General features: G+C 42.3%; 1 protein-coding gene across 3 annotated transcripts; it reads left to right on the plus strand.

Annotated features, from left to right (window-relative positions):
• Positions 1 to 180,679: 180,679 nt before the first annotated feature.
• Positions 180,680 to 183,742, plus strand: LOC123410543 (IRK-interacting protein-like). Of its 3 annotated transcripts, none has more exons than XM_045103493.1 (3): positions 180,680 to 180,970; positions 181,295 to 181,402; positions 182,027 to 183,742. In XM_045103493.1, exons 1-3 carry the CDS (start codon positions 180,695 to 180,697, stop codon positions 183,542 to 183,544), a joined length of 1,902 nt encoding a protein of 633 aa, XP_044959428.1. In that variant the 5' UTR covers positions 180,680 to 180,694; the 3' UTR covers positions 183,545 to 183,742. The 3 variants fall into 3 exon arrangements, with proteins under 3 accessions (XP_044959428.1, XP_044959429.1, XP_044959430.1); XM_045103494.1 differs by having other exon boundaries at positions 181,295 to 181,390; XM_045103495.1 differs by lacking the exon at positions 181,295 to 181,402.
• Positions 183,743 to 288,358: the final 104,616 nt, after the last annotated feature.

Consider the following 288,358-nt stretch of genomic DNA (forward strand, 5'->3'; position numbering starts at 1 on the left):
TGAGCAATCTATCATCACGTTAGGCCAGGGCCTGGCACGTGGCACAGTTTACACAACCTACGACGAAGCAGAAGCGTCGCTTGGATGCGAGCCGGCTTCCGAGCCAGCATCTCCTGCCGCAGGCGGCGGCAGGAATTCAACACCAAACAACTCAAGCCGGCGAGGCCACCCGCTCCAAGGCGGCAGGCCTCCGCAGCTTCGAGGACTACTGTCGGGGGGATAACCCCGGGGTAGGATCATCGAGCCTACTCCTTTGCCTTCTACCATGAAGGAACAACATGGAACATTCTGCAAAGCCCAAGTCCCCCTGGCCGGCTAGGAAGCACCTGCCAGCTAGGGGCAAGACGACCAACTCTCCGGCTGGCCAGGAAGCCCCTGCCGGCTTGAGGCAAGACGACTACCTCCCTCTGGCCGTCTAGGACAAGCCGGCCGGCTAGAGGTGAGGCAGACTTACCCAGGCCAGCTAGGGAGCTTAAGTCACATCAGGTTGTAGGTCATGACGAGACCCTATGATTAAAGGTGGCTACGCGTCAGCTAAGGTACTGGATCATGGCGCCCGACAGGTACAGCGTCGGCGGCCATGCCGCTGACCTCCTCCGGCTCTGATCCATCACCCTGCACAGTGTCGGACCGTCAAAACTCCCACTCCATTACTGCACTCGGCGTGGGAACAGTGGAGACGGCCGTACTGTTGGCCCATGAAGAATCTCGCTGGATGACGCCGAACGTACCACACGTGTCCTGCATCAACCTTATGCGAGAGCCTTATTGGCTAGCCAGTGGGTCCCACAGCCAGACGGGACCTCGCAGCCGGCGGCCCCCTCCAGCGACAAGACAAGACCCCTGTGGCCCCCCTGGCCAGCCGGCGAGGTTGCCAGCCGGGTCCCACTCTTGTACTTTTATCCATATTGTAGGTCGGTGGGTTCGTCTATAAAACCCCCTAACCCCCCCCCCCCCATGTAGAGGGTTGGTCAACTTCATACACACACACACCACATATGAGAGGTAGACACGAGCCGGCTGCTCCTTCTTCCTCCTCCGCAGAACAGCTCAAGGAGCACATTGTAGTCCCTTTGATACATCATACACTCCAGTAGGATTAGGGGTGTTATCTCTACGGAGAGCCCTGAACCTAGGTACATCATGTGTTCCATGCTTGTACCATCCTCGTTCCCAGTGCCCTCCAGTGCCACTTCGGTTCCTACCATCTTTAGCCTACCCATGGCTTATGTTGTGAGTGAACACCGACAACCACTCTGTTAAGACATTTTCAGTTAATCGTCGGCAACCAAAATGTTCACTCGGATGAAAGCATAAGATCAAGCACTTACACGGAAGCGACTCGAAAGACAATCCTGATCCTAGGCAGGGCCTTCGAAGGCTTACGTCCGCTGGGCTTGGACACCTTTGCGGGCTGTTCCACTGGTTCTTCAGACGATCCCGTGACGCGCTTGGCAATCCTGCCACTCGGCGCCAAAGTTTTACTTGGAGTACCAACGGGGTCATGACGCTGCTTGGTCCGAGGCTCAGGGCGAGAAGGATATGAATCTTCCTCCTCGCTATCCTCCGACTCCTCCTCTTCAGTCTCTTCACTATCGTCGACGTAGTCCTCGCTCTCCGCACTGTCCTCCATGCTCCCCTCGTCAAGGTCGAGTGTGTTGGCATTCGGGACCAGTGAATGCAAGTTCGTTCACTCCTGTAAGATACAACCCACAAACTCAGTCGACAAGGAAATTACAAGCACTCGGTTCGAACACAACAATGTTCAACAGACCAGAACTGACCTTGTTTGTCGGTGGATTGCCAGTTGAGATGGGCAGGATCCTTTTCACCCCCATTGGATTATCACAAGGACGAGCTATTCCGCGGATCCACTTTGCTACTGTGTCTTCACTCACTTCCTCGGGATAAGACCGAGTGGAGTCTTCAGGACCGGTGTAATGCCACATGGTGTGGTCCTGAGCCTGGAGAGGCTGGATGCGTATGCCCAGGAAGGTCTCTAAAAGATGCATTCCTATCACTCCATTGCGGACCAGACCAATCAGCGCTTTGACCAAGGGATCAACCTGAGTTTTCTCCTCTTTCATCAACACTAACGTCCTCGGAGCACTCGGTCGTTCTAGAGTAAAGGGAGGGAGTCCACTCGACATGTTCGGGCAAGCAATATCAGTACAGTAGAACCAAGTAGCTTGCCAGGTGTGAACTGATTTAAGAAAGGTCATGGCAGGATAGCTACTTTTGGCTCTCTTCTGAAGCCCTAAGCCTCCACACAACTGGATGACAATAGTCTTGTCATCAGTCGGATTAACTTTTTTCACCGACTGAGATCGCACGGTGAAGATAGATTTGAAGAGTCCCCAGTGAGGAGGACACCCCAAGAAACACTCGCACAAGGTAATGAAACAAGAAAGATGCGCATGTTGGAAATATGCCCTAGAGGCAATGATAAATAGTTATTATTATATTTCCTTTTTAAAGATAATCATTTATTATCCATGCTATAATTCTATTGAATGAAAACATAGATGCATGTGTGGATACACAGACAAAATAATGTCCCTAGCAAGCCTCTAGTTGGCTAGCCAGTTGACCAATGATAGTCAAGGTTTTCTGGCTATATGCAAGTGTTGTCACTTGATAACTGGATCACATCATTAGGAGAATCATTTGATGGACTAGACCCAAACTATGAACGTAGCATATTGATCGTGTCATTTTATTGCTATTGTTTTCTGCGTGTCAAGTATTTATTCCTATGACCATGAGATCATATAACTCACTCGCATAGGAGGAATACCTTGTGTGCATCAAACGTCACAACGTAACTGGGTGACTATAAAGGTGTTCTACAGGTATCTCTGAAGGTGTCCGTTGAGTTAGTATGGATCAAGACTGAGATTTGTCACTCCGTGTGACAGAGAGGTATCTCGGGGCCCACTCGGTAATACAACATCACACACAAGCCTTGCAAGCAATGTGACTAAGTGTAAGTCACGAGATCTTGTATTACGGAATGAGTAAAGAGACTTGCCGGTAACGAGATTGAAATAGGTATGCGGATAACGACGATCGAATCTCGGGCAAGTAACATACCGAAGGACAAAGGGAATGACATACAAGATTATATGAATTCTTGACACTGAGGTTCAACCGATAAGATCTTCGGAGAATTTGTAGGATCCAATATGGGCATCCAGGTCCCGCTATTGGATATTGACCGAGGAATGCCTCGGGTCCTGTCTACATAGTTCTCGAACCCGTAGGGTCTGCACACTTAAGGTTCGGCGATGTTTTAGTATAGTTGAGTTATATGTGTGGTTACCGAATGTTGTTCGGAGGCCGGATGAGATCACGGACATCACGAGGGTTTCCGCAATGGTCCGTAAACAAAGATTGATATATAGGATGGTTTCATTTGGTCACCGGAAAGTTTCGGGCAATTCCGGTAGTGTACCGGGAGTGACGAATGGGTTCCATGTGTTCATCGGGAGGGCCCACCCACCTGGGAGTGAGCCCAAGGCCCTAGGATGGTGCCACAAGTCCTTAGTGGGCTGGTGGAGTCAGCCCAAGAGGGCTATGGCGCCACATAATAAAATACCAAAAGAAAAGAAAAAAGAAAAAGGAAAGAGGGAGGTGGAAGGAAGAGGAGGACTCCTCCTTCCCAAACCGAATTGGAGAGGACTCCTCCTCCTCCTGGCAGCCGGCGCACCTTGATGGCCTTGTCCCTTAAGGATAGCCCCTCCCCCTCCCTCCTATATATAGTGGTGGTTTAGGGCATTTTGAGACACAACTTTGCCACGTGCAACTCTAGCCTATACCACACAGTTTCACCTCTAGATTGGATTTCTGTGGAGCTCGGGCGGAGCCCTGCAGGAGTAGATCATCACCACCACCGGAGCACCGTCACGCTGCCGGAGGACTCATATACTCCTCCATCTTGCTTGCTGGATCAAGAAAGCCGAGATCATCGTCGAGCTGTACGTGTGCTGAACACGGAGGTGACGTCCGTTCGGCACTAGATCAGAACGGATCGTGGGACGGTTCGAGGGACGTGAAGACGTTCCACTACATAAACCGCGTTTCTTAATGCTTCCCGCTGTGCGATATACAAGGGTACGTAGATCTAATCTCCACTCGTAGATGGACATCACCATAATAGGTGTTCGTGTGCGTAGGAATTTTTTGTTTCCCATGCAACGTTCCCCAACAGCATAATGGCGTTTGGAGGAAAATGATGCAGTTACGCCCCAAAGAAGTTCAAGAATCCCCGAATGAAAGGATGGGGCAGCAGAGAGAAACCTGTTTCGACGTGGGTCAGGAGGAGAACCCGTTCTCCCTCCTGCGGCTCGGGCTCGATCTCGTCTCCAGGGAGCCTCCAAGACTTGTCCGCCAGCATGCCGTGCTCGACGAATTCTAGGAGATCCTCCTTCCACACAGTGGATCGGAGGAAATCCCCCTGGATCTAGCCCAACGACAAAGTTTTCTTCTTTGACTTCACGACGCACTTCTTCTTCGCCTTCTCCAAGTTGGCGGTTTGTCCCTTCGTCATGGTGGCAGCAATGATATTGATTGCTTCGGTCTGCGCTGGTGGCTAAAGAGTAGGAAGGACAGGCGAGAGGAAGAAGACGATGTCGTTCCAAACCCTAGCGCTCGATGCTTTTATAACCAGCCGACTGGGCCACTAGCAAGTGGGCCCTTGACTTATCCCTTCGGAGGCCACCGCAAGATACGAGGCGGAAATAGAGGTGCAGGAATCGAGGCGACATGATCCACTTGATGGCGATGACGTCATCACCGCGTAATGCGCGGCAACCGAAATTTTTGAATCCCAGAAAATCCGAAACAGACAGGGTGATTGGTCACATCAAAAGATCTTGTTAGACGCGCCATTTCGTTCGCTCACTCGGATCTTCAAATCCACTCAGATATTTTGTTCCAAGCACAATCGATCAAGGCAAATGATGAAGATTGTAATCGACATCCAATTCGGCGAAACTTTGAAGAACATTCAAATTCAGTCTGCTATACCAAGATTTGCAGTTGCACCTTCACCACTCTAACCTCGACCCATTCGGGGGCTAATGATGGGGTTATAGCCCTAGGGTAGGGTCATAGGCCTGACCTATAAGTACTACCCAAGGGCACCTCATTATTAGCTTAAAGATCACAAGATACTGACCGACTGGATTAAGACAACATCTGATCCACTCGGTAAAGAAGCACTCAGAAGATTACCTAATACTCGACGACTGGATTCGACTCGGCGAAGACGAGAAGCCAGTCGACATAGAAGACCGAAAGCCATTCCAGCGAGGCTAACGGTCAGACGTTAGACTACTGTAGTTAATGTCATTTATAGCATACGTTACCTGTAACGTATGCATTCAATCTCACTTATTGCACCCTTGAAGCCTGGACACTTATGAGGGGCAGTGCACTCTATATAAGCAACCCTTCCCCTCTGGCACAAGGGTTCGCATTCTGTAACATTCATATTCCACTCGACACTAAAGCTCCAGAGCACCGAGACGTAGGGTTGTTACCTCCACCGTAGACGGGCCTGAACTCATACAACCTTGTCGTAGCTAGGACTCTGCCCTTTACTTTCGTACCCTACACATCTACTGTCAGGCTTATATCCATGACACACGTGGCTTTGGAGAAACAATCTCATAAGCTGCAAGTCGAGTCATATGTAGTAGCTCCCGAGCCCTGTATGACTTTGAAAAACTCATGCGGGGGGTCATATAGTGCGGGAAAAACACTGGAAATATTAAGTGAGCCGCAACCCCCATGTGTTTGGCATGGTTGAGAAAATCCTGGCAGAGTATTCAAAATCCATTTGCTTTGGAGTCTGACACATGTGAAATTTTTATCCAGGCTTTATCTTCGGCATCAACTCCCAATTTTGTGGAGTTGGCGGAGATAAATCGGAAGCTCAAGAGCTTTGAGGATGAGCTCGACCGTCTCAACAAGCGGTTCGATGATGCTCAAGGTAAGTCCAAATTGGATTACTTTTTAATATAATTAATTTCCTTATTTAGGGGAGGCATTTTGTTTTTATCCTTAAGTGCGAGCTATTTTATGATAACTGTAGTTATCACATCAGAGGTTGAGAACCTGAAGTCCGAGGTGAAAAAAGCGAGGCAAGAGGCCGCCGAACATAAGTTGGCGGCCGAATAAGCAGCCGCCGAATTATCGATGACAAACACTGCTAGTGACAATCACAAGGCTAGGGGCTCAAGGATGTTGTCACTAAATGTGATTTCCTTGAGAAAAAGAGTAAGGATCAGGCCTCCGAGTTGACCTTGTTGGCCTCGACGGTCCAAGAAGCACGCAAGGGAGCGCAAGACCACCAGAAGGGGCTCCACGAAGTCAAACTTATTGTGGATGGAAGCGATACTTACTACAATGTTTCTTTGGTGGTAAAAGGTTCACATTGCTCACACGAGGGTGGCACTCTTCAGGCGCATTTTTGGATCTCTCGAAGAGTGCGAGGGATGCGGCAAGGCACTATGCAACCCAAAAGGGGGATGCCAAGGTGAGGTTGTTCTGGTTGTAATTTGAAACCCTTGAGAAACCTCTCGTCATCTCCGATCAGATAAAACAGTCGATGGAGTTGCATCGGATGGCTGAGCCATCCATGAAGGATCTCTGCATCACGCTATGGCCTACAAAGCGATTGCAGAGCACCTACTTTGGCTTGGCGCAGAAGCTAATCGATGTCACGCCCTATATTGAAATCCTGAAGCATTTCGTATGTGTTGAGGAAGCTCAGATGGCCTTTGCGAAGACCATGGTACACTGCCCGAAGCTAAAGCCGAATGAAATGGCCACTGGGCCCCCGCCATGTGGAAAGGAGCATAAGCACACCGAGTAGTACTTTCCCATTGTTATGGATGGTGCTCGGGCAATAGAAGCCATCTGCCAAAGGATGTAACTCTTGAGTGAAAGTATTGTCATGTATTTTTATTGATAGTTAATATTTTGTGTTTTATAATGTTGTTGCTTTGCATGGTATATCATGCTTTGCTTTGTTTCATTTTGACTCCTGTGTGACCGTTTTAATCTGAAAGTTACCACTCGTCGGCTTCAGCCCCCTTGTAGATGCTACAAGGGGTGTTTGCGACCTCCGCATTTTTACCTTCAGCCAACGTCTTGGTGCCCACAGGCGGTAGTGTGGAGGAAACGAGGCAATCGGACTATGCGGCTTTAATTCTTTCACTTAGCCGTAGGAGCTTGACCAGGGGGACTAATTACTAGCCCCTTGTGTTTTGTGATGTTCAGGTTAACCAAGGCTGAAACCAGTGCCACTTGGTTTGTATAACTACAAACACTTCATATAACACAGTGTAATCTCCATCAATTTTTAGTTTAACACTTGTCATCGGATCGCAGACCGGTTCGCGCTTATTATGACAGTCAGTTTTCGGCTTTCCCCACTGAGGTACTTAACCAGGCGAGATAGAAGTACAATCGCTGCCATTCTCCCTTTACCCTTTTAGGCAAACATGCAGAACGTAAGAGGTTAAACATAGGAGCTGGGCAACCCAACTATTAACCCAAAACATAATTCAGAACCGATGCATATAACACAATATATGAGACGTCAATCACATAGGGTAAGAAATAATGCCAGAGTGATGCTTGGGGCGAGCTTTATGATCAAGCCTCTAGTCCATTACCTGGTCGCATCTAAGTAACATATGTATCGAACAATCTTGATTTAGTGTCAAAGAGCGGAAATATAAAAAGGCTATGCGACACAAAGGACTATCATGGGGCTATAGAGTTTGCTCTTTATTTATGATGAACTCGCGACCTTTATCCATACAATCTGAACTGCCCAAGCAACTATTATAGATACTCTATATAAAAATAAACTTACAAACAAAAGGTTTACAGAGGGCCTTTATGAGTGGTTTTACGTCCTTATTGTGCCCTGCTGCACGTCTGTGCCTTTGCTCTCCAGGGGTTGCTCCATTAGAGCAGATAGTGATTGGCGGGCGGATCTCTTTTAAAAGAGGGTCTTGAGAAGTCATCTTACTATGTTAGCTTGATGCTAGTGTAGGATCGAAAGTATGTCTAGAGCGCGGGGGGGGGGGGGGTGGTGGTGATTAGACTACTTGACAAAATAAAAATGTAGCCTTTTCCCAATTTTAGTTGAGAGGCAGCTTTGGCAGTTATAGCAAGTCAAGTACACCGTACACATGCAGTTCTAAGAGTATTGCAGCAGAATGTAAAACATGCAAGTGTAAAGTAAAGGAGTAATGTAGGGAGATCAAACGCATGAGGTTGACACGACGATGTTTGACATGGTTCCGATAGGTGGCTCTATAGTACATCCATGTTAGTGGAGACTTCAACCCACGAAGGGTAACGAATTGGAGAGTTCACGGAGGGCTCCACCCACAAGGGGTCCACGAAGAAGCGGCCTTGTCTATTCCATGATGGCTCCCGCCCACGAAGGACTAGCCTTACTCACGATAGATCCTCACGAAGTAGGCTATCTCCTTGCGCTTACAAACATCTTGTTTCAACTCCACGACATGAAGTAGGAGGCTACCAAGCGACACCTAACCAATCTAGGAGGCACCACCCTCCAAAAGGTAATAGATGTGGTAGATCAATGAACTCCTTGCTCTTGTGCTTCTAAAGATAGTCTCCTCAACACAAAATCACTCTCTCATAGAATATGCATGGGTAGGAGAGATTGATTTGGTGGAAAGCTGTTTGGGGAGGCTAGAGATCAAGTTTCAAATGGTTGGATTGGAATATCTTGGTCTCAACACATGAGTAGGTGGTTCTCTCTCAGAAAATGAATCTGGCAATGAAGTGTGTGTTCTGAGTGCTTCTCCCACGAGTGAGAGGTAGGTGAAGGGGTATATAAAGGGAGCACACAAAATCCAACTGTTACACCTAAAGTGGCAAACTCGGTGACACCAAAGTCATAAGCTCGATGGTACCGACTAGCACAAAAGGCAGATCTCGGCGGGCCTCGACGTGTGGGATTATTCCTTTAAAGGTGGTGTTGCTGGGTTTGATCCTTGACGACTCGATACCCATTTTCCTCACTGTATCTGTGTAAATTAGATTGAGGCAGCTGCCTCCATCCACGAGGACTATGCTTATATGGTACCCATCGATAATGGGGTCAAGAGGGGTGGAACTGCAACAAATGTTACCCGATGGACTACTTAATCAACGCATAATTTTTCATGCAATAGTGCACTGAATAAAGATGCGTTTTGTAGCTTCGAGCATGCAATATTGAATGTAGTAGAATGCAATTTGTAGAAACAAAATGCAGGCATCAAAATGCTTACAATAATGATAAAACAAGGGACACAATTACCTGAAAAGGATATCTTGCATTTCCAAACTCAAAATTGCATCCTCAGACAACAAGGTCCAGTAGCCTACAAGATAGAAATAGAATTAAACACATTAGTAGAACATAATAAAATCTTCAACTGAAAGTACTTAGATGCCTAAGAAATAAGAAATGATTTAGTTTTTTTGCTTCTTTCTTGTTGCTACGTTCCCTAAATAAGAAGCATGAAAAACAATATGCCTGATTCTTCTTTTTGTTATGTTCAAACTAACTCTCAAATTCATCACACTTATCAGATTGTGTACCCCCCAAATCAGAATATTCAAAATCAATGTCGCTTGTCTTACAAGGTCCATTCAATAAATAATTTCTTCTTTCACACCTTTCAAATTAGGATGGTATCATTATATTTATTATCTCTTGTGTGGATCATATTCAATCTTCTTTTCCCAATTTATGTCTTCACAAACATCCTATGAAGGTAATTTTCTTTTGAGAACAAACCTTTCCATAGTGTTTGTATTCAACAAATACAAGTTACAAATGAGACATGAAAACTTGTATAGACAAATAAAATATACCATAATTAGAAGTTATAACCCTAGAAAATACCCCACGCTTCACACATAGTGATCTGTTACATCCGCTACAAGTGTGTACATGATTGTTGCACTTTGTACATAAAATTAGGAAAAGCAAGATAAATATTTAAAGGGGCTATCATAATTATGTGGACTTTTGTCATATAGAGGCCTCTCTCATAAAGGAAAATAATACGGTGGGTGAACAAATTAGTATCGAGCAATGATAGAAAAGCGAATAATTATGAAGATATCTAAGGAAATGATTATGCATATAGGTATCACGTCTCTGTCAAGTAGGCCGAAACGGTTCTACATCTACTACAATTACTCCACACATCGACCGACTCCTGTGTGCATCTGGAATATTAAGTTCATGAAGAACAGAGCAACACATTAAGTAAGATGACATGATCTAGAGGGATAAACTCAAGCAATTGGATGAAAACCCTATCTTTTTATCCTTGATGGCAACAATACAATACATGCCGCGCTACCCCTACTATGTCACTGGGTGAGGACACTGCAAGATTGAACCCAAAACTAAGCACTTCTCCCATTGCAAGAATTACCAATCTACTTGGCCAAACCAAACAAATAACTCGAAGAGACTTGCTAAGATATGAAATCATGCATATAAGAATCCAGAAGAGATTCAAATAATATTCATAGATAATCTGAAGATAAACTCACAATTCATCGGATCTCGACAAACATACCGCAAAAGAGTATTACATCAGATAGATCTCCATGAAGATCATGAAGAACATGGTATTGAAGATCAATGAGAGAGAAGAAGCCATCTAGCTACTAGATATGGACCCCTAGGTCTCTGGTGAACAACTCACGCATCATCGGAGGGGCAATGGAGTTGATGTAGATGCCCTCCATGATCAATTCCCTCTCCGACAGATTATCGAAAAAGGCTCCCAAATTGGATCTCACGGGAACAGAGGCTCCAGACGACGGAAAAGTATTTTCGTGGCTCTTTTTTGCGATGGGGGAATATTTGGGAATTTATAGGCCAAAGAATAGGGGTAGGAGTCTTGCACGGGACCCACAAGCCAGGGGGTGCGACCACCCCCCTAGGGTGCCCCCTGCAGGCTTGTGGCCTCCCAGCAGGGGCCGTGCCCCCTACTCCAAGTCTTCTTGGTTTCTTCTAGTCCAAGAAAAATCATTCCGGAGATTTGTTCTGTTTGGAATCCGTTTAGTATTCCTTATCTCCAATACTCAAAAACATGAAAAAATGGAAACTCGCACTAGGCTCTAGATTAATAGGTTAGTCCAAAAAATAATATAAAACAACATATTAATGCATATAAAACATCCAAAACAGATAAATAATAGCATGGAACAATAAAAAAATTGTAGATACGTTGGAGACGTATCAAACACCCCCAAGCTTAATTCCTGCTCGTCCTCGAGTAGCTAAATGATAAAAACAGATTTTTTGATGTGGAATGCTACCTAACATATTTATCCATGTAACATTCTCTAATGTGGCATGAATATTCAGATCCATAAGATTCAGAACAAAAGTCTAATATTGAGATACAAACAATAATACTTCAAGCATACTAATAAGGCAATTGCTTCCTTCCAAAATAACATGGTCTTAGAAAGTTATCCCTACAAAACCATATGGTCTGGCTATGCTCCATCTTCACCACACAAAGTATCTAAATCATGCACAACCCCGATGAAAATCAAGCAATTTTTTCACACTTTTTATGTTCTCAAACCTTTTCAACTCTCACACAATACGTGAGCGTGAGCCATGGATATAGAACTATAGGTGGAATAGAGTATGGTGGAGGTTGCAAAAAAAGGTCACATCAAGTAGGCATATCAACGGGCTATGGAAATGCCCATCAATAGATATCAATGTGAGTGAGTAGGGATTGCCAAACAATAAATGCACTAAAGCTATAAGTGTATGAAAGCTCAAAAAGGAAACTAAGTGGTTGTGCAAAAGATGTAATTCCACTAGTTATATGAAAGTGACAAAATAGGAGACTCTCTATGAAGAACATGGTGCTACATTGGAGCACAAGTGTGGAAAAAGAGAGCAGCATTGTCCCTTCTCTATTTCTCTCATTTTTATTTTTATTTTTTTCTTTCTTTTTATTCCTTTTTTGGATGTGCTTCTTTGGCCTCTTTTATTTTTTTATGGGCTTCGCTGACATCTTTTATTTTTTATAAAGTCCGGAGACTCATCCCAACTTGTGAGGGAATCATAGCTTCCATCATCCTTTTCTCACTTGGGACAATGCTCTAATAATGCAAATCATCACACTTTTATTTCCTTACAACTCAAAGATTACGATAACAAAATATGACTCTACGAGCAATATGGAAGTGATGGTGCGTGTCATCAAAAATGGGACGGTGGTGTTGCATGGCGATATATCTCGGAATGGCTATGAAAATGCCATAATAAGTAGATATGGTGACTGTTTTGAGGAAATTATAGGGTGGCTGTTTTGAGGAAGGTGGGTTTAATGTACCGGCTAGAGTCGCGCGGTACTAGAGAGGCTAGCAAAGGTGGAAGGGTGAGAGTGCGTATAATCCATGAATTCAACATTAGTCATAAAGAACTCACATACTTATTGCAAAAGCCTATTAGTTATCGAAGCAAAGTATTAGACACATGCTCCTAGGGGAAGGGTCGGTAGGAGTTAACCATCACGCGATCCCGACCTCCACACAAAGGTTGACAATCATTAAACAAATCATGCTCCGACTTCATCACATAACAGCTCACCATACGTGCATGCTACAGGAATCACAAACTTTCAAACAAGTATTTATTCTAATTCGCAATTACTTACTAGCATGACTCTCATATTACCATCTTCATATCTCAAAACTATATGCAAGGAATCAAACTTCTCATCATATTCAATGCACTCAATATAAAAGTTTTTATTATATCCCTCTTGGATGCCCATTATATTAGGACTAAATTCATAATCTAAACCAATTATCATGCCATTTAAAGAACTCCCAAAATAATATAAGTGAGGTACGAGAGTTTAATAATTTACATAAAACACCACACTGCCGTGCTCTAAAAGATATAAGTGAAGCACTAGAGCAACATTGCCTAGCTGAAAAGATATAAGTGAAGCACAAAGAGTATTCTAATAAATTCACAATTCAGCGTGTCTTTCTCAAAATATGTGTGCAGCAAGGATGATTGTGTCAAACTAAAAAGTAAAGACTCATATCATACAAGACGTTCCAAGAAAAACACATATCATGTGGTGAATAAAAATATAGCCTTGAGTAAATTTACCGATGGATTGAAGACGAAAGAGGGGATGCCTTCCGGGGCATCCCCGAGCTTAGGCTCTTTGGTATCCTTGAATATGGCTTGGGGTGACATGGTAATCCCAAGTTTAGGCTCTTGCCACTCCTTATTCCGTAGTCCATCAAATCTTTACCCAAAACTTGAAAACTTCACAACACAAAACTCAAGAGAAAACTCATGAGATCCGTTAGTATAAGAAAAATAAATCACCACTTTAGATACTATTGTGAACTCATTCTTTATTTATATTGATGTAATATTTACTGTATTTCAACTTATCCATGGTTCATACCCCCCGATACAACCCATAGATTCATCAAAATAAGCAAACAACACAAAGAAAAGAGAATCTGTCAAAAAACAGAACACTCTGTAGCAATCTGTTTACTTCGAGTATTTATGTAACTCCAAAAATTCTGAAATATTAGGAAAATATGGGAAATTTGTAAAGAAATCTTAAAAAAAATCATATCAAAATCACGTTCCCGTTAATTTACAAAATTCCTGGACTGAGAGCGAAAGTTTTTGTTTTTCAGCAAAATCAACTTGCAAACACCATAGACCATCCCAAAGGTCTTACTTGGATCAAACACTAATTGAAACAAGAAAACACAATTATTACAGAGGTAATAATGTGTGCAACACTCAAAAACATAATAAAAAAAAAGCATAAAAATAAAATTGGGTTGCCTCCCAAAAAGCGCTATTGTTTAACGCCCTTAGCTAGGCATAATGCAATAGATCTAGGTATTGTCATCTTTGGTATGCAACGATAAGTAGCTCTCAAAATACATTCATAAGGTAATCTTATTTTATTTCTAGGAAACTTATCCATTCCTTTCCTTAATGGAAATTTGAATCTAATATTTCCTTCTTTCATATAAATAATTGTACCAATCATTCTAAGGAAAGGTCTACCAAGAATATTAGGACATGTAGGATTGCAATCTATATCAAGAATTATGAAATCTACGGGCACATAATTCCTATTTGCAATAATAAGAACATCATTAATCCTTCCCATAGGTTTCTTGATTGTAGAATACGCTAGATGCAAATTTAAAGAGCAATCGTGAAATTCACGGAATCCTAGCACACCACATAAAGTTTTTGGAATCATGGAAACGCTAGCACCCAAATCACACAAAATATGTCACTCATAATCTTTGATTTTAATCTTAATAGTAGGTTCCCACTCATCATAAAGCTTTCTAGGTATAGAAACTTCCAACTCAAGTTTTTCTTCAAAAGATTTCATCATAGCATCCACAATATGTTTAGTAAAAGCTTTATTTAGATTATAAGCGTGCGAAGAATTCAACATGAATTGCAACAAGGAAATACAATTAATCAAAGAGCAACTATCATAATTAAAGTCCTTGAAATCCTAAAGAGTGGGCTCATTCTATTCAAAGTTTTGACATCTTCCATCCCACTTTTATCAATCTTATCATTAAGATCTATAAACTCTGAATCATTGGGACGCCTTTTAACTAAAGTTGACTCATCTTCAGTCCCATATTTTTCAATATTTATACTAGAAAATAAAGATTCAATAGGTGTCACATCAATCACTTTAAGATATTCATCAATGCTTAAAGGTTCTGGCTTGGCGGCCATTTTATTAACTAAGGTGGCTTGTTTATCAGAAATTTGGCCAACTAAATTTTTGAGGTGAGCAAAGTGAGATTTCAAACCACAATATTACTTGGCCATATCATCAAGTTCTTTATTTATGTATTCAAGCATAAACCTTTGTTCTTTAAGCTCGTTCCTAAAGAAAATATTATGGTCAAATTGGAGCGACATGAACCCCTTAGCATTATTCTCAATATCTTCCAACTTCTTAAGATACAGATCAAAACTTTTGGGTTGATCCATGGAAATGAACAAACGAAAAAGATGAGTGGAAGAAGGGCGAATAAAAAGGCAAATCTTTTTGGTATTTTTTGAAAATCATTTTCGAAATGGGGGAGAGGAAAACGAGAGGCAAATGGCAAATAAAGTAAATGCAAGAGATGAGTTTGTGATGGGTACTTGGTAGGTTTGATCTTGCTATGTATCTTCCCCGACAACGGCGCCATAAATCCTTCTTGCTACCTATTGAGCTTGTGTTGGTTTTCCCATGAAGAGGAAAGGGTGGTGCAATGAAGTAGATAAGTATTTCCCTTAGTTTGTTGAGAACCAAGGTATCAATCCAGTAGGCGGAACAAGAAAGGCCCCAATCGTAGTACCTACACAAATAATCAAACTCTTGCACCCAATGCTAAAAAGGGGTTGTCAATCCCTTCAAAGTTATTTGCAAGCATGAGATCTGAGATAGATAGATATAAAAGATTGTGGAAACAAAAGTAAACAAATTGCAGCAAGATATTTTTGGTATTTTTGGTTTATAGATTTGAAAGTATAATATGGAAAATAGACCTAGGGGCCATAGGTTTCACTAGAGGCTTCTCTCATAAAGGAAAATAATACGGTGGGTTAAAAAATTACTGTCGAGCAATTTATACAAAAACGAATAATTATGAAGATATCTAAGGCAATGATTATGCATATAGGCATCATGTCCATGTTAAGTAGACCGAAATGATTCTGCATCTACTACTATTACTCCACACATCGACCCGGGGGCCGTAGTGTTCACTAGTGGCTTATCTCATGAAAATAAGTAGACGGTGGGTGAACGAATTACTGTCGAGCAATTGATAGAACCGCGCAAAGTCATGACGTTATCTATGGCAATGATCATACATATAGGCATCACATCCAAAACAAGTAGACCGATACTTTCTGCATCTACTACTATTACTCCAAACGTCGACCGCTATCCAGCATGCATCTAGTGTATTGAGTTCATAAGAACAGAGTAACGCCTTAAGCAAGATGACATGATGTAGATGGACAATCTCAAATCTATGGTGAAAGCCCATCTTGTTACCCTTGATGGCAACAACACGATGCGTGCCTTGCTGCCCCTTCTATTACTGGGAAAGGTCACCGCACGGTATGAACCCAAAACCAAGCACTTCTCCCATTGCAAGAATCATAGATCTAGTTGGCCAAACAAAACCCAAGACCCGGAGAGACTTACAAGGATATCAAATCATGCATATAAGAAATTAGCAAAGACTCAAATATAATTCATAGATAATCTGATCACAAATCCAAAATTCATCGGATCTCGACAAACACACCGCCAAAGAGGATTACATCGGATAGATCTCCATGAAGATCATGGAGAACTTTGTATTGAAGATCCAAGAGAGAGAAGAAGCCATCTAGCTACTAAGTACGGACCCGTAGGTCTGAAGTAGACTACTCACGAGTCATTGGAGAGGCAATGATGTTGATGTAGAAGCCCTCCAGCTCCAAAGCCCCCTACGGCAGGGCACCGGGAAGGGTCTCCAGATGAGATCTCGCGGAAACGGAAGCTTGCGGCGGCGAAAAAGTGGTTTCGTGGACGTCCTTATTTTTTCTGGGATTTTAGGGAATATATAGGCCAAAGAGCTAGGGCAGGGGAGCTCCAGGGGGGCCACAATCTTGGTAGCCGCGGGCCCCCTAGCCGTGACTATAGGGCTTGTGGGCCCCCTGTGGGCCTCCTGCCTTGGCCCTCAAGTCCCCCGATCTTCTTCTGTTCTGGAAAAATTCATTTCGGGGATTGTATTCTGTTTGGACTGCATTCCAAAATCAGATCTGAAAAGAGTCAAAAACACAGAAAAAACAGGAACTGGCACTTGGCACTGAATTAATAAGTTAGTCCCAAAAAAGATATAAAAGGTATATAAAACATCCAAAGTTGGCAAGATGACAACATGAAACCATAAAAAATTATAGATACGTTTGAGACGTATCAAGCATCCCCAAGCTTAACTCCTGCTCGTCCTCGAGTAGGGAAGTGATAAAGAATGAATTTTTTATGCTTTCATGCTACCTAGCATAGATGTCCTTTGTAACTCCTCTTATGTGACATGAATGTTCAGATCCGTTAGATTCAAAACAATAGTTTGCTATTGACGTGGAGACAATAATACTTCAAGCAAACTAGCAAGGTAATCATGAAATTTCAAAATAACAAGGCCAAAAGAAAGTTATCCCTACAAAATCATATAGTATGGCTATGCTCTATCATCCTTGCACAACGAATTTAAATCATTTACAACCTCGGTATTGGCCAAGTAATTGTTTTCACACCTTTACTTTCTCGAACTTTTTCAACTCTCACACAATACATGAGCGTGAGCCATGGTTTTAGCACTATAAGTGGAATGGAGTGTGGTGGAGGTTGCAAGGCAAACAAGGAGAAGATGGTCACAATGACTAGGCATATCAATGAGCTATGGAGATGCTCATCAATAGATATCAATGTGAATGAGTAGGGATTGCCATACAAATGATGCACTAGAGCTAAGAGTATGTGAAAGCTTTTAAAGAAAACTAGTGGGTGTGCATCCAACTTGCTTGCTCACGAAGAACTAAGGCAATTTTGAGGAAGCCCATCATTGGAATATACAAGCCAAGTTATATAATGAAAATTTCCCACTAGCTATATGGTGGTGACAAAGTGAGAGAGTCTCAATCATGAAGATCATGGTGCTTAATATGCACAAGTGTGGAAATATAGTAGCATTGTCCCTTCTCTCTTTTTCTCTCATTTTTTTGGTGGGTTCTTTGGCCTCTTTTTTTGTGTGGGCATCTTTGGCTTCTTTTTGTAAATGGGCTTCGCTGGACTCTTTTATTTCCTCACATGGGACAATGCTCCATCAATGATGATCATCACACTTACAACTCAAAACTTAGAGCAATGATGACTCTAGATGAAATGCCTTCGGTATTGTACCGTGATAATGATCTAGCATGGCATAGACATCAATGGAAACATCATGCTAGCTATCTTATGATCATGGAATGGCAATGTAGAAGCTGTGGCACATGTCATGGTGGTAGTTGCATGGCAATATATCTTGGAATGGCTTTTAAAAAGCCATAGTAGGTAGGTATGGTGGCTGTTTTGAGGGAGGCTAATGGTGGTTTTATGCACCGGCGAAAGTTGCACGGCACTAAAGAAGATAGTGATGGTGGAAGGTGAAAGTGCATCTAAACCATGGACTCAACATTAGTCATGAAGAACTCATATACTTGTTGCAAAAAATTTAGTGGTAATCGAAACAAAGCATTCAACGCATACTCCTAGGGGAAGGGTTGGTAGGTATAAACCATCGCGAGATCCCGACCGCTACACAAAGGATGACAATCAATAAACTAATCATGCTCAGACTTCATCACATAGCGGTTCACCATACGTGCACGCTACGGGAATCACTAACTTCAACACAAGTATTTCTAGACCCACAACACCTTACTAGTATAACTTCAATATTACCACAACCACTATTCAAAACTAATTGAGATGAATCAAACTTCTCTAACTACTCAATGCACATGAAGGTGGAAGTTTTCATATCCCTTTGGATAACACCCCTTTTGAGACTACTTTCGTAGCATAGATCAACTACCACGTGACGCACTTCCGTGCTCTAAAAGATAGAAGTGAGACACAAAGAGCAAAATCAACTAGCTCAAAAGATATAAGTGAAACACATGTGAGCTGAATTACCTAACCAAAGGATATAAGTGAAGCTCGACAAAATCACGATGAGTGCATGTCTCTCTCTCTAGGTGTGCAGCAAGAAAGATTGTGACACAACAAAAACAAAAGAATCCTACGATACAAGACGCTCCAAGCAAAACACATAACATGTGGTGAATAAAAATATAGCCCCAAGTAACGTTACCGATGAATTGAAGACGAAAGAGGGGATGCCTTCCCGGGGCATCCCCTAGCTTAGGCTTTTTCGGCATCCTTGAATCAACTTGGGGTGCCTTGGGCATCCCCAAGCTTGAGCTCTTGCCACTCTTTATCTCTTTGTCCATAAGAAATTCACCCAAAACTTGAAAACTTCACAACACGAAACTTCAACTGAAACCCGTGATATCATTAGTATAAAAAAGCAAATCACCACTTCCTTAGGTACTGTAGAAAACTTAAATTCTACTTATGTTGATGTTGGGTTACTGTATTTTCAATCTTCCATGGCTAATACCCCACGATACTATCCATAGTTTCATCAAAATAAGCAACCAACTCAACAAAAAACTGAATCTGTTAACAGCAGACCAGTCTGTAGCAATCTGTATACTTCGTATACTTCTGGTACTTCAAAAATTCTGAAACATTACGACAGTCTGAAGAGTTTGCGTAGCAATCAGTTGTCACATCCCTGAAATCCCTAGTAGAGCTTAGCAAGTTTGAGCTCATGTTTTTCTTTCTTTGCATTCTAAGAAAATGAATTGAACCCAAGAAAGAAGTGAAATCAAAGCAAAACCCCAACATAGTCTATATTCAAAAACAATCCAAAGTGGTGACAAATTAATGAACCAAAATGGTTCTCATAAAAGTCCATCATTTTTGATAAATGTTGGAAAGAAAATATCAGGGGTGCTATATATTTTCAAAATACTTTTTGGCATTTTATTTTAATTATAAAAGTCACTAAAATCAACTACTATATTTGATTTCAAATAATTCAGATTCTCAAAAATGTTGAATCTTTTATATGTGGTAGAAAATATTACAACTAAAACCCCCACAATATTTTCACTTTTTCTTGTTTTAGTTTGGAGCCAAAATAAAATAAAAACAAATGTCAGAAAGAAAACAAAACAGGAAAAGGAAAAAACAGAGGGAAGACCTTACCTGTCGCCTGGCCCAGCCCACCAGGGGCACCCCTATCTTCTACCTCTTGCCAGAAGGCAGAGGAGAAGCAGGGGACGGCGGGCTCGTGAGAGCGCCACGCCTCCTTCCTGCGTGGCCTCCCCGCCGACCTGGTGGCTGGGATAGGCTCGGGAGAGCCGTCCCCATCGAGCGAGCCTCCCCATTCCCTCCCTTGCTCTCCTCCTCGCCTCTGCTCGCCACGACCGAGCCGCCATGACCAAGCTGCCGTCAGTCGCAGCCGCAGCCTACGGCCTCCCCTCGCCTCTCCGAAAAGCCCATAAGGACCGCCGCGTCGCCCTGCTCCTCATCGCCACCGGAATCGGGCCCGGGAGCCTCGGAGCGCCGCCACTGCCGCCATCGTCCTCATCTCCGGCTGCCGGATGCCGTCGTCGATTCGCTGCCAGCAGGGCCTCCTCGAGCGTTCCGAGCCGCCACTCGAGCCCCCCGTGAGCCACCGGTTCCATTTCTCCTCTTCTCGCAGACGTTCGTCCCCTCTAGCCCCAGTTATGAAGAACCCGAGATCCGGCCGCCGCACGAGCTCGTCGCCGGCGCCTCTCCGACGACCTAGCCCCCCTTCGAGCCCCCTGCACGATGTGGTCGAGCCTGGGCTACGCCCCAGTGCTCTCAGCGCTTGATTCCGGCCCCTGTAGTGCCATCTAGGCAACTCCGGCGTGCCTCCGCAGCCTCGGACCTCGCCGGCGTCGAGCCGCCGGTGGGTCTGACCCTGTCGACCAGGGGTTTGACCTCCTAGGGTCACAGACAGGTGGGGCCTAGCCCGTGTTAAGTTTTAGTTAATCTCAAAAATTAAATAAATAGGTTAACTAATCTAATGTGTCACTGACTAGTGGGGCCTGGCCGTCAGGTTTGACTCTGACCAAGCGACTTGACTGCTGACGCAATGCTGATGCAGTGCTGACGCAGTAATTGATTTTCAATTATAAGATAATTCCAGAAAATGCCTAAAACTTCTAAAAATCATAGAAAATAATCTGTAAGTCCAATGAAAATAATTTATATATAAAAAGGATCACAAAAATCCAAAGAATCTCATTATGGCATTTTCATGCATGTTTGAAAAAGTTAACAACACTAAATAGGCAAAATGATGAATAGGGTAAATTTAATAAATAGTTTGGAGTTGGAAATTGATACTTATTTGATTTCCACTTCAACTATTATGACCAAACATTGGTCAATGCAAAACAGTACCTCAAAATACTAACCCCATGCATGTTCGAACAATTTGTTATGAGCATCAGGTCGAATCAATTATAAGGGTACTTGGAAAGATACCCGGCTTGAAGTGATGCTTGGATCCTAATTCAAACCAACTTCGACTTAAGAAGTGATAGCCACATTAGCCCTGCCACCTTTCATTTCATGTCTTGAGCATGCATCATAGTGTTGCATTTCCATGAAGTAATTGTTGTTCTTTCTTGTTTGCCGGTGTTGTTCCCTCTCGGTAAATGATGTTTCCGACGATGTGATCGTTGACATTGATGAAGACTCATTGCTATCTTCAGACGTGTCAGGCAAGCAAACCCCCTTGAGCATATTGAAATAAACCCACTCTCTCGCTTCTGCTCTCTTTGACTGCATCAGGACAAACGCGATTCAACTGTACATGTTATCGGTAGTTGAACCCATTCCTTTGCATGACCTGATTTTGTCACAGTAAATAGTTGAAACCACTTAGCATGAGTAGCAACTGCTTGAGCCTTGTTGTGCTTACTCATCCATGCTTGTTACAATGCCTGCTATGCTTAGAGTCATGTCGGGTCTGATCCATCTGAATGATGTATCGGAATGGTTGTGTTCATGTCCTACAGTGTGAGAGTAAAGGTGTGAATCTGATTTTGGTAAAGGTAGCGATGAGAGGCCATGTAGGAGTACATGGCGGGTTGTCTCATTGGGACCGTCCTTAAGAACTGAGTTCTGTGTATGTTATCCAAGACAAGATACTACCATGCATTGGGCCCTGAAATATGACCCCGCTCGGCTTATTAATTGCCTAGATCTCTGTCCAGGAGTTGCAATTAGTTTCTGGTGTTTGTAGGAAAAGTGTTGGCGGCCGTGTTTAGCTCTCCCCGACGGGGTAGGCTTCACTACGGTAGATACACAGTGGCACGGTGTACCAAGTGGCACCCGAATGGTGGGCTTGGGAACCCTGCGCACATTGTTTGGGGCCGTAGAGGAAACCTCAGCCGGACTTCCTTGCGGGTTCAGTCTCAAATAGGCGATAAACCTGGACTAGGGTCTTGTGTGGTTAACGGTCATGGCCGACACCCACGCCAGTGCTTCCGCTTGAAGGTTGCCGAGATGCATGACGTGCATATGGTGCTAAGTGGTGGGAGCATGTGTGAAGAAGTATACCCCTGCAGGGTGATTCTATCTGTTCGAATAGCCGCGTCCTCGGATATGGACTACTTGGAAACATTACGTGGCACATAGACAATTTAAATGGATACTCTAAAACATGCAAGATAAGTGTGAGTGCTATGGAAGGCCTTCTCGTAGGGATACGAGAGTGGATCCATAGTGGTGTATTGAATTGGTGAATATGTGGACTCGTGTGCATTATCCCACCTCAATGAAAGAACTTGTAGTCATAGTACAGGTTAGCCAAGAGTCAAAGCTGGCTTGCTGCAATCAAACCCCCACAATCCTTTCATTGAAACATGACGCATATGTAGATAGTTCTGATGTAAGACTTGCTGAGTACCTTTGTACTCACGGTTGCTTTATTTATGTTTTGCAGAGAAGACTTAGACTCATTAAAAGGTTCTACGCGATGTGTTCGATGTTGACCGGAATAGCTTGGGAATCCCAGACAGAGGTCTCGCTCCTTTGGTAGGGTCGTAGTAGCTTTCAGGCTCTTCCAGCCACTTTTAGTAGATGTCTGTACCCAGACATGATTTGCTTCCGCTTGTTGTTTGTATGACTTGAGTGTCGGGTCACGAGACCCCTGTTTGTAATATCATACTATGTTGACTCTTATGAGTCCTTAATAAATGCTTGAGTCATAGAGTTATGTTGTGATGCCATGTTGTATCTACACATATCATGCATAATGTGTGTATGTTTGAAATGCATTATATGTGTGGGATTCGACACCTAGTTGTTTGCCTTTAGTAGTACTCTTTACAGGGAAATGCCTCTTTGTGTTTCCATCAGGCCTTGGTAGCTTGCTACTGCTCGGAACACATTGTTTGACCGACATGTATCCTTCTTTGCTGCTGTGTCTGTCCCCTTGGGGAAATGTCACGCGGTGTAATGCAGTCCTTGTAGCTTGCTACGACTCGTCTACACACGCTGATGACCGACACCTGCTTTGCTGGGTTATGTATGCATGTCCCTGTACGGATGTACCGCTTGGGTTTATAACTAGTCATGTTGACCCGGGTTCTTTGTCGTTTGAACGCTAGCAACATATTCATATACGTGAGCCAAAAGACGCAAACAGTCCCGGCCAAGGTAAGGTGGCAGCCGTGGAGTTTACCGTGTGTGAGGCCGCAAAGTGATGTGATGTGTTCCAGGCTGGGTTCTTATGACTCAGGATCGGGGTCCCGACATTAGTAGCAAATAGAATCAACTCAAAAGCTCTCACATCAAAAAAATGAAAATTGTTTTTGTGAGCAGAAAGTTTCTGTCTTTTCGAGCATGATCAAACGATCATCCCCAAGACTAATCATAACGGTTTCACTTGGCACAAACGCAAAAGAAACACAAAAATCACAATCATAATAGAATTATGAAAGTGTGGAAAACACAAAACAGAAAGAAAGAGGATAGATTCGTTCGGTTGCCTCCCAAAAAGCCCTATTGTTTAACGCCCTTAGCTAGGTATAAGGTGATGGAATCACGTATAGTCATCTTTGGTGCTCAAACCATAAGTAGCCCTCATCATAGATTCATAAGGCAATCTTATTTTCTTTCTAGGAAAATGCTCCATGCCCTTATTTAGAGGAAATTGAAATCTAATATTCCCTTCCTTCATATCGATGATAGCACCAATAGTCCTTAGGAAAGGTCTACCAAGAATAATGGGACATGAAGGATTGCAATCTATGTCTAGTACAATGAAATCCACGGGTACATAGTTCTTATTTGCAACAATAAGAACATCATTGATCCTTCCCATGGGTTTCTTGACAGTAGAATCCGAGCAATTGATAGAACCTCGCAAAGTCATGACGTTATCTATGGCAATGATCATACATATAGGCATCACATCCAAAACAAGTAGACCGATACTTTCTGCATCTACTACTATTACTCCACACGTCGACCGTTGTCCAACATGCATCTAGTGTATTGAGTTCATAAGAACAGAGTAACGCCTTAAGCAAGATGACATGATGTAGATGGACAATCTCAAATCTATGATGAAAGCCCATCTTGTTACCCTTGATGGCAACAACATGATGCGTGCCTTGCTGCCCCTTCTGTCTCTGCGAAAGGTCACCACACGGTATGAACCCAAAACCAAGCACTTCTCCCATTGCAAGAATCATAGATCTAGTTGGCCAAGCAAAACCCAAGACTCGGAGAGACTTACAAGGATATCAAATCATGCATATAAGTAATCAGCAAAGACTCAAATATAATTCATAGATAATCTGATCACAAATCCAAAATTCATAGGATCTCGACAAACACACCGCCAAAGAGGATTACATCGGATAGATCTCCATGAAGATCATGGAGAACTTTGTATTGAAGATCCAAGAGAGAGAAGAAGCCATCTAGCTACTAAGTACGGACCCGTAGGTCTGAAGTAGACTACTCACGAGTCATTGGAGAGGCAATGATATTGATGTAGAAGCCCTCCAGCTCCAAAGTCGCCTCCGGCAGGGCACCGGGAAGGGTCTCCAGATGAGATCTCGCGGAAACGGAAGCTTGCGGCGGCGAAAAAGTGGTTTCGTGGACGCCCTTATTTTTTCTGGGATTTTAGGGAATATATAGGCCAAAGAGCTAGGGCAGGGGAGCTCCAGGGGGGCCACAAGCCTGGTAGCCGTGGGCCCCCTGGCCGCGGCTACAAGGCTTGTGGGGCCCCTATGGGCCTCCTGCCTTGGCCCTCAAGTCCCCCGATCTTCTTCTGTTTTGGAAAAATTCATTTCGGGGATTGTATTCCGTTTGGACTCCGTTCCAAAATCAGATCTGAAAAGAGTCAAAAACACAGAAAAAACAGGAACTGGCACTTGGCACTGAATTAATAAGTTAGTCCCAAAAAAGATATAAAAGGCATATAAAACATCCAAAGTTGGCAAGATGACAACATGAAACCATCAAAAATTATAGATACGTTTGAGACGTATCAAGCATCCCCAAGCTTAACTCCTGCTCGTTCTCGAGTAGGGAAGTGATAAAGAATGAATTTTTGATGCTTTCATGCTACCTAGCATAGATGTCCTTTGTAACTCCTCTTATGTGACATGAATGTTCAGATCCGTTAGATTCAAAACAATAGTTTGCTATTGACGTGGAGACAATAATACTTCAAGCAAACTAGCAAGGTAATCATGAAATTTCAAAATAACAAGGCCAAAAGAAAGTTATCCCTACAAAATCATATAGTCTAGCTATGCTCTATCATCCTTGCACAACGAATTTAAATCATTTACAACCTCGGTATTGGCCAAGTAATTGTTTTCACACCTTTACTTTCTCAAACTTTTTCAACTCTCACGCAATACATGAGCGTGAGCCATGGTTTTAGCACTATAAGTGGAATGGAGTGTGGTGGAGGTTGCAAGGCAAACAAGGAGAAGATGGTCACAATGACTAGGCATATCAATGAGCTATGGAGATGCTCATCAATAGATATCAATGTGAATGAGTAGGGATTGCCATACAAATGATGCACTAGAGCTAAGAGTATGTGAAAGCTTTTAAAGAAAACTAGTGGGTGTGCATCCAACTTGCTTGCTCAAGAAGACCTAAGGCAATTTTGAGGAAGCCCATCATTGGAATATACAAGCCAAGTTATATAATGAAAATTTCCCACTAGCTATATGGTGGTGACAAAACGAGAGAGTCTCAATCATGAAGATCATGGTGCTTAATATGCACAAGTGTGGAAAGATAGTAGCACTGTCCCTTCTCTCTTTTTCTCTTATTTTTTGGTGGGTTCTTTGGCCTCTTTTTTTGTGTGGGCATCTTTTGCTTCTTTTTGTAAATGGGCTTCGCTGGACTCTTTTATTTCCTCACATGGGACAATGCTCCATCAATGATGATCATCACACTTACAACTCAAAACTTAGAGCAATGATGACTCTATATGAAATGCCTTCGGTAGTGTACCGTGATAATGATCTAGCATGGCATAGACATCAATGGAAACATCATGCTAGCTATCTTATGATCATGGAATGGCAATGTAGAAGCTGTGGCACATGTCATGGTGGTAGTTGCATGGAAATATATCTCGGAATGGCTTTGAAAAAGCCATAGTAGGTAGGTATGGTGGCTGTTTTGAGGGAGGCTAATGGTGGTTTTATGCACCGGCGAAAGTTGCACGACACTAAAGAAGATAGTGATGGTGGAAGGTGAAAGTGCATCTAAACCATGGACTCAACATTAGTCATGAAGAACTCATATACTTGTTGCAAAAAATTTAGTGGTAATCGAAACAAAGCATTCAACGCATACTCCTAGGGGAAGGGTTGGTAGGTATAAACCATCGCGCGATCCCGACCGCTACACAAAGGATGACAATCAATAAACTAATCATGCTCAGACTTCATCACATAACGGTTCACCATACGTGCACGGTACGGGAATCACTAACTTCAACACAAGTATTTCTAGACCCACAACACCTTAATAGTATAACTTCAATATTACCACAACCACAATTCAAAACTAATTGAGATGAATCAAACTTCTCTAACTACTCAATGCACATGAAGGTGGAAGTTTTCATATCCCTTTGGATAACACCCCTTTTGAGACTACTTTCATAGCATAGATCAACTACCACGCGACGCACTCCTGTGCTCTAAAAGATAGAAGTGAAACACATAGAGAAAAATCAACTAGCTCAAAAGATATAAGTGAAACACATGTGAGCGGAATTACCTAACCAAAGGATATAAGTGAAGCTCGACAAAATCACGATGAGTGCATGTCTCTCTCTCTAGGTGTGCAGCAAGAAAGATTGTGACACAACAAAAACAAAAGACTCCTACCATACAAGACGCTCCAAGCAAAACACATAACATGTGGTGAATAAAAATATAGCCCCAAGTAATGTTAACGATGGATTGAAGACGAAAGAGGGGATGCCTTTCCGGGGCATCCCCAAGCTTTGGCTTTTTCGGCATCCTTGAATCAACGTGGGGTGCCTTGGGCATCCCCAAGCTTGAGCTCTTGCCACTCTTTATCTCTTTGTCCATAAGAACTTCACCCAAAACTTGAAAACTTCACAACACGAAATTTAAACAGAAACTCGTGATATCATTAGTATAAGAAAGCAAATCACCACTTCCTTAGGTACTGTAGCAAAATTAAATTCTACTTATTTTGATGTTGAGTTACTGTATTTTCAATCTTCCATGGCTAATACCCCCTGATACTATCCATAGTTTCATCAAAATAGGCAACCAACTCAACAAAAACAGAATCTGTTAATAGCAGTCGAGTCTGTAGCAATCTGTATACTTCGTATACTTCTGGTACTTCAAAAATTCTGAAACATTACGACAGTCTGAAGAATTTGCGTAGCAATTAGTAGCAAATAGAATCAACTCAAAAGCTCTCATATCAAAAAAATGAAAATTGTTTTTGTGAGCAGAAATTTTCTGTCTTTTCGAGCATGATCAAACGATCATCCCCAAGACTAATCATAACGGTTTCACTTGGCACAAGCGCAAAAGAAACACAAAAAACACAATCATAATAGAATTTTGAAAGTGTGGAAAACACAAAACAGAAAGAAAAAGGTTAGATTCGTTGGGTTGCCTCCCAACAAGCGCTATTGTTTAACGCCCTTAGCTAGGCATAAGGTGATGGAATCACGTATAGTCATCTTTCGTGCTCAAACCATAAGTAGCCCTCATCATAGATTCATAAGGCAATCTTATTTTCTTTCTAGGAAAATGCTCCATGCCCTTCTTTAGAGGAAATTGAAATCTAATAATTCCTTCCTTCATATTGATGATAGCACCAATAGTCCTTAGGAAAGGTCTACCAAGAATAATGGGACATGAAGGATTGGAATCTATGTCAAGTACAATGAAATCCACGGGTACATAGTTCTTATTTGCAACAATAAGAACATCATTGATCCTTCCCATGGGTTTCTTGACAGTAGAATCCGCAAGATGCAAACTAAGAGAACACTCTTCAATCTCATGAAAACCAAGAATATCACATAAAGACTTTGGAATCACGGAAACACTAGCCCCCAAATCACAGAAAGCATTGCATTCATAGTTTTTGATTTTGATTTTGATAGTAGGTTCCCACTCATCATGAAGTTTTCTTGGTATAGAGACTTCTAATTCGAGTTTCTCTTCAAGAGATTTCATCATAGCATCTACGATATGTGCGGTAAAGGATTTGCTTTGGCTATAAGCATGTGGAGAGTTGCAATGGATTGCATCAAGGAAATGCATTCAAACAAGGAGCAACTATCATAATTGAATCCCTTGAAATCCAAAGTGGGAGTTTCATTACTACCCAATATTTTGATTTCTTCTACTCCACTCACCACACCTTTATCATCAAGATAGGTGGACTCCGAATAATTGGGGTGTTTTTCAACCAAAGTGGATTCATATCCAGCCCCTTCATCAATAGGTTTGACACGCGAAAACAAAGATTCAAGAGGAGTCACACCAAGCACTTTAAGATCTTCGTGATTTGCATCACTAGAATGCACCCTTTTAAACCATTCATGCTTAGCGCGAATTTGGGCGATTCTTTCTTTGCTCTCATTCATGGCGACACGCATAGCTTTTAAACTTTCATCCAAGTTAACCTTGGGAGGAGCACATCCAACTTTCAAAGCATCAATATCATAAGACATCCTATCAACACTCTTAGCCAAATCGTCTATTTTAGTAGTTTTTCCTCTATGGACGCATTGAAAATCTTTTGAGAGTTGATGAACTCTTTGATATTACTCTCTAAATCAGAGGGTAATTTGTTATGATTTCCATAAGTGTTGTTGTAGGAATTGCCATAATTGTTAGAGGAGTTACTAGGAAAAGGCCTAGGAACATAGTTTCCCCTAAAAGCATTGTTGTTGCCAAAATTGTTCCTACCAACAAAATTAATGTCCAAACTAGCGTTGCTACTCTCAATCAAGGAAGATAGTGGCATGTCATTAGGATCTAAAGGAGCATTTTTACTAGCAACCAAATTCATCAACTCGTCCATCTTAGCACTAAGCCAGTTGATTTCTTCTATAGCATGTACCTTTTTGCTAGCAGGTGACCTTTCAGTGTGCCACTGAGAGTAGTTGGTCATGATATTGTCTAGGAGTTTTGTAGCTTCTCCTAACATGATTTCCATGAACGTTCCACCTGAGGCGGAGTCCAAGATATTTCAAGAAGCAAACTTCAAACCAGCATAAAAGATTTGTATAATCATCCGCAAACTCAAGCGATGAGCGGGACAATTTCTAATCATTAACTTCATCCTCTCCCAAGATTGTGCAACGTGTTCATGATCAAGTTGCTTGAAATTCATGATATCGTTACGGAGAGAGATAATCTTGGCCGGCGGAAAATACTTGGATATGTAAGCATCTTTGCATTTATTCCAAGAATCGATACTATTTTTAGGCAAAGAAGAAAACCAAGTTTCAATTTAACAACATCATTATCCACATCTTTCTTCTTTTGCATATCGCAAAGTTCAATGAAAGTATTAAGATGGGATGCGGCATCTTCACTAGGAAGGCCAGAAAATTGCTCTTTCATAACAAGATTCAGCAATGCAGCGTTGATTTCATATGATTCCGCACTAGTGGCGGGAGCAATCAGAGTACTAATAAAATCATTATTATTAGTATTTCAGAAGTTGCAAAGTTTGGTGTTTTCAGCCATGATGACTTCAGCAAACAAACGAGAACACAAGCAAGCAAGAAAACTGGCAAAGGAAAACGGCAAAAGGCAAATGAAAACGGCAAAGGAGAAAGGCAAATGAAACAAGCAAACGTGAAGTGGGGGAGAGGAAAACGAGAGGCAACTAGCAAAAAGGTAAATGCAAGAGATGAGTATGTGACACTTACTTGGATAGATCTTGACTTGATCTCTCCCCGGCAACGGCGCCAGAAGTCGGCGTGTTGAGGGGAGATTCTTCTTGTCTTGATACTCTTCTGCAAGCGATCCTCCCCGGCAACGGCGCCAGAAATCCTTCTGCTGCTGGCTAGGCCTATAGGGATTTCCTTGGCAAATATGCAAAGGATCCCCCCGCGGCCTTGGAGCCTTGCGTTGGTGTTCCCCTGCAGAGGAAAGGGTGATGTAGCACAGCGGCGGTAAGTATTTCCCTCAATTTGAGAACCAAGGTATCAATCCAGTAGGAGGATCGCGTCAAGTCTCAAGTACCTGCACAAACACAAAGAGCTTGCACCCAACGCTATGAAGGGGTTGTCAATCCCTTATAGATTGTTTGCAAAGTGAGAACTGAAAGCAAAAAGTAAACAAAGCGAAGTAAAAGTAAAAGCGGAGATGATAATTGTGAATAGACCTGGGGGCCGTAGTGTTCACTAGTGGCTTCTCTCATGAAAGCAAGTAGACGGTGGGTGAACGAATTACTCTTGAGCAATTGATAGAACCGCGCAAAGTCATGACGTTATCTATGGCAATGATCATACATATAGGCATCACGTCCAATACAAGTAGATCGATACTTTTTGCATCTACTACTATTACTCCACACGTCGACCGCTATCCAGCATGCATCTAGTGTATTGAGTTCATAAGAACAGAGTAACGCCTTAAGCAACATGACATGATGTAGATGGACAATCTCAAATCTATGATGAAAGCCCATCTTGTTACCCTTGATGGCAACAACATGATGCGTGCCTTGCTGCCCCTTCTGTCACTGTGAATGGTCACCGCACGGTATGAACCCAAAACCGAGCACTTCTACCATTGCAAGAATCATAGATCTAGCTGGCCAAACAAAACCCAAGACTCGGAGAGACTTACAAGGATATCAAATCATGCATATAAGAAATCAGCAAAGACTCAAATATAATTCATAGATAATCTGGTCACAAATCCACAATTCATCGGATCTCAACAAACACACCGTAAACGAAGATTACATTGGATAGATCTCTATGAAGAACATGGATAACTTTGTATTGAAGATCCAAGAGAGAGAAGAAGCCATCTAGTTACTAGCTATGGACCCGTAGGTCTATGTTGAACTACTCACGCATCATCGAAGATGTCATGGTGTTGATGAAGAAGCCCTCCGTATCCGAATCTCTCTCCGGCAGGGCACCAGAATGTGCCCCAGATGGGATCTTGCAGATACAGAAGCTTGCGGCGGCGGAAAAGTAATTTCGATGATCTCCTGATTGTTTTGGGATTTTTAGGGAATTTATAGGCGCAACCCCTAGGTCAGAGGGCTCCCATGGGGCCCACAAGCCTGTGGGCTCTAGCCTCCCCCCTGGCCGCGGGGTGGGGGCTTGTGGGGCCCCTTAGGCTCCCCTGCCTTGGCTCTCAAGCTTCCCGATCTTCTTCCGTTATGAAAACAATCTTTTCGGGGATTTTCTTCCGTTTGGACTCTATTTCAAAATGTCCTCTGAAAGGGGTCAAAAACATGGAAAAACAGGAACTGGCACTTGGCACTGAGTTAATAAGTTAGTCCCAAAAAATATATAAAAGGCATGCATAACATCCAAAGTTTGACAAGATAATAACATGAAACCATCAAAAATTATAGATACGTTGGAGACGTATCAGCTGCCAGTTGAGTCGCCGCGAAGCGGGATTCTATGATAGCTCGGTGGTAGTCCACCTCGGTGAACTCTGACCCGTCGTCCTTCAGCTCAGGGTTGCCGGCGACTATTTCTTCCGGTTTGAGCTCCGGGGCATAGGCTAAACACCGACTCAGGGTGTTCAGGACTCCTGTCCGGGCGGCTGATCTTTTTAGTTCCTCTATTTGAGGAGGCAATGTGGACAGATAGCTGAGCATGTGCTTGATGGTTTTGACTGGCTCCTTGCTGCCCATCACTGCCTTAATCGTGAGCACGCCCCCAGCATATAGCTGCTCGGTGAAGGTATATATAACTTTTAACTTCAGCATGCAGTCGTCTCGTAGATTGGCGACTCGTGAACCTACAAAGGACACATCAGTATTTCATAGTTTTTGGGAGACTAGAGTATTTCTTCAAAAGGCAATGGTTAATGCTTACCAAACATAGCGACAGTCATGTTGGAAATGTGATTTCTTAAGCCGGAAAGCTCTTGCTGGGCGGCTTCCAATTTTTCCTTAGCTTGCTCAGCACGCTTAAGGATGGCGGCTTGGTCAGCTTTGGCTTTCTTCTCCAGTTTTTGATGGTCAACTTTCATCCTCTCCAGCTTAGCCAGAATCAACCGGTATTTCCTCTCCGACTCACATTGTGCATCTTGTTGTTCAGCCAGAATCTTCCTTAAGTCGGCTAAAGCCGACTCAGTCTGGGTCACAGACTCCTGCACATAAAATTTGGGGAGACAAGTTCCAACATTATTGCAAGCAATACTCCTGACACTTGGGGGCTAATGTATGATTTTATTCAAAGTGATACCATATTTGAGACCCGGCTCATCTTTCAAAAGATGACCCGACCCTTGGGGGCTACAGGTTGAAGATTTTAACTATATTCGAGACCCGGCTCATCTTTCAAAAGATGACCCGGCCCTTGGGGGCTACAGGTTCAAGATTTTAACTATAATCAAGACCCGACTCATCTTTCAAAAAATGACCCGACCCTTAGGGGCTAGAGGTTGAAGATTTTAACTATATTCAAGACCCGGCTCATCTTTCAAAAGATGACCCAGCCCTTGGAAGGCTAATGGGTGGAAGAGAATACATAAGTAGACGTACCTGATGCTTAACCTTCATAAGATGAATCAAGCTTTTGTTCATCTCATAACTCGTCTCTAGGCGACTTACGAAGCCAGAGCAAAGTTGGTCAAATTCCAGCTTCTCATAATGGGGGAGCATGAATTTACTGGTGTCTTGATCAATGGAAGGACGAGATTCCTTGGAGGTATGCTTAGATAGTACCGCAACTGGAGGAGTGGACTAGCCAGTACCGGTGACTACGACATCATCTGGATCGTCAGTCGCCTTGAGAGGGCTTGGCGGATTAACATTGTCAGCAGTTTCCTTCAAAATTACGGGCGAGTCATCTTGGACATCGGGAATATCGTCCACAGGAATATCATGAGCCGCCGCTTGCTCCTCATCAATCTCTGGGGCAGAGGCGCTCGTGCATAAGGCTTTAGTTGTTTTAGGAGCAGAAGATAAGTCGCCAGTTTTCCTTCTCTTCGCTTGCACTCTGAGACAAAGGCACCAAAAGTAAAAGCACATATCGTCATTTAGAAGAAATTGGGATTAACAAAGGGACTCACCCTTGCAGACGAACCATCGGCGGGAGAGCTGATATTGCTGAGTCGCCAGATGTAGGGCGAGAAGTCTGGTAGATTAAAAGCTTAAAAGTTAAAGAAGTTGCGAGTCATATTTTACACAAGGAAGGGTATGGTAAAACAAAAGTGTACCCCGCTGGTGCGCTTCCGACCGGTTGTCTTCTCTGGCAGTCCGGAGATTAAGTCGCCAGAGTGACTACAGGTTTTGCGCTTGGGGGTATATCTTGCTTTCTTCAAAAGGAAATCATGGTCCATATAAGCATATGGGTGAGACATGGGGACTTTCCCACAAATCCGTTTGGCTGGTCTAGGAGAAGGAGAAGGTGAGTCTTAAGAAATAGAAATTACCTCGACCGCATCATCTTGGCTCTCATTGTCCTCACCCTACACATAAAGAAGCATGGTATAAGCATGAGTCGGACTACACAGGTAATGAGTGAGGGGGAAGTTTTACCTCTGAGTGCTCTTCGTCAGCTCGTGACTCGCCGACATGAGATGAATCTTTGGCGGCGGCTTTACCTTTGCTTGTTTTCTTCTTCTTCTTTGGTGGCGGCTTGGTGTTCTTTTGGGCGGTCACTTTGGGGCCCCTTTGCCAAAATGGATCACTTTTGTGATGAATAGAAGTGAATTTCAAACCAAGAGCATTGGTAAGTATAAAGAAACGAAGGGCGGCTTGGATTCTTACTGGCGGCACCGGGTTGGAGCGGCAGAAGGCCTGGAGCCCAATCTTGGCACATTCTTCCAAAGGCTCACCGGTTAGCTTCTTGGTGATTCCAACAATTTCACTCTCTGAGAGTCTTTTGTGGTGGAAGCACTGCGGATAGTTTACCGTACCGTCATACTCATACATTAACCCGTCTCGGCGACTCAAGGGAAGAATATTCCACTCCACCCAGCACCGGAACAGATCAATCCCGATGAGCCCGTTGTTGGTCAAAGACTGTAACTCGGAGAAAACAGGGATAAATTCCGACTCTTCCTCTTCTGTGAGTTTCTCGGGCCGTATGAATTCCATAGGCAGGCGCTCTTCTCTGAAACCCGGGAGCGGGTTTTCGCCAGGTGGATAGGTGTCTTGGCAATAAAACCATGACTCGGCCCAACCCTTGGGATGGCTGGGGAGAAGGACTGATGGAAATCCACGATCGCGATGTCTTTGAATGTTGACTCCTCCAAGTTCATGGTTGGCACCGTTGGTAAACTTGGTCTGGTGAATTAAATGGAAGAAGTTCCAAAATAAAGGAACTATGGGCTCTCTCTGCAAGTATACCTCACAGAAGACCTGGAACTGGCAAAGGTTGCTGATGGAGTTCGGTCCCAGGTCTTGAGGATGGACGTTAAGAAAATGCAAGACGTCTCGAAAAAACTTTGACCCGGTTGGTTTAAAACCTCGTTCAAGGTAATCGGTAAATATGACTACTTCTCTTGCAGCGGGATTGGGAATCAACTCGCCCGGGGCGGTTCTCCAAACAATGGTTTCCTTGTTGTCAAGAAGACCCGCCTTAACAAACTTCTCGAGAGTAGCATCATCGATTTTTGTTGGTAACCAATTGCACTTCGAAATAGCCATGACTACAAAAGAGAGGGGAACAAGGCGATTCAGTAAAAACTATGAAGTGTTCCAACTCGCCAGTGTGGGTCTACAGTAAGTTCAAGAAGGATTTGGTGACTCGCCAATGGGTGACATACATCATAACTCGCTACTCGGGCGGTTCATGGAAGTATCTCTGAAATAGTGTAACTCGCTCTTCAATTGGTAAGGAAGGGGGCATAGCTATGGTGATAAATTTAAGTTTCTATGGAAGCGGGAGCTAAACGGCGACTCTCAAGAGTCTTTTTTCCTTAGGGATATTCTCGGGAGATGAGCAAACATGTTTCTAAGAACAAGCAGTAAACTATGGATCTACGAGTGGATCAAAATAAAGGAATAATGCTTGGATAAATGATGAAAGGCTATGAACATAAGGCAGCGACGGTATTGGATCCACGGCGTGAAGGCTTAAGATAGCGAAAGGACACGATAAAGTGGTCATGATTTGCCACTGCGTGAATCTACTACGAAGATGTAAAGCGGATCTAAAGCAGGAAGGGACGTTCGTCGCGTCACGGAGCTAGCTCGCGGGAACAATGGCCATGGGATTCTCGGCTTAATCCTAATAAGGGAATATGTGTACCTGAGGAAAGGAGACCGGTGCCAGGGACGAAAGCGGAGAACTTCGTGCTTCTTGTTTACTTGAAGGCGCCCGGAAGACCACGGTCGACGGAGGAGCTTCAGGAGCCGGTGATGACTCCGGGGTGCTGGCGCAGGAAGAGGAAGAGCGCGAGGAAGACGAGGAAAGAGATGGAGGTAGGTGATGGAGCTTCCCCCCATTTCTCATGTAGTTATTTAAAGGGTCGGAACGGGAATCGAGGCTGTCAAGGTGGAGATCGAGGTGACAAGTCAGAATCTGCGATAATGGCCCCTAGGTTTTCGAGATAAGTGAATATGGAGCAAAAGATCCGTTGGGTGGTTGCGGTATGAAAAACCCCGAAATTAGGAGGATAAGGTGATGTCCTCGAAGATGACACGACGGGTCAAATAAAATTACAACGAGCGGCAACTTATCGCTCGTCAAAAGATAGAAATGGTAAGAGTCGCCCCAAATTGGTGAAGGTTTATTGACATGAATGAATTCAAGACAATCTGGGGCCTAATGTTGAGGATATTACCTGCAGATAACCCGCCCTTAGTGGGTCGGGTCATCAAAGGGGCGACTTACCATTCGAAGCGTGTCTCGTGGCCCAGAAGCTGGATGGCGGTTCAAGAGGTCATGAGAGGGTAGATTACCAAGGGAGTTCCCTATTGTGGAGAGCACGGCGACTCAGAGATAGGGAAAGCCACAAGGAGTACCATGGCAGGACTTTTGTAAACCCTAGGGCCTCGACCTGTATATAAAGGCGAGTCCCGGGGAAAGATAGGGCGGGTTAGAGAGAATCGAGAGCTAGGTCAGGCGAGTTACGCCCTCCTTGTAATCAAAATCACCATTAATCCACACAAAGCAGGACGTAGGATTTTACCTCCTCACGAGGGGCCGAACCTGGGTAAATCTGAGTCTCGCTTTCGCTCACCCCCTTCGAGTCGCCACCAAGGTGCGATGGCTCCATCTTTAAGTCCTTTCACGAGGACATCTGCCGTGACAAAACCACGACAATAACTATATTTGTTGAGTCACTTGGGATATCTATTTGTTGATCACTATGAAGAATCTGATAGATCCAAGAACCAAGATTGTTGCCTCTAAGACGAGGGGAGATAAGGAACTGCCATCTAGCTCTGCACTTGATTCACCCTCTGTTTTGAATAGACTTGCAACACCACCACCACATTCTATCAAACCTGATATGACGCAAGTCATTGATGATGCTACCTCTGCTATGAATGATGCTTATGATGATGCTAGTACCTTGCTTGATGATACAGTGCCACTAGGTGAATTTCTTGATGAACAACTTGCTAGAGCTAAAGAAATTGAGCATGCCGAAACTAATGATACCATTGAAACTGATGAATTCCTTGCTACAAAAAATGTTGAAATACCTTTTAGACATGACTATCCTAGAATTGAAATGCCTGAAATACATGAAGGTTATGTTATGGATGAAGAAATTGCTAGAGACTTTCTTGCTTGTGAGGATCGAGAAGATCTCAAGAAACTACTATGCAAGTTGAAAGAAAAATCCTTGAATGCTAGAATGAAATATGATCCTAAGCTTGCTACTTAACCTATCTTTGTTACCGATAAGGATTATAAATTCACTGTTGACCCAGAGATAATTACTTTGATTGAATGTGATCCTTTTCATGGCTATGAAAATGAAACTGTTGTGGTACATCTCACTAAGCTAAATGATATAGCTACCCTATTTACCAATGATGAGAAAATTTTCTACTACTATATTCTCAAATTATTTGTGTTCTCATTAAAGGGTGATGCTAAGATTTGGTATAATACTCTTGCTCGTGATTGTGTGCGTAGTCGAGTGGATATGATTTAATAATTCTTTGAAAAATATTTTCTTGCTAATAAGAAACAAGTTGCCTTAGAGGAAATATTCAACTTTGTGCAAATTGAAGAAGAGAGTCTCCCACAAGCTTGGGGAGGCTTCTTTGCCTGATTATCCTCTTAAGAAAAATGAAATACTTGACATATTTTATAATAGACTAACCAATGCTTCTAGGGACCACCTAGATAGATGTGGTGGTTGTGTTTTGAGGGAACGAACTGTCGAACAAGCTGAGGAGTTATTGACTAATATATTGAAGAATTATTATGAATGGACACTTCCTGAACCACGGCCTAAACCCCACTCCAAAGAAAAGGGGTATCTTATTCCTTAGTCCTGAAACTATGCAAGAGGCAAAGAAATGTGTGAAGGAAAATGCATTAAAGATGAAGATGTTAAGAATTTACCATGTATCAAAGAAATACATGGTCTCAAAACACCACCACACGTGGTTGAGGTAAATTCACTTCTAAAGTTTGATGAAGTTGACATCCCTTACAATAAACATCCTAGTCAATGCTTATATAAGTTGGATAATTATATTATAAAGAAAGATCATTTCAACTCCTATGTCATGAAACAATTGAAACAAAACTCTGATATGATTGCTCGCTTAAGTGACTTGTTATTTAGAATCACCAATGATCTAAGAGGTGTATTAAAACATGCTTCTATGGTTCAAACCCAATTAGAACAAGTTGCTAAATCTCAAAGTGAGCTACTTCATGAGAGGGGTAATAATATTAATGATCATGATGTTAGAGTACTGACTAGAGGAGGAACAATGACTCAAGATCCACTACATCGAGAAGGTCATCCTATAAGAACTGAACAAGAATCACAAATAATTAATATTCATGCACCTAGTTCTTCTAGGAAGAAAAAGAAAAAGAAAAAGAAAAATGATAGGACCTTGCATACTTGTAGTGAACCTAAATTAGAGAAATCTTCTGATAATGCTAATGATATCTATATCTATGATCCTGATACTCAATATAATAGTGAGCATTCACCTTCTGATAATGAAAATGTTAATGATGATGCTCATGTAGATGCTCAACCTGACAATGATAAAGAACGAGATAATGATATTGGGATAGAACCTATTGTTGTTCTTGATAACCCACAACCTAAGAATAAACGTTATGATAAAAGAGTTTTTTTTTGCTAGAAAGCATGGCAAAGAAAGAGAGCCATGGGTTCAAAAACCCATGCCTTATCCACCTAAACCAACTAACAAAAGATGATGAAGAATTTGATAGGCCAGTCTTTTTGCGTACTCGTTTAGCTGATATTTTAAAGATGGCCCCTTATGCTAAGTACATGAAAGACATCATCACTAATAAAAGAAAAATATTTGAAGCTGAAATCTCTACCATACTTGCTAATTATACTTTTAAGGATGGAGTACCTAAAAAGCTAGGAGATCCAGGATTACCAACTATACCATGTTCCATAAAAAATAACTATGTGAAAACTATTTTATGTGATCTAGGAGTTGGTGTTAGTGTCATGCCTTTTTATTTATACAAAAGACTTGACTTGAATAAACTCCCACCTACTAAAGTTTCATTGCAAATGGCTCAAAAATCAACCGCCGTACCTATTGGTATTTGTGAGGATGTACCCGCTGTTGTTGCAAATGTTACTATCTTGATAGACTTTGTTATACTTGATATACCCAAATATGATAACATGTCGATTATCCTTGATAGACCTCTCTTAAATACTCCAGGGGCTGTCATTGATTGCAACAAAAGCAAGGTCACTTTTCATTTGAATGGTAAAGAACCACTACAAGAAATATGCTAACTTGCGACCTTCAATATTGGTCACTGAATGGTCGTTGATTTCCATTTGCGACCTTTTTACGACCAAAAACAGACACTCAAGAGCTGAGCGTCTCTAATGGAAACTAAGGACCTTTCTTCTAGAATGGTCATAGACTTCTACGACCAAAAAAAGGTCGTAGGTTTAACGACCAACTATTTTGGTCACTAGCAATCTGCCCACGCACGTCAGATCCACAGTGGCAGGCTGATGTGGCAGAATTACGACCAAATGAAAAGGTCGTATATTAGAATCAACCCGGGTCTTTCCGGTCGTCTACATGGGCCAAGCCCAATAATTCAGCCCATTAAATGTTTGTTCTCTTTATTTTGCTTAGCTGCATGGGTCGGGCCCAATAATTTGGCCTTTTATTTTTTGGGATGGAGCTTCTTACTGAGCAAATTTTTATATAGTCCACTCTTGTTTTGGGCCATAACCTTTTTAGTCCAATTTTTGTTTGGGACTTGGCCTTTTATATTAAGAGATAAAACCTTTTAACTATATTTTTTTACAGACAACTCTTTTTTTAGGCCCAAGCCTTTTTTGTCTAATTCTTGTTCGGGCCTCATCCTATTTGCAGTCCAACTAAGTTTAGAGCCCAAACAAAATGGTCCAAACAAAACTCAAATAATTCACAACTTCACAAAATGCACAACTTCACAGGTGCACAACTTCACAAAATGCATTACTTCACAGGCTTAGAAACTGCATAACTTCATAGTTTTACACGTACAACATCACCAAAATGAGCCATCGCATAGAGTAATATAGGTTCTGCGACAGGTTCAACTTCACAGGTTCAAAGAGAGCAAGACAAACAAAATGAGCCATCGCATAGAGCTTCTATGATGCTTTATCTCCAAAGAGAGCCATCAAGTGGGCTAACTTCTCTTCCTGTTCTTGAGACTTCTTGTGCAGCATCTCAAGTTCCTTGTCGCGTGCAACTTCATATTCTTCCGCCTCATCTTGATTCCTGCCATTTCTTCTTGCATCACTTCCGCTTGAAGCTACGACCTCTACAGCTTCTGTTCAAGATCACAAACATGAGCAGCCACAATAGTAGTTGCTTTGCTGGAGTTGTACCTAGATGACTCGAGCCCAACATTCCTTAGGAATGTGCTTTGCTTGACTTCGGTCTTGAGCACTTCTTCAACAATTTCAGCATCACACTTTGGCTCTTGAACTTCTGGTACCAGCGCGTCCTTCCTTTTTCCATCTCAAGCTAGCATATGGAGGAAAATGATAGACATTAGTAGGAGATCTATTTCACATTTTGCAAGAGAAACCAAACAAGAATGCCACCAAACCAGACCACGAAATGGATTATTTGAAGTAACCAAACCAGCACACAAAATCTATATGTCGATATTTTACTCAAACTCAAACAGAAGAAGATGACGACTAGTAACCTGAAAGCATTATTTGAATCTGGATACATCAAGTGTACACACTTATGTGATCTGGAGACATGCAATTGGAACAATATGGTGGTTCTATATAATATGGCTTCCCGAGTGAGCCGATCATCAAACTAACATTCAGATCAATTTTCATCATATCATAAAAAATGCAACAAATAGCTACAACAAATTCTGATATCTTTGTTGAAAACTATACAACAAATGTTGATATCTTTGTTGAGATACCAAACCTATCTTAGACTCTAGCAAACAGCATCAAAGCATGGAACATATGTGTGTTCTTGCTGGCTGTGAATCAAACAGGGTTGAGGTCTCTAGACGAAAGTTTGAACTGGCTAGAAAAAAGCAAGGAGTGACTTACTATAGAAATATTGAATGGCTCCGAAAACCCGTGCTTTAGCTTTCGTGCGTGGCCTTGAACAAGTCAATCGCAAACAGCTCCTCACCCTTACGCTCTTCTTTCTGAAATGTTTTTCAACAAAAATGAAAATGATATTCAGCAAGAATCAGAATGTTATTCAACGAGGATCAAACGGTAAGGTCTCTAGACGAAAGTACTCAAAGTGGAAAAAATGTGTGTTGTGTAGTACCTGGAACCAGTTCTCTGTTGGTACACGACTTTTTCTCGATTCATCTTGTTCGACACACAGGTTTCCTACAAAAAAGCATACTGTCAGCATGATCTAGCATTAGCATATCATGTGCAGAACATAAATCTGTAAACAAAGCAGAGACAAACCTTGTGTCTTGGAATAGACCAGATCTCCACCAGAGCTTGCAATTCACCGTCCATCAGATCTGGCAGCAGAGACTTGGTGTTGACTTTGTTTGCTGCTACAGTATCGAAATACTTCTTCTTGATCTTATGGCATATGTTCTTTGAATTTTTCTGCAGAATATATTTGCACGCGGTCTTGATGGTCTCTGAGTTCGTGTTCATCTCAAAATTTGCCTACCAAGACAACAAAAAAGGTAGGAACAAAATTAGTGATCATACATAGGTATAATAGAAAATAGATAGCACATTAACTACAAAACAAGTAGCTTACAACAACTTTCCCAATGTATTCCTCCAATAGACTAGCATTTTTTTTGTATTCCTTGAAGTGAGGAAGAACCGGAAGATGCTTATTGCAATGATTCCACAATCAGAAGCAAACTTTGCTGCATGCAGAGGCTTCTCTGGACGCTTCATCCCTTCGGCAATTTGGATAGGCACCTTTGTACCAAGCGACTTCGTGATTCTCTCTAGCCCTTTGCCCTAAGTCGATGCTTGGTAGTCATTGTATCCAAAAATGAAATTGAACTCGTAAATTATAAGAGAAATCGACAAATGCAGGAATGGTTCTGCTAAACAGGTAAGCATACATGACCACTTCCATTTGGAAAATGCACTACTATAAGAGAGCATTGCAAAGGTGAACTTGCGTGATTGAAGCACAAGCTGCTGTTCTTCTTTACAGATGACAGCATTCCTGTCAATAGAAGGTGCAACATGCGTGAGGCGTAGGAAGACAATGCCTCTTTCATCCATACACAGAGTGGTTTCTTCATCCATGGGCGTAAACTAAACCCATTTGCATCGAGCTCTCAAAGTCCATGCACAACGGACTTTCCTGATGGTCCGTCGCAGCCGCCATCTTTGCTTTCTGCCTTGTGACTCTATTAGGGGCAGGTTCATCAGGTTCCAGGATCCTCTTTGTTTGTCCTGGAGGTGGGGCCATCACCCTTCCTGGAGGCATTGCAGCAGATGTTTCTGAGCTCTTCCTCTTCTTGTTGGCTATCTTCTTAACACCAGGCCTCTTCGTCCTAGATTCCTTCAATGCCTCATATAAATAGCACAGAAAAAAACATTAGATCACTAGAAAAATATATCAGCACAAGGAATCACAGAGCATACAAGAACCCCAACCCTCCAAGCAATAACCTTAACAGTCTTGTGCACTACAACATCATCCATTTCCTCTCCATCAGTAACTTCATCGTCCTTAGGATTGTACTCTGGGTCATCATTGATAACTCGACTACCTTCTTGAACCTCTTTAGTTCTACCTTCTTGTACATCATTCGCTTTCCTAATCATTGATGTTATTGCACTGATGCCAAGGGACTGGAACATCCGATTGTTCCTCATCATATTTCTAGCCCTAACCTTCTCGTACTCGGTGACAGGAGGCTCTTATTTACATGGAAAATGAAACATAACTATTAGGTTAATGTCGGAATGCACGGACAGACAACCAAACATATCTTATGATATTTTATTATCATTTAATCCTAGTTATGCGGGTAAGGAAGACTAACAACACACAGACACAATTAAGCCAACTTATTCAGGTTATAGCAATACATTTCACTTAGCATATTAAGACACATTTTTTTAGAAAACTGACAGTATAACCACAAGGAGCAAGTTGCATACCAACGGTTGGACTCACGTTTGACCTTTTCATCCTTGCCATGGATGATCTTGAGGTGGTGCTTGCAAAATAGAATAAACAACAATCAGATACAACAGGGATAAAGTAAAATGATGAACTTATATCAATAAAGGAAAGCATTTAGACCAGAATGCACATACATGCAATACATGTGAAGCAAACTTGTTGGATCAACAATATAGTGATGTAATTAAATTAATTAAGAAAACATGTAAGTGCACTAAACAAGCATGCATGTACACAGGAAAGATATGAAGCATCCCATAAAATCTTGACTACCTCAAGGAGGGGGTGGCAATGTAAATCAAGAAATCTGCCTAGTGCCTCATATAAAGTACACAAGCAAGCAAGCAAAGTGCTAGTAGTACTGCTGATGCAAATCCTAACCCTATGTATGCTAGCAAGCAACTAAATTGAAGATTAGCAGCAAGCAAGCAAGCATCCCCATGATGTAGTGAAGAGACTAAGAACGCTTGGACTGGCATTCTTCTAATTTTATTACTCTGTGTATGTCCCCATGCATGTCCCTCTAAACCTATACAACAATTTTATAGAAGCTTCAAGAGGGCAGACAAACCTGGTTTGATTTGGTATATCAACCCATGTAGACACCTATCATGTTGAATAACTAAAGAATGCATGATACAATCATCCTAATCAATGTTCAGTAGCACATTATCATTAGAATGGAACAGAAAAAATGAATTATGCTAAGACCCACAACAATTGCAAACAAGTGGCTTTGTGTACCCCCATTTGTTACCCATCACAAATGCAGGAACCCATGAACCCCATGAACCCCGCGAAACCCTAACCACATGAAACCCATGAACCCTAACCCCATGAACCAGAGGGAGGTCATCCCCATGAAATCCCATCGATCCTTTCCCATGAACAAGAAAACCAGGAGGTCCTACCCCATGAACCAGAGAGCAACATGTACCCCATTAACCCTAACCCTAACCCCATGAATTTACCAAACCATTCCCACCGATCCAGCCCCATGAACCCTAGAAGAACCCATGAGGGGGATCTACCGAACCCTAAAAGATCTACCCATGAACATCGACGGGAGATGGATCGAGGGGAGAATTACCTACCATCGTCGACCATTGATGATGTGGATGTAGACGCTATCATCGTCGTCGATGTAGTCGTAGTCAGGGCAGTTGATGTAGCCGTAGATGTCATCGATGTATTTGTTGTGGTCGATGTAGCCGTCGTCGTCGAGGGGAGACGGGAGGAGGGATTCATCGTCGGGGAGAGGGAGAGGGGCGATGGGGCGGGGAGGAGCACGGGAGGGGAGCGGGCGGCGTGGAGTAGAGGAGGGGCAGCGGGGTGGGGAGTCATCCTCGGTGGGTTTAGGAGAGGGATTGGAATGGAGAGGGGAGGGTAAATTATGGGGAGTGGGGAGGGGATCCCGCGTGGTAGTGGGAGAAGGAGTGGTGGGCCCGTGTGGTAGTGGGAGAGGGAGTGCAGGGAAATTTTGGTGGGGTGAGAGGGAAAATTTGGTGGGGTGGGAGGGAAATTTTCACCAGTTTTTTGGGGTTTGGAGGTAGACTTTTTCTTTTTCTTTTTTTGTAAACATTGTAGAAATAATGGTTAAAGTCATACCGAATAGATCAAGAAGATATTGGTAATCCAAGTTATATATTTTTGCTAGTTGGTAGGTCACATGTGATGATGCGATACGTAGGTTTCCCATTTTTTGATTTTTTATGGTCTTTTCAAAATCCGACCGAATTCGTCGCGACGGCCGTCTGTGGCTAGGGGTGGAATCATGCAAATGTGTTGGTGATTATATGATGAAATGCCTACCCATGACGCTAAAAATGATTTTTAGTAAAAATAACGGGCAAGCTATGGAGCACCCGCTGTTCAAATTATAGCCGGTTCCAGCTGAATCAGCCGATGGCTGTCTGAATGGCCGGGGTAGCTATGAGGCTCAGAAATGCATGAGTTTTGGTGACTGCCCGTAAAATATGGTCTACTTTGAGATAGACATGGAATGGCGCCGTTTAGGATGATTCTCCTTATAGCCGCTTCACGAAAAACACGTGTTTTTGACATTCATAAAATGAAAAGTGGTTTCTTTTGTGAAACAATTTGGAACCTCTATTTTGCAACATTGTTTCCCATCACAAGATGGAGGCATGTGCCAAATTTGGGCATATTATCACAAACTATTCAACGAATGTGGCCATATCATTGCTCGTTTGGCTTGAAAGCCATGGATCTTCGTTCGTGGTAGGTCGTTTTTTGAGAACACTTTTCAAGAAAATGTAGGTACTCCAAGTTTTATATTTTTGCTAGCTGGTAGGTCAGATGTGATGATGCGACGCGAAGGTTTGCCATTTTTTGTTTTTTTGAATTTTTTACGGTCTTTTCAAAATTTGGCCGAATTCATCGTGACGGCCATCCGTGGCTAGGGATTGAATCATGCAAATGTGTTGGTGATAATATGATGGAATGCCTACCCGTGAAGCTAAAAATGATTTTTAGTAAAAATAGCGGGCAAGCTATGGAGCAACCGCAGTCCAAATTATAGTCGGTTCCAACGAAATTGGCCGATGGCTCTCTGAATGGCCGGTGGTAGCTACGAGGCTCAGAAACGCATGAGTTTTGGCGAATGTCCGTAAAATATGGTCTACTTTGAGATAGCCATGGAATGGCGCCGTTTAGGATGAATCTCCTTGTAGCCGCTTCACGAAAAACACGTGTTTTTTCCATTCAGAAAATGAAAAATGTTTTTTTTAAACAAGTTGGAACATCTCTTTTGCAACATTGTTTCCCATCACAAGATGGAGGCATGCGCCGAATTTGGGCATATTATCACAAACTGTTCAACGAATGTGGCCATATCATGGCTCGTTTGGCTCGAAAACCATGTATCTTCGTTCGTGGTGGGTCGTTTTTGACAACACTTGCAGTTTCCTTTGGTGCACTACTTTGCTTAATTTATCATGAAGTGTTTAACTACTAGGGAGAGGAGTAGTATCCTTAGCACTCCTGAGCTTGCCATTTTGCGCCAAGCAATCCGTAATTATCATAGCTTTATTTTGGGAGCTATTGTTGCGTGACATTTACACAATAACAGATGTAAGGGTAAAATCCACGATGGTATTTATGCCACTCGTTTAGATAAACGCTTGAACATTCCTTTTTGTCATGATGACTATCTTTTACCACAAGCTTATCTAGATCGCCAATCTATAGCTGATCAACAATTTATTAAGAGTGATGACTTCTTGGATAACCTTCTGTATAACTTAGGTTTTAGTGAGGTTTCCCGGGATATTATCCCGTTGCTTGCACCTACTTTTTTTATTCTATTGCCAGGAACGAATACAAGATCATGCCAGAGTACATTATTGCCTACCGGAAGAGCCCCAGGAGTGGTACTCTCTGGTGCCACCGCCCAAACACTTCGACGTGATGCGGGGCGGCTAATATGGGTGGTGATTCCCAAGCTAGGACAAAAGCCTAAGGTTGGGGAAGTACATGTTCCACCGACTTTACATTCATGCTTACATATTCTAATTGGAAGAGTTCACACTCTTGCATGGTATTATCGTTGTTAGATTTATTTTCTTGCCTTCTTCCTGTGCATATGAAAAACTTGCACAAAACCAAAAAAGATTTCTCTTTTCTTCTTTTACATTTTGGGAGCTTTTCCGTGTAAATAGTTTTTCTCATTTTAGTTTTCCCTTCTTTAGTTTGCTTTCTTCATGAAAAACTAAAAACTCGAAAAATATTTTAGTGTGTTTCTCCAAATTTCTTCTCCCTTCTTTGAGTTATACCCAAGGGGAAGACCACGATGAAAATGTTGAGTGTCTCTCATTTGCATTGTCATTGATCTAATAAAAAGCCCATATTACTTTATCTTCTCCTTTCTATATAAAATGTTGCGGATTCTAGCTTTTGTCCACGGCACTCTTGCACTATTATTATTTTCATATCATTCCGGCATGCAAGTGAAAAGAAATAATTACAACATTTGATGAAGTAGCTATGGCAAAAAGAAGCGGGTATGAACTCAACTTGTTTTTGTTTTATAAATATGTTTAGACTAGTATCCATGATTTAGTGTATTATGACCAAACGTGTTCGCAATGAAAATTAGAGATTATAATTGTCCATACCATGCATAAGTTGCTTGGAGTGGATAATGATTTATCTTGGATGTCAACATGCATTAAAATAGTTGTGATGTAGTATGATGATATGCTATCCTCGTGTGAATGTTCGAGTGGCTTAACTTGGCACATGTTCACGCATGTTGTTGAATCAAAACCAACATAGTCTCCACGATATTTATGTTCATGGTGTTTATATCCTACTCATGCTAGTATGCAATGATAATTATTCATAAAGCATGTTCATGACCGTCTTTGCTCTCTAGCTGGTCACTTCCCAACTTATTTGCTAGCCTTCATGTGTACTAAGCGGGAATACTACGTGTGCATCAAAGTCCTTGAAATAAAGTTATTCCATATGAGTCCACTATACCTACCTATATGCGGCATTACCATGTCGTTCCAAGTAAATTTGTATGTCCCACCTCTAATATTTCAAATGAACTTCTGTTTTTTGTGTCTGGATCACTCATGGAGCGACAGGGGGCGGTCCATATCTTCCATGCCAAGTGGGTTATTCTCATGATGAGTGTTTATTCACTCGTCCTTGCACGAGAGGCATGGTAAAAGGGACTCCCAATCCCGAAATCATAAATCGCAAATAATTAAACAAAACCCACCCCAGATTGTTGTTGGTATGGATGGCACCCGTGGGTTTGGCTAGCCGTGGAGTGTATTTGTTGGTGGAGGGGGGGGGTAAATCTTTACTTTTACCGCTCGAGGACCGCTGCTAATTTGGTAGCATGGAAGATATTGATAACTCTTGGCCGTAACGTTGATAGGAAGGGTGTACCTCCCAAAATAATTTATTTCTGATTTTCTCTATGAGCTCTCGTACCTCTGCAAATCGCTGCTTCCCTCTGCGAAGGGACTTTCTATTTACTTTCGTGTTATTTTATTTTTACGTTGAGTCATCACCTTCTCAAATAAGCACTAGACCTGAGAGTGCTGCTGTCATCCTCATGCTTTGTGTCTAGTTAGTTGTTGTTTGTAGCATGTCTGGATCTCTTTTACCATGAATTACAATGTCTAGCCGCTGCTTGAACTTTGGAGGTGCTCTGCCTTTATGTTTTACGGTCTCACAAAGGGCTAGCGAGATACCATTGTTGTCATATTATATCATGATTGTTTTGAAAAAGTGTTGGTGTTTGAGTTATCTTAGTATTTCTTGCTAGTTGATTATGACATTGATATGAGCTAATATAGTTTCTAAGGGTTATTGTCGATATGCTTAGTCATGACTTATGCTGAAAACCTGGGTGCTCTCTAAGCATGTATATTTAAACAAGAACAAAAGAGTTTGTAAAAGTTTTTCTCAATCACTTTCATTATGTCAACTGAATTGCTTGAAGATAAGCAATGGGTTAAGCTTGGGAGAGTTGATACGTCTCCATCGTATCTACTTTTCCTAACGCTATTGCTCCTATTTTGGACTCTAATTTGCATGATTTGAATGAAACTAACGAGACTAACATTGTTTTTACTAGAACTAACATGGTTTTGTTTTTGTGCAGAAAAAGAAGTTCTTGGAATGGAACGAAACTTTTGGGAGATTTTTTCTAGAATAAATGAAAAATACTGGAACCAAGACCCACCAAGAGGAGGCCATAGGCGCCCACTAGACATCAGGGCGCGCCAGGCCCCCCTCGCGTGGCCTAGTGTCTAGTGGTGCCCACGGGGCTCCACTAACCCTAATTCCAGCGCTATAAAATCCTATTTTCAGAGAAAAAATCAGAGAGCATGTTTCATCACGTTTCAGGATACAGAACAACCGCCACCTCTTGTTCTTCATCGGAGACCTAATGTGGACTCCGTTTGGCGCTCCGGACAGGGGAATCTTCGGTCTTCATCATTGCCAACCCTTCTCCATCGCCAATTCCATGATGGTCTCCACTGATAGTGAGTAATCCCTTCGTAGGCTTGCTGGTTGGTGAAGATCTGGATGAGATTCATCATGTAATCGAGTTAGTTTTGTTAGGGCTCGATCCCTAGTATCCATTATGTTCGTAGATTGATGTTGCTATGACTTTGCTCTACCTAATGCTTGTCACTAGGGCCCGAGTGCTATGATGTAATATCTAAACCGTTTATGATTTCGCCATTATATCTATGTTCCAGATTCGATCTTGCAAGTTATATGCACCTACTACATGTTAGGATCCACATACCCCAAAGTGATAATAATTGGGATTCATTCCATTGATTATCATAGTATGAGGAGTTCATGTATTCACTATGTGTTAATGCTTTGTTCCGGTTCTCTATTAAAAGGAGGTCTTAATATCCGTGAGTTTCCTTATGGACCCCGCTACCATGGGAGGGTAGGCGAAAAGATGGCATGCAAGTTCTTTTCCATAAGCACGTATGACTATTTATGGAATACATGCCTACATTATATCGATGAACGAGAGCTAGTTGTGTGTCGCCCTATGTTGTGACTGTTATATGATGAATATTATCTAGCAATATCATCGATCCAGTACATACGAGTTTTCCACATATTCTGCTTGCTAAGTTACTATTGTTGCTACAGTTGTTAGAATTGCTACAAAACTTCTATCATTGTTACCGTTATTGCTGCTAGTGTTACCGTTACTGCTGCTAGTGTTACCACTGCTATCAAAACTATCATATTAGTGTGCTACTGATCAGTGTGCCGCAGATACTAAATCTCCAAGTGTGGTTGAATTGACAACGCAGATACTAATACATGCATATATTCTTTGGCTCCCCTTGTGTTGAATCAGTAAATTTGGGTTGAATACTCTACCCTCGAAAACTATCGTGATCCCATATACTTGTTGGTTATCACAAAGCCAAACACCCCACCACCACACCCCTCTACAAATATCCTCAGTCATGAGCTCAAACTAAAGATATTGTATTAGGATCTGGAAGACATCAATCATTTCTTCACGACCATACCTGAAGAAAATCAAGCTGGAACATATCATGAAGTGACTTAGTCCCAACAGGCTACTGAAGAACTTGATGATATTGCTTCTAGTCCTTCATCAACAATCGACCCCAACAACAACGTCGGTGCTCTGCTACTTGTAAATGACATTGGAATTTCCCCCAAAGACGAGGGGAGATGTAGAACGATAGACGTAAGTATTTCCCTCAGTGAGAACCAAGGTTATCGAACCAATATGCAGACCACACAAAATCCCGTCTTCAGCGCCTACACGCAAAAGAGCACACACTTGCACCCAACAAGGGCAAGAGGGTTGGCAATCCCCTTGAACTCGTTACTTGCAAGCGATAAGTAGTGATAGACAGATAAATAGATAAATATAAATGCAAACTAAAATAACGGTAAATGAACAGGAGCAATATTTTTAGTGTTTTTGGAATTTGATTTTTGAAGACATGGGGGCCATAGTTTTGCTAGAGGCTTCTCTCTCATAGAAAGCATACGATGGGTAAACAAATTGATGTTGGGAAATTGACAGAAAATGAATAATTATGCAATATTTAGTCATGGCAATGATCAGACATATAGTATTCATGTCCATAAGCAAGTAGATCGACTCCTTCCTGCATCTACTACTATTATTCCACTCATCGACGGCTATCCATCATGCATTTAGAGTATTAAGTAAAAAGAGTAATGCTTTAAGCAAGATGACATGATGTAGACAAAGTATACTCAACTAATATGAATAATATCCCATTGTTTTATCTTGAATGGAAGGAATAGAAATATGTCTCATGTCCCTTTCTTTCACTAGCATTGAGCACTACAAGATTGAACTCATTACAATGCACCACTCTCGCTAAGATAAATCAATCTTGTTGGCCAAACCAAACCTATAGATCGAATAGAAATACAAACTATCATAATCATGCATATAAGAATTCAGAGATAACTCAAATACTTTTCATGAATAATCTGAACGTAAATCCACAATTCATCAGATCCCAACAAACACACCGCAAAATAGTGATTACATGAGATAGATCACCGTAGGAATCACGGTGATCTTGGCAATGAAGAACATAGAGAGAAAGATAGCCATCTAGGTTGTAACTATGGACTGATAAGTCTATGCTAAACTACTCACACATCACCATAGGAGAAGCAAGGTTTATGTAGAGGCCCTTGATACTTATCCAACATATCTATAATTTTTAATTGTTCCATGCTATTATATTATCTCTTTTGGATGTTTCATATGCATTAATATGCTATTTTTTACATTTTTGGGACTAACCTATTAATCTAGAGCCTCATGCCAGTTTTTGTTTCTTCCATGTTTTTTAGTATTGCAGATAAGGAATATTAAACGGAGTCCAAATGGAATAAAATCTCCGGAATGATTTTTCTTGGACCACAAGACACATGCCAGACTTGGAGAAGGGCGCAGGAGACCTGCTGGAAGGCGACAAGCCTGCATGGCGCGCCCTAGGGAGTGCGCCCCTGGCTTGTGGGCCCCCTGTAGCTCTCCTAACCCTAATCATTGGCCTATAAATTCCCAAATATTCCCCCATTACCAAAGAGAGCCACAAAAATACTTTTCCGCCGCCGGGAGCCTCTGTTCCCGTGAGATCCAATGTGGGCGCCTTTTCCGGTAATCTGCCAGAGAGGGAATTGATACATCAACTCCATTGCCCCTCCGATGATGCGTGAGTACTTCACCACAGACCTACGGGTCCATATCTAGTAGCTAGATGGCTTCTTCTATGTCTTTGTTCTTCAATACCATGTTCTCCATGATCTTCATGGAGATCTATCCGATGTAATACTCTTTTGCGATGTGTTTATCGAGATTCGATTAATTGTGGGTTTATGTTCAGATTATCTATGAATATTAAGTGAATCTTCTCTCAATTCTTATATGCATGATTTCGTATCTTATCAAGTCTCTTCGAATTATTGGTTTGGTTTGGCCAACTAGATTGGTAATTCTTGCAATGGTAGAAGTGCTTAGTTTTGGGTTCAATCTTGCAGTGTCCTCACACGGTGACAAAGTAGGGGTAGCGAGGCACGTATTACATTTTATGCCATCGAGGATAAAAAGATGGGGCTTTCATCATATTGCTTGAGTTTATCCCTCTACATCATGTCATCTTACTTAATGCGTTACTCTGTTCTTCATGAACTTAATACTCTAGATGCACGCAGGAGTCGCTCGATGTGTGGAGTAATAGTAGTAGATCCAGAATCGTTTCGGTCTACTTGACACGGGTGTGATGCCTATATGCATAATCATTGCCTTGGATATCTTCATAATTTTTCGCTTTTCTATCAATTGCTCGACAGTAATTTGTTCACCCATTGTATTATTTTCTTTGATGAGAGAAGCCTCCAGTGAAACCTATGGCCCCCGGGTCTATTTTCCATATTATACTTTCAGATCTGTAAACCAAAAAAACCAAAAATATATTGTTGCTATTTATTTACTTTTTATTTACTTTTAGCTAGCAATATTTTATCTATCTCTATCGGATCTCATCCTTGTAAGTAACTCTAAAGGGATTGACAACCCCTTCTTAGCATTGGGTGCAAGTGTTTGATTGTTTGTGTAGGTACAAGTATTGGTGATGGGGATATGTACCTAGGGTAGGGTCACAGGCCTGACCTAAGTGTCATTCCTAAGGGTACCTCATTATTATCTGGAGGGTCATGAAGAAGATTCCGACTGGATGTCCATGACATATAAAAGGTCACTCGGTAAGAAGTCACTCGGAAGATATCCCCCTTCACTCGACAACCAACTTCCACTCGGAAGACACGAGTCGATGCAGAAGACCAGAAGCACCTCCAGGGAGGCAAACGGGTGAGCGCTCAGCTAATGGTCATGAATAGAATTAATTACATACATACGTTATCAGTAGCGTACACCTTTAACCCTTATTGATCGAACCCTTAGATGATGGGGCCTTGATGAGGGGTAGTGCTCTCTATATAAGCCAACCCTCCCCTCTGGCACAAGGGTTCGCACCCCCTGTAACACACATTCCACACCGCAAGAGCTCCCGAGCACTGAGACATAGGGTTGTTACCTCTACAAGAGGGGTCGGAACTCATACATCTTGCGTACAAGCTTGCCATAGCTAGGACTCTGCCCTCTCCATTCGTACCCTACTCCGCTACTGTCAGATTTATTCCCACGACAGTGGGCGCCCAGCGTGGGGCAGGCATCTAAGTGACTTCCCCCAAGTTTGCAAATCTCACTCTCTGTCATGTCTTCCGGCTGTGATTCGTTCATGGGTGGCGAGATTCGTTTTGGCGTGCTCATCTTTGTCGCCGATGACTCGGCATGGCTTCAGGAGGCACCTCTCGACATCAAGGCGCTCCCGATCCGTGGGGCAACGCAATTCCGTGCAAGCTCCTTCGGTGTACTCCTTCGACAGCCGCCGACTCTGTTGTCGATCGTGCACTCCGCTATTCGTCGTCATAAGTGATCCGATCGCTCATGACTCTAGCGATGGGTGAATCACGCAGTGGCTCACCAGGCGTCATCTCCATCAACTCTGTAGGTTGCTGCCATCGAGCCTGCTGGACCTCTTCGGGACCCGATCCTCTTGATGTCAGACCAGTCTGATGCTCCTTCCGAGTGCGAGAGCTGCAATTCAGCAGCGGAGGTCTTCATGGCGGGTTCTGCGGAGATCCCTCTCGGGTTCGGTTGCGGCCAACACGAGGTCGCCGAACCGTCGACTGGTCACGGCCATCGCTGTCCTCCAACTTCTAGTCGGCGTTAGCGACAACTCTTCTCGAGCAGTCGATAGGACAACATTGAGGTATATCGTACTCCGGTACTTAACGTTGCAGCCGCAGCTAAGATAGCATATTCTATTCAGCCATCATATTCAAAGGCTGGTAGAGGCTTAGAGAATATTTTCACTGTGCTTCAAGCAGCACATCAACAAATTTCAGCTGTATCATGGTCGCTCAATAGGTTAGACAACAATTCACCCAGAGCAAATAGAGTCTGTCCAGTTTACAGTCCAAGGTCGCCCCAACGTCACAGAGATGGGGGTTCTGAGGGAATCAGCACACAGACTAGGGGTTGAACTAGTTCCCTCCTCGTAATCACCATGATGACCGCAGTCGGGTGCATTCTCCTCCGAGGAGCGGTACGTATGTGTCCCGACAATACGATGACCGGCGCCCGTTCGGTGATGAGAGAAATCCAGGATTTGATGCGAGAAATGTACTCGCGCAGAGAAGGGTCGACAGGGGCAGAGCTCACAGAGATGGTTTCGATAGAGATCGTCCGAGTGGAAGTGGTATTGCAATTTCTGATCCCGAGTGCTTCAGTAGAGTAATCTGCTCTGCTGATATGCCCCCAACTTCCAGTTGGCGGCTGGAATTAGCAAGTTCACAGGAGAATCCAAGCCTGAAACATGGCTTGACGACTACCGAGTGGCTGTGCAGATTGGCGGAGGCAATGACATCATCGCCATGAAGCATTTGCCTCTGATGTTGGATGGTTTGGCCAGGGCGTTGCTGAATCAGTTGTCTCCTTCTAGCATCTATTGCTAGGAGGATCTCGTCCAAGTGTTCATCAAGACATTCGAAGGCACATGCAAATGTCCAGCTGGTCTGTTCGAGTTGCAGCTTTGTGTGCAGAAGTCAAATGAGTCTTTGAGAGACTACATTCAGCGGTGGACCACCCTTCATCACACGGTGGACAATGTTTCTAAGCACCACGCAGTCTATGCCTTAAAGGCTTGCGTCAGATACAGACAACTGTACTTGAAGTTTGGTTGTATAGGCGATATGTCCATGATTAAGATGATGGAGATTGCTGCCCGATATGCCATCGGCGAAGAATAAGACCGCATCCGCAGCGGTAAAGGGAAGGCAGTCGACAACGATGCCGGCAACAATTCCAATTGGAAGCAGAAGCATAAGGCTGATTGTTCCACTCCGGCAGAAGCAGCCGCCCTGCCGGCACAAGGAAAAGACAAGGGAAAGTCCAAAGGATAGTTTGCCCCCAAGAACTCCAAGGGTCAGTCGGATGTTCTGGATCAGCCGTGTGTACTTCACACAAACAAAGACGATGACGGCAACCTAATATTGCCTAAGCACACCACTCGTCGGTGCAGACTGTTGATCCAACAACTTAAAGAGGATCGGTCGAGTGAAAAAGATCCTAAAAAGGATAACGACGAAGAGGAAGATGATTTCCCAAAGGTTCAAGCATCACTGATGATTTTTGCTGATGTTGAGGGCAGGAGTCGATTGAAGGTCATCAACAGAGAAGTCAATATGTCTATGCCCTCCACCCCACATACCTCAAGTGGTCGCAGACGCCCATAACATTTGATCAGTCGGATCACCCAGCTCTTGTCGCTACCCGTGGTCGACACGCTTTGGTGGTCGACCCAGTTGTGGAGGGTGTTCGACTTCGCAAGGTCCTCATGGATGGAGGGAGAGAACTGAACATTCTGTATGAAGAAACTCTTAAGGGGATGGGCATTCCGATGTCCCGACTCAGCGAGAGCACTATGCAGTTTCATGGAGTCATTCCAGGAAAGAAGGCCAATTCACTCGGCCAGATTGCTTTGGACGTCATTTTTGGCTCCGGCAAGAACTTTCGCGGGGAGAAGTTGACATTTCAGGTGGTAGATTTCGAGAGTGCATACCATGCCATCCTTGGCCGTCTGGCTTATGCTCGTTTCATGGCCCGACCATGTTACGTGTATCTGAAGATGAAGATGCCAGGACCGAAGGGAGTCATTACACTCACAGGCAATCGACATAGAGCCGAAGAGTGCTTGCAACAAGGCTATAAAATTGCTGATCAGCACATGCAACAAGGCAACTCGAGGAATATCGTAAGAATGCTGATCCTACCGACCTGATACGCTCCAAGAAGCCCACTTGTGGGTCTGCTTTCCAGTCAGCAGGTGAAGTCAAGCCAATGAGTATCCACCCGACGCATCCCAATGCTTCTTCGACCAACATATGCACAACACTCAACAACAAATAGGAAGTCGAGCTCATCTAGTTCCTCCGTGAGAACTGGGACATCTTTGCATGGAAGCCTGCTGACATGTCGGGTGTACCCAGGGAGCTGGCTGAGCACCGATTGAGAGAGGATCCGAAGGCAAGGCCTGTCAAGGAGCGGTTGCGAAGGTCCGCAACAAAAAAGAGAAAAGCAATCGGTGAAGAGGTGGAGCGACTCTTGGAGGCCAAATTCATTCTCAAGGTCTACCACTTCGAGTGGCTCGCGAATGTCGTCATGGTCCCCAAGAAGGAAAAATCCCTTCGTATGTCTATCGACTTCAAGAACATTAATAAGGTGTGCCTGAAAGATCACTTCCCGCTCCCCTGCATTGATCAAATTGTCGATTCGATGTGGGGTGTGAGCTTTATCTTTTCTTGATGCTTATTCTGGCTACCATCAGATCCGTCTGTTTGGTCCACACGAAATAAAAACGGCCTTCATCACCCCTCTCAGGTGTTTTTGTTATATCACCATGCCTTTTGGTTTGAAGAATGCCAGTGCAACTTTCATGCATATGATCCAGAAGTGCCTGCTTGATCAGATCAATCGGAATGTTGAAGCATACATGGATGATATTATGGTCAACTCATGCAAAGGTTCCGGCCTACTGATTGACCTAGCAGAGACATTCACCAACCTGAGGAAGTATGACATTAAGCTAAACCCAGCTAAGTGCACTTTCGGAGTCCCTCGCGGCAAGTTACACATTTCCTCGTTTCCGAATGTGGAATCGACGTTAACCCCGAGAAGATCGGTGCCATTGTTCGAATGCAAATCCCCGTGCAGGTGCACGACGTACAAAGGCTCACAGACTGTCTGGCAGAATTGAGCCGGTTCATCTCTCGTCTCAGTGACAAGGCATTTCCTTTATACCGACTGATAAAAAATCAAATGTGTTCGAGTGGAATGACGAAGCAGAAGAAGCGTTTGTCGACCTCAAAGCTCTGCTTTCCACCCAGCCGGTGCTTACTGCTCCGCTTAGCAAAGAACCACTACTCTTATACATCGCAGCTACCAATCAGATTGTCACCATGGTTTTGACTGTCAGAGAGAAGAAGAAGGCAAAGCCTACATGGTCCAGCGCCTAGTCTATTACATTTCTGGAGTTTTGACCCCCTTCAAAGCAAAGGTATCCCCATTACCAGAAGCTTCTTTATGGAATATACTTGTCAGCGAAGAAGGCGGCGCATTACTTTCAAGATCATTCTATATCAGTCGTCAGTGATGCCCCACTATCAAAGATTCTACACAATCGAGACGCATCGGGTCGAGTGGCTAAATGGGCCATGGAGTGCTATATTTGTACATCCAATTTGAGGCAAAGAAAGCTATCAGGTCTCAGCCCCTTGTTGCTTTCATGGCCAAATGGGTGGAACAACAGCAGCCAACTCAGATTCACTCGGCACACTGGACTATGTTCTTCGATGGCTCCAAAACGTTAAATGGGTCCGGTGCTGGTGTGGTGTTGGTGTCTCCAAAAGGTGACAAGCTTAATTATGTCCTCTAGATTCATTTCGATTCCTCCAAAAGTGAGGCTCAGTATGAAGCCCTCCTCTATGGGTTGCGTATGACCATTTCACTCGGCATCTGACGCCTGATGGTATACAACGACTCAGATTTGGTGGTCAATCAGGTGATGAAGGAATTGGATGTCAGGAACCCCACCATGACTGGATACTGCAATGCAGTAAGGAAACTTGAAAAGATGTTTGAAGGTCTGGAGCTCCACCATGTTCACGACTGAAAACCAAGCAGCTGATGAATTGGCCAAGATTGGATCCACTCGGAAACCTATCCCCAGCAATGTGTTCCTGGAGCACTTGCATAGTCCTTCAGTGCAAGAGGATCCTTTTATTGAAGAGCCCCCACAACCGGTGAGCACCTCCAATCCGACTGAGATTGACGTCCCAGTAGTGGTTGATCTAGTTATGGAAATCTTGGTGATCACACGCGAGTGGACAGTACCATACATGGCATACATCCTGAGAAGAGAACTCCCTGAAGATGAAGCCGAAGCCAAGCAGATTGTCCGTAGGTTGAAAGCTTTTATTGTGATGGGCGATCAACTATACAGAGAAAGTGTTACCGGCGTAGCTCAACGGTGCATTTCCCCTGAGGAGGGCCAACTGATCCTAGAAGAAATCCACTCGGGGACGTGTGGTCATCATGCGTCCTCTCGGACTATTGTTGCCAAAGCATACCGATCTGGGTTCTTCTGGCCACGTGCTAATGAGATGGCCAAAGATATCGTTGATCACTTTGAAGGTTGCCAATTCTATTCTAATATGTACCACAAGCCAACATATGCCTTGAAGACCATCCCACTCATCTGGCCATTTGCTGTTTGGGGTATGGATATGGTCGGCCCCTTCTGAACAGATCAGAGTGGATTTACACACTTACTTGTTGCAGTCAACAAGTTTACTAAATGGATTCAAGCCAAGCCAATAAATAAGTTGGACTCGTGCACCGCCATCAAGTTCATGAGAGATATAACATTTCGATATGGAGTTCCTCATAGCATCATAATGAACAATGCCTCCAACTTCGATTCAGAAGAGTTCATGCGATTTTGCTCTGCTCAAGGCACTCGGGTGGATTATGCGTCCGTTGCACATCCCCAAACCAATGGACAAGCTGAGCGGGCAAACGGTCTTATCCTTCAAGGGTTGAAACCGTGACTCATGTGGGACTTTGAGCTGACATCTGTCTTATGGGGCTTGGGAACAACCCCTAATCGGTCGACTGGACGCACACCCTTCTTCCTGGTGTATGGAGCTGAAGCTGTCCTGCTGAGTGATGTCCTTCATAACTCTCCTCTTATGGATTTGTACTCAGAAGCTGAAGCTGAACAGGCACGGCAAGATGGAGTGGATATCTTGGAGGAAGAGCATGAGATGGCCTTGATTCGGTTGACTGCATATCATTTGGATCTTCGTCGCTTCCATCCAAGACATGTCAGGAGTCGGGCGTTCGACGAAGGCGACCTGGTGCTTGCTACCTCTTTAGCTTGTGCTGGTTTTTCCCTTGAAGAGGAAAGGGTGATGCAGCAGTAAGTATTTCCCTCAGTTTGAGAACCAAGGTATCAATTCAGTAGGAGTATCAAGCCAAGTCTCCAAAGTACTTGCGCAAAAATAGCAAACTTGCACCCAACGCTACAAAGGGGTTGTCAATCCCTTCACGATTGATTGCAAGGTGAGATCTGAAGGTGGAAAGTGCAACAAAGTAAAAGTGTAGGGCTGAAAATATGATGTGAAGTAGACCCGGGGGCCATAGTGTTCACTAGAGGCTTTTCTCATGACAACAAATATTACGATGGGTGAATGAATTACTGTCGATCAATTGATAGAACCGCACAAAGTCATGACGATATCTAAGGCAATGATCATACATATAGGCATCACGTCCGAGACAGGTAGGCCGATACTTTCTGCATCTACTACTATTACTCCACACATCGACCGCTATCCAGCATGCATCTAGTGTATTGAGTTCATAACAAACAGAGTAACACCTTAAGCAAGATGGCATGATGTAGAGGGATAAATTCATGCAATAGATATAAGCCCCATCTTTTTACCCTTGATGAGAACAACACGATGCATGCCTCGCTACCCCTTCTGTCACTGGGTGAGGTCACTGCACGATATGAACCCAAAACCAAGCACTTCTCCCATTGCAAGAATTATAGATCAAGTTGGCCAAACGAAACCCATAACTCGAAGAGAATTAAAAGGATATGAAATCATGCATATAAGAGATCAGAAGAAACTCAAATAAGATTCATAGATAATCTGATCATAAATCCACAATTCATCGGATCTCGACAAACACACCACAAAAGAAGATTACATCGGATAGATCTCCATGAAGATCATGGAGAACTTTGTATTGAAGAACCAAGAGAGAGAAGAAGCCATCTAGCTACTAGTTATGGACCCGAAGGTCTATGGTGAACTACTCACGCATCATCAGAGTGGCAATGGTATTGATGAAAAAGCCCTCCGAGTCTGAATCCCCCCTCCGGCAGGGCACCAGAACGTGCCCCAGATGGGATCTTGCGGAGACAGAAGCTTGCGGCGGTGGAAAAGTATTTTCGTGGCTCTCTCCCGTGGTTTCAGATTTTTCGGAGATTTATAGGTGGAAGAAGTAGGGCAAATGAGCCACGGGGGGCCCACAAGCCTGCTAGGCGCGACCCACCCCCAGGCCGCGGCTAGGGTGCTTGTGGCCTCCCCCGGGACCCTTTTCCTTGGTTCTCAAGCTCCATGCGTATCTTCTGTTCCGGAAAAAAAAATCTTTTCAGAGGTTTTATTCCGTTTGGACTCCGTTTGATATTCTCCTGTGAAAAAGGTCAAAAACATGGAAAAAACAGGAACTGGCACTGAGTTAATAAGTTAGTCCCAAAAAAGATATAAAATGCATACAAAACATCCAAAGTTTGACAAGATAATAGCATGGAACCATCAAAAGTTATAGGTACGTTTGAGACGTATCAAGCATCCCCAAGCTTAACTCCTGCTCGTCCTCGAGTAGGGAAGTGATAAAGACTGAATTTTTGATGTGGAATGCTACCTAGCATATTTGTCCTTTGTAACTTCTTTCATGTGACATGAATGTTCAGATTCGTTAGATTTAAAACAATAGTTTGGTATTGACATGAAAACAATAATACTTAAAACAAACTAGCAAGGTAATTATGAACTTTCGAAATAACAAGGCCAAAGAAAGTTATCCCTACAAAATCATATAGTCTGGCTATGCTCCATGATCCCCACACAACGAATTTAAGTCATGCACAACCCCGGTATTGGCCAAGTAATTGTTTTCGCACTCTTACTTTCTCAAACTTTTTCAACTCTCACGCAATACATGAGTGTGAGCCATGGATATAGCACTATAGGTGGAATAGAGTGTGGTGGAGGTTGTGAGGCAAAAAGGAGGAGATGGTCATATTGACTCGGCGTATCAATGGGCTATGGAGATGCCCATCAATAGATATCAATGTGGATGAGTAGGGATTACCATGCAACGGATGCACTTAGAGCTATAAGTGTGTGAAAGCTCAAAAGGAGAGCTACTGGGTGTGCACCCAACTTGCTTGCTCACGAAGACCTAGGGCAATTTTGAGGAAGCCCATCATTGGAATATACAAGACAAGTTATATAATGAAGATTCCCACTAGTATAAGTAAGTGTCAAAACAAGAGACTCTCAATCATGAAGAACATGGTGCTATTATGAAGCACAAGTGTGGAAAAAGATAGTAGCATTGTCCCTTCTCTCTTTTTCTCTCATATTTTTATTTCGTTTGGGATCTTTGGCCTTTTTCATTTTTTTGGTGGGCATCTTTGGCCTCTTTTCATTTTTCCTCACATGGGACAATGCTCTAATAATGATGATCATCACACTTTTATTTACTCACAACTCAATACTTAGAGAAATGATGACTCTATAGGAAATGCCTCCCGCAGTGTACCGGGAAGTGTAACGATCTAGCTTAGCGTATGACGTTGAAACATCTCGCTAGCTATCTTATGATCATGCAATGGCAATATGAAAGTGACGGCACATGTCATGACACGGAACGGTGGGAGTTGCATGGCAATATATCTCGGAATGGCTATGAAAAGGCCATGATAGGTAGGTATGGTGGCTGTTTTGAGGAATGTCTATGGTGGTTTTGTGGACCGGCGAAAGTTGCGCGGCACTAGAGAGGATAGCAATGGTGGAAGGTGAAAGTGCATCTATACCATGGACTCACATTAGTCATGAAGAACTCATATACTTATTGCGAAAGTTTTATTAGTAATCGAAAAAAGTGCTAAACGCATACTCCTAGGGGAAGGGTTGGTAGGTGTTAACCATATCGCGATCCCGACCGCAACACAAAGGATGACAATCAATAAATCAATTATGCTCCGACTTCCTAACATAGCGGTTCACCATACGTGCATGTTACGAGAATCACTAACTTCAACACAAGTATTTCTAGATTCATGACACCCTACTAACATAACTCTAATATTACCATATCCATGTCTCAAAACTAATTGAGAGGAATCGAACTTCTCTTTACTAATCAATGCACATGAATATGGAAGTTTCATTATATCCTCTTTGGATGCCTATCATCTTTAGGACTACTTTCGTAGCACAAGCCAATTACAAGGTTACTCAGAGAGAGCACTCTCAATAAGATATAAGTGAAGATCGAGAGTTCTTATTTCTCCAAAATATGACACCGTCGTGCTCTAAAAAGATCTAAGTGAAGTACTTAGAGCAAAGTTATCTAGCTCAAAAGATATAAGTGAAGCACATGCGAGCTAAATTGCCTAACTCAGAAGATATACGGGAATCAGGTAATTTGCCGTCTGTTAAGATCTTTGCCATGAGCTTTTCTTCGTGGATGACGGCAAAGAGCACTTTTGTCGTCAGTTGCCGTCAGCTGCTGACGGCAAAGAATGATTGCCGGCGTAAACATATTTTGCCGTCTATAATAAAAATTGCAAACGGCAAAATTATTTTGCCGTCTGTAAAAATAAGCGGATGACGGCAAAGACATAATTTGCCGCATGTAATAGAAAGTGATGACGGCAAAGAAGAAGCACAGCACACGGATCGATGACGTGGCAAGATCTGAGAGACACCAACCTACCCCATCCCACCACGCACGGACGTGGGTGAAAAAATAGTTTGCCGTCTTTAAAAATAACTGGATGACGGCAAAATAATTTTGCCATCTGTAAAAGTAACTAGATGACGGCAAAATAAGAAGCAATTTGCCGTCTGTAGTAGAAACTCATGACGGCAAAGAAGAAACACAACACACGAATTGATCACGCGGATCAATGACGTGGAAAGATCTGAGACACACGAGCCCACCCCATCACACCACGCACGGACGTGGGTGAAGAAATATTTTGCCGTCTGTAAAAATAACCGGATGACGGCAAAGACTTAATTTGTCGTATTGAAAAATAATCGGATGATGGCAAAGAGAAAGCACACCACGCGGATCGATCCCACGGATCGATGACGTGGCGGCCCATCCCACCGTCGCTGTCTCTCCCACCCAGGATCCACCGCATCCACTCAACCCGGCTGGCCCACCACTCACCTCCACCCGACCTTATCCTCTCCCCACCTCTCTTCTCTCTCGTACCCATCCACCTCGCAAGGAGACCGGCAACCATAGGAGCTCCCGTCGGCCGCCGGCCCCGACTCCTCCCTCGTCTCCTCCCCCGTCAGCCGCCGGCCCCGACTCCTCCCTCGTCTCCCCCGCCGCCCCCGTCGGCCGCCAGCCTCGACTCCTCCCTCGTCTCTCCCGCCGCCCCCGTCGGCCGCCGCCCCCGACACCTCCCTCGTCCCGACCACCACCCCCTCCTCCAATGCACCACTGGTCACCCTCCCGATTAGGTCGCCGGCGGCGGAGCCCCTACCCCCCCCCCCCCCCCCCCCGCCCACCACCACCCACCGCTTCCTCCGACGCCCAACCACCCCCTCTCTCCGGCGTCTCATCGCCCACCCCTACCTCCCGCGCCCCAGCACCCACCCTCTGGATCAGGTCGCCGGCGGCGACGCCACCACCCCCCGCGCCCACCACCACCCACCCTCTGGATTAGGTCGCCGGCGGCGACGCCCCCACCCCCCGCGACCACCATGTTAGATCCAGCGACCTGAGACACAAATCCATCTGCAGCTCCCCGACGCCACCGCAGCTCGCCTCAGCAGCTCCCCGACGCCACCGGATCTGGCGACCTCAGCAGCTCCCCGACGCCACCGCAGCTCGCCTCTCACGCGACCCCGCCTCCTTCCAGCGCCTCCACCAGGTCGGCCTCCGGGTGGCCGGCCCCGGATCCGGTGAGATCCGTGAGGCGCCGCTGCGGGAGTCGGATGGGGTGCCCGAGGAGCTACTCTTCACCTGCTGGCCCTGCACACGCCGCCTGGTGGCCCCGCACCCGCCGCCTGCTGGCCTTGTTCGAGATGTGCCGCGTCCATGAAGTGGAGAAGAAGCCAAGGGACCTGATTGCTTTTTATCTTTAGTTCCAGGGTGCTTTATGTAATACGCGAGGACTGCTTTTGGAGTTGTTCTAATGTCAGGGTTCTTTGTGTAAATTTATATCCACTTGTTGGTTGATGTAGTTACGCCCTTTTGTGCCATTTTGGTTCATTGAGTGACGATGGACTATGTATGTTTTAAAAAATTTGCTCGTAATAGATTCTATCTATGCCTTTGACCAGATCTGCACCAGATTGTTGTTTATATTTTTTTTAAAGAAAATTTCTTTGCCGTCTGGTATTGATAACAACTGATGGCAAACCTGTAATCTTTGCCGTCTTAAATTCCGGTCGGATGACGGCAAAGAGTTAACGCCGTCCGGGTGGTTCTGTTAGGTTTTTTGCCGTCTGCCTCATAATAGATGACGGCAAACCATTTTCACTAACGGCAAATTTTCTGCCGTCTGCCCGAAAAAATGCTGACGGCAAAATTACCCTTTGCGGGCACATGGTCTGACGACATTTTTTGCCGTCATGGGCTGACGGCAAAAAATTTTCCGTCTGTAATTCTCTCTTTGCCATCTTTAGCGTCCTGACGGCAAAATGCCCAATTCCTGTAGTGGTACCGGGAAGTGTAACGATCTAGCTTAGCGTATGACGTTGAAACATCTCGCTAGCTATCTTATGATCATGCAATGGCAATATGAAAGTGACGGCACATGTCATGAGACGGAACGGTGGGAGTTGCATGGCAATATATCTCGGAATGGCTATGAAAAGGCCATGATAGGTAGGTATGGTGGCTGTTTTGAGGAAGGTCTATGGTGGTTTTGTGTACCGGCGAAAGTTGTGCGGCACTAGAGAGGCTAGCAATGGTGGAAGGTGAAAGTGCATCTATACCATGGACTCACATTAGTCATGAAGAACTCATATACTTATTGCGAAAGTTTTATTAATAATCGAAAAAAGTGCTAAACGCATACTCCTAGGGGAAGGGTTGGTAGGTGTTAACCATATCGCGATCCCGACCGCAACACAAAGGATGACAATAAATAAATCAATTATGCTCCCACTTCCTAACATAGCGGTTCACCATACGTGCATGTTACGGGAATCACTAACTTCAACACAAGTATTTCTAGATTCATGACACCCTACTAACATAACTCTAATATTACCATATCCATGTCTCAAAACTAATTGGGAGGAATCGAACTTCTCTTTACTAATCAATGCACATGAATATGGAAGTTTCATTATATCCTCTTTGGATGCCTATCATCTTTAGGACTACTTTCGTAGCACAAGCCAATTACCAAGTTACTCAGAGAGAGCACTCTCAATAAGATATAAGTGAAGATCGAGAGTTCTTATTTCTCCAAAATATAACACCGCCGTGCTCTAAAAATATCTAAGTGAAGTACTTAGAGCAAATTTATCTAGCTCAAAAGATATAAGTGAAGCACATGCGAGCTAAATTGCCTAACTCAAAAGATATAAGCGAAGCTCAATGAGTATTCTAGAATATTCATGATGAGTGCATGTCTCTCTCAAAAGGTTTTTAGCAAGGATGATTGTGACACAAAAAATAAACGACTCCTATAATACACGACGCCCCAAGCAAAACACATATCATGTGTGAATAAAAATATCGCTCCAAGTAATGTTACAAATGGATTGAAGACGAAAGAGGGGATGCCTTCCCGGGGCATCCCCAAGCTTAGGCTTTTTGGTGTCCTTAAATTTGGCTTGGGATGCCTTGGGAATCCCCAAGCTTGAGCTCTTTCCACTCTTTATCCCATTGTCCATGAGAACATCACCCAAAACTTGAAAACTTTACAACACAAAACTTAAACAAAAACTCGTGATATCATTAGCACAAGAAAACAAACTACCACCTCTTTAGGTACTCTAGAAAACTTGATTTCTATTTATATTGGTGTTAGATTACTGTATTCTCACTTTTCCATGGCTAGTACACCCCGATACTATCCATAGTTTCATCAAAATAAGCAAAATCAACACAACAAAAATAGAATCTGTCAAAAACAGACCAGTGTGTAGCAATTTGTTTACTTAGTATACTTATGGTATCTCGAATTTTTTAAAACATTAGGAAAATTTGGGAAATTGGCATATGAACGAGCATAAAAAAGGATCAACTCAAAATCTCTTTCTGGATAAAAATGAAAAATAATATTCTGAGCGAAAAGTTTCTGTCTTTTTCCAGCATGATCAAACAACCATCACCAAAACTAGTCATAAAGGTTTTACTTGGCTCAAACACAAAACAAACACAAAAAACACAATCATAACAGAATTATGATGGTGTGTACGCAACAAAACAGAAAGCAAAAAGCAAAGATAAATTCGTTGGGTTGCCTCCCAACAAGCGCTATTGTTTAACGCCCTTAGCTAGGCATAAGGCGAAAGAATCACGTATCGTCGTCTTTGGTACTCAAACCATAAGTAGGGTGAACACTCATGATCTTAAGGTATTCATCTCTCTTACTAGATGGTCCACCACTATTTTCAGTAACAAAAATAGACTTGGTGGCCTTATTGTGGGCAAAATTTGGAGTGTTCTGCACAGCGGCAAAAGCGGAACCCAAGTTGGTTATAACATCTTCTAATTTGCGAATCCTAGCGGACTCATGACCTAGTTTTTCGTTAACTGTGGGTTCCCTCTCCTTTAAATTTTTCAAAGTCATTCCCACCTTGGATCCGTACTGAGTGATTTGATTGTGGATCTTTTTATCCAAATTCTCAATGAGTTCAATCATAGCAACTTTATTTTCAATGATATCCAGCCTACGCATCATATGTTCCAGAGTAAAGGTAGTTCCATTAACCATGAGTGGGGGTGAGCCTACCAAATTCAATAAAGCACCGTAAGAATCAACGGTATGGCTACCCAAGAAATTTCCGCCTAGGATGTTGTCAAGAACATACCTATTCCAAGGAGAAATACCCACATAAAAGCTGCGAAGCAGGACAGTAGTAGATTGCTTACGAGTAGATCTACTGTGAGCATTGCAAATTCTATACCAAGCATCCTTTAAGTTTTCTTCATCATTTTGTTTGAAATTGAAAACTTCGCTCTCGGGAGTATCGTTCGAAGCGGTAGGTCTAGCCATGAGGACAGGTAGACTATCCCACACAAGCAGGCAGAAAGCAAGCGAAAGAAAAGGGCAAAATAAAAAGGGAAATATTTTTGTAAATTTTTGTTTTTCAGAAGTGGGGGAGAGGAAAACGAGAGGCAAAAAAGTAAATGCAAGAGATGAGTTTGCGACGGTTACTTGGATAAGCTTCACTTAGAATAATCCCCGGTGCCAGAGATTGACACGTTGGAGGAAGACTATTCTTGACTTGATGCTCCCTGGCAACGATGCCAGAAATTCTTCTTGCTACCTCTTGAGCTTGCGTTGGTTTTTCTCTTGAAGAGGAAAGGGTGATGCATCACAGTAGCAGTTAGAATTTCCCTCAATTTGAGAACCAAGGTATCAATCCAGTAGGAGTATCAAGCCAAGTCTCCAAAGTACCTCCCGCAAAAACAGCAAACTTGCACCCAATGCTACAAAGGGGTTGTCAATCCCTTCACGATTGATTGCAAGGTGAGATCCGAAGGCGGAAACTGCAACAAACTAAAAGTGGAGGGCTGAAAATATGATAGCAAATATTACGGTGGGTGAACGAATTACTGTCGAGCAATTGATAGAACCGCGCAAAGTCATGACGATATCTAAGGCAATGATCATACATATAGGCATCACGTCCGAGACAAGTAGACCGATACTTTCTGCATCTACTACTATTACTCCACACATCGACCGCTATCCATCATGCATCTAGTGTATTGAGTTCATAACAAACAGAGTAACGCCTTAAGCAAGATGACATGATGTAGAGGGATAAATTCATGCAATAGATATAAACCCCATCTTTTTACCCTTGATGGCAACAACACGATGCATGCCTCGCTACCCCTTCTGTCACTGGGTGAGGTCACCCCACGATATGAACCGAAAACCAAGCACTTCTCCCATTGCAAGAATTATAGATCAAGTTGGCCAAACGAAACCGACAACTCGACGAGAATTACAAGGATATGAAATCATGCATATAAGAGATCAGAAGAAACTCAAATAAGATTCATAGATAATCTGATCATAAATCCACAATTCATCGGATCTCGACAAACACACCGCAAAAGAAGATTACATTGGATAGATCTCCATGAAGATCATGGAGAACTTTGTATTGAAGAACCAAGAGAAAGAAGAAGCCATCTAGCTGCTAGCTATGGACCCGAATGTTGGAATTATGCCCTAGAGGCAATAATAAATGTATAGTTATTATTATAATTCCTGTATCAAGATAATAGTTTATTATCCATGCTATAATTGTATTGAATGAAGACTCATTTACATGTGTGGATACATAGACAAAACACCGTCCCTAGCATGCCTCTAGTTGGCTAGCCAGTTGATCGATGATTTGAGTTATATGGTTGGTTACCGAATGTTGTTTGGAGTCCCGGATGAGATCATGGACGTCATGAGGGTTTCCGGAATGGTCCGGAAACGAAGATTGATATATAGGATGACCTCATTTGATTACCGGAAGGTTTTCAGAGTTACCGGGAATGTACCGGGAATGACGAATGGGTTCCGGGAGTTCACCGGGGGGGCAACCCACCCCGGGGAAGCCCATAGTCATTTGGGGAGCCACACCAGCCCTTAGTGGGCTGGTGGGACAGCCCACAAGTGCCCAATGCGCCAAGAGAAGAAAAATCAAGAGGAAAGGAAAAAAAGGGAAGGAGGTGGGAAGGAAGGGGGACTCCTCCCACCAAACCAAGTCCAACTCGGTTTGGGGGGGGAGTCCTCCCCCCTTTGGCTCGGACGACTCCTTGGGGGTCCTTGGACCCCAAGGCAAGGCCCCCCTCCCACCTCCTATATATATGGAGCAATTAGGGCTGATTTGAGACGACTTTCTCACGGCTGCCCGACCACATACCTCCACGGTTTTTCCTCTAGATCGCGTTTCTGCGGAGCTCGGGCGGAGCCCTGCTGAGACAAGACCATCACAAACCTCCGGAGCGCCGTCACGCTGCCGGAGAACTCTTCTACCTCTCTGTCTCTCTTGCTGGATCAAGAAGGCTGAGATCATCGTCAAGCTGTACGTGTGCTGAACGCGGAGGTGCCGTCCGTTCGGTACTAGATCGTGGGACTGATCGCGGGATTGTTCGCGGGGTGGATCGAGGGACGTGAGGACGTTCCACTACATCAACCGCGTTCTCTAAACGCTTTTGCTGTACGGTCTACAAGGGTACGTAGATCACTCATCCCCTCTCGTAGATGGAGATCACCATGATAGGTCTTCGTGCGCGTAGGAAAATTTTTGTTTCCCATGCGACGTTCCCCAACACCGAAGGTCTATGGTGAACTACTCACGCATCATCGGAGAAGCAATGGTGTTGATGAAGAAGCCCTCCGTGTATGAATCCCTCCTCCGAAAGGGCACAAGAACGTGCCCCAGATGGGATCTTGCGGAGACAGAAGATTGCGACGGCTGAAAAGTATTTTCGTGGCTCTCTCCCGTGGTTTTAGATTTTTCGGAGATTTATAAGCGGAAGAAGTAGGGCAAAGGAGCCATGGGGGGCCCACAAGCCTGCTAGGCGCGGCCCCGAGGCCGCGGCTAGGGGGCTTGTGGCCTCCCCCGGGACCCTTTGCCTTGGTTCTCAAGCTGCCTGCGTATCTTCTGTTTCGAAAAAAATCTTTTCGGAGGTTTTATTCCGTTTGGCCTCCGTTTGATAATCTCCTCTGAAAAAGGTCAAAAACACGGAAAAAACAGGAACTGGCACTTGGCACTGAGTTAATAAGTTAGTTCCAAAAAAGATATAAAATGCATACAAAACATCCAAAGTTTGACAGGATAATAGCATGGAACCATAAAAAATTATAGATACGTTTGAGACGTATCAATGGTCCGGGTGGATCAGCAAAGACCTCACAAGTTAGCCCCTACATGGGAGGGACCATTCGTCGTCACCAAGGTACTGAACAAAGGAGCTTATCATGTCTACAACCTTAAGAGGAGAGCCGACGAACCCCGAGCTTGGAATGCAGACCTACTCCGACGTTTTTATGCTTGACAACCAGTCGGATTGATGTAATAAGAGAGTTTACTGAAGATTTTTTTCTTGTTGAAGTAATAATTTCTTCAGTTTGCGGCGATTCCGATCGAGCAGTTTCTCACCCAAAACATACTCCGACTGAAGAGAAATCCTCTCACTCGGGGGCTTAGCTACGAACATGTTTCGCCTAAGTTAAAAAACCTTTTGAGTGCATAGCAATCTATTCACTCGGACGCTTAGCTGCGAACCAGTCTACGGCTAAGTATAGAAACTACTCCGAGTGAAGAGCAATCCTCTCACTCGAGGGCTTAGCTGCGAACATGTTTCGCCGAAGTTAAAAAAAACCTTCCGAGTGCATAGCCATCTATTCACTCGGCAGCTTAGTTGCGAACCAGTCTTCGCCTAAGTTTAGAAACTACTCCGAGTGAAGAGAAATCCTCTCACTCGGGGGCTTAGCTGCAAACATGTTTCTCCTAAGTTAAAAAACCCGATGCTTAGCTGCAAACCAGTCCTCGCCTAAGTATAGAAATTACTCTGAGTGAAGAGCAAACCTCTCACTCGGGGGTTTAGCTGCGAACATGTTTTCGCCTAAGTTAAAAACCCTTCCGAGTGAATAGCAACCTATTCACTCGGATGCTTAGTTGCGAACCAGTCCTTGCCTAAGTATAGAAATTACTCCGAGTGAAGAGCAATCCTCTCACTCGAGGGCTTAGCTGCGAACATGTTTTCGCCTAAGTTAAAAACCCTTCTGAGTGAATAGCAACGTATTCACTCGGATGCTTAGCTGCGAACCAGTCCTTGCCTAAGTACAGAAATTACTCCGAGTGAAGAGCAATCCTCTCACTCGGGGGCTTAGCTGAAAACTTGTTTTCACCTAAGTTAAAAACCCTTCTGAGTGAATAGCAACCTATTCACTCGGATGCTTAGCTGCAAACCAGTCCTCGCCTAAGTATAGAAATTACTCCAAGTGAAGAGAAATCCTCTCACTCGGGAGCTTAGCTGGGAACATGTTTCGCCTAAGTTAAAAAACCCTTCCGAGTGAATAACAAACTATTCACTCGCATTCTTAGCTGCGAACAAGTATTCGCCTAAGTAAAACATATACTACGAGTGAAGGGCAACCCTTGCACTCGAGGGCTTAGCCGCGAACATGTTGCGCCTAAGTTAAATACCCTTCCGAGTGAATAACAACGTACTCACTCGGAGGGTTAGCTGCGAACAAGTATTCGCCTACGTAAAACTTATACTCCGAGTGACGGGCAACCACTTCACTTGGGGGCTTAGCCGCGAGTCGCCTAAGTTAAAAAATCCTAATGAAGTGCAACCTATTCACTTGAGAACATTCAAAAATCAAGCAAATCTCAAATGCAGATAAATTCAAAGGAATCCGCCACGGATCAAAGTCATCCATGCAGACGGAAAGTACTCGGGTTCCACACCCGAACAAAGCTTTAACGATACAAAAACACTCGGCATACCAAGGTGAATTAAAGTTTTTGTAGTGACCATAGTTTCATCTCAAGGCTCCCCGGGACTTGCAGGCTCAATGAAGGTATCAAGGTCGATCCCATCAACAATGTGAGTCGCTCCGCTGATGAAGATCTCCATAATTTTTTCAAACTGGAGCTTCTTCGTATTCGCCACCTGGAGTGCCTTCAACTTGTCTTATCTTGCTTCCTTACAATGGACTCTGATGAGTGAAAGGGTGACATCAGCTCCACATCTCGCAGTGGACTTCTTCCACGCCTGCACCCTGTCGGGAATCTGACCCAGGCGGCTCATCACAGCTTCCAGATCAGTCTGGAAATTATCTTCAGGCCACAACTCCTTGTCAATCTTCCCCACAACAGCTCGCAGTCGGGCAATGTACGCCTCAACCTTTAAGACGCGAGCGCTAAGACGGAACATGTCTACGACCATAGCGTCTGGAACACGCGACTTGGTGGGATACATATTGGGCTCCACCTCGAAAGTCTCCTTCTCGAAGTCCGGGCAGAATTCTGTGCGAGGGGAAAAATGAAAAACCAGTCACAGTTCATTCGGTAAAGTTCGTAAATATTCACTCGGTGAAGGAAGCATACCAATAAGTGTCGCAAGCATCTTGGTCACGAAGTCCTTCACAAACTTTTCCATGGCGTTTCCCCTCTACGCCATTCGATCAAGCTTTCCCCCCACTCAAGTCATTCTTTCTTTAACTTCGCATTTTCGTCTTCCAACTTACCAATGTCCAAAAGCTTCTTCTCAACAGCCTTGGACCTTTATTTAAGCTCTGCAAGGACCTTGTCCTTGTCTTCAAGTGTCTTATTCAAGGCGTCAAAGTCATTGGTCTTCACCGTCAAATCCAGCTGAAGCTGGTTCTTTTCTAGCTCCACCTTGGTGTACTTGGATCCAATCTCACAGGCTTTCTGAAAAACATCAAGAGAATAATTCAGTCGACACTAGTATTTTTTCTACTTCCGAGTGAAGAAATACAGTTCATTCGACCAAATAGCGGCCCGCCGCATGCATCCAAGTTCTTAAGACTAATGCACTTCATAAACGATCGACATTAGTCTCGAGGACTACACCCAGTGGGTGCACTTAGCGTGCCCCCGCTGGATATGAAAACACCCGACCAGGTCCGTCCTGGCCGAGTCACGAAAAGGAAACAAAGCGTGTTTTCCAATTAGACCCCAACTGAGGCAAGCACTCGACAACGGTCTCGGGGACTACACCCAGTGGGTGCACTCAGCGTGCCCCCACTGGATACAAAGCCATCCAACCAGGTCTGGCCTGGCCGAGTAAAAAAAAGAGAATAACTTTCTAGATCAGACCCGTGCCAATGCAAGCATTTGACAACGGTCTCTAGGACTAGACCCACTGGGTTCACTCAGCGTGCCCCCACTAGAATAAAGACAAACTACCATACAACATACCCAGTGGATGAAAAAGCAAGATTGGCAAGACTCGATCGGAAAGTAAGATTGACAAGATTCAATCGGAAAGTAACTTACAATGGAACTTACTCAGATGTTCGCTTGAAGCACCGAGCCGGCATCATATGCCAACTTACTAGCCTCGTACGCCTCTTTGGTCCACTGCATCATCAGTCCAGCTTGGATCATAGCCTCTTTCACAGCTCCAGTCTGATCCTGCAGGACATGTTGCATAGAATATGCAAGTGTCGAAGGAGTCGGTATCGCAGCAGTGATAACGTGATTTACCAGAGGAGGTGTAGTCGACACAGTTGCCACGACAGTCGATCAAGTCGGAGGAGCTGTAATCAGAGCAGTCGAACCGGTTGGAGGAACACCCGACATTGGTGCTACGGGCGTGCCCTAAGTCTGCTCTACAACTGTAAGTTGCGTTTCTTGTTCATCATCCAAGAGAATGACATCTGAGGTTGTCAATCGACAGTGTCAGTTAGTTTAGTCGATGGATTCAGTCCAGAAAATAGAGTAAAAAAATAGTTATCATACCTTGTTGAGGAGCAGGCATGTCCACAACGTCCAAGCCCATGAGATCTTCTTCGGCTCCAACAGGTGTCGTCACCGAGGTACCAGCTCTGGCATGTAAATTTCACTCGGTCGTTAGAGATACAGAAAGTCACAACGACGAAATAAAGAAAGAGACAAATACTCATGCTGAAGCAACTGGCATGGGAATCCTAATGCGGGGTAGAGGCTTCTGAGGCTTGGGTGCATCAGGCTTGGGCTGTTTGGCAGTCTTTTCTGCAAAGCCAGTCGCAACAGCCCGGTCGCGCTTCATGTTCCTGCTGCTTGATGCTAAGGTCTTGCTCGGAGCAACCGTTGGATCATGGCGATACTTAGATCGCGATTCGGGCCGTGGAGGAGACTGATTTTCTTCCTCACTGTCATCAGAGTCGTCTTCACTCTCTTCTCTATCGTTAGCGCAATCGTTGTCGACGTTGCCGCCTTCCCTTTCCCCTCTGATGTCAAACTGTTCCCCGTTGGGTACATGAGAATGCAAGTTCATCCACTCCTACAAGGAACAAAAGCAACAAAATTGGTCGGTAAAATATCCAGTCACTGCACAGAGACATGAAAGCAATCGGAAAGGATACAACATACCAGTTTCTGTGGTTTATTCTCAGCAGAATACGGTGCAACTCGCTTGAATCCTATGGGATTGTCACAAGATCCGGTGATGCTCCTGATCCACTGGGCTACAGTTTCTTCCAAAACCTCCTCAGGATGCGACCGAGTGGAATCTCCAGGGCCCGAGTAGTGCCACATGGCATGGTCTCTCGCTTGGAGAGGCTGGATGCACCGGCCAAGGAATGTCTCGAGCACATCCATTCCCGTCACTCCACCTCGGACCAAGTTAATCACTTCGGCCACCAACATATCCACCTCATCCTTCTCATCTTTGAACGCATTTATCGATCTAGGAGCAGTTGGACGATCTAAGGTGAAAGGAAGAAGGCCAGTCGACATGTTCGGAGACCCAAAGTCAGTACAATAGAACCATGATGACTGCCACTTCCAGACCGATTCAGGAAGGGTCATTTGGGGATACGTACTCCTCCCCGTCTTTTGGATCCCTAAATCGCCGCATAACTAGATGACATGAGTCCTACTATCACTCGGGTTCACTCTCTTCACTGTTTGAGATCGCACAGAGAAGATGTGCTTGAACAGCCCCCAGTGAATAACAACGGGTGAGCGCTTGATACGTCTCCAACGTATATATAATTTTTGATGGTTTCATGATATTATCTTGTCAAACTTTGGATGTTTTGTATTCCTTTTATATCTCTTTTGGGACTAAAATATTAACTCAGTGCCAGTTCCTGTTTTTTCCTATTTTTGACCCTTTTCAGAGGAGGATTTTAAATGGAGCCCAAACGGAATAAAACTTCCGGAAATTTTTTTTCCGAAACAGAAGACGATCGGGAGACTTGAGAACCAAGGCAAAGGTTCACCAGGGACCCCACAAGCCCCTCATGGCGTGGCCAGGGGGGTGCGCCTCCCAGGCATGTGGGCTCCCAGGGCCTCCTTTTCCCTAGCTCCTTCACCTATATATTCCCTAAAATCCCAGAAAAAATCAAGGGAACCACGAAAATACTTTTCCGCTGCCGCAAGACTCTGTCTCCGCAAAATCTCATCTGGGGCACGTTCTGGTGCCCTGCCGGAGGGGGTATTTGGATACGGAGGGCTTCTTCATCAACACCATGACCTCTCCGATGATGTGTGAGTAGTTCACCATAGACCTACGGGTCCATAGCTAGTAGCTAGATGGCTTCTTCTCTCTCTTGGATCTTCAATACAAAGTTCTCCATGATCTTCATGGAGATCTATCCGATGTAATCTTCTTTTGCGGTGTGTTTGTCGAGATCCGATGAATTGTGGATTTGTGATCAGATTATCTATGAATCTTATTTGAGTTTCTTCTGATCTGTTATATGCATGATTTCATATCCTTTTAATTCTCTTCGAGTTGTCGGTTTTGTTTGGCCAACTTGATCTATGATTCTTGCAATGGGAGAAGTGCTTGGTTTTAGGTTCATACTGTGCGGTGACCTAACCCAGTGATAGAAGGGGTAGCGAGGCACGCATCGTGTTGTTGCCATCAAGGGTAAAAAGATGGGGTTTTCATCACTGGTTTGAGTTTATCCCTCTACATCATGTCATCTTGCTTAAGGCGTTACTATGTTCGTCATGAACTCAATACACTAGATGCATGCTGGATAGCGGTCGATGTGTGGAGTAATAGTAGTAGATGCAGAAAGTATCGGTCTACTTTTCTCGGACATGATGCCTATATGTATGATCATTGACTTAGATATTGTCATGACTTTGCGTGGTTCTATCAATTTCTCGACAGTAATTTGTTCACCCACCGAAATATTTGCTATTTTGACAAAAGCCTCTAGTGAACACTATGGCCCCCGGGTCTAGTTCACATCATATTTTCAGCCTTACACTTTTACTTCGTTGCACTTTCCGCCTTCAAATCTCATTTTGCAATCAATCTTGAAGGGATTGACAACCCCTTTATAGCGTTGGGTGCAAGCTCTTTTGTGTTTGCGCAGGTACTCTGGACTTGACGAGATTCTCCTACTGGATTGATACCTTGGTTCTCAAACTAAGGGAAATACTTACTGCTCCTGTGCTGCATCACCCTTTCCTCTTCAAGGGAAAAACCAGCGCAAGCCAAGTCTCCGTCAACGTGCCAATTGCTGGCGCTGTTGTCTGTTGCCGTAGGAGAAGAATTTCTGGCGCCGTTGCCAGGGAGGATCAAATCAAGAACTCATCCAAGTAAGTGTCACAAACTCATCTCTTGCATTTACTTTTTTGCCTCTCGTTTTCCTCTCCCCTACTTCTGAAAAACAAAAATTTACAAAAATATTTTCCTTTTTCATTTGCCTTTTTCGTTCGCCCTCTTCTCTCGCTTGCTTTCTGTTCGCTTGTGTGCTTTCTTGCTTGCTGAAGTCACCATGGCTGAAAACACAAAACTTTGTGACTTCTCGAATAATAATAACAATAATTTTATTAGTACTCCGATTGCTCCCGCCACTAGTGCGGAATCATACGAAATCAATGCTGCTTTGCTGAATCTTGTTATGAAAGAGCAATTCTCCGGCCTTCCTAGTGAAGATGTTGCATCCCATCTTAATACCTTCATTGAGCTTTGTGATATGCAAAAGAAGAAATATGTGGATAATTATGTGATTAAATTGAAGCTTTTTCCTTTGTCGTTGCGAGATCGAGCAAAAACTTGGTTTTCGTCTTTGCCCAAAAATAGTATTGATTCTTGGAACAAGTGCAAAGATGCTTACATATCCAAGTATTTTCCGCCAGCTAAGATTATCTCTCTCCGTAATGATATCATGAATTTTAAGCAACTTGATCATGAACATGTTGCACAATCTTGGGATAGAATGAAATTGATGATTAGAAATTGTCCCGCTCATGGCTTGAGTCTTTGGATGATTATACGAATCTTTTACGCTGGCTTGAATTTTGCTTCTAGAAATATCTTGGACTCTGGCTCAGGTGGAACGTTGATGGAAATCACGTTAGGAGAAGCTACAAATTTCCTAGACAATATCATGACGAACTACTCTCAGTGGCACACTGAAAGGTCACCTACTAGTAAAAAGGTACACGCTATAGAAGAAATTAACTCGCTAAGTGTCAAGATGGATGAGTTAATGAATTTGGTTGCTAGTAGAAGTGATCCTTTAGATCCTAATGATATGCCTTGTCTTCCTTGATTGAGAGTAGCAACGCTAGCTTGGACGTTAATTTTGTTGGTAGGAATAATCTTGGCAACAACAATGCTTTTAGAGGAAACTATGTTCCTAGGCCTTTTCATAGTAACCCCTCTAATAACTTTGGCAACTCCTATAACAATACTCATGGAAATTACAATAGATTAACCTCTGATCTAGAGAGTAATATCAAAGAGTTTATCAACTCGCAAAATATTTTCAACGCGTCCATAGAGGAAAAACTTTTCAAAATTGACGATTTGGCTAGGAACGTTGATAGAATGTCTAGTGATATTGATGCTTCAAAAGTTAGATGTGCTACTCCCAAGATCAATATGGATGAAACTTTGAAAGCTATGTGTGTTTCCATGAGTGAGAGCAAAGAAAGAACCGCCCAAATCCGTGCTAGACATGAATGGCTTAAAAGGGCGTGTTCTCGTGATAAGAATCACGAAGATCTTAAAGTGCTTGGTGTGACTACCATTGAATATTTGTATTCTTGTGTCAAACCTAATGATGATGGGGCTGGATATGAATCCACTTTGGTTGAAAAACGCCCCAATGATTCGGAGTCCATCTATCTTGATGCTAAAAGCATTGAAAGTGGAGTAGAATATATTAAAACCTTGGGTAGTAATGAAATTACTACTTTGGATTTCAAGGAATTCAATTATGATAGTTGATCCTTAATTAAATGCATTCCCTTGATGCAATCCATGCTAAACTCTCCACACTCTTATAGCCAAAACAAGGCCTTTACCGATCATATCGTCGAAGCTATGATAAAATCTCTTGAAGAGAAACTTGAATTGGAAGTTTCTATCCCTAGAAAGCTTCATGATGAGTGGGATACTACTATCAAAATCAAAATCAAAAACTATGAATGCAATGCTTTGTGTGATTTGGGTGCTAGTGTTTCCGCGATTCCAAAGTCTTTATGTGATGTTCTGGGTTTTAATGAGGTTGAGGAGTGTTCTCTTAATTTGCATCTTCTGGATTCTACCGTCAAGAAACCCATGGGAAGGATCAATGATGTTCTTATTATTGCAAATAGGAACTATGTACCCGTGGATTTCATTGTGCTTGACATTGATTGCAATCCTACATGCCCTATCATTCTTGCTAGACCTTTCCTAAGGACTATCGGTGCTATTATCGATATGAAGAAAGGGAATATTAGATTTCAATTTCCTTTAAATAAGGGCATGGATCATTTTCCTAGAAAGAAAATAAGATTGCCTTATGAATCCATGATGCGGGCTACTTATGGTTTGAGCACCAAAGACGACGATACGTGATTCTATCGCCTTATGCCTAGCTAAGGGCGTTAAACAATAGCGCTTGTTGGGAGGCCACCCAATGAATTTATCTTTTTATTTCTGTTTTTTTGTGTTCACACCATCATAATTATGTTATGATAGTGTCTTTTTTGTTTCTTTTTGTGTTTGAGCCAAGCAAAACCTTTATGACTAGTCTTGGTGATGGTTGTTTGATCCTGCTGGAAAAAGACAGAAACTTTTCGCTCACGAGATTATTTTTCATTTTTATTCAAAAAGAGCTTTTGAGTTGATTCTTTTTGCTGCTGGTTGATATGCCTTTTTCCCAGGCAGTCGTAATTTTTCAGAATTGGTTACGTAGTAGAAGTATACGAAGTATACAGATTGCTACAGACTGGTCTGTTTTTGACAGATTGTGTTTTTTGTTGAGTTGGTTGGTTGTTTTGATGAAACTATGGATAGTATCGGGGGTACTAGCCATGGAAAAGTGAGAATACAGTAATCTAACACCAATATAAATAGAAATCAAGATTTCTACAGTACCTAAAGAGGTGGTAGTTTGTTTTCTTGTGCTAATGATATCACGAGTTTCTGTTTAAGTTTTGTGTTGTGAAGTTTTCAAGTTTTGGGTGATGTTCTTATGGACAAAGGGATAAATAGTGGAAAGAGCTCAAGCTTGGGGATTCCCAAGGCATCCCAAGCCAAATTCAAGGACACCAAAAATCCTAAGCTTGGGGATACCCCGAGAAGGCATCCCCTCTTTCGTCTTCAATCCGTCAATAACATTACTTGGAGCTATATTTTTATTCACCACATGATATGTGTTTTGCTTGGAGCGTCTTGTATCGTAGGAGTATTTTATTTTTGTTGTGTCACAATCATCCTTGCTGCACACCTTTTGAGAGAGACACACACTCATCATGGTTTTGCTAGAATGCTCATCGTGCTTCACTTATATCTTTTGAGCTAGATAATTTTGCTCTATGTGCTTCACTTAGATCTTTTAGAGCACGGCGGTGCGTAACTTGGTAGTTGGCTTGTGCTATGAAAGTAGTCCCAAAGGTGATAGGTACCCAAAGAGGATACAAAAACCTCCATCTTCATGCGCATTGAGTAGAAAGAGAAGTTTGATTCCTCTCAATTAGTTTTGAGACGTGGATTTGGTAATATTAAGAGTTATGTTAGTAGGGTGTTGTGAATCTAGAAATACTTGTGTTGAAGTTAGTGATTCCCGTATCATGCACGTATGGTGAACTTCTATGTTAGGAAGTCGGAGCTTAATTGATCTATTGATTGTCATCCTTTGTGTTGCGGTCGGGATCACGCGATGGTTAACACCTACCAACCCTTCCCCTAGGAGTATGCGTTTGGCACTTTGTTTCGATTACTAATAAAAACTTCCACAACAAGTATGTGAGTTCTTCGTTACTAATGTGAGTCCATGGTATAGATGCACTTTCACCTTCCACCATTGCTAGCCTCTCTAGTACCGCGCAATTTTCGCCAGTGCACAAACCCACCATGTGCCTTCCTCAAAACAGCCACCATAACTACCTACTATGGCATTTTCATAGCCATTCCGAGATATATTGCCATGCAACTCCCACCGTTCCGTCTCATGACTTGTGCCATCACTCTCATATTGCCATTGCATGATCGTAAGATAGCTAGCAAGATGCTTCAACGTCATACGCCAAGCTAGATCGTTGCACATCCCGGTACACTGCCAGAGGCATTTCCTATAGAGTCATCATCGTTCTGAGCTTTGAGCTGTGAGTAAATAAATGTGTGATGATCATCATTATTACAGCATTGTCCCATGTGAGGAAATAAATAAAAAAGAGGCCAAAGATTCCCACCAAAAAAAATGAAAAGAGGCCAAAGAGCCCAAACAAAAAAAGGAGAGAAAAAGAGAGAAGGGACAATGCTACTATCTTTTTCCACACTTGTGCTTCATAATAGCACCATGTTCTTCATGATTGAGAGCTTCTTGCTTTTTCACCACCATATACTAGTGGGAATCTTTGTTTTATAACTTGGCTTGTATATTCCAATGATGGGCTTCCTCAAAATTGCCCTAGGTCTTCGTGAGCAAGCAAGTTGGATGCACACCCACTAGTTCTCCTTTTGAGCTTTCTCATACTCATAGCTCTCGTGCATACTTTGCATGGCAATCCCTACTCATTCACATTGATATCTATTAATGGGCATCTCCATAACCCTTTGATACGCCGAGTCAATGTGACCATCTCCTCCTTTTTGTCTCACAACCACCACCACACTCTATTCCACCTATAGTGTTATATCCATGGCTCACGCTCATGTATTGCGTGATAGTTGAAAAAGGTTTGAGAAAGTAAGAGTGTGAAAACAATTACTTGGCCAATACCGGGGTTGTGCATGATATAAATTAGTTGTGTGGGGATGATGGAGCATAGCCAGACTATATGATTTTGTAGGGATAACTTTCTTTGGCCTTGTTATTTCGAAAGTTCATGATTACCTTGCTAGTTTGCTTGAAGTATTATTGTTTTCATGTCAATAGAAAACTATTGTTTTGAATCTTACGGATCTGAACATTCATGTCACATGAAAGAAGTTACAAAGGACAACTATGCTAGGTAGCATTCCACATCAAAAATTCAGTCTTTATCACTTCCCTGCTCGAGGACGAGCAGGAGTTAAGCTTGGGGATGCTTGATACATCTCCAATGTATCTATAATTTTTGATGGTTTCATGCTATTATCTTGTCAAACTTTGGATGTTTCGTATGCCTTTTATATCTTTTTTGGGACTAACCTATTAACTCAGAACCAAGTGCCAGTTCCTGTTTTTTCCGTGTTTTTGACCCTTTTCAGAGGAAGATTTTAAACAGAGTCCAAATGGAATAAAACTTTTAAAAAGTTTTTTTCCGAAACAAAAGACGATTGGGAGACTTGAGAACCAAGGCAGAGGGTCAGCAGGGACCCCACAAGCCCTCATGGCGCGGCCAGGGGGCCGTTCCTTCCAGGCTTGTGGGCTCCCTGGGCCTCCTGTGCCCTAGCTCCTTCGCCTATATATTCCCTAAAATCCCAGAAAAAATCAAGGGAGCCACGAAAATACTTTTCCGCCGCTGCAAGCTTCTGTCTCCGCAAGATCCCATCTGGGGCACGTTCTAGTGCCCTGTCGGAGGGGGGATTCGGATACGGAGGGCTTCTTCATCAACACCATGACCTCTCCGATGATGCGTGCGTAGTTCACCATAGACCCATGGGTCCATAGCTAGTAGCTAGATGGCTCCTTCTCTCTCTTGGATCTTCAATACAAAGTTCTCCATGATCTTCATGGAGATCTATCCGATGTAATCTTCTTTTGCGGTGTGTTTGTCGAGATCCGATGAATTGTGGATTTATGATCAGATTATCTATGAATCTTATTTGAGTTTCTTCTGATCTCTTATATGCATGATTTCATATCCTTGTAATTCTCTTCGAGTTGTGGGTTTTATTTGGCCAACTTGATCTAAGATTCTTGCAATGGGATAAGTGCTTGGTTTTGGGTTCATACCGTGCGGTGACCTCACCCAGTGACAGAAGGGGTAGCGAGGCACACATCGTGTTGTTGCCATCAAGGGTAAAAAGATGGGGTTTTCAACATTGGTTTGAGTTTATCCCTCTACATCATGTCATCCTCTGTTCGTCATGAACTCAATACACTAAATGCATGCTGGATGGTGGTCGATGTGTGGAGTAATAGTAGTAGATGCACAAAGTATTAGTCTACTTGTCTCGGACGTGATGCCTATATGTATGATCTTTGACTTAGATATCGTCATGACTTTGCGCGGTTCTATCAATTGCTCGACAGTAATTTGTTCACCCACCGTAATATTTGCTATTTTGAGAAAAGCCTCTAGTGAACACTATGGCCCTCGGTCTACTTCACATCATATTTTAAGCCTTACACTTTTACTTCGTTGCACTTTCCACCTTCAGATCTCACTTTGCAATCAATCTTGAGGGGATTGACAACCCTTTATAGCATTGGGTGCAAGCTCTTTTGTGTTTGCGCAGGTACTCTGGACTTGACGAGATTCTCCTACTGGATTGATACCTTGGTTCTCAAACTGAGGGAAATACTTACTGCTCCTGTGCTGCATCACTCTTTCCTCTTCAAGGGAAAACCCAGCGCAAGCCAAGTCTCCGTCAACGTGTCAATTTCTGGCGCCGTTGTCTGTTGCCGTAGCAGTGCTCAGCTAATGGTCATGAATAGCACTAATTACATACATACATTATCTGTAACATACACCTTTAAACCTTATTGATCGAACCCTTAGATGGTGTGGCCTTGATGAGGGGTAGTAATCTCTATATAAGCCACCCCTCCCCTCTGGCACAAGGGTTCGCACCCCCTGTAACACACATTCCACACCGTAAGAGGTCCCGAGAACTGAGACGTAGGGCTGTTACCTCTACAAGAGGGGCCTGAACTCATACATCTTGCATACAAGCTGGCCGTAGCTAGGACTGTGCCCTCTCCATTCGTACCCTACACCTCTACTGTCAGGTTTATTCCCACGACAATTGGGGCCTTGCTTGTTCCTCCTACTCGATTGATACCTTGGTTCTCAACGAACTGAGGGAAATACTTATCTACTTCACTGCATCACCCTTTCCTCTTCTGGGGAAAACCAACACAAGCTCAAGAGGTAGCAAGAAGGATTTTGGCGCCATTGCCGGGGAGGATACATAGCAAGATCAAGCCTACCAAGTACCCATCACAAACTCATCTCTTGCATTTACTTTATTTGCCATTTGCCTCTCGTTTTCCTCTCCCCCACTTCTAAAACGATTTTCAGAAAATACCAAAAAGATTTGCTTTTATATTCGCCCTTCTTTGGCCTGTCTTTTTCGTTTGTTTTTTGTTTGTTCGTTTCCATGGCTCAACCCAAAAGTCCTGACCCGTATCTTAAGAAGTTGGAATATACTGAAAATAATGCCAGGGGATTCATGTCGCTTCAATTTGATCATAATAGTTTCTTTAGGAACGAGCTTAAAGAACAAAGGTTTATGCCGGAATACATGAATAAAGAACTTGATGATATGACTAAGGAATTTTTTGATTTGAAATCTCAGTTTGCTCACCTTGAAAATTTAGAGGGCCAAATTTTGGATAAACAAGCTACCTTGGTCAATAAAATGGTCACGAAGCCAGAATCTTTAAATAATGATGAAAATCTTAAAGTGATTGATTTGACTCCTATTGAATCTTTGTTTTATAGTATAAATTTTAAAAAATATGGGACTAGAGATGACTCAACTTTACTTAAAAGGTGTCCCAATGATTGAGAGTATATAGATCTTAATGCTAAGATTGATAAAAGTGGGATTGAAGAGGTCAAAACTTTAAATAGAAATGAACCCACTCTTTTGGATTTCAAGGACTTTAATTATGATATTTGCTCTTTGATTGATTGTGTTTCCTTGTTGCAATCCATGTTGAATTCTCCGCATGCTTATGATCAAAATAAAGCTTTTACTAAACATATTGTGGATGTTATGATGAAATATTTTTAAGAAAACTTTAAGATGAGTGGGGACCTACTATTAAGATTTAATTAAATATTATGAGTGCCATGCTTTGTGTGATTTGGGTGATAGCGTTTCCACGATTCCTAAAACTTTATGTGATGTGCTAGGATTCCATGAATTTGATGATTGCTCTTTAAATTTGCATCTAGCGGATCCTACAATTAAGAAACCTACGAGAAGGATTAATGATGTTCTTATTGGTGCAAATAAGGAATTATGTGCCCGTAGATTTCATTGTTCTTGATATAGATTGCAACCCTACTTGTCCTATTATTCTTGGTAGACCTTTCCTTAGAACGATTGGTGAAATTATTGATATCAAGGAAGGACATATTAGATTCCAATTTCCATTAAGGAAAGGCATGAAGCACTTTACTAGAAATAAAATAAAATTACTTTATGAATCTATTTTGAGAGCTACTTATAGATTGCATACCAAAGATGACAATACCTAGATCTATTGCACTATGCCTAGGTAGGGCCGTTAAACAATAGCTCTTGTTGGGAGCCAACCCAATTTTATTTTTATGTTTTTATTTTTGCTTCTGTTTTTGAGTGCTGCACACATTATTACCTCTGTAATAATTGTGTTTTCTTGTTTTAATTAGTGTTTGATCCAAGCAAGACCTTTGGGATGGTCTACGGTGTTTGCAAGTTAATTTTGTTGAAAAACTGAAACTTTTGCTATCAGTCCAGGAATTTTGTAAATTCACTGGAACGTGCTTTTGATCTGATTTTTTTACAAAAGATTAATATAAGAATTTCCCACATTTTGTTAATTTTACAGAATTTTTGGAGTTACATAAGTATTCGAAGTATACAGATTGCTACACAATGTTGTGTTTTTGACAAATTCTATTTTGTTTGTATTGGTTGCTTATTTTGATGAATCTACGGGTTGTGTCGGGGGGTATGAACCATGGAGAAGTTGGAATACAGTAAAAATTACATCAATATAAATAAACCATGAGTTCACAATAGTACCTAAAGTGGTGATTTATTTTTCTTATACTAACGGATCTCATGAGTATTCTGTTGAGTTTTGTGGTGTGAAGTTTTCAAGTTTTGGGTAAAGATTTGATGGACTATGGAATAAGGACTGGAAAGAGCCTAAGCTTGGGGATAACCAAGGCACCCAAGCCATATTCAAGGATACCAAAGAGCCTAAGCTTGGGGATGCCCCAGAAGGCATCGCCTCTTTCGTCTTCAATCCATCGGTAAATTAACTTGACGCTATATTTTTATTCACCACATGATCTGTGTTTTGCTTGGAGCGTCCTGTATGATATGAGTGTTTACTTTTTAGTTTGCCACAATCATTCTTGCTGCACACATCTTTTGAGAGAGACACGCCGAATCATGAATTTATTAGAATACTCTTTGTGCTTCACTTATATCTTTTCAGCTAGGCAATGTTGCTCCAGTGCTTCACTTATATATTTTAGAGCACGGCGATGTTTTATTTTATAGAAATTATTAAACTCTCTTACCTCACTTATATTATTTTTTAGAATTCTTTAAACAGCATGGTAATTGGTTTAGGTTATGAATTTAGTCCTAATATAATGGGCATCCAAGAGGGATATAATAAAAACTTTCATATTAGTGCATTGAATATGATGAGAAGTTTGATTCCTTGCATGTAGTTTTGAGATATGAAGTTGGTAATATGAGAGTCATGCTAGTAAGTAATTGTGAATTGGAAGAAATACTTGCGTTAAGGCTTGTGATTACCGTAGCGTGCACGTACGGTGAACCGTTGTGTGATGAAGTCGGAGCATGATTTGTTTAATGATTGTCAACCTTTGTGTGAAGGTCGGGATCGCGCGATGGTTAACTCCTACCAACCCTTCCCCTAGGAGCATGCGTCTAATACTTTGCTTCTATAACTAATATGCTTTTGCAATAAGTATGTGATTTATTTATGACTAATGTTGAGTTCATGGATTATACGCACTCTCACCCTTCCACCTTTGCTAGCCTCTCTAGTACCGCACAACTTTCGCCGGTACATTAAACCCACCTTCCTCAAAATAGCCACCATATACTTTCCTCAAAACAGCCGCCATACCTGCCTATTATGGCATTTTCATAGCCATTCCGAGATATATTGCCATGCAACGCCGCCATCCCGTTTTTTTGACACGCACCATCATTGTCATATTCCTTTGCATGATCGTAAGATAGCTAGCATGATGTTTTCATGGCATGTTCATTTTTATGTCATTTCTATGCTAGATCATTGCACATCCCGATACACCACCGGGGGCATTCATATAGAGTCATATTTTGTTCTATGTATCGAGTTCTAATCTTTGAGTTGTAAGTAAATAAAAGTGTGATAATTTGCATTATTCGAGCATTTTCCTGTGTGAGAAAAGGATGATGGAAGTTATGATTCCCTCACAAGTTGGGATGAGTCTCTGGACTTTACAAAAAATAAAAGAGGCCAACAAAGATGTCCACCAAAAAATGAGAGAAAGAGAGAAGGGACATGCTATTATCTTTTTATACGCTTGTGCTTCAAAGAAGCACCATGTTCTTCATCGAGAGTCTCCTATTTTGTCACTTTCATATAACTAGTGGAATTTCACCTTTTTCACAACCACTTAGTTTTCCTTTTGAGCTTTCATACACTTATAGCTCTAGTGCATTTGTTGCATGGCAATCCCTACTCACTCACATTAATATCTATTGATGGGCCTCTCCATAGCCCGTTGATACGCCTAGTTGATGTGAGACTATCTTCTCCTCTTCCTTTTTGCAAATGCTTCCCTTCCCCAGCAACGGCGCCAGAAAAATGCTGCTTCCCTTCCCCGGCAACGGCGCCAGAAAAATGCTGCTTCCCTTCCCCGGCAACGGCGCCAGAAAAGAGTTGCTTCCAGTTGCTCAACAATTAGCAATTGTCTTGCAATGGCCCACCAGCGTGTGGGATCGCGGCAGTTTTCGAGGTTAGAGTATTCAACCCAAATTTGTTGGTTCGACACGATGGGAGTGAAAGGATATTCTCCAGTATTAGCAGTTGAGTTGTCGGCTCAACCACGGCTGAAAGATTAGTATCTGCAAGCATGGTATAAGCACCAAAGGTAGTATGATAGCAATGGTGCTAGGAAAGAATCTGTTGACGGCATATTATTCCTAACTGAAGTATCAATGGCGCCAGAAAAGTATTGTAGCAGGTAGCAACAGTGTAACGAGTAACAGCAGTGGCAAGGAACAGCAGTAGTGACAATAGTAGCAAGTAGCAACAGTAGTGCCAGCAGCAGGAGGACAAAGCAAGTAATAGTAGCAGCAAGTAACAGTAGCAGCAACAGTAATAGCAGTAGCACAGCAAAGCAAGTAACAGTAGCAGTGGGACAAACTCGTAGGCAATGGATCGGTGATTTGTTGGATGACATTCACCATGCAATTGTTACAACACGGAGAGATATGTGGCTAGCTCCCGTTCATCAATGTGATGTAGGCATGCATTTGAGACGTATCAGGAGGCCGCGGCTACACGGCTTGTGGCCCACAGGCCCATCCCCTCCGATGGATCTTTGCGCAGGTATTTTTCATATTTTCTAGAAATATTCTCCGTAAATTTTCAGGACGTTCCGAGAACTTTCATTTCTATACAAAAACAACACCATGGCAATTCTGTTGAAAACAGCGTCAGTCCGGGTTAGTTCCATTCAAATCATACAAATTAGAGTCCAAAACAAGGGCAAAAGAGTTTGGAAAAGTAGATACGATGGAGACGTATCAACTCCCCCAAACTTAAAATCTTTCTTGTCCTCAAGCAACTCAGTTGACAAACTGAAAGAGAAAGAAAAACTTTGACAAACTCTGTTTGATCTTGTTGTTGCAACTATGTCTAACTCATAACCAGAATGTCAGCAAGATCACAAGTTAACCACATAAGAAAGTCACACATAGGTCTCACGTAAACTAATATCAATGGCATAAATAGCTAGCGAGCAAATAATAATGAGTTTCAGATACCAACAATTCAATCAAAACAAGCATGAAGCAATATGAATAGGTGGTATTTCGCTAGCTCTTTTTGAGACCGCACAACATAAATGCAGAGCACTTTCAAAGATCAAGGGTTGGCTAAACATTGTAATTCATAGCAACGAAGATCCAGTCATAGTCATACTCAATATCAATCAAAAGCAAAGCATAAAAATGACAGAGGTTCTCTCTAATTGGTGCTTAATTAAGAAGAGCATGACTCAACAGGAAAATAAATAGACAGGCTCTTCACAGAGGGAAGCATTGATTTGCAGAGGTGCGAGAGCTCAAGCTTTGAAAACAGAGATAATAATTTTGGGTGGCATGCTTTCATTGTCAACGCAATGACCAAGAGTTCTCAATATCTTCCATGCTACTCATGCTATAGGCGGTTCCCGAACAGAAAAGTAAAGTTTTAACTCTCCCACCACCAATCAATCACACTCCACGGCTAGCCGAATCCTCGGGTACCGTCCATACTAACATCAATCCGGGGGGAGTCTTGTTTTACAGTTATGTTTTCGATTTAAGCGTGGAACTGGGCATTCCAATTACCGGCCCCTTTCTCGTGAATGATAGTGAATAAACACATGTCGAGGATTACACGCCTAACATGGAAGATACCAATAGCCCCCTGTCACCACATGAGCGGTTCGGGCCTGCAAAACAGATTATTTCTTGAAGGTTTAGAGAATGGCACATGCAAATTTACTTGGAACGGTAGGTACATACCGCAAATAGGTAGGTATGGTGGACTCTCATGGAAAAACTTTTGGGTTTATGGAAGTGAATGCACAAGCAGTATTCCGCTTAGTACAAGTGAAGGCTAGCAAAAGACTAGGAAGCGACCAACTAGAGAGCGACAATAGTCATCAAGATGCAATGAGTTTGACTAACATTGAGTGCAAGCATGAGCAGGATATAAATCACCATGAACACGAACATCATAGAGGCTATGTTGATTTTGTTTCAACTACATGCATGAACATGCGCCAAGTCAAGCCACTTGAATCATTCAAAGGAGAATACCATCCTATCATACTACATCATAGTCATCTCAAAATCTATGTTGGCATTCAAGACAAACCATTATAAGCTCCTAGCTAATTAAGCATGGCATCAGAAACTATGATCTCTAAGTTGTCATTGCAAACATGGTTCTCTCTCAACAAAGCTGAATCTGGGATGACAAGCTAGTCATATTTACAAAAACAAAATAGATAGAGTTCATACCAGCTTTTCCAGTCTCAGCCACTTCATTATATATCATCATTATTGCCTTTCACTTGCACGATCAAACCATGTGAACAATAATAAGAGTGCTCGTTCATTGGACAAAGCTGAATCTGCAGGCAAACACAAAGGAGAAGACAAAGTAATATGGCTCTTTAACAAATGAATAGGTATGCATGCGAGAGCCACTAAACATTGTAACCATGGTCTTCTACCTCGACTCGAAGAAAAAGAAAACTATTTACACGAGAAAGCTCCCAACAAGAAAAATAAGAAAGGAAAATCTTTTTGGGTTTTCTCAAAAGGACACAAAACAAGAAAACAAGAAAACGAAAATAAACTAGCATGGATAATACAGTGGCAAAGTGTAAACACCGACCAACAAAGTGAAAATATAAGCATGAATGTAAAGTTGGTGCAAACACGTACTCCCCCAAGCTTAGGCTTTTGGCCTAGCTTGGTCTACTCCCAAGGCTGGTCTGGGTGACATCCAAAATTATAATGTGGGTTGTACGGGAACGCTGCAGCCACTGCATGAATAGCTGCTTCGCGGAGACGAGAAGTCTCAGCCTCCCTCTCATACTCCTCTCCTTCTCCAATGGTTATGTAATATCTTCGTTTAACCAGAAAGTCAAAGAAAGCAGGAGCAGGAAGCGTAATATGAAAAGCACGCTGTCGGTTAAATACTAACCGGTAAACGAGGGATTCCTCATATCTCTTGAGAAACTGATAGCGTGTTAGAGCGACACGATCAAGGTAGGTTGTACGGAGAGGGGGATCTCCTGAACGGATGGGTACTCCAAGAAAATTTGCTAAGCGCGTAGCATAAATCCCACCAAAGAAATCCCCATCAATGGCATTATTATTCAGCCTCCTTGCTATTGTAGCTCCCATGTTGAAGCTCCTGTCACCTGTTACTGCGCTCTTAAGGATACTAAGGTCGGATGCGCATAGGTGACAATGTTCAACCTTGCCGTTAATGCATCTACCTATGAAGATGGCAAAGTAGTGCAAGGCAGCGAACTGAATGCTTCCTATGGTAGCTTGTGTGATGTCTCTAGTTTCTCCAACAGTTATACTAGAGACAAAATCTCTAACCGAAGATTTAGCAGGATCATAAGACTACCCCCATTGGGTATCTTGCAAATCCTATTGAAATCCTCCAAATCCATGGTGTAGGATTTATCATACAGATCAAACAGTATGGATGAGTCACGACCAACTGAAAATTTAAATCTAAGCACGAAAGAGGCAGTGAGCATAGCATACTGTTCACATTCATCTGAGAGGAATTCTTCTAACCCGGCATTGTGGACAAGTGTATCAAACTCATCCTTGAAGCCTGCTTCGATCATGAACTCATCGGAAGGCCATTCACATGGTTGTACCAGTGCGTCCCATAGTTGATAAGGATCGATCTCCCGAATAGAAAGACGGGGAACCTTCTTACTTGAGGAACCACCATGAAACTTCCTCCTGAACATAATTTCTTTTTGCTGAAATTTTTGAAGTTCAAGAGAAAAGTGAATAAAGACCGACCACACCTTGTAGCAACTACTCCTACTAGTGCCTAGAGACCGCATCATGCGTTAAAACTACTTGGGACCAGCTAAAATCAACATTTCAAGCTCAAGAACAGGGTCACCAAGGTAGCAAGAATACGCGAAGGATAAAGCACTGGAGTATAAACTAATTGGACCAATGGAGGAGTCACTTACCAAGGAGTAATTTCCCCAAAACGGTTCGGAGAATGGTGCTTTGAGCAAGGAGATCAAAAATCACAGCCAAATGAGCAAGAACACGGGTTTGAGCTGCGAAATGATTTTTTCTGGAGGTAGAAGAAGAGGATGGGAGCTGGAATGAGTGGAGGGGGTCCCTGTGGGCCCCACAAGCTTGGTAGCCGTGGCCAGGGGGAGGTCGCAGCTACAGGGCTTGTGGCCCACTGGTGTGGCCCCCAGGCCAGCTCTTAGTCCCAGTATTTTTCAAAAAATCCAAAAAAAATCATATTTGATTTTCAGGACCATCGGAGAACTTTTATTTTCGGGGTACTTTTCTCGAGGTCGCTAAAACAGAAAACAGGAAAAACTAAACTAAATCTATCATTTTTCTTCTAAGCAACAGAAAGTGAAAGCTTAAAACAGAGGTATGTGACTCCTTGATTCATCCATTTCATGGTCATCGAAAGAAATCCGTCAATGGGGTTGATCAAATCCCCTCGACAAAACCTTTTCGAATCGCAAAAGGAAACGGAGAATTGCCGAATAGCCACTAAGTCACCTCAATGGGGACATGAATATCCCCAACAAGTAAATCATACTTCATCTTAACATGAGGAATAGGGCATTCAAAGCTCCCAATAAGAATTGATGAAGTTTTTTCGATAGCATTGATGCAATGTACTTGATATCGTTTCTTCGGAAAGTGCATTGTATGCTCATTACCATTGACATGGAAAGTGACATTGCCTTTGTTGCAATCTATAACAGCCCCTGCAGTGTTTAAAAAGGGTCTTCCGAGGATGACAGCCATGGCATCGTCCTCGGGAATATCCAAGATAACAAAGTCTGTTAAGATAGTGGTGTTAGCAACCACAACAGGCACATCCTCGCAAATGCCGACAGGGAAAGCAGTTGATTTGTTGGCCATTTGCAGAGAAATTTCAGTGGGTGTCAACTTATCCAGTTCAAGTCTACGATAAAGAGAGAGAGGCATAACACTAACACCGGCTCCAAGGTCACACAAGGCAGTTCTTACGTAGTTTCCTTTAATGGAGCAAGGTATAGTGGGCACTACGGGATCACCAAGTTTCTTAGGAGTTCCACCTTTGAAAGTGTAATTGGCGAGCATGGTGGAGATCTCAAGATCCGGTATCTTCCGTTTATTAGTCACGATATCTTTCATGTACTTGGCATATGGAGACATTTTGAGCATACTAATTAACCGCATCTGCAGAAAGACGGGTCTCAACATTTCAATAAAGCTCTCAAAATCCTCATCATCCTTTTTCTTGGATGGCTTATGAGGAAAGGGCATAGGTATCTGAACCCATGGCTCCCTTTCTTTACCATGCTTCCTAGCAGTGAAGTCATTCCTATCGTATCTCTTAGGTTGTGGGTTATCAGGATTAACCATAGGTTCAATCTCCACATCGTTACCATTGCTAGGTTGAGCATTATTATGAACATCGCTGTCCATATTGTCACCAGGTTCATGTTCATCACCAGATTGTGTTTCTGCATCAGACGCAGAAATATCATTTGATTCTTCAGGTGTGACAGTATTTGGTGAACTGACATGTAGGTTTCTATCATCCTTCTTCTTATTCTTAGGATGACTAGGTGTATCAGCATTAATTCCTTGAGAATCTTGATCAACTCTCTTAGGATGGCCTTCAGGATACAAAGGTTCGTGAGTCATTTTGCCTCCTCTAGTAATGACTCTGACAGAGTTTTCATTTAATTCATTGAGCAAGTCATTCTGAGCTTTAAGTACTTGTTCTACCTGAGTAGTAATCATAGAGGCAAGTTTACTCAGAAGCTTCAGATCATTGACATTTCTGTCTACACAAGCACTTAAATGACTAAGCATACGAGTACTTTGTTCCAATTGTCTGCCAATATAATCATTGAAACTCTGTTGTTTGGCAACAAAGTTGTCAAATTCATCAAAGCATAGGCTAGCAGGTTTGTCAAAAGGAATATCACTCTCATTGAATCTACGCATAGAATTCACCTCTACTACTTGTATCGGGTTACCGAGATCATGGATCTCTTCGATGGGCGGTAGATTTTTGACTTCTTCAGATCTAATGCCTTTCTCTTGCATAGATTTCTTGGCTTCTTGCATATCTTCGGGACTAAGGAATAGAATACCTCTTTTCTTAGGAGTTAGCTTAGGAGGTGGTTCGGGAATAGTCCAAGCATTATCATTGATCAAGATGTTATTCAGTAGAACCTCATCTTGTTCTACAGTTCGTTCCCTAAAAACACAACCGGCACAACTATCTAGGTGGTCTCTAGAAGCATCGGTAAGTCCGTTATAGAAGATATCAAGTATCTCGTTCTTCTTAAGAGGGTGATCACGCAAAGCATTCTATAGCTGGATGAGCCTCCCCCAAGCTTGTGGGAGACTCTCTTCTTTGAGTTGAGCAAAGTTGTATATTTCCTGCAAGGCAGCTTGCTTCTTATGGGCAGGGAAATATTTCTCACAAAAGTAATAGACCATATCCTGGGGACTACTCACACATCCAGGAGCAAGAGAAGTGAACCAGGCTTTAGCGTCATCCTTTAGAGAGAAAGGAAACAGCTTAAGGATATAGTAGTAGCGGATCTTCTCCTCACTAGTGAAAAGGGTGGCTATATCGTGTAGTTTGGTAAGATGGGCTACGACCGTCTCAGACTCATAACCATGGAAAGGATCAGATTCGACTAGAGAGATTATCTCAGGGTCGACAGAGAATTCATAATCCTCATCGGTGATAAAGATAGCTGAAGTGGCAAACTTCGGGTCGTATTTCATCCTAGCTTTCAAAGATTTTTCCTTCCACTTGAGAAGTAATTTCTCAGCGTCATAGGCATCCTTACACGCAAGAAAATCCTCAGCTATCTCTCCCTCCATAACATAACCCTCAGGTATATCAGGTAATTCATATGTAGGAGAGCTAGATCTAGCAGGAGGAAAAGCAGGTTCTATCTCAATAGTATCGGCAGTTTCAGAAGCATCACCAGCATTGGCAGTAACTCTAGCAATATGAGCATCAAGGAATACCCCTAGTGGCATATCAGGCAAAGTAGTATCTCTAGCAGTATCAAGCATAGCATCATCAAGCATAGTAGCATCTCTAGCATCATCAGGCAAGGCAGTATCAAGCATAGCATCATGGATAGCAGTATCAGGCATAGCATCTCTAGCAGTATCAGGCATAGGATCTCTAGCAGTATCAGGCATAGTAGCATCATAAGCATCATCAAGCACAGGCGACATATCAAGATTTCTAGCAGGAGGTGGTGTCGCAGACTTACTCATAACTGAAGGTGAATCAAGTGCAGAGCTAGATGGCAGTTCCTTACATCCCCTCGCAGTTGAGGGCAAGACTTTGGTTCTTGGATCTTTCAGAGTCTTCATAGTGATCAGCAAATATAAATCCCAAGTGACTCAGAGAATATAGCTATCCTCCTCGGCAACGGCGCCAGAAAAATGTTGCTTCCCTTCCCCGGCAACGGCGCCAAAAAAAATGTTGCTTCCCTTCCCCAACAACGGCGCTAGAAAACAGCTGCTTCTAGTTGCTCAACAATTAGCAATTGTCTTGCAATGGCCCACCAGCGCGTGGGATCACAGCAGTTTTCGAGGGTAGAGTATTCAACCCAAATTTGTTGGTTCGACACGATGGGAGTGAAAGGATATTCTTCAGTATTAGCAGTTGAGTTGTTGGCTCAACCACACCTGAAATATTAGTATCTGCAAGCAGGGTATAAGCAGCAAAGGTAGTATGATAGCAACGGTGCTAGGAAAGAATCTGTTGATGGTAGATTATTCCTAACTGAAGTATCAATGGCGCAAGAAAAGTATTGTAGCAGGTAGCAGTAGTGTAACGTGTAATAGCAGTGGCAAGGAACAGCAGTAGTGACAGCAGTAGCAAGTAGCAACAGTAGTGGCAGCAGCAGGACAAAGCAAGTAACAGTAGCAGCAACAGTAGTAACAGCAGCAGAGCAAAGCAAGTAATAGTAGCAGTGGGACAAACTCGTAGGCAATGGATCGGTGATTTGTTGGATGATATTCATCATGCAACAGTTATAACATGGAGAGATATGTGGCTAGCTCTCGTTCGTCAATGTGATGTAGGCATGCATTCCGTGTGTAGTGATACGTGCTTAGGTAAAAGAACTTGCATGACATCTATTGTCCATCCCTCCCGTGGCAGCGTTGTCCAAATGGATACTGCAGGATATTAAGGTTCTCCTTTTAATAAAGAACCGGACCAACGCATTAGCACTTGGTGAACACATGAACTCCTCAAACTATGGTCATCACCGGGAGTGGTTCCGGTTATTGTCACTCCGGGGTTGCCGGATCATAACACATAGTAGGTAACTACAACTTGCAAGATCGGATCTAAAACACACATATATTGGTGACAACATAATAATTTCAGATCTGAATTCATGGCACTCGGGCCGTAGTGACAAGCATTAAGCATGGCAAAGTAATAGCAACATCAATCTCAGAACATAGTGGATACTAGGGATCAATCCCCGTCAAAACTAACTCGATTACATGATGGATATCATCCTACTCATCACCGCCCAGCGAGCCTACGAATAGATTACTCACGAACGATGAAGAACTTCATGGAATTGGAGAGGGGAGAAGGTTGATCATGAAGATGGCGACGATCTCCTTGATCCGGAGCCCAAAACGGACTCTAGATCTGCCCTCCAGGGCAAGAACAGGATGTGGCAGCGCCTCTGGATCGTGAAACGCGATGAACTCTTCTCTCTTGATTTTTTCCGGGACGAAAGGGAATAAATAGTGATGGAATTGGGGGCGGCAGAGCAACGTGGGCCCCACAAGCTTGGTAGCCGTGGCCAGCGGGAGGCCGCGGCTACAGGGCTTGTGGCCCAGTGGCCCGTCCCCTCCGGTGGATCTTTGCGCAGGTATTTTTCATATTTTCTAGAAATATTCTCCGTAAATTTTCAGGACGTTCTGAGAACTTCATTTCTACACAAAAACAACACCATGGCAATTCTGCTGAAAACAGCGTCAGTCCGGGTTAGTTCCATTCAAATCATGCAAATTAGAGTCCAAAACAAGGGCAAAAGAGTTTGGAAAAGTAGATACGATGGAGACGTATCAGCAACCTCCACCATATTCTATTCCATCTATAGTGTTATATCCTTGCCTCACGCTCATAAATTGCGTGAGAGTTGAAAAGGTTTGAGAACATAAAAAGTGTGAAACAATTGCTTGACTTTCATCGGGGTTGTGCATGATTTCAATACTTTGTGTGGTGAAGATGGAGCATGGCCGGACCATATGATGTTGTAGGGACAACTTTCTAAGACCATGTTATTTCAAAAGGAAGCAATTACCTTGTTAGTATGTTTGAAGTATTATTGTTTTTATGTCAATATTAGACTTTTGTTTTGAATCTTATGGATCTGAATATTCATGCCACACTAAAGAATACTACATGGATAAATATGTTAGGTAGCATTCCACATCAAAAATTCCATTTTTATCATTTACCTACTCGAGGACGAGCATGAATTAAGCTTGGGGATGCTTGATACGTCTCCAACGTATCTATAATTTCTGATTGTTCCATGCTATTATATTATCTGTTTTGGATGTTTTATATGCATTAATATGTTATTTTATATTATTTTTGGGACTAACCTATTAATCTAGAGCCTAGTGCCAGTTTCTATTTTTTTTCCATGTTTTTGAGTATTATAGATAAGGAATATTAAACGGAGTCCAAACAGAATAAAATATATGGAATGATTTTTCTTGGACCAAAAGACATGTGCCAAACTTGGAGAAGGGGGCAGGAGACTTGCCAGGAGGCGACAAGTGTGCAGAGCACGCCCTAGGGGGGGCGCCCCCGTGGTTTGTGGGCCCCCTGCAGCTCTCCTAACCGTAATCCTTGGCCTATAAATTCCCAAATATTCCCCCATTAACGAAGAGAGCCACAAAAATACTTTTCCGTCGCCGGGAGCCTCTGTTCTCGTGAGATCCAATCTGAGAGCCTTTTCTGATAATCTGCCGGAGAGGGAATTGATCACGGAGGGCATCTATATCAACTCCATTACCCCTCCTATGACACGTGAGTAGTTCACCACAGACCTACGGGTCCATAGTTTCTAGCTAGATGGCTTCTTCTCTCTCTTTGTTCTTCAATACCATGTTCTCCATGATCTTCATGGAGATCTATCCGATGTAATACTCTTTTGCGGTGTGTTTGTCGAGATCCAATGAATTGTGGGTTTATGTTCATACTATCTATGAATATTATTTGGGTCTCCTATATTCTTATATGCATTATTTCATATCTTAGCAAGTCTCTTCGAGTTATTGGTTTGGTTTGGCCAACTAGATTGATAATTCTTGCAATGGGAGTAGTGCTTAGTTTTTGGTTCAATCTTATGGTGTCCTCACCCAGTGACAAAGTAGGGGTAGCGAGGCACATATTGCATTGTTTCCATCGAGGATAATGAGATGTGGTTTTCATCATATTGCTTGAGTTTATCCCTCTACATCATGTCATCTTACTTAATGCATTACTTTGTTCTTCATGAACTTAATACTCTAGATGCAGGCAGGAGTCGGTCGATGTTCGGAGTAATAGTAGTAGAAGCAAAATCGTTTCTATGTACTTGACACGGATGTGATGCCTATATGCATAATCATTGCCTTGGATATCTTCATAATTATTCGCTTTTCTATCAATTGCTCGACAGTTATTTGTTCAGCCACCCTATTATTTTCCTTCGTGAGAGAAGCCTCTAGTGAAACCTATGCCCCCGGGTCTATTTTACATATTATACTTTAAGATCTATAAACCAAAAATACCAAATATATATTGGTGCTATTTATTTACTTTTGTTTTACTTTTAGTTCTAGCAATCTTTTATCTATCTCTATCAGATCGCATCCTTGCAAGTAACTATGAAGGGATTGACAACCCCTTTTTAGCGTTGGGTGCAAGTGTTTGATTGTTTGTGTAGGTACTATGATTGGGGCCTTGCTTGTTCCTCCTACTGGATTGATACCTTGGTTCTCAACAAACTAAGGGAAATACTTATCTACTTCGCTGCATCACCCTTTCCTCTTCAAGGGAAAACCAATGCAAGCTCAAGACGTAGCACCCCTCTGTGATTGACCCACTCTCTGGCACGGCACCAAGACATGGCTCTAGATGGGATCATGGTGGAACAGATATTTGTGGCAGTGGAAAACGTATTTTAGGTGGCTCTCTGGTGTTTTCCCATGAAAGAGAATTTATGGGAGCGGACTTAGGTCCGGAGGAGTTGGGAGGTGGCCCCAAGCCATTAGGGTGCGACCACCCCCTGGACACGCCCTGTTGGCTTGGGGGCACATAGTGTGCCCTCCAATCTTCTTCTGAAGCTTCGAGGTCTTATTTTTGTCCCAAAAAATGTCAAAAAGTTTTGTTGCATTTTGACTCTATTTGGTACTATTTTCCTGAAAAGCAAAAAACATGTAGAAAACAACAACTGGCACTGGGCACTTGGTTAATAGGTTAGTGCTCAAAAATGATATAAAATATCATATAAATTCATATAAAACATCCAAAATTTATAATATGATAGCATGACATGATCCAATTTTTTTGATACGTTGGAGACTATCAACATCCCCAAGCTTAATTCGTACTTGTCCTCGAGTAGGTAAATGATAAAAACAAAATCTTTAAACATCAACATAGTACTATCCATAAACATAAGTAAGAAAATCATCAACTTTGAAAATATACGACCCCTAAAGAATGTTTACTTCCCATTCAGTTTATCATATTGGCATGGCTTGGCTCCATCTTCACCACATAAATACAAATGTCAAGGACCACGGTGTTAAGCCAAACAACTGGATCATACTTTTTAGGGTGCTTTAGCATGTTATACCTCACTCAATACATGAGTGTGAACCATGGACATAACATATAGGTGGAATAGAATATGGTGGTAGGTTTGAACGGAGTAAAAGTGGACAAGAAAGTCTCGCATCAACTAGGCACACCAACGAGCTATGGAGATGCCCATCAATCGATATAAATGCCAGGAGTAGGGATTTCCATGCAACATATGCACTAGAGCTATAAATGTATGAAAGCTCAAGGAAGCTAATTGGGTGCATGATATGTCTCCATCGTGTCTATAATTTTCAATTGTTGCATGCCAATGTTGTACAACTTTCATATATTTTTGGCAACATTTTATATTATTTTTGGGACTAACTTACTTATCTAGTGCCCTCTGTTAGTTCCTTTTTTTGTGTTTTTTGTTTCATAGAAATTCCATATCAAACGAAGTCCAAACGCGGTAAAAAAATTACGGAGATTTTTTTGGAGTATATGTGTATTATGGGAAGAAGAATCAATGCAACACGATGCCCAAGGGAGGCACAAGCCAACATGGCATGAGTAGTGGGGTTGTTCGTGCCCTGATGGCTTGTGCCCCCCCCCTTAAGTCTGTTGGGACCCTACTTTATCAGCAATAAAGATATTTTCACGATAAAAGTCCCCTAAAAATTTCAGCCCGATTGGAGTTATGGATCTCCGGATATTTAAGAAACGGCAAGGGGCCACAAAACAACAGCGAATAGAGAAGAGAAACAGAGGGATCAATCTCCGAGGGGCTCCTTCCCTCCGGCAGCCATGGCAGCCATGGACGAGAGGGGAAACTCTCCTCCCACCTAGGGAGGAGGCCAAGGAAGAAGAAGAAGGAGGGGCCTTTTCCCCCCCTCTCTCCCGGTGGCGTCGGAGCGCCACCGGGCAACCATCACGACGGCGATCTACACCAACAACTTCGCCGCCATCACCACCAACTCTCTCCCCCTTATGCAGCGGTGTAAACCTTCTTTTCCCCACTATAATCTCTACTTAAACATGGTGCTTAATGCTATATATTATTTTACAATGATCTGTGGCTATCCTATGATGTTTGAGTAGATCTATTTAGTCATATGGGTTAATTGTGGTATGATGTTATTGATATGAGTTGTCTCTTGATATGGTGCTTTCCAAAGGTGCCTTCCATGAGGTGCACATGTGAAGGATTCACGCTCGACGGTGTTCAATATGTTCATGATTCACTTATAGTGGGTGGCTAGAGTGACATAAGCTTACACCCGAGTAAGGGAGTTGTTTGTGTATGTGAGATGTTTAATGCTATGGTTGGGTTTACCTTAATGATTTCTAGTAGTCGTGGATGCTTGCTAGAGGTCCAATCATAAGTGCATATGATCCAAGCACGGAAAGTATGTTAGTGTATGCCTCTCCCTCATTGCATATGACAAGTATATATAATGTTATATTCAATTGACTATGGACAATCTTTCTCTTGCATTACAAAAAGCTTTCTACAAAACAACTAACTAAATTAATATTTATCTAAAATAGTACCTAACTTTTATTTTTCGTCTTCTTTACTACCTTGCAAAACTATCTCTCACTTGTCCTATGTTAAGTAAGCATTAGCATACGTAGAGTTGTATCGATGGTCGATAGAACTTGAGAGAATATTAATTCCACTTTTAGGTCCTTGTTGGGTTCGACACTCTTACTTATATAAAAAAGGCTACAACTGATCCCCTACACTTGTGGGTTATCAAGACCTTTTTCTGGCACCGTTGCCGGGGAACAAGAGCGTAGCGGTTGATATTCTTGTGCGTGCTTGTTTTCTTTATTACTCCCTCCATCCCAAAATAACTGTCTCAAGCTTAGTATAAATTTGTATTAGAGCTAGTACAAAGTTGAGACACTTATTTTGGGACGGAGGGAGTACTAAGTAATTTTATTTTCTGTTGTAAGTTGTTTTATATCTTTAGTTATGGATATGGAACACGGAACACCAAAAAAATTAGTTATACTTGCTACTCATGGAGATGCGGAACATCCTAAAACCCTCGATGTTGGTTATGTGCAAAACATTAAATACTACTTTGATAATCCTGAGAAATCCCCATTCAACTTGATAATGGGAGACATGTTGGATCAACGTGAGTACTTTAGGGATTATCACTTGTATCAAAAAGAGAAGCACTTACGGGATCAAATTAAAAGGTTGCGTTGGTATGCTTGGGATTTATGCATGAGATGTGATTATAGTTGTTGCTCTAAGATAAAGGGTCTACACCTTACCTTTCAATGTGAATTTAATGATAATGAAACCTTGGCGTCTTATGCTAAGGGTATATATGATTACTATGACGTGGAACAAATAGAAGAATTTGTTGGTTTTTAGGGTGCTTAAGAAATTGAATCATTCTTTGAAAAGTATGATAACTAAAAAAATTACACGGTACTGTTATACAATTTTTTACCACGTCCTAATTTTTTAGAATTTTCTGAGTTACAAAAGTATATGTTTCATGTGCATCTTTCCAAACAGTCTTGTTTTTCATAGATTGTTGTTATAGTTGCTTTGTGTGCTTATGTTTGAATTCTTGTTGAACCCCATTGACTTGGGAGCCATAGAATTGTGATAAAATACAATAGGTAATGTTGGATTATAATTATACAATAATGTTATGGCAGTACATGATGAGATTTGATGTTATATGAACTAACCTCTCTAATCAAAGTTCGGTTAAGTCTTGTGTGGATGAAGTGTTCGAAGATCGAGGAGGTATCAATATGTGAAGAATAAGAAGAGACAAGAGTTCAAGCTTGGGGATTCCCAAGGAACCCCAAGTAAATATTCAAGGAGACTCAAGTCTCTAAGCTTGGGGATGCCCCAGAAAACATCCCATCTTTCTTCTTCAACAATTACCCGTATGTCTCGGTTTTTGTTTTGTTCACATGATATGCGTAAATTCTTGGAGTATCGCGTGCCTTTTATTTTCTTTTTAGCAATGCTCCATGCTGATATGGTAAAGTCCATGTTGATTTATAGAATGCTCTTTGCACTTCACTTATATCATTTCAGTATTGATTTATACAATGCTTAGTGTGATTCACTTATATCTTTTGAAGTTGGATGCATGTTTCTCTACATGTAGAAAATTGTTATTTGTAGAATGCTTTTTTGATTCATTTATATTTATTAGAGCATGGTATTTTGTAGAAATAATTAAACTCTCATGCTTCACTTATACCTATTTAGAGAGTCAACATGAATTGGTCATTTACATGGTTAGTCATAAAATCCTACATAAAACTTGTAGAACATTGAATATGATATGTTTGATTCCCTCAAATGATTTTTGCAACATTAATATAGTAATATGTGGGTGCACTAGTGGATGATTGTGGATTAGTAAGAATATTGATATTAATATTTTTGATTCCGGAAGCATGCACATATAGTCTCTAGTCATGCGATGAAGATTGAAGCATATTTTATCCTTGATTGAAATCATTTGTGATGTTATAATCGGAGGCGCACGATGGTTAACTCCTACCAACCTCCTACCTAGGGGCATGCGAGTAGTGCTTTGCTTCGAGAGAGCTAATAAAACCTTGCAATAAGTATGTTAGTTCTTTATGCCTAATGTGAATCCATGGATATAGACACTCTCACCTCCACATATTTGCTAGCCCTTTGGTACCGTGCATTGCCCATTCTCACCTTGAGGATCGGGGAAACTTTCACCGGTGCATCCAAACCCCATGGCATGATGCTCTCTCTTGCACATAAGCTTAATTGTATCTTCCTCAAAACAGCCACCATACCTACCTAGCATGGCATTTCCATAGCCATTCTGAGATATATTGTCGTGCAACTTCCATCATCATCATGTACATGAACTGAGCGTTCACTGTCAAATTTCTTTGCATGATCGTAAGATAGCTAGCATGATATTTCCATGCTTTATCGGTTTTTTGATATCTTTTGCTATGCTAGATCATTGCACATCCTGGTACACTGCGAGAGGCATTCATATTGAGTCATATTGTTTCATAGGTTTTCATATCGAGTTGTAAGTAAATAAAAGTGTGATGATCATCATAACTAGAGCATTTTCCAAGTGGGGAAATATGATAGATACTGTTGATTCCTCCGCAAGTCGGGATGAGACTCCGGACAAAAAAATAAAAAATGGGGGAGGCCAAATGAGCCCATCACAAAAAAATGGGGGAGGTGAAAAAAGGAAGAGCCCAGCATGAAATACATACATATATATATATATATATAAACAAATAAATAAATTATAAAAAAGAGAGAAGGGACTTTGCTACTATCCTTTACCACACGTGTGCCTCAAAGGGGCACCAGGTTCTTGCTTTGTCACTTCCATATGCTAGTGGGAATTTTTCATTATAGAACTTGGCTTGTATATTCCGTTCATGGGCTTCCTAAAATGCCAGATGTGTTCATGAGCAAGCAAGTTAAATGCACACCCACTTAGCTTCAGTTCAGCTCTCATACACTTATAGCTCTAGTGCATATGTTGCATGGCAATCCCTACTCCTCGCATTGATATCTATTTATGGGGATCTCCATAGCCCGTTAATATGCCTAGTCGATGCGAGACTTTTTCTCCACATTTACCCTTTATTAACCTACCACAATATTTTATTCCACCTTTATGCTAAATTCATGGTTGACTCTCATGTATCGAGTGAGTAATAAAAAGCCGAAGCACATTAAAAAGTACGATCCAATTACTTGGTTCGACACGAGGATGCTCATGATTTATACTTTATGCTAGGAAGACCAAGAGTGAGAGGCTATAACATCCCAAATTTCCTAATTTGGAATGTTTTACAATTGTAGCTCAGCATCTATGCATTTTGATTGTAATAAAGGTGGCATTTAAAATTATTTCGATTTTTGCTTTGCATTTTATTTTTCTTCACACACGGAATGCCGGGAATATTATCTTGCAAAGCAGGAAAAAGAGAGGAGGAACATGACCCTCCAAGCCAGGGGAAATTCTTTTAAATATTTGAACCATAAAACCCAAGGGTTATTTGAAAAATATTTGCAAAAACAAAATAAACCAATTTAGGGATTTTTTTGAAAAACATTTTTTCTGAAGTACTTATTTTGGCCGTGAAAAAATGTGCATCTTTCTGGATTTATTTTTCTGATAATTTTGATATATAATACTCCTATATTACGAGTATATTTTATTTCCTTTTATATGTTTTCTTTCCTATTTTTAATAAAATGGAAAAGATCTTTTATTTTAGGAAAGTCTCTGGGCCACATTAGGAAACACATCTGGCCCATATCCCCACCTTCTTCGTCCTCACGACACCTTCCTTCTCTGGCCATGGCAGCACCTTCCAGGAAGCTTCCCTCCCGGATTTCGCGAGATATACTTCCTCCCCGTGCCTCCCACCACCCCTATAAGAAGCCCCTACCTCTGCTCGTTCCATTCCCCTCGTTACCTCGCCCTCTCCTCGCCCCACGACGCCGCACCGCCCCTGCCACATCTCGCCGGAGCCAAAGCTCCGGGAGCCATTTGTCGCGCCTCCCCACGCCTCCCGCCGCCGCCAGGAGCCACTCCACCCCATCTGCACCCCATCCCCCCCCCCCTCAAAAAACCCCGAGCTCCTCCACCCAACCGCCCCTGCAGCCACCCCGCCGGAGCTCTACACCGCCGGACCTCCAGGATGCCACGCCGACTCCTGCGCCCCCCTGACTCCCCCCAGCACCACTAACGACGGCGGCACCCACCCCGCCAACCCTACACCGTCGGACTGCCCCACCACGCCGCCCTCCCCTCGGGCCATCCACCTCGCCGGACTCCCTCTCCTCTGCCAGCCATGGTGAGGAAAAGCTCTCTGTTTTTTTTCTCTTTTTGTTTTACAACGTAGGATCTTAGATCAATGTGTTAGATAAGATCCAACATAACCCTTCGGTTCTTTTAAAAGAAACGACCGGTTTTTGTTTTAGTTATATTACCCATAGCATTTTCTCCTAGTTTGCGGCCATCCGGTGGTTTAACTATAGCACGCATACCCCACAACCAACGAGAGCACGCCACGTAGCCCCGTGCACTAGTTAGTTTTGCTTTTTTAACTATTTTAATTGTGTAAAAGAAACAGTTCTGTTTTTGTTTTCTTGATAACTTTTAATCTATATAACAAATTAAGGTGATTCTTTATGCATTAGATCACCAATTGCATCTAGTTTCTGAAAATATAAAATTTGACTATGTTTGAGTTTATAAAGTTTGAGTTAAAACAGATTTGATTCAAATCTTATTTTGTGAATACCAGGAGTTTAACAATAGATTTTTAATTGACTCTTTTTTCTATTGGTCACTAGTGATCTTATTTATCAGTAGGTTCAGTTTCAGAATTTTTAAGATATTGTATGTTGGGGTTTTGATCAAAACAGATTCTGATTTGGTTATAGAAAGACAATTTTACTCCTTGTGCTATAGCTATTCCTTTATTAGATGCTTTATTTTGATTACTTGACACTGTGGTGCTTATTATGTGAATTTATTTGTGTCATTAGATCACCCGGAGTGCGAAGCTTGTTATCTAGAAGCGCTCGAGTTCGACAGTCGTCAGCAAGGCAAGTCACGTTGATCATATTTCATATGTTTTATATGCATTGTAGATCAACCTTTCTTCACCTATTGCATGCTAAGTAGGTACTCGAAAAATTTGGTTCTTGATGTAGTATCATGTGGTAGGCACCTATAACCCTTGTTACTTGGCCCGGGACGATACATGTTATTTTGCTATGCTTAAGTAGACGGGGTTTTGGTTGAGAGACTATCACGAGTGTTGTGAGAAAATTTTAATAATCAAAACCAGATATGTCAAGAATTTTCGAGACCTCGTGATGAAATGCAACTCTGGGTGAAGGATGGTTCAGATGGGCTCTCTGGGAGAAACCAGCGGAGGACCCAGGACTCATGGAGAAGCGCCATGACATCTTGCGGAAAGCTTCACCCAGGCACGAAGAGATGGATGGATAATTCAAGACCCAAGGCTTACTTGCACAGCCACAAGTCATTATGGGTTGTGGATTGGTTGGACAACGCGGCAACTCTAGACGGGCGGTGCTACGAGATGTAGAAGAACGGTAGGATTGGATGGGCACCGACACAGGCTCAGAGGAACCCGTTGAAAGACCATGTTTTGAACATCCAGTTCTCAAACACCCTGTAGTGCGAGGACATTCAACGGAGGCGATCAAATCTTGTGGGGAATGTGTGCAAAACTCTGCAGAGTACCCAAACCTAATAGATTAGCCGTGTCCACGGTCATGGACGACTTGTGCCGAAGGAACTGAAACTATCTGGAATTCCCAACACAAATAATATTAATGATGTGGGAATTATATATTGACAACTTGGGTATGAGAATTGGTTGGTGGAACCATCTCATTAACAACCAACCATGTCTCTACTATTGTAGGAGAGAACTCTACTTTCCACTAAAAACTTATAACCCCACCTGCCATATATGCATATAGTATAGATGATACTTTTCACCTCTCTCTTTTGTGACTTTCCAGCATATTCAATATGCTGACCTACACGGTTGCAACGTATCATGTTGCAGACTACTTTTCTGACCAGGAGTGAGGTCACGATCTACGCTCGGTGATATGCCCTGGAGTCAGATGGACTCTGATACTTTTGAAGCTTCCGCTAGTCTTCGTTCAGTTATCTCATGAGTTTGGCCTTCAGCCTCTTTATTGTAATCTTTATTGTAATAAAGTACTCGATATGAGTTCCGATTAATAAAGTTGTGTGATTGAACTCTCGATATATACATTGATGTACTGTGTGTGTACCAGCATGATCTTGGGATGGTAGAGAAACGCCAGAGACTTGGCCTTTTCAGGTTGGTTCGCTACAGATATGGTATCATAGCACACGCTGATCGTTGGACGTAACCTCTAGGATTGGAAAAGCCTTAGGAAGAAAACTATTTTTATTATATATTTAAATCTTTTATATTTCTCTTCTGTTCATTTCTGACTTATCTCCGATCTTCCAATATTTTCTAGATGCCCACCTTCATCCCCGTTAAGGTCACGGAGTTTTGCCAGCCCGACACCACAATGCCCTTCGGAAAGGAGCTGATGCAGGTCACCAAGGACTTAAGGATTGCTCTGCCAACCATCATCGGGAATCCTACCTCGTCTTACCCGAAAGATACACGCTACAGGATTGAGGTGCACATCCTCGGAAGAACTTTCAAGCTGTGCATAGAACCTGTGGACTTCAATTTCATCGCACCCAGCTGGATTCTCGGAAGGGACATAGTGATTCACTGTGCACTCGGAAGAATCAAGGAGGAGTATAGAGGTTGTCCCATCTCACTAGACTTATTCACGGTCTCTCGGAGAGGAGCTGATGGAGAAATCATTCTGACCAAGACTGAAGACGCTCTCCTTTCCTATGCCCAGACCATGGAGACACATATCAGAACTTTGGAGCTTCGTGTTGGCAAGGACACGAAGAGGATCAAGCAATTGTCGCTCTGCAAACTCGACCTCGAAGACGAAGCCCGAGAAGCCCACTACGAGAACGAATTGGAGGTGAAGGAATTCTTGGAGAGGATAAAGAAGCTAAAAGCTCGTGTCGCATATCTGGAAGAAGAATTGGATATGGGCGAAAACCTTCATCCTGAAGGAGACGTAGCCCCCTTGATCAGCAATGAGGAGGAGTACGAAGCAAGCTCTACCGACGGACCCACGACCATGCTTTTATGAGGAGGACACATAGACAAGTCCACCAATTTATCTTATCTTTAAATGTTTAGGCCGATGTTTAGGATATCGCAACTTGTATCCTGATACGTCTCCAACGTATCTATAATTTTTGATGGTTCCATGCTATTATCTTGTCAACTTTGGATGTTTTGTATGCATGATTATGCTATTTTATATCTTTTTGGGGACAAACTTATTAACTCAGTGCCAAGTGCCAGTTCCTGTTTTTTCCGTGTTTTTGACCCTTTTCAGAGAAGAATATTAAACGGAACCCAAACGGAATAAAACCTTCGGAAAGATTTTTTTTTTCCGTAACCGAAGATATGCAGGGAACTTGAGAACCAAGGCAAAGGACTCCGGGGGAGGCCACAAGCCCCCTAGCCGCGGCCTGGGGGGGCACGCCTACCAGGCTTGTGGGCCCTCCGTGGCTCCTTTGCCCTATTTCTTCCGCCTATAAATTCTTTAAAAATCCAAAACTGCCAAAGAGAGCCATGAAAATAATTTTCCGCCGCCGCAAGCTTATGTCTCCGCAAGATCCCATCTGGGGACCGTTCTGGTGCCCTGTCGAAGGGGGGATTCGGACACAGAGGGCTTCTTCATCAATACCATTGCCTCTCCGATGATGCGTGAGTAGTTCACCACAGACCTTCGGGTCCATAGCTAGTAGCTAGATGGCTTCTTCTCTCTCTTGGATCTTCAATACAAAGTTCTCCATGATCTTCATGGAGATCTATCCGATGTAACCTTCTTTTGCGGTGTGTTTGTCGAGATCCGATGAATTCTGGATTTATGATCAGATTATCTATGAATGTTATTTGAGATTTCCTCTGATCTCTTATATGCATCATTTCGTATCCTTGTAATTCTCTTCGAGTTGTGGGTTTCGTTTGGCCATCTTGATCTATAATTCTTGCAACAGGAGAAGTGCTTGGTTTTGGGTTCATACCGTGTGGTGTCCTCACCCAGTGACAGAAGGGGTAGCGAGGAACGCATCGTGTTGTTGCCATCAAGGGTAAAAAGATGGGGTTTACATCTATTGCATGAATTTATCGCACTACACCATGTCATCTTGCTTAAGGCGTTACTCTGTTCGTTATGAACTCAATACACAAGATGCATGTTGGATAGCGGTCGATGTGTGGAGTGATGGTAGTAGATGCAGAAAGTATCGGTCTACTTGTCTCGAACGTGATGCCTATATGTATGATCATTGCCTTAGATATCATCATGACTTTGCCCGGTTCTATCAATTGCTCGACAGTAATTCGTTCACCCACCGTAATACTTGCTATCATGAGAGAAGCCTCTAGTGAACACTATGGCCCCCGGGTCTACTTCACATCATATTTTTAGCTCTACACTTTTACTTTGTTGCACTTTCCACCTTCAGATCTCACCTTGCAATTAATCGTGAAGGGATTGACAACCCCTTTATAGCGTTGGGTGCAAGTTTGTTTGTTTTTACGCAGGTACTTTGGTGACTTGTCTTGATACTCCTACTGGATTGATACCTTGGCTCTCAAACTAAGGGAAATACTTACTGCTACTATGTTGCATCACCCTTTCCTCTTCAAGGGAAAAACCAACGCAAGCTCAAGAGGTAGCAAGAAGAATTTCTGGCGTCGTTGCCGGTGAGTATCAAGTCAAGAATAGTCTCCCTTCAACGTGTCAATTTCTGTCACCCGGGATTATTCTAAGTGAAGCTTATCCAAGTAACTGTCACAAACTCAGATCTTGCATTTACCTTTTTGCCTTTTTCCCTCTCGTTTTCCTCTCCCCCACTTCTGAAAAAACAAAAAATTACAAAAATATTTGCCTTTTTCGTTCGCCCTTTTCTTTCGCTTGCTTTCTGTTTGCTTGTGCGGGATAGTCTACCTATCCTTATGGCTAGAACTATCTCTTTGAACAATACTCCCGAGAGCGAAGTTCTTAATTTCAAACAGAATGAGGGAGGAAACTTAAAGGATGCTTGGTATAGGATTTGCAATGCTCAGAATAGATCTACTCGTAAGCAATCTACTACCGTTCTGCTTCGCAACTTTTATGTGGGTATTTCCCCTTGGAATAGGTATGTTCTTGACACAATCGTAGGTGGAAATTTCTTGGGTAGCCATACCATTGATTCTTACGGTGCCTTAATAAATTTGGTAGGCTCACCCCCACTCATGGTTAATGGAACTACCTTAACTTTGGAACATATGATGCGTAGGCTGGATATCATTTAAAATAAAGTTGCTATGATTGAACTCATTGAAAATTTGGATAAAAAGATCCAAAATCAAATCACTTAGTATGCATCCAAGGTGGGAATGACTTTGAAAAATTTAAAGGAGAGGGAACCCACGGTTAATGAAAAACTAGGTCATGATTCCGCTAGAATTGGCAAACTAGAAGATGTCATAACGAACTTGGGTTCCGCTTTTGTAGCTGTTTAGAACACTCCAAATTTTGCCCACAATAAGGCCACCAAGTTTCTTTTTGTTCCTAAAAACAGTGGTGAACCATCCGGTAAGAGAGATGAAGATCTTAAAATGTTGAGTGTTCACCCTACTTATGGTTTGAGCACCAAAGATGACGACACTTGATTCTATCGCCTTATGCCTAGCTAAGGGCGTTAAACAATAGCGCTTGTTGGGAGGCAACCCAATGAATTTATCTTTGATTTTTGCTTTCTGTTTTGTTATGTACACACCATCATAATTGTGTTATGATTGTGTTTTTTGTGTTTCTCTTTGTGTTTGAGCCAAGTAAAACCTTTATGACTAGTTTTGGTGATGGTTGTTTGATCGTACTGAAAAAGACAAAAACTTTGCGCTCACGAAATTATTTTTCATTCCTATACAGAAAGAGCTTTTGAGTTTATTCTTTCTGCTGTTAGTTGATATGCCAATTTCCCTAATTTTCGAAATTTTTCAGAATTTGTGAGATACCAGAAAGTATACGAAGTATACAGATTGCTACAGACTGGTCTGTTTTTGACAGATTCTGTTTTTGTTGCGTTGATTGCTTATTTTGATGAAACTATGGACAGTATCGGGGGTACTAGCTATGGAAAAGTGAGAATACAGTAATATAACACCAATATAAATATAAATCAAGTTTTCTACAGTACCTAAAGAGGTGGTGGTTTGTCTTCTTATGCTAATGATATCACGAGTTTCTGTTTAAGTTTTGTGTTGTGAAGTTTTCAAGTTTTGGGTGATGTTCTCATGGACAATGGGATAAAGAGTGGAATGAGCTCAAGCTTGGGGATTCCCAAGGCATCCCAAGCCAAATTCAAGGACACCAAAAAGCCTAAGCTTGGGGATGTCCCGGGAAGGCATCCCCTCTTTCATCTTCAGTCCATCGGTAACGTTACTTGGAGCTATATTTTTATTCACCACGTGATATGTGTTTTGCTTGGAGCGTCGTGTATTATAGGAATATTTTATTTTTGTTGTGTCACAATCATCCTTGCTACGCACCTTTTGAGAGAGACATGCACTCATCGTGATTTTGCTAGAATACTCATTGAGCTTCACTTATATCTTTTGAGTTAGGCAATTTAGCTCGCATGTGCTTCACTTATATCTTTTGAGATAGATAACTTTGCTCTAGTGCTTCACTTAGATCTTTTTAGAGCACGGTGGTGTCATATTTTGGAGAAATAAAAACTCTCGATCTTCACTTATATCTTTTTGAGAGTGCTCTCTCTGAGTAACTTGGTAGTTGGTGTGTGCCATCACAGAGTCCTAAAGATGATAGGCATCCAAAGAGGATATAATAAAAACTTCCATATTCTTGTGCATTGATTATAAAGAGAAGTTTGTTTCCTCACAATTAAGTTTTGAGATATGGATATGGTAATATTAGAGTTATGTTAGTAGGGTGTTGTGAATCTAGAAATACTTGTGTTGAAGTTAGTGATTCCTGTAGCATGCATGTATGGTGAACCGCTATGTTAGGAAGTCGGAGCATAATTGATTTATTGATTGTCATCCTTTGTGTTGCGGTCGGGATCGCGCGATGGTTGACACCTACCAACCATTCCCCTAGGAGTATGCGTTTAGCCCTTTGTTTCGATTACTAATAAAACTTTCGCAATAAGTATATGAGTTCTTCATGACTAATGTGAGTCCATGGTATCGATGCACTTTCACCTTCCACCATTGCTAGCCTCTCTAGTGCCGTGCAACTTTCGCCGGTGCACAAACCCACCATTTACCTTCCTCAAAACAACCACCATACCTACATACTATGGCATTTTCATAGCCATTCCGAGATATATTGCCATGCAACTCCCACCGTTCCGTCTCATGACATGTGATGTCACTTTCATATTGCCATTGCATGATCGTTAGATAGCGAGCGGGATATTTAAATGTCTAACGCTAAGATAGATCGTTGCACATCCCTGTACACTGCCGGAGGCATTTCCTATAGAGTCATCATTGATCTAAGTGTTGAGTTGTAAATAAATAAAAGTGTGATGATCATCACTATTAGATCATTGTCCCATGTGAGGAATATAAAAAAGGCCAAAGATGCCCACCAAAAAAATGAAAAGAGTCCAAAGAGTCCAAACAAAAAAAGAGAGAGAGAAAAAGAGAGAAGGGACAATGCTACTATCTTTTTCCACACTCGTGCTTCACGATAGCACCATGTTCTTCATGATTGAGAGTCTCTTGTTTTGACCCTTCCATATACTAGTGGGAATCTTCATTATATAACTTGGCTTGTATATTCCAATGATGGGCTTCCTCAAAATTGCCCTAGGTCTTCGTGAGCAAGCAAGTTGGGTGCACACCCACTAGTTCTTCTTTTGAGCTTTCACACACTTATAGCTCCCGTGCATCCATTGCATGGTAATCCCTACTCATTCACATTGATATCTATTGATGGGCATCTCCATAACCCGTTGATACGCCGAGTCAATGTGATCATCTTCTCCTTTTTGCCTCACAACCTCCACGACACTCTATTCTACCTATAGTGCTATATACATGGCTCACGCTCATGTCTGGCGTGAGAGTTGAAAAGGTTTGAGAAAGTAAGAGTGCGAAAACAATTACTTGGCCTATACCGGGGTTGTGCATGATTTAAATTCGTTGTGTGGGGATGATGGAGCATAGCCAGACTATATGATTTTGTAGGGATAACTTTCTTTGGCCTTGTTATTTAAAAAGTTCATGATTACCTTGCTAGTTTGCTTGAAGTATTAATGTTTTCATGTCAATAGCAAACTATTGTTTTGAATCTTACGGATCTGAACATTCATGTCATAAGAAATAAGTTACAAAGGACAAATATGTTAGGTAGCATTCCAAAAATTCACTCTTTATCACTTCCCTACTCGAGGACGAGCAGGAGTTAAGCTTGGGGATGCTTGATACGTCTCCAACGTATCTATAATTTTTGATGGTTCCATGCTATTATCTTGTCAACTTTGGATGTTTTGTATGCATGATTATGCTATTTTATATATTTTTGGGGACAAACTTATTAACTCAGTGCCAAGTGCCAGTTCCTGTTTTTTCCGTGTTTTTGACCCTTTTCAGAGAAGAATATTAAACGGAACCCAAACGGAATAAAACCTTCGGAAAGATTTTTTTTTCCGTAACCGAAGATATGCAGGGAACTTGAGAACCAAGGCAAAGGACTCCGGGGGAGGCCACAAGCCCCCTAGCCGCAGCCTGGGGGGGCACGCCTACCAGGCTTGTCGGCCCTCCGTGGCTCCTTTGCCCTATTTCTTCCGCCTATAAATTCTTTAAAAATCCAAAACTGCCAAAGAGAGCCATGAAAATAATTTTCCGCCGCCGCAAGCTTATGTCTCCGCAAGATCCCATCTGGGGACCGTTCTGGTGCCCTGTCGAAGGGGGGATTCGGACACAGAGGGCTTCTTCATCAATACCATTGCCTCTCCGATGATGCGTGAGTAGTTCACCACAGACCTTCGGGTCCATAGCTAGTAGCTAGATGGCTTCTTCTCTCTCTTGGATCTTCAATACAAAGTTCTCCATGATCTTCATGGAGATCTATCCGATGTAACCTTCTTTTGCGGTGTGTTTGTCGAGATCCGATGAATTCTGGATTTATGATCAGATTATCTATGAATGTTATTTGAGTTTCCTCTGATCTCTTATATGCATCATTTCGTATCCTTGTAATTCTCTTCGAGTTGTGGGTTTCGTTTGGCCATCTTGATCTATAATTCTTGCAACAGGAGAAGTGCTTGGTTTTGGGTTCATACCGTGTGGTGTCCTCACCCAGTGACAGAAGGGGTAGCGAGGAACGCATCGTGTTGTTGCCATCAAGGGTAAAAAGATGGGGTTTACATCTATTGCATGAATTTATCCCACTACACCATGTCATCTTGCTTAAGGCGTTACTCTGTTCGTTATGAACTCAATACACAAGATGCATGTTGGATAGCGGTCGATGTGTGGAGTGATGGTAGTAGATGCAGAAAGTATCGGTCTACTTGTCTCGAACGTGATGCCTATATGTATGATCATTGCCTTAGATATCATCATGACTTTGCCCGGTTCTATCAATTGCTCGACAGTAATTCGTTCACCCACCGTAATACTTGCTATCATGAGAGAAGCCTCTAGTGAACACTATGGCCCCCGGGTCTACTTCACATCATATTTTTAGCTCTACACTTTTACTTTGTTGCACTTTCCACCTTCAGATCTCACCTTGCAATTAATCGTGAAGGGATTGACAACCCCTTTATAGCGTTGGGTGCAAGTTTGTTTGTTTTTACGCAGGTACTTTGGTGACTTGTCTTGATACTCCTACTGGATTGATACCTTGGCTCTCAAACTGAGGGAAATACTTACTGCTACTATGTTGCATCACCCTTTCCTCTTCAAGGGAAAAACCAACGCAAGCTCAAGAGGTAGCATATCCCCGTGTTTGAACCTTTTGAGGTGATTAATGAATAAATGTGTGGTGTGAAAATTGTTTGTTGCATTTCATATGGGTAGTGTATTTTCTCTTTAGACCCTTGTTCTAATCTAATCCCATCCCTCTACAAACACCAGATGCCTCTGAGACGTGACCCTGCTTCCAACTTCCCGTCGGAACTTGCTCAGTTGATCCAAGAACAGAACACCCTGATGCAGTTGCTCATTCAGAATCAGAACAACAACAACCATCACCATCCACCCGAGGCCGACAACCTCACCCGTTTTCTGAGGTTGAACCCTCTGACTTTCTCCAGCAGCGATGAGCCCATTGTGGCAGATGATTGGCTCCACAAGATGGAGAGAGAACTAATCACTGCTGGATGTAATGAAGCTGAGAAGGTACGCTTTGCCGTGCACCAACTCGAATGACCCGCAGCTTCTTGGTGGGAGAACTACGCCACCACTTATCACATCGCTGGTGTCACCTAGGAACATTTCAAACTAGCCTTCCGCACCGCTCATGTCTCAGCTGGAGCCTTGAGTCTGAAGAACCGTGAGTTTCGCAACTTACTCCAGGGAAATCACTCCGTGGCTCAGTATGTTGATGAATTCAGCATGCTCGCTCGATATGCACCTGGAGATGTGGCCGATGATGCGGCCAAGCAGGAGAAGTTCATGGAAGGACTCAACGATGATTTGAGCATTCAGCTGACTGTGGCCAACTTCAACAACTACCATGAGCTGGTAGATAAGGCCCTCATTTTGGAGGGGAAACAACAGCAGATGGAGAACCGCAAACGGAAGTATGGACATGGGAAGTTCAATTCTGGCGTTCAGCAGAAGCCTCGTTACACCCCCTATCCAGGGAATACCGGAGGAGGAGCCGGTAAGTTTGGAGGACACGTCCAGCATAACCATCTATTGCACAACCATGGAGGCCACAACCATGGAGGAAATGGGAACAATCGCAATGGCGGAAATTTCAAGAATGGTAATGGAGGTAATGGCACTCAGCACCATCCAGCTCCAGCTCAGAAGGATCTGAACCATATCATCGGCTTCAACTGCCAGAAGACGAGACACTATGCCACTGAATTTCCCCAGAACAAGCTGGGAAATGGAAACGGCAATGGCAACTCAGAAGCAAGGAAGCCCAATCCTTTTCCCCGAGCTCAGGTGAACCACATTGATGTTGAAGAGGTCTATGATCACCCCGATACAGTGGTTGGTAAGTTTTTGCTAACTTCACGTCCAGTATTGGTACTTTTTGATTCTGGTGCAACACATTCATTCATATCAAGGGTAGTTGTGGAAAAGTATAGTTTACCAACTAGAACCCTTAGCCAGCCCATTAAGGCCAGTTCCCTAGGAGGCATGATGACAGTCAGGATAGGATGTCATGCATTGAGTCTCAACATTGGGAACCATAAGTTTCCCACCGACCCCATCGTATTAGAGTCTCAGGGATTGATGTAATCCTAAGCATGGATTGGTTGGCCAAGTATGAAGGAAATATTGATTGTGACCTTAAGTCTATTTTCTCACCACCCCCGAGCAAAAACGGATTAAGTACGTATCCCAACGCCCGTCACAGAGAAAACGGGTAAATTCTCTCGCGGGAGTAGTTCAGGACGAAGTGTCGATTGTACAATTCTTCCTAGATGTATTTCCGGAGGAATTGCCGGGCATGCCACCGGATAGGGAGATTGAGTTCCTGATTGAGCTATTACCCGGAACAGCCCCAATATCCAAGAGACCCTATTGGATGCCCGCAAATGATTTAGAGTAAATCAAGAAGCAAATTAAGGAGTTGCTGGACAAGGGGTATATTTGCCCGAGTTCTTCACCTTGGGGAGCCCCAGTTCTCTTGGTTGAAAAGAAGGACAAATCCTTGAGAATGGTAGTCGGTTATCGTGCGTTGAACGACGCGACCATCAAGAACAAATATCCATTGTCGATGATCAACGATCTGTTTGACCAGTTAGTTGGAGCCCGAGTGTTCTCCAAGATCGATCTTCGATCCGGGTTTCATGAGCTGAAAATTCGTGAACAAGATATACCCAAGACATCCTTCACCACAAGGTATGGTCTGTATGAGTACACAGTCATGTCATTTGGTTTGACTAATGCTCCGGCATATTTTATGAGTATGATGAACAAGGTATTTATGGAATACCTGTACAAGTGTGTCATGGTGTTCATCGATGACATACTAGTAATCTCCAAGAACGAGGAAGAACACAAGGAACACTTGCGTCTAGTTTTGGAGAAACTTCAAGAGCATCAGCTGTATGCGAAGTTCAGCAAATGTGAATTTTGGTTGAAGGAAGTCGGATTCCTTGGGCATATTATTTCGGGAGACGGGATAGCAGTGGATCCTGCCAAGGTTGCAACAGTCACCGAATGGGTAGCACCCACTTCAGTTAACGATATCCGCAGTTTCCTCGGACTTGCCGGATATTACCGGAGGTTTATCGAGAATTTCTCGAAGATTGCCAAGCCCATGGCAGAGTTGTTTAAGAAGGAGTCCAAATATATTTGGACCAAGGAATGTGAAGCCAGTTTCCAAGAGTTGAAGAAACATTTGGTTCCAGCCCCAGTACTGATATTGTCGAACATTCGGAAGGATTTCCAGGTTTATTGTGACACTTCTCGTCAAGGAGTTGGAGGAGTGCTCATGCAGGAAGGAAAAGTTGTAGCCTATGCACCAGACAGCTCAGAACCCACGAGTTGAATTATGCCACGCATGATTTGGAGCTCGCAGCCGTAGTGCACGCACTCAAGACCTGGAGACATTTCCTTATCGGAAATAGTTGTGATATTTACACTGATCACAAGAACCTGAAATATATCTTCACGCAGAAGGAGTTGAACCTGAGACAGAGGAGATGGCTAGAGTTGATCAAGGACTATGACATGAGATTGCATTATCATCCAGCCAAGGCAAATGTTGTAGCAGATGCTTTGAGCCCTAAGAGTGATGTGAACACACTCATAGCCGGAGGATTACCCCAAGAGTTAGCCGACGATCTCAAAGAACTCAAATTGGAGATAATCCCAAGAGGATATGTAGCCACGCTGGAAATTCAGTCCACCTTGACCGGAAGAATCCGTGAAGCCCAGAAGTCACACAAGGAAATAGCTGAGATAAAGGAAAGAATGAATGATGGAAAGGCTAAAGGTTTTCGTGAGGATGAACACAAAACTATATGGTTTGAGGACCGTATCTATGTGCCCAATGATCCTGAACTCAGGAAGTTGATACTTCAGGAGGCCCATGATTCCCCGTACTCGATACATCCAGGCAACACCAAGATGTATCTGGACTTGAAGGAAAGTTTCTGGTGGACAGGAATGAAGAACGACATTGCCGAGTTTGTAGCAATATGCGATGTTTGTCAGCGAGTAAAGGTCGAGCATCAGCAACCAGCAGGATTACTTCAACCTTTGCCGATACCCGAGTGGAAATGGGAGAAGCTTGGTATGGAATTCATCACAGGATTACCTAGGACCCGTTCAGGTTATGATTCTATCTGGGTAGTGGTCGATCGTTTGACCAAGGTAGCTCACTTCATTCACGTGAAGACTACCTACATGAGTGCTAAGCTGGACAAGATCTATATGACCAGGATCGTATGTCTGCATGGAGTTCCAAAGAGTATCGTGTCAGATAGAGGAACCTAGTTCACGTCAAAGTTTTGGCACCAACTACAAGAAACCTTGGGAACGAGGTTAGAGTTCAGTACACCTTTTCACCCACAGACCGATGGACAGACCGAGAGAGTCAATCAGATTCTGGAGGACATGTTGAGAGCATGTGCACTAGACTATGGGTCTAGCTGGGACGACAATTTGCCTTACGCAGAGTTATCATACAACAATAGCTATCAGACCAGTATGGAAATGGCCCCTTTCGAAGCTTTATACAGAAGGAGGTGCAGAACACCTTTGATGTGGGATGGTGTTGGAGACCGGAAACTTTTTGGTCCCGACCTTATCCGAGATTCTGAAGAGAAGGTAAAACTGATTCGTGACCTACTCAAGATAGCTCAGTCCAGACAGAAGAGTTATGCTGACAGCAAACGCAAGGAAGTAACATACGAAGTGGGAGATCGAGCATACCTTCGTGTGTCCCCACTTCGAGGAATCAAGAGGTCTGGTGTAAAAGGAAAGTTAGCACCCAGATTCATTGGCCCCTAAAAATTCTTGAACGTAGAGGCAAAGTTGCTTACAAGCTGGAATTGCCGGAAGGATTGTCCGGAGTTCATGATGTTTTCCATGTTTCCCAGTTGAAGAAATGCCAAACTGATACGACTGGTATTCCGTTGAGAGACACAGTGCCCCTAGAGGCCATACAGGTTGACAGTGATCTGACTTATGAGGAGAAACCCGTCAGGATTGTCGAGACTGCCAACAGAGTTACTCGCAGCAAGATCAGCAAGTTTTGTATGATTTTGTGGAGTCATCACACCGAGGAAGAAGCCACCTAGGAGCGAGAAGAAGATCTTCGTCGAGACCACCCACACCTATTTTCTAGCCAACCCGAATCTCGAGGGCGAGATTCATCTTAAGGTGGTTAGGTTTGTAACATCCCAGATTTCCTAATTTGGAATGTTTTACAATTGTAGCTAAGCATCTATGCATTTTGATTGTAATAAAGGTGACATTTGAATTTCATTCGATTTTTGCTTTGCATTTTATTTTTCTTCACTCACGGAATGTCGGGAATATTATCTTGCCAAGCAAGAAAAAGAGAGAAGGAACATGACCCTCCAAGCCAGGGGAAATTCTTTGAAATATTTGAACCATAAAACCCAAGGGTTATTAGATAAATATTTGCAAAAATAAAGTAAACCAATTTAGGGAAAAAATTAAAATATTTTTTCTGAAGTACTTATTTTGGGCGTGGAAAAATGTCCATATTTTTTGATTTACTTTTCTGATAATTTTGATATATAATACTCCTATATTCTGAGTATATTTTATTTCCTTTTATATGTTTTCTTTCATGTTTTTAATAAAATGCAAAAGATCTTTTATTTTAGGAAAGTCTCTAGGCCACATTAGGAAACACATCTCGCCCATATCCCCACCTTTTTCCTCCTCACGACACCTTCCTTCTCTCGCCATGGCACCACCTTCGAGGAAGCTTCCCTCCCGGATTTCATGAGCTATACTTCCTCCCCACGCCTCCCACCACCCCTATAAGAAGCCCCTACCTCTCCTCGTTCCCTTCCCCTCGTTACCTCGCCCTCTCCTCGCCCCACGATGCCGCACGGCCCCTGCCACATCTCGCGAGAGCCAAAGCTTCGGGAGCCCTCTGCCGCCGTCAGGAGCCACTCCACCCCCTCCGCACCCCATTCCCCCCCCCCCCTCCAAAACCCCGAGCTCCACCACCCAACCTCCCCCTGTAGCCACCCCACCGGAGCTCTACACCGCCGGAGCTCCAGGATGCCACGTCGACTCCTGCGCCCCTAACTCCCCCCCCCCCGCACCCGTGATGCCGGCCGCACCCACCCCGCCACCCCTACACCGCCGGACTGCCCCACCACGTCGTCCACCTCGCCGGACTCCCTCTCCTCTGCCAGCCATGGTGAGGCAAAGCTCTCTGTTTTTTTTCTTTTTATTTACACCGTAGGATCTTAGATCAATGGGTTAAATGAGATCCAACATAACCCTTTGGTTCTTTTAAAAGAACCGGCCGGTTTTTGTTTTAGTTATATTAGTCCTAGCATTTTCTCCTAGTTTGCGGCCATCCACTGGTTTAACTATAGCATGCACACCCCACAACCAGCGAGAGCACGCCACGTAGCCCCGTGCACTAGTTAGTTTTGTTTTTTTATCTGTTTTAATTATGTAACAGAAACAGTTCTGTTTTTGTTTTCTTAATAACTTTTAATATACAAATCCAATTAAGGCGATTCTTTTTGCATTAGATCAAAAATTGCATGTAGTTTCGGAAAATGTAAAATTTGAATATGTTTGAATTTATAAAGTTTGAGTTAAAACAGATTTGATTAAAATCTTATTTTGTGAATACCGGGAGTTTAAAAACAGATTTTTAATTGACTCTTTTTGCTACTGATCACTAGTGATCTTATTTATCAGTAGGTTCAGTTTCAGAACTTTTAAGATATTTTATCTTGGGGTTTTCACCAAAACATATTCTGATTTTGTTATGGAAAGATAATTTTACTCCTTGTGCTATAGCTATTCCTTTATTAGATGCTTTATTTTGATTACTTGTCATTGTGGTGCTTTATGTGTGAATTTATTTGTGTCGTTATATCTCTCGGAGTGCGAAGCTTGTTATCTAGAAGCGCTCGAGTTTGACAGTCGTCAGCAAGGCAAGTCACGTTGATCATATTTCATATGTTTTATACGCATTGTAGATCAACCTTTCTTCACCTATTGCATGCTAAGTAGGTACTCGAAAAATTTGGTTCTTGATATAGTATCATGTGGTAGGCACCCATCACCCTTGTTACTAGGCCCGAGACAATAAATTTTATTTTGCTATGCTTAAGTAGACGGGGTTTTGGTTGAGAGTCTATCATGAGTGTTGTGAGAAAATTTTAATAATCAAGACCGGATATGTCAAGACTTTTCGAGACCTCGTGATGAAATGCAACTCTCGGTGAAGGACGGTTCAGATGGGCTCCCTGGGCTAAACAAACGGAGGACCCGGGATGCATGGAGAAGCGCCATGACATCTTGCGGAAAGCTTCACCCAGGCATGAAGAGATGGATGGATGCTTCAAGACCCAAGGCTTACCTGCACAGCCACAAGTCATTATTGGCTCTGGCTTGGTTGGACAATGTGGCGACCCTGGACGGGCGGTGCTACGAGATGTCGAAGAACGGTAGGATTGGATGGGCACCGACAGAGGCTCAGAGCAACCCGTTGAAAGACCATGTTTTGATCATCCGGTTCTCAAACACCCTGTAGTGCGAGGACATTCAATGGAGGCGATCAAATCTTGTGGGGAACATGTGCAAAACTCTGCAGAGTACCCAAACCTAATCGATTAGCCATGTCCACGGTATGGAGGACTTGAGCCGAAGGAACTGAAACTATCTGGAATTCTCAACACAAATAATATTAATGATGTGGGAATTATTGACAACTTGGGTATGAGAATTGGTTGGTGGAACCATCTCATTAACAACCAACCATGTAGTAAAATTTTGCTTTTAGCCGTCTACTCTTGTAGGAGAAAACTCTGCTTTCTGCTAAAAACTTATAGCCCCACCTGCCATATATGCATATAGAATAGATGATACTTTTCACCTCTCTCTTTTGTGACTTGCCGGTATATTCAATATGCTGACCTACACGGCTGCAACGTGTCATGTTGCAGAGTACTTTTCCGACCAGGAGTGAGGTCACGATCTACGCTCGATGACATGCCCTGGAGTCAGATGGACTCTACTACTTTTGAAGCTTCCGCTAGTCTTCGTTTAGTTATCTCATGAGTTTGGCCTTCAGCCTCTTTATTGTAATCTTCATTGTAATAAAGTACTCGATATGAGATCCGATTAATAAAGTTGTGTGATTGAACTCTCGATATATACATTGATGTATTGTGTGTGTCCCAGCATGATCTTGGTTTGGTACAGAAACACCACAGACTTGGCCTTTTCAGGTCGGGTCGCTACACAGGCTATATGATTTTGTAGGGATAGCATTCGTTAGCATTGTTATTTTGAAAGGACATAATTTTTTGCTAGTAAACCTGAGTATGGATGTCTTTTTGTCAAATGATAGACTATTGCCTTGAATCACTTGTATCTTAATATCTGTGCCATGATTAGACATTTGTTCAAGATTATATTAGGTAGCATTTGACATCAAAAGTTATATTTCTAATCATTTACCTACTCGAGGACAAGCATGAATTAAGCTTGGGGATGCTGATACGTCCCCTTCATGTCTATTATTTTTTATTGTTTCATGCCAATGTTCTACAACTTTCATATACTTTTGGTAACATTTTATATTATTTTTGGGACAAATTTACTTATCTAGTGCCTAGTGCGAGTTCCTATTTTTTGTGTGTGTTTTATTTCATAGAAATTCCATATCAAACGAAGTCCAAATGCGATAACAATTTATGGAGATTGTTTTGGGAATATATGTGAATTTTGGGAAGAAGAATCAACGCAAGACGGCACCCGAGGGAGGCACAAGCCAACATGCCAGCGGGGTTGGAAGCACCCTAATGGCTTCTGGACCCCCCCCCCCCCCTTAAGTTAGTTGGGGCCCTACTCTTCAAGAAAGATATTTCTGCGATAAAAATCCACTCAAAATTTCAGCCCGATCGGAGTTATGGATCTTCGGATATTTAAGAAACGGTGAAGGGCCAGAAAACAATAGCGAAAAGAGAAGAGAAACACAGAGAGATATCCAATCTCGGAGGGGCTCCTGCCCTCCGGGAGCCATGGCATCCATGAACTAGAGGGGACACTCTCCTCCCACCTAGGGAGGAGGCCAAGTAAGAACAAGAAGGAGGGGGCTCTCTCCCCTCTCTCCCGGTGGTGCCGGAGCGCCGTCGGGGAAACCATCGTGACGACGATCTACACCACATCTTCACCGCCGTCACCACCAAATCTCTCCCCCTCTATGCAGCGGTGTAAACCCTCTTATACCCATTATAATATCTACTTTAAGATGATGCTTAATGCTATATATTATTATCCAATGATGTGTCGCTATCCTATGATGTTTGAGTAGATCTATTTTGTCCTATGGGTTAATTGTGGTATGATGTTATTGATATGAGTTTTATGGTGATATGGTGTTGTCCTAAGGTACCTTCCGTGAGGTGCACATGTAAAGGATTCACGCTGGAGGGTTTGCAATATGTTCATGATTCCTTTATAGTGGGTAGCTAGAGTGACATAAGGTTACACCCGAATAAGGGTGTTGTTTGCACATGGGAGTAAAGAGGACTTGATGTTTAATGCTTTGGTTGGGTTTACCTTAATTATTTCTAGTAGTTGTGGATGCTTGCTAGAGTTCCAATCATAAGTGCATATGATCCAAGTATGGAAAGTGTGTTAGCGTATGTCTCTCCCTCATTGCATATGAAAAGTATATATCATGTTATATTCAATTGCCTATGGACAATCTTTCTCTTGCATTACAAAAGGCTTTCTACTAAACAACTAACTAAATTAATATTTATCTAAAACAATACTAACTTTTATTTCTGTATTCTTTATTATCTTGCAAAACTATCTTTTACTCCTACTAAGTACTTCTAGCTCCTTCCCGCAAAATAGTTTCATACTTGTTCTAGGCAAAGTAAGTGTTAGCATGCGTAGAGTTGTATCGGTGGTCAATAGAACTTGATAGAATATTAATTCTACCATTACCTTCTCGTTGGGTTCTACACTCTTACTTATCGAAAAAGGCTACAAACGATCCCCTACACTTGTGGATTATCAGTGTGCATCCAACTTCCTTCTCATGAAGACCTTGGACATTTGAGGAAGCCCGCCATCGAAATATGCAAGCCAAATTCTATAATGAAAAATTCCCACTAGCATATGAAAATTACAACACATGCAACTCTCTATATGAAAAACATGGTGCTTTCACTAAGCACATGTGTGGAAAAAGAGGTCGTAGAAGTGTCCCTTCTCTCTTTTCTCTCTTTTTTTCATTTTTGCTCTTTTTCATATATATTTTTCTTTTTTTCTTTCTTCTTCTTTTTTCTTCTTTTTTCTTTATTTATTTTTCTTTTTTCTTTATTTTGTGTCCGGAATCTCATCCCGACTTGTGGGGGAATCATTGTCTCTGTCATCCTTTGCTCACTGAGATAGTGCTCAAATAATGATAAACATCACACTTCCATCTACTTAAACTCGATATGAAAAACCACTAAATAGATGACTCTATATGAATGCCTCTCGCAATGTATCAGATGTGCATTGATCTAGCGTAACATGTAAACAATGATGAACGGTGGCTTTGCCACAAATTAACTGCGTTGGAATTTTCCTCGAAGAGGATGGGAGATACAACACATTAGAGATAAGTATTTCACTTAGTGATAACCAAGGTTATCAAACCAATAGGAGGACCAAGCAAACGACCATATTCATCACCTACACACAAAAGAGCACACACTTGCACCCAATGTGGGCAAGAGGGTTGTGAATCCCCTTGAACTCGTAACTTGCAAGCGATAAGTAGTGATAGATAGATAAATATAAATGCAAAATAAAATAAAGGTAAATAAATGGCAGCAATATTTTTAGTGTTTTTGGAATTTGATTTGTGATGACCTCGGGGCCATAGTATTTGTTAGAGGCTTCTCTCTCGTATAAAATATGAAGTGGGTAAATAAATTACTATTGGGCAATTGATATAGAAGCGCATAGTTATGCTATATTTATTCATGGAAATGATCACACATATAGGCATCACGTCCATAAGAAAGTAGACTGAATCTTGCCTGCATCTACTACTATTACTCCACTCATCGTTCGATATCCACGATGCATCTAGAGTATTAAGTAAAATACAGTAACGCTTTAAGCAAGATAACATGGTGTATACAAAGTATACTCAGCTAATTCGAATAAAACACATCATTTTATCCTTAATGGTAGCAATACCAGTAGGTGTCGTGTCACTTTGTATCACTGGTATTGAGCACCGTAAGATTGAACCCGTTACAATGCACCATTCTCGCTGAAGATAAATCAATCTAGTTGGCCAAACCAAACTGATAGATCAGAGACAAATGTGAATCTATCATAATCATGCATATAGTAATTCAAAGATAGATCAAATACTCTTCATGAATAATCTAAACATAAACCCACAATTCATCGGATCCCAACAAGCACACCACAAAAGAGTGATTACATAACATAGATCACCACGGGAATCGAGGTGATCTTGGCAATGAAGAACACACAGAGACAGATAGCCATCTAGGTACTAACTACAGACATGTAGGTCTGTGGTAAGCTACTCACACATCACCATGGGAGCAGCAAGTTGATGAAGAGGCCCTCCATGAATGATCCCCCTCCAGCAGGGCACCAAAACAGGTCTCTAGATGGGGTCACGGCAGTATTTCAGTTGTCTCTCTAGTGTTTTTCCCATGAAAATGAATTTATAAGAGCGGAGTTAGGGCTAGAGGAGCTGGGAGGTGGCCCCAAGCCATTAGGGAGAAACCACCTCCCTAGGCACGCCATGTTGGCTTAGGAGCACCTGTGTGCCCTCCGGTCTTATTTTTTTCCAAAAAATCATCAAAAAGTTTCATTGCGTTTGGACTCCATTTGACACTGTTTTCGTGAAAAGTCAAAAGACACACCGAAAACAGCAATTGGCATTGGGCACTAAGATAATAGGTTAGTGATCAAAAATGATATAAACATGATATAAACGCATATAAAACATCCAAGATTGATTATATAATAGCATGGAACAACCAAAAATCAACGTATCATGCTTCTCCACCATCTGTAAGATGAAATTCTTCTAGGGTGTTAGTTCTCAAATTCGTCTCCTTTTGGTCATTTGATGACAAAGGGGAGAAATTTGAGTTAGTCTTCAAGCGGGTCTTTATATGGGCAGATAGTTTTGATTAAGTTACAACTCTTGTTCTTCTGTCGTGTTTATTGTCATGAGTTGCAAACTTAAATCTGATGGTGGTCTGACTCTTTTGAACCTTTTCTGCATGTTTATTCCTCAAACCTATCTATGAATGCATGCTGAATTTCGTGAGACATCATTTGCCATCATGCATTGCAAATTTTTCAAATTTATATATTCAATGTGTGAAAGGGTTCCAAGACATAGGAGGATATCTCCACAATTTTATCCTGCCATGTGCATTTGCAATCCAAAGCAATTTCTTCAATATGCACATCTTCAGGAGGAGTTCCTCTATATCTTGTAATCAAATTCTACATACTCTGTACTCACACTTACATACGTTTATCCCTGTAGGAAACTTAACCTATCTGTCACCAGTCACCAAAAATGGGAAGATTGTAAGTGCATCTAGTGCCCCCTTAGTGGTTTTGGAGTACTGAAGACAAATGGGTTAAGTGTTAATGTGATTGTGTAGCGACCCGACTCAACGAGTCAAGCCTCTGGTGTTTCTGTACCATCCCAAGATCATGCTGGTACACACACAGTACATAATGTATATATTCAAGAGTGCAATCACACAGCTTTATTAATCGAAATCTCATAAAGAGTACTTTATTACAATAAAGGAGTACAATAAAGTGGCTAAAGGCCAACTCATGAGATTATCTAACGAAGACTAAGCGGAAGCATCAGGCAGACGAGTCCATCCGACTCCAAGGGCATGTCGCTGAGAGTAGAATCGTAGCCTCACTCCTGGTCGGAAAAGTACTCTGCAACATGATACGTTGCAGCCGTGTAGGTCAGCATATTGAATATGCTGGCAAATCATCAGGAGAGGGGGGGGTTTATATAGGCTTAGGGGAGGGGAGTAGAAGGAAGGAGAGGGAGAACTTTGGGAAGGAGATCATGGGAGAGAAAATAGGAAAGAGAGGGAGAGGTGAACGTGGGGAGTAAAAGGAAAAGGAGGGAGAGAAAGAAGGAAGGAGAGAAATAAGGAAAGGGGAGGGAGAGAAAGTGGGGAGGGAGTGCATGCATGGAAATTGCATGCGTGCATGCATGGGGGCTGGGCTGAGCCCTTGTGGCTCGGCCTGGCAGTTCTATTTTTTTTTAAAACAAACTAACAGCAGCAAAAAAGAAAAGAAAGAAAACCAAAAACAGTAAAAAAAATACATATATATATATTCCTAGCTAACAAAAAGTAGGAACTAATATACATATATGCACTAGAACTTAGGAGAAAACAAAATAACATATACAACTAATATATATATAATATATATAGAGCAATCCTAGTTCCACCTAATGCAACTTTTAAAAAAACGTTTTATGCAATAGGTCACACAACTCAATCGAAAAACTCAAAAAAAAATTACTTCGGAGTTTAGAAAAATTGCAAAACCAAAATGGTGACTTTAACTCACAGGGGAGAAGTCATATTATCTCCACTCCGATAAATTGCCCGCAGTCACATAACGATAAACTTTTTTTCAGAGGAACGCAATGATGCATAAAATGTGGGATGCAAATGAATGATCTATTAACATCCGAATTTACGAAAATTGGGATGTTACAAACCTACCCACCTTAAGATGAATCTCGCCCTCGAGATTCGGGTTGGCTAGAAAATAGGTGCGGGTGGTCTTGACGAAGGTCCTCTTCTCGTTCCCAGGTGGCTTCTTCCTCGGTGTGGTGGCTCCACAACACCTTGCAGAACTTGATGATCTTGCTGCGGGTAACTCTGTTGGCGGTCTCGAGAATCCGGACGGGTTTCTCCTCATACGTCAGATCGCTGTCAAGCTGTATGGCCTCTAGGGGCACTGTATCTCTCAACGGAACATCGTCCATCTCAGCGTGGCATTTCTTCAACTGGGAAACATGGAAGACATCATGAACTCCGGACAATCCTTCCGGTAGTTCCAGTTTGTATGCAACTTCGCCTCTATGTTCAAGGATTTTGTAGGGGCCAATGAAACGTGGTGCTAGTTTTCCTTTCACACCGAATCTCTTGATTCCTCGAAGTGGAGACACCCGAAGATATGCTCGGTCTCCCACTTCGTACGTTACTTCCTTGCGTTTGCTGTCGGCATAACTCTTCTGCCTGGACTGAGCTATCTTGAGTCGGTCACGAATAAGCTTGACCTTCTCTTCAGAATCTCGAATGAGGTCGGGACCAAAGAGTTGTCGGTCTCCAACTCCATCCCACATCAACGGTGTTCTGCACCTCCTTCCGTATAGAGCTTCGAAAGGGGCCATCTTCAGACTGGTCTGGTAGCTGTTGTTGTATGAGAACTCGGCATACGGTAAATTGTCATCCCAACTAGACCCATAGTCTAGTGCGCAAGCTCTCAACATGTCTTCCAGAATCTGATTAACTCTCTCGGTCTGTCCATCTGTCTGCGGGTGAAATGCTGTACTGAACTCCAATCTTGTTCCCAAGGTTTCGTGCAGTTGGTGCCAAAATTTTGATGTGAACTGAGTCCCTCTATCGGACACAATGCTCTTCGGTACTCCGTGCAAACATACGATCCTCGTCATATAAATCTTGGCCAGCTTGGCACTCGTGTAGGTAGTATTCACCGGAATGAAGTGAGCTACCTTGGTCAAACGATCGACCACAACCCAAATAGAATCATAGCCAGAACGGGTCCTGGGTAATCCTGTGATGAAGTCCATACCAAGCTTTTCCCATTTCCATTCGGGTATCGGCAGAGGTTGGAGCAAACCTGCTGGTTTCTGATGCTCGGCTTTTACTCGCTGACAAACATCGCATATAGCTACGAACTCGGCAATGTCTTTCTTCAATCCTGTCCACCAGAAACTTTCTTTCAGATCCAGATACATCTTGGTGTTACCGGGGTGTATCGAGTACGGGGAATCATGAGCTTCCTGAAGTATCAACTTCCTGAGTTCGGGATCATTGGGCACATAGATGCGATCCTCAAACCATAAAGTTCCGTGTTCATCCTCACGAAAACCTTTAGCTTTCCCGTCTTCCATTTTCTGCTTAATCTCAGCTATCTCTTTGTCAGCCTTCTGTGCTTCACGGATCTTTTCCGTCAAAGTAGACTGAATTTCCAGTGTGGCAACAAATCCTCTTGGAACTATCTCCAATTTGAGATCTCGGAGATCATCGACTAACTCCTGGGGTAATCCTCCCGCTGTGAGCGTGTTCACATAACTCTTGCGGCTCAATGCATCGGCTACAACATTTGCCTTGCCTGGGTGATAATGCAATCTCATGTCATAGTCCTTGATCAGTTCTAGCCATCGCCTCTGTCTGAGGTTCAACTCCTTCTGCGTGAAGATATATTTCAGGCTCTTGTGATCAGTGTAAACATCACAACTATTTCCGATCAGGAAATGTCTCCAGGTCTTGAGAGCGTGCACTACGGCTGCTAGTTCCAAGTCATGTGTGGCATAATTCAACTCATGAGGTCTGAGCTGTCTGGATGCATAGGCTACAACTTTGCCTTCTTGCATGAGCACTCCTCCGAGTCCTTGACGAGAAGCGTCACAGTAAACCTGGAAATCCTTCTGAATGTTCGGCAATATCAGCACTGGGGCTGTAACAAGACGTTTCTTCAGCTCTTGAAAACTGGTTTCACATTCCTCAGTCCAAACATACTTGGATTCCTTCTTCAATAACTCTGTCATGGGCTTGGCAATCTTTGAGAAATTCTCAATGAACCTCCGGTAATATCCGGCAAGTCCGAGGAAACTTCGGATCTCCTTGACTGAAGTGGGTGCTACCCATTCGGTGACTGCTGCGACCTTGGCAGGGTCCACTACAATTCCTTCTCCTGAGATGACGTGTCCGAGAAATCCGACTTCCTTCAACCAAAACTCACATTTGCTAAACTTTGCATATAGCTTATGCTCTCGAAGCTTCTCCAGAACTAGACGCAGATGTTCCTTGTGTTCCTCTTCGTTCTTGGAGAATATCAGTATGTCATCGATGAACACCACGACAAACTTGTCCAAGTACTCCATAAATACCTTGTTCATCATATTCATAAAATATGCCGGAGCATTAGTCAGTCCAAATGACATGACCGTGTACTCATACAAGCCGTACCGAGTGGTAAAGGCTGTCTTGGGTATATCCTGTTCACGAATCTTCAACTGATGATACCCGGATCGAAGATCGATCTTTGAGAATATGCGAGCTCCAACTAACTGATCAAACAGATCATTGATCATCGTCAAGGGGTACTTGTTCTTGATGGTCACATCGTTCAATGCACGATAATCGACAACCATTCTTAGGGACTTGTCCTTCTTTTCAACCAAGAGCACTGGGGCTCCCCAAGGTGAAGAACTTGGGTGAATATACCCTTTGTCCAATAACTCCTTAATTTGCTTCTTGATTTCTATCAAGTCATTTGCGGGCATCCGATAAGGTCTCTTGGATATCGGGGCTGTTCCGGGTAATAGTTCAATCAAGAACTCAATCTCTCTATCGGGTGGCATGCCCGGCAATTCCTCCGGAAATACATCTGGATACTCCTGTACGATCGGTACTTCCTCCTGGACTACTCCCGTGAGAGAGTTTACTCGCTTATTCCGTGTCGGGCGCTGAGACACGTACTTAATCCGCTTCTGCTCGGGGGTGGTGAGAAAAATAGACTTAAGGGCACAATCGATATTCCCTTCATACTTGGCCAACCAATCCATGCCTAGAATTACATCCAATCCTAGGGACTCTAATACGATGAGGTCGGTGGGAAAATTATGGTTCCCGATGTTGAGACTCAAAGCATGGCATCCTATCCCGGCTGTCATCATGCCTCCTGGGGAACTAACCTTAATAGGTTGGCTGAGGGTTCTAGTTGGCAAACTACACTTTTCCACAACTACCCTTGATATGAATGAATGCGTTGCACCAGAATCAAAAAGTACCAATACTGGATGTGAATTTAACAAAAACTTACCAACCACAGTATCGGGGTGATCATAGACCTCTTCAACATCAATGTGGTTCACCTGAGCTCGAGAAAAAGGATTGGGCTTCTTTGCTGCAGAGTTGCCGTTGCCGTTTCCATTTCCCTGATTGTTCTGGGGACAATCAGTGGCATAGTGTCCCTTCTTCTGACACTTGAAGCAAGTGATGTGAGTCAGATCCTTCTGAGCTGGAGCTGACTGCTGCTGAGTGCCAGTACCGCCATTCTTGAAGTTGCTGTTGTTGCGGTGATTCCCATTTACTCCATGGTTGTGGCCTCCATGGTTGTGCACAGGGTGGTTATGCTGAACATGTCCACCAAACTTACCGGATCCAGTCCCGGTATTCCCTGAGTAGGGGGTGTAGCGAGGCTTCTGCTGAGTGCCGGAGTTGAACTTTCCAACCCCATACTTTCACTTGCGGTTCTCCATCTGCTGATGTTTCCCCTCCAAGATGAGGGCCTTATCAACCAGCTCCTGGTAGTTGTTGAAGGTGGCTACCATCAACTGAATGCTCAGCTCATCATTCAGTCCTTCCAAGAACTTCTCCTGCTTGGCCGCATCATCGGCCACATCTCCAGGTGCATAATGGGCGAGCATGCTGAAATCATCAACGTACTGGGCCACAGTGCGACTCCCCTGGCGTAAGTTGCGAAACTCACGCTTCTTCAGACTCATTGCACCAGCTGAGACATGTGCGCTGCGGAAGGCTTGCTTGAATTGCTCCCAAGTGACTCCAGCAATGGGATAAGTGGTGGTGTAGTTCTCCCACCAAGCAGCTGCAGGGCCTTCAAGTTGATGCGCGGCAAAACGCACCTTCTCAGCTTCAGAACAACCAGCGGTGATGAGTTCACGCTCCATCTTGTGAAGCCAATCATCTGCCACAATGGGCTCAATGCTGCTGGAGAAAGTTGGAGGGTTCAACCTCAGAAAACGGGTAAGGTTGTCGGCCTGGGGTGGATGATGGTTGTTGTTGTTCTGGTTCTGGATGATCAGCTGCATCAGGGTGTTTTGTTGCTGGATCAACTGAGTGAGTTCCGGCGGAAAGTTGGACTCAGGGGCGCGTCTTGGAGGCATCTGATGTTTGTGGAGGGGTGAGATTAGCATAGAACAATGGTCTAAGAGGAATTACACTACCCATATGAATGCAACACACAAGTATCACACCACACATTTTATTCAATCATCACAAAGGTTCACACGAGGGTACAAAATCGATAATCCTAAACATCGGCCTAAAACGTAAAACGATAAAGTAAAATTGGTGGTCTAGTCTAAGTCTCCTCCTCAAAATAGCATAGTGTCGGGTCCTTCGGTGGAGCTTTCTTCATAGTCCTCGTCGTTGCTGATCACGGGGGCTACGTCTCCTTCGGGATGAAGGTTCTCGCCCATGTCCAGTTCCTCCTCGAGGTATGCAACTCGAGTCTTCAACTTCTTGATCCGCTCCAGAAAATCCTTCACTTCCAGCTCATGCTCATAGTGGGCTTCCCGGGCTGCATCTTCAAGTTCAAGCTCGCGGAGTGACAGTTGCTTGATCTTCCTGGCGTCCTTGATCGCGTGATACTCCAGAGTTCCGCTGTGCTTCTCCAAGGTCTGGGCATAAGACAAGAGAGCGTCATTGGTCTTGCTTGAGATGATGTCTCCGTCTTCATTTCTCCGGGATACAGCGAATAGGTCTGGAGAAATAGGGCAGCCTTTGTATTCATCCTTGATACGTCCGAGTGCACAATGGATCGCTCAGTGCGCGGCTCGAATGTCCTTCCGGGAATATACACCTCGATCCTGTAGCGTGAATCCTCCGGGTAAGACGAAGTTGGCTTCCCTGTGATAGTCGGCACAGCAATCCTCAAGTCTTTGGTGATCTGCACCAGCTCTTTTCCGAACGACATAGTGGTGTCGGGCTGGCAAAACTCCGTGAACTTAACAGGGACGAAGGTGGCCATCTAAACATTGGAAAATCGGAGAGAAGTCAGAAATGATCAGAAGAGGAAATAGAAGATTTATAGACATAAGAGAAAATAGTTTTCTTCCTAAGGATTTTCCATTCCTAGAGGTTACGTCCAAAGGTCAGCGTGTGCTCTGAATACCATTTCTGTAGCGACCCGACTCAACGAGTCAAGCCTCTGGTGTTTCTGTACCATCCCAAGATCATGCTGGTACACACACAGTACATAATGTATATATTCAAGAGTGCAATCACACAGCTTTATTAATCGAAATCTCATAAAGAGTACTTTATTACAATAAAGGAGTACAATAAAGTGGTTGAAGGCCAACTCATGAGATTATCTAACGAAGACTAAGCGGAAGCATCAGGTAGACGAGTCCATCCGACTCCAAGGGCATGTCGCTGAGCGTAGAATCGTAGCCTCACTCCTGGTCAGAAAAGTACTCTGCAACATGATACGTTGCAGCCGTGTAGGTCAGCATATTGAATATGCTGGCAAATCATCAGGAGAGGGGGGTTTATATAGGCTTAGGGGAGGGGAGTAGAAGGAAGGAGAGGGAGAACTTTGGGAAGGAGATCATGGGAGAGAAAATAGGAAAGAGAGGGAGAGGTGAACGTGGGGAGTAAAAGGAAAAGGAGGGAGAGAAAGAAGGAAGGAGAGAAATAAGGAAAGGGGAGGGAGAGAACGTGGGGAGGGAGTGCATGCATGGAAATTGCATGCGTGCATGCATGGGGGCTGGGCTGAGCCCTTGTGGCTCGGCCTGGCAGTTCTAATTTTTTTTAAAACAAACTAACAGCAGCAAAAAAGAAAAGAAAGAAAACCAAAAACAGTAAAAAAAATACATATATATATATTCCTAGCTAACAAAAAGTAGGAACTAATATACATATATGCACTAGAACTTAGGAGAAAACAAAATAACATATACAACTAATATATACATAATATATATAGAGGAATCCTAGTTCCACCTAATGCAACTTTTTAAAAAAAAGTTTTATGCAATAGGTCACACAACTCAATCGAAAAACTCAAAAAAAAAAATACTTCGGAGTTTAGAAAATTTGCAAAACCAAAATGGTGACTTTAACTCACACGGGAACGATAAGTTGCCCGCAGTCACATAACGATAAAAATTTTCAGAGGAACGCAACGATGCATAAAATGTGGGATGCAAATGAATGATCTATTAACATCCGAATTTACGAAAATTGGGATGTTACAGATTGTGAGTGTACATGTGTATTATAGTTCGTGAAAAGTTTGGTTTAACCGATGAAAGATGACCCCTAAAAATTTATTTCCTCTAGTGAAGACTTTGGTGCTTTTCTTGAGGAAATTAATGTGAATAATTTGATTTGACCTTTGAAGAAATTGACATCGGGACTTTGAAGCTTGAAGACCTTGTTTTCATAGTTTATTTTTCCTCTTACTAAATCATGGGAAACACCATACTATTAAAGAGGTAGAGGTAATACATATGCATATTTCCAAGTGATCAACTTTAAAAACCTACACCTACCTACTTATTTGAGTGAAGACTTTGGAAATTTCTTACAGTGTAGTCAAGTTCTTTAGTGTCAGAGATGAAGTTCTTCTAGTCACTTAGGAAATTGGTCTGACTGAGGAGTTAGGATTTCGCTAGTGGGAATTGTCTATCATGAGAAAATTGATAGCCCTATGGAATTGGTGAGTTCAAAATTCCGGTCGTTGTTCTACTTAGCACGAGTTGTCCAAAGGATCTTATCCTAAAAATGGTCATATCTAAAGGTGCATTTATATCATGTCATGTCGGGTTGACCTTTGGCTATAAATAGTTTTCGCCCACAACCATAAGTTGGTCGGTAGCTCTGAGAGAGATTGACAAGTGTCATTTAGAGCAAACCTTCCTCCAATGACTTAATGAGAAACCTAAGTGAGGAAAAAACATACACCGTGAGCCTCAAAGTGATAGACCATTAGTGAATAAATTGACATATGTGGAACTTATACCTTCTATCTTTGAAGACCGTGTTTCTTCCACACGGTTAGGTGGCATGGTCTAGAGCATCCAAGAGTAATTGTGGATTGCCGGTTGACCAAGTCTATGAAGGTTTAGAAGTCTACCTTGAATACTTACCCTGATTGATTGGGAGGAGTTCGTGTGACTTTATCTCAAGGGGGGTACAGTGAGGCCTATGCGTCTTGAGAGTGCAAGCTCAACCGACCCAACCAGATGTACAACTATCACAACAGTTGAACTGGTCGAACAAATCCATTGTCTTCACCAAGCTTCCTGGTTTTGTTTCTTGAATCCCTTGCTTACTTACTCGTATCTTGAAGAAACTGCTTGTTGTGTTTATGAAGACTTCGACTAAAGACTTTCGATCCATGTTCTTCAGTCGCTGCACTTATCCTGATCGCTAGTTACTCTTTCACTCATATGCTTCAATTCATCTTAACGACTATGTTGTTCATGTATTTCACATTTGCTTGAGTACTTATATGTTGCATTATGTTTCTCACCCTACTATTTCCTCATCTAGAAATTCCTTAGTGATGAATTATTAAATATTACTCAATCACCCCCCCCCCGCTAGCTGATATAACCCACTTTAACCATCTTCAGTAACTACACACACAAAAGCAAATACTTGCACCCAAAGCGAGTAAGACGGTTGTAAATCCCCTTGAACTCGTTACTTGCAAGGATTAATTTTAATACTCATGGATATATAAAAATAAAAATAAAAATAAAACAATAAAATTATAGCAAGGTGTTTAGATTCTTAGTAATATGATTAAGTAGACCCGGGAGCCATAGTTTTCACTAGAGGCTTCTCTCTCGAACACATAGCATACGGTGGGTAGAAAAATTAGTGTGGGGCAATTGATAAAAATTGCATAGTTACGATGTTGTTCACGAAAATGATCATGTATATAGGCATCACGTCCATAAACAAGCAGACAAGAATGATTCTGCATCTACTACTATTACTCCACTTAGAGAGTGCATCTATGCTTGTCTGTCTAGGTATTAAGTTCATAACAAACGGAGTAATGCTTGGAGAAAGGTCACATGATGTGGACAAAGTAAACACAATCAATATGAATAAAAACCATCATTTTATCCTTAATCACAACAATACAAATATGTGTCTTGTCCCCTATTGTAACTGGATATAGATCACCGGAAGATTGAACCCATTACAACGCACCACTCCCTCTAAAGATAAAACAATCTCGCTGGCCAAATTAAACGGATATACGAGAGAGAAATACAAAGCTATAACAATCATGCATAATAAAGTTCATATTTAACTCAGTTACTTTCAATGAATAATATGATCATAAACCCACAATTCATCAGATCCCAAGAAACACACCACAAAATAAGATTACATCGGATAGAACTCCAAGGAGATTGAGGAGAACATTGTATTGAATATCAAAGAGAGAGAATAAGCCATCTAGCTACTAAATAAGGACTCGTAGGTGTGTGGTGAACTACTCACACATCATCATGGAGGCAGCAAGTTTGATGTATACAACCTCCATGATTGATTCCCCCTCCGTCAGATTATCGACGAAGGCGATGAGATGGGATCGAGGTGGAATAGAGGATTGCGTGGGCGGAAAAAGTATTCTGAGTGTCGCTGTGTTGGTTTTGGGGGTATTTGGGAATATATAGAAGTGCAATTAGGTTCGGAGGGCACGCGAGGGAGTCACGAGCCTGCACGGCGTGCCCTACCCCCAGGGCGCCGTGCAGGCTCGTCGCTCCCTCGTGACTCATTTGGTCACCTCGAGAAACTTCTAGGTAGGACATGGATTTATATTCCTATGAAATTCATAAATGAAAAAGAAGTAGTTAATGGGAGGGCTACACTTATCCTTTTTCTTGTATGTGTTCCTAAGAGAAGTACTTTGTCCTCATGTTTTGAGGTCTCAAGAAAAGGGCGTGGAAACAGATAGGAACTCTTGAATGGAAATTTAAAAGAAATGTAGCCCAACCATCGTAAAGTTTCATAGTGTTTGGACTTCATTTAGTATTGTTTCTGTGAAAAGGTCAATAACACGGGAAAAGGAACTGGGACTTGGCACTCGGTTATTAGGTTAGTCCTAGAAAATGGTATAAAAGATCATATAAAGGCATATAATGTATCCAAGATTGATAATATAATATCATGAAATCATCAAAGATTATATATACGTTGGAGACATATCATAGGCACTCTAGAAATTAACCACTTCCGAAACTAGCTTTTCCATTCATAAATTCTTCTCACTGATACGTCTCTTATGCATCATGAATTCTTATTAATATCTATGATATTATTGTCCATTGTCCCTTATTATTATACAATTACTATGCCTTTTCTATCTCGATATGCTAGGTACATGACAAAGAGGAAAATTATTGGAAACTGGATTTCTGGACCTCAAAACCAAGAAAAAGGGTGAAAAATCACTGGACTCCAAATGACCTAAAATTTCACAGAGAATTTTGATGGAATATATAAGAATTATTGGGCCAAAAATATACCAAAGGGGCCCACCTGTGGGCCACGAGCTAAGAGGGCGCGCGCACCCCCTAGGCGCGCCTAGTTCCTCGTGGTTCACCGGTAGGTCACTTGACCTTCTCTATATGGTGTGTTTTGACCTACAAAAAATAATAAGGATACTTTTGAGATGAAGCGCCACTATATCGAGGAAGAAACCTAGGCAGAGGCCTTTTGCTCTCCGACAAAGAGATTTTGCGCGTGGAATTCCTCTCCGGGAGGATGAAATCGAAGCCAGCGTCATCACCAAGACTTCCTCCTTCTTGGGAGGACCAATCTTTATCAACATATTCCCCAAAACCATATCATCTTCAAACCCTAGTTCATCTCCTCTATTCAATCTCTGCCTCAAAACCTCATATCGGTACCTGTGGGTTACTAGTAGTGTTGATTACATCTTGTAGTTGATGCTTGTTGGATTACTCGATGGAAGATATTATTTTCAGATCCTTAAGTACTATTATTGAACCTCTCATCTTGAACATTTTCATGAGGTGTGAGTAGTTATTATTGTTCCATAGGACGTGGGATAAGTCTTGTTATAAGTAATCATGTGAAGTTGGTATTCGCTCGATATTTTGATGATGTGTATGTTGTTGCTTCTCTTAGTGGTGTCGTGTGAACATCTACTACATGACACTTCACCATGTTATGAGATTAAGGGAAGAAATTGTGGAGTAAAAATTAGATGATGGGTTGCTAGAGTGAAAGAAGCTTAAACCATAGTTTATGCGTTGGTTCGTAAGGGGCTCATTTGGATCCATATGTTTCATGCTATGGTTAGATTTATCTTAATTCTTCTTTCGTAGTTGCGGATGATTGTGAGAGAGGGTAATCATAAGTGGGTTGCTTGTTCAAGTAAGAACAGAACCTTACACCGGTCCACCCACATATCAAATTATCAATGTAACGAACGCGAATCAACTCAACATGATGAACATGACTAGACAGTAATTCCCATGTGTCCTCGGGAGAGTTTGCTTTATATAAGAGTACTCTCATGCCTGTCCTTTGCTATAAAAAGAATTGGACTACCTAGCTACACACTTGCTATGACTGTTACTTATCACTTGTTATGAATTATCTTGTTACAGAACTATCTATCACTTTACTTATAACACTTGTAGAGAATACCTTGTTGAAATCCGCTTATCATTTCCTTCTGCTTCTCGTTGGGTTCGACACACTTACTTATCGAAAGGACTATGATTGATACCCCATACTTGTGGTTCATCAAGACTCTTTTCTGGCGTTGTTTCCGGGGAGTGAAGAGCGTGTGGTAAGTGGAAATTGGTAAGGAACCATTTTTGGTACGTGCTGACTTTAACTGTTGCTTGTTACTATGGATAGTCACCCTATGAGTGGCTTGTTGGGGCATCTTCGCCTCGAACGGAAGTAACCTACTGAACCTAGTGACAATATTAACTATGAGATTCCTTTGGGTATGCTAGAGAAACTGATAGCTAATCCTTATGATGGTACAACTCATCCTAATTACCACTCGATATATGTCGATGAGGTTTGTGGATTATTTAAGCTTGCAGGTTTGCGTGGACACAAAGTTAAGAAGAAAGTTTTCCCTTTATCTTTGGAGGTAAAAGCATAGATATGGTACAAGTTACTGGATGATATTGAATGATGGGACTGGAATCGTTTGAAGTTGGAACTTCATCAGAAGTTTTATCCTATGCATTGGTACGTCTCTAACGTATCTATAATTGTTTATCTTTCCATGATGTTATCTTATCATCTTAAGATACTTTTTGGGTCATAATGCACCCTTTTATATTATTTTTGAGAAGTAACCTATTAACGAATGCCCAATGCTGCTTGTTGTTTTTTGCGTGTTTTTTGTTTTTCAGGTTTTCACTACCAAACGAAGTCGAATTGCCACAAAACAATTTACGACTTATTCTGGACCAAAAGAAGACCTGGAAGCTTCGGAAGGAGACCTGAAGCCACATGAGGATCCCACGAGGAAACACGGCCCAGCCAAGGGGTGGCCCCGCCCTCATGCCTTGTCCCATCCTTGTGGGCCCTCTTGCCTCGTTCTCTCGCCTATAAATTCCCAAATATCCCAGAAACCCTAAGTATATCCACGAAACACTTTTTATGCTGCCGCAAGTCTGTGTTCCACGGTGATCCGTGATATGTCTCCATCGTATCTATAATTTTTGATTGTTTCATGCCAATCTTCTACAACTTTCATATACTTTTGGAAGTATTTTATATTAATATTGGGACTGACTTACTTATCCAGTGCCCAATTCTAGTTCATGTTTGTTGCATGTTTTTGTTTCGCACAATATCCATATCAAACAAAGTCCAAACGCGATATACGGAGAATTATTTTGGAATATCTGTGATTTTTGGGAGTTGGAATCAACGTCAACGGAGGCCCACGACCTCCACTAGATACCAGGGCGCGATCCATACCCCCTGGCACGCGGTGGTGGTTAGTGGCCACCCCATTAGTCGATTGCCGCTCTACTTCGGGTGCAAGAAAATTAATCTATGGAAAAATATGTGTAAAAATTTCACCCTGATTGGAGTTACGGATCTCCGGAAATTTAAGAAACGGTGAAGGGCGAGAAAACATGAACGAAAAATAGAAGAGAATAGAGAGGGAGATCCAATCTCGGAGGGGCTCCTCCCGCTCCGCTGCCATGGAGGCCATGGACCATATGGGGAACTCTCCTCCCATCTAGGGGGCAAGGAATAATAAGAAGGAGGGGATCTCTCCCCCTCTCTCCCGGTGGCGCCGGAGTGCCGCCGAGGCAAGGAGCATGACGACAATCTACGTGAACAATCTTGCCGCTGTCAACACCAACTCTCTCCCCCACTATGCAGCGGTGTAACACCTCTTTTACCAGTAACACTCTACTTAAACATGGTGCTCAACACTACATACTATTTCCCAATGATATGCGACTATCCTATGATGTTTGAGTAGATATGTTTTGTCCTATAGGCTAATTGGTGAAATTGCTATGATTGGTTTAATTTGCATGTGGATATGTTGTTGTACTTTGGTCCCCATCATATGAGCACGCATGTGGACCACACCATAGGGTTAGTTGTATGTTGATATGACTATGCATTGGAGGGCAAGAGTGACAAAATACTTCTTCCTAACATAGAAAATGATGCATACGGGGTTGAAGGGTACCAATATATATCTTAATGCTATGGTTCGGTTTTTCCTCAATGAACTTTAGTAGTTTCGGATGCTTGCTAATTGCTCCAATCATAAGTGCATAGAATTCCAAGTAAGGGATGCCATGCTAGTAGTGGCCTCTCCCACATGAAAACTTGATATCGGTCTAGTAACGTAGTCAATTGGCTAGGGGGAAATCCTTCTCTTGTGTTACAAAAAAGCTTGCTACTACGCTACTATATTTATTATCTTGCAATTTATTTCTAGTTTTAATCTCGCAAAGTATTTCTAGTTTTATTCTTTTTTAGGTAAAGCAAACGTTAAGTGTGCGTAGAGTTGTATCGATGGTCGATAGAACTTGAGGGAATATTTGTTCTACCTTTAGCTCCTCGTTGGGTTCGACACTCTTATTTATTGAAAAGGGCTACAAACAATCCCTTATACTTGTGGGTTATCAAGACATTTTTCTAGCACCGTTGTCGGGAGCAATATTGTGGGGTGAATATTCTCATGTGTGCTTGTTTACTTTATAACTAAGAAGTTCTTATTTTGTTATTGTTTTCTATCTTTAGTTATGGGTAGCAAACGCAAAATACCAAAACAAAATAGTTGTACCTACCAAACCAATGGTTGAAGAACCACCCAAAAACTATCATATTACTGAAGCTTTTTACTTGGATCATCTTCGATCCCTATGTGCTCGTGCTGAAACCATAACTAGTTTAGTTGAGGGAAAATCATTAGATAAACATGCTTATTATGTGTGACACCGCTTATCTCAAAAAGGGAAAATTTTATGGCAGCATATTAATACTTTGCATGGCTGTGCTTGGAATTTATGTGAAATATATGATGTTACTTGTTGTTCTGAAGACCTTAAGAAACACCTTGCCTACCAATGTGAGTTTAGTGATAATGGTTTCTACCCCTAGTGAGTGCGTTCATTTCCCTCCAAGATTAAAGGATTATGTAGCACAGCGACGACAAATATTTCCCTCAGTTAAGAAACCAATGTATCAATCTAGTAGGAAAATCCATAAGACTATGTAAGCAGCCACTTCACACAAATAGCAAATCCTCGCAACCCAACGTGTAGAGGGGTTGTCAATCCCTCGTGGCTAAAGTAAGGATAGATTGATAGATGCAAATAAGAGTGATAGTAAATATAACGCACCAAGGTATTTTTTTTGTATTTGATAATATAGATATGTAAACAAAGAGCAAATAAAGTAGAAAAGCAAATAGCGAAGTAGAGATTGCAAATAGATGATGTGAAGTACACCCAGGGGCCGTAGGTTTCACTAGTGGCTTCTCTCAAGAAAAATAGAAAGCAGTGGGTAGACAAATTACTGTTGGGCAATTGATAGAAAATTAAATAATTATGATGATATTCATGACAATGATCATGTATATAGGCATCACGTCCAAAATAAGTAGACCGACTTCTGCGTGCGTATACTTCTATTGCTCCACACATTGACCGCTATCCAACATGCATCTAGTGTATTGAGTTCGTGGAGAAACAAAGTAATGCCTTAACAACGATGACATGATGTAGATAGGATCTATTCATGTAGGAATAGACCCCATCTTTTTATCCTTAATGGCAATGATACATGTGTATCATGTCTCTTTCTCACAGTGAGATTGAGCACCACAAGCTCGAACCCATCACAAAGCACCTCTTCCCATTGCAAGATAAAAGATCAAGTTGGCCAGTCAAAAAACAAATATCAGAGAAGAAATATGAGGATATAATAATCAAGCATGAATATGTTGTCATAGATCTGATCATAAACTCACAATTCATCGGATCCCAACAAACATATCGCAAAAGAAAGAGTTACATCATATGGATCTCTAAGAGACCATTGTATTGGGAAACAAAACGAGAGAGAAATCCATCTAGCTACTGCCTTCGGACCCGTAGGTGTGATATGCACTACTCACACATCATGGGAGGAACACCAATGGAGATGGTGAACCCCTCCACGGCCGTGTTCTTCTGTGGAAAAGGCTCTAGATTGGTTTTCGTGGCTCTAGAACTTGCAGCGGCTGAAATGATTTTTCGTTGATTCCTCTAGGATTTTTGGAATATTGGGGTATTCATAGAGCTCAGAGGCGGTGTAGAAGCTTCAGGAGGGCCCCACCAGACACGAGATCACGCCAGGGGCCTCTGGTGCATCGTGGTGTCTAGTGGTCCCCCTGGGCCTTGGTTGTTGCTCAATCTTGCCCCCCAAGTTTCCTTCTAGTCCAAAAAAATATCCGTAAAGTTTCGTGCCAATTGGACCTCATTTTATATGGATTTTCTGCGAAGGAAAAAAACAACAACTGGCACTAGACACTATGTCAATAGGTTAGTCCCAAAAAATGATATAAAATTGCTATAAAATTATTATAAACATCCAAGAATGATAACATAACAGAATAGAACAATAAAAAATTATAGATAGATTGGAGACGTATCATCATCCCCAAGCTTAATTCCTGATCGTCCTCGATTAGGTAAATGATACAAACACAGTTTTTTATTGTGAAATGCTACCTCATATGTTTATCATATTATTTTTCTTTCATCATGGACATATGGACTTGTAGATGATGCAAAGCAATAGTCTATAATTTGACAAGAAGATTTCAATACTCAAGCATATCAACAAGCAACTAAGTCTTTCAAAATATCAACGCTAAAGAACGTTATCCCTAGCCCATCATGCTCTATCATTGATCCATTCATGCAACATACTCAAATATTAACTACATACAATGCTCAAGTTTGATAATAGTGTTCCTTAGTTGGGGCCTTGTAAGAGAAGATGGAGACTCAAATTCAAAAATAAAAATTGCATAAAGTAAATAGATAGGCCCTTCGCATAGGGAAGCACGGATTTGTAGAGGTGCCATTGCTCAAAGTGAAAAACTTAGAGATAAAATTTTTAGGGTGGCATGCTTTTCCTGTCAACGAGAACTACTAAGGGTTTCCAATATCCTCCATGCTAAATAAATTATAGGCGTCTCCCAAACTTAAAATAAAGTTTACTCCTTTTCCAACATTCTTTCACATTCCACGGCTAGCCGTATCCACGGGTGTTGTCCATGCCAACACTTTGCAAGAAATTTATTATTTGACAACATAAAATAATATTTTTATTTTTGGGACTGGGAATCCCTATTACCGCCATACTCTCATGCAATGACAAGTGAATAAACACTCATCTTGAGAATAACCTATTTAACATGGAAGATACCGACCACCCGTCGCCGCTTCATGAGCGGTACGGGCACACAAAACAGAATTTTATTTTGAATTTTTAGAGTTGGCACTCGCAAATTTACTTGGAACGGTGCTGAAATACCACATATAGGTAGGTATGGTGGACTCATTTGGCACAACTTTGGATTTAGGATTTGGATGCACAAGCAACATTCCCGCTTAGTACAAGTGAAGGCTAGCAAATAGATTGAGAAGCGCCCAACCAAAATCATCATAAGTGAACATTAAACATAACTAACACCGAATAATGCAACACAGGTAGGATGTAATTTTATAGCAAAATTATTGAATTCATGTGCATGCATAGGGAGTCACAAATCTTAACACCAATATTCTTACTAGAGCAAAATTACTCATCAACATAACTCAGATATTACTATTTTCATATTGCAAAACTATTGCAAAGAATCAAGTTTAATATCGAATGATCTTCATGAAAGTTTTTTTGTTATATCTTTCCTGGACATTCATCACTTTGGGACTAATTTTGTGTTAAAGCAAATTGCAATTGCAAATAACAAGCTCTCAAACAAGTATAAGTGAAGCACGAGAGCACAAGTTTCTTTAAAATTTTCAACTCTCAAAATTATATAAGTGAAGCAAGATAGGATTTATTTAAAATTTTAGCAACTATCAAAATAATCTAAGTGAAGCATGAGAGAAAGTTTCTTTAAAATAACAGCACCACCGTGCTCAAAATGATATAAGTGAAGTACTTGAGCAATTCCATGGCTCGAAAAATTTAAGTGAAGCATAAAGAGCGATTCTAACAAATCGTAGCATAATTTAGCTCTCTCAAATGGGTGTGTCCAGAAAGTTTTATTATGATAAAGTAACCAGAAACTATAGCAAAAACACAAATGATACAAGACGCTCCAAGCAAAACTCATGATATGTGACGAATAAAAATCTATCTCCAAGTAAAATTACCGATGGGTTCTAGAAGGAAGAGGGGATGCCTTCCGGGGCATCCCCAAGCTTACATTCTTGGTACTCCTTAGATATTGCCTTGGGGTTCCATGGGAATCCCCAAGATTAGACTTTTATCACTCCTTGTTCCATCATCCATCGTGATCTCACTCAAAACATGAAAACTTCAATCACGCAAAACTCAACAAATTTCGTGAGATCCGTTAGTACAAGAAAACTAATCTCTACCATAAGTATTGTTTAAAACCTATTCCAATTTTATTTTTTTCATTATTCCTACTGTATTCTAACTTTACCATGGCTTATGCCCCCCGATGTAAACCAAAGAATCATTAAAATAAGCACATAACACAAAGAAAACAGAATCTGTTAAAAACAGAACAGTCTATAAAGATTCGAAATTTACTTATACTTATGTAACTCAAAAAATTCTGAAAAATTAGGAAATCGTAGGCAATTTGTATATAAATCTTTTGTAAAAATTTCACACACTTTTTACGTTTCTGTGATGTTTAGGATTTTTTCTACTGAACGCAAAAGTTTCTGTTTTACAGCAGGATTACAACAACTAATACCCCAGATGATCCAAAAGGCTTTGCTTGGTACAAACACTAAATAAAACACAATTATAACATTAGAATAATTGTGCAAACACTCAATAACATAAAAAAAAGAAAAAAAAATATTTATTGGTTTGCCACCGAACAAGCGCTATCGTTTTACGCCCCTAGCTAGGTATATAAGATAAATTTTAAGTGAAGCCGTCCTTAGTATCCAACTCCTCAATAACACATCCCTGATTTATTAGTGATTTTTCATTCATATTCTCAAGAATCACACTCCTAGGGATAAATTTAAAAGAACTCATTCGTGTGGTGAGGTTCATTCAAGTCGAAGCAGGCCCTAATCATCTTAAGATCTACGCTGTTGCTAGAAGAGGCGCCCTTGTTCTTGGGAGTTTGGGTAGTTTTCTTGGCAAGAGGAGTTTTTCCAATATTTTAAATTGAAGCAAAATATATTCTCAAGTTACTTAATATTTTTTCTAATTTATCAATACGAGCGGGGATCTCTACTATCCTTTCATTGGTTATGAGTTGTTTTACTTTTAGCATATTGATAACGTCTCCCATCCTTGAGCAAATACAATTAGCAAGATCTTGCACCTTTTTATCCAAATTTTCAACATGCTCTTTGGTAAGATATTTTTTCAATAGCATTTATCCTTTGCATAACATGATCAAGAGTCAAAAATGTTTCATTTATAATGATAGGTGGAGACCCCAATAAAAATCCCATAGCATTGAGAGCATCGGGGGGTGGACAACTTAAGAAATTTCCCCCGGTGATAGTATCAAAAACAAATCTATACTAAGTAGTGATTCCCACATAAAAGATTCAAAGAAGAACAACAACATATTTCTTGTGAATATATCTATCATGGGCATTGCAAATCCTATACCAAGCATCTTTCAAGCTTTCTCCTCCCCTTTTTTGAAATTGAGAACTTCAATCTCATGGGTATTGATAGTGAGGGAGGAGTTTGCCATAGCAATAAGTAGATAAAAGATCCGGAAGAAAACGACAAGGGAAAGATGGCAAATAAAAAGGCATTTTTTATGAATTGGGGGAGAGGAAAATGAGAGGCAAATGGCAAATCATGTAATTGCAAGGAGATGAGATTTGTATGTAGGAACCTGATAGATCTTGACTTGATCTTCCCCAACAACGGCAGTGCGTTGGTTTCCCTCCAAACTTAAAGGGTGATGTAGCATACCGACGATAAGTATTTCTCTCAGTTAAGAAACCAAGGTATCAATCGAGTAGGAAGATCCACAAGACTATGTAAGTAGCCCCTGCACACAAATAGCAAATCCTCGCAACCCAACGCGTAGAGGGGTTGTCAATCCCATGTGGGTAGAGTAAGGACAGATTGATAGATGCAAATAAGACTGGTAGAAAATAGAACACATAAATGAATTTTTGGTTTTTTTTATAATATATATCTGAAAACAAAGAGCAAATATAGTAGAAAATCAAATAGCAAAGTAGAGATTGCAAATAGATGATGTGAAGTAGACCCCGGGGTTGTAGGTTTCACTAGTGGCTTCTCTCAAGAAAAATATAAAGCGGTGGGTAGACAAATACTATCGGGCAATTGATAGAAAAACAAATAATTATGATGATATTCATGACAATGATCATGTAAAAGTAGACCGACTTCTACGTGCATCTAATTCTATTACTCCACACATCCACCGCTATCGAGCATGCATCTAGTGTATTGAGTTCATGGAGAAATGGAGTAATGCCTTAAGAACGATGACATGAGGTAGACTAGATCTATTCATGTAGGAATAGACCTCATATTTTTATCCTTAATGGCAATTATACATGCGTGTCATGTCTCTTTTGTCATTGAGATTAAGCACCGCAAGATCGAACCCATCACAAAGCACCTCTTCCCATTGCAAGATAAAATATCAAGTTGGCCAGACAAAAACTAAATATTGGTGAATAAATATGAGGCTATAATAATCAAGCATGAATATGTTTTCATAGATCTAATCATAAACTCACAATTCATCGGATCCCAACAAACACACCGCAAAAGAAAGAGTTACATCATATGGATCTCCAAGAGACCATTGTACTGAGAAACAAAACAAGAGAGAAAGCCATCTTGCTACTGCCTACGGACCCGTAGGTCTGATATGAACTACTCACACATCATGGTAGGAACACCAATGGAGATGGTGAACCCATCCATGATCGTGTTCTTCTCTGGAAAAGGCTCTAGAATGGTTTTCGTGGCTATGGAACTTGTGGCGGCTGAAACGATTTTTTCTCGACTCCTCTAGGGTTTCTGGAATATTGAGGTATTTATAGAGCTCAGAGGTGGTGCAGAAGCTTCGGGAGGGCCCCACTAGACATCATACCATGCTAGGGGCCTCTTGCGTGATGTGGTGTCTAGTGGGCCCCCTGGGCCTTGCCTGCTGCTCAATCTTGGCCACCCAAGTTTCCTTCTAGTCCAAAAAAAATCTTCGTTAAGTTTCATGGCAATTGGACCTCATTTGATATGGATTTTCTGCGAAGGAAAAAACAATAAAAAATAGAACTGGCACTAGGCACTATGTCAATAGTTTAGTCCCAAAAAATGATATAAAATTGCTATAAAATGATCATAAAATATCCAAGAATGATAACATAACAGGATAGAACAATCAAAAATTATAGATACGTTGGAGACGTGTTAATGGTATCTTATCTTCTTATGCTAAAGGTGTTTATAGTTATTATGATGTTGAACAAATTGAAGAATTAGTTGCTTTGAAGGGTGCTTATGAAATTTCTTATTTGATTGAAAAGTATGATGCTACTCTTTACAAATCTATTTTTTGCCATACTTAAATATTGCTATGACAACTATGCTTCTAATGCTTATGGTTAACTATATATTGAGGACTCTTGTGTTGTCCAAGAAGAAACTAATATTTTGTAGGAGTCTATGGAAGAAGAAATTGATGAAACTCAGAGCTCACTCGATGAAAAATATGATGAGGAAAGTAAGGAACAAAAGGAGGAAGATCAGATTAGCTACCATTCCCACCTTCTAATGAGAGTAACTCTTCAACTCATACATTGTTTAATTTCCCTTCGTGCTTACCGAAGGATGAATGCTATGATAAGTGCTATGATCTCGTTGATTCTTTTAAAATATACCTTTTGATGAAACTGATGCTTGCTACGCTTGCGGCCAAGATGCCAATATGAATTATGCTTGTGAATATGAACTTGATATAGTTCCTTATGTTAAGAATGAAGTTGTCTCTATTGCACCCACACATGATAGTCCTATTATCTTTTTGAATTCTCCCAACTACACTATTTCGGAGAAGTTTGCTCTTATTAAGGATTATATGGGTTGCATTTTAACATTACACATGATGATTTTGAGGGATATAATATGCATCCTTGCTGCTCCTACTTGTAATTATTATGAGAGAGGAACTATATTTCCACCTCTTTATGTTTCCAACACGATAAAATTGCAAGAAACTGTTATGGTATGTATTGGCCTTTACTTGATGTGCATCAATTGTTATTTTATGAGATGCTGATGCATAGGAAGAGAGTTATACTTCGTCATTGCATGATATATGTTTCTTTGCGCTCACTACTAAATTACAAATCATTGTTAATTAAAATTGGCTTTGATATACCTTGGGATCCGGGTGGATCCATTACTTGAGCACTTTATGCCTAACTTAATGGCTTTAAAGAAAGCACTACCAGGGAGACAACCGAGAAGTTTTAAAGATTCATTTATTTCCTTTATGTGATTTTATAAAGTTTAAAAACAAAAAACATATAGGGGAACCTAAAACTTTTCAAAAAGGAAAGTGAAAGTGAGAAAGACGAACATCGTTGAAGTGGGGGACGTCCTTGAACTTTGTTCATGCCCATGGAAACGTTGTGAATATTGATTACAGAATCTTTTCAACAAAAATAATTATACCCTTGTAAAAATCCATTGTATTATAAAAATAATGTGCCAAGAATTACCTTTAGGGTGATTAGATTGCTTGTTGGTATGTTTGGTGCAAAAACAGAAACTTTGGCTCTAGTGCGTGAATATAGATGTTTTACTAGAATGCCAAAAGGTTCTGACTTTTTTACAAAGTAAAACTGAAAATTGTTTATTTATTCCTAATTTTTCAGAATTATTAAAGTTACAAAAGTATGGTCAATGTTCAGATACTATAGATTGTCCTGTTTTGACAGATTCTGTTTTTGATGCATTGTTTTGCTCGTTTTGATGAAACTATCGATTGTATCAGTGGTATAAGCCATGAAGAAGTTATATTACAGTAGCTATAATGCAAAAATAAAATATGAATGGGTTTGAAACAGTACTTGAGGTAGTAATTTGCACTATTATACTAACGTATCTCACGAGTTTTCTGTTAAGTTTTGTGTGGATGAAGTGTTCGAAGATCGAGGAGGTCTCGATATGAGGAGAAGGAGGAGAGGCAAGAGTTCAAGCTTGGGCATGCCCAAGGCATCCCAAGTAAATATCCTAGGAGACTCAAGCGTTTAAGCTTGGGGATGCCCCAGAAGGCATCGCATCTTTCCTCCACAAGTATTAGTATGTTTTTGTCTTTGTTTCGTTCAAGTGATATGCGTAAATATTGGAGCGTCTTTTGTGTTTAGTTTTCACTTTTATTTTATGCACCATGATGGTATGAGATATTCCATGGTTTACTTATAGAATATTCATTGCGCTTCACTTATACCTTTTGAGTATGGATTTATAGAATGCTTCATGTGCTTCACTAATATCATTTGAAGTTTGGATTGTGTGTTTCTCTACATATAGAAAACCGTCATTTGTAGATTTCTTTTCTGCTTCACTTATATTTATTAGAGCATGGTCTTTTGTAGAAATAATTAAACTCTCATGCTTCACTTATAGCTATTTAGAGAGTCAAAAGTAATTGGTCATTTACATGGTTAGTCATAAAATCCTACATAAAACTTGTAGACCAGTAAGTATGATATGTTTGATTCCGTGCAATAGTTTTGCGACATTAACTAGTTGACGATTGTGGATTAGTAAGAATATTTATGTTAAGGTTTGTGATTCCCGAAGCATGCACATATAATCTTCGGTTATGCGATGAAGTTGGAGCATAATTTATCCTTGATTGAAATCCTTTGTGTTGTTATAATCCGAGTCGCGCGATGGTTAACTCCTCCCAACCATCTCCCTCGAGGCATGCGGGTAGTGATTTTCTTAGAGAGAGATAATAAAATCTTACAATAAGTATATGAACTCTTTATGACAAATGTGAATCCATGAATATACACACTCTCACATCCACATATTTGCTAGCCACTTCAGTACCGTGCATTGCCCATTCTCACCTCGAGAGTCGGTGCAAACTTCGCAGGTGCATCCAAACCCCGTGATATGATACACTCTATCACACATAAGCCTTACTATATCTTCCTCAAAACAGCCACCATACCTACCTATTATGGCATTTCCATAGCCATTCCGAGATATATTGCCATGCAACTTCCACCACTTCCGTTTTGATGACTTTAGCATTCATTGTCATATTGCTTTGCATGATCGTAAGATATCTAGCATGATATTTTCATGGCTTGTACATTTTTTTATGTCCGTGCTATGCTAGATCATTGCACATCCCGGTACACTACGAGAGGCATTCATATAGAGTCATACTTTATTCTAGGTATCGAGTTGTAATATTGAGTTGTAAGTACATAGAAGCGGGATGATCATCATTATTCATTATTAGAGCATTCTCCCGGTGAGGAAAGTATGATGGAGACTATGGTTTCCCCACAAGTCGGGATGATAATCTGGACAAAAGGAAACAAAGAGAAAGAAATAAGAAAAAAGGGGAAAAGGAGAGAAAAAAGAGAAGGGGCATGCTAATTCCACACTTGTGCTTCAAAGTAGCACCATGTTTTTTATATGGAGAGTCTCCTATGTTGTGACTTTCATATACTGGTGGGATTTTTTCATTTAGAGTTTGATGCACACCCATTTCGTTTTTATATTCAGCTTCATACACTTATAGCTCTTAGTGCATCTGTTGCATGGCAATCCCTACTCCTCGCATTGATATCTATTAATGAGCATCTTCATAGAACGTTAATACGCCAAGTTGATACGAGACTTTCTTCTTCAGTTTTACCCCTTTCAAACATACCACCGTATTCTATTGCACCTTTATGCTATATCCATGGTTCACGATCATGTATTGAGTGAGTAATAAAAAGCTAAAGCGCGTTAAAAAGTACACTCCAATTGCTTGATTTAACACCGGGGTGCTCATGATTTATACCTTATGCTAGGAAGACCAAGCATGAGAGCCTATATGATTTTGTAGGGATAGCATTCTTCAAGCATTTTTATTTTCAAAGGAATTATTTGCTAGTAAACTTGAGTATGGATGTCTTTTTTGTCAAATGATCGACTATTGCCTTGAAACACTTGTATATTTATATTCATGACATGATTACACATTTGTTCAAGACTATGTTGTTGGAAATATGCCGTGGAGGCAATAATAAATTCCTTATTATTATATTTCCTTGTTCATGATAAATCGTTTATTATCCATGCGAGAATATTATTGATTGGAAACTCAAATACATGTGTGGATACATAGACAACAACCTGTCCCTAGTAAGCCTCTAGTTGACTAGCTCGTTGATCAAAGATGGTCGAGGTTTCCTGGCCATAGACATGAGAAGTCATTTGATAACGGGATCACATCATTAGGAGAATTATGTGATGGACAAGACCCAAACTATGAATGTAGCATATGATCATGTCAGTTTATTGCTACTGTTTATAGCATGTAAAAGTATATGTTCCTATGACCATGAGATCATGCAACTCCCGAACACCGGAGGAATACCTTGTGTGTATCAAACGTCACAACGTAACTGGGTGACTATTGATGACAAGTTGATGAATATACTTCTCGCTCCTTGTTGGTTACTGATACGTCTCAAACGTATCAATAATTTTTGAGGGTTTCATGTTGTTATCTCGCCATCTTTGGATGTTTTATGTACCTTTTATATCTTTTTTGGGACTAACTTATTAATTCAGTGCCAAGTGCCAGTTCCTGTTTTTTCTGTGTTTTTGGCTCTTTTCAGATCTGATTTTGGAACGGAGTCCAAACGGAATAAAATCCCCGAAATAAATTTTTCCCGAACGGAAGAAGATCAGGGGGCTTGAGGGCCAAGCCAGGAGAGCTACAGGGGGCCCACAAGCCCTGTAGCAGCCACCAGGGGGGCGGCGGCTAGCAGGCTTGTGGCCTCCCTGACGCCCCCTGACCTAGCTCCTTCGCCTATATATTCCCTAAAATACAGAAAAAATCAGGGAATCCACGAAAACACTTTTCCGCCACCGCAAGCTTCCGTTTCCGCGAGATCTCATCTGGAGACCCTTCCCGGTGCCCTGTCGGAGGGGACTTTGGAGTTGGAGGGCTTCTACATCAACATCATCACCCCTCCAATGACTCGTGAGTAGTTCACTTCAGACCTACGGGTCCGTAGTTAGTATCTAGATGGCTTCTTCTCTCTCTTGGACCTTCAATACAAAGTTCTCCATGATATTCATGGAGATCTATCCGATGTAATCCTCTTTGGCGGTGTGTTTGTCGAGATCTGATGAATTGTGGATTTGTGATCAGATTATCTATGATTTATATTTGAGTCTTTGCTGATTTCTTATATGCATGATTTGATATCCTTGTAAGTCTCTCCGAGTCTTGGTTTTTTTGGCCAACTAGATCTATGATTCTTGCAATGGGAGAAGTGCTTGGTTTTGGGTTCTTACCGTGTGGTGACCTTTCCAAGTGACAGTAGGGGCAGCAAGGCACACATCGTGTATTTTCCATCAAGGGTAACAAGGTGGGCTTTCTCGTAGATATGAGATGTCCATCTACATCATGTCATCTTGCTTAAGGTGTTACTCTGTTCTTTTGGACTTAATACACTAGATGCATGCTGGATAGCGGTCGATGTGTGGAGTAATAGTGGTAGATGCAAAAAAGTATCGGTCTACATGTTTTGGATGTGATGCCTATAGATATAATCACTGCCATAGATGATGTCACGACTTTGCGCGGTTCTATCAATTGCAGGACAGTAATTTGTTCACCCACCGTCTACTTGCTTTCATGAGAGAAGCCACTAGTAAACACTACGGCCCCCAGGTCTATTCACACCTATCGTTTCCACTTTCGGTTTTACTTTGCTTTGTTACTTTGTTGCTTTCAGTTCTCACTTGGCGAACAATCTATAAGGGATTGACAACCCCTTCATAGCGGTGGGAGCAAGATTTTTGTGTTTGTGCAGGTACTTGTGATACTCCTTCACTGGATCGATACCTTGGTTCTCAAACTAAGGGAAATACTTACCACCGCTGCGCTACATCACCCTTTACGCTTCGAGGGAACACCAACGCAAGGCTCCAAGGCCATGGGGGAAATCCTTTGCATATTTGCCTAGGAAGTCCCTTAAGGCGTAGCCGTAGCAGAAGGATTCCTAGTGCCGTTGCTGAGGAGTATCAAGACAAGAACAGTCTCCCGTCAGCACGTGTTTCTGGCGCCGTTGGAAGGTCTTTTGTTGCAGTAGCAGAAGTATTTCTGGCGCCGTTGCCGGGGAAGGAGAGATCTATCCAAGTAGGTCTCAGAAACTCATCTCTTGCATTTACTTTTTTTGCTAGTTGTCTCTCGTTTTCCTCTCCCCCACTTCACATTTGCCGTTTTCATTTGCCTTTCTCCTTTGTCGTTTTCTTTTGCTTTTTGCCTTTTTGCCGTTTTTTCCTTTACCGGTTTTCTTGCTTGCTTGTGTGCTTGTTTGTTTGTTGAAGTCATCATGGCTGAAAACACCAAACTTTGCGACTTCTCGAGTACCAATAATAATGATTTTATTAGTACTCCGATTGCTCCCGCCACTAGTGTGGAATCGTATGAAATCAATGTAGCTTTGTTGAATCTTGTTATGAAAGAACAATTCTCTGGCCTTCCTAGTGAAGATGCCGCATCCCATCTCAATACCTTCATTGAGCTTTGCGATATGCAAAAGAAAAGAGATGTGGATAATGACGTGATTAAGTTGAAGCTTTTTCCTTTATCGTTGCGAGATCGCGCAAAAACTTGGTTTTCTTCTTTGCCTAAAAATAGTATCGATTCTTGGGATAAGTGCAAAGATGCTTACATATTCAAGTATTTTCCGATGGCTAAGATCATCTCCTTACGTAACGATGTCATGAATTTCAAGCAACTTGATCATGAACACGTTGCACAATCTTGGGAGAGGATGAAGCTTATGATTAGAAATTGTCCCGCTCATGGCTTGAGTTTGTGGATGATTATACAAATCTTTTACGTTGGCTTGAATTTTGCTTCTCGCAATATATTGGACTCCACCTCAGGTGGAACGTTCATGGAAATCACGTTAGGAGACGCTACAAAACTCCTAGACAACATCATGACCAACTACTCTCAGTGGCACACTCAAAGTTCACGTGCTAGCAAGAAGGTACACGCTATAGAAGAAATTAACTCGCTTAGTGCTAAGATGGATGAGTTGATGAATTTGGTTGCTAGTAGAAACGCTCCTTTAGATCCTAATGACATGCCACTATCTTCCTTGATTGAGAGTAGCAACGCTAGTTTGGAAGTTAATTTTGTTTGTAGGAACAACTTTGGCAACAACAATGCCTTTAGAGGAAACTATGTTCCTAGGCCTTTTCCTAGTAACTCCTCTAACAATTATGGCAATTCCTACAACAACACTTATGGAAATCACAACAAATTACCCTCTGATTTAGAGACTAATATCAAAGAGTTCATCAACTCTCAAAAGATTTTCAATGCGCCCATAGAGGAAAAACTACTCAAAATTGACGATTTGGCTAAGAGCGTTGATAGGATGTCTTGTGATATTGATGCTTTGAAAGTTAGATGTGCTCCTACCAAGGTCAACTTGGATGAAACTTTGAAAGCTATGCGTGTCTCCATGAATGAGAGCAAATAAAGAACCGCCCAAATTCGCGCTAGGCATGAATGGTGTAAAAGGGTGCGTTCTAGTGACGCAAATCACGAAGATCTTAAAGTGCTTGGCGTTACTCCTCTTGAATCTTTGTTTTCGCGTGTCAAACCCATTGATGAAGGGACTGGATATGAATCCACTTTGGTTGAAAAACGCCCCAATGATTCGGAGTCTACCCATCTTGATGATAAAGGTGTGGAGAGTGGAGTAGAAGAAATCAAAATTTTGGGTAGTAATGAAACTCCCACTTTGGATTTAAAGGAATTCAATGATGATAATTGCTCCTTATTTGAATGCATTTCTTTGATGCAATCCATTGCAAACTCTCCACATGCTTATAGCCAAAGCAAAGCCTTTACCGCGCATATCGTAGATGCTATGATGAAATCTCTTGAAGAGAAGCTCGAACTAGAAGTCTCTATATCTAGAAAACTTCATGATGAGTGGGAACCTACTATCAAAATCAAGATCAAAAACTTTGAGTGCAATGCTTTGTGTGATTTGGGTGCTAGTGTTTCCGCGATTCCAAAGTCTTTATGTGATATTCTTGGTTTTCATGAGATTGAAGAGTGTTCTCTTAATTTGCATCTTGCGGATTCTACTGTCAAGAAACCCATGGGAAGGATCGATGATGTTCTTATTGTTGCAAATAAGAACTATGTACCCGTGGATTTCATTGTACTTGACATAGATTGCAATCCTTCATGTCCCATTATTCTTGGTAGACCTTTCCTAAGGACTATTGGTGCTATCATCGATATGAAGGAAGGGAATATTAGATTTCAATTTCCTTTAAAGAAGGGCATGGAGCACTTTCCTAGAAAGAAAATAAGATTGCCTTATGAATCTATGATGAGGGCTACTTATGGTTTGAGCACCAAAGATGACTATACGTGATTCCATCACCTTTTGCCTAGCTAAGGGCATTAAACAAAAGCACTTGTTGGGAGGCAACCCAACGAATCTACCCTTTTTCTTTCTGTTTTGTGTTTTCCACACTTTCATAATTCTTTTATGATTGTGTTTTTTGTGTTTCTTTTTGCGTTTGTGCCAAGCAAAACCGTTACGGTTAGTCTTGGGGATGATCGTTTGGTCATGCTGGAAAAGACAGAAACTTTCTGCTCACGAAAAGAATTTTCATTTTTTTCTGTAAGAGCTTTTGAGTTGATTCTTTTTGCTTCTGATTTCTACGCAAATTCTTCAGACTGTAGTAATTTTTCAGAATTTTTGAAGTACCATAAGTATACGAAATATACAGATTGCTACAGACTGGTCTTCTGTTAACAGATTCTGTTTTTTGTTGTGTTGGTTGCTTATTTTGATGAAACTATGGATAGTTTCGGGGGGGTATTAGCCAGGGAAGATTGAACATACAGTAACGCAACATCAGCATAAGTAGAATTTAAGTTTGCTACAGTACCTAAGGAAGTGGTGGTTTGCTTTCTTATGCTAATGTTATCACGAGTTTCTGTTTAAGTTTCCTGTTGCGAAGTTTTCAAGTTTTGGGTGAAGTTCTTATGGACAAAGAGATAAAGAGTGGCAAGTGCTCAAGCTTGGGGATGCCCAAGGCACACCAAGAGATTCAAGGATGTCGTAAAAGCCTAAGTTTTGGGGATGCCCTGGGAAGGCATCCCCTCTTTCGTCTTCAAATCCATCGGTAACGTTACTTGGGGCTATATTTTTATTCACCACATGTTATGTGTTTTGCTTGGAGCGTCTTGTATCGTAGGAGTCTTTTATTTTTGTTGTGTCACAATCATACTTGTTGCACACCTAGAGAGAGAGACATGCACTCACCGTGATTTTTTCGAGCTTCACTTATATCCTTTGGTAGACAGTTCAGCTCACATGTGCTTCACTTATATCTTTTGAGCTAGTTGATTTTGCTCTATGTGCTTCACTTATATCTTTTAGAGCACGGCAGTCCGTGGCTTGGTAGTTGATCTATGCTTTGAAAGTAGTCTCAAAATGGGTAGTTATCCAAAGGGATATGAAAACTTCCACCTTCATGTGCATTGAATAGTTAGAGAAGTTTGATTCATCTCAATTAGTTTTGAGTTGTGGTTGTGGTAATATTGAAGTTATGCTAGTAAGGTGTTGTGGATCTAGAAATACTTGTGTTGAAGTTAGTGATTCCCATAGCATGCACGTATGGTGAACCACTATGTGATGAAATCTGAGCATGATTAGTCTATTGATTGTCATCCTTTGCGTGGCGGTCGGGATCGCGCAATGGTTTATACCTACCAACCCTTCCCCTAGGAGTATGCATTGAATGCTTTGTTTCAATTACTAATAAAACTTTTGCAACAAGTATATGAGTTCTTCATGACTAATGTTGAGTCCATGGTTTAGGTGCACTTTCACCTTCCACCATTACTATCTTCTTAGTGCCGTGCAACTTTCGCCGGTGCACAAAACCCACCATTAGCCTCCCTCGAAACAGCCACCATACCTACCTACTATAGCTTTTTCAAAGTCATTCCGAGATATATTTCCATGCAACTACCACCATGACATGTGCCACCACTTCTACATTTCCATTGCATGATCGTAAGATAGCTAGCATGATGTTTACATTAATGTCTATGCCATGCTAGATCATTGTCACGGTACACTACCGAAGGCATTCCATATAGAGTCATCGTTGCTCTAAGTTTTGAGTTGAAAGTATGATGATCATCATTGATGGAGCATTGTCCCATGTGAGGAAATAAAAGAGGCCAAAGATGCCCACCAAAATAAAATAAAAATAAATAAATAAAAGAGGCCAAAGAGCCCACCCAAAAAAACGATGAGAGAAAAAGAGAGAAGGGACACTGCTACTATCCTTCCACACTTGTGCTTATTAAGCACCATGATCTTCATGATTGAGAGTCTCTCGTTTTATCACCACCATATAGCTAGTGGGAAATTTTCATTACATAACTTGGCTTGTATATTCCAATGATAGGCTTCCTCAAAATTGCCTTAGGTCTTCGTGACCAAGCAAGTTGGATGCACACCCACTAGTTTCCTTTAAGAGCTTTCACATATTCTTTGCTCTAGTGCATCATTTGTATGGCAATCCCTACTCATTCACATTGATATCTATTGATGAGCATCTCCACAGCTCATTGATATGCCTAGTTAATGTGATCATCTTCTCCTTTTTGTCTTGCAACCTCCACCACACTCCACACCACTTATAGTGCTAAAACCATGGCTCACGCTCATGTATTGCGTGAGAGTTGAAAAGGTTTGAGAAAGTAAAGGTGTGAAAACAATTACTTGGCCAATACCGGGGTTGTGCATGATTTAAATTCGTTGTGCAATGATGATAGAGCATAGCCAGACTATATGCTTTTGTAGGTATAACTTTCTTTTGGCCTTGTTATTTTGAAAGTTCATGATTATCTTGCTAGTTTGCTTGAATTATTATTGTTTCCACGTCTATAGCAAACTATTGTTTTGAATCTAATGGATATGAACATTCACGTCACATAAGAGGAGTTACAAAGGACATCTATGCTAGGTAGCTTGAAAGCATCAAAAATTCATTCTTTATCACTTCCCTACTCGAGGACGAGCAGGAGTTAAGCTTGGGGATGCTTGATACATCTCAAACGTATCTATAATTTTTGATGGTTTCATGATGTTATCTTTCCATATTTGGATGTTTTATGTACCTTTTATATCTTTTTTGGGACTAACTTATTAATTCAGTGCCAAGTGTCAGTTCCTGTTTTTCTGTGTTTTCGGCTCTTTTCAGATCTGATTTTGGAACGGAGTCCAAACGGAATAAAATCCCCGAAATAAATTTTTCCCGAACGGAAGAAGATCAGGGGGCTTGAGGGCCAAGCCTGGAGAGCTACAGGGGGCCCACAAGCCCTGTAGCTGCCACCAGGGGGCGGCGGCTAGTAGGCTTGTGGCCTCCCTGACGCCCCCGTGACCTAGCTCCTTCGCCTATATATTCCCTAAAATACAGAAAAAATCAGGGAATCCACGAAAACACTTTTCCGCCGCCTCAAGCTTCCGTTTCCATGAGATCTCATCTGGAGACCCTTCTCGGTGCCCTATCGGAGGGGACTTTGGAGTTGGAGGGCTTCTACATCAACATCATCGCCCCTCCAATGACTCGTGAGTAGTTCACTTCAGACCTATGGGTCCGTAGTTAGTAGCTAGATGGCTTCTTCTCTCTCTTGGATCTTCAATACAAAGTTCTCCATGATCTTCATGGAGATCTATCCGATGTAATCCTCTTTGGCAGTGTGTTTGTCGAGATCCGATGAATTGTGGATTTGTGATCAGATTATCTATGATTTATATTTGAGTCTTTGCTGATTTCTTATATGCATGATTTGATATCCTTGTAAGTCTCTCCGAGTCTTGGGTTTCGTTTGGCCAACTAGATCTATGATTCTTGCAATGGGAGAAGTGCTTGGTTTTGGGTTCTTACCGTGTGGTGACCTTTCCAAGTGACAGTAGGGGAAGCAAGGCACACATCGTGTAGTTTCCATCAAGGGTAACAAGGTGGGCTTTGTCGTAGATATGAGATTTTCCATCTACATCATGTCATCTTGCTTAAGGCGTTACTCTGTTCTTTTGGACTTAATACACTAGATGCATGCTGGATAGCGGTCGACGTGTGGAGTAATAGTAGTAGATGCAGAAAGTATCGGTCTACTTGTTTTGGACGTGATGCCTATAGATATAATCATTGCCATAGATGACGTCACGACTTTGTGCGGTTCTATCAATTGCTCGACAGTAATTTGTTCACCCACCATCTACTTGCTTTCGTGATAGAAGCCACTAGTAAACACTACGGCCCCCGGGTCTATTCACACCTATCGTTTCCACTTTCGCTTTTACTTTGCTTTGTTACTTTGTTGCTTTTAGTTCTCACTTGGCGAACGATCTATAAGGGATTGAAAACCCCTTCATAGCGTTTGGAGCAAGCTTTTTATGTTTGTGCAGGTACTTGTGATACTCCTTCACTGGATCGATACCTTGGTTCTCAAACTGAGGGAAATACTTACCACCGCTGCGCTACATCACCCGTTCCGCTTCGAGGGAACACCAACACAAGGCTCCAAGGCCATGGGGGAAATCCTTTGCATATTTTCCTAGGAAGCCCCTTAAGGCGTAGCCGTAGCAGAAGGATTCCTGGTGCTGTTGCTGAGGAGTATCAAGACAAGAACAGTCTCCCGTCAGCACGTGTTTCTGGCGCCGTTGGAAGGTCTTTTGTTGCAGTAGCAGTTACCCCAAGTGGAAGGTGGAGATGTAGTCGGCAACAAGTTTTTCCTTACATGGAGACTGTATGGTTTATCGAACCAGGAGGACTCCGAGGATCAACAAGTAGGTGTCCCCTGCCTTGGCGCAAGCACAAGACGTGGACCTGCACACACACACAAATAACTTTGCTCCCAACGAGTACAGAGAGGTTGCCAATCTCTCCGGCCTTGTAGTTTGCAAAGGATCAAAACACAAGTGGGAATAGTGATAGTGATCGCAACGGAAAAGTAAATGAAAGCAGTAAGTGATGGAGGTGTAAGCAATCGTGGTGATATGGACCGGAGTCACATGATGTTCACTAGTGATATCTCTCTCCCAAAAGACGATAAACAACTATGCTTGGGTAAAGAAACTACAGTTGGGCAATTGACAGAATTATAAACGCACCGCAATGCTAATTATGCTACTTGAAAGTTAGAGGCTCAATAGTAATGGGCACTACGCCAAGACAAGTAGACCGTTTATTCATCAACATCTACTTACTAATCATCCACCTTGAGATATCAATCCAGAACATCTCGCTGGTATTAAGTTGCGAGCCCCACCCAAAGTGTAAACTCAAAGCAACGAACAACTACATTAATGAACTATGTGTAAGGTAAACAATCCTTGCAACCGTGGTCACAAGCACCGTTGTTTTCTCCCTGGTGGCAACAGCGCATCCCCTAGTCTCATGTTTCTGTCACTCAAGCTAGACATCAAGGGGCATGAACCCACAATCATGCATAACGCTCCGTCTTGGAGTTGCAATCTACTACTCGGCCAAAGCAATACAATGCAACGGAGAACATGCATGAATCACTAAAGAACATAATATAAAAGGATAATCAAATATATAACTCATAACAATCTGAACATAATCTCATAATCCATCGGATCCAACAAACCGAGCATAGCAATAGCAGGAAAATTACATAGATGCCTTGATCATGTAGGGCATCTCACAAGGGCTAGTCATGGAAGCACAAGATTGGAGAGAAGACATCACATAGCTACTGGTCATGGACTCATGGTCGAAGGAGGACTACTCACGGCACATCCGGGAAGCGTCCATGGCGGTGGAGAAGCTCCCGGAGGTCAATCCTCCCTTCGACAGGGTGCCGGGAAGAGGTCTCGTGACATTCCCGATCTCGGAAGCGCTGCGGTGACGGAAAGATGGAGAAATTTACGATTTTGGATGTGATGGAAGGGTTTCCTCTTGGAGGAGTAAATATAGGCCAAAGGAGGGCGTCAGAAGAGGTGGGGCCCACCCAGGCGGGCTGTAGGTGCGGCCAGGGTCCAGGGCATGCCGGGACGTCGCCTGGGCAGCCCCTGGCCCCCGTCTAGCCCATCTTCGGTGATCTGGAAGCTTCCGTTACACCGATTTTTATATATTTTTCTCGGGATTTTTGGGGCTCCGGAAAATTGGGTAAAAGCCCCTGCAAAAAAGACATCAGTAGACAAAAACTAGCATTGGGTGCACTGAGTTAGTAGGTTAGTCCAAATATGTGTAAAAAGATATAAAAGTGTAGCAAAACATATAACAATGTCACCCAAAAGATAATGGAACAAGCAGAAATTATAGATACGTTTGGGACGTATCAACATCCCCAAGCATAATTTATGCTCGTCCTCGAGTAGGTAAATGATAACACAATAATTGTTGTGGTGACATGCTAACACACATATAAGAACTTCAAAGTAAAGCAAGTGAGATATGAAATTCAAGTCAAGATAATAACAAGCAAGAGTATATATTTAGTATTGAAATTAGCAAAGTAAGAACATAAAAGTGCAAGAGCTCTCGCTATCCGTGACTCGAATGTCTCCAAATGGTGTTCGTGTACAAGAAGTGGGAGATGGGTTTAGAGCATAAAATATATTTTAATTGAGAACTCAATCTACTAAACCTCTCACTTGGTCTCCTTCGGAATCTTATTTTGACTCATCCCCAGACCACTAGCCACGCACAAGTCAAAATGATCCTCTCCCTTTCGACTTTGAGCACTCATGCAATGGATGAGCGCAAGCAAGATATGTTGGCACTTACGATGGAAAATAGAATAATGATGGGGAAGGAAGACAAAAAGGTGTGAAAGGCTCACATCAATGAGGACAACCATAGGCGAGAGAAATCCAAATGATAGATATGATGTGAATAGTAGGGATTGCCATGCAACGGATGCACATATGAGCTAAGGTAAGCTCTCAAATGGAACTAGTGGGGTGCATCCAACTTGCTTGCTCATGAAGACCTAGAGCTCATCTGAGGAGGCTCATCATTGGAATATACAAGCCAAGTTCTATAGTGTAAGGGTCCCCACATAGTTATGCATGAATGATAATCTCTATGGAGTACAAATATAACAATGGAGTACGAGTGTGGATCTTTCAAAAGTAATAGTAGTGTTGCCCCCTTCTCTCTTTTTATTTCTTTTTTTATTTCTTTTTTTGTGGCCTCTTCGGATCTTTCTATTTATCTCTCATTTTTCCTCTTTGGGATCTTTTCATTTGTCCACTTTGGGATCTTTTCCTCACTTAAGGGCAACACTCTATGTTTTACAAGAATAATAAGAAGATCATCACACTTTATAAGAAGTACTCACATAAAGACAAGTGAAAACTATCATGATGTATGCAAATGTATGCCTCTGCTAGTGTAGTAGGATAAGCAATGAAACTAACGCGTCATGTAGCAATAATAAGGGCAAAGCCCAACTAGCATGCGGCTCCCCGATCAAGCAAAAGCATGTATGACATTAAGATCAAGTCATGAGATGGTGGATGTTGCATGGCAATGTATCTCGGAAAGGCTATGGAAATGCCTTAGTAGGTAGGTATGGTGGCTGTTTTGAGGAAATATATAATGAGGCTTATGATGACAGAGCGTATCATGCAAAGGGTTTGGATGCACTGGCGAAGTTTGCACCAACTCTCGAGATGAGAAAGGGCAATGCACGGTACCGAAGAGGCTAGCAAAATATGGATGGTGGAAGTGCCAACAATCGAATACTCACATTAGTCCGAAGAACTCATACACTTATTATCGGTAACTCTCTATCTAGTTAGGAAATTCCCAAAGAGACAAGTACCCCGAGGAGGAGTGTTTGGGGTTTGGTTATCCTTTCGCATCCTCGACCCATGGTAACGTGAGGGTACTCTATATATTCCAACCCCTCGAGAGGTTAGTGGTCAATCCAGTAGCTAGAGTTCTCAACTAATTTTTAGTTTTTGAAGAACACATGGATTTCCAAAAATACGACACCAATCACTAATAGTCTCAAGCTCTTGGCACCAATAGTCCAAACATTACTCAAATCAATACCTCAAAACTATTGCAAGTTACTACTATACTTAAATAGCAACCTCAATTACCTACTCATGCAAGACACACAACTTAGTGCAATGAGCCAACTCTATAAACAAGATAAGCATGATAACTCAAGAGAGTTCCAAAAGCAACCTAAATAAAAGCTCTTAAAAAGATATGGCATGAAAAATAAGAGCTAAGCATGACAGCAGCTATGTAAAGATAGAGAACACACAAAAAGAATAAGCATGAAAACTATGTTGTGTTCTAGGGTGGAATGGAGCGTGTTTTTCTCCCAAACTAGGTTGGCTAGGTTCCGAATTGTTATGAACAGCAAGAAAAACAAAAACAAACTAAAGAGTAAAGAGCGGGACACTCCAAGCATAGCACATACCATATGAAGTGATAAAAATATAGCATGGAGATGGACGAACTGATGATTGTTGATAGAGAAGGGGGTGCACGGGGGCATCCCCAAGCTTAGATGCTTGAGTATCCTTGAATATTTCTTGGGGTGCATGGGGGCATCCCCAAGCTTGAGCGCTTGACACTCATGGATCTTCTTTCATCATCCTCCATCGCATACTTGAAAACTCCCTTCATACGAAACTCATCATAAGCTGATTAGAGTGGGTAGTACCCATGATAAAATAATTCATTACCTACTTGAAATAAATATTTTCATGAAAATATAATGTTTCTCATGATTGCCAAAAGTTTTTTCAAAGGAAAAGCAACCTTAGGATTTGCAAAATGATGAAAACGCAAAACGTGGCAGAATCTATGAAAAACAGAACAACAGGTAGTAAATAATTGTTTCGGGGCACTTCTGCAACTCAAATCAAAATACTCAGAACAGATGCTAGGAATACAATTATATAGAGCATGTTGTCAAAAAATTCAGATCAAAAAGATGATCTGGTGATTTTTGGCGAATGTTTCCGTCAAGGAGACAGAATCTGTTTCTGGACAGCATGTCACAACTTTTGAACTTTCTTGCAATCGGAGGCTAAAACTTGGCACAAGGCTTGAAAATAAAGATACAATGATATCGCTATAGTAATAACAAGCATCAAGACCACTAAAACTGAAAGTAAAAAATTTTGGGTTGCCTCCCAACAAGCGCTTTCTTTTATGCCTTTGAGCTAGGCATGATGCAAAAAGGAGGATCAAAATTCACCAAAGTCATTGGTGTCATCAAATCCTTCAAACGGATCCTCAACAAGTTCATCCTTATTTTCCCTAGGGAACGGGTACGTACCTTTCGCTTTCCCACGTAAGCGTATGTGTCCTTTACCTATATCAATGAAGCCTTTCATGGCTCGAAGGAAGTCCCTTCCAAGCACTATGTTTCCTTGGTTTAGCTTCATGACGAATAAATCAACCGTTGCATTCCTTTTAAAGAATGTAACCTGGACATCTTTTACCTTTCCCTAGATTTCAGAAATATCCCCATTAGCATGTTCATGAGACGATGAAAAACTTCCCATGTATAAAAAGCTTAGATAATCATAAACAACTTTTGGCATTGTAGGAACCATGGATCCAATATCACAATAAGCAAGGAAGTCTTGGTTAGAGATGCTAATTCTAACAAAAGGTCCCAGTCATCATCTATTTCCAAAACATTTTTCTTATCAACCATGGGTTTCTCTCTTTCTCTTAAGACTAGAGCATCTATTTTCTTTTCAATGGTAGAAAGTCCATCTATAATAGTGTCATATCCACGACCATAAACAAGGTCTTTAGATAGACTATGTATAATATCAAGAGCTCTAGTCTCTTCACACTCTAAAAAATATCCTCTAGCTATAATATCAAGAGTGTGTTTACACCAAATAAAAAGACCATGATAAAAATTTCTAAGCACAATTTTAATAGGTATCCAAGGCATAATTCTTTTATGTGCTTCAGAAATTCTATACCAAGCCTCCTTCATATTTTCTCCATTCCTTTGATGGAAATCTAGGACCTCGGATTCCCTCAAAGCATCAAAACCTAACATGCTGGACTAGGAATAAAGAACAACTAAAATCAAATCAACTAATTTTTTTGTGGTTTTTGTATAAGACTCTAAAGCAAAAAAAACGAAAAAGCAAACTAACAAGACTAAAAAGCAAAAGTAAAAGATAGCGTGCAACTCCCCTATCTTGAAGACTGGAGTCCCCGGCAATGGCGACAGAAAACTTTCTTCATGCCGAGTTGATGAATATACTTCTCGCTCCTCGTTGGTTACCCCAAGTGGAAGGTGGAGATGTAGTCAGCAGCAAATTTTCCCTTACACGGAGACTGTAAGGTTTATCGAACCAGGAGGACTTCGAGGATCAACAAGTAGGTGTCCCCTGCCCTCGCACAAGTAGAAGACATGGACCTGCACACACACAAATAACTTTTCTCCCAACGAGTACAGAGAGGTTGTCAATCTCTCTAGCCTTGTAGTTTGCAAAGGATCAAAACACAAGCGAAATAGTGATAGTGATCGCAACGGAAAAGTAAATGAAAGCAGTAAATGATGAAGGTGTAAGCAATGGTGGTGATATGGACCGGAGTCACATGATGTTCATTCGTGATGTCTCTCTCCCAAAAGACGATAAACAACTATACTTGGGTAAACAAATTACAGCTGGGCAATTGACATAATTATAAACGCACCGCAATGCTAATTATGCTACTTGAAAGTTAGAGGCTCAATAGTGATGGGCAGTATGCCAAGACAAGTAGACCGTTTATTCATCAGCATCTACTTACTAATCATCCACCTTGAGATATCTATCCAGAACATCTTGCTGGTATTAAGTTGCGAGCCCCACCGAAAGTGTAAACTCAAAGCAACGGACAACTGCATTAACGAACTATGTGTAAGGTAAACAATCCTTGCAACCGGGGTCACAAGCACCATTGTTTTCTCCCTGGTGGCAATAGCACATCCCCTAGTCTCATGTTTCTGCCACTCAAGCTAGACATCAGGGGGCATGAACCCACAATCATGCATAACGCTCCCTCTTGGAGTTGCAATCTACTACTGGGCCAACCCAATACAAAGCAACGGAGAATATGCATGAATCACTAAAGAACACAATATAAAAGGATAATCAAATATATAACTCATAACAATCTGAATGTAAGCTCATAATCCATCGGATCCAACAAACCGAGCATAGCAATAGCAGGAAAATTATATAGATGCCTTGATCATGTAGGGCAGGTCACAAGGGCTAATCATGGAAGCACAAGATTGGAGAGAAGACATCACATAGCTACTGGTCATGGACTCATGGTCCAAGGAGGACTACTCACAGCACGTCCGGGAATCGACCATGGCGGTGGAGAACCTCCCGGAGGTCAATCCTCCCTCCGGCACGGTGCCGGGAAGAGGTCTCCTCACGCTCCCGATCTCGGAAGCGCTGCGGTGGCGGAACGATGGAGAAATTCGTGATTCTGGATGTGATGGAAGGGTTTCCTCTCGGAGGAGTAAATATAGGCCAAAGGAGGGCGTCAGAAGAGGTGGGGCCCACCCAGGCGGCCTGTGGGTGCGGTAAGGGGCCAGGCCGCGTTGGGAGGTTGCCTGGGAAGCCCATGGCCCCCTCTGGCCCATCTTCGGTTATCTAGAAGCTTCCGTTACGCTAATTTTTATATATTTTTCTCGGAATTTTTGGGGCTCCGGAAAATTGGGTAAATGCCCCTGCAAAAAAGACATCAACAGACATAAACTAGCATTGGGTGCACTGAGTTAGTAGGTTAGTCCAAATATGTGTAAAAATATATAAAAGTGTAGCAAAACATATAACAATGTCACCCAAAAGATCATGGAACAAGCAGAAATTATAGATACATTTGGGACGTATCAACTATAAAGGTGCTCTACAGGTATCTGTGAAGGTGTCTGTTGGGTTGGCGTGAATTAAGACTAGGATATGTCACTCTGTGTGATGGAGAGGTATCTCAGGGCCCACTCAATAATACAACATCACAACAAGCCTTGAATGCAATGTGACTGAGGAGTTAGTCACAGGATCTTATATTACGAAACGAGTAAAGAGACTTGCAACTATGTATGGAGATACCCACAATCGAATCTCGAGCAAGTAACATACCGAAGGGCAAAGGGAACATCATACGTGATTAACTGAATCCTTGACATAGAGGTTCAACCAATAAAGATCTTCGTGGAATATGTAGGAACCAATATGGGCATCCAGGTCCCGCTATTGGTATTGATCGGAGAGTGTCTCGGTAATGCTACATAGTTCTCGAACCGGCAGGGACTGCACACTTAAGGTTTGGTGACGTTTCGGTATTGTTGAGTTATGTATGTTGGTGACCGAAAGTTGTTCACAGGCCCGGATGAGATCCTAGACATCGCGAGGAGCTCCGGAATGGTCCGGAGGTAAACATTGATATATAGGAAAGTGGTTTTTGAACTCCGAAAAAGTTTCACGCATTTCCGGCAGTTTACCAGGAGTGACGAATGGGTTCTGGGGGTCCACCAGGTGGGCCCACCCACCCCAAAGGATCTCATGGGCTGTGGGAGGACTTGGACCAGCCCCTAGTGGGATGGGCAAAGCTCCCACTAAAGCCCAATGCGGCTAGGAGGTGGAAAGGTAAGAAACCCAAATGAGCAAGGGTGGAATCCTACTAAGAGTAGGATTGGAGGTGGACTCTTCCACCTCCTCCACTACGACCGAACCCTTTGTGGGTTTTTAGGCTGCCTCCTCCCCTCCCTCCCTACTATATATACTAGAGGATTTGAGGGCAGCCCTAGCCCTAATAAGCCACGTGCTGCCCTCTCTCTCTCTAGGTCGTTTTCTCCTCTAGATCAGTTCAGTAGAGCTTGGCGAAGTCCTGCTGGATTAGTTCACCAGCACCACCACGCCGTTGTGTTGGAGAACTAATCTACCTCTCCGCCCCTCTTGCTGGATCAAGAAGGCGGTGATTGTCATCGAGCTATACGAGTGCTGACCGCGGAGGTGTCGTCCGTTCGACACAAGATCGGGATGGATTGTGATGGGATTGCGGGACGAATCGTGATGAGATCGTGGGACGGGCTTTGAATTGGATCGCGAAGATGTTCCACTACATCAGCCGCGTTATATACCCTTCCTCTTAGCGATCTACAAGGGTATGTAGATCCAATCTCTCCTCTCGTAGATGGTCATCACCATGGATAGATCTTATGCACGCGTAGGAAAAAAATTGTTTCCCATGCGACGTTCCCCAATAGTGGCGTCATGAGATAGGTCTATGCGTAGATGACATCTCGAATAGAACACAAAGGAGTTTGTGGGCGTTGATATTCTGATTGTTGCCCTCCTTAGTATTTTCTTGATTCAACGGTATTGTTGGATGAAGCGGCCCGGACCAACATTACTCGTACACTTACGAGAGACCGGTTTCATCGACTAACATGCAACTTGTTGCATAAAGATGACTGGCGGTGTCTGTTTCTCCAACTTTAGTTGAATCGGATTTGACCGAGGCAGTCCTTGAAGAAGGTTAAATAGCAACTTGCATATCACCGTTGTGGTTGTGCGTAACTATGATGCGATCATACTAGATACCCATAAAAGACACGTAAAACATACTACAAAAAAATTAGAAGACGTCTAACTTGTTTTTGAAAGGTATGTTCTGATGTGATATGGCCAAAGACATGATATGATATATTTGATGTTTGAGATGATCATATTGTAATAGTTAAATATCGACTTGCACGTCGATGATATGGTAACCGGCATGAGCCGTAGGGTTGTCTTTAATTATTTTTGCGCCGAGAGATGCTTTACTTTATCGCTAGTTCAGTAGCTTTAGTAGTAACATCATAGGTGGTGCGACAACCTCGATGGCGGCACAATGATGGAGATCATGGTGTGGCGCTGGTGATGATGGAGATCATGCCGGTGCTTTGGTGATGGAGATCAAGAAGCACAAGTTCATGGCCATATCATGTCACTTATGATTTGCATGTGATGTTAATCCTTCTATGCACCTTATTTTGCTTAGGATGACGGTAGCATTATAAGGTGATCCCTCACTAAAATTTCAAGATAAAATTGTGTTCTCCCCGAGTATGCACCGTTGCGACAGTTCATCGTTTCAAGACACCACGTGATGATCGGGTGTGATAGACTCTATATTTAGATAGAACAGGTGCAAAACAGTTGCACACGCGGAACACTCGGGTTAAACTTGACAAGCCTAGCATGTACAGACATGGCCTCGGAACACAAGAGACCGAAAGGTTGAACATGAGTCATATAGTAGATATGATTAACATAGAGATGTGCACCATTGAAGCCAACTTAACTCACGTGATGATCGGACTTGAGTTGGTGAATTTGGATCATGTGTCACTTGAATGACTAGAGGGATGTCAATTTGAGTTGGATTTATTTAGTAATATGATTAATTGAACTTATTATCATGAACATAGTCAAAAATGACTTTGCAAATTATGTTGTAGCTTGCGTTGTAGCTCTATTGTTTTTCATATGTTCCTAGAGAAAACTTAGTCGAAAGATGATAGTAGCCATTATGCGGACTGGATCCATAAACTGAGGATTGTCCTCATTTCTGCACAGAAGGCTTATATCCTTAATGCACCGCTCGGTGTGCTGAACCCCGAGCATCGTGTGTGGATGTTGCTAACATCTAACATACACGTTTTTGAGGACTACGTGATAGTTCAGTGCGTAATGCTTAACGACTTAGAATTGAGGCGCCGAAGACGTTTTGAACGTCACGGAACATATGAGATTTCAGGCTCGTGCCCGCGTTGAGAGGTGTGAGACCTCCGATAAAATTCTTGGCCTGCAAAGTAAGGTAGAAAAGCTTAATCATTAAGCATGTGCTCAGATTGTCTGAGTACTACAATCACTTGAATAGAGTGGGAATTGATCTTCCAGATAAGATAGTGATTGACATAGTTCTCCAAAGTCATTGCCACCAAGCAACTGAGCTTCATGATGAACTATAACATGTCAGGGATAGAGATGATGATCGTTGAGTTATTCGCGATGTTTGACACCGCCAAAGTAGAAATCAAGTAGGAGCATCAATTGTTGATGGTTAGTGAAACCACTAGTTTCAAGAAGGGCAAGGGCAAGAAGGGATACTTCATGAATGGCAAACTAGTTGTTGCTCTAGTAAAGAAACCCAAGGTTGAACCCAAACCGATAATAAGTGCTTCTGTTACGAGGGGAACGGTCACTCAAGTAGAACTGTCCTAGATACTTGGTAGATGAGAAGTCTAGCAAAGTTGACAAAAGTATATTGGATATACATGATCTTGATGTGTACCTTACTAGTACTCCTAGTAGCACCGGGGTATTAGATACTGTTTTACTTACTAAGTGTTAGTGACTCAAAATTATAGCTACGGATAAAACGGATACTAGCAAGGGTGAGGTGAAGATGTGTGTTGGAAGTAATTCCAAGGTTGATGTGATCAACATCGCACACTCCCTCTACCTTCGATATTAGTGTTAAACCTAAATATTGATTGGTGTTTGCGCTGAGCGTGAACATGATTGGATCATTTTTATTGCAATACGATTATTCATTTGAAGAGAATAATGGTTACTCTGTTTACTTGAATAATACCTTCAATGGTCATGCACCTAATATGAATGGTTTACTGAATCTCGATCGTAGTGATACACATGTTCATAATATTGATGACAAGAGATACAAAGTAGTAATGATAGTACCACTTACTTGTGGCACTGCCGCTTAAGTCATATTGGTAAAACGCATGAAGAAGCTCCATGCTGATGGATCTTTGGACTCACTGGTTTTTTCATTTGAGACATGTGAACCATGCCTATTGGTGTAAACACATGAAGAAACTCCATGCAGATGGATCGTTAGAACTCACTTGATACATGCAAATCATGCCACATGGGCAAGATGACTAAAGACCTCGTCTTCATGTGATGTAACGACAAATAACTTATTGGAAATGATACATTTTGATGTATGCAGTCCAATGAGTGATGAGGCACGCAGTGGATATCGTTATGTTCTTACTTCACTGATGATTTGAGTAGATACATGAGTATTTGCTTGATGAATCACAAGTATGGAATATTGAAAAATTCAAGCAATTTCAGAGTGAAGTTGAAGATTATCGTGACAAGGGGATAATATGTCTACAATATGATCGTGGAGGTAAATATATATATCTGAGCTGCAAGTTTGGTAAACATCTAAGACAATGTGAAAATTGTTTCACAACTCATGCCACCTCGAACACCATAGTGTGATGATGTTTCCAAACGTCATAGCCGCGCCCTATTGGATATGGTGCATACTATGATGTCTCTTATCGAATTACCACTATTATTTTTGGGTTAGGCATTAGTGACAACCACATTCACTTTAAATAGGGCACCAAGTAATTCCATTGATATGACACAATATGAACTATGGTTTGGAGAAACATAAGTTGTTGTTTCTTAAAAGTTTGGGGTTGCGACGCTTATGTGAAATAGTTTCAGTGTGATAAGCTCGAACCCAAATTGGATAAATGCATCTTCATAGGACACCCAAAACAGTTGGGTATACCTCCTATCTCATATCCAGAAGCAAAGTGTTTGTTTATAGAAACGGGTCCTTTCTCGAGAAAAGTTTCTCTTGAAAGAATTGAGTAGGAGGATGGTGGAAACTTGATGAGGCTATTGAACCGTGACTTCTGAAAGGACGTGGATGTCACCTAGAGGGGGGGTGAATATGCGCTTTAAAATAATTAAGGTTTAGGCTTGAACAAATGCGGAATAAAACTAACGTTTAATATGTCAAGCACAAAACCTACAAACAACTAGGCTCACCTATGTGCACCAACAACTTATGCTAAGCAAGATAAACAACTAAGTGATAGCAAGATATATTACAATAAACAATATGTCTATCACAAAGTAAAGTGCATAAGTAAAGGGTTCGGGTAAGAGATAACCGAGGCACGGGGAGACGATGATGTATCCCGAAGTTCACACCCTTGCGGATGCTAATCTCCGTTAGAGCGGTGTGGAGGCACAATGCTCCCCAAGATGCCACTAAGGCCACCGTAATCTCCTCACGCCCTCGCACAATGCAAGATGCCATGATTCCACTAAGGGACCCTTGAGGGCGGTCACCGAACCCGTACAAATGGCAAACCTTGGGGGCGGTCACCGAACCCGTACACGTGGCAACCCTTGGGGGCGGTTACCGATACCCGTACAAATTGCTCGGGGCAATCTCCACAACCTAATTGGAGACCCCGACGCTTGCCCGGAGCTTCACACCACAATGATTGAGCTCTGAGACTCCACCAAACTTCTAGGACGCCAAAGCATCCACGAAGAACAATATCTAGGGTACTAAGTACCAAAGGTAGTAAGCTTCTCAACTTCTCACTTCCACGTATCACCGTGGAGAACTCGAACCGATGCAACTAATGCAATGGCAAGAACACACGAAGTGGTCAAGTCCCTCACACTCAAATCCCTCCACAACAACAAAAGCTATGGAGAAATATGAGAGGAAAAACAAGGAGCTCACAAAGAACTCCAAGATCTAGATCCAAGGGGTTCCCCTCACATAGAGGAGAAAGTGATTGGTGGAGATGTGGATCTAGATCTCCTATCTCTTTTCCCTCAAGAACAAGCAAGAATCATTGGAGGGATTGAGAGTTAGCAAGCTCTAAGAATGTCAACAATGGAGGTAGAACAAGAGCTCAACGGATGGATAAGGCCAAGGGGGAAGAAGACCCCCTTTATATAGTGGGGGAAGGAATCAGACCGTTACCCCCACTCTCTGCCCGAGCTCCAGCGGTACTACCGCTGGCACTCCAGCGGTACTACCGCCAGCTAGCGGTACTACCGCTGGCACTCCAGCGGTACTACCGCTGGCCCCAGCGGTACTACCTCTGGGCCCGTGGTAGTGCAAAGGCACTACCCCCGCCAAGAAAGTCTTCGCAAAAAGGTCCGTCCACGAACAACCGCTAGGCAGGCGGTACTAAGCTCCTGGAGCGGTACTACCGCTGACCAGGGGCGGTACTACCGCCAGCCAGCGGTACTACTGCCAGCCAACGGTACTACCGCTAGGTCCAGCGGTACTACCGCTCGCCACTGAAACAGCCATAACTTCCGCATACGAGCTCTGAATCGAGCAAACCCAAGCTTGTTGGATTCAAGACGACAAGAGCTATCTTAAGACCATGCAGATATGAAAATGCCAATGATATAGAGATGTGAGTCAACTATGAATGAATAACCGGCAAAAACTCCAACATCGAAAACATCATAGTAGATGCATATGGACTCCATTTTCGATGAACTCGAGCTTGTCACGAAGATGACCATAAGCTCTAAAACTCACAAAGAGAAACACCAAACAAGAACCAAGAAGTATGATGCAAGGATGCAAATGGTTTGAGCTCTCAACGAACGATACGATCAAGCTACTCACTTGAGAGCCCCCCTTGATAGTACAACAATCTATCCTAAACGGAAAACCTATCAAGGGCAAACCTATACCTTGCACCTCGTCCTCTTGAGCTAGATGATGATGATCTTGGCTTCCTCAAGATGGACCATCTTTCTTGATTGCGTTGGTTTGATGAAGACTAGTTGATTGCTCCCCCATACTCACTATGGGTGAGCCACTCTTTAGCATATCTTCACAAGTCCATTGCCACCACAATGGACGACAAGCTTCAAGCATGATATCTTCGTGTTGATCCACTTGAACTTGCACATCGCAATCTTGATGACAATCACAACTTGACGTCATACTTCATGGGTTGTATGAGATCTTCTCTTTGACGCAAGCCCATGGAAACACACCTAACCCCCACATAGAACTCTTACGAAGACCATGGGTTAGTACACAAACACGTAATGGACAATGCTTACCATACCATGGGATCACTTGATCCCTCTCGGTACATCTTGTACGCTTTGTGTGTTGATCATCTTGATTTACTCTTTGTCTGAGATCTTGATAAACCTTGTGTCTCTATGACCATTCTTTGGATAATACCTTGAATACCACCTTGGTCATCATATAAACTCCTTGAACCCAACAGATAGACTTCAAGAAGTGCCTATGGACAAATCCTATAAATATAACTTAAGGCAACCATTAGTCCATAGGAATTGTCATCAATTACCAAAACCACATATGGAGATATATGCTCTAACAACTTCAACCAACGAGTAAGAGGGCGCAGGAAGATGTTCTTGCGGCGCCTACACTGGTTGAAGTGGAAAGTTGATGATGGTGATCATGGAGCTTCAGATAAAGTTACTACCAAACCTCGTAGGTCGACAAGGAAACGTACTGCTCCACAGTGGTACGATAATCCTATCTTGGAGGTCATGTTGCTAGACAACAATGAACCTACGAGCTATGGAGAAGCGACGGTGGGCCGGGATTCCGACACATGGCTGGAGGCCATGAAATCCGAGATATGATCCATGAACAAAAACAAAGTGTGGACTTTGGAAGAACTACTTGATGGTCGTAAGACTATTAAGTACGGATGGATTTTTAAAAGGAAGACAGACGATGATGGTGAAAGTCACCATTTAGAAAGCTCGACTTGTTGCAAAGAAGTTTCTGACAAGTTCAAGGAGTTGATTATGATGATACTTTCTCACTCATAGCGATGCTAAATGTCTGTTGGAATTATGTTAGGAGTTCCTGCATTTTTCAATTATGAAATCTTGCAGATGGATGTAAAAACATTGCTTCCTCGATGGTTTTCTCGAGGAAAGGTTGTATGTGATACAACTAGAAGGTTTTGTCGAGCCTAAGGATGCTAACAAGTATGCAAGCTCCAGTGATCCTTCTATGGAATGGAGCAAGCATCTTAGAGTTGGAATATATGCTTTGATGAGATGATCAAAGCTTTTGGGTTTATACAAAGTTTGTGAGGAACTTGTATTTCCAAGAAAGTGAGTGGGAGCACTATAGAATTTCTGATGAGTATATGTGGTTGACATATTGTTGATCGGAAATGAGGTAGAATTTCTGGAAAGCATATAGGGTTGTTTGAAAAGTGTTTTCCAAAGGAAAACCTGGATTGAGCTACTTGAACATTGAGCATAAAGATCTATGGAGATATATCAAAATGCTTAATAGAACTTTCAACTGAATACATACCATGAGAAGATTTTGAAGGAGTTCAAAATAGATCAGTCAAAGAGGGAGTTCTTGGTTGTGTTGTAAGGTGTGAATATTAAGTAAGACTCAAAGTCCGACCATGGCAGAAGAAATAGAAAGGTCGAAGGTCGTCCCCTATGCCTTAGCCATTGGCTCTATAGTATACCATGATGTGTACCGCACCTGATGTGTGCCTTGCCATGAGTCAGTCAAGGGGTACAAGAGTGATACAGGAATGGATCACTGGTCAACAGTCAAAGTTATCCTTAATAACCAATGGACTAAGGATTTTTTTTCTCGATTATGGAGGTGATAAAATGGTTCATCGATATGTCGATGCAAGCTTTGACACTAATCTGGATGACTCTGAGTAGTAAACCGGATTCGTATAGTGGAGCAGTCATTTGGAATAATTCCAAATGGCGCGTGGTAGCAGCATCTACAGGATGACATAGAGATTTGTAAAGAACACACGGATCTCAAAGGTTCAGACCCATTGACTAAAAACCTCTCTTACAAGCAAGATATGATCAAACCCCAGAATTGTATGGGTGTTAGATTCATTACAATCACATAGTGATGTGAACTAGATTATAGACTCTAGTGCAAGTGGGGGAATGTTGGAAATATGCCCTAGAGGCAATAATAAATTGGTTATTATTATATTTCCTTGGTCATGATAAATAGTTTATTATCCATGCTGGAATTGTATTGATTGGAAACTCAAATACATGTGTGGATACATAGACAACACCCTATCCCTAGTAAGCCTCTAGTTAACTAGCTCATTGATCAAATATGGTCAAGGTTTCCTGGCCATAGACATGAGAAGTCGTTTGATAATGGGATCACTTCATTAGGAGAATGATGCGATGGACAAGACCCAAACTATGAACATAGGATATGATTGTGTCAGTTTATTGCTACTGTTTTCTGCATGTCAAAGTATTTGTTCCTATGACCATGAGATCATGCAACTCCCGGACACCGGAGAAATACCTTGTGTGTATCAAATGTCACAATGTAACTGGGTGACTATAAAGGTGCTCTACAGGTATCTCCGAAGGTGTCTGTTGGGTTGGCGTGAATCAAGACTTGGATTTGTCACTCCGTGTGACGGAGAGGTATCTCAGGGCCCACTCGGTAATACAACATCACAACAAGACTTGCAAGCAATGTGACTAAGGAGTTAGTCACAGGATCTTGTATAACGTAACGAGTAAAGAGACTTGCCGGTAACGAGATTCAACTAGGTATGGAGATACCGACGATCGAATATTGGGCAAGTAACATACCGAAGGACAAAGGGAGCAACATACGGGATTAACTGAATCCTTGACATAGAAGTTCAACCGATAAATATTTATGTAGAATATGTAGGAGCCAATATGGGCATCCAGGTCCCGCTATTGGTTATTGACCGGAGAATGTCTCGGTCATGTCTACTCAGTTCGCGAACCCGCAGGGTCTGCACACTTAAGGTTCAGTGACGTTTCGGTATTGTTGAGTTATGTATATTGGTGACCGAAAGTTGTTCAGAGTCCCGGATGATATCTCGGACGTCATGAGGAGCTACGGAATTGTCCGGAGGTAAAGATTGATATATAGGAAATTGGGTTTTTGAACTCCGAAAAAGTTTCTGGCATTTCCGACAGTGTACCGGGAGTGATAAATGGGTTCTAGGGGTCCACCAGGTGGGCCCACCCACCGCAAAGGGTCTCATGGGCTGTGGGAGGACGTGGGCTGGCCGAAGCTCCCACTAAAGCCCAATGCGGCTAGGAGGTGGGAAGGAAAGAAAACCAAGTGGGGAAGGGTGGAATCCTACTAAGAGTAGGCTTAGAGGTGGACTTTTCCACCTCCTCCACCTCGGCCAAACCCACAGCAGGCGCCAACTATCGTGAAAACGATCCTACCGATAAGAAGTAGGGGTGCGAAAGAGGGCGAGGTGTAGCTATGACACGTGTGCGACACACAGATTTTACGAGTTTGGGCCCCTCGCAGTGGAGGTAACAACCCTACACTTCGAGCTGTGGAACTGTGTTTTTGTCTTGTGTCTGAATATTACAAAGGATTTTGAACCCCTCTCCGTGAGCTACGGGGTGGCTTATAGAGTGTGTTGTTCCCTCGTCTAGCTACATTACAAAGGGGTTTGAGTGATTGCATTGATGACGCGTACTATATGTAGTAATTGACAAAGCAAATGCTGGTAACACATGCGTCACACGCCCTTAGATGTTTGGGATTTCCCGCCCGGCTGTTCACCTCCTATTGTCGAGTGTTCTGTAGATCCGAGTGGTTTCAAGACGTTCGATTAAATGATTGTCGTGTGAGTGACGAGAATCTTAACCTTCAAACTTTTGAGTGGATCGGAGTCCTTAAGGTTTTCATATATGATGCTACGGGTCCTCATTATGTGCAAGATATGCCTATCTTGCCCCTATCCATGATGCATATCCCTGACAGCCGACACATTGCTTTAATATCGGCTTCAATAAACGGTCGTGTTTGTACTGGATCAACATGAATCGCTGAACGCTTCAAATAAAAAAGGGCGCGTGCGAAGAAAAGGGATTTGGATGGGTCAGAATCGTCGAATGTGTGTGTGATGGCAGTCAGAACACCTACAAAGCCTCCGGCTTGCTTTTGGTTTATAAAAAAGCACATCCAAACCAAGTTAAATTGCAAAACACGTCGAGACGATTGCGGACGGTCTGTACAAGATACCTGTCACTAGAGCAGAGGACTGTGTACACAATCAGAAAATTGATTGGTTGGACGGATCATATTCATCATAATAAATGCGGGTGTCCTGTTGGGAAAATGTTGATTAGGGTGCTTTGCTATCGCAACATGAATTATTTCCCAAGCCCAGCGACGTCTCTGAAGCGACCTGCCTGTTTTGGGTCGCCACATGGACTTGTAGCAACTTAAGAGACCCACGTCTTCTTAATTTTCAGCAGGGAATTCGCCCACTTTTTTTATGGGCGATTTCGTTCGTTTTTTTTTCTACAAACCGTTCTGAAAGTGACACATAGAGCTACTAGCTATGATTCCGGAAGCCCACGTAGCTGAAAGCCGAAAGTGAATCGCACGCAGCGGCAGCGTGGGGACAGGCGTCATCATCAATCAGTTCTATCGCTGCTTACTTGCTTGCTTGCCCGTGGGAGCCATGTGGCCGTGCTCTTTGCCTTTTCCCCGTGCTCCTCGGCACTCAGCCTCCTCGCCGATCAACAGACACAACTGCACCGGCAAATAGTCCGTATAAAAACTCCAATCAATCAAACCTACCTATGCCAGCAACAACAGATAGTCAATCATGCAGTGCACAGCACAGTACACAGCAATATACATACATTGCCAAACTATGCCTGTGACCCCGCGGCACTGTGTTAGCACGAGTGTCTTAGAAAGAATCAGAGAATCAAACAAGAGAGTTCAGCTCAAACATTCTTTTTTTCTCCTTTCAGTAGATGGCACGCCACCATCTCTCTCCCTCCGACCTGTAAAGCCACACACACTCTCTCTCTCTCATGTGCTTTCTCATTCTGTTGACGCTGCTGCTCTGGTCCAGCCCCCACTATCAAATCAACATCTCGAAATCCAGTGCAACGCTGGTCCTAACTGCAATGGCGCCAGTACCCGTTTAGTACGTACTACTAAGCACCAAGTATGATTACCGCACAGTGATACAAAATACTGTACATGACATACACGGACAAAACATACAACAAGCTCCCATTATTCCCTCCTTCCGCCCCCCCAGCGCCACAACTCCGCGCAGCGCCAAAGCCAAAGACGCGGCCTTTGACCCGCCCCACGCGCCGTCGCCGTCGCCGTCGCCGTCGCGGCTTCCATGGCCGCGGAGGCCGCGGAGGCCCCGTCGTCCTCCTCCCACCCGCCCACCGCGTTCCCGGCCACGCGCCAGGAAATCCAGGCGGCCATCGCCAAGGCCACCGAACTGCGCGCGCTCCACGCCGCGCTCCTGCAGGGCGGCGCCAATGCCGCCGCCTACGCTGCCGCTGGCTCCGCCGCTGGCCGCAGCCCCGCCGTCATCCGCGTGCCGCCTGCCGCGTCTCCGGCGTTCCCCAGGGCCGCTGCCGTCGCCGAGGACTACCCCGTCTTCACCCCGGTGAGCAAGCTCTTGCCTGTTTCTTGGCCTAAGGAGCAACAGTGTCTGCCAAAGGCAGCTCCATTGGTGCTAGATTTGCCACTGTCTGCCAAGCTAAAAAAAAAGGTTCACACTTCTGCATCTGGCTGTCGTGGCGGTAGGTTGCTGCAGGATTTGCTCATTGTTATTGTGGGCATGTTCTCTGTGTGGGTCGCACTCGCACCATTTTTAAATTCGACTTTCTTTAGCGATACTCATTGGCGAAAATGGAAGCTGAAAACGAGTGTGCTCAAATATGCTACTCCATTTTTCAGGAGCAGCATATTTAACCACACTGTTTTACAGGATTTTTTGAAGCTGGGCACAGTGATTAAGCTTGGCGAAAATATGTTGGCTGAAGCTGAAAAACAGTGTGCTCAAGGCTCAAGCTTGACTGACAAGGTGGATGTCAGGGTTTGCTCTCTAAACATTTTGCAGTTACCATGGCTGAGTTAGAAGCAAACAAGACTATTTTCTTATATGCATACAAAGCGCAATGATCCTTTTCACATAAATAGGTGTCTAGACCCTGGCTGTCTTCTGCCTGGTTTAATTTACAATATTCCAGAACAGCCTACTTATACAGGTTGGTGAATGAGCTAACTTCTCCGCAGTGGAATGCATTTACTAAATGGGTTGGCTATAAATGTATTTCTGGTACAAATTACAAAGTGGGAACCACTAGTGATCTGAACAATCATGACAAACTATTTTAGCATGTACTTGGTTTTAGCATGTACTTGGTTTTAGCATGTCTGCATTGTTACCCAAATTACGTTGTCCGGTATATCATTTTTTTTCTCAAACACTCGTCAAAATGCACATCATTTTGTGTTAGAACAGCGCTGCAAGGAAGAAAGTTTACAACACCAAAACAGCTACAAAGCTAACAAAGAAGAACTGCAATAGAAAGTAAAAACCTAATTAAAACAGAGAAAGCAAAAGTTAGCAAGGGGTTAGAGCTGAACCACTTTCATTTTGTTTGCTGAATCACCTTCTAATATTAACAATTGCTGTTTCCTTGATGCATTCCCTCAGGCTTATGGTGAAGAGCCCCTGGGTGGAATGAACTACATTCGGCAAGACAACCGGAGCCTATCTGAGAACTGGAGCGGAATCGGTCTAGAACACGAAGGTCCTGAAGACGAGGTGGCCTTCTCGGATCTCGACAATCACAACACCTTCTCTTCGTCAAACAGCGAGCTCCATTTCTCTTCATCAAATGAGCATATACGGAACAGAATCCCTCGCAGAAACCATCATTCCTTCCTTCATCCTGCTCTCTCTGCTGACAGTTTCCTCAAGTCGGCCAGCAGGAGAACAGATTCAGCAGAGTCGAAGGCTACAACCACGTGCAACACTTGCAAGCCTGCAACAATCAGTAGGGGCCCAGAAGCTGATGCCAATGCTGTGAAGAACCTCAGCAGTGGAGTGCCACAGTCGAACCACCACCCCTCCGTCGGCTCGCGTACAAGGCAAAAAGGGACAAACGTACTCTCATGGCTGTTACCCAAGTCGAAGAGGAAGACAAAATCAGACATGTCACCGAGCACCGCCGAATGTGAGAACATGTCGCAGCTTCTGAAGGAGTGGGGGGTGTTTTCACTAGAATCTCTAAAGAAGGAGCTTGCTGAGGCCAATGAGCATAGGGACGCTGCTCTTCAAGAAGTTGGGGAGATGAGATCATCTTTGGGGGAACTAACTAGCAAGCTGCTGAGCTTGGAAGCGTATTCCTCCGAACTTAAGAAGACTCTAAAGAAAGCAACGAGCACCAAAAACAGCGTTCAATCGCACTCGAAGAGATCAGCGAGATCAGTGGGGGTCAGTAGAGACGATTCATTGCCCGTGAGTCACGAAGTAATGGTGGAAGGGTTCTTGCAGGTAGTATCAGAAGCCCGTCTTTCCATCAAACAGTTCTGCAAGGTACTGCTCCAGCAAGTCGAAGACGCCGACAATGGACTAGCAGATAAGCTAAACTTGCTCTTGCAGCCATACCAACTCACACTCGCCGACAAGCTCTCGAAAGTGATACTGTATCATCTGGAAGCTCTCATGAACCAAGCGATGTATCAAGACTTCGAGAACTGCACGTTCCAGAAGAACGGGTCACCCAGGTGCCTCGACCCTAAGCAGGATCTCCAGGAGAACTTCGCATCATTCGTGGCGCTGCGCAACCTGAGCTGGAACGAGGTCCTGAAGAAGGGCACCAAGTACTACTGCGAGGACTTCAGCCGTTTCTGCGACCAGAAGATGAGCTGCATCGTGTCCACTTTGAGCTGGTCATGGCCGTGGGCCGAGCAGCTGCTGCAGTGCTTCTTCGTGGCCGCGAAATGCATCTGGCTGCTCCACCTGCTGGCATTCTCGTTCAGCCCGCCGCTGATGGTGCTACGGGTGGAGGAGAACCGGGCCTTCGATCCGATGTACATGGAGGAGATCCAGGTGGAGAGGCAAAGGCCGCAGCAGAACCCGTCTCGGGTGAAGATCATGGCGATGCCCGGGTTCTACGTCCAAGACCGGGTGCTGAAATGCAGGGTGATCTGCAGATATGGCAGCTAGGCCCCGTAGTGTAGTCCTGAGCTGGTATTATGCCTCTTGGTTTGGTTTGGTTTTGTTTCTGACTGATCTTTTTTGTTAGTAGTGTGATGATGTAGCATTTGCCTGCTGAGTGAATGTTGGTTCACTTGCCTGCGGTTGATACCGGCTGTAAGAAATATATTTATGCTAATCCTTAACGGGTAGATTGATAGTTTTTTATTTCCCCGTAGTTTTTATTTGATAGTTTTTGATTGGATAATTTTCGGTTCCTGCGTAGTTTAATTTGATAGTGTTTGATGGACAGAAATGCATGCATTTGAACTGCTGATGCAAACATGGGAATGCTTTAGGAGTTTGTATATTTCAGGGGGCACGCGAGATTCAGGGGCCTATTTAGAACACAGGGGTTGTCCTTGCCTGCCTTGTCGAGAGACCATACCTGGGGACTGAGGTCATGATCTTCGTTCGGCTGCAGTGGTTGAAATTAGGGTCAGGCAGGTCCTGCGACAGCGTCACAGGCCCACGGCCGAACCGGCTGCCGAGCCGCTTTCTCTCACCGACGGCGGCACGCCACGCAGCCGCGCCGCGCCGCCCCGAACGATGCGCCGTCGCATGACAAGGACTCAACTGTTGAAATTGGTAGTGGGTCTTACAGAATTTCAGAAAAATCTCCAAGGACCATGTAGGTGGTGGCATGACAAGGTGGTGGGAAGTTTAGTCCCACCCCGTTAGTGGAGGAGAAGTTGGACCCCTTTATAAGGGTCTCTCTTCCACATTCTATTGAATAGTGAGAAGAGAAGGTGCCCTTGCGCACTCCTCCTCCGTCGCCACCTGCCTCGGTAATGAGCCGAGCCGGGCTCATACATATGTGCTTATTTTTGCCGGTCAGGAACGGAGAATACGTAATGGACACGACACGATCCGAGACGGGCTGTTACCGACTCGGACGTGGGTTCGGCACACGTCTCTCCACCCAGCCGCCTTTATAAGTAGGCCGTCACGAGAATCAGATCACATCCGCCTCACGCGTTCGTTCCTTGACTGCTGCTGCCGCCGGCGACTCCGTCCCGTTTACCGCGTACACGGTCGACGGGAGAGCAGGCCTCTGAAACCCCGCCTCTCCGGTTCCTGTATGGGAGAGGGGCGATTAGGTTTTTGGGGAGCGATCACGCGACTGCTCGCCTCCGTCCGTCTGCTTCGTCTACGTCCGCGTCGCCCTCGTCATCGCCATGTCTTCACCAAGCGAAGCTGACCGTCTCGTCCGCGAGAAGGCCGAAGCCGAGAAGAAGGCGGCAGAGGATGCTGCCGCCGCCACCGCTGCTGCTACGACCCATTGGCCGATCGGAGGGTATGATATGTTTATCTATCTCCTGTTTCTCTCTGCACTAGTAGTACTGCCTATATGCGTAGATGTTTCTGCTATATGCGTAGTACTTGCTAGTATACTCCGTGATCAGTATCTCATGAACCTAGTCAATGCCATGTTAGTAATTATTTCATGGATTAATCTACTCGGAATATTGCCTATTTACTCAACAATCCAAAAACCTAATTTGTGTAGGAATTTTTTGAGTGATGGTTTTGCTGCTGCACTGAAACCGGATAAGTTTACCGGTACTTATTTCAAGTGTTGGCAAACGAGAACCACCTTATGGCTCACGGCTATGAACGTGTTCTCGGTAGCCGGTGTCACTCCTACGGAAACTATCACTCCTGAACAGGAGAAGATGTTTAAGGAGGCCACCGTCCTATTCCTTGGAGCAGTCATTAGCGTGATCGGAGATAAGCTGGTTGATGCATATTTACATATGCATGTTGCCAAGGACTTGTGGGAGACGCTCGAATCTAAAATTGGGGCCACCGATGCTGGGAGTGAGATGTATGTTATGGAGCAGTTCCACGATTACAAGATGGTTGACAACCGTTCTGTATTGGAACAGGCTCATGAGATAATATGCATACTAAGGAACTTGAGGTTCTTAAGTGCAATTTGCCGGGCAAGTTTGTCGCGGGCTGTATAATTGCTAAGCTCCCTAATTCCTGGAGGAACTTTGCTACTACTCTGAAACATCAGAGGCGTGAGTTCTCAGTAGAGGACATCATCGGCCATCTGAGTGTTGAGCAGAACTCGAGAGCAAATGACTCCAATGGAAAAGCGGTGGAAAGCTCTTCTGCTGCCAATATGGTACATCAGAGAAACCTCAATTCCCACAAGCCCAAGGGAAAGAATTCTGTCCAACAGAATACCGACTTCAAGAAGAAGGGAAAGAAGCCCTTCAAGAAGAATAAGAAGGGAGATGGCTGCTATACTTGTGGTTCAGAGGAACATTGGGCGAACAAATGCCCAAACAAGTACAAGAAGCCGGCGCAGGACTCCAAGTCTGCCAATATGATTGTGGGCAACAATGAAAGTGGTGCATCTGGATACGGTAATTTACTTACTGTATTTACAGTTTGTCAGTCCACCGATTGGTGGGTGGACACGGGTGCAAATATTCATGTGTGTGCTGACTTATCATTGTTCTCTTCTTATTAGGCCACCGGTCGCGGGTCCGTATTGATGGGGAATGGCGCGAGTGCTTCTGTTCTTGGTGTTGGCACGGTCGATCTGAAGTTTACTTCGGGAAGGATCGTGCAGCTGAAGAACGTGCAGCATGTCCCCGCCATCAAGAAGAATCTCGTTAGTGGCTCCCTTCTGTGTAGAGAAGGGTTTAAGTTGGTATTCGAGTCTAATAAAGTAGTAGTTACGAAATATGGACTTTTCGTTGGAAAAGGTTATGAATGCGGAGGTCTGTTCCGCCTTTCTCTTGCAGATTTTTGTAATAAAGTCGTGAACAATATTCATTCGAGTGTTAATGAATCTGAAGTTTGGCATTCACGTCTTTGTCACATAAGTTTTGGTGTTATGTCACGGCTAGCAAAACTGAATTTAATCCCAACTTTCACTTTAGCCAAAGGTTCTAAGTGCCATTCGTGTGTGCAAGCAAAGCAACCTCGCAAGCCTCACAAGGCTGCAGAGGAGAGACACTTGGCACCATTAGAACTCATACATTCTGATCTTTGTGAGATGAATGATGTGTTGACTAAAGGTGGAAAGAAATACTTCATGACGTTGATAGATGATTCCACTAGATTTTGCTATGTGTATCTGTTAAATACTAAAGATGAGGCTCTACACTACTTTAAAATCTATAAGGCAGAAGTTGAGAATCAACTTGAAAAGAAAATTAAACGAGTCCGGTCTGATCGTGGTGGAGAGTACTTCTCAAACGAATTTGATTCATTTTGTGCGGAACACGACATTATTCATGAGAGGACGCCTCCCTATTCACCCCAGTCAAACGGGGTTGCCGAGCGGAAAAACCGTACTCTAACTGATTTGGTTAACGCCATGTTAGATACACCGGGTTTATCCAAGGCATGGTGGAGGGAGGCTATATTGACCACGTGTCATGTCCTGAATAAAGTTCCTACAAAAGATAATGAGGTCACTCCCTACGAGGAGTGGTCGAAGAGAAGGACGACGCTCTCGTACTTACGTACTTGGGGCTGCTTGGCGAAAGTCAATGTACCGATCCCCAAGAAGCGTAAGCTTGGACCAAAGACTGTGGAATGCGTTAATTTGGGATACACTAAGAATAGCGTAGGCTATAGATTTCTAGTAGTGAAATCTGAGGTACCTGACGTGAAGGTCGGTACAATAATGGAGTCGAGGGATGCTACATTCTTTGAGGATATATTTCCCATGAGAGATATGCAAAGCACTTCTAGACAGGAATCTGAGATAACTCCTGAGCCTGCCATTCCTATGGAATACTATGAACAAACACATGATGAAAATCCTGAGGAGGATGACGAGGAAGCCCGCGGTAGGGGCAAGAGACAAAGGACTGCAAAGACCTTTGGTGATGATTTCTTCGTATACCTCGTGGATGATAATCCCACTTCTATTTCAGAAGCGTATGCTTCTCCAGATGCTGATTACTGGAAAGCTGCGGTCCGTAGCGAGATGGATTCCATCATGGCTAACGGGACATGGGAAATCACTGATCGTCCCTATGGTTGCAAACCATTGGGATGCAAGTGGGTGTTCAAAAAGAAGCTTAGGCCCGATGGTACGATTGAAAAGTACAAGGCTAGGCTTGTGGCCAAGGGCTATGCCCAGAAAGAAGAAGAAGATTTCTTCGATACTTATTCACCTGTGGCTAGACTGACCACCATTCGAGTTCTACTCTCATTGGCGGCCTCTCATGGTCTTCTCGTTCATCAAATGGACGTTAAGACGACTTTCCTGAATGGAGAGCTAAATGAGGAAATCTATATGCAACAACCAGATGGCTTTGTGATAGAAGGTCAGGAAGGAAAGGTGTGTAAGTTGCTGAAATCTTTATATGGTCTGAGACAAGCACCTAAGCAATGGCATGAGAAGTTTAATACAACTCTGACATCTGTTGGCTTCGTTGTTAATGAAGCTGACAAATGTGTATGCTATCGCCATGGTGGGGGCGAAGGAGTTATATTGTGCTTGTATGTTGATGACATACTGATATTTGGAATCAACCTCAAAGTAATTGAGGAGGTCAAGTCTTTTCTGTCTCAAAGCTTTGAGATGAAGGACCTTGGGGTGGCTGATGTTATCTTGAACATCAAGCTGTTGAGAGATGATGAAGGTGGGATTACACTTCTGCAATCCCACTATGTTGAGAAGATTTTGAGTCGCTTTGGATATTCAGACTGCAAAATTTCTCAAACACCATATGATCCTAGTGTGCTTATTAGAAAGTTTAAAGGCACATCTATAGATCAATTGAGATTCTCTCAAATTATCGGTTCTCTTATGTACCTAGCTAGCGCAACGAGGCCTGACATCGCGTTTGCTGTGAGCAAACTTAGCCGGTTTGTTGCAAACCCGGGCGATGTTCATTGGCGTGCTGTTGAAAGAATTATGCGCTACTTGAAAGGTACTGTCAACCACGGGCTTCACTATACGGGATACCCATCGGTACTTGAAGGGTATAGTGATGCGAATTGGATCTCTGATGCTGATGAGATGAAGGCCACTACTGGGTATATGTTTACTCTTGGGGGTGGTGCTGTTTCCTGGAAGTCTTGCAAGCAAACGATCTTAACCAGATCGACAATGGAAGCAGAATTAACAGCATTAGACACATCTGGTGTCGAAGCAGAATTTCTTCGAGATCTTTTGATGGACTTACCTGTGGTTGAGAAGCCGGTTCCGGCTATCCTTATGAACTGCGATAATCAAACAGTTATTGTTAAAGTGAAGAGTTCAAAGGACAATATGAAGTCCAACAAACATACAAGAATGAGATTGAAGTCTGTCAGATGTTTGAGAAACTCCAGAGTGATAGCGTTGGATTACATCCAAACGGCTAAGAATCTGGCAGATCCCTTTACTAAAGGGCTATCACGTGTTGTGATAGATAGTGCATCGAGGGAGATGTGTATGAGACCCACATGAGTTGCCATGGTAGTAACCCAACCTATATGATCGGAGATCCCGTGAAGTAGGACATGGGAAAACAAGCCAGTGGTGAACTGAGGAGAGTAATTTTACTAACCCACTCCGTTGGAGATGCAATACTCTCGGATACTGTATGGTAGGATGACTACTGTCTTAATGTGTTCTAAGGCTTATATGTAAGCAAGATGCTGTCCTACAGAGCGATCTTTGGAGGAACACACCTATATGAGCTTGACTGCTGGTCACAGTCTATGAGATTTGGGTGATCTCTAGTAAACTCATGAATAGGCCAGGAGTGTGACTAATATGCTCCACCCGAGGGGTCACCTTCGGCAGTCTAGTACTAGTAAGACTTGTGTTGAAGCTCCTTTACGCCAAACTGACAATTCAAGGCATAGTCCATTGTTCAGTTGTAAAGGGGTGTAGTTACTTGCTCTAGGTGAAGCTCAACCTTAACAGGTCTTCACTGAAATGCTGGTATATTAAAATAGTGATTGGAACGAGGGAACACGATGTGCCCTTGAGATCTGGTGGGGGATTGTTGAAATTGGTAGGGGGCCTTAGTCCCATTAGAGAATTTCAGAAAAATCTCCAAGGGCCCATGTAGGTGGTGGCATGACAAGGTGGTGGGAAGTTTAGTCCCACACCGCTAGTGGAGGAGAAGTTGGACCCCTTTATAAGGGTCTCTCTTCCACATGCTATTGAAGAGTGAGAAGAGAAGGTTCCCTCGCGCACTCCTCCTCCGCCGCCCGCCTCGCCACGCCTTGCCTCGTCACGACGCGCCGCGCCGCGGGTTGCGGGTTGCGGGAATGAGCCGAGCCGAGCTCATACCTACGCGCTTATTTTTGCCGGTCAGGAACGGAGAATACATAACGGACATGGCACGATCCGAGACGTCGGATTGTGGGCTGTTACCGACTCGGACATGGGTTCGGCCCACGTCTCTCCACCCAGCCGTCTTTATAAGCAAGCTATCGCCTACCCTAGCCGTCACGAGAATCAGATCACATCTGCCTCACGCGTTCATTCCTTAACTGCTGCTGCCGCCGGTGACTCCGTCCCGTTTACCGCGTACACGGTCGACGAGAGAGCAGGCCTCCGAAACCCCGCCTCTCCGGTTCCTGTACGGGAGAGGGGCGATTAGGTTTTTGGGGAGCGATCACGCGACTGCTCGCCTCCGTCCGTCTGCTTCGTCTATGTCCGCGTCGCCCTCGTCATCGCCATGTCTTCACCAAGCGAAGCTGACCGTCTCGTCCGCGAGAAGGCCGAAGCCGAGAAGAAGGCGGCAGAGGATGCTGCCGCCGCCACCGCTGCTGCTACGGCCAATTGGCCGATCGGAGGGTATGATATGTTTATCTCTCTCCTGTTTCTGTCTGCACTAGTAGTACTGCCTATATGCGTAGATGTTTCTGCTATATGCGTAGTACTTGCTAGTATACTTCGTGATCAGTATCTCATGAACCTAGTCCATGCCATGTTAGTAATTATTTCATGGATTAATCTACTCGGAATATTGCCTATTTACTCAACATCAACCGCAGCGGTTAGCGCGGCGGCGGCGGGGCGGGGGCAGGCAGCCATGTAAGGCCCAGTGGCCGAACGAGTTTCGTCGGGAAATGGGTCACTATGAAAGCTAGGGGTAGTGGGGTGATTCAGTGATGTAGGTTTATGATACAAGGTGAAAAGTTAGAGCAGTTTAAACCATCCAGAGGGAGCTCGTATGCACCCGTTGATCCGGCTCCTGCAGCGTCACTAGCATGGACCGGTTCACTAGCTTGCTACCGAGTTTTTTATCTGTTACGTAAACAAAAATGAAAAAATAAAAAAAAAGTTTATAGATTTAAAGAAAAAGATTCATCCATTTGAAAAAAATTCATATCTTTAAAAAAAATCATTGATTTTGAATAAAGTTCATCAATTAGAAAAAAGTTCATGGAAATTGAAAAAATGTTCATTAAAATTTGAAAATCTTCCAATTTGAAAAAAGTTCATCAAAATTTTAAAAAGTTCATAAAAATTCAAAAAAAAGTTGATGTATTTTTTAAAAAATTCATTGAACTAAAAAAAGTCCAGAAATCTTACAAAAGTTCAGCAAATTTGACAATAATGAATTAAAGATGTTTATCAAATTTTGAGAAAGTTCATCGATATTAAAAAAAGTTCATAGAATTTTAATATTTTAGAAAAGGATCATCGATTTTTAGAGAAAAGTTCATCAATCTTAAAAAATATTCGTTGAAATTTAAAAATAGTTCATCGATATTGAAAAAAGTTCATAGATTTAAAAAAAAAATCTTCAACCCACTCCTAGATGGGTCGGCCCATTTACGAACACCACACACCCGAGTTAACAAAAATGCACGTTAACTAGCGCGTGTGACGTCAAATAGGAAATGGCCCTAATTCCTCTAATATATTCTTACTTGCAGCAAAGGGCTTTTTGTGCCTTTTAAAATCCAGCTCTCAATCATCATCGCTTGGAACCAAGGTGGCTCCTACGATACTAGTTGTGAACCACCTTCTGTTTGCAGATGACAGCCTGTTGCTTTTTAAGTCTAGTATGCAGGATGTAAATTAGGTTTCAAACCTGCTGAACATATATTGTGCTACTTCACGACGATGAGTGAACCATGAAAAGTTCTCAGTTTATTTTAGTAATTGCCCCAATTCTACGAAACTTGAAGTGGAGAATTGTTTAAATGTGCACAATGAGTGGCTTAATGAGAAATACTTGGGCTTGGTGACACGGGTGGGACAGTCCAAGAATGATTCTTTCAAATACTTGCTCGACACAATATGGGCAAAGGTGAAAGGACGGATGAAAAAATTACTATCCACAGAAGGAAAGGAAGTGCTCATTAAATCAGTTGCGCAATCCATCTTTATTTTTTCTATGTCTTGCTTCATACTCCCAAGGGGATTGTGTGACAACATCACATCTATCATTAGCGGGGGAGTAAGCAAGGGAAGAGAAGGCCTTGTTGGGTATCTTGGGAGGTTATCACGAGGCAAAAAAACCTCGGGGGCTTGGGGTATGGAGTTCTTCAACCTGGACTTGCTGTTGAGGCAAGCATTGCGGCTGCTGCACCAGCCAAACTTGTTGAGTGCACGTATTTTGAAACCAATCCATCACCCGAACACATCTATTGTGGAAGCAGAACTGAGACCCCATCCATCACAAATTTGGCGTGCTATAATCGATGGAAAGGACATCTTGAACCTGGGTGTTATTCGTCGCATTGGGGATGGTGCTTCTACAAAAATGTGGGAGCATAACTGGATTCCTTGGGGTGGTCTTTTCAAGCCGGTCATTCCCTAATCGCCAATCCGCTGCAGCTGCTGGCTGATCTGATCGACGCGGCAAGTGCGGAGTGGAAAGATGAACTTGTACGCTAGGTCTTTTCTGCCGATTGACGTTGAATCCATCCTTAAAATTTCTATATGTATGCATCAAATGGAGGTCTTTTGGGCTTGGTGAGAGGACACAAGGGGTATTTACTTTGTCAGGACAACCGATAATCTCATATATTGAGTGAGGATGGGAAGGGAGGCATGGATCGAAAGAGCAAATGAATCATTCAATCCTGACATTGAGCGCTGAGACTGGGATTCGGTGTGGAAACTTCAGGTACCATTTAAACTGAAGACTTTTTACTTGGAGACTAACGCAACACTCGCTTCCCCGAGCGATGTTCTTCATCATCGGAATTTGTCTTGCACGCATGTTTGTACGGTGTGCGGAGCTGAGGATAGCTGGAGGCACTCACTTTTGGACTACAAGCTGTCAAGAAGTGTGTGGGCCCTCTCTGGTGAGGAGCTAGTCCAACTCATGTGCATGAACAAAGATGATGATGCCAAGGGATGGCTTTTATCCATGAGCGAATCCCTTCTCGTGCATGATTTTACCACACTGATCACGATGTTGTGGGTGATATGGCATGCAAGACAGGAGGTGACTCACGAAGGAATTCTGCAAACTCCATACACAACACATTCATTCATTGGCAGGTTTCTTTCAGATCATAAGTCCCCATCTAAACCGGCCCAAAGAACTGTTTCAACTTCAATGCCTCGACCGACCAGTTGGATTCCACCGCTGGAGAACCACTGCAAGATCAACACGGATGTTGCCGTATCAAGAAGGGTGGCCAAGGGGCTATCGCAGCTACATGTCGTGATGAGCTGGGAAATTTCCAAGGAGCATCCGCGGTTGTGTTCAAAAACATAGATGATCCGGAGACCCTTGAAGTGCTGGTGATGAGAAAGTCCATTGCACTGGCGAATGATCTATATATTCATAAAGTTTCGGTGGCATGAGACTGCAAGAATGGCGTAGAAGCAATAAGAAGGGGAACTTCCTCATCATATCGAGCAATTGTGCTTAAGACTAAGGAGTCATCTAGATCTTTTATTTCGTGTAATTTCTTACATGAGTTTAGAACCTCGAATGTCGAGGCCCACAAACTAGCATAGCATGCATTATCACTTGGGGCTAGCCGCCATGTTTGGTTAAGCTACCATGGAGACGTGTAATTCGTGTGTGTAAACTGTGTGACGGTTGAATAAAAGCTTTGCGAGTTTGCTTAAAAAAAGATACATGTTGAATATATTACAAAACTATACAAGTTGAATATTTGAAAAACAAATAGATTCAGGCTGAATATTTTTCAAAATATATGATGTCCATTTTTAAAAATACATGATTTTGGACATTCTCTAGAATACATGTTAAACATATTGCAAATACATCTTGAATATATTTTTAATATCATCATGTTTTTAAACATCACAAACATTTTTTCAATGTATAACATTTTTTATTTGTAATGGACATATTTTTGAAAGGCACGACCATGCTTTAAACATACCACTTACATTTGTAGAACCAAGCAAACACTTTTCACATTGTATAACATTTTAAGAATCTGATAGACAATTTTTCGAAAGACTTGAACACATTTAATACGAGACAGAGAGAGTAGGCAACAATTTTTTAAATTATATGAACTTAATCTTACATTTTATTAACAATATTTAGAAATTTCATGATTTTTTTTGCAAGATATGAGAACATGTTTTAAATGTCATGTTATTTTTTAACGTGCTACCTTCAAATTATTTTTTTATTACACAAATATTTTTTACATTTTATAAAGATTTTTGAAAATGCAAGATAATCATTTTTAAAGTTTTACGAAAATAATGTTTATTTTAAAAACATAGGTAACGGTGATAAAAAGAAAACAATAGCACTGAAGATTCGGCGCCTCTCACATGCTGGGTCCTCTCATTTAGGCCTAGTTTCATTAATCCCATCCCTGCGGGGATTGAAAGTAATTTACAGGGATTTTGGCTTGTAAGGGTCACAATCTCCTTCAAATCCACCTCAACCGAACAAGCCTTTAGGAGTGCCTGAAGCGAGGGCATCATTCACCTTGCTACAAGCGAGGTATAACTCCTCCCATTTTGCCATCGCGGTTCCTGTTCCACGTGCACGTGGCATACCCCTAATATGTCCAGTGTGCAAAGATGGGCCGGCCCGACTAGTGACTCCCCTTTCCAGTTTTGGGAAGGCATTAGAACAGAAGTTTTTCAGAACTACACCCAAAAATGGTTTTCCAGAATTGTCCTTCCTTTTTTCTGTGTTTTCTCTTTCGGTTTCCTGTTTTTCATTTTTTTTTCTAAAATTCATGTACAGTTTCCAATTTGTTAATATTTTTATATTGCCTAAATATTTCAAAAATCATGATTTTTTTAAAGTGTTCACATCTTCAAATTTCATGACATTTTTTTGAATTTTCAAACATTTTGTGAAATTTGTGAAAAATATATTCTCAAACATTTTTTAATTAGTGAATATATTTTTATTTTATTTTTTAAAATTTGCGAAGATTTTTCAAACTACTGAACATTTTTTTAATTCATGCATGTCGATGTGCACCTCGAACATTTTTAATTCATGCATCTCGAAACCGCCTTGGCGAATGGCCGTCGATGGTGCTCCTTCGACGATGATGCAATGGACATTAGGGATAGCCAAGGGTTTGCAGACTAGGCCCACACTTTAGTGGACAAATTGTCCAATATAAAGACATGGGTAGCCACCGAATCACTACACGTGTTCGACGGGAGGCCCACACTGCAGACCTGGACATGATGGTTGTCGTGTACCACGTTGGTATGAGCCTAAAGCCGCCAATTCGTGATGTGGATGTCGAGGTCGTCATGTGGGTAGAGGCTAGGAGGCACCGTCATGAATAGGTCACATTCAAAGCCGAACTAGAAATGTATGTCTTTGGGGATTAGGACGGCATTCATGAAAGCTCGGATTCCTCCAAACTGGACCATAGCACCCATGCAAGCAAGGGTAGCCACATTGGTACCCATGACCATGAGTCATTCTTTAGGGCAAAGCGTGGGGTCGTCGATGTGAGTCGCCTAGCACGACATCTGGTACATCGCGGGAGAAGTCAACGGCTGCCACGGCACACACTGCACAACAACAAAATATGATGGAGAAGCGGGGGCATCGATAAAGATAGCAACATGGTTTATGCAGTCCCGAGCGCAGTTTACTGTGTGTTGACATCGGATGCAAGTGAACGAATTTCTACAATCGACCTTGTAGCGTCCCTTGAAGGAGCAATGGTTGCAAGAACAAGTTTAGTCAAGTGGGCGCATCTTAATTTTGATACAAGCCATGACACGTCATCTCCGACGGAATTCCTGATGGAAGATGTTAACTGAGTGGCGGCGCCATGGGTGTTCCTTGGTATTCCATGGAATACCAAAGATTCGGGCCAAAAAATAATTGACTATACATGTTATACACAACCAAGAGGCATGAACCCACACACAAACTGAAGCCCAAAGCGCAAAACGGCTATTCCCCTCCCATCGGCACCATGCACCATACATGCACTCCCTCCCCTCCCAAAACCTAGTTGTCGCCCGACGCGGGGATGGCCGACAACGCCACTGTTGGGGAAGGAAGCATGGAAAAAAATGAGACACCCAATATCTATCTATGGAGATGCATAGCTACGAGAGGAGAGAGTGTGTCTACGTTCCCTCGTTGACCATTAAGCGGAAGCATTTATAACGCGGTTGATTTACTTCTTCACGATCCAACCGTGATCCGAACCGATCTAGCTCGGAATGGACGACACATCCGCATTCAGCACTCGTGCAACTCGATGACGTCTCCGCCTCCTCCATCCAACGAGCGAGGGAGGAGTAGTAGATGGGATAGCCGGTAGCATGATAGTGTGGCAATGATGGTGGTGGTGCTATCCCGACACGGCTTCATCGAGCACTACCTCATACGTCTCCAACGTATCTATAGTTTTTGATTGTTCCATGTTATTATATTATGAACCCTCAATACTTTATATGCATTTATTTGTTGTTCAATATCCTTTTGAGCACTAAACTTGTAACCAAGTGCCAAGTGACAATTCTAGTTTCTTGCGTGTTTTTGGCTTTTCAGGAAATCAGCACCAAACGAAACAAATCTTTTTGATAATTTTTTGGACAAAAATAAGACGTGGAAACTTCGAAGGGAGACCGGACGCCACACGAGGTGACACCAAGCCAAAAGGGCGCGTTGAGGGGACTGGTGGTGCCATGATGGCTTGGGGCCACCTCTCTACGCCTCTTTCCCTACTTCCACTCCTATAAATCCTATTTGGATGGGAAAACACCATAGAGCCACCCAAAATATTTTTTCCGCCGCCACAAGCTTCTGTTCCGCCATGATCCTATCTGGAGCCTTGTTTTAGTGCCCTACCGGAGGGGGGGGGGTCAATCACGGAGGTCCTCTACATCAACCTTGCTTCTCCCATGGTGATGTGTGAGTAGTTTACTAAAGACCTACGGGCTCGTAGTTAGTACCTAGAAGGCTATCTTTCTCTCTATGGTCTTGAATGCCAAGATCCCCATGATTCCCATAGTGATGCATCTTATGTAATCACTCTTTGCAGTGTGTTTGTTGGGATTCGATGAATTGTGGGTTTATGTTCAGATTATTCATGAAAAGTATTCTAGTCATCCCTCAATTCTTATATGCATGATTATGATAGTTTCATATTCTCTCGTATATATCGGCTTTGTTTGGCCAACTAGATTGATTTATCTTCAATGGGAGTGGTACATTGTAAGGGGTTCAATCTTGCGGTGGTCAATCCCAATGACACAAAGGGACATGACACATATTGTATTGCTTCCACTAAAGATAAAATTATTGGGTTTATTCATATTAGTTGAGTTTACTTTGTCTACATCATGTCACTTTGCCCCAATGATTACTCTGTTTTCACTTAATACTCTAGATGCATGTTGGATATGGGTCGATGAGTGGAGTAATAGTAGTAGATGGAGGTAGGACTCGGTCTACTTGCTTATGGACGTGATGCCTATATGTGTGATCATTGTCGTGAATAAATATTGCATAACTATGCACTTTCTATCAATTTCCCAAGAGTAATCTGTTTACCCACCGTATGATTTCTTCGAGAGAGAAGCCTTTAGCAAAAACTATGCCCCCAAGTCTTCACAAATCAAATTCTAAAACCACTAAAACTTTTACTGCATTTTCATTTTATATTTATATTATATATCTATCACTACTTATCTCTTGCAAGTAATGAGTTCAGGGGTCTTGACAACCCTCTTGCTCGTGTTTGCTATTTTGTTGTGTAGGCACTCAAAACGGGCGTTTGCGTGGTCCTCCTATTTGTTCGATATCCCATCGAAGTTTTCAACTAGCGGGAAGAATTTTTCGTGACGTTGTCGGGGAGTATCACCAAATTCCTATCAAGCATCTTCACACAATTTGTCATTCACTTGTTCTACTTTTTTGTTGTTATCTTAGCTTGCATAAAAATCAAAAACACAAAAATATTAATCTTTGCTAGTTTACTTGTTTGCTTGTTGCTACGGCTAGTTCTTCCTTTATTTCGTGTACTCCCGAGAATAAGGTTCTTAACTTTAAAAAAAGGGAGGGGAAAGTTTAAAAGATGCTTGGCATAGGATTTGAAATGATAAAAATAGATCAGCTCATAAGCAATCCACCAACATCTTGCATCGTAATTTTATATGGGTATTATTACTTGGTACAAATTTGTGCTTGATACTATTACCGATGGTAATTTCTTAATGAGTCGCACTTCGGATGCTTTTAAAGCCATCGAAATTTAGTGGGATCACCACCTATAATTATTAATGGAACTACTTTAACTTTGGAGCATGTTATGCACAAGCAATAGATTATTGAAAATAAGATGGGCACTAAAGAACAAATTGAGGATTTGGTTAAAAATATTCATAATCATATTTACTCAATTGGGATCAAAGGTAGGGATTACTTTGAAAGCATCAAAGGAGAAATATACAATTATGAATTAGCGGGTGGAGCAAGATCTTAGTAGAATTGATAAAATGGAGGAATTCAATGATAAAATGGGTTCCACTTTCATTCCCTCTAAAACTAATGCTAGTACCTCTCGAGCAAAAAAAAATAAAGTTTTGTATGTTCTTAAGAATACTAGTATCACTCCTATTAAAAGAAACGAGGATATTAAAATGAGTAGTGTGCATCCCAATTTTATAAACATGATAAGAGATCCTATCATCAAGGGCCCTCCTTTTCCTAGGAAGCATGGTTGTGTGATTGGGGAGCTTGATAAGTAGGATGATATCACTTGAAATTATGTATTATGCCTAGCTAAGGGCGTAAAACGATAGTGCTTGTTGGGAGGCAACCCAACAGTTATCTTAGTATTTTCTTTTTTTTCTTTTTGTTTGTGTGAGTTGACATGATTATTGCTACTCTAATGATTGTGTTTTTATGTTTTAACTAGTATTTGTGCCAAGTAAACCCTTTGGAGTAATTTGAATGATAAGTAGAATTAATATGGTGCAAAAAGAGAAACTTTTACATCGAGTGCGGAATTTCTGTGATTTTATTGGAACATCTTTTTGATCTGAATTTGTACACAATTTGGTATACAAATTCCTCAAGTTGTTCTAATTGTTTAGAATTTTTGGAGTTACAGAAGTATGGTTCAAGTGCCGATCACTACAAACTGTTCTGTTTTATACATATTTTGTTTTTGCTTGCATAGTTTGCTTGTTTTGGTGATTCTATTGATTGTGTCGGGGGGCATAACTCATGGATAACTTAAAATAGAGTACCTCATGCAATAATTAAAATATTAGTAAATTTATAATATTACCTAAATTTTATGATTTTTCTGTTGTACTAACGGATCTCACAAGGTTTATGTTGAGTTTTGTGTGCTTACGTTTTCAAGTTTTCAAGTTTTGATCGCGATTTCTGCCCTGATCTTCGTTTTAGTTTATCTTTTCGCTCGTTTGTCGGAATCTGGTGATTCAAGCGCCTAGATCTTTGTCTCGAAGCCCTCTTTCTGTTTAACCAACTTGAACAAGATTTTTGTACTATAAAATTTGACTCTAGTCCAAATTAGTAAACGGATCTTGTTTCTTTCGCAGTTTGAGTTTCGTTGCTTCGTTGTTTTGATTCTTTTTTGCAAACCGGAGTTCTTCAGTTGAACTTTCTAGTTAGATCTCTTATTTGAGTTTTACCCGTGCTTCTAGTTTTAGTGCTTATGTATGTTATTGTTTTGTTGCGATAGAGTACCCGGAGTGCGAAGCGTGCTACTACGAGTCTCTAGGTTTTGTGGATCATCAGCAAGGCAAGTAACACTTTGATCATACCTCTTTATGACCCAGTGTTATTGCATTAGATCAAACCTCCTACATTGCATTGTTAGGATCTGATTAACATGTTGGTTTTGGAAAGTAGATGATGAGGTAGAACCTATTGACCTGTTTATTACCAAACCTTTGGGAGTTACTTCTACGATATGCTTATATTGCTATGCTATGCTATGCTCGTAGACGTGGATTGGGTGAGTGTATCCATGACAGATGTGAGTATTGTTAATCAATGGTTAAGTTAAGGTGGATACTTAAATACACATCTGGGTGGATTGTTTGAGGCACCCTGGGGTACCCAGTGGTTGTCAGGGTACCTGGAGAAATCCAGCATTGTCCTAGGATATCCCAGAGTAACCGTGTGATCATCCTATGGTTCGCCACCCAGGATCAAAGAGATCATAAGATTATTCATACTAGAAACTTTCGTGTGCAGCCACAAGCCAATATGGGCTCTGGCATGGCTGAGTAAGTTGTGTGAAGCTCTTGAAGAGGTAGACTAGCAGATGTAGTGGGTTGTAGGTGGTACTGTCTATCCAGAGTAGAGAGTAAATGCTTCAGAAAGACTATGGCTCGAATCTCCGACCATGGATGTATTCGAGTCTTGTGGGGAAAAGTGCGCAAACCTCTCCAGAGTGTACAAATTAATCATGGTTAGCCGTGTCCCCGGTTATGGACATCTTGAGTATCTGTTTCTTGGATTATCATGTTGATCTCATCACTCTAAATTAATTTGTTGGGTTAATGATGATGTTTAATTGGGGATTGAGTTGGAGGAACCTTCTCAATGTTTAACAACCACCATGATAGTTAAATAAAACTTATTCCTTTGTTGTAGGAAAAAGATTGGCTTTATGCAAAACTGTTAACCATAGAGCTCTCCACCAGCCATATATGCATGTAGAGATAGCATTTCATTCTGTTCATTACTCTATGTGTTACATTGCCAGCATATTCCATGTGCTGACCCGTTTCGGGCTGCAACATTTCATGTTGCAGATTTTTCAGACGACGAGTAAGGTGCCATAGGTCGTTGTCTTTCACTCAGTTATGCCGTTGGAGTTGATGGACTCACTTTATCTTCCAAGCTTTCCGTTGTTATCATTTTTAGATGGCCTTAAGCCATATTATTGTAATAAGTTCTCTTTTGAGACATTCGATGTAATGAGTGTGTGATTGAAACTCTGTTATAAATCCTCAAGTACCGTGCGTGTCAGCATTACCGATCCAAGGATGACACTGATGCACATAGGCTAGACTGTTTAAGGTCTGGTCGCTGTAAGATGGTATCAGAGCATACACTAACTGTAGGACACGACCACTAAGCTAAAACCATAGGTCACTCCTCTCTTCCCATTTCTGACTCCTCTTCCATTTCTACTCTATAGGATGGCAGATGCAAAGAACAAGTTCACCCAACCGGATGAAGATACACCTTTTGGAAGACACTTGAAGGAAGTTACTAGGTACCTGAACATCGGAATAGCAAGCTTCACCAGGACCTACATCGCCACTTTACGAGAAGAGGAGCGTTGGAAGATTCGAGTTCAAGTTCCAGGAAGGACGATCATGCCAGTCACTGAGCCCATAGAGTTTTCCTTTGATGCACCAACCTAGAGTCTAGGAAAGAGCATGCCAGGCCACGTCACCATGGGACACGTTGGAGAAGTTTACCACAAGGATCTCAAGGATACTATCTACCAGATTTGTGGGCGCCGAGACGAGCAATGAGAGATGATCAACACCAGGAGGGACATGTCCATTGAAGCTTTCATCCAGGAGTTAAACCAACACATTTGACGCCAGGAGAACCAGATGTGCGTAGGCATGATAGATCTGAAGAAGGCAATGACCAGGATCACGGAGCTGGAGGAAGAACTCAAGTCTGCACGCGATGGATACGAGGAGGAGATGACGATAGTCATGGAGAAGAATGACGATTTGACAAGGAAGCTAGCAGAATTCATGGTAGACCCCGCGCCAGGAGGAGATGACGACGATTCCACTTGTCCGGAGAACTACATCATCATCGACGACACCGACTCAGACCTTGACGATAGCGATGATGACTATGTTGATGAAGCTAGAGCAGATATCATGGAGTCTTCCACCGATCAAAACTTCTAGGTGACCACCATATCAGTAGAAGTATTTCCCCATGTATATAGTATAGTCCGAGCACTTTTGTAACAATAGTTAGACCGTTTGTATGCCCTTGTTTGAATTGATTGAAGTGATATGATTGTGTTTGTCTCATGTGCATATGGGTAGTGTTTGTCTCTTTATACCTCATTCTATTCTATTTTCTCACCTTTTCTAAACCCATCAGATGCCTCCGAGACGTGACCCTGGATTTGCTTTCCCACCGGAGCTCACTCAGTTGATCCAACAGCAGAATACCCTGATGCAGCTACTAGTCCAGAATCAGAACCAGGGGAACAACAACAACAACCCACCACCACCACCACATGTTGATCAATTAGCCCGTTTCGTAAGGTTAAATCCATCAGTGTTCTCCAGTAGCACCGAGCCGATTGTTGCAGATGATTGGCTCCTCAAGATTGGAAGGGAGTTGAACACTGCAGGATGCACATATGCAGAGAGAGTGCGTTTTGCCGCACATCAGCTAGATGGACCCGCAACTTCATGGTGGGAGAATTTCACAGCCACTTACCCCATCGACACTGTCACATGGGACCAGTTTCAGCAGGCTTTTCGCACCGTCCATGTTTCAGCACGAGCTATGGCCATGAAGAAGCGTGAGTTTCGCAACTTGCGCCAAGGAGGACGCCTAGTGGGCCACTATGTCGATGATTTTAGTAAGTTAGCACGTTATGCCCCGGATGACGTCGCTACAGATGCCGCTAAGCACGAGAAGTTCCTGGAAGGACTAAATGATGAGCTGAGCATGCAGTTGATGGTGGAAACCTTCAACAACTACCATGAGTTGGTAGATAGAGCTCTCATGATTGAAGGGAAGCAGCAACAGATTGACAACCACAAGAGGAAGTATGGACAAGGGAAGTACAATTCAGGAGCTCAGCAGAGGCCCCGTTTTACCCCGAACTCGGGAGGACACATTCACCATAACCATGGAGGCCATCATTCCAATAGAGGGATTTCTCATAATCATAGTGGCCCCAAGAATGGGAATGGGAATGAAGGAAGCAACAGACAGAACTGTTCCAACCCAGCAACGCCCGCCAAGAAGGATCTAAGTCACGTTACTTGTTTCAAGTGAGGGAAGAATGGACATTACACCACGGAGTGTTCTGAAGCAAAGAATGGAAATGGCAATGGAAGCTCCGGGAAGAAGCCCAACCCTTTCAATAGGGGAAAAGTGAACCACGTTAGCATGGAAGAGGTTGAAGCGCAACCCGATGCAATAATAGGTAAGGTTTTGGTTAAGTCATTTATGACAATCGTTCTTTGCGATACTGGTGCATCGCATTCATACATATCAAGGGGATTTGTGGATAAGTATAACCTGCCAACCCAAGCCCTTAGGTCACCCATGTTAGTAACCTCGCCAGGAGCAGAGTACATGGCTAGCCTATGGTGTGATCGGTTACTGTTAAGGATTGGTAACTACGTGTTCCCCTCAGACCTAATAGTACTCGAGTCACAAGGACTGGATGTAATATCAGGCATGGATTGGTTATCAAAGTATGGAGGGAACATTGACTGCGCCAGTAAGTCGATTTTGCTCACCACCCTAGAAGGACGAAGGATTAAGTATGTATCCCGGCATGTGCCGAAGAGAACTCAAGTAAATTCCTTATCAGGAGTTGTACATGAGGAAGTACCAGTGGTGAAGGATTTCCCTGATGTATTTCCAAAGGAGTTGCGAGGCATGCCACCGGATAGAGACATTGAGTTTTTGATTCAGCTTTTGCCAGGCATAGGGCCAATATCCGTATCGGATGCCCGCAAAGGATTTGGAAGAAATTAAGAAGCATATTAAGGAGTTACTGGATAAAGGCTATATTCACCCAAGTTCATCACCTTGGGGATCACCAGTGCTTCTAGTGGAGAAGAAGGATGGATCATTGAGAATGGTTGTTGATTATCGAGGATTGAATGAAGTGACAATCAAGAACAAGTGTCCACTGCCGATGATCAATGATTTGTTTGACCAGTTGCAAGGAGCTAAAGTATTTTCCAAGATCGATCTACGGTCGGGATACCATCAGCTAAAGATTCGAGAGCAGGATATACCGAAGACAACTTTTACCACAAGGTATGGGCTATATGAGTATACCGTTATGTCATTTGGTCTGACTAACGCACCTGTCTATTTCATGAACATGATGAACAAGGTGTTTATTGAGTTTTTGGATAAGTTCGTCGTGGTGTTCATTGATGATATTCTGGTCTACTCGAAGAATGAAGAGGAGCATAAGGAGCATTTGCGTTTGGTACTTGGGAAGCTCAGAGAACATCAGTTATATGCCAAGTTCAGCAAGTGTGAGTTTTGGTTGAAGGAAGTTGGTTTCCTCGGACACGTTATATCCGGAGAAGGAATAGCAGTAGACCCCACCAAAGTTGTCACAGTCACTAATTGGGAATCACCCACGTCAGTTGGAGAGATCCGGAGTTTCCTTGGACTCGCAGGATACTATCGGAGGTTCATTAAGAATTTCTCTAAGATTGCAAAGCCCATGACGGAGTTGTTGAAGAAAGACACCAAGTTCAAATGGACTGAGGAATGTGAGGCTAGTTTTCAAGAGTTGAAGAAACGCTTGGTTACAGCCCCAGTGTTGATTCTCCCAGATCAACGCAAGGATTATCAAGTGTATTGTGACGCTTCTCGTCGAGGACTTGGAGCAGTGCTGATGCAGGAGGGAAGAGTTGTTTCGTATGCCTCACGATAGCTTAAACCCCATGAGTTGAACTATGCTACCCACGATTTGGATTTAGCAGCCGTAGTGCATGCGTTGAAGACATGGAGGCATTTCCTCATCGGAAACCACTGTGAGGTGTACACGGATCACAAGAGTTTGAAGTATATTTTCATACAGAAGGAGTTGAATCTCAGACAACGGAGATGGTTGGAGCTCATCAAGGATTATGATATGAGGTTGCACTATCATCCTGGAAAGGCTAATGTAGTAGCTGATGCGTTGAGTCGCAAGAGTCATGTCAATACACTCATGACCAGAGGGTTACCCAAGGAGTTAGCAGAGGATCTTCGCGAGCTATGTTTGGAAATAGTTTCGAGAGGTTATGTAGGAGCATTGGAAATTCAGTATACCTTGATGGATAAGATCATAGAGGCTCAGAAGACTGACAAAGAGATTGCCGAGATAAAGGAAAGGATGAGCAAAGGAAAAGCTAAAGGATTTCGTGAGGATGAGCACGATACCTTATGGTTTGAGGATCGCGTATATGTGCCTAATGACCCCGAGATCACGAAGCTGATTCTGCAGGAGGCCCATGATTAGCCATATTCGATTCACCCAGGAAATTCCAAGATGTATCTGGATTTGAAGGACAGTTTCTCGTGGACCAGAATGAAGAAGGACATTGCGGAGTATGTAGCAGTTTGTGATGTATGTCAGAGAGTGAAGGCAGAGCATCATAAGCTAGCAGGTTTGCTACATCCATTGCCGATACCCGAATGGAAATGGGACAAGCTAGGCATGGATTTTATCACGGGATTGCCCAGGACTCGTTCAGGCTATGACTCGATTTGGGTTGTAGTCGATCGTTTGACGAAGGTAGCTCATTTTATCCCAGTAAAGACCACTTACACCAGTTCTAAGTTGGCAAAGATATACATGACCAGGATCGTATGTCTGCATGGAGTTTTGAGGAACATTGTATCAGATAGAGGAACCCATTTAACCTCAAAGTTCTGGAATAAGTTGCATGAAACCTTGGGTATCAGGCTAGAGTTTAGTACAACCTTTCATCCACAGACAGATGGAGAGACCGAGAGAGTCAATCAGATTCTGGAGGACATGTTGAGAGCTTGTGCGCTAGATTATGGATCTAGTTGGGACGACAATTTGCCGTATGCAGAGTTCTGTTACAACAACAACCATCAAGACAGTTTGAAGATGGCCCCTTTCGAAGCCTTGTACGGAAGGAGGTGCAGAACACCGTTGTTATGGGATGAAGTTGGAGACCGTCAGTTGTTTGGACCAGATTTGATTAAAGAGTCTGAAGAGAAGGTTAAGTTGATTCGCGATAGACTCAAGGTAGCCCAGTCCAGGCAGAAGACCTATGCGGATTCAAAATGCAAGGAGACAGTTTATGAAGTCGGAGACAGAGTGTATCTTCGAGTGTCCCCACTTCGAGGAGTTAAGCGTTTTGGAGTTAAGGGAAAGTTATCACCATGTTTTGTGGGACCATACAAAGTTTTGGAGCGTATGGGAGAAGTTGCTTAAAAGTTGGAATTGCCAGAAGGATTGTCAGGAGTTCATGATGTGTTCCACGTTTCCCAGTTGAAGAAGTGCCACACAGAGATGGCCGATATTCCTCTGAGGGATATAGTGCCACTCGAAGCAATTCAGCTAGATAGCGATTTGACTTACGAAGAGAAACCAGTGAGGATTCTCGAGTTTGCCAGCCGAGTCACACGCAACAAGGTTACCAAGTTCTGCAAAGTTCAGTGGAGCCACCATACCGAGGATGAAGCCACCTGGGAACGAGAGGAAGACCTACGGAAGGATCACCCGCACCTATTTTCTAGCCAACCCGAATCTCGAGGGCGAGATTCATCTTAACGGGGGTAGGTTTGTAACATCCCAAATTTCCAATTTGGACTGTTATACAATATATCATCTTTGCATATCATTCTTTATTGCATTTTTGGTTGATCCTAGAAATTTTACGCAACTCAAGGACCCACGGAGAGAGTTGGGGATTTCGTTATTCTCATATTTGAGCTTTCCCAACTTTTGAAAAGAGGATCATTTGGTTTTAATTATTTTCTCTTCGAATATTTCTTAATATGAAATAAAAGAGAGAGGATAAAATGACTTCCCCAAAATAAAATAAATATTGGAGGAAAAACATTAAAATCAAATAAGAATTTTATTCGGAGTTTTATTACTATTTTATTTGAATTAGGAAAAACTGCGTTTTTCTAAATTGCATTAGAGGCCCAAATAAATGTTCACCTTGTCCGTTATATTTTTAAAGGACGGGGGAAATTTATTTCAGAATTTTTGGAGTCCGTTTAGTATTTATTTTATTTTATTTTCCGCGCGTCGTAATTAAAAAAAGAAGAAAAGAAAAGGAACCGAACTACCGGGCCTTGTCCCGCTAGGACTCCGACCCGGCATGCCTTTATAAGCGGGCGCCAGCCCCACCCCCGAAACACTAGCCGCCCCGCCGCCCCGCCGCCAACCGCCGCCGCCGCCAGTCCGTGCCGCCGTTTAGTTAAATAGCGGACGTTCGTCCGTACGTTCATTTTAATGAATAATGGACGTTCGTCCTAGATTTTTTTGATCGGTTTTATTTTTTTCCGGTTTAGTTAAATAGAGGACGTTCGTCCGTAAGTTCATTTTAATGAATGAAGTTCACCCATTAGCCGCAGACAGCGAACGATCGTTCGTTAGCCTATTCGTTAGTTTTTCTTTTTCCAGGGTTTTTCCGTGATTATTTTCGATCGCAATTTCTGCCCTGATCTTCGTTTTAGTTTATCTTTTCGCTTGTTTGTCGAAATCTGGTGATTCAAGCGCCTAGATTTTCGTCTCGAAGTCCTCTTTATGTTGAAGCAAATTGAACAAGATTTTTGTACTATAAAATTTGACTCTAGTCCAAATTAGTAAACAGATCTTGTTTCTTTCGCGGTTTGAGTTTTGTTGCTTCGTTTGATTTGATTCTTTTTTGCAAACCAGAGTTCTTTAGTCGAACTTTCTGGTTAGATCTCTTATTTGAGTTTTACCCGTGCTTCTAGTTTGAGTGCTTATGTATGTTATTGTTTTGTGGCGATAGAGTACCCGGAGTGCGAAGCGTGCTACTACGAGTCTCTAGGTTTTGCAGATCATCAGCAAGGCAAGTAACTCTTTGATCATACCTCTTTATTACCCAGTGTTATTGCATTAGATCAACCCTCAAACATTGCAAGGTTAGGATCTGATTAACATGTGGGTTTTGGGAAGTAGATGATGAGGTAGAACCTATTGACCTGTTTATTAACAAACCTTTGGGAGTTACTTCTATGATATGTTTATATTGCTATGCTATGCTCGTAGACGTGGATTGGGTGAAGTTATCCATGACAGATGTGAGTATTGTTAATCAATGGTTAAGTTACGGTGGCTACTTAAATACACATCTGGGTGGATTGTTTGAGGCACCCTGGGGTACCCAGTGGTTGTCAGGGCACCTGGAGAAATCCAACGTTGTCCTAGGATATCCCGGAGTAACCGTGTGATCATCCTACGGTCCGCCACCCAGGCTCAAAGAGATCATAAGATTATTCATACTAGAAACTTCCGTGTGCAGCCACAAGCCAACATGGGCTCTGGAATGGTTGAGTAAGTTGCGTGAAGCTCTTGAAGAGGTAGACTAGCAGATGTAGTGGGTTGTAGGTGGTATTGTCTATCCAGAGTAGAGAGTAAATGCTTCAGAAAGACTGTGTCTCGAATCTCCGACCATGGATGTATTCGAGTCTTGTGGGAAAAAGTGCGCAAACCTGTGCAGAGTGTACAAACTAATCATGGTTAGCTGTGTCCCTGGTTATGGACATCTTGAGTATCTGTTTCTTGGATTATTATGTTGATCTCATCACTCTAAATTAATTTGTTGGGTTAATGATGATGTTTAATTGGGGATTGAGTTGGAGGAACCTTCTCAATGTTTAACAACCACCATGATAGTTAAATATAACTTATTCCTTTGTTGTAGGAAAAATATTGGCTTTATGCAAAACTGTTGACCATAGAGCTCTCCACCAGCCATATATGCATGTAGAGATAGCATTTCATTCTGTTCATTACTCTATGTGTTACATTGCGAGCATATTCCATGTGCTGACCCATTTCGAGCTGCAACATTTGATGTTGCAGATTTTTCATACGACGAGTAAGGTGCCATAGGTCGTTGTCTTTCACTCAGTTATGCTGTTGGAGTTGATGCACTCACTTTATCTTCCAAGCTTTCCGCTGTTATCATTTTTAGATGGCCTTAAGCCATATTATTGTAATAAGTTCTCTTTTGAGACATTCGATGTAATGAATGTGTGATTGAAACTTTGTTTTAAATCCTCAAGTACTGTGCGTGTCAGCATTACCTATCCAGGGATGACACTGATGCACAGAGGATAGACTGTTTGAGCTCTGGTCGCTACACATGACTTGTTTGTTCATCGGCATATTGCTTTGCATGATCATGTAGCTCACATAGTATTTGTGGGAAAGCCACATGTACATCATTGTTTACATGTGACACTACATCATTTCACATCCTGGTACAGTGCGAGAGGCATTCATATAGAGTCATCATGTTTAGTAGTTTTTTGTATCGAGTTGTAAGTAGATAGAAGTGTGATGTTTATCATTATTAGAGCATTGTCTCAATGAGGAAAGGATTATGGAGACTATGATTCCCCCATAAGTCGGGATGGACTCCCCCCCAAAAATAAATAAATAAATAAGAAACAGGAAAAAGGGAGAAAAAATAAAATGAGAGAAGGGACGGTGCTACTACCTCTTTTTCCATACTCTTGCTTAGAGAAAGCACCATGCTTTTCATATAGAGAGTCATGTTTTGTCATTTTCATATGCTAGTGGGAATTTTTATTTTTAGAAGTTCGCTTGTATATTCCGATGATGGGCCTCCTTAAGTGCCAAAGGTCTTCATGAGCAAGCAAGTTGGATGCACACCCACTTAGCTTCCTTGAGCTTTCATACACTTATAGCTCTAGTGCATCCTTTGCATGGCAATCCCTACTCCTAGCATTCATATCGATTGATGGACATCTCCATAGCCCGTTGGTCCGCCTAGTTGATGTGAGACGTTCTTCTCCAATTTCACTCCTTTGATACCTATGATCATATTCTATTCCAGCTATATGCTTTGTCCATGGTTTATGCTCATGTATTGAGTGTGGTATAAAATGCTGAAGCGTGTTAAAAAGTACAATCCAATTGCTTGGCTTAATACCGTGGTGCTTCACATTTGTTTTTATGTGGAGAAGATGGAGCCATGCCATGATAATATGATAAAATGAACGGGGAGTAAATGTTCTTTAGGGATTGTATATTTTGAAACTTGATTGTTGTGTTACTTACATTTGTGGATATTACTATGTTGATGTTTATTAATTTATTATTTCTCAATCATCATACCCGAAAGAGATTACATGTTATTTAGCATGGCACTTCAAACTTTGTGTTTTTATCATTTACCTACTCGAGGAGGAGCAAGAATTAAGCTTGGGGATGCCGACACGTCTCCAACGTATATACAATTTTTGATTCTTACATGTTATAATATTATAAATCTTGGATGCTTTATATGCATTTATTTACTGTTCAAGATCATTTTTGAGCACTAACCCATTAACCCAGTGCCCAGTGCCAATTGTTATTTTCTGCGTGTTTTTGGCTTTTCAAGAAATCAATACCAAATGGAGTCCAAACGCAACAATTTTTTTACATTTTTTTGGGACAAGAATTATACCCGGAAGCTTCGGAGGGAGACCGGATGCCACACGAGGTGAAGCCAAGCCAACAGGGTGCGCCCGGGGGAGTGGTGGTGGTGGCCATGTCCTTATGTCTTGGGGCCACCTCCCGACGCCTCTTGCCCAACCTCCACTCCAATAAATCCTATTTCGATGGGAAAACAACACAGAGCCACCCAAAATAATTTTCCCACCACTGCAAGCTTGTGTTTCACCGAGATCCCATCTTCAACCATGTTTTGATGCCCTGTCGGAGGAGGGATCAATCACGGAGGGCATTTACATCAACCTTGCTGTTCCCATGGTGATGTGCGACTAGTTTACTAGAGAACTGAGTCTATAGTTAGTACTTGGATGGCTACCTCTCTCACTATGTTCTTAAATGCCAAGATCACCGCGATTCCCGCGGTGATCTATCTTATGTACTCACTCTTTGCAGTGTGTTTATTTGGATCCGATGAATTGTGGTTTTATTTTCAAATTATTCATGAAAAGTATTTGAGTCATCTCTGAATTCTTCTATGCATGATTATGATAGCTTCGTATTTCTCTCCGATCTATTAGTTTGGTTTGGCCAACTAGATTGATTTATCTTCAGCAGGAGTGGTGCGTTATAATGTGGGGACCCCGACTTACTAGTCGAGATTGCCGTGCTCAGTGATCCCAGGGATCAATGCTCACCGAACACAGATACCGATTAAAAGAGTCTTACATCCATGTATCAATTATTACAATACATGACCAAAGGGTCAAGTTCACAAGACAGGGCCTAAGGCCAAATCACTCAGATACACTAGTAGCGAAAAACATAGGGCTAAGCGGGTGCCCATGCCATCAAGCCTACACCGACAGGCATTCTGACTCGGAAGCATCCTAGTACGCAGGGGCGTCTCCGAAGACGTACTCATCTCCAAACTCTGGTCCTTCCATGTCTGGTCAATAACATAACCAGTGGCAAGCCAATGAGTACTTTGAATGTACTCGCAAACAACCCATGATATAATCAACGAAAGTGAAGGATAACAATTTCATGCATCTTTAGTGTAACTCATCTGGCTGGAATGATCATGAATATGCATCAAGTTAAAGAATTACTCTTGAAGAACAGGTTACAGATATCAATATATCTATCGAGGGCTGAACCATCCGGGTTCACCCTATATGCCAAGTCACCGAACTTGGTCATATCATTATTGTCACGACAACACCTTTTTCAACACCACACACACACTCACACTTGGTTTATGCGGAAATAACTGGACGTAGTTTAAGCAGGATTTCCCAACCGTCCTTGACCGTGGACACGGCTATTCGAATAGTTTACACTCTGTAGAGGTAGTACGCTAGACCCACGGGATCCAGGAAACTTCCTTCTCATCCACGACTCAAGGTATATCACATACCCGAGGTAAGTACCCGATCAATGCCTTTCCCCTGACGATACTAGACAAAGAGGTCCACTCGATTGGTACCCAACCCTCATGTTGTACGTCTTACGAGCACCAACTCTGGATTGTACCAACCATGCGGGGACCGACGGTGTGACTGGAACTCATAAAAATGGCATAGTCGTCCTACCTGGCACGACCCCATCACGAGAGTTACCACACATCACTCCCTCCACTAGTAATGTGGCTCTTTGCTAGCACCGACGAGAGTAATTAACATAGCCCCATCCCACGAGGGGTAACGTGGTCGTACTGGTAAGGTTGGGACGGTCGACACATCATAAATCTAATATCTTTTCCGAAACCATACTCACACAAATACTTGGTGCATCACTTCACCGAAAGTGACCACCTAACTCATCATCACCCTCGGGCATTAGTGGCACCCGACGGGGTTTCCATAAACCCTTGCTTTGTGTCAACATCATGCTCATGATAATATTACTTCTATCTTTACTTGTCAACATGGTATTAGCAGGACCCTCAAGGGGTAGGGTCAAGCTCAATGCATGTGCTCCGGGGGAGCCTTCGGTAAAATCATATCAAATGATTACCGACACTTATGATTATATGCAACGGGAATACTTGCTATTTTAACATGCAAAGTAACATGTGCTCAGTCATGATCAAAGGGCTGCTTGCCTTGGTCAGCTAAGTATCCGGGGTCTTCGAGGTCTTCCGCTCCGATTCCCTCATCACACGGGTTTTCTATCGTCGATAAAACAATAAATAAGAAATAGCTCACACAGAAACAGACCTCAAAGTCATTTTAAAAATGTTCTTTATTACTGATAAATCTAAGGTATCATTTAAAAAATATTTGCCTTAATTTTCCTTGAAGGAATATTTTTGAAATCAACCAAACAGAAGCAAAACTATTTCAATTAAGTCCTTTTTATTAATGTAAAATAGAATAGTTGTTGGAAATTCATCCAATCATGTTATTAAATACTACACATTTTTAGAAGAATAATAGTGGAAGAATTATATTTTTACACTGGTTAAATGTTTTTATAAAAATCATAGAAACCAGGTTTTTAAAAATGAAAGAAAAACCGGTTAAACTCCCGGCCTGGCTCGGCCTAGAGCTGGGCTGGCCCATGGCCAGCCGACAACATGCCTAGGCGCGCGCGCCGTTAGGTTTGAACCTGATGCACGGGGCCCCACGGTGAGCGGCCGAGGTCAGCGCGAGGAAGGAGGCTGGGCCACCGATAGATGGGGCACACGTGTCGGGGTTGTCTCCTACCTTTGGCCAGAGAGGAGGAGGAGGACACAGGCGAGGTTGCCGACACTCTCATGCCCCAACGAGCATTGGAATGGGTTCGCCTTACTGTCGCCTACCTACTGGTGGTCGGAACAACGACGGGGAGGCAGGGGTTCGCCGGCGACGAGGAGGCCGTGGCGGAGGAGTTTCGGGAGGTGGTCGAGGGGGTGGCTATAGACACGGAAATGCTCGGGCGAGTTGGGGGAAAGCTTCCTGGGATCGAGAGGGTTAGTTTGGTGGGTTGAGAGGCGTAGGAGCCGTCGTGTTGCTGGAGATCGACCGGAGCTCCGAGGCGGAGGGGCCTCGGTCGATCTCGAGCACCGGGGCTCTGCTGGGTTGCTGGGGTGGCTAGGGAGGTACTAGTGATCGTGGTGAAGCTATCTGAGGGGTGCTGGAGCGAGGGGGAGGGCTATTTATAGGCCCGCGACGGTGATCAGATTCGAGAGCGCCAGGGACTCACCATGGCGCGCATGGGGGTGTAGAGAGAGGCTCGGGTCGAAACCACGGTCTCAGGACGTGGTTTTGGACTGCCCGAACCATCTGCAGCAGAGGGAGAGAGAGGGAAGTCGAGCATTCGTGGCCGCGCAACCTTGGCCAGCTCTGGTGCGCGCGGGCACGCGTCGCGCGAGCTCTAGCACGGGAGAGGAGGGGCTCTGAGGCTTGCTCGACGCAGAAGGGTTGTCGGGGGAGAGGTTGGACATCTCGGGGGAGGTTGGAACTGGCCGAGGGCGTTGCCCCCACCTTGGTGACTCCCTGGAGCGCGCCCAGAGCGCAGTTTTGGCATGCCATGGCATGCTGGCATGCTCTGAGGCACTTTGGAAGTGTCTAGCATGTCCTTGCACTCGCTGGGGGTGTAGCTAGCCGTTTAGTTCTTGTGGGAGCTTCGGCTGGTTAAGGGAGGCAAGAAATACTGGTGCTATCAGTCATGAACTGAGATCTAAACTGGGGTTTTTGGCCTTTCCACTTTGAACCAGTGAGGGGCCAGTTGACTGGGGTTAGAAACAGGTGCTGGCCACTTAATCTATGAGTTTGAAGCAAAGGGGTTTGGTTTAGCTATGGCTAAGGTGGCTTTTCCCTACTGCCAGAAGGTGTTCGACAGTGGCTTAAGGGGGTTGCACCCCACCACTGGTGCTGCAACTTAGCAGGTTTGGGTTTGGTGGTAAACCATGGGGTTTCACCAAATTTGAGCTCCAAAGAACAAGTTTAGCTTTGTAAACTTGAAAACACTCCAATATGACCAGATCTGTCCCTTCCAAAGGGAGTGTGGGCAAACTAAGTCCCACAAATCCCATTTTTGGTGTGGAACCCTCATTTGAGGTATTAGGCACTCCTGCAAAGTTTTAGCATCATTGGACAAACTTTGCTATGTAGAGTTGCTCTAACTTGATTATGGACAAACAGGGTTTTTGGGTTATTTGGGGGTCCTTATTCACCTTTGATCAAGGTGAAACTTTATGTGGACACCAAACAAGGCTTAGGGATATCACTGGAATTTTCTAGGAATTTATTGAGAATATTTCTTTGGAAATATTTCAAAATGCCAAAACAGACAAAAATAGCTTTCATAGTTTTATTCAAAAAAATATAATATAAAATGGGGTTTAAAATCCTATGTATGGAAAATATATGTCCTTCTGATCATCTCCAAATTTAATCAGATTTTTCTAAAGCAGAAAAATATTTTTCCATATTGGAATACCAATTCTGGCTTCAGAAATGGACATGTTAATTAATTAGCAAAATAATCACAAAAATAATTATTTCTGTGGTTTTTACATAAAAAGATAGGTTAAAATCATATTACCAAATATGTGTAGAAGCAGTGCTTGCTAACAAGGACATGTAGTGCAACTTAAGGTAGGTTTTACCTTGATCAGAAATAAGCAAAGGTTTTTGGAAATCAGTGTTACCAAAAGAATTTAGGGTTTTAAATCCTCACATGATCAAGCATACAAGCATACAATGTCAATCATGGCACTCACAACATTAGTTTTTGAAAAAGTTTTAACAAGCTCAGAATTTCACAATACAGACAAGTGATAGCAAAAACAGGGTGTGACATGTAATGGGTTCAATCTTGTAGTGCTTCATCCGAGTGACAGAAAGGGACATGACACGTATTTTATTTCTTCCATTAAGGATAAAACGATGGGGTTTATTCATACTAGTTGAGTTTACTTTGTCTACATCAAGTCCACTTTGCCCCAAGCATTACTCTATATTCACTTAATACTCTAGATGCTTGTTGGATAGCGGTCGATGAATGGAGTAATAGTAGTAGATGCAAGAAGGAGTTGGTCTACTTGCTTATGGATGTGATGCCTATATGTGTGATCATTGTCGTGAATAAATATTGCATAACTATGCGCTTTTCTATCAATTGCCCAATAATATTTGTTTACCCACCGTATGCTTTCTTCGAGAGAGAAGCCTCTAGCAAAAACTATGCCCCCCGGATCTTCACAAATCAGATTCTAAAAACAATAAAGTATTGCTGACTCTTTATTTATGTTATTTTATTTTATATTTATATTATATATCTATCACTACTTATCTCTTACAAGTAACGAGTTCAAGGGGCTTGACAACCCTCTTGTCCGCCTTGGCCGCAAGTGTTTGCTATTTTGTTGTGTAGATGCTCAAGAGGGGCGATTGGGTCCTCCTCCTATTGGTTTGATAACCTTGGTTCTCACTGAGGGAAATACTTATCTCTAATATGCTGCATCTCCCCTCTTCTTTGGGAAAAATCCCAACGTAGTTTCCAAGTAGCACTACCGGAACTGCGAACGGAGGAGAAAATAGACTAGGGAAAGATGGAGGGTTGCACCAAGGTTTGTGATGTGGTGATGATACACAAGTATAGGGTATCAATCATAGTCCTTTTGATAAATAAGAGCATCGAACCCAACAAGGAGGAGAAAGAAATGACAAGCGGTTTTCAGCAAGGTATTCTATGGAAGTGCTGTGAGTAAAAATGATAAATAGTTTTGTAGCAAGATAATTTATAACAAGTAAAAATAGGATCAAGTGTGCAAAAATGTGTCCCAATACTTTGTAGCAAAGGACAACCCTGAAAGTTCTTTTATATAAAGTAAAGCGCTCTCGAGGACACACGGGAATTGTCGTCTAGTCATGTTCATCATGTTGAGTTGATTCATGTTTGTTACTTTGATAGTTTCATATGTGGGTGGACCGATGCTTAGGTGTTGTTCTTACTTGAACAAGAAACCTACTTATACTTATGATTACCCCATGTCGCAAGCATCCACAACTAAGAAAGAAGAATTAAAATAAATCTAACCGTAGCATGAAACATGTGGATCCAAATCATCCCCTTACGGAATAACTTATTGATGACCCACAAGTATATGGGATCAATCGTCGTCTTTTCAATAAGTAAGAGTGTCGAACCCAACGAGGAGAAGAAGGAAATGATAAGCAATTTTTAGTAAGGTTTCTCTTCAAGTGCTATGAGAAAGAGTGATAGATAGTTTTATAGAAATATAATTCTTAACAAGTGACAAGTAACAATAGTAACAAGCATGCAACAAGGTAGCCCGGTCCTTTTTATAGCAAAGGATAGGCCGTAAAGTACTCTTATATGAGGCATGCGCTCCCAAGGGCACATAGGAATTATTTTCTAGTCATGTTCATCATGTTGAGTTGATTCACGTTTGTTACTTTCATATTTTGATATGTGGGTGGACTTGTGCTAAGGTGTTGTCTTACTTATGATTACCCCTTTATGATTACCCACTTAAGATTGCCCCCTCTTGCAAGCATCCACAACTACAAAGTAAGAATTAAGATAAATTTAACCATAGCATGAAACATGTGGATCCAAATCAGCCCCTTACGAAGCAACACATAAACTGGGGTTTAAACTTCTATCGCTCTAGCAACCCATTATCTACTTGTTATGCCACAATGCCTTCCCTTAGGCCCATAACATGGTGAAGTTTCATGTAGTCAATTTTCACACGACACCACTAAGAGAAGCAACAACATACACATCATTAAAATATCGAACAAATATCAACTTCACATGACTAATTATTACAAGACTTCTCCCATGTCCCCAGGAACAATATTAAATACTCACACCTCATCAACATGTTCATAATGAGAGGTGTAATAAAGGCGACCAAGGATTTGAACATAATATATTTCACCAAGTAATCCAACAATCATCAACTACGAGATGTAATCAACACTACTAGTAACCCAGAGGTACCACTCTAAGGTTTGAAAACAAAGATTGAAAATAAGGGATTAACTATGCTTGGATATGAGATGGTTCTGGTGAAGATGTTGATGAATATTGTTCCTACCACGAAGGAGGAAGCATTGGTGATGACGATGACTTTGATTTTCTCCTCCCGGAGAGGAATTCCCGCGACAAAATATCTCTACCAGAGAGCAAAAGGACCTCTACCTAGGTTTCTGCCTCGAGATGGCGGTGCTTCGTCCCGAATGTATCCTTATGATATTTTCTAGGTCAAAACACACCATATAGGAGAAGGGGGGGGGTCAGGGGACCTAATGGTCCGCCACGAGGCAACAATGCCCGACTAGGGGGGTGTCTGCACCCTGTTGGCTCGTGGCCAGTAGGTGGCCCCCTCTGATATATTTTTGGCCCAATAATTCATAAATATTACACTAAAATTCTTTACGAAATTTCAAGTCATTTGGAGTCGAGTGACCTTTCAACCTTTTCTTGGTTTTCACGTCCAGAATTCGAGCTTCCAACAATTCCCTCTTTGCGGTGTACCTTGCATATTAACAGAAAAAATGCATAATAATTGTATCATAATAAGGAATAATATACGAGAATTATATAAATATCAATAATAATGTGTCGGGACCCCGATCCTAAGCCATAGGAATCCAGCCTGTAACACATCGCATCTCTTTGCGGTCTCACGCACGGTTAACTCCACGGCTGCAGCCTTACCTTAGCCGGGACCATTTGCGTCTTTTGACTCACGTATGCAATAGTGTCGCTAGCATTCCAATGTCAAAGAACCCGAATCGACAAGTCTAGTCACAAACCAAAGTGGCAGTACCGCACAAGGACAGGCATACATGACCCAACAAAGCAGGTGTCGGTCACCAGCGAGTGTAGACGAGTCGTAGCAAGCTACAAGGACTCCATTACATTGCGTGACATTTCCCCAAAGGGGACAGACACAACAGCTAAGAAGGACACATGCCGGTCAACCAATGTGTCCGGAGCAGTAGCGAACTACCAAGGCTCGTTGGATCACAAAGGGGCATTTCCTTGTAAGGAGTGCTACTAAAGTTCACGACTAGGTAATCGAACCCCATACATATCAAGTACGACACACGTACGCATGGCATACCGATATGTATAGATACATCGATGGCATCACAACATAACCATAAACATACAAGCTTTATTTAAGAGGCTTGGAAGAGCCACACACATAATATTACACATTAAGGGTCTCACGACCCATAAAAGCAGTCATTCAGTTACAAGCCAGCGGAAGAGTTTAAACTGTCTGAGTACAGACACGGCAACTAGAAGGGACATGGCCTGACTATACTACAGATCCAACGTAGGGCCAGATTGTAGCTGGGACACCAGCTACTCGTCGTCGTCGATGTCTAAGAAGAACCCTCCATTAGGGTCATTAGCAACCTCTGCAACATTTATTAAGCAAACATGAGTACAAAGGTACTCAGCAAGACTTTAGGATAACTATCTACTCATGCAAAGTATCAAGAAGGTATTGTGGGGTTTCATGCGGAAAGCCAGCATCTGACTCGTGGCTAAACAACTTGCATTTTTAAATAATTTTGACAACTTGATTTCTCGCACACGAGTCCACTAACACCACAACAATACACTATCGTGGAATCATTCCGTCCCCATACGGAATTGCCGTCCACGACACTCACGCTTATCTTGACAATTTTATGAGTAGCCATTGAAGTTATCTATGAACAACATATATCTCCAAGTAGTCCATATCCGCGGACGCGGCTATTCGAATAGATCATAACCCTGCAGGGGGGGTACTTCGTCACACACGCTCTCGCCACTTATCGCCATGTGCACATCATGCACCTCGGCAACCTTCAAGCGGAAACCCAGCGAGGGAGTCGGCCACGACCGTTAACCACACTAGTACCTAGTCCAGGTTTATCGCCTATCTGAGAGTAACCCGTACGGAAGTCCGGCCGGGGTTTTCGCCACGGCCTCAAACGATGTGCGCAAGGTTCCCAAGCCCACCATCCGGGTGCCACTTGGTACACCGTGCCACTGCCTACCGCATCACGGCCCACCTCTCAGGTCAGCACCATGCACGGCCTCCAGCATGACTATAAACACCAGAAACTCCTTGCAACTCCTCGACCGAGTACTAAGCGATTAATAAGTCGAGAGGGTCAATTAAGTATCCCAACGTGTGGTAGTATCTAGTCTTGGATTACGTACACGGAACTCAGTTCCTAAGGACGGTTCCAATGAAACAACCCGCCATGTACTCCTACATAGCCTTTCACCGGTACCTTTACCAAATCAGGTTCAACACACAACCTTTGCTTACCGAACACATTCTCACAATTCTGTTCATCTCCCAGATGACAGACCATACACAACTCTAAGCATAGCATGCATAGCAGGATAAGGCACAACATAGCTCAAGCAACTACCAGGTATGCGAGGTTGCAAGGTTCGGCTATTTACTGTGACAAGGTTAGGTCATGCAAAGGAAGTGGGTTCAACTAACGTGGCCAAAGCAGTTGAAGCATTTGATCCTAATGCAATAAATAAGTGCAGGAGCAAGAACATGGGATTTATCGAGATGATCAAAATGTTTGCTTGCCTTGTTGCTCACAGGAGGGACAATATCCGTCAGACGGATATTCGGTGGAATCCGGGGGTGCGGAGCCTACCGAGATGAAGGGCAACAATCAATAACAGTCATATGCAACAAGATGATGCATGAGCATGGCATGAGAATGCAAGGTGGTAAACTAATAAAATCAACATGTATTAGGTTTGAAGTTGATTTGAATCACATTCAAATATCAATTCAAACGAGGTATTCTCGGATACCGATTTAATTGATTCGACCTGATGCTCAGATCAACTTGATGTTAGCATGCATGAGATGTCATGTTAAGGTACTGGTTTGTTATTAGAACATTGTTTGATCATGTCATTCATAATGAAATTTGAATATTTTCCAAATTCCATTTATAAAATATTTATAAGAATTGACTTATTCATTAATCTACATGTTTGGGTTCTGTAACTTTTTCAAACATGAATGAAAATAGCATATTCAGATTTCTTGAATTTTTCTGATACTTTTTCATATATAAATTAGTTTCATTGGAGTTACAGATTAATTTCTATGAATTTTTGAAGTTTTAAACATTTCTGGAATTATTTTTATACTGGAAAATACTTTTACTGCATCAGCATGACATCAGCAGGTCCAACTGGCCGTTGAAAGTCAAACCTGACCAGTGGGATCCACTGGTCAGTGTCTCTGGTCAATTTTAGATTAGGATTAATCTTAGTTAGTTAATTAAACTCACTGGACCCACATGTCAGTGTCTTATTAATTTATCTGATTTATTTTTATTATCTCTAAACTATCCAGAGGCTGGCCCCACCCGTCAGTGGCTCAGGCTAGCTGAGATCCACCGGCGGCGAGGTCGTCCTCGCCGGCGGGGAGCCTCCGGCGACCACCAGAACGGCGGAGGGGCTCGGAAACGGCGCACAGGGGGCCAAACGCTGCGCGGAGAGCACCAGAAGAACGACACATCTCCCACGGCTCCATTTGTGCACTTAGCCGGGGCTGATCTGGCCGGAGATGACGCCGGCGACGAGCTTGGCGGCGGCCAAGGTTCGGGCGTCATCGAGGTCATCGATACAGAGAGAACTACGCACGGTTCTTAGCTCCTACAACATCTATGCGACGGCCTGAAGCTGCTGGTGCCCTCGGAAGGACGAGCTGATCACCGGAGGGCTACTGGCGACGAGCTGCAGCGGTGGATCTTGTCGGGCTCCGGTGGAACTAGGCCTAGAGGAGGGGATCGACGGGAAGATCTTAGGGAAAAAGACCACATGCTCATGGGGAGTGCAGAGCAGAGCTTAGACGGCTCGGGGAAGGGCTGAGGGCGACGAATCGAGCAGAGCTCGCCGGCGGCCGAAGGTTGAAGACGACGGTGCCGTGGCCGTTGCAGGGCTCGGGGAAGCTTCGGCTTCTGCAGGGAGGACCAGATCGACGAGGCGGAGCTAACGGCGCACTCCGAGAGGGGATCCTATGGCTAGGGGCACGGGTAGCTCGAGCTTTGCTCGGGCTCCAATGGCGGCAGAAAGAGGGAGGAGAGATCCGAGAGGAGGGGGGGATCTGGCGCTGGGAATGGATAGGCACGGGATCGGGGAGCTTACCCCCGAGCTTGCCAGCGCGAAACGGCGGCCAGGCAGCCAGGGAGCTGCATGGAGGCGCGCGGCGACGCGGCGACCACCTCCTGCTCCTACTGGCGAGGAGGGAGACGACAGGAGGAGCTGGGCTTGGCCGGCTAGGCGACAAGTAAGGTTTTCCAATTTTTTTTTCTGTTTTGTTTCTGTTTTAATTACTGAAATTGATTTACTAATTATTTCAGCTCCCAAAAAATTTTGTAAAAGCTATGTTAAGCACCCTAGAATATTTGTTGGAATATTTCCACCCATTTCCAGAGTTTTCAACATTTTTGAAAATTTAAAGTTTCTGATTTCAAATTTAAAACTTGAAACCAGTAGCTTTTTGCATTTATTTAAAATGCTTCAAGTGTCAATAAAATGGTTTTCTTCATTGCTCATTTACTTACATGATTTATCAAAAAGTTTGAACTTTTCTTGAGGCCATTTTGGGTTCATTGATTTTAACTAGTTTTGAGATTTCCTTTATTTGAAGAAGGGGCTAGGGTTTGAGTTTTTCCTTCACCTCTTTCTTTGTTATTGTTGAAAATTTCTTAGATGAAATGCAAAGAAGACATGAGCACAAGACTAACTTGCTTAAGGTGTCAGGGATGTGACATAATGCATGATGCATAATGGACATATCAACGCCCCAAGCTTAGACCTTGCTTGTCCTCAAGCGAAAGCCGAACTCGGAAATAATGACCACATGATTTGAGAGAGAGGTGTCGATAAAAATAGAATACATAAATGTGGGCATCATTAATATTGACATAGCAACAAGGTTTTAATCATATAGCTTCTTATAAGAAAGTAACATTGCATCCACAATATTTGAAGTATAATGCATAATCATTATTGTCAATCAACAAACTATGTTCTTAGTTATTAAGCCAATTATAATTCGTCATATTCCACAAAAGATTCTATGTAAGATCTTTTGATTATAGAGAGTGCAAATACTCAACTATTATTTGATTTTCTTTGATTGCTGACACTCATTGCATATTTTTGGAGCTATTGTTTCTGTAGGACACATAGGAAGATGGGGACTTGATAGTTTTTGCCGCCCAAGTTATTTACCTCGAGGACAATGTCAACAATAATGTTTCATGATCAACTACATTCAACTGGATATATTTATCTGGATCTATCCTCAACATATGATGCTTGCCAACAAGTGAGTTAATAGGTTGGAAGAAGGATAAACCTTATTGACTCTTGCACAAAAGTGAACTCATGAGGATAAAAGATAGGCCCTTCACAAAGGGAAGCATAGGTTATCATGCACTTTTAAGTTTTTGTATGTGAAAACTCTTAATGCAAAGGATCGCCACTTTATATTGCCCCTTGTGATAGCAAACTTAATTATGCACCATGTCGCTTTTATTTCTTTGCCATCACAAGATCGTACAAAGCTTATTTTCCTTGAAATAAAAGATCATACATATTTAAGAGAAATTTGTATTGCTTGATGCACCGATGACAACTTACTTGAAGGATCTTACTCAACCCATAGGTAGATATGATGGACTCTCATGGCAAGAAACTGAGTGTAAGGGGTTATGGATGCACAAGTTGTACCTCTACTTAGTGTAGAAAATTTTGGCTAGCAAAAGATCTAAAGCGAGCATCACATGTTAAGGGATCCAAGACCATATAATTTCTAGTGAATGTAAACTATCATGATCATTATGTTTTCTTCCATGTCCAACATCAATACTTGATCATTATATAATATTTGATGGGGGCTCACAATCATAAAAGATGTCCAAGATAGTGTATTTGTATGTAAATCTACTCTCCTCTATCATAATCTTGCATAGATTGTATCAATGACTAATGCTATGTTTGTTTATTCTCCACGACTTTTATCACGTATACCTTTTCTATGTGAAGTCATTACTCCCCATGGGACTAGCATATGAGATTTTTATATCTTTTATTTCAATGCTATGATGTTAGATGCATGAGAGTAAAGCACACAAACTCAAATAATCTTTATTATATAACTCTCACACACGATTACAAGGATAGATAGATCTCAAAGCAAAATTCTAAGCAAAGTAAGGATCAAACTAAGATATATGGTAATGATAAAAGTGATGGTGATGCAATACTGGGGCACCTCCCCGAGCTTGGAACAAGCTAAGGGTGGTGCCCATACCCATGTACTCAGGTGTCCTTCTTGGGTGATGGTGGTGTTGAGGTAGTAGGTTTGGTGTTCAAGAGGTATTCCAGACCATCAATTATTCTCGAGAGATCATGATTCTACTCTTCTAATAAGATTACTTCATTAGTGAGTGTTGTAATTTGTGCACATGCAGATTCCATGGCATTCAAGACATCAACTTCAGGTAAAGAAACATCACCACGAAGAAGTAATCAAGGTTGTCAGAATCACGATTCTGAATCGGATCGGAGATCTGTTGGTAGGATCGTGAATCGTAGAATCATAACTACTAGGATCGTAGAATCTTAGATTCTATGAGCAAAATCGTAGAATTAGAGGGGCTAGTTCGGATCGTAAAGTCGTAAGATTCTAAGACTTGAGTCGCGATTCTGACAACTTTGGAAGTAATAGAGATTCTCCCTTGTTAGAAGCACGAGAGGGATGATTGGCATAGTCCCCCTTGGAGCCTTCGGCCTCCTTCAGAATCTTCCTCATGATGTCTTCAAGGACCTCTGACATGTCATCCTCTCACGAGGACATCTCATAGTAGACCTTGCTGTATGGACGCATACCCGATGAAGGTTGAACTATGCGATGTTTCTTGTGGAGGGTTGGTGGAGGCATGCCAGTCTAGATCTATTAGAAAAACAACCTGAAACAAGAACAAAGGAGAAACTCGTGATGTGGTGGTCAAAACATATGGGAGTATATATAATAATATTTCCTAGGTTAAAATACGTGTCCGGGAAGAAAACAGAGTCTGGGAGGCACACGAGGCCGCACGAGGAAACACGGCGCGCCTAGCGGGGGTGAGCGTGCCATGTTGGCTTATTGTCCCCTCGTGTGTCCCCTAACTCCTTTTTATTTTTTGAATTTTTCTAAAATACCAGAACCAACAGAAAATATTTTTTCGACTTTTTGGAGTCAGTTTACTTACGTACCACATAGGTACCCTTTTTCAGCGTTCTCGGGTGTTCCGAAAGGTCTCTCTTATGTGTTCTTCCGGAGTCATAACTTGAATAATGTTAGTTTTAACATTAAGGGGCATACCTAAGATATAGTGTTTAACTCTTTAACCATTTACCACTCTCTGGGTTTTGCCTTCAAAGTTGTTAATCTTTATAGCACCGGAGCAATAGTCCTCCTCAACAACATAAGGGCCTTCCCAATTGGAGAGAATCTTACGTGTAAAAAATCTAACGAGAGTTGTACAAAAAAACTAGGTCTCCTACATTGAATTCCCATTTTTGGATTCTCTTGTCATGCCATCTTTTAACCTTTTCTTTGAACAACTTGGCATTTTTATAAGATTGTGTCCTGCATTCATCTAATGAACCAGTATCAAATAGCCTATTTTCACCAGCAAGTTTATAATCGTAGTTGAGTTCTTTAATTGCCCAATAAGCTTTATGTTCTAACTCAAGAGGTAAATGAAATGCTTTTCCATATACCATTTTATAGGGGGACATTCCGATGGGGTTGTTATAAGCAGTTCTATAAGCCCATAAAGCATCATTGAGTTTTTAGACTAGTTCTTTCTAGGTCTATTAACAGTATTTTGCAAAATTATTTTATTTCTCGATTCCTCAATTCAACTTGGACACTAGACTGAGGATGATAAGGTGATGCAATCCCATGGTTAACATCATATTTAGCTAACAGTTTATGGAAAACACAATGAATAAAATGTGAATCACCATCAGTCATTAAATATCTAGGTACTCCAATCCTCGAAAATATAATAACTTTAAGCATTTTAATAGAGGTGTTATGGTCAACTTTACTAGTTGGAATAGCTTCTACCCACTTAGTAACATAGTCAACAGCAACTAGAATATGAGTATACCCATTAGAGGAAGGAAAAGGTCCCATATAATCAAAGCCCCAAACATCGAATGATTCAATAGCAAGTGAATAAATGATAGGCATTCCATGACATCTACCAATGTTACCAATTCTTTCACATTCATCACAGGAAAGGACAAACTTACAAGCATATTTAGAAAGAGTGGGCCAATAAAAACCAGATTGTAATACCTTGTGTGCAGTTCTGTCACCAACATGGTCTCCTCCGTAAGCTTCGGTGGCACTTCCGTTGGATCTGTCCTTGTCCATGCTTAGGCGCACAATGTATAATAAGACCATGCAATCCTTATTTATAAAGATGCGGGTCATCCCAAAAGTAATGTCGCAAATCATAAAAGATTTTTTCTTTTGTTGATAGGTGAAATTAGGTGGTATATATTTAGCGACAATATAGTTAGCGTAATCTGCATACGAAGGAGTACTATGTGAAGTATTTATAGCAACAAGTTTCTCACGAGGAAAACTATCATCTATAGGGAGTGGGTCATCAAGAACATTTTCCATCCTAGACAACTTATCTGCTACATGGATTTCAGCTCCCTTACTATCGATAATATGCAAGTCAAACTCTTGAAGTAAAAGCACCCACCTTATAAGTCTGGTTTTAGCATCTTTATTTTCTAGTAGGTATTTAGTATCAACATGATCAGTGTGAATAGTAACGTTGGAATAAACAATGTAAGGTCCAAACTTATCACATGCAAACACAACTGCTAGATATTCCTTGTGACCGGTAGTGTAATTTCTTTGAGCATTGTCTAGGGCCTTAATAGAATAATGAATAACATTCAATTTCTTGTTGACTCTTTGCCCTAGAATAGCACCAACGGCATAATCACTAGTATCATACATAAGTTCAAATGGTAGATTCCAATCAGGTGGTTGGGCAATAGGTGCGGAAATCAATGCTTTCTTAAGTATTTCAAAGGCTTCTACGCAATCATCATCAAAAATAAAAGGAATATCTTTTTGAAGAAGATTAGTTGTGGCCTACAAATCTTTGAGAAATCTTTAATGAAACGCCTATAAAACAACATGACTAAGGAAACTTCTTATACCTTTGATATCTTTTGGACATGACATTTTCTTTGTTCCATTAACTTTAGCTTTGTCTACTTCGCTGCCTCGTTCATAAATTTTATGCTCGAGTACTAGACCTTCATTCACCATAAAGTGGCACTTCTCCCAATTCAAAAGAAGATTAGTTTCTTCACATCTCTACAAAACTCGATCAAGGTTTCTCAATCAATCGTCAAAAGAAGTCTCGTCAATGGAAAAATCATCCACGAAAACCTCAACAAATTTTCACAAAAGCTAGAGAATATGGCAGTTATGCATATTTGAAAGGTAGGAGGTGCATTGCATAAACCAAAAGGCATACATCTATAAGCATAGGTTCCAAAAGGGCATGTGAAATTAGTTTTCTCTTGGTCCTCTTTTGACACACATATTTGAGAGAAACCGGAATATCCATCAAGAAAACAAAAGTGTGCGTGCTTAGAGCCTTAGATAATCTTTCCAACAGTCGATCAATAAAAGGCAAGGCGTAATGATCTTTCCTAGTACCTTTATTCAATTTCCTGAAATCAATTACCATCCTATAACCAATTACTATTCTTTGTGGAATAAGTTCATTTTTATCATCAGGAACAACATTTATACCTCCTTTCTTAGGAACACAATGAACATGACTTACCAATCTGCTATCGGCAATATGATAAATTATAACTGCTTCTAGAAGCTTTAGTATTTTAGTACTTACCACTTCCTTCATCTTAGGATTTAAGCGGTGTTTATGATCAACAATAGGTTTAGCATCCGGTTTTGTATTAATCTTGTGCTGACATAGAGTGGGGCTTATACCCGTAAGATCATCAATAGTATATCTAATAGCAGACGCGTGCTTCTTCGGAGTTTTGAGCAACCTCTTTTCTTCATGCTCTGAAAGGTTAGCATTAATAATAACATGATATATCTTCTTTTCATTAAGATAAGCATATTTCAAAGTGTCAGGTAATGTCTTTAAATCAAACACGAGATCTCCTTTTGGTGGAGGAGGATCCCCTAAGATATCAACATGCAAGTTGTGCTCGAGGATAAGTGTTTGTCTAAGGAATATATCATATATCTCATTACTTTCATTCATATGCAAATCATTCTCATGGTCTAGGAAATATTATTCTAAAGGATATGTAGGAGGCAAAACAACAGAAGCAAGACCAATAATTTCATCTTTACTAGATAACTCGTTCTCATGTGTGTTTTTACCAAATTTAGAGAAATTAAATTCATCAGACTCATTACCAAAGCTTACTTTAACTTTCTCTATGACACAATTAATTTCAACATTAACGGTATTCAAGAATGGTCTACCAAATATAAAGGGACAAAAGTTATCTTTTTCAGAACCAAGTACTAAGAAGTTAGTGGGGTATTTGACTTTTTCACACATGAATTCAACGTCTCTAACAATCCCAAGCGGTGAGATATTATCTTAGTTTGCAAGTTTAATAGTGACATCAATATCTTAAATCTCAGAGAGTGCTATCAATGGCGCCTCCGTTGCCACATTGACGGAAGTTGTCAGTTCCCGTCAACGACCAGCGAATCAATAGTGTAGCAGGTAATTGCAGTGTAACGAGCAATAGCAGTGGCAAGGAACAGTAGTAGTGACAGCAGTAGCAAGTAGAAACAGTAGCAAGCGACAATAATAGCAACAGTAGCAGCAGAGCAAGACAAGTAACAGCACTAGCAACAATAGTGGCAGCAGCAGCAGAGCAAGACAAGTAACATCAGTAGCAACAGTAGTAGCAGCAGCAGCAGAGCAAGACAAGTAACATCAGTAGGACAAACTCGTAGGCAATGGGTTAGTGATTTGTTTGGATGATATTCATCATGCAACAGCTATAACACGGAGAGATATGTGGCTAGCTCCCGTTCGTCAATGTGATGTAGGCATGCATTCCGTGTGTCATCATATGTGCTTAGGGAAAAGAACTTGCATGACATCTATTGTCCATCCCTCCCGTGTCAGCGGGGTCCAAAAGGAAACTATGGGATATTAAGGTTCTCCTTTTAATAAAGAACCGGACCAACGCATTAGCACTTGGTGAACACATGAACTCCTCAAACTATGGTCATCATCGGGAGTGGTTCCGGTTATTGTCACTCCGGGGTTGCCGGATCATAACACATAGTAGGTAACTACAACTTGCAAGATCGGATCTAAAACACACATATATTGGTGACAACATAATAATTTCAGATCTGAAATCATGGCACTCGGGCCCTAGTGACAAGCATTAAGCATGGCAAAGTAGTAGCAACATCAATCTCAGAACATAGTGGATACTAGGGATCAATCCCCATCAAAACTAACTCGATTACATGATAGATCTCATCCTACTCATCACCGCCCAGCGAGCATACGAATAGATTACTCACGAACGACGAAGAGCTTCATGGAATTGGAGAGGGAAGAAGGTTGATGATGAAGATAGCGACGATTTCCCCTCTCTGGAGCCCAAGACGGACTCCAGATCTGCCCTCTAGATGAAGAACAGGTGGCTGCGGCGCCTCCGTATCGAAAACGCGACGAAAACTTCTCTTTTTATTTTTTCTGGGACGAAAGGCAACTTATATAGCTGGAGTAGGGGGCGGCAGGTGCCTGTGGGCCCCACAAGCCTGCCCACCGCCACCACGGGGGTGGTGGCGGAGCAGGGGCTTGTGGCCCACTGGCCCACCCCCTGAGGTGGAACTTAGCGCAAATATTTTTGATATTTTCCAAAACTGCTCCCCGTAAATTTTCAGGTCGTTTGGAGTACTTTGATTTCTGCACAAAAATAACACCAAGGCAATTCTGCTGAAAACATCGTCAGTCCAGGTTAGTTCCATTCAAATCATGCAAATTAGAGTCCAAAACAAGGGCAAAAGAGTTTGGAAAAGTAGATACGATGGAGACGTATCACCGAGCCAGGCCAGGAGCTGGCCTGTTTTTCTTTTATTTTAAAATCTAGATTCCTAAGATTTTTACAAAAACATTTAACCAGTGTAAAAATGTAATTCTTCCACTGTTATTTTTCTAAAAATGTGTAGTATTTAATGGTATGCTTAGGTGAATTTTTCCAGCAACTATTCTATTTTACAATATTAAAAAGGGCTAAAATGGAATAGTTTTGCTTCTGCTTGGTTGTTTTCAAAAATATTCCTTCAAGGGAAATTAAGGCAAGTATTTTTAAAATGATATCTTAGATTTATCAGGAATAGGGAACATTTTTAAAATGACTTTGTGGACTGTTTCTCTGTGAGCTATTCATTATTTATTGCTTTCTCGACGATAGAAAACCCGTGTGACGAGGGAATCAGAGCGGAAGACCTCGAAGACCCTGGATACTTAGCTGACCAAGGCAAGCAACCCTTTGACCATGACTGAGCATATGTTACTTTGCATGATAGAATAGCAAGTATTGCCGTTGCATGTGATCATAAGTGTCAGTAATCATTTGATATGATTTTACCGAAGGCTCCTCCGGAGTATTTTGCATTGAGCTTGACTCTACCCCTTAGGGTCGTGCTAATACCATGTTGACAAGTAAAGATAGCGGTAGCACTATCATGAGCATGATGTTGTCATAAAGCAAGAGTTTATGAAAACCCCGTCGGGTGCCACTAATGCCCGAGGGTGATGATGAGTTAGGTGGTCACTTTTGGTGAAGTGATGCACCCGGTATTTGTGTGAGTAAGGTATCGGAAACGGGATTAGATTTATGATGTGTCGACCATCCCAACCTTACCAGTACGACCACGTTACCCTTTATGGGACGGGGCTATGTTAATTACTCTGGTCGGTGCTAGCAAAGAGCCACATTACTAGTGGCGGGAGTGATATGTGGTCACTCTCGTGATGGGGTCATGCCGGGTAGGACGACTATGCCATTTTTATGAGTTCCAGTCACACCGTTGGTCCCCGCATGGTTGGTACTGTCCAGAGTTGGTGCTCGTAAGACGTACAACATATGGGATGGGTACCAATCGAGTGGACCTCTTTGTCTAGTATCGTCAGGGGAAAGGCATTGATCGGGTACTTACCTCGGGTATGTGATATGCCGCGAGTCGTGGATGACACGGAAGTTTCCCGGATCTCGTGGGTCCAGCGTACTACCTCTGCAGAGTGTAAACTATTCGAATAGCCGTGTCCACGGTCAAGGACAGTTGGGTAATCCTGCTTAAACTACGTCCTGATATTTCCGCATAAACCAAGTTTGTGTGAGTGAGTGTGTGTGGTGTTGGAAAAAGGTGTTGTTATGAAAGTAATAATATGACAAAGTTTGGTGACTTCGCATATAGGGTGAACTCGGATGGTTCAGCCCTTAGCAAATATGTTGATATCTGTAACCTGTTCTTCAAGAGTAATTCTTTAACTTGATGCATATTCATGATCATTCCACCCAGATGAGTTATACTAGAAATGCATAATATTGCTATCCTTCACTTTCATTGTTCATATCATGGGCTTTTTGCGAGTACATTCAAAGTACTCATTGGCTTGCCACTAGTTATGTTATTGACCAGACATGGAAGGACCGTAGTTTGGAGATGAGTATGTCTTCGGCGACACCCCTGCGAACTAGGACGCTTCCGAGTCAGAATGCCTGTCGGTGTAGGCTTGATGGCATGGGCACCCGCTTAGCCCTATGTTTTCCGCTATTAGTGTATTCGTGTGATTTGGCCTTAGGCCCTATCTTGTGAACTTGACCTTTCGGTCACGTGTTGTAATAATCGATACTCGGATGTAAGACTCTTTATTCAGTATTTGTGTTCGGTGAGCATTGATCTCTGGGATCACTCAGCACGGCGATTCTCGACTAGTGAGTCGGGGTCCCCACACTTGGTCTCACTAATATTGAAGACTGTTCCCTAAACTTGCACCTTGTGGATTCTACCACTAAGAAACCATTAGGTAGAATAAATGATGTGCTGATAATTGCAAATAGAAATTATGCAACTTTGGATTTCATTGTCCTTGATATTGATTGCAATCTTAGTTGTCCCATTATACTTGGAAGACCCTTCCTACGAACTATAGGTGCAATCATTGACATGAAAGAGGGAAACATAAGGTTCCAATTCCCATTAAAGAAAGGAATGGAACACTTCCCTTGAAATATAATTATACCACATTATGAATCAATCATGAAAGATACTTATGGGTGGAGTTTCAAAGATGACAACACTTGAAACTAGGCAATATGCCTAGCTAGGGGCGCAAAGCAATAGCGCTTGCTGGGAGGAAACCCAATAGTTATCTTTATTTTTTCTTTTACTTTATTATTGTTTGTGATAACATGATTATTGCCTCTGTAATGATTTTGTTTTTATGTATTTATTATTATTTGTGCCAAGTAAGATCTTTGGGATAATTGTACGATGAGCAGAATTGATACGGTGCGAAAACAAGAACTTTGATGTCCAGTGCAGAATTTCTCCGATTTCACTGTAATGTCTTTATAAGCTATTTTTTACATAGTATTTCTATACAAATTCGTTAGTACATCCTAATGTTTCAGAAGTTTTGGAGTTACAAAAGTATAGGTTCATTACAGATTACTACAGATTGTTCTGTTTCAGATAGATTCTATTTTTGCTTGCATAGTTTGCTTGTTTTGATGGTGCTATGAATTGTATCAGGGGTATAAGCCATGGAGAAGTTAAAATACAATACCTTATGCTAAAATAAAGTAAGGATCAACTTATAATAGTACCTGAAGTATTTATATTTCGCTTATACTAACGAATCTCACAAAGTTTTGTTGAGTTTTATGCGATTGAAGCTTTCAAGTTTTGGGTATTATTCTGATGGATAAAGGAGTGAGAAGTAGAAAATCCCTAAGCTTGGGGATGCCAAGGCACCCAAGGAAAAATTCTAGGAAGACTCAAGCGTCTAAGTCATCCCCAAAAGGCATCCCCTCTTTCGTCTCAATCCATTGGTATGTCACTTGGAGCTACATTTTTATTCATCACGCGATATGAGTTTTGCTTGGAGTGTCATTTGCTTTTCTTTACTTTTAATTTCAGTTTGCCACAATCATCGTTTGCCAGACACACCTATTTGAGAGAATTACACCATGATCATAATTTGTTAGAATACTCTATGTGCTTCATTTATATCTTTTGAGCTTAGCAATTGCTCTAGTACTTCACTTATATCTTTTTGAGCAAGGTGGTGTCTAGATTTTATATAAATATTATGCTCTCATTCTTCACTTATATTTGTTTGAGAATTAATTAAATAGTGAAAGTAATTTGCATCGGTCATAAGACTAGACCAAAAAAATAGGTATTCAATGAATGATAATTAAAACCATCATGTAGCACATGTAGAGAACTTATGGGTTAATGATATTGATGTGGTGACATGAAAAAGATGTGAGTACATTATTATTATTTTATACAAGTGTCGATATTAAGAGATGTTAACTTCTTGTGCGTCGAAAAAATAAAAGGACATGGTAATGATGTGTGAGCATTTCTATTCCTCATTGAAATCCTAGTGTTGTTTTGAGTCGGAGTCGCGCGATGGTTAATTCCTCCCAACCCTCTCCCTCGGGGCATGCGAGTAGTACTTTGATTTGTGACAAAACTAATAAAACTTTGCAATAATTATATGAGCTCTTTATGACTAATGTGACACCATGGACATACGCAGTCTCACCTCCTCATATTTGCTATCTTCTTTAGTACCGTGCTTGGCCCATTCTCACCTCGAGGATCGGTGCAACTCTCGCTGGTGCATGCAAACCCCATGGCATGACACGCTCTGTTGCACATAAGCCTTCTTATGTCTTCCTCAAAATAGCCACCCTACCTGCCTGTCATGGCATTTTAGTCGGCATTCCGAGATATATTGCCATATAAATTCCATCGTCACTTTACATGACTAGTTCGTTCATCATCATAATGCCTTGCATGATCATATAGAGCTAACATAGTATTTGTGGCAAAGACATCGTTCATCATATTTTTTATACATGTCACACTAGATATTTGCACATCCTGGTAAACTGCCAGAGGCATTCATCTAGAGTCATATCATCGTATCTGTCTTCATATCGGGTTGTATGCAAATATAAGTGTGATGATTCTCAAGTATTAGCAGTTGAGCTGTCAATTCAACCACACCTGAAAGACTTAGTATCTGTAGCAAAGTATCAGTAGAAGAGTAGTGTGATAACAACAGTAGCAATGGTAACCAGTAGCAATAGTGACAGCAGTAGCAGTAACAGTAACAACAGTGACAACAGTAGAGACAGAGTAACAGTAGCAGAAGTGACAGCAGTAGCGGCAAAGTAACGTAGCAAGGACCAGTAGGAAAAGACTCGTAGGCATTGGATCGGTGATGGATAATTATGTCGGATGATATTCATCATGCAACAGTTATAACATGGGGAGATATGTAACTAGCTCCAGTTCGTCAATGTAATGTAGGCATGTATTTCGTATGTAGTCATACGTGCTTAGGGAAAAGAACTTGCATGACATCTATTGTCCATCCCTCTCGTGGCAGCAGGGTCCTAATGGAAACTACGAGATATTAAAGTTCTCCTTTTAATAGAGAACCGGAACAAAGCATTAACACTTAGTGAATACATGAACTCCTCATACTATGGTCATCTCCGGGAGTGGTTCCGCCTATTGTCACTCCGGGGTTGCCGGGTCATAACACATAGTAGGTGACTACAACTTGCAAGATAGGATCAAGAACACACATATATTGGCGAGAACATAATAGGTTCAGATCTGAAATCATGGCACTCGGGCCCTAGTGACAAGCATTAAGCATGTCAAAGTAGTAGCAACATCAATCTCAGAACATAGTGGATACTAGGGATCAATCCCCATCAAAACTAACTCGATTACATGATAGATCTCATCCAACCCATCGCCGTCCAGCAAGCCTACGATGAGATTACTCACGAACGATGAAGAGCATCGTGGAATTGGTGATGAAGGAAGGTTGGTGATGACGATGGCGACGATCTCCCCTCTCCGGAGCCCACAACGGACTCCAGATCTGCCCTCCAGAGGAAGAACAGGAGGTGGCGGTTCCTCCGTATCATAAAACGCAATGAACTCTCCTCCTTGATTTTTTTCTGGACGAAAGGGACTAAATAGAGCTGGAATTGGAGGCGGTGTAGCTCTGAGGGACCCCCAAGTGTGCTAGGAGCGGCTAGGGGCCCCGCACCTGGTGGGCTTGTGGGCTCCTCGCTCCACCCCACCGGTTGATTCTTGCGCAATTATTTTTTTATATATTCCACAAAAAATCATCGTAAATTTCCAGGTCATTCTGAGAACTTTTATTTCTGTGCAAAAACAACACCATGGCAATTCTGCTGAAAACGTCGTTAGTCCGGGTTAGTTCCATTCAAATCATGCAAATTAGAGTCCAAAACAAGGGCAAAAGAGTTTGGAAAAGTAGATACGACGGAGACGTATCAACTCCTCCAAGCTTAAAGCCTTGCTTGTCCTCAAGCAATTCAGTTGACAAAATGAAAGAGACAAAAGAAAAACTTTTACAAACTATGTTTGATCTTGTTGTTGCAATTATGTCTAACTCATATTCAGATTTTTAACAAGATCATATGATAACCACATAAGAAATGACATCTAGGTCTGAAGAGGAACTCATATCAATGGCATAATTAACTAGCGAGCAATAATAATAAGTTTCAAATGTCAACACTTCAATCAAAACAATCATGAAGCAACATGAACAGATGGTATCTCGCTAGCTCTTTCTGAGACCGCAAAACAAAAATGCAGAGCACCTTCAAAGACCAAGGGCTGACTGAACATTGTAATTCATGGCAAAGAAGATCCAGTCACAATCATACTCAATCACAATTAAAAGCAAAGAATAAAAATGACAGAGGTGCTCTCTAATTAGTGCTTTTATAAGAAGAGGATGACTCAACAGAAACATAAATAGATAGGCCCTTCGCAGAGGGAAGCATTGATTTGCAGAGGTGCCAGAGCTCAAGCTTTGAAGACAGAGATAAATAATTTTGGGTGGCATGCTTTCATTGTCAACGCAATGACCAAGAGTATTAACCATGTTCCATGCTACACATAGTATAGGCGGTTCCCAAACAGAAAAGTAAAGTTTTGACTCCCCCACCACCGATCAATCTCACTCCACGACTAGCCGAATACTCGGGTGTCGTCCATACCAACAACAGTCCATGGGGAGTTTTTTTTGCAATTATCTTTTCGATTTGAGCATCGAACTGGTCATTCCAATTACCGGCCCCTTTCTCGTGAATGATAGTGAATAAAAACATATCGAGGATAACACGCCTAGCATGGAAGATACTGATCGCCCCTTGTCACCACATGAGCGGTTCGGGCAAGCAAAATAGATTATTTCTTGAAGGTTTAGAGAGTGGCACATGCAAATTTACTTGGAACGGCAGGTAGATACCGCATATAGGTAGGTATGGTGGACTCTTATGAACAACTTAGGTTTATGGAAGTGGATGCACAAGCAGTATTCCCGCTTAGTACAAGTGAAGGCTAGCAAAATATTGGGAAGCGACCAACTAGAGAGCGACAACAGTCATCAAAATGCATTGAGATTAACCAACATTGAGTGCAAGCATGAGTAGGACATAAATCACTATGAACATGAATATCATAGAGGCTATGTTGATTTTGTTTCAACTACATGCGTAAACATGCGCCAAGTCAAGCCACTTGAATCATTCAAAGGAGGATACCATCCTATCATACTACATCATAATCATCTCAAAAATTCATGTTGGCATCCAAGACAAACCATTATAAGCTCGTAGGTAATTAAGCATGGCATCAGAAACTATTATCTCTAAGTTGTCATTGCAAACATGTCTCTCTCACAACAAAGCTGAACTTGGAACGAAGAGCTTGTCATATTTACAAAAAAATAGATCGAGTTCATACCAGCTTTTCCAGACTCACTCACTTCATCATATATCGTCATCATTGCCTTTCACTTGCACGACCGAACGATGTGAACAATAATAAGAGTGCTCGAGCATTGGACTAAGCTGGAATCTGCAAGCAAACACAAAGGAGAAGACAAAGTAATAGGGCTCTTTGATAGATAAACAAATATGCATGTGAGAGCCACTAAACATTGTAATCATGGTCTTCTACCTTGACCCAAAGAAAAAGAAAACTACTTACACGGGAAAGCTCCCAACAAGCAAAAGAAGAACGAGAAATCTTTTTGGGTTTTCTCAAACTAGACAAACACACGAGAAGAAAGCGAGAAAAAGAAATAAACTAGCATGGATGATACAGTGGCAAAGTATGAACACCGACTAATAAAGTGAAAATGTGAGCATGAATATAAAGTCGGTGAGGAACACGTACTCCACAAGCTTAGGCTTTTGGCCTAAGTTGGTCTACTCCCATGGATGGTCCGGGCGATACCCAAAATCATAATGGGGGTTGTACGGGAGCGCTGTAGCTACCGCCTGAATAGCTGCCTCACGGAGGCGAGAAGCCTTTGCCTCCCTCTCATACTCCTCTGCCTCTCCTATGGTTATGTAATATCTCCGTTTTACCTGAAAGTCAAAGAAGGCAGGAGCAGGGAGGGTAATATGGTAAACACGTTGTCGGTTAAATATTAACCGGTATAGGAGGGATTCATTATCCCTCTCAAGGAACTGATAGCATGTCATAGCGGCGCGATCAAGGAAAGCTGTATAGAGCGAGGGATCTCTTTCGCGGATGGGTACTCCAAGAAAATTTGCTATGCGAGTGGCATAGATCCCACCAAAGAAATCCCCTTCATTAGCATTATTATTCAACCTCCTTGCTATTATAGCTCCCATGTTGAAACTTCTATCACCCGTTACTGCGCTCTTGAGAATACTAAGGTCAGGTGCGTAGAGGTGACAATGCTCGATCTTGCCATTAATGCATCTACCTATGAAGAGGGCAAAGTAATGCAAGGCAGGAAAATGAATGCTCCCCATGGTAGCCTGCATAATATCTCTAGTTTCTCCAACAGTTATACTAGAGAAAAAAAATCTCTAACCGAAGATTTAGGAGGATCATTGAGACTACCCCAATCAGGTATCTTGCAAATTCTATTGAAATCCTCTAAATCCATGTTATACGATTTGTCATAGAGATCAAACAGTACAGATGTGTCAAGGCCAGCTGAAAATTTGAATCTACGAACAAAAGAGGCAGTGAGAGTAGTATACTGTTCACATTTATCGGAGATGAATTCTTCAAGTTCAACGTTGTGAACACGTGTATCAAACTCGTCTTTGAAACCTGCATCAATCATGAATTCATCAGAAGGCCATTCACATGGTTGTACCTGTGTGTTCCTTGGTTGGTAAGGATCGTTTCCCGAATCGTGAGACGGGGACCCCTCTTGCTTGAGGAACCACCATGATAGTTTCTCCTGAACATCTTCCTTTTCTGAAATTTTCAGTGACTCAAAGGAAAAGTGAACAAGGCTCAACTAAACTCATAGCAACCACTCCGAAAATTGCCTAGAGGCCATATCACGCATCAAAACTACTTGGGACCAGCTAAAATTAGCATGCAAAGCTCAAGAACAGGGTCACCAAGGCAGCAAAAATACGCAAAGAATAAGGCACTAGAGCAAAAACTAATTGGACCAATGGAGGAGTCACATACCAAGGAGCAATTTCCCTAAAATAGTTTGGTAAATGGAGCCTTGCACAAGGAGATCGAAAAGCACAGCAAGAAGAGCAAGAACACGGGTTTGAGCTGCGAAACGATTTTTTCTGGAGGTAGGAGAAGGAGATGGGGGCTGGAAGAAGTGGAGGGGGGACACGTGGGCCCCCACAAGCCTGGTAGGCGCGGCCAGGGCGGTGCCCGCGCCTCCAAGGCTTGTGGCCCACTTGTGAATCCCCTGACTAGCTCTCCGTTTCATAATTTTTCAAAAGTTCCAGAAAAAATCATACTTGATTTTCAGGACATTCGGAGAACTTTTATTTTCGGGACAATTTTCTACGGGACGCAAAAAGCAGAAAACAGGAAAAACTAAAGCTAAATCTATCATTTTTCTTCTAAGCTACCAAAGGTAAAGGTTTGGAACAGAGGGTTGTGACTCCTAGATTCATCCGTCTCATGGTCATCGAAAGAAATCCGTCAATGAGGTTGATCAAGTCTCCTTGAGAAACCTTTTCGAATCGCATAAAAAGAACGAAGAATTTTCGAATAGTCACTAGGTTACCTCAATGGGGATGTGCATATCCCCAACAAGCAAATCATACTTCATCTTAACAGTAGGTATAGGGCATTCAAAGCTCCCAATAAGAATCGATGAAATTTTTTCAATAGCATTGATGCAATGTACTCGATATTTTTTCTTTGGAAAGTCCACCGTATGCTCATTACCATTGACATGGAAAGTGACATTGCCTTTGTTGCAATCAATAACAGCCCCTGCAGTGTTTAAAAAGGGTCTTCCAAGGATGACTGCCATAACACCATCCTCGGGAATATCCAAGATAACAAAGTCCATTAAGATAGTAACGTTAGCAACCACAACATCCACATCCTCGCAAATGCCGATAGGGAAAGCAGTTGATTTGTCGGCCATTTGCACAGAGATTTCAGCGGGTGTCAACTTATCCAGTTCAAGTCTACGATAAAGAGAGAGAGGCATAACACTAACACCGGCTCCAAGGTCGCATAAAGCAGTTCTAACGTACTTGCTATTAATGGAGCAAGGTATAGTGGGCACTCCGGGATCACCTAGTTTCTTAGGAGTTCCACCCTTGAAGGTATAATTAGCCAGCATGGTGGAAATCTCAACCTCAGGTATCCTCCTCTTATTAGTCACAATATCTTTCATGTACTTGGCATAGGGAGACATTTTGAGCATATCTGTCAAACGCATTTCCAGAAAGACAAGTCTAATCATTTCAACAAAGCGCTCAAAATCCTCGTCTTCCTTTTTCTTGGATGGTTTGGGAGGAAAGGGCATGGGTTTCTGAACCCATGGTTCCCTTTCTTTACTATGCTTCCTAGCAACGAAGTCGTTCTTATCGTATCTCCTATTCTTAGGATGTGGGTTATCAAGATCAACAGTTTCAATCTCCACATCCTTCTCATTGTTAGGTTGAGCATCAACATGAACATCACTATCGATATTATCATTAGGCTCATGTTTATCACCAGATTGTGTTTCAGCATAAGAAACAGAGACATCGTTTGAATTCTCGGGTGTAACAACAACATGGTTGCTAGTATGCAAGTTCCTATCATCTTTCTTTTTATTTCTAGGATGACTAGGTGCATCAGTGCTAACTTCTTGAAGATCTTGTTCAATTCTCGTAGGATGACCGTGAGGATACAAAGGTTCCTGGGTCATTCAACCGCCTCTAGTGACGACTCTAACAGAATTGTCATTCAACTCATTGAGCAAGTCATTCTGAGCCTTAAGTACTTGTTCTACTTGAGTAGTAACCATAGAGGCATGTTTACTCAAAAGCCTAAGATCATTGACATTTCTATCCACACAAGCACTTAAATGACTAAGCATACGAGCATTCTGTTCCAATTCTCTGCTAACATAATCATTGAAACTTTGTTGTTTGGCAACAAAGTTATCAAATTCATCCAGACATAAGCTAGCAGGTTTATCAAAAGGAATATCACTCTCATTGAATCTACGAAGAGAATTTACCTTTACTACCTGTATCGGGTTATCAAGACCATGGATCTCTTTGATAGGTGGTAGATGTTTGACATCTTCTGATTTAATGCCTTTCTCTTTCATAGATTTCTTAGCGTCTTGAATATCTTCAGGACTGAGGAATAGAATACCTGTTTTCTTCGGAGTTGGCTTTGGAGGTGGTTCAGGAATAGTCCAAGCATTCTCATTGCACAAGATATTATTCAATAGGATCTCATCTTGTTCTACAGTTCGTTCCCTAAAAACACAACCGGCACGACTATCTAGGTGGTCGTTAGAAGCATCGGTCAGTCCATCATAGAAGATATCAAGTATTTCATTCTTCTCAAGAGGGTGATCAGGCAAAGCATTCAGTAGCTGGACCAGCCTCCCCCAAGCTTGTGGGAGACTCTCTTCTTCAACTTGCGCAAAGTTGTATATTTCCTGCAAGGCAGCTTGCTTCTTATGGGCAGGGAAATACTTTTCAGAGAAGTAATAGATCATATCCCGGGGACTACGCACACAACCAGGAGCAAGAGAAGTGAACCAAGTCTTAGCATCATCCTTTAGCGAGAAAGGAAACAGCTTAAGGATATAGTAGTGGCGGATCTTTTCCTCACTCGTGAATAGGGTGGCTATATCATGCAGCTTAGTAAGATGTGCTACACTGTTTCAGACTCATAACCGTGAAAAGGATCAGATTCGACCAGAGTGATTAACGCAGGGTTGACAGAGAATTCATAATCCTTATCGGTCACAAAGATAGGCGAAGTCGCAAACTTCGGGTTGTATTTCATCCTAGCGTTCAAATATTTTTCTTTCCACTTGCGCAGTGAATTCTCAACATCATAGCTATCCTTACAAGCAAGAAAGTCCTGAGCTATCTCTCCCTCCATAACATAACCCTCAGGCATATCAGGCAATTCATATCTAGGAGAGCTAGTTCTAAGAGGTGAAAAAGCAGGTTCTACTTGAATAATCTTTGCAGTTTCAGAAGTATCATCACATCTAGCAGCAACTCTAGCGATTTGTGCATCTAGGAATGCACCTAATGGCAAAGCAGTATCAAGCAAAGCATCATCACAATCATCATGGATAGCAGAAGTAGCATCATCAAGCACATGCGACATATCAAAATTTCTAGCAGGAGGTGGTGTCGCAAACTTACTAATAACTGAAGGTGAATCAAGTGCAGAGCTAGATGGCAGTTCCTTACCTGTCCTCGTAGTTGAGGGCAATACTTTAGTTTTTGGATCTCTCAGATTCCTCATAGTGATCAGCAGACGTAAATCCCAAGTGACTCAGAGAATAGTGCTATGCTTCCCCGGCAATGGCGCCAGAAAATAGTCTTGATAACCCACAAGTATAGGGGATCGCAACAATTTTCGAGGGTAGAGTATTCAACCCAAATTTGTTGATTTGACACAAGGGGAAGCCAAAGAATATTCTCAAGAATTAGCAGTTGAGTTGTCAATTCAACCACACCTGAAAGACTTAGTATCTGCAGCAAAGTATCAATAGTAGAGTAGTGTGATAGCAACAGTAGCAATGGTAACCAGTAGCAATAGTGACAGCAGTAGCAGTAACAGTAGCAGGAGTGACAGGAGTAGAGATAGAGTAACAGAAGGAGAAGTGATAACAGTAGCGGCAAAGTAAGGTAGCAAGGCCTAGTAGGAAAAGACTCGTAGGCATTGGATCAGTGATGGATAATTATGCCGGATGATATTCATCATGCAACAGTTATAACACGGGGAGATATGTAACTAGCTCTAGTTCGTCAATGTAATGTAGGCATGTATTCCTTATGTAATCATACGTGCTTAGGGAAAAGAACTTGCATGACATCTATTGTACATCCCTCCCATGGCAGCGGGGTCCTAATGGAAACTTTGGGATATTAAGGTTCTCCTTTTAATAGAGAACCGGAACAAAGCATCAGCACTTCGTGAATACATGAACTCCTCATACTACAGTCATCTCCGGGATTGGTTCCGGCTATTGTCACTCCGGGGTTGCCGTGTCATAACACACAGTAGGTGACTAAAACTTGCAAGAGAGGATCAAGAACACACATATATTGGTGAGAACATAATAGGTTCAGATCTGAAATCATGGCACTCGGGCCCTAGTGACAAGCATTAAGCATGGCAAAGTAGTAGCAACAATAATCTCAGAACATAGTGGATACTAGGGATCAATCCCCATCAAAACTAACTCGATTACATGATAGATCTCATCCAACCCATCACCGTCCAGCAAGCCTACGATGAGATTACTCACGAGCGATGAAGATCATCATGGAATTGGCGATGAAGGAAGGTTGGTGATGACGATGGCGACGATCTCCCCTCTCCGGAGCCCAGAACGGACTCCAGATCTGCCCTCCAGAGGAAGAACAGGAGGTGGCGGCGCCTCCGTATCGTAAAATGCGATGAACTCTCCTCCTTGATTTTTTCTGGACGAAAGGGACTAAATAGAGATGGAATTGGAGTCGGTGGAGCTCTGAGGGGCCCACAAGCCTGCTAGGCGCGGCCAGGGCGGCCCGCGCCTGGTGGGCTTGTGGGATCCTCGCTCCACCCCTCCAGTTGATTCTTGCGCCAATATTTTTTATATATTCCACAAAAAATCCTCGTAAATTTCTAGGTCATTCCGAGAACTTTTATTTCTGCGCAAAAAAACACCATGGCAATTCTGCTGAAAACAGCGTTAGTCCGGGTTAGTTCCATTCAGATCATGCAAATTAGAGTCCAAAACAAGGGCAAAAGAGTTTGGAAAAGTAGATACGATGGAGACGTATCAATGATCATCATTATTAGTGCATTGTCCTCGTGAGGAAATAAAAATGGAGGAGGGCAAATGATTCCACCATAGAAAAATGAGAGAGAGAGAAAAAGAGAGAAGGGACTTTGCTACTATCCTTTACCACACTTGTGCCTCAAAGTGGTACCTTGTTCTTCATATAGAGAGTCTCATGTTATACCATTCATATGCTAGTGAGAATCACTTCTCCATAAACTTGGCTTGTATATTCCGATGAAGGGCTTCCTCAAATGCCCGAGGTCTTCATAAGCAAGAAAGTTTTATGCACACTCCACATAGCCTTTGTTAATCTTTCATACACTTATAGCTCTAGTGCATCATTTGCATGGCAATCCCTACTCCTTGCATCGATATCTATCAACAGGCATGTCCATAGCCCGTTGGTACGCCTAGTTGATGTTAGACTGTCTTCTCCACTTTTTACCGCTTTGATTCCTACCACCATATTCTGTCCCACCTATATGCTATGTCCAATGTTTGATGCTCATGTATTGCGTGAAATATAAAAAGTTAATGCATATTGAAAAAGTACGATCCAATTGCTTGACTTGGGTACTGTGGTGCTTGACATTTGTATTAATGTGGTGAAGATGGAGCAATGCCTTGCTAATATAATAAGATGAATGGGGGTAAAACAATCTTTGAGCATCGTATACTTTGAAAGATTAATGATTTTGTTGCTTATACTTATAAGTATTGCTATGCTAATATTTGTTACTTCATCGTTTCTCAATTAGCATACATGCATAAGGTTACATAATGGGTAGCATATCACATCAAAAATTCCATTTTTATCATTTACCTACTCGAGGACGAGCACAAATTAAGCTTGGAAATGCTTGATATGTCTCCATTGTGTCTATAAGTTTTTATTGTTCCATGTTGATATATTATCATTCTAGGATATTATTTGGGTATTTATTTACCTATTTATATTATTTTTGGGCACTAACCTATTGACCCAGTGCCGAGTGTGAGTTGCTATTTTCTCCATGTTTTTCACTTATTAGTTTCAATACCAAACGAAGTCCATTTGACCTGAAACATTTTGGAGATTTTTTGAACAAAAAGAAGACCAGCGAGCATCGGAAGAAGGCTAGAGGCCACCCGAGGGACCCACAAGCCAACCCGATGTGGCATGGGGGCGAGCCCTAATGGATTGTGGGCCCCTCGAGGCCCTCCCAAATCCGTTCTCTCGCTTATAGATTCTCATATATTCTAAAACCCTAAAGGCAATCCCAAAATACTTTTTACACTGCCACAAGTCTTTGTTATGACGGGAGGCCATTCCTTAGTCTCCCTAATTTGATGGTTTCCCTCCAAGCTTAAAGGGTGATGTAGCACATCAACGACAAGTATTTACCTCAGTTAAGAAACCAAGGTATCAATCCAGTAGGAAGATCCACATGACTATGTAAGCAACACGTGCACACAAATAATAAATCCTCGCCACCCAACGCATGGAGGGGTTGTCAATCCCTTGTGGGTAAAGTAAGCATAGATTGATAGATGCAAATAAGAGTGATAGCAAATAGAACGGAGAAATGTATATTTGGGTTTTTTGATAATATAGATCTGAAAATAAAAGAGCAAATAAAGTAGAAACGCAAATAGCAAAGTAGAGATTGCAAATAGATGATGTGAAGTATACCCGAGGGTCGTAGGTTTCACTAGTGGTTTCTCTAGAGAAATAGCAAACGATGGGTAGACAAATTACTGTTGGGCAATTGATAGAAGAGCAAATAATTATGACGATATTCAAGACAATGATCATGTATATAGGCATCATGTCCAAGACATGTAGACCGACTTCTGCCTGCATCTACTTCTATTACTCCACACATGGACCGCTATGCAGCATGCATCTTAGTGTATTGAGTTCATGCAGAAATGGAGTAATGCCTTAAGAATGATTACATGATGTAGACAAGATATATTCATGTAGGAATAGACCCCATTGTTTTATCCTTGATAGCAACGATACATGCGTGTCATGTATCTTTCTATTATTGAGATTGAGCATCGCAAGATCAAACCCATCACAAAGCACCTCTTCCATTGCAAGATAAAATATCAAGTTGTCCAGAGAAAAACCAAATATCGGAGAAGAGATACGAGGCTATAATAATCAAGCATGAATATGTTTTCATAGATCTGAACATAAACTCACAATTCATCAGATCCCAACAAACACACCATAAAAGAAAGAGTTACATCATATGGATCTCGAAGAGAACATTGTATTGAGAGAAAAAACGAGAGGGAAAGCCATCTAGCTACTGCCTACGATCCCGTAGGTTAGATATGAACTACTCACGCATCATCGAAGGAGCACCAATGAGGATGGTGATCCCCTGTGTGATCATGTTCCTCTCCGGAACGGGCTCTTGATTGGATTTAGTGGCTCTAGAACTTGCGGCAGCTGAAATGATTTTTTGACGACTACTGTAGGGTTTTCCGAATATTGGGGTAATTATAGAGCTCAGAGGAAATGGAGGAGGTTCCTGATGGCCCTACTAGATACCAGGCCGTGCTAGGAGCCTCTCGCGTGCCTTGATGTCTAGTGGCCCCCCGGGTCTTGTTTGCTACTCATTCTTGGCCCCCAAGTTTCCTTCTGGTCCAAGAAAATCTCCATAAAGTTTCGTCGCAATTGTACCTCAACTTATATGGATTTTTTGCGAAGGAAAAAACAACAAAAAACAACAACTGGCACTACGCACTATGTCAATAGGTTAGTCCCAAAAAACAATATAAAGTTGTTGTAAATGATTATAAAACATCCAAGAATGATAATATAACAACATGGAACAATAAAAAATTATAGATACCTTGGAGACATATCAGCATCCCCAAGCTTAATTCCTACTCGCCCTCGAGTAGGTAAATGATAAAAACACAATTTTTGATGTCGAATGCTGACTCACATATTCATCATATTCTGTTTCTTTTGAGCATGGTCATATGGACTTGTAGATGATGCAAATCAATAGTTTATAATTTGACATGAAAATTCCAATCCTCAAGCATATCAATAAGCAACCCAATATTTCAAAATATCAACGCTAAAGAACGTTATCCCTAGCCCATCATGCTCTATCATTGATCCATTCATGCAACACACTCAAATATTAACTACATCCAATGCTCAAGTATGATAATGGTGTTCCTTAGTTGGTGCCTTATAAGCAAAGATGGAGACTCAAATTCAAAATAAAAATTGCATAAAGTAATTTGACAGGCCCTTCGCAGAGGGAAGCAGGGATTTGTAGAGGTGCGAGAGCTCAAAGCGGAAAACTTAGAGATAATATTTTAGGGTGGCATACTTTTCCTATCAACGAGAATGACTAAGAGTTTCCAATATCCTCCATGCTAAACAGATTATAGGAAGTTCCCAAACTAAAAATAAAGTTAATTCCTTTTCAACCATTCTTTCATGTTCCATGGCTAGCCGTATCCACGGGTACCCTCCATACCAACACTTCCCAAGGAATTTATTATTTGACAACATAAAATATATTTTTTCTTTTTGGGACTGGGCATACCTATTACCGCCATACTCTCATGCCATGATAAGTGAATAAACACTCATATTGAGAATAACCCATTTAACATGGAAGATGTCGGCCACCCATCATCGCTTCAAGGGCGGTACGAGCACACAAAACAGATTTTTATTTTGAATATTAGAGTTGGCACTTGAAAATTTACTTGGAACAACATTTAAATACATCATATAAGTAGGTATTGTGGACTGATTTTACACATATTTGGGTTTAAGATTTGGATGCACAAGCAGTATTCCCCCTTAGTACAAGTGAAGGCTAGCAAATAGATTGAGAAGCGCCCAACCAAGGAATATAAGTCATCATGACCGAACATTAAACATAACCAACACCTAATAATGCAACACAAGTAGGATGTAATTTCATAGCATAATTATTGACTTCATGTGCATGCATAGGGAATCACAAACCTTAACACCAATATTCTTACTAGAGCAAAATTACTCATCAACATAACTCACATATTACTATCTTCATATCGCAAAACTATTGCAAAGAATCAAGATTAATATCCAATCATCTTCATGAAAGTTTTTATTATATCTTTCCTAGACATTCATCATTTTGCGACTAATTTTCATTTAAATAAAATTGCCAATGCAAATAACAAGCTCTCAAACAAGTATAAGTGAAGCACGAGAGCACAAGTTTCTTTAAAAATTTCAACTCTCAAAATTATATAAGTGAAGCAAGAGAGGATTTCTTCAAAATTTTAGCAACTCTCAAAATAATCTCATTGAAGCATGAGAGCAAATTTCTTCAAAATAACAGCACCGCCGTGCTCAAAATATATAAGTGAAGTACTTGAGCAATTCCATGGCTCAAAAAATTTAAGTGAAGCATAAAGAGCGATTCTAACAAATCATAGCATAATTTAGCTCTCTCAAATGGGTGTGTTCAGCAAGTTTAACATTGAAAACTAACTAGAAAAGAAAGCAAAGACACAAATGATACAAGGCGCTCCAAGGAAAACTCATGATATGTGACAAATAAAAATATAGGTCCAAGTAAAATTACCGATGGTTTTTAGAACAAAGAGGGGATGCCTTCCGGGGCATCCCCAAGCTTAGCTGCTTGGTACTCCTTAGATATTTCCTTGGGGTGCCTTGGGCATCTCTATTCTTAGGATTTTATCACTCCTTACTCCTTTATCCATCGTGATATCACCCAAAACATGAAAACTACAATCACACAGAACTCAAAAAAATAATTTCGTGAGATCCGTTAGTATAAGAAAACCAAACATTACTATAGGTACTATTTAAAACCTATTACAATTTTTATTTTTAAATTATACCTACTATATTCTAACTTTACCATGGGTTATGTGCCCCGATATAAACCACAAAATCATTAAAATAAGCAAATAATGCAAAGAAAACTGAATTTGTAAAAAAACACAACAGTGTGTAAAGATTCAAAATTTACTTATAATTCTGTAACTCCAAAAATTCTGGAAAAAACAGGAAAACGTAGGGAATTTCCATATTAAAACTGTGTATAACATTCACACACTTTTGACATTTCTGTGATTTTTAGGATTTTTGTACTCAAGGCAAAAATTTCTAATTTGCAACAGGATTAAAGCAAGTAAGTCCCCACATGATCCCAAAGGCTCTACTTGGCACAAACACTAAATAAAACACACAAAAAACAATTATAAAAATAGCATAATTGTGCAAAACACTCAAGAATAGAAAGCAAAAGTGAAAATAAATTTCATTCAGTGGGTTGCCTTCCAACAAGCGCTTTCATTTTATGTCGCTAGCTAAGCATATTGCATAGATTTTAATTATTGTCATATTTAGTTTCCAGCCCCTCAATCACACATCACTGTCTTTAGAGATTGGCATGCATATTCTCAGAAAATACACTCCTGGCGATAAAGTTAAAGAATTCATTCATATGAGGAGATTCACTCAAGTTGAAGTTAATCATCTTAAGATCTACGTTGTTGGTTGAAGAGGCACCCTTGTTCTTAGGAGTTTGGGTAGTTTTCTTGCGAAGAGGAGTTTTTTCAATATTTTCAACGAAAGAAAAAGATGTGTTCAAGTTACTGAAAATTTCCTCTAATTTATCAATTTGAGCGGGACTCTCTACTACCCTTTCATTAGTTATGGGTTGTTCCTCTTTTATCATTTTAATAGTGTCTCCCATCCTTGAACAAATACGATTGACAAGATCTTGCACCCTTTTATCCAATTTTTCAACATGTTCTTTGCTAAGTATTTTCTTTTAAATAGCTTCTATCCTTTGCATAACATAATCAAGCGTTAAAAATGTTTCATTTATAATAATAGGTGGACACCCCAACAGACTTCCCATGGCATTGAGAGCATCGGAGGGTGGACAACTTAAGAAATTTCCCCCGGTCATAGTATCAAGAACAAATCTATACCAAGTAGTAATTCCCACATAAAAGTTTCGAAGAAGAACGGTAGTAGATTGCTTATGGTAAATCTATCATGAGAATTGCAAATCCTATACCAAGCATCTTTCAGACTTTCTCCTCCCCTTTGCTTGAAACTGAGAACTTCAAACTCATGGGTACTCATAGCGAGGGAGGAGTTTTCCATAGCAATAAGTAATTAAAAGATATGGTAAGAAAACAACAGATGGAAATAAGGCAAATAAAAGGGCAATTTTTGTGAAGTGGGGGAGAAGAAAACGAGAGGCAAATGGCAAATAATGTAATTGCAAGGAGATGAGATTTGTGTGTAGGAACATGATAGATCTTGACTTGATCTTCCGCGGCAACGGCGCCAGAAATCTTGCATAGTCTCGCTGATGCGTTGGTTTCTCTCCAAGATTAAAGGGTGATGTAGAACAACAATGGCAAGTATTGCCCTCAGTTAAGAAACCAAGGTATCAATATAGTGGAAGATCCACAAGACTATGTAAGAAGCACATGCACACAAATAGCAAATCCTCGCAACCCAACCCGTGGAGGGGTTGTCAATCCCTCGTGGGTAAAGTAAGGATAGATTGATAGATGAAAATAAGAGTGATAGGAAATAGAACACAACAAGGTATTTTGGGTTTTTTGATAATATAGATCTGAAAATAAAAGAGCAAATAAAGTAGAAACATAAATAGCAAAGTAGAGATAGCAAATAGATGATGTGAAGTAGACCCGGGGGCCGTAGGATTCACTAGTGGCTTCTCTCGAGAAATAGCAAACGATGGTAGCCAAATTAATGTTGGGAAATTGATAGAAGAGCAAATAATTATGACGATATTCAAGACAATGATCATGTATATAGGCATCACGTCCCAGAAAAGTAGACCGACTTCTGCCTACATCTACTTCTATTACTCCACACATCGGCCGCTATCCAGCATGCATCTAGTGTATTGAATTCATGGAGGAACGGAGTAATACCTAAAGAATGATGACATGATGTAGAAAAGATCTATTAATGTAGGAACATACCCCATTGTTTTATCCTTGATAGCAACAATACATGTGTATCATGTCATTTCTATCACTTAGATTGAGGACCTCAAGATCGAACCCATCACAAAGCACCTCTTCCCGTTGCAAGAAAAAAGATCAAGTTGGCCAGACAAAAGCCAAACATCGTAGAAGAAATACAAGGCTATAATAATCAAGCATGGATATATTTTCATAGGTCTGATCATAAACTCACAATTCATCGGATCCCAACAAACACACCGCAAAACAAAGAGTTACATCATATGGATCTCCAAGAGACCATTGTATTGAGAATCAAAATGACAGAGAAAGACATCTAACTACTACCTACGGACCCGTAGGTCTTATATGAACTACTGACGCAACATCGGAGGAGCACCAATGAGGATGGTGAACCCCTTCGTGATCGTGTTCCTCTCCGGAACGGGCTCTAGATAGGATTTCATGGTTGTGGAACTTGCCACGGCTGAAATGATTTTTCGTCAACTCCTCTAGGGTTTTCTGAATATTGGGGTATTTGTAGAGCTCACACGTAGTGGAGGAGGTGCCCGAGGACCCTACTAGACACCAGGTCATGCTAGGGGCCTCTCGCGTGCCCTGATGTCTAGTGGGCCCCCTCGGCCTCGTCTGTTGCTCATTCTTGCCTCCCAAGTTTCCTTCTGGCCCAAAAAAATCTTTGTAATGTTTCGTGGCAATTGGACCTCATCTGATATGGATTTTCTGCGAAGGAAAGTAACATAAAAAAAACTGGCACTAGGCACTATGTCAATAGGTTAGGTCCAAAAAATGATATAAAGTATCCACAAAATGATAATAAATCATCCAATAATGATAATTTAACAGCATGGAACAATCAAAAAATATAGATACGTTGGAGACCTATCAGCCATGTGGAGCTGTGTTCTAGCACCCTGCCAGAGGGGGTCGATCATGGAGGGCCTCTTCGTCAACCTTGCGGCCCCATGATGGTGTCTGAGTAGTTCACAACAGACCTACAGGTCCATAGCTAGTACCTAGAAGGCAATATCTCTGTGTGTCTTGATCTTCAATACAATGATCATCACATCTTCGCTTTGATCCATATGATGTAATCCTTTTGTGCGGTGCGTTTGTTGGGATCCGATGAATTGTGGGTTTAAGTTCAGATTATTCATGATAAATATTTGGGTCATATATGAATACTAATATGATTCTTATGTGCATGATTATGATAGCTTCATAATTCTCTATGATCTATTGAAATAGTTTGGCCAACTAGATTGATATTTGTTCGGTGAGAAAGGTGCACATTAGTAGGTTCAACCTGACGGATTTCTATATCCTAGTGATAGAAGGGGACAAGATTTTTCTTTGTGTTGCTTCTACTATGGATAACACGGTGGGGTTTATTCATATTGGTTGAGTTTACTTTGTCTACATCATATCATCGTTATCCATGCATTACTCTGTTTTACTTAATACTCGAGATGCATGCTGGATCACGGTCGATGATTGGAGAAATAGTAATGGGTGCAGGCAGGAGTTGGCCTATTTGTTTATGGACCTGATGCCTATATACACATGATCATTGTCATGAACATCTCGTAACTACCCGCTTTTCTATCAATTGCCCAACAGTAATTTGTTTACCCACCGTACGTTGTTTTCATGAGAGATGTCATTAGGGAAAACTATGATCCCGGGTCTATTCACCATATATTTACAAAATCTTCAATACCTTGCTACCATTTACTTGTTTTCATTTTACTTTGCAATTTACAATTATCTACACATCTCACTTGCTTGCAAATAACGAGACCAAGGGGATTGACGACCCTCTTGCCCGCGTTGGGTGCAAGTTGTTTGTTCTTTTGTGTGTAGCCGTTGAAGACAGTTGTTGTTGATATTCATATTGGTTCGAGAAACCTTGATTTCATAACTGGGGAAATACTTACCCACATTGTGCTGCGATAACCCTTTCCTCTTCATGGAAAATCCAACGCAGATCACAAGTATCAACCTACTATCCAATGCCCACCTAGGGCCCCACACAGTCATTAAAGTCGCAGGGCTGCCGATGCAGGTTAAGTCTCACTCGGACGTAGAGAGTCACTCACACAACCTCGAGTTAGTTGGATGTGTACCATCACTCGGACTAAGGCGAGGCTTGAATGACGAAGGAACTCCAATGGCTAAGGGACTTAAACTCTCACATAAAGTGGTGTGAAGTGTTACATTATCGTAACGCCACAGTTAGAGGTGTAGTTTCAGGTAACTTTCATAGTTATTGTCCTCTATTGCCCTTGAAGTGGACGTCGCAGGTCCAGGCACACTCTATATATGCCTGCCTTGAGATCCCGGACAAGGGCTAAGCATCATGTGTATTCACACCACCCATAAGCAACATTAAGCCTATGGGCTTGAGATGTAGGGTCTTTACGACTTCCGAGTGGGGCGTTAACTAGTACATATGAGTGTTACAATTATGCTGTAGCTAGGCTTCGCCCCTCCGTTCGTACCCCTGGTACTATTGTCACGCTCGTTCCGTCGACAGTTGGCGCCCATCATGGGGCTGCGCGTCTAGCAAGTTCTGGCGCAGTTGGAAATTCAATTCCTCTGGTCGTCATGATGACACTCGGTGGCGAGATCCTCTTTGGTTCCCTAAGTTTGACCACCGACAATTCGTTCTGGCTGCAGGATGCGCTGCTGGATACCGATGTGTTGCCCTCCCAGGATGCAGCACACTTCAGCGCGACGATGCACAGAGTCCTTATCCGGCAGTCGTCGGCACACCCTCATCCTGTTGTTGTACGTCGTAAGCGTTCCAATCGCTCACGGTTGCACCACTGCATCAAGAATGTAGTGGCTCTTCAAGCCAGCACGGGACAGGTGGCCATGCTCAAGTCCGACAAGCCCACCCTTAGCATGTTCCCTTCCTTAGGCGATGAATCTTTCGATGAGTCCGATTGTGAGAGAAGTAGAGATGCTGCAAAAATCCTGATGGCCGACATGACCAGGGAGGATCTCCTTGTTTCTCCATGGGAAACTCTCATGGACATGCTAGGGGCGATCGCCGTAGCATCGACTCCGACCTCTACGTCCCCCAACCGCTCACCAAAAATCAACAGGAGGAGCTAAGGCGGAGGAACGAGCACGCCATCCTCACCCCCATTTCTGGGAATACCCAGCAGGAGATGGCCCTCGAGAACGCGTGTCAAGCCACTCTATCCAAGTGCGAGCACCTCGAGCGGCTCCAAAAGTCACTCGATGACCGTGCGGCGAGGGATCAGCCTAGCTCCAGATGCAACTGTGGGCAGTTGTTCCTGAACGACCGCCAGCGTAACATCCAGGTGATGCATACACCAATTCAGAACCTGGCCATGGCCACTCAAATGGCTGAATCTATTCAGCCGAGTAACACCGTGGCTGGGGAGGGCATTCGGCAGATCTAGGCACTGCTGAAGACCGCCTTACAGAAGAACTTTGCGGTGTCCCAATCACAACACCATATTCACAACAAGTCCGTCCAAGTGGACATGGTGCAGTCATGTCATAGCGCTCATGAACCTAGAAGGCACCGAAGAACCCATCCTCTTCCGAGAGGCCACTATGTGGATCAGAGGCGCGATGATCGGATTCACAGTCAGGCACCTCCTCCAAGGAGTGGTTCACTCGGTCACCGATCCTATAACTGCAGGCCGAGCCCCAATAGGCACAGGGGCTACGGGGACGACGTCTATCACGCTCCCCCACTCAATGCAAGGTCTATCATCCCTTAGGGCATGGTTGACCGAGGGCGAGTTGGGCGAGGCATCTCCGGCCTCGAGTGTTTCTGCACACACATCCATGGGTTGGAAATCCCCTCCAACTACAGGTTGGGCACGTGGAGCGGCAAGTTTAACGACGAGTCCAAGCCTGAGACGTGGCTCGAGGATTATCGAGCGGACGTCCAGATTGGCGGCAGCAACGACTTCGTCGTGATGAAGCACATGCCCCTCATGCTAGAGGTGTCGGCGAGGGCGCGGTTGAACCAGCTGCCCGCCAACGGTATCCATGGCTGGGATGACTTAGCCCGAGTGTTTGTCAAAACATCCAAGGGCACTTATAAGCATTCGAGCGGTTTGACGGAGTTGCAGCATTGCGTCAATAAGAGCAACAAAACTCTCCGCGAGTACATCTAGCGATGGACCATGCTGCACAACACAGTGGAAAACGTGACTGAGCACCAAGTCTCGTGCGCCTTCAAGGAAGGCACTCGGTACATGGATCTCATTTGAAGTTTGGCGGGGTAGGGGATCTATCCATCGGTCGGTCCATGGAGATCACTAATAGGTATGTGAACAGCAAGCAAGAAGACCGCCTCCATAGCGGCAAGGGCTGAGCGGGTGATGCCCCTCACCCGGGGGGGGGGGGGTAACGCGAGGAAGAAGCAAAAAACAAAAGTCTGATGCGTCAGGAAAGGTCAAAGTCGTTGATCTCCTCGGCCAAGGCCAAGGCAAGTCCAAGAAGAAGAAAAAGAAGGATTGGGCGGCCAAAACAAAGTCTTAGCCCAAGAGCAACCTTTTGGATCAGCCGTGCCAAATCCATACCAAGAGGTACAACGATGGGGTCATTGTCGATCCGACTGTCAATGGGGTCCGACTGTGCAAGGTCCTAATGGACAGAGGCAGCGGTCTCAACATCATCTACGTCGAGCAGTCACAACAATGGACATTCCATTGTCCCAACTCAGGAAAAGCAACATGCACTTCCACAGGGTAATGCCCGGGAAGGAGGCTGAGTCACTAGGCTAGTTCGCCCTGAACTCGTGTTCGGTGGCGAGAAAAATACCAGAAAGAGCGACTGACCTTTGAGGTGGTGGACTTCTGCAGTGCCTATGACGCTACCCTTGGTAGGCCCACCTACGCATGTTTCATGGCTAGACCATGTTACTTGTATCTTATGCTTAAGATGACAGGGCCGAGAGGCGTAATCATGGTGACTGGCAATCGGAAGGTCGCCGAGGAGTGCCTCGAGCAGGGCTCCAAAATTGCTAACAAGCAAGTGCTCATAGTCGAGCTGGACGAATACTAGAAAATGGTGGACGCTCCTGACCATGAACCGAGTGATGTGGAGATGTTCGTCGCGGAGGCACTCGAATCATTGGGGTGAATGTGAACCTGCTTGGTCTCGTCGGACGACTGAAAAATAGGAAGCCGAGGTCGTCTAGTTCCTCCGTGGGAACTAGAACATCTTCGCATGGAAGACATCTAACATGTCGGGTGTTCGCACGGAGATGGCTCAACACCGCCTCCAAGTGGACTCCAAGGTCAAAGAACACTTGCGCCGTTCCTCCGTGGAAAAGGGCAAGGCGATTGGCGAGGAGATTTCCCGGATCCTAGCTGTTGAGTTCCTTCGCGAGGTTTACCACTCTGAGTGGATCGCGAATGTGGCCATGTAGGATCACAAGTATGTCTAGAGTGGGGGTGATTAGACTACTTGACAAGATAAAAACTTAGCCTTTTGCCAATTTTAGTTGTGGGCCAGTTTTAGCAATTATGACTAGTCAAGTTCACCTTGCACATGCATATATAAGAGTATAGTAGTGGAAAGTAAGGACATGTGAATGTAATGTAGATGGTAAGGTAGGAAGATCAAACGCAAAGGTTGACACGATGGTTTTTGGCATGGTTCTGATAGGTGGTTCTATCATATGTCCACATTAGTGGAGACTTCAATCCATGGAGGGTAATAGCTGCGAGAGCCCACGGAGGGCTCCACCCGCAAGGGTCCACGAAGAAGAGGCCTTGTCTATTCTACCATGGCTTACGTCCACAAAGGACTAGCCTCACTCACGGCATATCCTCACGAAGTAGACGATTGCCTTGCCCTTACAAACTTCTTGGTTCAACTCCATAACACGAAGTAGGAGGCTCCATAACACGAAGTAGGAGGATCCCAATCATAGAAGGTTCCCGTCGACGGTGAACACTCCGGTGGCGAGGGCGCACGGGATAATCAAGGCGATGTCCACCGGACTAGGACGCAACGGCGAGGAGGTGCGGCATGTGATGTTTGAAGTGATTTTCCAACCGTTGGGACCGTGAGATATGTATGTCTCCTAGATGTCGGTGACACCGAGATGGAATTTCTGGTGCCATCGAGTTCCACAACTGTCAGCTGACACTGAAAGTGGGTGAGGACGAAAAGAACAACTCGGTCATACCGAGAAAGAAAAGCTAATCAACACTAGGCTTCAGTGGGACCGAGATTTTGTGGTTGGTCACACCGAGATGCACTTTGGGAGGTTTTCGAATTCAGCCCTTACCGAGAGGATATCCGAGTGCTCCTCACATAAAGTGTCCCTAGAGTGCTTGCTCAAATTTTGTGATCTAGCATGAATGGAATTTGAGACGAGAAATCATAGATAGCTAGAGGGAGGTACTTACGCATTCTTGTATATCCAATTGGCCAAATGAATTAGAAAGCCCAATAAAAACAATTGGATATCCCCGAATGAGAAAAATATGCATACCAACATTCTCACACAATAAGATGTCAAATAACACATGGTGAAGATGCACGAAGAGCATCTATCAAGCACTTTGGAGATGGCGAAGTCATCTATATGTGAGTATATTGACATAGGAGCCAAGTAAGAGTACTTGCTCATAGGTCATAGTCATTGATTAAGCACAAGTGGGGTTACCACTTTTACATAAAGCATTAATGGCTCACGTCCTTTAGGAGATGCTTATACTCAAGTCTGAGAGTAAAGCTCCCCCTAGATGTGACATACCCTCTAAGAGGGATAAAGTAACCTTGGGTTTTGTCGTAGAAGACTTTAAGTAGGTGTAGTAGTGGCGGATGCTCATTGCTGATGAATATCATCTTTGAGTTGGGAGCAATCCTAGTTGTTTCCTACCCTTCTCACCTATATGGGTTAGTCCCAAAGCAAAAGGAACATATGCCAGAATATCTATGGACATGGCATGAAGCGCATGAGAGGTGATGTCCAAAGATGTATTAATTACCTTGTCCTTTTCTTACCTTTGAGGGAATGCGTGACTCCTTGTACTAATGCATATGCTTGGATTTGAATGCATATAGTTCTTGCCAAAATGAATATGAGTGAATTTCATTACAGAGTCACCCCTCAAGAACTTTCTAGTTCTTCCTCCTAGGGACCTACATCAACTTGATGGGGGTCCTTGGAGTTGTGGTAGCACTAGATGAGGTAGTGCTAGAGGTGTCCTTGGGAATCCACTCGACCTTGGCTTGGGGTTCTTCCTAAAACGAGTCAATCTCCTCTTGTAGCTTGCCCTTGCCCTTGTGATCTTGTGGTTGAAGGTCATCTTGGGAGCTTGTTCCCTTGGGAAGAGTAGGATCATACTTTTCCTCTTGAGGAATGAATTTTGGGATGGGATATGGACCTTCTTCCCATTCATCTCCATTGGCATTGAAGTAGCCAATACCTTGCTTCTTCCGATGTCCTCCTTGCTTGCGCACAATCTCCTCGAATTGCTTACTTCCAACAAGACTCTTGAAGACACCTCTCTCTATAATTCCTTTCAATAAATTGTTTTCTTGCTCAAGTTTAACTTGGCTAAGATAATCATTAGTGGAATCAAGGGAGCTACGAGAAACAACATCAATTGATCTAAATTTAGCATTGTTCTTACTAGATGAAGAAACTTTCTTGCCTTCGTTACTAGTGTTCTTAGGTTTAACTTATGGAACAAAAGTAGACAAGAGTAATCGTTTGGCTATATATGAAGACATCTTCTTTCAAATATCATCATTGATTTCTTCTACAAACTCATGATCTTGCTCTAAATTTAGCTTCTTGAAGCGTAGCTTCTCATGAGTTCTTTCAAGCTCTCTATGATTTTCCAGAGTAGTTTAATGAGCTAACTTAAGAGTGTTTAATTATTTAATTAGTTGTTCAATCTCTTTATTATCATCATCATTCGATTTCTCTTGACTAGCATGATTTTTTTCAAGTTCATTTTCAATGTTATCACTAGTCTTATAACGGAGAAAGTCATCTTCTCCTAACAAGTCATCCTCATAACTATCAAAGTCAAAGTACCTGGGTTGTGATACATTGGGGCCTTTTGCCATGAAGCAGTTTCCACTCCCTTCAATTGGTGAATCAAATAAGTCAGAGGAGTTGGAGGAAGCTAGTGGACGACCGGCAACACCTTTATCTTGACTATTATCGGAGTTGCAGTTGTAGCTTCTCTAAGATTGGTTGTCACACTGAGAGCCGGAACCCATTCACCAACATGAGCTTGATGACTTCTTATTGAGCTATCGTTGGTGTACTTGTCCTACCTCTACGATTCCTTTCCTCACCGGAAGTGTATTCGTTCATAATGATCTTCTCTACTCCTTCTCTCTCAGCGAGGTTACTCATCTCTTGAGCTTCGTCTTCTAGGTGACTCTTCTCTACTTTTGCGGGGAGCCAAGCACTCATTGGAATAGTGTTTGGTCTTTCCACAGTTGTAGCAGTTTCGATCACGACTAGACGAACGCTTCTCATCATATCTGGAGCTTGAGCTTCTCTCCTTGCCTCCACTTTTGTAGAACTTGTTGAATTTTCTGATCATGAGGATGATCTCTTCATTGGTCACAAGGTTGTCATTTGAAGTAGCGGGAGTATCACTTGAATCTTTGTAAGCACCGCTTGACTTTTTGTCCAACTCATCTTTTTCCTTGAGTGAGAGTTCATCAGCAATAATCCTTCCAATGACTTTAGTTGGCTTGATATCCTTGTAGTTTGGCATCATTAGAATTAATGTGCACACGGTGTAATATCTTCCATCCAAGGCCCCAAGTATCTTCTTGATGATGAATTTGTCGGTCATCTCTTCACTTCCTATGTTGGCAATCTCATTTGTGATGAGAGCTAGCCGAGAGTACATCTTAGCGACTCCTTCACCATCCTTCATCATGAACTTGTAAAGCTGAATTTGAAGCACATCCAACTTAGATTCCTTGACAGAATTAGTACCTTCGTGCATATAAATCAAAGTTTCCCAAATTTCCTTTGCATTCTCAAGGGTGCTGATTTTGTTGAATTCTTCGGGGCATAAGCAGTTGAACAGGATGTCGCGGGCTTGAGCATTATATTGAAACATCTTCAATTCTTCCGCTGTCACATCACAATCTGGATCTCTTCCTTCTCCTAAGAAATCACCTTGCACACCAACACGAACAATAGCCCAAATGGCAGGATTATTACCAAGAATATGCATTTTCATCTTATGCTTCCAACTAGTGAAGTTTGTACCATCAAAATATGGACCTCTACGGTTATAATTTTCCTCACTAGACACCATACTCTTCTAGGTTGTGAAACCTATGCAATGGAGACCAAAGATCTGATACCACTTGTAGGATCGAAAGTATGTCTAGAAGGGGTGATTATACTACTTGACAAGATAAAAACTTAGCCTTTTCCCAATTTTAGTTGTGGTCTAGTTTTAGCAATTATGACCGGTCAAGTTCACCCTACACATGCATATCTAAGAATATAGGAGCGGAAAGTAAGGACATGCGTAAGGTAGTAAGGTTAAACGCAAAGGTTGACACGATGATTTTTGGCGTGGTTCCGATAGGTGGTGCTATCATACGTCCACGTTAGTGGAGACATCAACCCACAGAGGGTAGTGTCTGCTAGAGTCCATGGAGGGCTCCACCCACAAGGGGTCCACGAAGAAGCGCCCTTGTCTATTCCACCATGGCTTACGTCCACACAGGACTAGCCTCACTCATGGTAGATCTTCATGAAGTAGGCGATCTCCTTGCCCTTACAAAATTCTTGGTTCAACTCCACAACACGAAGTAGGAGGCTCCCAAGCGACACCTAACCAATCTAGGAGGCACCACCCTCCAAAAGGTAATAGATGCGGTAGAACGGTGAACTCCTTGCTCTTGTGCTTCAAAAGATAGTCTCCTCAACACTCAATCACTCTCTAGATTTGGCTTGGGTAGGAAAGATTGATGTTGTGGGAAGCAACTTGGGGAGTCTAGAGATCAAGTTTCAAATAGTTGGATTGGCATATCTTGATCTCAACACATGAGTGGGTGTCTCTCTCGCAGAAATATGGATCTGGCAAGTGGGTGTGTGTTATGAGCGCTTCGAATGAGAGGAGGTGGAGGGGTCTATATAGACATCTCCCAAAATCCAACCGTTACAACATTATTGCCCAACTCGGTGACACCAAAAGAAATCTTGGTGGTACCGAGTTGCACTAAATGTGCTAACTTTAAAATTCTCGGTGAAACCGATATATGAATCTCAGTGGTACTGATACAATGACCTAGACAAGTTTCCAAGTCTCAGTGAGACCGATTCCAATCTCAGAAATTCCGATTCTTGAAATTTTCTCAACAGAAAGTTGGTCAATGAACCTCGGTCGCACCAATATGAAAGTTGGTGGTACCGAGATATTATGGTTTGACAAAGGATCTATGTGGTGGAAAATCAATAGGGCCGAGTGGAAAATATTGCTGGCACCTATTTTGCTGGTTTAGCTTTGAATAGAGATATCTTGTGGGAGAATGGATGAGTATTTTTGGTGGCTATCTCTAAGCACTTGAGAAACCAATTCATCATAATACCTCACCCCCTTTAATAATATTGGCTTTACTATGGACTCAAAGTGATTTCTCACAAATGGAAAATGTAGAGTCTTATTGCTTGAAGCTTGAGCCAATCCTATTCCTTCCTTCCTCATTGGGTTTCTCCTCACAATCCTTTAGCCAAGGCATCTTTGAACTTTTCTGAATTATACTTGAGTAAGCTCATTAGTCCAATGATGCATATGTTGGGATCAATTACGAAAACCACCTTAGGAAGCAATTGTGCTTTCAGGCCATGGTACCCAAGAAGAACAATTCACTCCGTATGTGTATTGACTTCAAGCGCCTCAATCGAGTCTGTCCAAAACATTATTTCCCTTTACCTCGCATAGATCACATTGTAGATTCGACTGTCAGATGTGAACTTTTGTCATTCCTGGATGCGTACTCCGGGTACCACCATATCTGAATGTACGGGCCAGATGAAATAAAAACAACCTTCATCACCCCATTCAGGTGTTTTTGCTACATCACTATGCCATTCGGCCTTAAAAATGTTGGAGCTACTTTATAGGGCATGATCCAAAAATGCTTGCAAAAGAAGATCAATCGGTATGTGGAGGCATATATGGATGACATCATGGTCAAGTCTAGGAAAGGTTCTGACCTCCTGACTCACTGATACATCTCCAATGTATCTTTAATTTTTGATTGTTCCATGCTATTATATTATCTGTTTTGGATGTTTTATATGCATTAATATGATGTTTTATATTATTTTTGGGACTAACTATTAATCTAGAAACTAGTGCCAGTTTCTGTTTTTTCCATGTTTTTGAGTATTGCAGATAAGGAATATTAAACGGAGTCCAAATGGAACAAAATTTCCGGAATGATTTTTCTTGGACCAGAAGACACCTAGGAGACTTGGAGTAGGTGGCAGCGCACCTGCCGGGAGGCCACACGCCTGTAGGGCGCGCCCTAGGGGGTGGCCCCGCCCCCTGGTTTGTGAGTCCCCTGCAGGCCTCCTAACCCTATTCTTTGGCCTATGAATTCCCAAATATTCTCGTATCGCCAAAAAGAGCCACGCAAATACTTTTCCACCATAGGGAGCCTCTATTCCCGTGAGATCCAATCTGGGAGCCTTTTCCGGTAATCTGCTGGAGAGGGAATTGATCATGGAGGGCATGTATATCAACTCCATTGCCCCTCCAATGAAGCGTGAGTAGTTCCCCACAGACCTACTGGTCCATAGCTAGTAGCTAGATGGCTTCTTCTATCTCTTTGATCTTCAATACCATGATCTTCATGGAGATCTATCCGACGTAATACTCCTTTGCGGTGTGTTTGTCGAGATTCGACGAAATGTGAGTTTATGTTCAGATTATCAATGAATATTATTTGAGTCTCTTCTGAATTCTTATATGCATGATTTCATATATTTGCAAGTCTCTTCGAGTTATTGGATTGGTTTGGCCAACTAGATTGGTAATTCTTGCAATGGGAGAAGTGCTTAGTTTTGGGTTCAATCTTAAAGTATCCTCACCCAGTGACAAAGTAGGGGTAGCGAGGCACGTATTGTATTATTGCCATCAAGGATAAAAAGATGCGGTTTTCCTCATATTGCTTGAGTTTATCCCTCTACATCATGTCATCTTACTTAATGCGTCACTCTATTCTTCATGAACTTAATAATCCAGATGCAGGAAGGAGTCGGTCGATGTGTGGAGTAATAGTAGTAGATGCAGAATCGTTTCGGTCTACTTGACAGGGACGTGATGCCAATATGCCTAATCATTGCCTTAGATATCTTCATAATTATTCGCTTTTCTATCAATTGCTCGACGGTAATTTGTTCACCCATCGTATTATTTTCCTTTATGAGAGAAGCCCCTAGTGAAACCTATGGCCCGCGGTCTATTTTGCATATTGTATTTTCAGATCTATAAACCAAAAATACTTTTCTGCAATTTATTTACTTTTGTTTCCGCAATCTTTATATCTATCTCTATCGGATCTCATCCTTGCAAATAACTCTGAAGGGATTGACAACCCCTTTATAGCGTTGGGTGCAAGTATTTGATTATTTGTGTAGGTACTACTATTGGAGCCTTGCTTGTTCCTGCTACTGGATTGATACCTTGGTTCTCAACAAACTGAGGGAAATACTTATCTACTTTGCTGCATCACCCTTTCCTCTTCAAGGGAAAACCAACGCAAGCTCAAAAGTTAGCACTAAGCCACTAACCTAAATAAAACCTTCATGAACCTGCGGCGCTACGGGATCAAGCTCAATCCGGCCAAGTGTAGTTTCGGAGTACCGGTCGGCAAGTTACTATGTTTCCTTGTTTTTGAAAGTGGAATCGACGCTAACTAATACGTCCATTTTTCATCATGTTTTGCTACTTTTATTTATAGTGTTTTTATGCATTACACCACTTTATGGAGTAATTCTAATGCCTTTTCTCTGATAATATGCAAGGTTTACACCAAGAGGGAGAATGTCGGCAGATGGAATTCTGGATCTGAAAAAGAGATGTCACTGATACCTATTCTACACATCTACAAATGGTCTCAAAACTCCACGGAGAATTTTTACGAAATAAGTAAAAAACACTGGAAGAATGATGTACCAGGGGGGCTGCCAGGTGGCCACTAGGCACCAGGGTGTGCCAGCCCCCCTGGCGTGCTCTGGTGGGTAGTGGCCCATCCAGCCCACTTCTAGCGACCATCTTCTGGTATATATATTCATATTTTACCTAGAAAAAATAGGGAGATTACTTTCGGGATGAAGCATCACCGTCTCGAGGCGGAACTTGGGCAGGAGCACTTTTGACCTCTGGCGGAGTGATTTCTCCGGGGGAACTTCCCTCCCGGAGGAGGAAATCAAGGCCATCATCATTGTCAACAACCCTGTCATCTTCGGGAGGCCAATCTTCATCAACATCTTCTACAACACCATCTCCTCTCAAAACCCTAGTTCATCTTTTCTTCTCAATCTTATATCGGAACCAAAGATTGGTACCTCGGGGTGACTAGTAGTGTTGATTACATCTTGTAGTTGATGCTTTGTGGTTTATTTGGTGTAAGTTCATATGTTTAGATCCAATATGCTATTTAATACCTCTCTGATCATGAGCATGTTTATCACTCGTGAGTAGTTACTTTTGTTCTTGAGGCCACGGGAGAAGTCATGTTGCAAGTAGTCATGTGAAGTTGATATTCATTTGATATTTTGATGATATGAATGTTGTGATTCCCTTAGTGGTGTTATGTGAACGTCTATTGCATAACACTTCAACATCTTTGGGCCTTAGAGAATGCATTGTGCAGTAGTTATTAGATGATGATTGCGAGAGTCACAGAAACTTAAACCCCAGTTTATGCGCTTTTCTGTAAGGGGCTGATTTGGATCCCTATGTTTAACTCTATGGCTAGAAATTATTCTTAATACTTTTCTCGTTGTTGTGGAATCTTGTGGGAGGGTTAATCATAAATTGGAGTCTTGTTCAAGTAAGAACAACACCCAAGCACCGGTCCACCCACATACCAACTTATCAAAGTACCGAACGTGAATTAACCCGACAAGACGAAAGTGATAAGATGAAATTCCCATGTGCCCTCAAGAACGCTTTGCCTATTATAAGAAATTGCTCTGGTCTTTCCTTTGACACAAAAGGATTAGGCTACCTTGCAGCACTTATTGTTACTATTGCTACTCGTTACTTGTTACAATTACCTTGCTATCAAACAACTTGTTACTAACCCCGACAAAATTGGCACTATGGTCCAAATGAGACGGTGATACGTCTACCTTGCTGAACTTATTGTTACTATTGCCACTCATTACTTTTTACAATTATCTTGTTATCAAACAACTTGTTACTAACCTCGACAAAATTTGCGCTGTAGTCCAAATGATATGGTGATACGTCTGTAACATATCTATAATTTTTTATTGTTCTATGTTGTTATGTTATCATTCTTGGATGTTTTGTAATCATTTTATAGCAATTTTATATCATTTTTTGGCACTAACCTATTGACATGGTGCCTAGTACCAGTTGCTATTTTTTGCTATTTTTTCCTGCACGAAAAATCCATATCGGATTAGGTCCAATTGCCACAAAACTTTATGGAGACTTGTTTCGAACCATAAAATCGTTTCAGCCATCGCAAGTTCCAGAGCCATGAAAACTAATCTAGAGCCTTTTCCATAGAAGAACACAATCATGGAGGGGTTCACCATCTCCATTGGTATTCCTCCCATGATGTGTGAGTAGTTCGTATCAGACCTACAAGTCCGTACGTAGTATCTAGATGGCTTTCTCTCTCATTTTGTTTCTCAATACAATGGTCTCTTGGAGATCCATATGATGTAACTCTTTCTTTTGCGGTGTGTTTGTTCGGATCATATGAATTGTGAGTTTATGATCAGATCTATGAAAAAATATTCATGCTTAATTATTATAGCCTCGTATTTCTTCTCCGATATTTGGTTTTTGTGTGACCAACTTGATCTTTTATCTTACAATGGGAAGAGGTGCTTTGTGACAGGTTCAATCTGGCGGTGCTTAGTATCACTGACAGAAAGAGAGATGACATGCATATATCATTGCCATTAAGGATAAAAATATGGGATCTATTCCTACATGAATAGATCTTATCAACATCATGTCATCGTTCTTAAGGCATTACCCCGTTTCTCCATGAACTCAATACACTAGATGCAAGCTTGGATAGTGGTCGATGTGTGGAGTAATAGAAGTAGATCAAGTAGAAGTCGGTCTACTTATTTTCGACGTGATGCATATATACATGATCATTGTTATGAATATCTCATAAGTATTTGCTTTTCTATCAATTGCCTAACGGTAATTTGTCTACCTGTCACTTGTTATTTTCTCGAGAGAAACCACTAGTGAAACCTACGGCCCCCGGGTCTACTTCACATCATATATTTGCAATATCTACTTTGCTATTTGATTTTCTACTTCATTTTATCTTTTGTTTTCAGATCTATATTATCAAAAAAGCCAAAAATACCTTGTTGTGTTCTATTTTCTATCACTCTTATTTTCATCTATCAATTTATCCTTACTTTACCCATGAGGGATTGACAACCCCTCTACACGTTGGGTTGCAAGGATTTGCTATTTGTGTGGAGGGGCTACTTACATAGTCTTGTGGATCTTCGTACTAGATTGATATCTTGGTTTCTTAACTGAGGGAAATACTTTCCGTTGTTGTGCTACATCACCCTTTAAGCTTGGAGGGAGACCAATGCACCCGTGAGGGACGCAAAGATTTCTAGCACAGTTGCCGGGGAAGATAAAGTCAAAATCTATTAGGTTCCTACATAAAAATCTCATCTCCTTGCAATTACATTATTTGACATTTGCCTCTCATTTTCCTCTCCCCCACTTCACAAAAAAAATCTTTTTATTTTGTTGTCCTTCCTTTGTCGTTTTCTTGCCGGATCTTTTATCTACTTTTTGCTATGGCAAACTCCTCCCTCACTATGATTTTCCATTAGATTGAGGTGCTCAATTTCAAGAAAAGGGGAGGATAAAGTTTGAAAGATGCTTGGTATAGGATTTGCAATGCTCATGATAGATCTATCCACAAGCAATCTACTGTATTTCTTCTTTGAAACTTTTATGTGGGAATTACTACTTCGTATAGATTTGTTCTTGATACTCACGCGGGGGTGGGGGATTTCTTAAGTTGTCCACCCTCCGATGCTCTCAATGCCATGGGAAGTTTATTGGGGTCTCCACCTTTCAATATAAATGAAATGTTTTTAACGCTTGATCTTGTTTTGCAAGGGATAGATGCTATTGAAAAGGAAATTCTTACAAAAGAACTTGTTGAATTTTTGGATAAAAAGGTGCAAGATCTTGTTAAGTATTTTCTCAAGGGTAGGAGACGTCATTAAGATGCTAAAAAAATCCATTACCAATGAAAGGGTAGTAGAGATTCCTGCTCGTATTGATAAATTAGAAGAAATTTCTAGTAACTTGAGCACATCTTTTTCTTCTATTGAAATATTGAAAAAAAATCCACTCGTCAAGAAAACTATGCAAACTCCCAAGAACAAGGGCGCCTCTTCTAGAAACAACGTAGATCTTAAGATGATTAGGGCTCGCTTTAACTTGAATGAACCTCCTCATATGTATGAATTCTTGAACTATATCCCGAGGAGTGTTATTCTTGAGAATATGCATGCCATATCTCTAAGAAATTAGGGATGTGTGATTGAGGAGTTGGAAACGTAAAACGATATCGCTTGTTGGGAGGCAACCCAATGAATGAAAATTATTTTCGTTTTTGTTTTCTGTTCTTGAGTGTTTGCACAATTATGCTTCTGTTGTAATTGTGTTTTTGTGTTTTATTTAGTGTTTGTACCAGGCAAAGCCTTTAGGATCATGTGGGGTATTAGTTGTTGTTGTCCTGTTGTAAAACATAAACTTTTGCGTCGAGTAGAAAAACTCCTAAAAAACACAGAAATGTCAAAAGTGTGTGAATTTATTACACACGATTAATATACAAATTCCATACGTTTTCCTAATTTTTTAGAATTTTTGGAGTTACAAAAGTATAAGTACATTTTAAATCTTTACAGATTGTTCTGTTTTTAACACATTCTGTTTTCTTTGTGTTATGTGCTTATTTTAATGATTCCATGGCTTATATCGGGGGGCATAAGCCATGGTAAAGTTAGGATACATTAGATATAATACAAAAACAAAATTGGAATAGGTTGTCAACAGTACCTATAGTAGAGTTTGGTTTTCTTATACTAACGGATCTCACAAAATTTTGTTGAGTTTTGTGCGACTGAAATTTTCAAGTTTTGAGTGAGATCGCGATTGATGATGGAACAAGGAGTGATAAAGGCTTAATCTTGGGCATGCACATGGCACCCCAATGCAATATCTAAGGAGTACCAAGCAGCAAAGCTTGGGGGTGCCCCGGAAGGCATCCCCTCTTTCTTCTAGAAACCATTGGTAATTTTACTTTGAGCTATATTTTTATTCGTCACATATCATGAGTTTTGCTTGGAGCATCTTGTATCATTTGTGCCTTTTTTATTTTCTAGTTAGTTTGTCATAATAAACCTTGCTGGACACACCTAATTTAGAGGGCTAAATTATGCTATGATTTCTTAGAATCGATGTTTATGCTTCACTTAATTTTTTGAGCCATGGAATTGCTAAAGTACTTCACTTATATATTTTTGAGCACAGTGGTGATGTTATTTTTAAGAAATTTTCTCTCATGCTTCACTTAGATTATTTTGAGAGTTCCTGAAATTTTGAAGAAATCCTCTCTTTGTTCACTTATATATTTTTGAGAGTTGAAATTTTTAAAGAAACTTGTGCTCTCGCGCTTCACTTATACTTGTTTGGGAGCTTGTTATTTGCACTAGCAATTTGCTTTAAATCAAAATTAGTCCCAAAGTGATGAATGTCCAGGAAAGATATAGTAAGAACTTTCATGAAGATCATTGTATATTGAGCTTGATTCTTTGCAATAGTTTTGCGATATGAAGATAGTAATATATGAGTTATGTTGATGAGTAATTTTGCTCTAGTACGAATATTGGTGTGAAGGCTTGTGATTCCCTATGCATGCACATGAAGTCTATAATTTTGCTATGAAATTACATCCAACTTGTGTTGCATTATTCGGTGTTAGTTATGTTTAATGTTCACCTATGATGATTTTTGTTCCTTGGTTGGGCGCTTCTCAATCTATTTGCTAGCCTTCACTTGTACTAAGTGGGAATGTTGCTTGTGCATCCAAATCCTAAACCAAAAGTTGTGCCAAATGAGCCCACCATACCTACCTATATCCGGTATTTCAATACCGTTCCAAGTAAATTTGCAAGTGTCAACTCTAATTTTAAAAAAAATCTGTTTTGTGTGCGCGTACCGCTCATGAAGCGACGAGGGTTGGCCGTTATCTTCCATGTTAAATAGGTTATTCTCAAGATGAGTGTTTATAAACTTTTCATTGAATGAGAGTATGGTGGTGATAGGGATTCCCATTCCCAAAAAGAAAAAGGAAATATTTTATGTTGTGAAATAATAAATTCCTTGGAAAGTGTTGGTATGGAAGGCACCCATGGATTTGACTAGCCGTGGAATGTGAAAGAATGGTGGAAAAGGAATAAACTTTATTTACAGTTTGGGAACCGCCTATAATTTGTTTAGCATGAATTATATTGGAAACTCTTAGTCATTCTCGTTGATAGGAAAAACATGCCACCAAAAAAATTATCTTTACGTTTTTCACTTTGAGCAATGGCACCTCTGCAAATCCCTGCTTCCCTCTACGAATGGCGTGTCTATTTATTTTATGCAATTTTTATTTTTGAATTTGAGTCTCCATCTTATCTTATAATACCCAAACTAAGGATGAGCAGGAATTAAGCTTGGGGATGCTAATACGTCTCCAACGTATCTATAATTTTTATTGTTCTATGCTGTTATGTTATCCTTCTTGGATGTTTTATAATTATTTTATAGCAATTTTATATAGATTTTTGGGACTAACCAATTGACATAGTGCATAGTGCCAGTTGTTGTTTTCTTGCTATTTTTCTCCTTCATAGAAAATCCATATCAGGTGAGGTCCAATTGCCACGAAACTTTAAGGAGTTTTTTGGACCAGAAGGAAACTTGGGGGCCCAGATTGAGCAGCAGCCAAGGCCCAGGGGGGCCACTAGGCACCACAGCACGCTAGAGGCCCCTCGCCTGTCATGGTGTCTAGTGGGCCCTCTGGAAGCTTCTCCACCGCCTCTAAGTTCTATAAATACCCCAATATTCCGAAAACCCTAGAGGAGTCGATGAAAAATCGTTTTAGCCGCCACAAGTGCCAAATCCATGAAAACCAATCTAGATCCTTTTCTAGAGAAGAACACGGTCCTGGAGGGGTTCACCATCTCCATTGGTGTTCTCCCATGATGCGTGAGTAGTTCATACCATACATACGGGTCCGTAGGCAGTAACTAGATGGCTTTCTCTCTCGTATTATTTCTCAATACAATGGTCTCTTGGAGATCCATATGATGTAACTCTTTCTTTTGTGATGTATTTGTTGGGATCCGATGAATTGTGAGATTATGATCAGATCTATGAAAACATATTCATGCTTGATTATTATAGACTCGTATTTCTTCTCCGATATTTGTTTTTTGTCTGGCCAGCTTGATCTTTTATCTTGTAATGGGAAGAGATGCTTTGTGATGGATTCGATCTTGCGGTGCTCAATCTCAATGACAGAAAGAGACATGACGCGCATGTATCGCTGCCATTAAGGATAAAAAGCTGGGACCTATTCCTACATGAATAGATCTTGTCTACATCATGTCATCATTCTTAAGGCATTACTCCATTTCTCCATGAACTCAATACATTAGATGCATGCTGGATAGCGGTCGATGTGTACAACAATAGAAGTAGATGCACACAAAAGTTGGTCTTCTTATTTTGGACGTGATGCCTATATACATGATCATTGTCATGGATATCGTCACAATTATTTTCTTTGTTATCAATTTCCCAACATTAATTTGTCTACCCACCGCTTGCTATTTTCTTGAGAGAAGCCACTAGTGAAACCTATGGCCCCGGGTCTACTTCACATCATATATTTGCAATCTCTACTTTCTATTTGCTTTTCTACTTTATTTGCTTTTTTCACATCTATATTATCAAAAGATCCAAAAATACCTTGTTGTGTTCTATTTTCTATCACTCTTATTTGCATCTTTCAATTTATCCTTACTTTACCCACAAGGGATTGACAACCCCTCTACGCGTTGGGTTGCAAGGATTTGCTAATTGTGTGGAGGGACTGCTTACATAGTCTTGTGGATCTTCCTACTGGATTGATACCTTGGTTTCTTAACCGAGGGAAATACTTGTCATCGCTATGTAAATCACCCTTTAAGCTTGGAGGGATACCAACACACCCGTGAGGGATGTCAGACGACCAAAGCGCATACATGATGTGAAAAGGCTCACAGGTTGCCTTGCGGCCTTGAGCCGTTTCATCTCAAGACTCGGTGAAACAACACTGCCTCTTTACTGATTGACGAAAAAATCTGATAGATTCAAGTGGACCTCTGAAGTTCAAGTCGCATTCGATCAATTCAAGGCCTTTCTCTCCCCCTAGTCGATCTTATCTGCACCGAGCAGTCGGGAGCCATTGCTCGTGTATATCAGAGCCACTAGCCAAGTGGTCAGCACCGTCCTCACTGTGGAGAGCGAGGAGGTAGGCAAAGCATACAAAGTTCAAAGAACGATCTATTATATCTCAGAAGTCTTGACACCCTCCAAACAAAGGTACCCACACTACCAAAAGTTGGTCTATGGTATCTACCTGACCGTGAAGAAGGTGGTTCATTACTTCCAAGATCACTCGATCATAGTTATCAGTGATGCCCCCCTGTCAGAGATCATGCATAACGAAGACGCTAATGGACGAGTGGCCAAATGGGCAATTGAGCTCCTCCCATTGGATATAAAGTTTGAAGCCAAGATGGCGATCAAGTCTCAAGCTGTGGTAGATTTCTTGGACGAATGGATAGAACAAGAGCCGCTAGCCCCAAGTATCCCCAAGCATTGGACTATGTTCTTCGATGGATCCAGGATGCTCGATGGCCCGGGAGCTTGTGTGGTTCTCCTCTCCCCCAAGGGAGACCAACTGAGCTACGTACTCTAGATCCACTTTCATTCATCTAACAATGAGGCCAAGTACGAAGCCCTTCTATATGGGTTGTCTATGGACATCTCACTCGACATTCGTTGTTTGATGGTTTACGGTGATTCAGACCTCGTTGTCAATCAGGTGATGAGAGAGTGGGACGCTTGGAGTCCATCTATGACTTGTTACTGCAATGCGGTCAAGAAGCCGGAGAAGAACTTTGAGGGTTTGGAGCTCCACCATGTACCCTCGGCCAAGAACCAGGCGGCAGATGACCTCGCCAAAATCGGATTCACTGTGCGAGCCATTCCAAACGGCATGTTCCTTGAACATTTGTGTGCCCCTACAATTAAAGAAGATCCTTTCACACAGGTGCCCCATCAAGTAGTCGGCCTTCAAATCTGAGTGAGGTTGAAGTCCCAATAGGGATCGACTTGGTCCACGAGATGATGGTAATCACTCCCGAGTGGATTCAACTTTAGTTTGCATACTTGCTCTGACAAGATCTCTCAGAAGATGAAGAGGAAGTCTGCCAAATCGTTCGGTAGTCTAAAGCTTCCGAAGTGATGGGAGACAAGTTGTACAAGAAAAGTGCTACCGGAGTCATCCAGAAATGCATTCCCCAAAGGAAGGGTTGCAAATCTTACACAAGATTCTCTCGGGAACTTGTGGCCACCACATGTCCTCTCGGACGCTAGTTGCCAAAGCCTTCCAAGCGGGTTTTTATTGGCCCTGAACCAATGATGCGGCAGAAGACCTGGTTGAGCTATGTGTTGGATGCCAATTCTACAAGAATCAATCATACAAGCCTGCATCCGCACTGAAGACCATTTCGCTCACCTGGTCGTTTGCTATATAGGGCCTCGACATGGTTGCCACCCTGTAGACCGGATTGAGTGGATTTACCCACCTGCTAGTGGTGGTGGATGAGTTCACCAAGTGGGTCGAAGGAAGCCCATCAAAAGCTCGAACTGAGCGACTGCCATTAGCTTCATTCGGAAAATTATCTCCAGATTCGAAGTTCCACACACTATCATCACTGACAATGGGTCCAACTTCAAGTCACACAAATTCGACGAGTTCTGCTACTCCTAGGGCACTCAGGTTAATTATGCCTCCGTAGCTCACCCACGGTCGAATGGATAGGCACAACAGGCGAATGGTATGATATTACAAGGATTGAAGCCCCAGATGAAGAGAGATCTATAGTATGTCGTGGGAACCTAGGTCGAAGAGTTGTCGTCCGTTCTGTGGGGCATGCGAACGACCCTGAATCGCTCCACCAAACATACCCCTTTCTTCTTGGTGTATGGGTGTGAAGCCATTTTGCCAAGTGACTTATGTCACAATTCCCCCCGAGTGGAACAATACAATGAATCTGAAGCCAAGGCAGCATGTCACGACAGTCTGGATCTACTGGAAGAGGAGAGAGAGTTATCCCTCATCTGATCAACGATGTACCAGCAGGATCCAGTCACTACCATAATAAGCAAGTCACAGGGCGAGCCTTCCAGGAAGGTGACCTGGTCCTCCGACTGGACCAGCAAAATCCCCACAAGTTGGCGGCTCTGTGGCAAGGTCGCTTTGCAATCTCCAAAGTTGTGCACAATGGAGCCTATCGGCTCTACAATTTTCAGAATGAGGCAAAAGAGCCTGGATCCTGCAACGTGGATTTGCTCCGCAAGTTCTCCACGTAGAACATATCAAACCTTTCCTCATTTTCTTTTCTTTCCTACAATGAACCCAAATGATTTTGATGAATAAAATGTTCTCATTCTTTACATTTTGTCAAAATTTTCACTCCGATGAACTACCCCTTCTTATTACCCCGAGTGTGTTAAAAGCTTAGCCGCGAACCAGACTTTCCCTAAGTTAAAACCTGCTCCGAGTGAGGACATCCTCCTCACTCGGGGGGCTTAGCTACGAACCTGCTTTCGCCTAAGTAAGAACAATTAAAAATGAGGGCACAACCCTCACTCGGGTGCCAAGATGAACATGACCATCATAGTTTGCTGGAACTACCTTCATTTCTTAGCTACAAACTTGACTTCACCTAAGTTAAAACCTGCCCCGAGTAAGGACATCCACCACACTCACGGGCTTAGCTGTGAACCTACTTTCGCCTAAGTGTAACATCCCAAAATTATAAATTTTGGAATGTTAATATAATTATTATTAGTTGTTTGTTTGTTTGCTTGTGTGACTGAAACTTGAGTGGAAATTTGAAACTTTTCAAAACTTTTGAATGAGAGGGAATAAAATGACTTTCCCCTTCTCCGGTGAATTCAAATTCAATCTTTTAAAAGCAAAGAGAGAAGATGACATGACTTCTTCAACTATAAATTATTTGAACGGAGATATTTGCACTTGAATTATTTTGCATTTCCATTCGATTTCTTCGTGCAAGAAATGCCGGGAAATACATTCTAGAGAGGAGGAACATGACCCTCAAACCCACGGGCATTTTGAAAGTTATTTGAACCCTAAAATTTAGAGGGTCATTTGAAAATTATTTGCAAAAGAAAATAAATCTTTTAGGCAATTTTGTGAAAATAATTTTTTTCTGAAGTTTTTATTTTTGCCGTGGAAAAATGTCCATCACTTATATTTTATTTTTCTGATAGTTTTAGTATATAAAAACTCTTTATTCCGAATTGATTTGATTTCCTTTTTATCGTTTTAGTTTCCTAGTTTTAAAGATAGGAAAGGAATCCCTTTATTTTGGAAAGACCTGCTGGCCCATTAAGACCTTTCCTATTTTTGGCCCAACAGAGATCATCTCCTACCTCTCTCCTTCCTCACGTTATAGGAGTTTCCATCCATGGAGGAAGGAATTCCCTCCTTCCCGATCTCCCTCTTCTTTCCTTCCGAACGCCATCCGAGGCCGCCTATAAAACCCTCATCATCTCATCTCTCCATTTTTCCCAAGAGAACCGCCTCTCCTCGCCTCTAGCTCGCGCGCCACCCACCTTAAACTCGCCGGAGCCGAAGCTACGGGAGCCCTCTGGACACTCCCTGCCTCGCCCCAGCTCCACCCCGTCGCCCCCCTGGCACCCCTGTCGCGCCTCCCACCACTTCGGCCCCCCCTCCACCGCCGCCCACCCCACCCCGTCGCCCTGCAAGCCTCGCCCCCTCCCTGGAACCAGTGACCAGGAGGCCAGGAACTCCTCCATCGGCCCCCCCTGCAGGCCCCCCCCCTCCACCTCGCCGCCCCCCTCCACCGCCCCCCTGCCACCCCACCCCCTCGCCGGCAACCGCCACCCCACCGGAGCTCCACCCCGACCCAGCCACCATCGACCATTGCCAGCACGGGAGCTTCCCAGCCACGGTAAGGCTCCCTCCTTTCTTTTTTTTCTTTTACTTGTTTTTTTTTTCTTGTATTACCGTTAGATCTAGATCCCACGGTGTAGATTAGAATAGGATAACCTTTCGGTTTTTAAACAAAAACCGCCAGTTTTTATTCACTTAACTTTTAGCCAGAGAATTTTTTCTTATTCAGAGGCCATTCGCTGGTTAGCCTACGCAGTGCACAGCCCCGCAGCCAATCAGGGACTGCCACGTAGTTAGTTAGCTTTTATTCTGTTTTTTCAGATTTAGTTCAAAAACAGAAAAGTTCCAATCTTGTTTAGCCCATAACTTTTGATCCATAAGTCCAATAGAGTTGATTCTTTTTCCAGTAGCTCACAAATTTCCTGTAGTTTTTAAAAATATATAATGTGTCTATGTTTGAAATTTTCAAAGTTGAATTAGATCAGATTTAGTTTAAACCTTGTTTTGCCTATTCCAGGAGTTTAAAAATAGCTTTTAATTTGATTCCTTTTGGTACTGATCACTAGTGATCTTATTTATCAGGGGTAGAATTTCAGATTTGTTTGAGTATTTTAGCTTATGGTTTCTTGTGAAACAATGTCTGTTTCACCTCTTTTAGGATTTCGGCTAATTCCTTTTCTATCTTTGTTTTAAAATATTTTCTTTATTATTTCAGAAAGATTATTGTTTTGTTTATGTTAGTTAAACAGTAGTTTTGCAACAAGTTTTTATTTTATTTTTATTTGTTTTCATGAAATCAATTCTAGTTCCTTAGTAACTTGCAATTGGTTTCTCCACTGTTTCAAATCCCGTTCGGAAATACTTTCAAATAGTTTTGTGAAAAATACTCTATTTTATCTTAGTTAGATTTATATCTTAGTTCCTTGTTATTATTTTCTGTTAGACAAAACAATTTAGTGTTTGATGTAGTAGAAGACTCCTAGTTTTAGTGAAGTTTCTTTCTGATTCTTATTCGCTCTCTCTTTTGTTTTGATTGCTAGAATGATTGCTAGTATGAGTGCTTATGTGAATGATATGTTTTTTATATAGATTTCATTGGAGAGTGACGAGTAGTCTATCAAGTTATTTCTCGAGAAATTCTTCTTCGTCAACATCGCCAGGCAAGTCACTTTGATCATACTATCACCTATGTTTTATGCATCGTAGTTCTACCATCCTATGCCCAATTGCATGCTGAGTAGGTACTTGGAAATTTTAGTATAGATTGTAGTATCATGTGGTAGGCACACAACAACCCCGATACTTGGCCCCGGGACGACAAATTTCATATTGCTATGCTTGAGTAGACGGGATTTCGGTTGAGTGCATAACACGAGTGATGCGAGGTTGATTAAATAATCAAGACCGGTTAAGACAAGATTTTCAAGACCTCGGAGGCAATGCAACTCTGGGTGAAGGACGGTTGATCGGCTCCCTGGAGAACCCAGTGGATGACCCGGGATGCTGGAGAGGCGATGACATCCTACGGAAAGCTTCACCCAGGCTCAAAGAGACGGACGGATATTTTCAAGACCCAAGGCTTACCTGCACAGCCACAAGTCATTATGGGCTCTGGCTTGGTTGGACAACGCGGCGACTCTGGATAGGCGGTGCTAGCAGATGTAGACGAACGGTAGGAATGGATGGCACCGACAGGGATTCAGAGGGACCCGTTGAAAGACCATGTTTTGATCATCCGGTCTTCAAACACCCTGAAGTGCGAGGACATACTCGGAGGCGATCAAATCTTGTGGGGAACGTGTGCAAAACTCTGCAGAGTACTCAAACCTAATCGATTAGCCGTGTCCACGGTCATGGACAACTTGAGCCAAAGGAACTGAAGTTATCTGGATTTCTCAACACCATTAAATATATTTTATGAGGGTAATATTGATAATTTGGGTATGAGAACTGGTTGGCGGAACCATCTCGTTAACAACCAACAATGTAGTAACATTTTGCTTTTTAGCCCCCTCTTGATGTAGGAGAAAACTTGCTTTTCGCTAAAAAGTTATAGCCCCACCTGCCATATATGCATATAGTATAGATGATTACTTTTCACCCCTCTCTTATGTGACTTGCCGGCATATTCAATATGCTGACCTACACGGCTGCAACGTCTTATGTTGCAGATATTTTGTTCGACGAGTAAGAGTACGATTCAGGGTTACGGTCTACACTCAACTTGCCGTTGGTGTTTATTGGGACTCCACTCCCTTGACCGCTTCCGCTGAGATATTTAAGGTATATATCAGTTTTACGCTATTTTTACATGTGATTGCACTTTGATATATACATTGATGTACTGTGTGTGCCAGCATACTGATCCAGGGATGGCATAGAAACACGGAGGCTTGACTCGTTTTGAGTCGGGTCGCTACAGAAATGGTATGAGAGCACATGTTGACTGTAGGACGTGACCCTAGAAACTGGAAATTTCTTAGGATAGGATCTCTCAAAAATATCTTATTTTCAAGAACACCTTTCACTTCTCATCTTTTCTGATTTCATAAAATGTTCTCTCTCACCTCAAATAGTTAGACAATGCCCTTTCCCTTTTGACCACATGAAGGATCAACCGACTCCCACGTCAAAGTAAAGAGGATATCACCATGCAATTGAAGAATTGAAGCTACACCAACAGAAGACTCTCAAGACCCGAAGAACTTGAAGACCCTGAAGTGTTCGAATAATTATATGACCATTAGAAGTCCAAACCCCTTTTATATACCCATGGTAGATACGATGATTTGTGAGCCGTCATTGGTGTGTGTTTTCCGACGGCCACAAATAAAACCCATTCTCAAAAATATTGTTTGTATTGTGTGTATCTCTCTCCCTCTCTTACCCGTCTCATCCCCAAAACTTCAACCCTACCAGATGGAGTATGAAGCTCGACTTGTAGTCTCTGGACCAATGACCCAGCTGGAAGCTGAGATATGGATTCAGAACATGGAGAACCACTTCGGGAGCAACTTGATCTCAAGGAAGTATGAAGTGGAACACGCTCTCCAGTACTTTACCCAAAGTGCTGCAATCTGGTGGAAAACGCATCATGCCATACAAGGATCTAGTGGAGCAGAAACCTGGGACGAATTCAAGAAGACTTTGTTAAGATCCCGACTTATTCAGAAGTGCTATGACAATCCGAAGGAGAAGACTTGTGCTTGCAAGATCTGTGGAGAAATAGGACACACCCAGGAAGAACACACGGATGGATGCACTCATTGTGAAGAAAATCACCCAGCTACGGAGTGCCCAAGTAGTCAGGTGACTTATTTCTTGTGTGAAGGAACCACCCACTACCCAGCTCAGTGTCACATTTACCCCAAGGTGCAACAAGTTGTCAAGCAGCAGAAAGATGCAGTGAAGGAAACCCTCAAGAAGAAGATTCTAGAAGAACCGGTGATGAACGAAAATATTGAAGACCCTGATGGACAAGGTCTGACCAGATTTTTCTCCAATGCATGCTACTCATGTGGAGAAGAAGGACATTATTCACAGGACTGCACGAAGATAAGCCAAGAGTATCTGGGAAAATTCCCGACGGAAGAAGTGGAGTTTGATCCACTTGAAATAGAAGAACTGGCCAAAATAAAGGAGTCCGAAAAGAAGAAAAAGTACCCTCGGAAGAACCAAACCTGTGCAGACATAGACCCGAGTCATGTCAGATGTTACAAGTGTATGAAATTTGGCCACCACAAATACATGTGCTCAGGAAGGAAGCCGGGAACCCAAGGAGCAAAGGCAACCACCAAGACGCCTCGAGACTGGTCAGAACTCATTTGCTTTTGTTGCAAGGAAGCAGGGCATTTTGCCAGCGATTGTCCACAAGGGAAGAAAGCTAGAATGGAGTAGTTAAGTTTTGACCATGGCAATAAGTGTAATCTAAAGCACTCTTGTTTTTCATGAGATCATGGAGTGAAAATTTTGTAACAGAAGTCCCTGGGATTGTAATAACATCATGAATAAATGGAATTTATTGTCTCATGATTGCCTATGTTGAAACTGTATGCGTTGTTTTCTCTACGAGCAAAGATCTCTGAACATTTATGAGGATATGAGAAAATACGGTCTATACAGGCATGAGTATAATTCATTTAAGTGTGGTAGTAATCGGTAAACCCCACAAGATCCACTTAGTAGGAATGTACCATGATTTCAAGGAGCACCTCAAAAAGTTCGAGTGGAACTAAAGTACCTCCAAGAGAGACAGATGAATAAAGTTGGCAGAAATGCTCGACCATACCGAACAATGTGGATGGCAGCATTTGTAATAGAGTACTGTTGAATTGGAGTTTTTAAGGATGTAATAAAGGATTGATTCTGAAATGCATATGATTTATGGAAGAAGCTATGATGGATCAACAAATGTTTTCTTAGGAGCATACGAAAACCTGAGAGTTGTGAAGATACGATAGATGTTTCGTTCATGCTTGCAGAACCAATGGTCTATCCGAACTTCGTTCGTGGACAAGAGAAACTCTGCAACGCTTGTGAGGATGCCCAAGTGTTAGAATGCGAGATTCGCTAAACCTTATACAGAGAAATGATTTGGGTGCGGAATGGATTGATCACCATGACGACTTACTCTTATCATTTATCTTGCTATTTGGAATGGTAAATCTGAGAGACTTACCCATATAGAGAGACGACGTTCTTTGAAGCTTTTGTATAAGCCTTAGAATGGTATGATGAAAGCCCATGTACATGGCATTTGTTGTCACGCGTAGGAAATTTTACGGTGAGGATGAAACCAAGACCCCTCTCTCTGCAGGATAACCACAAATGGTAGACCACCATGAGAACCATCGATATGTTACTTAGAATTGACCACGAGACTGTCAGTTAAGAAGACCCAGTGATGGAAGAAGCTTATATCAACGGGAGAGCATCACCAAATGATTTAATATGAAGACTGTGCGATGTCAGTTGCCAAAACCCACAGGATCGTTAAAGCATTTTGAGGGACCAGTATCTCTCATTTTAAGTGTGGTAGCACCTCACCTTGCCGGAGATTGGATTTGTTAGAAGTCCCCCAAACCCTAACCTTTCTTTCTAGCCTCTTCGAATCTCGAGGACGAGATTCATTTTAAGTGTGGTAGTTTGTAACATCCCAAAATTATAAATTTTGGAATGTTAATATAATTATTATTAGTTGTTTGTTTGTTTTCTTGTGTGATTGAAACTTGAGTGGTAATTTGAAACTTTTCAAAACTTTTGAATGAGAGGGAATAAAATGACTTTCCCCTTCTCCGGTGAATTCAAATTCAATCTTTTAAAAGCAAAGAGAGAAGATGACATGACTTCTTCAACTATAAATTATTTGAACGGAGATATTTGCACTTGAATTCTTTTGCATTTCCATTCGTTTTATTCGTGCATGAAATGCCGGGAAATACATTCTAGAGAGGAGGAACATGACCCTCAAACCCACGGGCATTTTGAAAGTTATTTGAACCCTAAAATTTAGAGGGTCATTTGAAAATTATTTGCAAAAGAAAATAAATCTTTTAGGAAATTTTGTGAAAATAATTTTTTTCTGAAGTTTTTATTTTTGCCGTGGAAAAATGCCCATCACTTATATTTTATTTTTCTCATAATTTTAGTATATAAAAACTCTTTATTCCGAATTGATTTGATTTCCTTTTTATCGTTTTAGTTTCCTAGTTTTAAAAATAGGAAAGGTATCCCTTTATTTTGGAAAGACCTGCTGGCCCATTAAGACCTTTCCTATTTTTGGCCCAACAGAGATCATCTCCTACCTCTCTCCTTCCTCACGTTACAGGAGTTTCCATCCATGGAGGAAGGAATTCCCTCCTTCCCGATCTCCCTCTTCTTTCCTTCCGGACGCCATCCGAGGCCGCCTATAAAACCCTCATCATCTCATCTCTCCATTTTTCCCGAGAGAACCGCCTCTCCTCACCTCTAGCTCGCGCGCCACCCGCCTTAAACTCGCCGGAGCCGAAGCTCCGGGAGCCCTCTGGACACTCCCTGCCTCGCCCCAGCTCCACCCCGTCGCCCCCTGGCACCCCTGCCTCACCTCCCACCACTTCGGCCCCCCTCCACCGCCGCCCCACCCCACCCCGTCGTCCTGCAAGCCTCGCCCCCTCCCTGGAACCAGCGACCAGGAGGCCAGAAACTCCTCCATCGCCCCCCCCCCCCTGCAGGCCCCCCTCCACCTCGCCGCCCCCCTCCACCGCCCCCCCTGCCACCCCACCCCCTCGCCGGCAACCCCCACCCCACCGGAGCTCCACCCCGACCCAGCCACCATCGGCCATTGCCAGCACGGGAGCTTCCCAGCCACGGTAAGGCTCCCTCCTTTTTTTTTTTCTTTTACTTGTTTTGTTTTTTTGTATTACCGTTAGATCTAGATCCCACGGTGTAGATTAGAATAGGATAACCTTTCGGTTTTTAAACAAAAACCGCCGGTTTTTATTCACTTAACTTTTAGCCAGAGAATTTTTTCTTATTTAGCGGCCATTCGCTGGTTAGCCTACGCAGCGCACAGCCCCGCAGCCAATCAGGGACTGCCACGTAGTTAGTTAGCTTTTATTCTGTTTTTTCAGATTTAGTTCAAAAACAGAAAAGTTCCAGTCTTGTTTAGCCCATAACTTTTGATCCATAAGTCCAATAGAGTTGATTCGTTTTCCAGTAGCTCAAAAATTCCCTGTAGTGTTTAAAAACATATAATTTGTCTATGTTTGAAATTTTAAAATTTGAATTAGATCAGATTTAGTTGAAACCTTGTTTTGCCTATTCCAGGAGTTTAAAAATAGCTTTTAATTTGATTCCTTTTGGTACTGATCACTAGTGATCTTATTTATCAGGGGTAGAAATTTCAGATTTGTTTGAGTATTTTAGCTTATGGTTTCTTGTGAAACAATGTCTGTTTCACCTCTTTTAGGATTTCGGCTAATTCCTTTTCTATCTTTGTTTTAAAATATTTTCTTTATTATTTCAGAAAGATTATTGTTTTGTTTATGTTAGTTAAACAGTAGTTTTGCAACAAGTTTTTATTTTATTTTTATTTGTTTTCATGAAATCAATTCTAGTTCCTTAGTAACTTGCAATTGGTTTCTCCACTGTTTCAAATCCCGTTCGGAAATACTTTCAAATAGTTTTGTGAAAAATACTCTATTTTATCTTAGTTAGATTTATATCTTAGTTCCTTGTTATTATTTTCTGTTAGACAAAACAATTTAGTGTTTGATGTAGTAGAAGACTCCTAGTTTTAGTGAAGTTTCTTTCGGATTCTTATTCGCTCTCTCTTTTGTTTTGATTGCTAGAATGATTGCTAGTATGAGTGCTTATGTGAATGATATGTTTGTTATATAGATTTCATCGGAGAGTAACGAGTAGTCTATCAAGTTATTTCTCGAGAAATTCTTCTTCGTCAACATCGCCAGGCAAGTCACTTTGATCATACTATCACCTATGTTTTATGCATCGTAGTTCTACCATCCTATGCCCAATTGCATGCTGAGTAGGTACTTGGAAATTTTAGTATAGATTGTAGTATCATGTGGTAGGCACACAACAACCCCGATACTTGGCCCCGGGACAACAAATTTCGTATTGCTATGCTTGAGTAGACGGGATTTCGGTTGAGTGCATAACACGAGTGATGCGAGGTTGATTAAATAATCAAGACCGGTTAAGACAAGATTTTCAAGACCTCGGACGCAATGCAACTCTGGGTGAAGGACGGTTGATCGGCTCCCTGGAGAACCCAGTGGATGACCCGGGATGCTGGAGAGGCCATGACATCCTGCGGAAAGCTTCACCCAGGCTCAAAGAGACGGACGGATATTTTCAAGACCCAAGGCTTACCTGCACAGCCACAAGTCATTATGGGCTCTGGCTTGGTTGGACAACGCGGTGACTCTGGACAGGCGGTGCTAGCAGATGTAGACGAACGGTAGGAATGGATGGGCACCGACAGGGATTCAGAGGGACCCGTTGAAAGACCATGTTTTGATCATCCGGTCTTCAAACACCCTGAAGTGCGAGGACATACTCGGAGGCGATCAAATCTTGTGGGGAACGTGTGCAAAACTCTGCAGAGTACTCAAACCTAATTGATTAGCCGTGTCCACAGTCTTGGACAACTTGAGCCAAAGGAACTGAAGTTATCTGGATTTCTCAACACCATTAAATATATTTGATGAGGGTAAATTGATAACTTGGGTATGAGAACTGGTTGGCGGAACCATCTCGTTAACAACCAACAATGTAGTAACATTTTGCTTTTTAGCCCCCTCTTGATGTAGGAGAAAACTTGCTTTTCGCTAAAAACTTATAGCCCCACCTGCCATATATGCATATAGTATAGATGATTACTTTTCACCCCTCTCTTATGTGACTTGCCGGCATATTCAATATGCTGACCTACACGGCTGCAACGTCTTATGTTGCAGATATTTTCTTCGACGAGTAAGAGTACGATTCAGGGTTACGGTCTACACTCAACTTGCCGTTGGTGTTTATTGGGACTCCACTCCCTTGACCGCTTCCACTGAGATATTTAAGGTATATATCAGTTTTACGCTATTTTACATGTGATTGCACTTTGATATATACATTGATGTACTGTGTGTGCCAGCATACTGATCCAGGGATGGCACAAAAACGCAGAGGCTTGACTCGTTTTGAGTCGGGTCGCTACACTAAGTATTAACGGTCCCGAATGAGGGCATGACCCCTACTCAGATGCCAAGATGGACATGACCATCATAGTTCATAGGAACCACCTTCATTTCTTAGCCGCGAACCCGACTTTGCCTAAGTTAAAACTTGCCCCGAGTGAGGATATCCTCCACACTCGGGGGCTTAGTTGCGAATCTGAATTTTCCTAAGTAATAATGGTTTTGAATGAGGGTACGGCCCCCACTTGGATGCCAAGATGGACAAGAGCATCATTGTTTGTAGAAACTGCCATCATTTCTTAGCCGCAAACCTGACTTCGCATAAGTTAAAACCTGCCCCGAGTAAGGACATCTTCCACACACACGGGCTTAGCTGCAAACCTGCTTTCGCCTAAGTAATAATGGTTCCAAATGAGACCCCCACTCACATGCCAAGATGGATAGGACCATCATAGTTTGGAGGAACTACCTTCATTTCTTAGACGCAATGCTGACTTCGCCTAAGTTAAAACCTGCCCCAAGTGAGGAAATCTTCCACACTCGGGGGCTTCGCTGCGCACCTGCTTTTACCTAAGTAATAACAGTTCCGAATGAGGGCACGCCCCCATTAAGATGCCAAGATGGACAGAACCATCATTGTTTGCAGGAACTACCTTCATTTCTTAGCCGCGAACCTGATTTCGCCTAAGTTAGAACCTGCTCGGAGTGAGGACATCCTCCACACTCGGGGGCTTAGCTGAGAACCTGCTTTCGTCTAAGTAATAACGGTTCTGAATGAGGGCATGACCCCCACCCTAAGTCCACATATACTCCATGTGAGAACATTAGTCACACTCGGGGACTTAGCCGCGACCAATCAATTACCTAAGTATTCTGGTACCCCCGACGGGAACCCGCCAAACACTTAAAGACTCAAAATTTGAAAGAAGGTAAGGAAAATAGAAACTACATTTTGCCAAAGCAAAAGTATGGATAGCAGGGGCCCCAGGCTCACTCAGAGTTCAAGGTTACATCGATCACTCAACATACCGAGGCAAATCAAATTTAAATTCTTTTATCCGAGAATCAATCTGAGGACGATGGAACCACAACTTCCACAAAGCGTCGAGGTCGATCCCGTATGTGATCCGAGTGGCAACCTTCATGAACATCTCCATGAAGTCCTCAAACTTGGCGTTCTTTTTATTGGCGACCTTGAGATTCTTCAGCTTCCCCTCATCCACTCCATTACAATGGATGCGGACAAGCGAGAGAGCGATGTCGGGTCGGGCTCGAGCTGCTCACTTCTTCCAATATTGCACTCGGTTGGGCACCTCCTTTACTTGGTCGATAATGGCGTGCAAGTCCTTTCAAAATTACTTGCGAGGTGCGACTTCTGAGTCGATCTCCAAGACAGCTGAACTGAGCCGCTAGAAATAAACGAGTACCTGCTCGATACGATCCTCTAGTCGGAGAAGGGCTAGGGCCAAGTTGTCCTTGAGAATCCCCCGCGATGGGTTCAATTCCCTCTCAATCTTCTCGGTCTCCTCAATATCATTGAAGCACAAATCTGGACACAATCAAATGACGGGAGAAATCAGATATGAATCAAAATTGCCAAGACAATATAAGAATCACTTGGGCCGAGGGCGTACCTTTAAGCTTTTCACTCATGTCTGTGCCAAAGTCCTCAACAAACTGCTCCAGTTCAAGATTTTTAGCCGTGACATGCTTAAGCTTAGATTCCCACTCGGCATAGTGCTTCTTCAGATTAGCGAGTTCTTCGGTGGAATTCTCTGCGGCAACCTCCAGGATTTGCTTCTCTTACTCACGCTTCTCAACCATTTTCAGCTTGGCGTCAGCTGCCTTGATCTTCTGGTTAGCTTCCTTCCAAGCAGACGCCAGCTCGTCGTTCCTCTTCTTGAGGGCCTCCTTCATGCTAAGTAATGAAATACAAGTCTTCAGCCTCTCAGCAAGTTGATGATTTTCGCTACGGACATTTGGTAAAACAACCTCAGTTGGACGGGGAAAGAGAACAAATACTAAGACAGTCGGACTAAAAGTGCTTACCTTCAAGTGAGTGCTTCTCCTGCTCCAGACACATGTTCTTGGCTTTCTCGGCTTCAAGGCTAAGGCGCGGGTCTTGCACCTTCTTATTCATGGCATCATAACAGCTCCCGAGCTCACAAACGTTCTACCAGCAAAAAACACAACTACTTAAAGTTCAGCAAGTGAAACTTTAAGACTACCACCGATTGCTTCAGTCGATGGCAGTCTCGAGGACTACACCCAGTGGGTCCGCTCAGCGCGCCCCCGTGATAAACCACAAGTATAGGAGATCGCAACAGTTTTCGAGGGGAGAGTATTCAACCCAAATTTATTGATTCGACTCAAGGGGAAGCCAAAGAATATTCTCAAGTATTAGCAGTTGAGTTGTCAATTCAACCACACCTGAAAGATTTAGTATCTGCACCAAGGTATCAGTAGCAAGGTAGTATGATAGAAGCAGTAGCAACAGTAACCAGTAGCAGCAAAGTGACAACAATAGCTACAAAGTAACATCAGTAGCAACATAGTAAGAGTAGGAGCAGAGTAACGTAGCAAGGACGAGTAGGAAAAGACTCGTAGGTATTGGATCGGTGATGGATGATTATGCCGGATGCTATTCATCATGCAACACTTATAACACGGAGAGATAAGTAACTAGCTCCAGTTCGTTAATGTAATGTAGGCATGTATTCCGTATGCAGTCGTACGTGCTTAGGGAATAGAACTTGCATGACATCTATTGTCCATCCCTCCCATGGCAGCCGGGTCCTAATGGAAACTACGGGATATTAAGGTTCTCCTTTTAATAAAGAACCGGACCAACGCATTAAAACTTGGTGAATACATGAACTCCTCATACTATTGTCATCTCCGGTAGTGGTTCCGGCTATTGTCACTCCGGGGTTGCCGGGTCATAACACATAGTAGGTGACTACAACTTGCAAGATAGGATCAAGAACACACATATATTGGCGACAACATAATAGGTTCAGATCTAAAATAATGGCACTCGGGCCCTAGTGACAAGCATTAAGCATGGCAAAGTAGTAGCAACATCAATCTCAAAACATAGTGGATACTTGGGATCAATCCCCGTCAAAACTAACTCGATTACATGATAGATCTCATCCAACCCATCACCGTCCACCAAGCCTATGACGAGATTACTCACGAACGGTGAAGAGCATCATGGAATTGGCGATGAAGGAAGGTTGGTGATGACGATGGCGAGATCTCCCCTCTCCGGAGCCCAGAACGGACTCCAGATCTGCCCTCCAGAGGAAGAACAGGAGGTGGCGGCGCCTCCGTATTGTAAAACGCGATGAACTCTTCTCCTTGATTTTTTCCGGATGAAAGGGACTAAATAGACCTGAGATTGGAGGCGGTGGAGTTTTGTGGGCCCCACAAGCCTGCCAGGCGAGGCCAGGGGGCCCGCGCCTGGTGGGCTTGTGGGCTCCATGCTCCATTTCCTTCGCTGATTCTTGCGTCGGTATTTTTTATATATTCCACAAAAATTCTCCATAAATTTTCAGGTCATTCCGAGAACTTTTATTTCTGCGCAAATACAACACCATGGCAATTCTGCTGAAAACAGCGTTATTCCGGGTTAGTTCCATTCAAATCATGCAAATTAGAGTCCAAAGCAAGGGCAAAAGAGTTCGGAAAAGTAGATACGACGGAGACGCATCAACTCCCCCAAGCTTAAAGCCTTGCTTTTCCTCAAGCAATTCAGTTGACAAACTAAAGGAGACAAAAGAAAAACTTTTACGAACTCTGTTTGATCTTGTTGTTGCAACTATGTCTAACTCATAACCAGAATTTCAGCAAGATCACAAGCTAACCACATAAGCAAATGACATCTAGGTCTCACGGTAAACTCATATCAATGGCATAATCAACTAGCGAGCAAATAATAATAAGTCTCAAACGTCAACACTTCAATCAAAACAATGATGAAGAAGTACGAACAGATGGTATCTCGCTAGCTCTTTCTAAGACCGCAAAACATAAATGCAGATCACCTTCAAAGACTAAGGGCTCACTAAACATTGTAATTCATGGCAAAGAAGATCCAGTCACACTCATACTCAACACAGTTAAAAGCAAAGCATAAAAATGACAGAGGTGCTCTCTAATTGGTGCTTTTATAAGAGGAGGATGACTCAACAGGAACAGAAATAGACAGGCCCTTCGCAGAGGACGCATTGATTTGCACAGGTGCGAGAGCTCAAGCTTTGAAAATAGAGATAATAACTTTGGGTGGCATGCTTTCATTGTCAACGCAATGACTAAGAGTTCTCACCATCTTCCACGCTACACATGCTATAGGCGGTTCCCAAATAGAAAAGTAAAGTTTTGGCTCCCCCACCACCAATCAATCACACTCCATGACTAGCCGAATACTCGGGTGTCGTCCATACCAACATCAATCCAGGGGGAGTTTTGTTCGCAATTATCTTTTCGATTTAAGCATGGAACCGGGCATTCCAATTACCGGCCCCTTTCTCGTGAATGATAGTGAATAAACACATATCGAGGATAACATGCCTAGCATGGAAGATACTGATAGCCCCCTATCACCACATGAGCGGATCGGGCATGCAAAACAGATTATTTCTTGAAGGTTTAGAGAGTGGCACATGCAAATTTACTTGGAACGGTACGTAGATACAACATATAGGTAGGTATGGTGGACTCATATGGAACAACTTTGGGTTTATGGAAGTGGATGCACAAGCAGTATTCCCGCTTAGTACAAGTGAAGGATAGCAGAAGAGTGGGAAGCAAACAACTAGAGAGCAAGAATAGTCATCAAAATGCATTGAGATTAACTAACATTGAGTATAAGCATGAGTAGGACATAAATCACCATGAACATGAATATCGTAGAGGCTATGTTGATTTTGTTTCAGCTACATGCATAAACATGCGCCAAGTCAAGCCACTTGAATCATTCAAAGGAGGATACCATCATGTCATACTACATTGTAGTCATCTCAAAATTCATG

The sequence above is a fragment of the Hordeum vulgare genome, chromosome 7H (assembly GCF_904849725.1).
Source record: "Hordeum vulgare subsp. vulgare chromosome 7H, MorexV3_pseudomolecules_assembly, whole genome shotgun sequence".
Classification (NCBI taxonomy): domain Eukaryota; kingdom Viridiplantae; phylum Streptophyta; class Magnoliopsida; order Poales; family Poaceae; genus Hordeum; species Hordeum vulgare.

Excerpts from the sequence above, each read along its gene's own strand:
- LOC123410543 (XM_045103493.1), top strand. The coding sequence starts at position 180,695 with ATGGCCGCGGAGGCCGCGGAGGCCCCGTCGTCCTCCTCCCACCCGCCC. Across the intron at positions 180,971-181,294 it reads ACTACCCCGTCTTCACCCCG|GATTTTTTGAAGCTGGGCAC; the intron begins GTGAGCAAGCTC and ends ACTGTTTTACAG. Across the intron at positions 181,403-182,026 it reads CTGACAAGGTGGATGTCAGG|GCTTATGGTGAAGAGCCCCT; the intron begins GTTTGCTCTCTA and ends GCATTCCCTCAG.